We start from the raw sequence: 288,358 nt of genomic DNA on the forward strand, positions 1-288,358 counted from the left end.
CAGCAGTTGTGGCGCACGGGCTTAGTTGCTCCGCGGCATGTGGGATCTTCCCGGACCAGGGCTCGAACCCGTGTCCCATGCATTGGCAAGCAGATTCTTAACCACTGCGCCACTAGGGAAGCCCCCAGAAATGTTCATGCCTTTTCACTCAGCGATTCCATCACTATCTTGCATACATACCCCCACCACATGTACAGAATGAGATGTACACAAGAACGTTCACTGCAGCACTGCTTGTAAGAGCAGAAGATAGGAAACTGCCTTAAGTGTCCATCAATATAGGATTGGGTTAAACGCATTGAAACCAAACTATGTAATAAATATCCAACAGCTGTTTAGAATCAAGGTGTTTAGAATTGAAGTGTTCTGATATGCACTAATAAAGATATGAGTTAAATTTAACTGGAAAAGATTCCAAGTACTGCACGTAGTATATCACCATTTGTGTTAAAACAAAAAATGATGGCTTTCTGAAACTGATAATTAACTCTAAGGGACAAAAGAGAAACTGGGAAAAGTAACTGCCTCTGGAGAAGTGACTTAGGTGACTGCGTGGAAGGGAAGGCAGTTTACTTCTTATCAAATACTCTTAATTCATTTTGAATTTTGTACTATGTCCATGTTACATAATAAAAAAGTCAGTGCTTAATGTGGGTGAATATCCAATCCCATATAGCAGTGGTTCTTAACCAAGGGTGATTTTGCCCCCCGGAGGACATGTGGCAATGTCTGGAGACATGTTTGGTTGTTACAGCTGGAGGTGGGGATAGTACTGCTGGCAACTAGTGCATAGAAGCCAGGGGTGTTATTAACCAGCCAATATACAGGTCTGCCTGGCAAAACAAAGAGTGATCTGGCCCAAAATGCCAACAGTGCTGAGGTTGAGAAACCCTGCTGTAGAGCAATTCTTCTGGATGATAAGGTTTGAGAAGAGCTAAGCAAGACTAAAGGAATAAACAAAAAGAAAGTCATGTGCATATGCCTAAGCGTTATCATCGTGCCTTTAAGGTACATCATATTTCTAGTAGTATAGGAAAGAAGTATAGGTTGGAGAAGTCCAATATGCTCATTTGCATAGCTGATTCCAGATTGATACAGTATTATGCTTCTGTAACCTTAGTTGGTGTTAATAATTTTAACTGTTGTGAACAGTAGTACAGCCACTTTAAGAATGAGGTCAGGGCTTCCCTGGTGGCGCAGTGGTTGGGAGGCCGCCTGCTGATGCAGGGGACACGGGTTCGTGCTCCGGTCCGGGAGGACCCCACATGCTGCGGAGTGGCTGGGCCCGTGAGCCATGGCCGCTGAGCCTGAGCGTCCAGAGCCTGTGCTACGCAACGGGAGAGGCCACAACAGTGAGAGGCCCGCGTACCGCAAAAAAAAAAAAAAAAAAGGTCAGACTAAAGTCCATGATTTCTAGACTTTAATCTGTAAGTATACTTGCACATGTATGCACAGCACATGTACAAGAACATGCATGCATTGCAGCACTGTTTGTAACAGAAGATACTGATACAACCTAAATAATAGGGGACTGGTAACTTATGGTATATCCATACAATGGATACCATGCAGCCACAGCTCTATCTCCAAGATAGCATTAAGTTTAAGGAATTCCTTGGTGGTCTAGTGGTTAGAACTCTTGAGCCCCCACTGCAGGGGGCCCAGGTTCAATCCCTGGTCAGGGAACTAAGATCCCCCAAGCCGTATGGCACAGCCAAAAAAAAAAGAAAAAACAAAACCCCCCAAAACCAAGATATCATTAAGTTTAAAAAGCAAGTTAGAGAACAGTATCTCTAGGAGGTTACCATATGTATATATGATACATAGAAGATATATATGCTCATTTATACATATATCTCTGAAAGATATGCAAGATCTCAGAAATAGCGGTTGTTTCTAGAGGACTGGGGCAAGGAACTTTTCACAGTATGCCCTTTTGCATTTTTGTACTATATGCATACTACTTTTTATATACATAGACAGCTCTGCCTAAGTCAATGAGTTAATGCACTGTGTAACACCACTGCAATGCATAATACAAGGAGAATGAAATATGTATTACAATAAAGATGTAAAGGCATATGGAAACACAGAAAAGTTGTAGATGTTGAAAAATTGAAAATGTTGAGAGGAAACGAGGAACTTCACGCCATACTTCAAATGAGGCACCAATAATTTGTCATTACAAATAAACATCCTTTTTCCTAATACTTCTTCCTGTAGGTTATAAAAACAAGAGGGCAGTTGGGGTATTTGTCTAGTGACTAGGGCAAACATGCAGGTGAGGTATTTCCCAGACGGTGATGAAAGAAAAGCCCCTCCTGGCATGCTTAAGACTTGGCTGGCCTACTTGATGGAAGATGAGATGGAGGAGTGGAAGCCAGGAGCCTAGGGTATATAGTCCTGGCTTTGCCACTAATTCACAGTGTGACCTTAAGCAAGTGAACCTCTGGATCTATTGTCCATCTATAAAATGAGAGTGTAGATCCTAAAAGACAAATTTAAAAAATCAAACGGAAAGGTTGGATTAATAAATGCAATTGTGTCCAAGCTAAATCAACTTATGAAATTCCTTTGTTTTAAAATATACCTTATAACATTTTGAAATATTTTGTTGATATGCTAAGGTATTTCAGAGGAGCTTAATAAATAAATGTAAGAGTGTTTTGTCTACGGCTTCCAAGTCACTACAGGAGTGCAATACGAAGTAGGAAAGAGAGGGAGTGACAGATTCTGTTTGGGAGATTGAATAAATAATTCTAAGAGAAAAAAAATCAAATGGACAATTCCTATCAGGGAAAAAATTTCACAAAATCGTGGAAAAATATTCAGCCTTCCCATTAAGCAAAAGGAATATGAATGTGAGATTTTATACCTATTGAGGCAACAACAAAATCAACATCCCATACCACGGGAATTCTGTTAAAACCAGTATACACATTAATATGTTAGTAATTTACAAAGCATTCTGGAAAATACGGCATGTTTATATAACTGAGCCATAGAGATATTCCTACCTTTTGACTCAGTAACTGCATTTCCCAGGAATTTATCTTGAGGAATACTTAACAGATACAAAAATATATATACACGAAGACACTAATTCATTTGAATGTTGTAATAATAAAAGAAAAAAACCTAGGCAAATGGTTTAATATGGGCACATCAACATGAAATATTGTACGTCTATAAGAACCATTTTGAACACTAGAAATGTTTGTTAAAAACAAAATGCTACTATGTTCAATGTAAATAGAGATAATATATAATTTCATTTAGAAGGAAGAACTATGGGTACCTTATTATTTAATCAGTATGTAATATTCTCGAACTGGCTTTTCAATTCTACTAAAAAGAACGTAAGAATGAATTTGAGGAAGTAAATCACTTGACCTCTGAGGTCTGTGATTCTAATAATTCTCTGATATGGCACTGGAGGCTCTGCTGTGAGCTTTCCTTTAGTAGGCAAGAAAACAGATCAGATAAATCTTCAGAATAGACAAGACTCTGGTACAGCAAGCTGAGGCCCCTGCAATTTGGAGTCAGGGACATATAGTGGGTTTGTTTTTTTCTCCTCTCACACATAAACTAACATATAAACTGAATTTTGTGTGATTTATAAAAATACTTTTAGACATATACTACACCTACACCGACATCTGAGTAGAAAAGCTTAAGAGTGATGAGAAAAGATGTAAAAAGGATTAAGCACAGATCTTAGAACAGGGAGGGAGCCTTGAAATAATTCTAGTACAACTTCATTTTACAGATGAAAAACACTGATGCTTAGAAAGGAAACATATTACACGTAGAGAAAATGCAACTTGGAGAAGACAGGGGAAAAAATAAGAGTGGTGGACGGGGGAAGGGAAAAAGGTAAAGGCAGAAAGTAAATACAGTCAATGTGTATGTGGGTGATAAAGCGGAGGAAGGCTACTACCACAGGGTGAAAAGTGACTGCTAAGACCTAGAAGGTGGCTGTGTTAGGTTTCACACACGGTCCTGTACATCTATCCTGGTATTTAATTAGCCCACACAAGGTGCAGATCTAACAGACGTACTCTTCTAACTCAAAATGAAGGTACAGCCTTTCAAGTCCGAAAGATTAATGCTAAACGAGATCTTTAACCATGGAACATAGAACACTGTTTAAAAACAAGGTAGAGAAATTGGTATCACACCGGCTTTTTCTGGTTTCTATATAAAAAAGGATGTTGAAAGATAATTTATTTAGATTGTACTGATTTTCTTCCTCCGAGCTCTTTTTTAGGTATCAATTGTGACTTTTCAATAAAAAAATTTAAAATCTGCTAATTTAGATGGAAAACAAACTGTTTTCATATAGTTTCAGGACTCTGAACTGGTTCATTCAATCTGTACAAGTTATGTACATGTATATACTCTTTCAGAAATCAACAAATTTAATCTATATGTAAGCTTCTGAGATGAGATTGCCTGAAATGTTTGCAACACTCTCATTTTAAGGGGATGGTTTAGTGCCATTGGTATGCTGATGGCCACAGCTATTTTGTGTCCAGAGGGTACTAGTCACTGTCCTTCTGTTTGACAGATTGTACTGATGGAAGGCTGATCCAAGGATAAGACAGTGCTTGTCCAAGTTGGGATTTTGCCTTGAGCATTGAACACATCAGATTTTAAAAGTAAAGTTCAACTTACATCTCATTTTTGATGTTATACAATACGTGGCTTACTGGCACACATTAAAAAATCAAGTTTTTACTTTTTTTTTTTTTGCGGTACGCGGGCCTCTCACTGTTGTGGCCTCTCCCGTTGCGGAGCACAGGCTCCGGACGCGCAGGCTCAGCAGCCATGGCTCACGGGCCCAACTGCTCCGCGGCACGTGGGATCCTCCCGGACCGGGGCATGAACCCGTGTCCCCTGCATCGGCAGGCGGACTCTCAACCACTGCGCCACCAGGGAAGCCCAAGTTTTAACTTTTAATGACTGTATCAAGCAATTTATTTAGCTCTACTTCAATAAAATAAAGACTATATTAAGCAATTTATCATTACTTTTGTTTTTTTCCTTGTTGGACTTCAACATCTTGGTAACCTTATATCAAATCACAGAGATATATACCTCATTTTACACAAGATATATTTCAACAATGGTGTGTAAACTGGATTTATGAACTGATTTCTGTCTTATATTATTATTTATAAAATGTTTATGGTAACTTCCAAATTATCTTCAATTAATATTTGATGCCAAACATTTAGGTTTTAGGCTGTATTTAGTTTCCCTTCTATTACCCGCCCTACTCCCAACAAGTGGTTAATAGTTTATTTAAAACAACTCTACACTAGGAACGTTTCCTACTTAGAAAAATCACATAGTAAGACCAAGAGCACTAGGAAGACCTTAAAGAAATGTGTTTTAAAGGTGCCAGATGTAAAATCTTAGAAGCAAAGTGTGGGAGGAATTATAGTAAAAGCTTAAAACCTAACGTTTTTTAACAAGACTGAAGAAGTTTATCATAAGTATTTAAGAATCATATCAGTACACATTAACATATCACAACTAAGCATTTATTACACTGTTTAAGAAGGGAAGCAAGTGCAGTGGTATTTTAGAAGCTATATCTTTTTTTAATGTAATATATGCTCATAGACTCTAAACAGTATTTTAAAATATACAATCTCTCCAAAAGAAAATATTTAACTAAAGATAACTTTTAATGTAAGTAAAATGTTACAAGATTTTAAAATTAAAGTCATCATCTGATTTTTCACAACACATGTACAGAAATTTTCAAACTTCCTGTACAGAGAAGTATAACCTCTACTCTTGAGCAAGGCGTTCAATAACACGTCGATAATCTTCCACAAGTTCCTGAAAGCTTTCTTCCAGCTGTTCATGTTGCATGCTTATTTCTATTTGGTTCATCTGGTTTGTCAGTTCTTCTGGTCTGAGACATTTTCTCATTTTAGCAAGATCTCTCTGTTTTTTCTAAGCAACAAACACAATTATTGGTTAGACTAAGAAAGCTAATAAAATTCTAATATAAAGAAATATAAGTCTCCAATGTTAAAAATAATAGTAGAAGGAATATGCCCAAATTTGTCCCATACATTTTTTCTTAAGGAAGCCTAAACATAATGTTAACCGTGAATTATAAACTCTCTAAAAGGAAGGTTCCAGAAGACATGTAATTTGTGTCAATTAATGGTAAATATAGATATGTGACTAACAGCCCCCTCTCCAAAGCATAATAAAGAACTGACCAGTATAGACACTCAAATACTTCTTTAATAAAAAAAAAATATATTAACTGAAGAAAGACAACTGAGATTAAGTGCTATTATTTCATCTCACTATTTAATCATTAATTACATTAATTTTCATTCCAAACTGGCTTCTGCCACTAGGCTCATTTATGAGTTCCCTTACCCAGAGATGTATTTATGGACCACATGTTAATTTCAACATAAATTGTTGGAAGAGTTTCAGAAAGATGAGCCCAAAACTGTCACTGTTTTTTTTTTTTTTTTTGGCGGTACGCGGGCCTCTCACTGTTGTGGCCTCTCCCGTTGTGGAGCACAGGCTCCGGACGTGCAGGCTCAGCGGCCATGGCTCACAGGCCCAGCCACTCTGCGGCATGTGGGATCTTCCCGGACCGGGGCACAAACCCGTGTCCCCTGCATTGGCAGGCGGACCCTCAACCACTGCACCACCAGGGAAGCCCTGTCACATTTTAAAAAACAATATTAACTAGCAATCACTGAGTCTCTACTGTCCAGACATACATTATCTTATTAAACCCTCTCCATTTTACTGAGCAGGAAACCACCATGCTGAGGAGTTTGCACCACACTGAGGGGCTGGTAACAACTTTTAAACAGGATGCTGTATCAGAACAATACTGTTAGTAATGCTGAGGACAGGACTGGGGGGCCAGGTCAGCAGCTCCTGCAGCGCTTCAAGTAAGAGATGATGAAAGTCTAGACCAAGTCAGTAGCAGCAGAGATGGAAGGAACAAAACAGATTTAGGGAAGAAAACACTGGGTGATGTGGGGAAAGAAGAATGAAGTAGGACTCCAAGATTCCTGGGTGGGTGGCAACACTGCATTATATAAAACACTGTAATATATGAAACCTTCATACATTTTGCATAAACTGTTCTAGATTATATCAATCCTCTTTTATTAAAGCATATAACGAAGAGCTAACTCTACATAGAGAACAGGAATCACATATATTAACTCATGTAATCCTAACAACTCTATAAGATAGGCACTATAATTTTCTTCAATTGATAAAGAAAAAAAAGGTGCAGGAGTTAAATAACTTGCGGAGGTAGCAAGCTGAGAAGCCAGGATTCAGCTCTTAATGATCTGCTTGGAAGTCTGTATTCTGAGTCCCTATATCTAACTGACTTCCAAAGACATTAAAAAAAAAAACCACAAAACCCTAAAAATGATATCTTAAATCCATCCTAAAAACTAATAAATGTCCCCTTAAAGGAAACCCTAATAATTCTGGAATATAGACATATACAGTGCTTCTCAAACTTAAATGTGCACAAAGATCACCTGGGAACCTTGTTAAAATGCAGATTCTGATTCAGCAGGTCTGGGGTGGGGTGAGATTCTACAGTTCTAACAAGTTCCCAGGTTATGTTAATGTTGCTGATCTCCCCCCCGACCACTCCCCCCCAGCACGGCTTGGGGGATCTTAGTTCCCCAACCAGGGATCGAACCGGTACCCCCTGCAGTGGAAGCGCAGAGTCTTAACCACTGGATCACCAGGGAATTCCCAATGCTGCTGATCTTCTAACCACACTTTGAATATTCTAGAGAAGTGATGAAAATTCAAATTTATTGCTCCCAAGTCCTGGAAAGACAGTATATTTCTTACTCTTCAATCATGTGGATGATAAATGCTTTGTTTCTGCTGTAGAAGTTATTTTTTCTGCCAAGAGGCGCAACTGCCCTATATGAGAACATCTAAGTTAAGGAAACAGCTCGGGAACTAAAGGGTTATGCATCCAAAAATTATTGTGGTATGTGGTAGGAATAAAAGCTATTTTTCTAAACTGCTAACCAGTTATAACATTTATGAAATAATCTAACCATACTGCTTGAATATGCCTCCAATCATATTAAATTCTTATATACAACAGAACCATCATATTAATTCTTAAATATTTCTTGACTATCAATTCTGTTCCAAATAACCTATAGAATGAATCATGTGCCAGTAACATACTGTTTTAAATTATCTTGTTTTTAAATCTCTACGAGTGCTTACTTCCCCAATTTATCTCCCCCTTCCTTGCCACCTTCAATTTCTTCATTGTCAGTTTTTTTCAGATGGATGTCACAATTAATCTCTATTATAATTTTTATGGGCATGGCAGTACATCTCTGAATTAAATTTAAGAGTTCTAAGTACCTTGGAATAAAAACTACATGTACTAGCTTTATGGAAAAATGTGAAACTATTATATAGAAGCTCCTCATGAGCATGTAAACTATGGTTCAATTTTTAAAATAACTTGTTTACTGTTCAGGAATATTAAAATAACTTTAATATTCCTGAAACTATATATACACAACACTTTGTATATGTATGAAATATTACAAATTAATCTTTTAAATAATGTGTTTAAAAAAAATTAAAAAAAATAAACTGGGACTTTTCTGGTGGCGCAGTGGTTAAGAGTCCGCCTGACAATGCAGGAGATGCGGGTTTGATCCCTGGTCCCGGAGGATCCCACATGCCGCGGAGCAACTAAACCCGTGCACCACAACTACTGAGCCTGCGCTCTAGGGCCTGTGTACCACAACTACTGAGCCGACATGCTGCAACTACTGAAGCCCATGCGCCTAGAGCCCGTGCTCCATAACAAGAGACAAGAGAAGCCACTGCAATGAGAAGCCCACACACCACAATGACGAGTAGCCCCTGCTCGCCACAACTAGAGAAAGACCACGCGCAGCAACGAAGACCCAACACAGCCAAAAAAACCCCCAAAAAACAAAAAACTGATTTGGGGCTTCCCTGGTGGCTCAGTGGTTGAGAGTCGCCTGCCAATGCAGGGGACGCAGGTTCGTGCCCCGGTCCGGGAGGATCCCACATGCCGCGGAGCGGCTGGGCCCGTGAGCCATGGCCGCTGAGCCTGCGCGTCTGGAGCCTGTGCTCCGCAACGGGAGAGGCCACAACAGTGAGAGGCCCGCGTACCGCAAAAAAAAAAAAAAAAATGCCCATGAAACACTATCAAAACTTTAATGCTAAAAATCAAGCAGCTGTACCAACTTTTCTTTTTTTAGCCAAATTGTTCAAATTTATTTTTTGAACACCTGAAAATTACTTCTGTACTAATAGAGTTTGTTTTTGTGCTTTTAAAAAATGATTCTAGTTAATACAGGTTATTTTTATCCCTTCTTGGCACTGATACAAATGAATTATCAGTGTTTACAACTTTTAAAGTAAGGTACAACTACTTCTAATAGCTACCCAAAAAATTTCTTAGTGGGACAGTGTGATTAAGCTGATACAGAAACTTGAGCCCTCAAATAAAGGCAGCACAGAACTGGTGGACTTTGCTATCAGTAAATAATTTCATACCTCAGTAATAACTTATGACAATCTAAATTATAATTTCTTTTCATAAAATGTGTTGAAGTAAAAATGGAAATTCTAAACTCCAAACTTTCCCCATTTGGCATACATTTTAAGACCTAAAAAAATTTGAAGCCACACTCAATATTAAGCAATTTTACTTTATTCTTAAATATAATTTTGCATTTGAGAATGCTGTGATAGCACAACGAAGTATATGAGTATCAACTTGGAATGACAAATTGGAGAAAATCACTTGCGTACATTCAACAAAGAAATCTTATAACTCCTCCCATGCCTATAGGGCATTCAACTATTTCTAGGCTTTTACTAAGTTTGTGGTAAGTTTTCAACCACATTGTGGCTATCAACCCAAAGTAGGGGAGAGGACCCTCAAGATTTCTTGGTTTTCTCAATGAGAAAGAATACTGGATAACTAAACTCATTAAAATGTGCATACTATAACTAGGGTTTGAGCAAGTATCTGAAGAATTTATAATTTGTGTATGAGCTTTAGTGCAAGGATGGTAATACCCCTTTTGGCTGTTAAGAATTTACAGAGTTTAATAACCAGTCTTTGGTTGTCTTTTAGATAAGGTGAACTTGCTAGACAAGTGAGGATACTTAATATAAAAAAAATCATCATTCTTTAAGAGTAGACAATACTTGCTTTTATGAACTACAGAAATTCCCATTGTTTGGCATAACTTCATGACTACTATATATACTTAGAATTCATTCTCTCTCATTTGCTACATCTGCCTATATAAAATATCACAAGTATCTGAGATGCATAATTCAATTATTTTACTTTACTAAAACAGTTTTAATACTCTTAAATGTTGTCATAACACCTAATTATATTGTTCTACATGCCTAATTTCATCATAAAGAAATTTTCTAGCTAACAAATTAATATTAAAGATCAAAATCTTTGGAAAGTACCATTTCTACCAATTTTCTGATGTTTCTGAATTGATAAACATAAGGATTGATAAAGAATAAAATGTTACTTCAGACAATTTTTGGGAACAGAGACCATTATAATTTATTACAACCTGTTATATGCAGATGGTAGTTCATAAGATAGAAAATCAATCCATTAAATTGCTTAATAAAATGGCACTATGAAGAAAAAAATATATATGAATTCGAGATACAAGGATTTATAGTCATAGGCAAATAATTATTTTTATATTCAGAATGTGATATGTTTAGAATTACAATAACAAATTAGGAAATACGGTTGCACTGCAAACAAGATGTGATAAAGGAAAAGAGCTGGGATTCAACGAGTAGTACGACCTATATACCATCAACATTCAAAAGACTGGCTCTATAAAGCAGAATCTATGATAAATAAAACTTGGATTAATTTAGAAAAATCAGGGACTTCCCTGGTGGTCCCATGGCTAAGACTCTGCACTCCAAATGCAGGGGGCCTGGGTTCGATCCCTGGTCAGGGAACTAGATCCCACATGCCGCAACTAAGACCCAGCACAGCCAAATAAAATAAATAAATATTTAAAAAAAAGAAAAATCAGAACTATGTGTACTTGATACATTAAGTACTCATTATTTTTTTTTTTTTTTTTTTTTTTTTTTTTGCGGTACGCAGGCCTCTCACTATTGCGGCCTCTCCCGTTGCGGAGCACAGGCTCCGGACGCGCAGGCCCAGCGGCCATGGCTCACGGGCCCAGCCGCTCCACGGCATGTGGGATCTTCCCAGACCGGGGCACGAACCCATGTCCCCTGCCTCGGCAGGCGGACTCCCAACCACTGCGCCACCAGGGAAGTCCCTAAGTACTCATTATTAATTGACTTTCTCTTTCAATCTTAAGACAGATTCGAATTTGTCATTTATGTTCTCAGCTACTGTGCTGTATAAGTCTCTAGGTATAGTGTATTCAAATGCAGCAACCACATGTCAGGTGCTCAATAATTAGTTGTTGAATAAATAAATGAATATTCTCTCCAATCAGATTACTGCCCAGCTACAAGAATCACAGCAAATCCTCCTCCACACAAGCTGGCGTGGACAATATCTACCTTAATAACGGCCAAATGATGATGAGGCCAGACCTGATCTAGGAGGGGAGATTTTTGAGCTAGAGGAAAATAAAGGAGATGAAAAAAAGCGGGGGGAATGGAGCAAGAATAACAACAATAACAAAAAAAGAGGTAAACAACACTAAGTTGCAATTTCAGCTATGGTCAAATATAGAGGTTACAAATGGCAATCAAGGCCATATTTAGGAAGAAAGGAGCAAAGGTAAACAGAATATATATGACAAATGGGAAGACAATTAGAAAAAACTAACAAGATAACTTTGTTAGGGAAGATTCTGGGCATTCAGGTTTTAAAAAGATGCATAAAAATGAAAGAAAAAAATAATCATGAGTAGACTATCCTTGGGATTAATTTTTAAGTGAATGGAAACAGATTTATAGCTTACATTGGAAAATTATGACAGGGAGAATTCTTATAACTAACTGGAAGAATATTTTCACTTTTGTAAAAGTTAATTTAGCAAAACGATTTGGACTCTCCCATACATTGGCATTTGCTAGATTTTCTTCTTTATTTTAAACAGTGACAAGAATATAATGTTTAAGACTCTTGAAAGTCCTACCTTATATGGGCTAATTAGTCTTCTTTTAATATCCAGTCTATAGCTTCTGTATTGTTCAGCATCACTCATGTCAGTTACCAGTAGTCGAAGAATTTCATAAACCCGTCTGGCATGTTGCTAATAAACCAAACAAAAGAAAAATATGAACATTTCAAATTACAAAATAGTAACACTTTCCCAAAAGAACACAGCATATATTGAATATCTGTCATAGGCCAGAAATTGTGCTAGGTGCCAGACAAAAAGCAATAAAAGATATATAATCTCTGTCCTCAAGGAGCTAGCAGTCTAGTGGGTAACACAAATGACTAAGGTATGGTTAATTTAATGATAGAAATATGCATAGGATATTATGGTAGCACAGCCTGGGAATGGGGGAAATGTTAGAAGAGGATTCCTGGGGGAATAAAACCTGAGTGAATCTTAAAGGAACGGGAGCATGCTATACTTGAAAGAGGCGAGGGCACTATGTGTGTGTGCATGTCGCATGCACACACATGCAGAAGCAGTTTGACACTGCTCGAGCACAAACAAAAAAAACGCGAGGAGTAGCAGCAGAGTGAGGGTGGAGCAAGAGCACTGAGCCTTACATACTGGGTTAAAGAGCTGGGTTTTATCTAGTTGGTAACAGGTTTGAGTTTTAAATAAAGCATTTTCTCAGCTACATAAAAATGGTAGCAAAAGAAGGGGAGGGAGACCAATTAGGAAGCTCAGTTATTAAATCAGGCAAAAAATGATGAGGTGGCGCAGTGGTTGAGAATCCGCCTGCCAACGCAGGGGACACGGGTTCGAGCCCTGGTCCGGGAAGGTCCCACACGCCGCGGAGCAACTAAGCCTGTGCGCCACAACTACTGAGCCTGCGCTCTAGAGCTCGCGAGCCACAACTACTGAAGCCCGCGTATCTAGAGCCCGTGCTCCGCAACAAGAGAAGCCACCGCAATGAGAAGCCCGTCAACTAGAGAGAAGCCCACATGCAGCAATGAAGACCCAATACAGCCAAAAAAAAAAAAAAAAAAAAAGACAAGGGCATGACCTGAGATAGCACAAATAAGAATACTAAGGGACCAAGGATTCTAGAAATATAGAAGAGTTAAGACTGGCTGTGGAGGAGGGTATGGAATAACAGTTTTCAGAGTAGGAGAGATTTAGGAGGCAGCAGAACATATAAATCTGAAGAAAATTCTAGTCTAAGGGTAAGGATTTAAGCAATATCAGTATACAGGGCAAGAGTTTAAACCATAAGACTAGTTAATGGTTAAGATCACCCAAGGAAAACATACACAGTGAAGACAGGGGAGAGGTCAGAACCCTGTAGTATAGTGACAGTTAAGGAGCAGACAAAAAACAGAGAAAAACAGTCAAAGAAATATGAGAAGAATCAGGAAGTTTGGGTAACACTGAAGCCAAAGGAGTACGCCTACAGTTCTCCTATTTCTGTCATTTCACTTACCTATTTATTGGGAGTGGGGAAGAGGTCAGGTATATAGAAGTTGAGAAGATAACATTGAACTTTCTGGAAGAAACACTTGAGCTGAGCCTGAAAAAATGAGTACTACCTGGCCAAGCAAAGATGGAGGAACAGGAGAAGGGGAGTATAAGGGCAAAGGGAGCAGCTTATATACAGGGACATAAAAGGAGGAAAGTTGTAGCATAGTTGGGAAATAACAAGAAGTTCAGCAAAGCCAGAGCGTGTGGGAAAGCGGTAGGAAGCTGAGGCTAGCAAGGTAGGCAGGGGCCAAATTATGATGGGATCTGTGTGCCATACTAAGGAGTTTTAATCCCAATAATGTGCTCATATTCTCTTTCTTTTAAAGGCTGAGCTATTAAATAAATTCTCATTAATAAAGGTTTAATACAGTCTGGAAATATAAATTATTTCTAAAATCACATTTTATCTTAAAGCCAGGAAGCCATTAAAGTGTTTTTATGCAGGAGAAGATGGAAAGTTTCAATTTAAATTAAGTTTCTTGTTGAAGGTCAGTGACTAGTAAACTTTTGGTATACAGTTTTGGAGCTCAGGAGGAAAATTTGGATTGAAGATTTAGATGAGCTCTTCCAGGTAGAATTAAGTAGAATGAGAAGAAATGAGGACTGGATAAAAAACTCTGGGGAAGAATTATATTTAGGGAGCAGTAGAAGCTAGTAGACAGTATCTCAAAAAAAGATGAGCACAGTGGTTAACTGGAAAACCAGGAACTGTAGTACCTTAGAAGCCAAGGGAGGGGAGGTCAATAGTATCAAGTGCTAGTCCTTTTTTTTTTTAATTTTGTTTATTTTTTTACACAGCAGGTTCTTATTAGTTATCTATTTTGTACATATTAGTGTATATATGTCAATCCCAATCTCCCAATTCATACCACCACCACCACTAATTGCTACTCCTTATTACTGGAATACTCTTCATCCCTCATATGTTTATAATCCAAAACCTACCCATTCTTCAAGGCTTAGATCAAATGCATCCCTTCTATGAAATACTCTGATTTCTTGCTTACATAAATATAACAAATTCCTCTGAACTCCCATATTATTTTTTCTGTACTTAAGATATTTACTACTTTAAAATTCAAACAAACATATATAGAAGTATAAAAAGTGAAAGTTAAGCGTTTTATTCCAACCCTCCTCCCCACCAATACAGTCTCCAGGGGCATTAACTACTTTACCAGTTTAGATAAACATTTTCTTAAAAAGCAAAAATAAGATCCTACTATCCATCTTTGTTCTCCTTGTTACACTTAATATAGCCATGAAATCAATTATCTTTCCATTCTATTAATGAGAAAATTGAAGCACAAGGAGGTAAACTAAATTGCCCTAAGAGCAAGTGGTGAAGCCAAATTTGACCCCAGGCAATTTGGCTTCAGGGCCTGTATTCTTAATGTATTTGCAATGTTTAAATTACATATGTACTTAAAAAATTTTTTTTTCAAAGTTTGAATGTTTTCCTCCTACAGACTAAAAGTACCTTATTTATTTTGAACTTCTGTTGAGCCTCTATTGCCATATCTTCACTGAATCCTTGCATTAACTTTTCCCGGGAAAAACAGGGCAAATCTTGACAAAGCTTCACAAGCACAAAGTCTCTTAATTTCACATAGCTTTTGGATGGATCTTCCGCTAAAGAAATAAAGCAGGATAACATTTCCCTTACCTAACATAATTTCTTCATCATTTGCAACCTCAATATACATGCTAAGCTTAGAAAAGGCAAATATTCTTAAAAGAATTATACATATATACAAAAGTTACAACGTGAAAGGATTATTCCTTATAAATCAAACAACAGCAAGCACTATTATCTTTGTCAAATAAAATTATAGATGCAATCCTTTTGCAAATACATACATATTATTTGTGAAATTAGAGCTACTCCTTTTCAAATGTAAACTTTTTGACTGGTTTGTTATCATATATATGTACCTTAGTTTTATTTTCAGTTAAAGCAGCTGTATAAACAAGAGATTCAAGTTTGCATAATCAACTCCAAAAGCAAGTATTTTCTGATACCTAAGGGTTCCAAAGCTCAATTTATAACTCCTTTACTTTAATAACCTTTATAGTCTGCTAGGCTTCTTTCACCCAGTTAAAAAAATTCTTCCTTTTACAAAACAAATCTTTTTTATTTAGAGAATAAAATGAAAATATGATTTTGATTCTTTCTTCATTGCATCTGGATAGCATAGATGTTCCTTTATGTTTGTCTATGTTAGCTACATTAGACTAAGTAGTGGACAAGGAAAATATCAAAACATGATAGGTAGAAAAAATACTGCAGCCAGAGAACATGTGTTTGAGTCCCAGTTCTGTCATTCACAGATGTAGGACTTTAGGCAAATTACCTCACTTCTCTGAGCCCTCATTTTCTGATCTGTAGAAGACTTGAAACAAAGAATGTTAACGTCTGAGCTAGTTCATAGTTCACAAGACAGTTTTGTTACAATATCAATACTCTACAAATTATTCAATGCAATCCCTATCAAAATCCCAGCTGGCTTTTTTTGTTGCAGAAATTAACAAGCTCATCTTAAAACTGATATGGAGATGCAAGGAACTCAGAATAGCCAAAACAACCTTGAAAAAGAACAAAAGTTAGAGGACTCAGATTTCCTGATTTCAAAACTTACTACAAAGCTACAGTAATGAAGACAGTGTGGTACTGACATAGGATGGACATGTAGATCAGTGGAACTGAGTTGAGAGTTTAAAATAAACCCATACATTTATGACCCATTAATTTTTGAGAAGGGTGCCTAGACAATTCAATGAGAGAAAGAATAGTCTTTTAACAAATGGCACTTGGACAACTGGATCTCCACAGCAAAAAGAATGAAGTTGGTTGGATCCCTTTTCCTCACACAATACACAAAAATTAACTCAAAACGGATCATAGACCTAAGTGTAAGAGGTAAAACTACAAAGAGGAAAACATAGGAGTAAATCTTCATGACTTTTGGTTAGGCAATGGTTTCTTAGACAACAAACCAAAAGCACAAGCAACTAAAGAAAAAGTAGATAAATAGGACTATATCAAAATTTATAACTTTTGGGACTTCCCTGGTGGCACAGTGGTTAAGAATCTGCCTGCCAGTGCAGGGGACACGGGTTCGAGCCCTGGTCCAGGGAGATCCCACATGCCACGGAGCAACTAAGCCAGTGCACCACAATTACTGAGCCTGCGCTCTAGAGCCCATGAGCCACTACTACTGAGCCTGTGAGCCACAACTACTGAAGCCCGCATGCCTAGAGCCTGTGCTCTGCAACAAGAGAAGCCACCGCAATGAAAAGCCCATGCACCACAACAAACAGTAGCCCACGCTTGCCACAACTAGAGAAACCCCACACAGAGCAACGAAGACCCAGCGCAGCCAAATTAATTAATTAAATTTTAAAAAATTGTACACTTTAAATAAGTGGAGTGTATGACATGTTAACTATATCTCAATAAAGCTGTTTATAAAAGCGTCTGAGCTAAGGGTAATGTTTTATGATTGAGTCATTTATTCATTCAATCCATATGTACTTAAATACCATCTTTATGCTTCTATGCAGCACTTCATATACATGTAATTATTAGGTAAACATTATATGACCATGGCTTTAAGGTGGTAAAGTGAAATTCTGTCATGGCATCAGTTTGTTATGAAATTATGATCTATCAGGAATGTACATATAATAAAATCAACAGTAAACAAAATAACAAATGCAGATCTACAAAGAAAATCACCAAATAAACATAAGATTGTAATGTAATTAGTTACTTTATCTCATTCTTCAGTCTTTTCCATATTAATCTGGTCACACCATGGAGTTATACAAGCCACCCAGAAATCTGAAGGACATTCTGATTCCTCTCCTATGTGATGCCACCAGTGTTTTTTTCAGCAACTACAATAACCTCCTCACTTGTACTCCGCAGCTTTATAAAATGTAAAGTGGACTGACATAAACCTAAATGAAAACCATTCAAGTGTACCAACATAACTGTAATCTGTGTCTCAAAAAGAAAGATGAGAGAAAGAGACAGAAAGAATAGTTGAAGAAATAATGGCCAAATGCTTCCTAAATTTGATGAAAAACCTTTATCTATACATCCAGGAAGCTCAACAAACTTCAACTACGAAAAACACAAAGAGATCCACATCTAAATACATTATAATCAAACTGTCAAAAGCTAGAGACAAACAGAAAATCTTGAAAGCCGCAAGAGGAAACAACTCATCAGAAACCATGGAGGCCACAAATCAGTGGGGTGATATATTCAAAGTATTGAAAGAAAAATACTGTCAGTCAAGATTTTTATATCCAGCAAAATTATCCTTCTAAATGGAAGTGAAATAAGGACATTCCCAGAAAAGCAGACTGAAGAAATGTGTTGCTAGCAGACCTGCCTTTCAAGAAATACTGAGGAAGTTCTTTAGGCTAAAGAAACACGGTACCTCAAAGTCCACAAGAAGAAATTGAGAACACCAATAGTTATGAAGATAAATATAAAAACTGGAATAAATATTTTTTTTTCTCTCAACTGGTTTAAAGGACAATTACATGAAAAAATAATTATAAAACCAATGTTTGGCTTACAAGATATAAAGAGGCAATATCAATTTACGTAACAATAATAGCACAAAGGAGGGGAGAGAGAATAACTGTGATGGAGCAATTCATTTTACTGAAATTAAATATTAATCTGAATAGACTGTTATAAATTAAGATGCATATTGTAATCCCCAGAGCAACCATTAAGCAAATAACTAAAAAAAAAAAACTTCAATAAAAATGAATAACAAAAGGGAAAAAAAGAAAACAAATAGCAAAGTGGCAGGCATAATTTCAACCATAGCAATAATTACATTAAGTGTAAACATATTAAACACTCCTATCAAAAGGCAGAGATTGTTAGACTGAATAAAAAAGGATCCAACTATATGCTATCTTCAAGAGAAACATCATAGATTCAAAGACAGGCTGAAAGTCAAGGATGAAAAAAGATATACCATGCAAACAATATGAGGTCTGGAGTGACCATATTAGTATCAGGCAAAATAGAGTTTAAGACATTACCCACCCCACCCCACCCCCACACAAATTAGGAAAAAATAGTTTAAGACAAAAAGATTACAGGAGAAAAAAGAGCACATTTTATCACAAGTTAACTCATAAAGACAACATTAAAATTATAAACATATACACAACTAATAAGAAAACCCCAAAATACATGAAATAAAAGCTAACAGAATTAAAGGGAGAAACAGACAATTCAACAAAAATAGCTGGAAATGTCAACACTATCCTCTCAATAATGGATAGAACAGCTTGAACAGCTCTATCAACCAACTTGAACTGATACTTATATAACATTCCACCTAACAAGAGCAGAATACACACTCTTTTCAAGTACATGTGCAACGTTCACCAGGATAGACTATATGTTGGGCAAAGGGTCTATAAACTATGGCGCAGTGGTCAAATCTTATCCATGGCCTGCTTTTGTATGACATGTAAACTAAGACTGGTTTCTAAATGGTTGTAAAAAACACAAAAAAACAAAAAACCAGTAAGACTGTGCAACAGAGAATTTATGCGGCTTGCAAAGCATAAAATATTTACAACCTAGTCCTTTAAAGAAAAGTCTGTGGCCCCTACGTAGGCCATAAAACAAAACTCAATACATGAAAAATAACTGAAGTCATACAAAGCATGTTCTCTGACAATAATGGAATTAAATTAGATATCAACAACAGAAGGAAATATGGGAATCCACAATATTTGGAAATTAAACAACATGTTTCCAAACAACCCATGGGTCAAAATGAAATCACAACGGAAATTAGAAGATATTTTGAACTGAATGAAATGAAAGCACAATTTATGAAAATTTATGTGATCAGTAAAAGCAGTACTTGTATTTATATATAAATATATATTTAAGTATTATTTAAATGTCTATATTAGAAAAGGAGGACATCAAATCAATAACCTACGTTTCAATCTTCACTAGAAAAAGAACAAATTAAACTCAAAGCAATAAGGATAATGAAAATTAAAGTGGAGATCAACGAAGTAGAAAACAAATAGAAATGTTTATGAAAATATAAGGGATCCTGTATAACAAAACAATTTTGAAAAAGAACACAGAGGACTTTCACTTCCCAATTTCAAAACTTAATATAAAGGTCGAGGCTCTGCTGCCACTGGAGCCAGGATGCCCAGAGGGCAAAAGGGAGACCACAAAGGCTGGGCTAGGCAGTGTTTGAGTCCCAAGGAGACCGACAAAGAGCTCCAAGCTGAAAAGCAGGCGACCAGGGAAGAAGAGGACCAAGGAAAGAAGGTAGAGATGGGGCTGCAGGTGACTCCAGAAAGAAGAAATCTCTAGCCTCAGAAGACAGTGAGGATGAAGCTGACCACCAGCAAAGGTGTAGGAGGGCTCATTAACATCAAGAACCCCAACCAGGTGGCACAGACAATCAGACAGATCACGCAACTAGATCTAGATAGGCCAAAGGAGCTTTCAAGGAGAGAAGATGATGACACTGAGAAGAAAAAGCAGAAGAGCATTACATGAAAATGTATTTAGCGGGGGAAACGGAGCAGTCCAAGGCCACCTTGCCTGGCTGGTGATCGATCATTCAGAAAGAGCAGAAAGCAAGAGGGGCAGGAGGTTGCTAGGAAGAAAGAGGAAAGGAAAACAAATGATAATGCAACTCTGTCAGGAAATGAATGCAGTTGCTCACCCTGAACAAGTAAGCATGGCTTGTAGGAAGAAACACCAGGCAACTGGGTCCCACTGCCAGGACCTCTGCCCTGTCTTGCCCGCCCTACACCCTGGCACCACTGTAGTAGCCCCTCACAGCTAGGAGCCTCTCACTGCATGGGGCTTCCTCTTCATTATCTTACATGTAAAATCATTTGGGGGAAAAGGAGGACTGTGCTTCGGTGAGGGAACAGCTGCTACCTTTGAGACAAAAAATGAAGACTCTATTTCTTCTGGAACCATTTGAATGTTTTTGTTGCTTTTAGAATCTGGAACCTTTTTGGGACGGCCGTTATGTGTCTGAGAGGTGGGGTAAGAAGAGTTTCCACTGGTCACATAGATTGCACCTCCGGGGTGGCTGTACCAGGGTCAGCTGCTGATGAGTTTGCGACAACCAGCCCTAGTCTGTGTCGTCTGGGTGCTCACTCAGAGAGGGACTATCTTCTGGGAGCCTGTGCCTCTGGGTCCCTGAGGGTCATGGGTCGTCCCAGGCCAGGCCCCTCTGACTGAGGCCTCTCCTCTCTGCTCCATTCCCACCCACCTGGCCAGCACCAGTACCCATTTCTAACTCTACTCATCAATCATTTGAAGAAACGTCTGTTTATTCTACAGCAACCAGGCTGAACATGCTCCACAAATTCAACTTACATATTTAACAGGTTAAACTTGACATTATCATTAAGGCAAAACATACACACACGAAAAAAACTCATATATAAAGCTACAGTAAAAAATCAAGACAGCATTCTGAATAAACAGCCTCTGTTTCTTCAAAAAAGAAAAAAAATCAAGACGGTATGGTACTGGTAGAAGGATAGACATAGATCATTAAAGAGTCCAGAAATAAATCTTTACATTTATGGGCAACTGATTTTCAACAAACATACGAAGGCAATTCAATAAGGGAAAGGATAGCCTTTTTAACAAACTGCTGGGAAAACTGGATGGCCATATGTAAAGAAGATTAATTTAGAAACTTACCTCACATAATGCACAAAAATTACCTCAAAATGGATCACAAACCTCAATACAAGAGACTGGGGATGGGGACTGACTGCAAATGGACAGGAGGGAATCTTTTTACGGTGACAGAAATATTCTAAAACAGGTTGTAAAACTAGGCAAGTGTACTAAGAATACTGAACTGTACACTTAAAATGCATGAATTTAATGCTATGTATATCATACCCCAATAAAGCTGCTTTAATTAAATCTCTACTAAGTGACAAACTCTTAAGCAAGCATCTCTTTAAAAAAATGTTTTTAAGTGCTAATAGTGAGGCACATGCTTATTCAATATCAGTTTTTCTGGGGCTTCCCTGGTGGCGCAGTGGTTGAGAGTCCGCCTGCCGATGCAGGGGACACGGGTTCGTGCCCCGGTCTCGGAGGATCCCACATGCCGCGGAGCAGCTGGGCCCGTGAGCCATGGCCGCTGAGCCTGCACATCCGGAGCCTGTGCTCCGCAACGGGAGAGGCCACAACAGTGAGAGGCCCGCGTACCGGAAAAAAAAAAAAAAATCAGTTTTTCCAAGTCCACCTCTTCTTGAACTGGTTTAGAAAAAATAACTGTGCTGCTAATATCAGTTTAAAATAAAATTTCGTATGAGTGAAAGCTTAAGTAACTTATATACCCCCAGAATTTTAGGAAAAAACATATCAAAGGTAAAAGAATTACAGTTGAGAAAAATCTAAAAAATCTCACTCCACAGTCTTATCTGAGATTTTCACATATACTAAAAAACTGTGCAAAAAAATTTCCACTTAGCTTTAAATAAGCCATTATAGACTAACAATATTTTGTTTGCAGCTTAATATAAGGGGCCAAGTCACCACTCAGTCTTCCAGCACTTTAACTAAAGGTGTCAGCCTGAAAATGAACCTAAAATGGTAACACCCATTAATCTGTGACATCCTTCACAGATGAGTGACGCATTTAAAAGATGAAATTTGCTTGGATATAAATCTATAGTGATACGTGGGATCAAAACTTGAGTTTTTTCCCAAGTTAAATACATCATCTACCAACATAAATGCTCTTCTATCATTAAAAAAAAACCTTCATATTATAAAAAATTTATAGATAACACTCTAAAAAGCCATGTAACATATTCCAGTACTACAAGGAACGTTTAAAGGACAGATATAGTTAGCTCTTAATATACAACTAATAGATTAATAATAGTGAGATATATTCTAGCCCAAGATCAATTTCTATTGCCAAATGCAACTCTCTTCATAATTCTGGAAGAAACAAATCACCAATTCTATATGTAAGGTCATACAACCGATATGTATTCAAACGCTGTATATCTTATGAATACTGACATCCTCAAAAGGAAGATGGCACATGATATAAAGAACTGTTTTCCAGTATTTTACTTTAAGTGCTTAAAAAAGGGAATTCCCTGGCAATCCAGTGATTAGGACTCGGCTCTCTCACTGTCAGGGCCCGGGTTCGATCCCTGATTGGGGAACTAAGATCCTGCAACCCGAGAGGCGCGGCCAAAATAAAAAAGTGCTAAAAAAAAAAAAATGGGTGGCAATTACACCACAACACCTATCTATCCTGTAACATAGGCCATTGCTGGTTAAGTTTTAATTTTTACTATATCTGGCTATATGTCAAGTAAGCAAAAGGCCATCTCAATATAAAGAATATCCTGGATTGCAAAGGGAAATTCAGAGCCTGATAAAGATCCAAAAAGTTTAAAAAATATACAAAATAATGGCGCTATAGGCAACTAAAACAACCAAAGAGTGGAAAATTCTGTACTTTTCTTTTTTTAAAGGACTGGGTATGGAAATTGAGGAGAAATATCTTAGAACAGCTGATAAGGCATATTTAGTAATTTATAATGCTAAGAAATGTTAACACTGAAAATAAAGGCCAATACCCAGTTTTCAAATTCACAAGTCCTTTAGCATGTTTAGCATTTTCTCTTTAGAGACTTCAGTTTGCAATGAATAAAGGCTACCATTATTGATGACTCTTCACTGAGATTTAAGAAATAAAATTCTTTATCTGCTAATTGGTGCTAATATCAAGGACTTTATTGGTTGGAGTAGACAGAAGAAAGTGGTTAAGAGGCTTCACAGAAACAACCCCTGCTGGCACATTACCCACTAGAGAAGACAAAGACTACTTATGTGAACTCTTAAGTCTCTAGATTAAAATCACCAAAAAAGTCCCTTCATGTAGTACCAAGTCCAAGCTCTATAAGTAAACAGAAGCTAAACAATTTTGAGCTTAGCTAAAAAGAAGTGTTATTGTTTGTATTATGTTTCTATAATTTTGCAAGTCACTAAGCTAGTGAAGGTGTCACTTAAACAATTTATAAATTTTGATATAAACTAACTTTAGTAATTACTTCTGTATCTCCCAAGTTTCCAAATCATTTAACAGTAGCAGTAAAGTTAGATGAAAAGATACATCAATTTTATAAACTGTCTGCCAAATAAACTGAACAAATAAGTCATACCACACTTGCAACATATATATGCCTAAGATTTCCCATTATATATTCAATTCATTATCCTCAATTTGTTCAATTAATGAGAACCTCATACTCAGAGATGCAATCCAATCCCACAAAGGCTTATGATTTAAAATGTAACCTTAAGCCATTTTTAAACAGTTCCAAAAAGACCTCAGGAGACTGCTGCTATTTAAAATAAAATAGTTATTTCTGACAAAACCAAAATTAGTAAAGAAGAGATTTTTTAGAAAGGCTCTTTCAACAACAAATCAAAATTTACATACCTGTAATATCAAGAACAGAAGGAGATGCAATGTAGTATCTATGAACTGTTTCAAGAAGTTGAGCACCATGGCCTTGACCTTGAAATGGAGTCAATATCAGCATCTGACTATAGTAAAGAAATTATATTAAAATATCACAACATGACTGGTTTACAAATTGCAAGTCACTATAGTAATATAAACACTTTAAAGTTTGTGTGATTTTTTTTTCAATCCACCTTCAAGAATTCCAAAAATTATTGAGATACTCAAAACTGTAAACATTCAATCTTCCACGCTGTTTCAAAGGGAACAATGAAATAAATCAGTACATAGCCAATGAATAATGGTGATTTTTTTAAAACAAATCAACACTATTATAAAAAGTATTGGAAACTTCAGCAGTTCCTTCTTCTGAAATAAAAGACAAGGCACGTGTTATACTGCCAATTACCTTACACGTGGCCGGGTTTTGTCTGGGTACACATAGTAATTATAGACTGTCATGTAGCCTACGGTCGCAAAGAGTGTAGCTCCGTCCTTATTATACTTCTCAAATCTGCAGATAAAACAGAAAGCCAAGCAGGTCAATTACAGTCGCGCTCCCATGCAGTGTCCATTTTCTTTTCCATTCTCTGACTGAATTTTCAGTGTCAGCAAGCTACTCTGTGAGGGCCCAATGGGTACACCTGCTATGTTCTGAATATACAATTCACTTAATTGGTGTGCAGCAACTTGGATAAATCAGACCTCTTTACATCACTTCAGTGCACTTGCCTATTATAAAGATGAATAGGTGGCAAGTAAAAGAAAACACAGGCAAAGCTCGTTTTACTGTTTAAGCCTACATTCAGGGCCCTAACGGACAACAGCATTTTATTCAACTCTATTCTCAAGGTCTCCCAAAGCATAATGAAGGAAAACTCAAGCCTCATAAACAATAGATTTTCTTTCCTGGGAAAAATATCATTATACTGTCCTAATAATTGGGCCGCCACAATTAAAATGCTGGCTTTGTGGAGGTAATAAGGTCTACTGTTGCTTTAGAACTGTACTTACACTAGAAAGTAGTGCCATCTTTCATCATCCACGTCAATAAAGCTAGCAGTTTCAATAAACCACATCAAAAAGGTCTGAAGCCTTTCATGATATTCTCGAAAGCCTCTACATGTCATGTCAGCCTAGGGAAAAAGCCAGGAAAAGTCAGGTGAAACTCATCACAGAGGTAAGTGAAAGTCTGTAGAACACAAAACTATTCTGTGGGAAAATGTTTAGAAGTCTCAGACTAAGATGTGTACACAGACACACATACAAAACAGATCTTTGTTTTTAATGCTGACAAAGACTTGTTTCCTGAAGTTACAATAAATCACGGAAAAAAACATCAAAACAGGATACAGGTTCCAGGCAAATGAGGTACTTTCACTCAGGGAATATTTAGATTTATCTTTACCTTATAAATCTGAAAGGTAAAGTTTTCTCCTCCTGTTGGACTGAGAACAGAGTATGTATGAAGTAAGGTTCCAAATGGCTTGAAATCAACTTCTTTTTCCAGCAAGGAAAGAAAATCATTCGTGTTTGTGCAAAATCCAGGTGGAATGATTTGTCTAATTTTGCCCTCAACATCATCTGCCTAAGGAATGGAGATTAAAGGACACACAAAAATTAATAAATTTGACTTAGTTGAACATGCTTAGTTTTTCTTCAATTCACTGTTAAACTGAAGGTACAAACACACGGCGAACTGGGAAAGGATGAGTTTCATGTGTACAGGATGCTGCCACAAAAATGTCAGATGAACACAAGTACAACACAAATAAAAAAGAGGAGGTGGGTAGCCTGAAATCAACTACAAGAATGAGGGCAATGCTATAGAAATTTCTAACATCATGTAGAAAATGCTATGTCCCTTCAAGACAATTTAAACTGGCCAAAACAAAAGGCTGCTTATTATTTTACACAGCTGCTTATTATGTTACATGTGTCAAGGAGAGTATATTATCCAAGACATGAAAGGATCACCAGCAGTAGTGAGGTGAGGCTAGGGTCTGACCAAACAAATGGCAACCTCACAATAAGCAAGTAGGTCATAACTCCCTCATACACGAAACTCAAAATTAAGATAACTTAAAAAATATACCCACTTAGGAAATACATAAATTATATGAATGGATATATTATCCACTCATCCTATAATGTGGCACAATTTTTATAGAGTTGGATTTGTGACAGTAAAAAAAGGCAAGCCTGGACAACAAAATTAAACTCAGAGATTAAAATTATCCTTGTTAAATAACCTCAATGAATGTTAAACTATCAGCTGAGCAGACTTCATAATCCTTTACAAAACCCCAAAGACCACTTGATTGAATACATTTACTACTTCTCTTTAACCATGAATATTTGATGAAGTCTTACAATAAAGTATTACTGCTTCTCACCAGGCAATAAAACTTAATGAATTGGTCTCAACTTAACAAAACCTTATCCCTCAATACAGTCCCTAAAAGCCTGACATTACATTCAACAAAATGAGCTTGCATTCTATTCAAACTTTTTCCTGAACAATGAGGCCAGGTTTTTACTTAATGGAGTTTGCCGTGAGTTCAGCTGTAATGTTTGTATTGTATCTATTTCCACAAGGACTGACACAAGAACACTTTGTGTTAACTTACTAAGCAGCTCTTTCATACCGTTTACATGCATGATGGGTATTAGTTCTAAACCAAGACCCTTGCTACTTAGCATTCAAAAAAGGGAAATTAAGATGCTTAGGACAAAATACACTACAAAAGGCTAATACAACATGCTACTAATTCCTGTCCTTTCAAACATCTTTTAACTAAGCAGAAGCAATGCACCTGCAGATGAATAGCACTTTATTATCATTCAGTTACATTTTCGGATAGAGAACGAAGGATGGAATTTATCACAAACAAGTTTTATTTTCAATGCTCTGGTACTACCAACATTTATATATAACTTGTTTATAGCTATAAAAAAAAAGCTATTATTTAAAAATATAGCTCTTCGACATTTTGCCCAACAGCTTATTTCTAATATGTGCACCAGTCCTTACAATCCATTCACCCTCAAGATCAAATAAACTGCATTTGACAGAACCACTTTTGCTTATTTTTAAAGTACTATTTGATAAATTAGTTTTCCTTGATACTGCTATTTAATGTGAAGAGACCATCTTAAACATATTTTATAGAATTTGTACAAATTCAATAATTACAAGAGGAAAGTGTAATAATAAGGGATAGGTTTAATAGGTCTGTTGTGTGGCAATTAAAATCCAAAGTAGCGATGGGTAAAGTAGTATTAATTCAAGTTTTAAAAAGTCAGGAAACACTACTTTTAAATAAAGAGGTTTACAATCTATCAATTTAAAAGAAAACACTTGAAGGCATGTACAGTGTATATAATTTTAACTTTAAAAACTTTCCCTGTGTCCTGTCTTCTCAACAAGGCATTGCAAAGCACGATCAAATAACTTCACATATCAGGCACCAAATGTACTTCAAAGATTTCTCAGAAACTCTAAGTTTCAAGTAGCAGTTCAGATAGCAGATAAAGCAGCCAAAGATTTGAGCTCAACGAAGTTGAAAGAGAGTTAATGTTTAACTTTCAGCCTTCAGAGGATACCTATTTATTGTAATAAATATCTTCAAATAAATATTTTGCTCTGGGCAAGTTTACACATTAAGAACTTTTACAGGGGAATAAAAGGCCAAGTTTAAAAACAAGGAATCTGTTACATATAATACATTAGAGAAAATGTATATGTATTACATAAAATACGTAACATAAAACCAAACAGCTCTTCAAACCCAGAATTCAGAACTTTGCACCACTAAAGGAAAAATGCCTGCATTTCTCTATTAAATGGATTCTGCTTTAAGAAAAAAAAAATCCTATAACTGTCATGTCTTACAGATCTGTACTCTTTTCTAAAAGAATAAATATATTTTAGTTCAGTTAAATATTCATTTTTCATATTGGATTACTGGCCAGACAATACAATTACCACTAGAGAAAACCCCCATATACTCATTTTCAATTTAATGTAGAATTAAAGATTAACTGAAACCTTTTAGTTCCAATGCTTGTGGCTAAACGTTTAGATTCTGTTTCTGAAGATCCCTGAAAAATTCCCTATCTTCAAGAATATTCTAAACTTTAAGTAAAATTATGTAAAAATACAGTTCTAGAAAGAATAAGAAATTAAGCTGACTAGATCAAGAATCTAGAATACAACCTGATATATTTAATAAGGATATGCCTTACAAATGTTTTCCTAACCCTTGGCAATATCTTTTTAATAAGGAAAGCATAAAAGTAACTCTTCTATTCAGGTCTTCTCTTAGGTGACTCAAGATGAAATATTTTAGATTGTATACTTTCTGACTATGGTCATCTCAATTTCCAATGTTCTGTACTTTGTTACACTTGAGATGTTTCCATGAAGCAATTTTTACTATCCTTCATCACTGCATAAAGCAATGTACCTGAGACTAACTGGTAGTCTGCTGTAATACAAATATGTTAACACTTGTACACGTGTACTTATCATATTCGAAAACCAAATTACCTCTTTAGTGTCTTATCTTAAACAGCAGCATTTGTCTAAATTTGTCTGTGGTGCTTTATTTTTGAAATAGCAACTTTAGAGGCATGTTAAATAGTAGTACATGCTATCATTTACTTGGCTGAAGTGGTGAAGACTTAACATTAACTATAATTCTAAGAATATGCTATAAAACAAGCAAAAAAACTCCATATCTACATAATTTGCTCAAGATATGCTACAAAAACAAGCAAAAACACTCCGTATCTACATAACGTGCTCAATCTTACATTCTCTGACAATATTTAAGCTGTAGAAATTTCCATTTTGTTAAAGGAGTAGAGAAAAAGCGTGAATATTTCAACTACTGGAAAAACAAAGGTCGCATTATGTTAATTTATACTGCATTAGTGTTTTGCAACCTAAACTCACAACAAAGTTCCAAGATAAAAATCTAAATACATAATTTTAAAGCTTTTTATGATACTTCATATAAAATTACTCATTAAGAATGCTGACACCATTATCAAAAAAAGAATATAGTGGAATATACTGAAATATTATTAGTCTACCAAAGAGTTATTTTTTTGCTTCCTCAAGATTAAATTTTTATAAGTACACAGGATTTTTCTATTTAAAAAGCCCTAAGGAATCCAGAAAATTTAAAAAATCTGCTCTCATCTACTCTCAAACTCAATCCATATTAATGAGAGACAAGGATAAAACAGATGACTGAAATTCACAGATAATACAAACCTTATCCATGTACTTCAACTTTCTCCAACAAAACTTTCCCTAAAATGTTAGCAGTTAGCAAGACTGAACAATCTTAGTTACACACCCTTCCACTAAAAAGCAATGAAATTACCTCAAGAGAGGGCAGGAGGTATTGATAAAGGCAAAGATCAGGGACAACCATAAGATGACCAAACCATCAGTGTCTGAATAATCAAGTTTATTGTATCGCAAAATTCAAAATAATTATGTTGTCTTTAAAGAGGATGGCTAGTGGAGATGTTTTACAGGCATCTTAATTGTAACTAAAAAATTTCAGGTGACACTGGAGAGCATGTAAAAGAAAAAGAATGGATGATGAAAGACTAATGTAATGGCAAAATTTTAACAAGCAAATAACTTCTAAGCAGATTTGCTGTGGTTTCTGACCACCTAAAAGGCTATATTTTTCATATGCAAAAATAATGCCACATAGTAGAGTCTGCAAAAGCTCAATTATGATATATTATGTAATAACCTCAAAACAATACATCTAAAACAAAAATCTTGGGCTTTTTCCACTTAAATCTACTTTTCCTATCTTCCCCATCTCAGTGAATAGTACCACTACTGCTTAAGCAATGGGATCCTCCTCGTTCCTCTTTCCCTCATCAATCACATTTAATTCAACAGCAAATGCTACTGGCTCTACCTCCAAAGATATCCTTAACCAGACAACTAAATGCAGTGTGGCCTATAACACTGCAACATTCTGGTCTCCCTTCTTTCACTCTTGCCCCCTACAGTGTGTTCTCTGCACAGCAGCCAGAATCATCTTTTAAAAATATAAACCCTATCATATAACCCCCACCTACTTAAAACCTCCAAAGGCTATCAACTACTCTTACTCCGTATGACCTAGTTTCGCCAACCCCCTTCAACCATCTCCTACCTTTCTCTCCATCACCACAACGTCTTAACAACAGTGATCTTTCTGGACAACAAAAATGCCAAGAATGTTCTCATTTCAGGGCCTCTGCATACATTGATCCCTTCAGATTATTACATGGCTGTCTCCTCTTCATTCAGAAACCAGCAAAATGTTTCTTCATACATTAGCGTATTTTCATACATATTAATTTGTTTATTTAATATTTGTTCACTGACTGCTCCTCTTGGCAAGAACGTAAGCTTCATGAGAGCAGTGACTTTGCTTTGTTTGCCACTAGATTCCTGGCATCAAGAACACAGAAGGCATTGTGAAATGAACATTCGCACTGCAAACTGAGAAGAGGCAAGCCCATTCCTCCCACATCTGCTACCCATTCTTTTTGTATAAGGGGAAAAAGAGGTCTCTGCTTGAGCATGTAATTTAAATAAGTGATCTTCGACCACGAAGCAAATAAATAGTCCTACAAAAAGGCATTATAAAAGATGGATTTCTTACTCCTAACACAGTACTTCTAAATGGAGAAAGCTGGTTTTCAAGAATGGAACAATTAGAAGTCGATGCAAATACATAGCTATTTTCACTGCACATAATATTTGAAAGATTCATCAATAACTAAGTCAATTGTTCCTTTGGAAGAAATTCAGCACTGCCAGCCGAAACTTAAAAAAAAAAACAAACAAAAAACCCCAAACCAGCAAACCCCTCAAACAAAAGTGAATTTTGTATAACACAAGAAAAAAAACCCACCACTGCATTTTTTTTTTTTTTTTTGCGGTACATGGGCCTCTCACTGTGTGGCATCTCCTGTTGTGGAGCACAGGCTCCGGACGCGCAGGCTCAGCGGCCATGGCTCACGGGCCCAGCCGCTCCGTGGCATGTGGGATCTTCCTGGACCCGGGCACGAACCCGCGTCCCCTGCATCGGCAGGCAGACTCTCAACCACTGCGCCACCAGGGAAGCCCCCACCACTGCATTTTTAAAGAGTATCTAGCCGGGCTTGAAAGTTTAACAATCTAATAAGAAATATTTGATTATAAAAAGCTCCATTTTACTAAGTCTGTGTTAAATGCTAGTTTATCTAAGATTAAATCTTTTCAAGTATCAAATCACCACAACTACAGTATTATTCAGAATCACTTTTATATCTGCAAATTTTCAAAAATTTCCAAGGGACACAAACCACTGAATAAAACAAATGTTAAGTGCAGTTACATATTATTTATCTGACAAGCTTAGGCATCTCAAACAGAGTGGGATGGGAACAAAAAAAAGTAAGTGCTCAAAGTATTTCTGACACTGAAGTTTGAATAACGGATATAAGAGACTATTTTAGACCTCTTTATGCTATATATGATTCATGTTACAATTCCATTAAGTTTACTAATATGGTATTTTTTACCCATAAGGGGACTGTTTGCAAGCGGAAAGTCCCTCACACCAGCAGTAAATTGAGATCTAACAGCATAAAAGTATGGAAGCAGGCAAAAATAAATCCACATTGTAAAAAACAGAAATAAAAACTAATAAGCACAAGCGCCTGGGCCCATTTAGAACAGGTCATAAACAGTTCTATAATCACATCTTTTAAGAGGGTATTACTATATATTATGCATACTACGACTAAGTGATTCTTTCCCATGTACAATATGAATCATTTATTGATACTAGTTGTGGGACTTTGGGCAAGTCCTTTACAATAAAAGAAAACCAAACAATAATAATAAGGGGGCAAATCAACAAATGCAAGTAATGAGAGAAGGTTTTACAATAAAAGGGTGGGGCACAAGGTTGGCAAAAGGCTTAAGTCAGAAATTTAAAGTTAGTTAAAGCCTTGAAAAAGTTGGCTTCAATATCTTTAAACAGGAATGCCCAGGAACAGAACAAGTCTAAAATATATAATTTTTTGGGACTTCCCTGGTGGCGCAGTGTTTAAAAATCTGCCTGCCAATGCAGGGGACACGGGTTCTAGCCCTGATCTGGGAAGATTCCACATGCCGTGGAGCATCTAAGCCCGTGCGCCACAACTACTGAGCCTGTGCTCTAGAGCCTGTGCTCCGCAACGAGAAGCCACCGCAATGAAGAGTAGCCCGCGCTCGCCTCAACTAGAGAAAGCCCACACGCAGCAACCAAGACCCAAGGCAGCCAAAAAAAGGGAGAAAATGGTAGGAAGAAATAAGTCACCAGTACCAAACAATTTCAAAATCCAGCTAATTTAATCCATATTCCATTAGACCTGGGAATACTGTGGCCTGTGGGTCCATCCTCTGAGCCTGAAGCTCCACCTTCAAAATTGTTCTTCCTTTTTCTTGAAAGGTAGCACATGTTTGCAGCTGAATAGTGTTATCAGCCTGTTTCCTGCCTATAGAACTTTAGAAGTCCATTAGCCTTCCCTCATTCTGTCAGTCCAAACTGGCCGTGTTTCCGCTGATATAACACTCGCGAAAAACCTTGTGGGTAATCTGTGTATACCATGAAGGTTCATGTCAATAGACAAGGCAGTCCTCCACAGATGTTCCCTGAATTCATATCATAGAATTCAATCCCTATTCCTGGCTTTGTTGAGATTACTGAGAACAGTGAGTCACGTGCCTATCTCTTCAGCAAAACAAGATTACTTAGCCATACTCTTGGCTTTCTCCCCACAGCACACTTGCCTGATAATGAATCTTCTAATTTTAGTGTCTTCAGAACAGGCTGAGAATCTCCGAAATCATCAAGTCCTAGATCTTTTTTGCTTAACAGTTCTTCCCTCAATTTCTCTCTTTCCTCTCACATTTTACGAAAAGCAGGAAACCAGGCCAAAGCTTCAATACTTTGTTTGGAAAACTACTCAGCTAAGTATTCAAGTTTATTGCTTACAAGTTCTCCTTTCCACATTAATGCAGGACACAATTCAGCCAGGCTTTCTGGCATTATACAAAAAAGATCTCCTTTACTCCAGTTGCCAATAACATGTTCCTCATTTCCTTCTGGGCCCTCACCAGAGGCACCTTTTACTGGACTGTTACTAGTACTAGAAGGCATTCCTATTTCTATCAACATTCTCTTTTATAATGATATAGTATGTATTCTCTAAGATGATAAAAAAGTTTTCTCTCCCATGGTCCTAACTTTGCTCTGAGTCCTCACCAGCAGTGCCTTTAACATCCATATTTCTACCAACAGTTTGTTCAAGGCAAACTTGCTTTTTCTATCATGTGTCTCAAAATTCTTCCAGTTTCTACCTATTACACATTTCTAAAGACATTTCTACAGTTTTAGTTGTTACAGTAGTATCCCACTCCCTGGTACAAAAATCTGTATTAGTTTCCTATGGCTGCTGTACTAAATTATCACAAACATGGAGGCTTAAAACAACAGAAACGTATTCTCTCACAGTCTAGAGGCAAAATCTAAAATCAATATCACTGAGCTGAAATCAGGGTGTCATCAGGGCCACACTCCCTCCAGAGGCTCTGAAGGAGAATCTGTTCTTTGCCTCTTCCAATTCCTGGTGGCTACTAGTGTTCTCTGGCTTGGGGCCACATTACTCAGCCTCTGTGGTCATGCTGCCTTTGGTGGGGCCATAATTCAGCCTGCCACAGGTGCATACGCTTCATACTCTCTGCCTTTACCCTCTTTTGGTTCATTTGCTTCAAATAGTTTTATATTGTAATCAGCTTAATTATCCATGTTCATAAAGGAATATATATTAGGAAATTTGGGATTAGAAATATGGCAAGAGAAATTTTAATAAGAAAATTGTACATGAAGTAAATGCAGAAAATTTAGCTAGTTCCCTCCATCTTAACTTTGGGGAAAATAAATACTTTTAATGTTCAAAATAAAAAACTAAAGTTGGTAAATAAAATGCAACTCTGATCAAGTGAAGGGTTTTTTTTGTTTTGTTTTGTTTTTGCGGTATGCGGGCCTCTCACTGCTGTGGCCTCTCCCGTTGCGGAGTACAGGCTCTGGACGCGCAGGCTCAGCAGCCATGGCTCACGGGCCTAGCCGCTCCATGGCACATGGGATCCTCCTGGACCGGGACACGAACCTGTGTCCCCTGCATCGGCAGGCAGACTCTCAACCACTGTGCCACCAGGGAAGCCCAAGTGAAGGTTTTTATGGAAAAGGTCCACTCAGGAAACAGATCAGGCTAAGGATCATGATCACAGCGTTAACTGGAATGACAGGCAGACAATCATCTCCATGACTAAATATTAAATATGTGGTTTTAAAGCTGCTATATAACAGATTCTCTCCTCCCTCAAACCTTTACATCTTATAATCTGTTTTATACTCAATTGGAAAACAGTTAAAAATAAATTTATTTCTGTTCTTACCTCTACACAGTCAAAGTTCTCATCAACTTTAGATGCATATTCAACACGGAACATTGTTGACAGGCTACCAGCAATATAATATAACAAGATCTTCAGACCCTTGTAACCAAAAGCAGTTTCACTAAAAGGGGAAAAACAGCAGTAATCTAAGACCCGAAAATGAATCTTTACAAAGTCATGACAAAGTATTAACCCTACATATAAACAAGTTTAACTTCATGGGTAGTTTCGAGATTTTAAACTATACTTATTAAAAACAAATACACAAACGAACCATACTGAATGAAACTGGGCCTCCGCTTTCCTCATTTATAAAGTGAGAGAATAATAACACCTACCTCAAGGATGTTTTATGGGTTAAATGAACAAGTTAATACATGTAAACTGTGTATAATATTGACTGTCACATTGTACAAGTATACTACAGCTACTGTTGCTGCTCTTACTGTTGCTACTACTAGGAGGCATTTCAAATCAGAGACAAGCAATGTCAAATTGATTCCTGGCTAGGCAAGTGGCTAAGATGTAGCCTTAGCCCAGTGCTTCCAACTTACCACTTGCATCCATCATCAACATCCAGAGCTGTTGAAAGTGGTGAGTGGTAGTACCTGTCTGATCACACCCCACTTATGAACTCAGAAAGCAGATCTGGAGCTGCTGCTATTTTTTTCCAACCTTGCTCCCCGCTACCCATCTACGCCTTGCTATTCCCTTTTTCAGCTTAAAAAAAAGTCTTCTGGGACTTCCCTGGCGGTCCAGTGATTAAGAATCCGCGCTCCCAATGCAGGGGGCATGGGTTCGATCCTTGGTAGGCAGAGATCCTGCACACTGGCCAAAAAAACAATCCAGAATAGGTAAATTTATAAAGACAGAAAGTAGATTAGTGGCTACCCAGGGCTAGGGAGGGTAGGGGAAAGAGGGAACAACTGCTAATTGGTCACAATGGGAATTTTGGTGGGAGTGATGAAAATTGGCAGTGGTGATGATTGCGCAACTCTCAATATGCTAAAACCCATGGAACTTTACACTTTAAAAAGCTGAATTGTAGGGCTTCTCTGGTGGCGCAGTGGTTGAGTCCTCCTGCCGATGCAGGGGACGCGGGTTCGTGCCCCGGTCCGGGAAGATCCCACATGCTGCGGAGCGGCTGGGCCCGTGAACCATGGCCACTGAGCCTGCGCGTCCGGAGCCTGTGCTCCGCAACGGGAGAGGCCACAACAGTGAGAGGCCCGCGTACCACAAAAAAAAAAAAAAGCTGAATTGTATGATAGAGGCTTTTTTTTTTTTTGGCGGTACGCGGGCCTCTCACTGCTGTGGCCTCTCCCGTTGCGGAGCACAGGCTCCGGACGCGCAGGCCCAGAGGCCATGGCTCAGGGGCCCAGCCGCTCCGCGGCATGTGGGATCTTCCCGGACCGGGGTACGAACCCGCGTCCCCTGCATCGGCAGGAGGACTCAACCACTGCACCACCAGGGAAGCCCAGAGGGTTTTTTTTGAAGGTGAATACTGAAAGAGTGGTTAAAAGAAGCAGTGTCATTTCCAGATTTCTGTCTAGGCTACCAAAACAAAATATGAGCAGTGTCCATTCTAGGACTCTGAAAATTATATGTAGTAGAAAGGAGTGGCAATGACACTAGGATCAAGATCAATGTCATGGGTCCCAAGATACAGAGTTATCATGATTATGTGACTGTCATCTGCCTACCTTAGAGGAGGGGTATGCAAGCACACCACTTTTAATGACATGCAAAGTGAGTGTGCAAAATGCCATTAGGAAGCAGTACCTGTGAAATTAGATCCTACTCACTAAGGTATTACCATAGGAAGAGATTTTAAATAGCAGTAAGAGGAAGAGAATAAAATAAAAAGCTCCTTAAAGACAGAGATACAAAGAGAAAGCATTCTTATTTTTATGGTGTAATAAAACCTGTTTAAAATATGAAAGGCTCAAATTTTGGCACAAATCAATATATAGTAAAATTCAGTTATTAATATTTAAAAGCACATAAAATGCCTAATCTGATGTATTCATAAGAAATTCTCAAAAACTTGTTCCATGAAGAGACATTTGTCAATTTAAAAACACATAAATATGTCCAAAATGTTGAAATAATGCATAGAGAAAATAGCAATAAGAGGGAATATTTTAAATGTCAACTATGTCTAAACACCCTTTCCTACTAAAAAAACCATGGTTCCTTGAGAATATGCCCGACTCCAGAACTAGCAGAGGAAGTACAAGGTGAACGTGGAACACCTTATTGTATCACAAGGTAACATGTCCTCAAAATGATGACGATATATCTAAAGGACTCAAAAAGCCAGTTTGAAAGAGCCACTTGTTGAATCTGTGATAATTTGAGCATCAAATTAATAACAGTAAAAGATTATAACCCATTAATTTAAAAAAAGAATCCCTGAGTCTATTCTGATATAAACAATACACAAGGGGAAGAAGAGAAGCTGTTTTTTATAGCAGAATGCAAACTAATAACTGCTGAAGGTGTGGTAGAGTTAGAAAATCGCCATTTTACAATCATAGTAAAATACTGACATGAATCATTAACAGTTTTAAAACTGCTGAGCGAAAGTTTGATGGGAAACAGGATATTTTCACTCTCAGACTATCTCCCCACAGATTACATATAAATAACAAAGAAAAGCCCAATAACCTTTTAGTGGAGAAACCTGGCAGATACCTCGAAACTTAATGACCCAAGTTAGCTTAACCAACAATGGGACAAACTGACCTCATAGACTTTCTGATATGACACACTGAGAAGGACATATACAACTTCTGTTGTGGTACTACAAAAATATGCATTATCTGAATTTAATCATGAAGAAACAATCAAATGAGTCCAAAATGGTTTATAAAACTAGCCTATTCTCTACAAAAATGTCAGTGCCATGGAAAACAAAGCCTGAAGAACTGTTTCAGACTAAAGGGACTAAAGAGAGATGACAACTAAATGCAATACGTGATTCTAGATTGGATCCAGGATGGGGAAAATGGTTATAAAAGAATTACTAGGAATCAACTGGCAAAGTTTGAAATGTGGATTATATATTAGAAAACAGTACTGTATCAATGTTAAATTTCCTGAGTTTTGATAATTCTACTATGGTTACTGTCCTTGTTTTTAGGAAATACATACTAAAGAATTTAGGAGTAAGAGAAGATATATCTGCAACCTACTCTCAAATGGTTCAACAACAACCTATCAATATATTTATATAAGAGAATGATTAAAGCAAATATAGCTAAATGTTAATAACTGATGATTGTAGATAAAGGATATACAGAATATTATTCTTGCAACTTACTGTAAATTTGAAATTTTCTTCAAAATCAAAAGTTAAAAAAACAAAACGTGATGGACTATTCTAATAATGTAATGAAGGTATAGGAAATTAAAGAATTGTGCTGAATAGCCCAGGACGTATCTTTAAAGTTGCTTCTGAAAATAAATTTCTCTTAATTGCTTATTTACTTGTCCCAGAATAAACTTAAGCTTTCCAGATTTAGGGGAGTGTTTTCTAAAAGCAGTATAGCAAAATGGTAGGAAAAAAGGAGTAGTTATGAATATGGGCTCTGCAGTCAGACTGACTAAATCTGAACTTCAGCCATTCATACGTCCTTAGGCAACTATCCAATCCCACCAATGTTAATGTTACAAATGATAATACCATTGCTAAGATTATGAGAATTAAATGAGATAATGCACCTATAGCACTAAATGATAGGTATTATATAGTAGATTGGTGTCTCAATGTAAAAAATGCCATTCTTATATTTTAAAATAAATTACATGAAAAATAACAGTAAAGAAAATAAATTCTCATCTCTAAATTAAAAAAAAAATGTTTTTGCCATACTAATTTGACAAATATCTTACTAAGTTACTTACTCATCCCCAAAGAGTTGATGGGTATATTCAGGAAAGAAAGTTCTAATGTCATTCTCAAGATCTTCAGGAAAACGAACTGTTTAAAAGAATAAAAAATATAGAGATATTAACGATATTAAAGATGACAGGTATTTCCAGTTTAAGAATTTCAGTGTAACTAGGATACAGCCAACATTTTTCATACTTAAAATGTCACTTTTCCATTATATGATTTACACTGGATTCTCATGAGGAAAACAAACAATGAAAATCAGAATATTACTTTGAGTGCTTCAGCGTCAAAACCCTACTGATTCTAAGAATTAGAAAACTAGGCATGACAGAGGCATCTGATTTAATTTTTACTTTTCTGGTATGTTTATACACAATGCAAAGAGTAAAAGGAAACAAAACCAAAAAAGCACTTTGAGATGAGAAAAGCTACAGTACAAAGGAAACAAAAACAAAGTGCTATAAGAAACATTCTGAGAACAAGAACAATCTGAGTTTGATGAAGCTCATAGCATCACATCATTCTTTATGACTGCAAGATGATGATGTTTATGTTGTTCCTAGATTTTTTCCTTTTCTTTTTTGCTATTAAAAGTAACGCTGCAATGACATCCTTAACCGTGCTATACTTTTACAAGTATACATAGAGTAAATTCCTGGCAGTACAAGTGCTGAAAAAAGTACTGAAATATTTTTGCAAATACTGCTTAAGTGCCCTTTAAAATACTGTAAATACACATCAGCAGTTACTTAAACTCCTTTGTTTCTCCCATATCCCTGAGAATACTCTGTACCCTCAACTTTAATTTCTACCAATCCAGGATGGAAATGGGTATCTTGTTATTTTTATTTGCATTTATTATGAGTACTGATATTACTGGACTTCTTCCCAATATATTTATCTTATGAAGAAAAACTACCAAAAAAACCAAACAAACCCTTAAGCAGTTGAAGAATGAAAAGATAACTGCAGATGAAAAGTTTCTAACACTGTCCTTGTAGAGCAGGTCATTCACAGGGTGCCAAAGTTATCAACTAGCAGCTTACTGATTTACAAAAGGAAAGACAATCTTTTCACTGTAGAGATCTGGTGGTCACCATCTTTCCAAGTGATCTCAAACTTAGAATCACTCATTGTGGGACAGACCAACAATATGTGCCTCTTGATTCAATGCAACATAATGCATACAGTATCACCTATGAAGTTTTCTTACTGAAAAATTTTATCCTAGCTCGAATCCAGCTTTATATCTTCCAATTTACAATAGAGAAGGGAACAAATTAAATACCAGCAAAAGGAAATAGACAAATCCAGAATGCAGATTTGTTTAATAATTCTATGTAATGACTTTACTCTGCCTAATAAATCAATGGCATCGGGAGGGAAAAGTTCCATGGGTAGGAGGGACTGTTCTGGATTAAAAGAGATTAAAGAAACACCCAACACAATGCATGATTCTTGAGTGGATTCTGGTTTAAATCTTTTTTTTTTTTTTAAGCCACTGAAGACTTTCCAGAACAACCAGGGAAACCAGAAAATTTCATGATACCAAACAATTACCACTAATTTTCTTAGGTGTAATAACTGTGTTGTGGTTATATATGTGCATATTCATATATTAGGACATGTGCTATGAGCAAATTCATGATGTTCAGAAAGCTACTTTCAAATAATTCAGCAAAAATACACACACAATAAAGCATATATGGAAAATGTTAATTGTTAAATCTAGGTATAGGATATACAGGTATAATCCTATTCCCTCAATTTTTTTTGTGTTTGCAAATTTTCGTAATGAAAATTGAAAGAAAAAAAGGCCTGGGAAAATACAGCAAAATGCTAAGATTTGAAAAAGCTGAGTGATGGAATCAGAGATATTCATTAGTTGCTTGTAATTTTTGCATGTCTGTAATATTTCATAATAAGAAAATAAAGTAGTCCAATATGTCTAGACTCATTAACCTAAAAATTCCCAACTACTGCATCTTTAATATTTTAAAATGTCTCGAAGTCTCTAGAAATTATTAAAAAATAATTTCAAAAAAAATTAATTTCAAGCTACTGCTTCTAATATGTATAGCACTTTGGTAATGATGGGTAGAGACATGGATAGAGAAAAAGACAAGTAATGAATAGGAAAAGTGTAAGGTTAGTTATGATAACTATTTCTATAAATTGGATTGGCCTTCTTCCAATACCCACTCCTGTCATCCAAATTAGTGAGGTTTTACTATTTTAGCATGGAATTTAGTCCACAGAAGATAGGAACTAAAAGAAAAAGTAAAGTGATGAATCTTTTAGTTAAAATGAAGTAAAACTCGGGCTTCCCTGGTGGTGCAGTGGTTGAGAGTCCGCCTGCCGATGCAGGGGATACGGGTTCGTGCCCCGCTCCGGGAAGATCCCACATGCCGCGGAGTGGCGAGGCCCGTGAGCCATGGCCGCTGAGCCTGCGCGTCCGGAGCCTGTGCTCCGCAACGGGAGAGGCCACAACAGTGAGAGGCCCGCGTACCGCAAAAACACAAACAAACAAAAAACAAACCAAAAAAAAACCCCAAAATGAAGTAAAACTCAAATAGCTTAAGGCAAATATATACTTAAATATTTATTGGCTTGAGCAGATTTGATTAGATTTTAAATATAAGAATCCAAGAGAAACTCTTTAAAACCACTGCTGTGTAGTTAATAAAGGATTCTTTTACTATCCAATAAGTGAAGTTTTTATATCAGTCCTTATCGTGAAACTTGAAATATGAAAATTTGTTCACTGTACGACCTTTAACCACACTGGGCAGATTTCTAAAAAGTTGCCTAAAAGTTCCTGGCATTACACATTGAGAAAATACCATGGGTTAAATTCGATAGAGATTAGAATGAAAGTAATCTCCTCAAAAGAGGGTTTTTAAGGTAAAAAGTCCTGGGCCTTAGACAAAAGGAACCAACAATTGGTGCTAGGGGCACAAAGAACGGAGGTTAGTCCTTTTAAAAGACAGGACAAATGTGAGTTTTCTATTCTCATTTTAAAAACCCTCAACACTTATACAAATGTAGTAATTACTATGAAAGGGATGAAACCAGATCTCTAAATCTGCCTACTCTGGGCATATCAAATAAACAGAGTTATAAAATATGAGGGCTTCTGTGTCTGGCTGCTTTCACTTAATATGTTGTCACGGTTCATCCATGTTGTAGCATGTGCTAGTAGCTCATTCCCTTCTCGTGGCTGAACATTATTCTACTGTACAGAGGTGCCGTATTTTGTTTATACACTAATCAGTTAACGAACATTTGGGACTATTTGAATAATGCTGCTATGAACGTGTGTGCACAAGTTTTTGTGTGAAAAACATTGTTATTGGATATACATTTAAGGAGCAGTCACACACAAAATAATAATATGTTATTAATAATATTATTAGTTGTCACTTGAACATTTACTGTGTGCCAGGCAATTTGTTAAAGATTTTATAAACATTATTGTAGTTAATCCTTGCAAGAGCTGTACAAGGTAGGTAACATTACTACTTCCATTTTACAGATGAATAATGCAAAAAAGAATAATTTGCTCAAGGTTACAAAGTCGGTAATAGTGAGTTTAAGGCTGACTCAATCTGCATATATATATATGTACATGAGAACACATACGAAGTGCTGTTACGTCAGTAAAGCAAGAGAGCAAGCAAGCAAACCAAATATCAAGCAATAGAATGATTAAATAAATTATATAAATGTGAAATGGTTTATATAATCACTAAACATCATGTTACTGAGATATTTGGTGACAGAGAAAAATGTTCACAATGTACCTACAGTTAAGTGAACAGAACATGACACTGTGACCTGAATTTTATAAAAGAGAAATAATATAAGTGAATATATAATTTAAAAAACTAGAAAGAAATATCCCAAATTACAATACTGAAGTAGTTATTCTGGGTGACAGAATTACAGGTTTAATTTTAATTTCTTATATTCTTCAGCACTTTTTAAAATTTCTGCAAAATATACATTATTCCAATAGAGAAACAGACAATATAAAAACTGAAATAATTTAAAATAAGCACTAAAAATTTTCTTTCCAAGAGAAATTATGTCATTCACATCTGTGGAGACAAATGGAAGATCAGGGCCTGGAATACTAAATGGCACCTTATTGCCAACATAGGACCTGCAATGAATTTTCTTTTTGAATATACATCCTATTGTTTCTACTCCTATATATATAGTTCCTGTATTTCCTAGTTCTCCGAATCACTTCTGTAATTTTTGGAGGGACAAAGAAGCATAAAAGAAGATACATTCCATCTCCAGGCTATTGTAAATAGAGCTGCAATGAACATTTTGGTACATGACTCTTTTTGAATTATGGTTTTCTCAGGGTATATGCCCAGTAGTGGGATTGCTGGGTCATATGGTAGTTCTATTTGTAGTTTTTAAAGTGTCCATCATCAGATGAATGGATAAAGAAGATGTGGCACATATATACAATGGAATATTACTCAGCCATGAAAAGAAAAGAAATTGAGCTATTTGTAATGAGGTGGATGGACCTAGAGTCTGTCATACAGAGTGAAGTCAGAAAGAGAAAGACAAATACTGTATGCTAACACATATATATGGAATTTAAGGAAAAAAATGTCATGAAGAACCTAGGGGTAAGACAGGAATAAAGACACAGACCTATTAGAGAATGGACTTGAGGATATGGGGAGGGGGAAGGGTAAGCTGTGACAAAGGCAGAGAGTGGCATGGACATATATACACTACCAAATGTAAAATAGATAGCTAGTGGGAAGCAGCCAAATAGCACAGGGAGATCAGCTCGGTGCTTTGTGACCACCTAGAGGGGTGGGATAGGGAGGGTGGGAGGGAGGGAGACCCAAAAGGGAAGAGATATGGGAACATATGTATATGTATAACTGATCCACTTTGTTATAAAGCAGAAACTAACACACCATTGTAAAGCAATTATACTTCAATAAAGATGTAAAAAAAAAAAGATACATTCTACATATGTCTTATTAGCCAAAAACAAAATTAAGAAATCACCAATGCATGTTAATCAATTATTAAAGTTTAATTAAATACTTAGGCGTTTAACATATGTACAACCCACTAACAGGTGCTCATATTGCAGATACAATGGGTTCTATCTCTCAAGCAGCTTCAGAGATGCCACATATTCCCCACTGTATCTAGTTGTACTCTAGACTATAAGTTTATTCATAACCCTGTGTTCTTTAAATAACTGAAATCTTAAGTGCTCTGGCCAACATATATTTTCCTGAGTATACTAAATTCCAGAGCTATGGCAGAAATAACACATGAGCCTAGAACATCTTGTTCCAGAAAGTAATCAAAAAACGAAGTAATCAAATAATAAGGAGGACATGTAAAAAAGACACAGAAGCCAACTTGATCTGGCCTCCCACTGGTCAAGTCAGGGACAAATTGACCACCAAAATAAATGACAGTAACAGGTTATAATTCATTAAATAAAATAGGAAATAAATGAAAGAATTGAAAGTTTAATGAAAAACTGATAGGATGCAATGAAATCTGCACATCACTTCTGTGATAGTCCTAACAAAGATATACAATCTGAAATAAACGATAAGCAAACATGTGCCAAACCCAAATTGAGGGACATTCTACATAATAACTGGCCTGTAATCGTCAAAGTGTTAAGGTCAGGAAAGTCAAGAAAAGACTGACAACTGTTCCAGTCTGAAGGAGACAAAAGAGACAGCCTGGAACACTCCTTGAGATATCCTTGAGGTATCTACACGATTCACAGATTCACTTTACTTAGCATCTACTCAAATGTCACCTTAGTTGTAAGACCTGATCACTCTCTATTTTCTCCATAACACATATCACATATCACAATGTGTCATGTATTTAATATGTCTGTTTCTCATAATGAAAATGTAAGTTCAGTGAAAAGAGGGACTGTTTGTATACTGCTCTACTTCTAGTGCCAAGATAAGTGCCTGTCACATAGTACACCTAAATAAGTATTTGCTGAATGGTAGTAAACTTAAAACAAAGATCATCTCAGTAGAACTAACAATACACTGTATTTTTATAATTGGTTATATGGTTTTTTAGTAGAATTTAAAAGAGTATACTGGAGAGTAAGGGATAAAGGAAAACAAAACACACACTACATAGGAAAAGAGGAATGAGAAAGTATAAGGAAGCAACAGAAAAAGATGACAAAAGCAACAAACAATAAATGTAACGGAGATAAACTGGTTAGATTAAAAAAATTTTTACAAATCAAATTCAGTATGTTCTCTATAAATGACATGCCTAAAAGGAATGACAGGTTAAAAGTAAATGGAAGGACAAAAAAATGTAGCCTGTAAAACACAAAACCTGAAAATGCAATCTAAATTGTATTAAGGCAAGAAAAGCATTAAATGGCCTAAGAGGACAATCTCTTCAAAATGATTAAGGTGAATTATTTCAAGCCTTTAAGGAACAAGTATACCTAATGCTTTAAAAACTGCTGAGAGTAGGAATGGTAAAGTGGGAAGGCCATGAGAAATAGTTACAAAGAGTACAAAAGCTGACCTTCACCTTCCCTAAAAAGAAAGCCTTGAGGAGAAAAACACAGACCAAGATCATCTATAAACAATAATGTAAAAATATTTAAAGATAATATAGTCTTCATCAAAACAAAATATCTCGAGGTACTGAAATGCAAGGATGGTTCAAAATCTAAAGATTAAAAAATAAAATTATTTAAATATTATGTTTTACATTGTATATAAGATAGTATAATAAAAATTATTTCCAGGGAAACCAAAATGGCACTCAATAAAGTCTAATATGCATGTTTGAATAAAAACTCTTTGCAAACTGAAAAATACTCTCCAATGTAATAAGCCAGGATCACGTTTAGTGGAGAAATAACAAGAACCATCATCATTAATTTAAGGAAGAGGAATGACGGCTATCATTTTTTAACACTGTTCTGAACGTGCTAGCCAATGCAAATTGAAAAGAGAACAAAGTAAGAGGTATATATAGAAAAGAAAGTGAATTTACTAAAATGTTCAGATGCTATGATTGCATGCTTGAGAAAAACAAAGAAAATCAGCTGAAACCACTCTCCACAACAGTAGAAGAATCCAGTAAGATTATCTGTTTTTAAAATATATTAAAACAACAATGACAACAAAAAATATATTAAAGACAAACAACTCAATGAAAAAATATGCAAAGGATCTGAACAGATACTTCTACAAAGAAGATACACAAGCAGCCAATAAGCACATGTAAATATGCTCAATGTCATCAGTTATTAGGGAAATGCAAATTAAAACTGCAGTAAGATGTCATTTCACACCTACTAGGATGGCTATATATAAAAAAATAATAAGTGCTGACAAGGATGTGGAAAAAGTGAAACTCATACATTGCTGGTGGGAATGTAAAATGGTGTAGCCACTATGGAATATAATTTGGCAATTCCTCAAAAAGCTAAACATAGAATTATCATATGACCCAGCAATTCTGTTCCTAGCTATGTGGCAAAAGAACTGAAAACAAGGACAACAGACAACTGTATCTCGATGTTCACGGCAGCATTATTCACAATTGCCAAAAGGAGGAAACAACCCAAGTGTCCATCAACAGATGAATGAATAAACAAAGTGTGGTATACAACAGAATATTATTCAGCCATTAACAGGAATGAAGTTCTGATACATGTTACAACATGAAACATTTGCTAAGTAAGTTGAAAATGTTATGCTAAGTAAAATAAGCCAGACACAAAAGGACAAATATCCCACTTAAAAAAATATCTAAAATAGGTAAATTCATAGAGATAGAAAGTAGATTAGAGGTTACCAGGGGCTGGAGGGGAAGGTGAATGGGGAATTACTGCTTAACAGGAATATAGAGTTTCTGTTTGGGGTGATAAAAAAGTTTTGGAAACAGATAGTGGTGATGGCTGCACAACACTGTGAAGGTAGTTAATGCTACCTAATTGTATACCTAAACGTAATTAAAGTGACATATAGAAAAAAAGATTCACTCTTTCTACAGTAACCTACCCCCAGAGCACTGGACCCGTGTGGGGAAAGTGTGCCTATCAATCCCTCACACACAAAGTGAAAATAGCTTGCTATGGGAGAAGAATCTTGGGATAAACCTTAGTGGAATTACTGGTATGCAGGCAAGAGTTAAAGTTATCCCATGTGTCTAGTACAATGCCTGTCACATGGTAGCTTTCAATAAACATTTCTCCAGAGAAAGTAGAAGGGGAAGGGAAAGAGGGAGATAGGAAGAAAGGTTGTTTTGAGGGAAGCAAATTATTGCTGCTGACTGTAAGGGATTAGACTGACCAAATAACCCAGTCAATTTTAGTTCTGTCAAATATGTATAAAATTTATGTAAACTAGATTTTGATGTGGGAAAAAGATGTGTTAAGAATTATTTTCCATAGTTCTCCCATACACAATAAAGATAGAAAATATAATGGACGAGGAGATCCCATTTATAATAGCAGTAAAATAGATGAAATACCTTGGAATAAACTTAAGAAATGTATATCATCTGTACATAAAATTTAAAACTTCACAGCTAGACATAAAAAAAGACCTGAATAAATAGAAAGATATTCTTGCTATTAGAAAGGAAGATTCAGCAATGTAAAGATGTTGATTCTCCCCATACTAAACTTAAATTTTAACAGGATCTCAATTTAAAAAAAATCAACCAAACACCTCTTTGGAACCTGATAAAATGTCCACCTAGAAGTAGACATTAGAGAAAACTCAGGAAAACTCCTAAAGAAATGAGTGGGACCCAGTCACACCATATACTAATCACAACATTTACTGTAACAGTACACTAATGGCTCAGGGAAAAAAAAAAAAGGCCCCAGAGTAAACCCAAGAATATATATAATATTTTAGTATGATTAAAAAAGAAATTTTAATTGTTGAAGACAACAAATCAGCAGCTAGATAACTGACTAAACCATCTGGAAAAGTATAAAGCTGGATTCCTACCCTATGCCTCATCAAGATAAAGATTCAAAGGTTTCAATTTAAAAAGAAAAAAAATCGACAAATTATTAAAAGAAACAATAAATAAATCTTTTCATAATCTTAGAGTAGGAAGGACCTTTTTATAAGACACAGTGAAAACTCATAAAAGAAAAAGAAATTTCCCTAGATAAAAAATGTTAACTTCTACATAACAAACTCACCAAAACTCAAAACAGGGAAAAAAGTACTTGCAACATATTACCAAAGAAGGGCTGATTCTTTTAGAATATAAAGGATATACTTCTCTTAGGATTAAAAATCAATTTTAATTATCAAATCAAAAAATGGTCAAAAACTGTGGGGGAAAAAAACCTCAGAAAATAATGTGTTGGTAAGGATGTGGAGAAATTGGAATTTTTGTGCACTGTTGGTGGGAATGTAAAATGGAGCAGCAACCACTATGGAAAACAGTATGGAGGTTCCTCAAAGAATTAAAAATATAATTACAATATGATACAGCAATCCCACCTCTGGGTATATATCCAAAAGAATTTGAAGCAGGATCTCGAAGAGATATTTGCACACCCCTATTCACAGCAGCATTATTCGCAATAGCCAAGAGGTGGAAGCAACTCAAGCGTCCATCAATGGATGAACAGGTAAACAAAACGTGGTGTATACATGTAATGGAATATTATTCAGCCTTAAAAGGAAGGAATTCCTGCCATGTGCTACATGGATGAATCTTGAGGATATTATGCTAAGTGAAATAAGCCAGTCACAAGAATACAAATACTACATGCTTCCACTTATATGAAGTATCTAAAGTAGTCAAATTCTAGAAACAGAAAGTAAAAAGGTGTTAGCAAGGGGCTAACAGGAGGGGGAAAACAGGGATACAGAGTTTCAATTTTGCAAGATGAGAAGGTTCTGGAGATCAGCTGCACAATAATGTGAGTATAAATGCTAAACACTACAGAACTCTACACTTAAAAATGGTAAAAAATAGTAAATTTTAAGTTATGTGTTTTTCACTACAATTGCAAATTAAAACAAGAAGCTATTTTTCACCCATCACAGGGGCAGGGTGTTCTGCTTTGTTTTTTTTAATGATAATATGCAACACTGACCAGGGTAATAAGTAAAAAGGCAATCTCAAATTCTGGTGTAAGCACAGGTACTTTTTTGGAAGGCAATTTAGCAACGGCTACTAAAGTAGAATATGTTTGTAACCCTTTGACCTAGCACAGTGGTTCTTAAACAGAGACAATTTTACACACAACCCTCAGGAGATGTGACAACGTCAGAAGACTTTTTTTTTTTTTTTTTTTGCAGTACGCGGGCTTCTCACTGTTGTGGCCTCTCCCGTTGCGGAGCACAGGCTCCGGACACGCAGGCCCAGCGGCCATGGCTCACAGGCCCAGCTGCTCCGCGGCATGTGGGATCTTCCCGGACCGGGGCACGAACCCGTGTCCCCTGCATCGGTAGGCAGACTCTCAACCACTGCGCCACCAGGGAAGCCCCAGAAGACATTTTTGATTGTCACAACTGAAGGAGAATGTTACTGGCATCTAGTTAATAGACAAGGAATGCTGCTAAACATCCTACAAAGTACAGAATAACAAAGAATTATCTAACCCAAAATGTCAATAGTGCTGAAGCTGAAAAACTCTGATCCAGCATTTCAATTTCTAGCCACACACTCTACAGATCACTCACACAAGTGGGTACATACATATGCAACGATATTTACTGGAGAATTACTTTTAATAGCAAAAGAGGAGAAGCACATCTCCCAACAGAGAATACTTAAATAAGTTATGATACAGTCGTACTATACTACATAATTTAAAAGAATGAGGTAGATCTATATATAGTTACAAGGAATGATATTCAAGATACTATTAAGCTAAATAACAAAACAGCCTTACAACAGTATCCTGGTTTTAGAAAATTAATGTATGTACAAGAAAAAAAACCTTAGATCAGTATTATCTTTTTAGTGAAGCATCAGGGCACCATTATCTGTCACTTTCTTTATATTTCTGTTATGTTTGTACTGTTTTAAATAATAATAGCTAACATTTATTGTGAATTTCTAAATCAAATTGTTTAAGCACTTTACTTGTATTTAACCTCATATGTAATCTTTACAACCACTATACAGTAAGTAATATTAACTCCATTTTAAAGATGAGAAACCTAAGGAATGGAAAGTGATGGAACCAGAATTCATGAGCTTATAATTATTTCTTAAATAGCTTTATTGAGTTATAATTTACATCCCATAAACTCAACTGCTTTAAGTGCTTTAAGTGTTGTAGCATGTATCAGACCTTCATCCTTTTTATCGTCAAATAGTATTCCATCACATGGATATACCACACTTTGTTTAACTGCTTACCAGCTGATTGATATCTGGGCTATTTATTTTGGCTATTGTGAATGATGCTGCTGTGAACATTCATGTACAAGTTTTTGTATGGACAAACATTTTCATTTCTCTTGGGTAGATACCTAGGAGTTGAACTGTTGAGTCATATGGCAAATATATATGTTTAACTTTTTAAGAACCTGCCAAACTGTTTTCCAAAGTAATTGCCTCATTTTATGTTCCCATCAGTAACATATGCAAGTTCCCCACATTCTCCCCAACACTTATTTTCTATTATTTTTATAAGCAAATAAGTAAAAGTAAATACTTTTAAGAGGCTGAGACCACTTATACCTGTCACTTTTTGCCACACTGAACTTTCTATATGTAAACTCTGCCATCTCTCAAACACCTACCCACACCATGACATAAACCAAGACTTAATAAAATCTGAATGTGTTCAATAAGTGTAGAAAACTAAACATTAAATTGCAAAAACAATACAATAACTATACAAATGTCTGCAATAAACTGCTCTTACATAAAATTCTACTTCAAATTTAAAAAGAAAGATTATATATACACACACAGTACACACGTAATACTACTTAGAAAAGGCATACATACCTAATTTTAGTTCAATTGCTGTGTTGGTGTTACATTTGTACTCTGCCAGTTTCTTCTCAACTGCACTCTTGTATTCAACCAAAAATTTCTCCATAGCACCAAATCCTAAGAAAAAAGGTTTTTAAAAAGTCTAGGTGGAAGTGGTTTAATTAGTCAAACCTACAAATAGAGTTCTTATTAGAACTGGAATAAAGGTAAGACTTATAACATGCTAACAGATCACAGATCTCCATATACTCCTACATAAATGTACTGAGTATGACTATCTCATCATAAAACAGAAAAAAAATTACTTTTGAGATAGAGGCTTGTGAATTAGACCTGCTTTACATAAATGAGTAAAGCTGATAATTAAAATGACAGACTATTGACATTTCTGAATATTTAATATTAATATAAATTACCTGCTAGGATTTATACCTAAGTAGCCTTTTCAAAAGAAATATAAAAAGGATGCTACTGCTCCGCTAAGAATCAAGGTGAGAATGTCCTTTGATAATTACAGGATAGCATTTTATTTCTAATACTGAAAAAATTCTACCCATAGTACTTCCAGATCAACTATTAAAAAAAACAACAGAAGGCAGGCATACAGGGAACCTACCTCAACATAATAAAGGCCATATATGACAAACCCACAGCCAACATCGTTTTCAATGGTGAAAAACTGAAACCATTTCCTCTAAGATCAGGAACAAGACAAGGTTGCCCACTCTCACCACTATTATCCAACATAGTTTTGGAAGTTTTAGCCAAGGCAATCAGAGAAGAAAAATAAATAAAAGGAATCCAAAGCAGAAAAGAAGAAGTAAAACTGTCACTGTTTGCAGATGATACGATACTATACATAGAGAATCTTAAAGCTGCTACCAGGAAACTCTAATCAATGAATCTGATAAAACAGCAGGATACAAAATTAATGCAGAGAAATCTCTTGCATTCTTATACACTAATGACGAAAAATCTGAAAGAGAAATTAAGGAAACACTTCGATTTACCACTGCAACAAAAAGAATAAAATACCTAGGAATAAACCTACCTAAGGAGACAAAAGACCTGTATGCAGAAAACTATAAGACACTGATGAAGAAATTAAAGACAATACAAACAGATGGAGAGATATACCATGTTCTTGGATTGGAAGAATCAACATTGTGAAAACAACTATACTACCCAAAGCAATCTACAGATCCAGTGTAATCCCTATCAAACTACCAACAGCATTTTTCACAGAATCAGAACAAAAAATTTCACAATTTGTATGGAAACACAAAAGACCCTCAATAGCCAACACAATCTTTAGAAAGAAAAATGGAGCTGGAGGAATCAGACTCCCTGACTTCAGACTATATTACAAAACTACAGTAATCAAGACAGTATAGTACTGGCACAAAAAGCAGAAATATAGATCAGTGGAACAGGAAAGAAGCCCAGAGATAAACCCATGCACATATGGTCACCTTATCTTTGATAAAGGAGGCAAAAATATACAATGGAGAAAAGACAGCCTCTTCAACAAGTGGTGCTGGGAAAACTGGACAGCTACATGTAAAAGAATGAAATTAGAACATTTCCTAACACCATACACAAAAGTAAACTCAAAATGGATTAAAGACCTAAATGTAAGGCCAGACACTATAAAACTCTTAAGAGGAAAACATAGGCAGAACACTCTATGACATAAATCACAGCAAGATCCTTTTTGACCCACCTCCTAGAAAAATGGAAATAAAAACAAAAATAAACAAATGGGTCCTAATGAAACTTAAAAGCTTTTGCACCACAAAGGAAATCATAAACAAGACAAAAAGACAACCCTCAGAGTGTGAGAAAATATTTGCAAATGAAGCAACTGAGAAAGGATTAATCTCCCCAATATACAAGCAGCTCATGAATCTTAATATCAAAAAAACAAACAACCGAATACAAAAATGGGCATAAGACCTAAATAGACATTTCTCCAAATAAGACATACAGGTTGCCAACAAACACGTGAAAGGTTGCTCAACATCACTAATCATTAGAGAAATGGAAATCAAAACCACAAGGAGGTATCACCTCACACCAGTCAGAATGGCCATCATCAAAATATCTACAAACAATAAATGCTGGAGAGGGTGTCGGGAAAAGAGAACCCTCTTGCACTGTTGGTGGAATGTAAACTGATACAGCCACTATGGAGAACAGTATGGAGGTTCCTTAAAAAAACTAAAAATAGAACTACCATATGACCCAGCAATCCCACTACTGGGCATATACCCTGAGAAAATCATAATTCAAAAAGAGACATGTACCACTATGTTCACTGCAGCACTATTTACAATAGCCAGGACATGGAAGCAACCTAAACGTCCATCGACAGATGAATGGATAAAGAACATGTGGCACATATATACAATGGAATATTACTCAGCCATAAAGAGAAACAAAAAAAAAAAAAAGAGAAACAAAATTGAGTTATTTGTAGTGAGGTGGATGGACCGAGAGTAAGTCAGAAAGAGAAAAACAAATACCGTATGCTAACACATATATATGGAATCTAGAAAACTGGTACTGATGGACCTAGTGGAAGGGCAGGAATAAAGATGCAGAAGTAGAGAATGGACTTGAGAATGTGGGGTGGGGGAAGGGTAAGCTGGGATGAAGTGAGAGAGTAGCAATGACATATATACACTACCAAATGTAAAACAGATAGCTAGTGGGAAGCAGCTGCATAGCACACGGAGATCAGCTTGGTGCTTTGTGACCATTTAGAGGGGTGGGATACGGAGGGTAGGAGGGAGGTCCAAGAGGGAAGGGATATGGGGATATATGTATACATATAGCTGATTCACTTTGTTATACAGCAGAAACTAACACAACATTGTAAAGCAATTATACTCCAATAAAGATGTTAAAAAAAACTAATAATGCATAGAAAGATTATCTCAGGAAGGATACACAAGAAACTAGTAACCACTGTTACTTCTAGGATAAAGAGAAGGAAAGGGGACAGGGTTAGGAAAGAAAATTTTCACTGTATTAGCAAAATTTTTGTAACCATGTGCATGCAGTCATAGGCTACTGGAATAACAAAATGGTTTTAGTACAACGTGGCTACCCATCAATGTATATAATAATTAACAATGGAAGAAACCATTATGAAGAGAAACTTTCAAGCAAAGATGACAATAAATCTCCTGACAAAATGATCATAAAAATTAGGAAAAATTCAGGGAAAAAAGGTCATGAGCAGAAATGAAAAATGGGGTACAATGACATGCCGCAAACTTCAGTAAGCGGTTAAAACACACATATACAGAATGTGGGGAACACTTGAAGCAGTATAGTTTAATGGTTTGGAGTCAGAACTGCTGGATTCAAATCCAGGCTTCACTATTTACTTACTAGATCTGTGAACTAGAGCACATTACTTGGTTTCTCTGACCCTACTGGATAAAAATGGTATAATAGAAGCCATCTCAAACATCATCTATAAAAGTGAGATAATAAAACCCACCTCAAGGCATTTATGTACAATCTAAGCAACAAATCATACATTAGTTTAATCCCCACAATTCTATAAGACAAGTAGATACTTTATCAGCCCTATTTCATATTCAAAAGCTCAGTTAGAAAGAGGTTTGGTTGGGCTTCCCTGGTGATGCAGTGGTTAAGGATCCGCCTGCCAATGCAGGGGACAAGGGTTCAACCCCTGGTCCGGGAAGATCCCACATGCCGCGGAGCAACTAAGCCCGTGTGCCACAACTACTGAGCCTGCGCTCTAGAGCCCGCAAACCACAACTACTGGGCCCACATGCCACAACTACTGAAGCCCGCGCACCTCAGAGCCCATGCTCCGCAACAAGAGAAGCCACCACAATGAGAAACCCACACACCGCAATGAAGAGCAGCCCCTCCACTAGCCGCAACTAGAGAAAGCCCACACACAGCAACGAAGACCCAACACAGCCAAAAATAAATAAATAAATTAAAATTTAAAAAAGAAAGAGGTTTTACTCCTTAAAGGGCACCCGATTACTAAACGGTGGGACTGAGATTCGAATTTAGGTGTAATTCTTATAACACTACACCCTGTGCAATACACGTGTCCCCCCTCTTTTATAGTACCAGTGTACCCCCAAATCCGACAGTCTCTATTTGGTAGAAGAGCCTTTCCTTAAACACCTGTAGAGCTCATGCTATAGCCTATGTATCCAGCACATCCATAAAAGTGTACTGGGACTACTATAAAGGCAATGGGGAAAGATAAAAGAAAAAGAAACTGTCCATTACTTCAAAAGATATGTAAATGGATTAAAAAAAGCATATACTCAACCCAAAACAATCTTTATAAACGTACAGAATAATGGCAATTATTAGTTATTAAATGTTGTGAACTGAAGAGACTCAATAAAGAAGAGGTGGATAGAATAAACACAAGAAAATTAAAATAGACACCCCCTAAAAGAGAAGTTTAGATTAAGGAAGAATGCTTCACTGTCTCTCTCTCAAAGGAAATCTAAATAGATCTTAGTAATACTAAAGTGTGAGGCATTAAGGAGACTATTACGGAGTCAATCAAGATTCAAATGAGAGCCCTAGTGCAGGGCAAGACAGCAATGCGCTAGCTCAGAAGTTGACTGTAGTGGAAGGCGAAGAGAGACCTGGAAGAGAAGAGTCTGAGCATTAAAATCAGCTGGCGGGAACAGAACCAGACTAGTGGATGAGGCAGCAGTCGGTAAAGGGAACGAGAAGAGAAACAGGCGTCCAGGCACCTGGCACCTTACAAGCCCAAATCACGACGCTTTCTCCTGGCCTCTTCGGCCCTCCTAAGGGCCGAGTTCCCCGCAGAAGGTGCAGAACCCCGAGCCGTTGGGGGCGGGGGCACGAACCTCGGCGGACAAGGAGCTGAGCTGAGAGTTCCGCGTTTCCAGGCTGAAACAGGCCTTCTAGAAACCAGGCTGCAGCCCGAAAGTTCCAGGCGGGCACTGTCACCACCGTCTCGGCGTTCTTTCCCAAACCTGCCCGCCCCCTCCCCTTGGTAAACTTTTCCCGGGAACTTACCCGCCATTTCCGAGCTGCGAGCACCCGCGGCCGAGGAAGGACGAATCAACCCGCGCGCTCCCTAGCCGGAAGTGAGCACACTTTCTGACGCATTTCCCCCGCCCACCCCTGGCCTGGTGCTGGCCAATGAGAGGAGGGGGTTCGAGGCGCGGGGTGGTGGAAGCGCCTCGAGAGGCGGAGCTAACACGGCAGGGAAGGCTCGGACGGTTTCCTAGCCACGGCCAGCGCAGTCAGCCTCTTTGAGGCTTGAATTGGAGGAGGAGGCCGCAAAGGGATATTCTCTGTTGAGATGCTCGCTGGCTCGAGGAGAGTTTCTTTGGGGGTGATTTGCATAATATACATACCTCTGGCAGTTTTCTGTTCCCCCTTAACGATGTTTTGGAGACTGTTAGAAAAACTTTTCCCTTGGCCTGGACAGTAGATCCAAACACCTGAGCCCTAGTTTTACAGGTAAAATATAGGGATTGAGTTCTAGTTGCCAGAGAAATTTTCCCATATTTATTTGTTTCTATTTTTGCGGTAAATAGTTGTTTAACATCGTTTTTCTTTTATGTTTTTTTAACAGTATGTATACGGTGTGATATCTTAGGCACTCGGGTTTCGCATTTTAAGGTTATGAGGCAACAATTTAGTGTAAGGAAATTGCTACCTAGTAATAATTTAGGTGACCAGAACTGTTCTGGTTCTACATCTCTCAAGTCCTCGTGGCGTAACCACATCACAGGATGCTACCTGATTTGGGCCATAGGGCTTGTTAGTGTTTAGTAGCTGCTGAAACTGTTTGTCCCAGAGGATAAGCCACTGTTTAGGTATCCACAAATACTCCCATGATGTCTGTACACTAGAATGCCTTGTCTCAACAAATGTTGGTTAATAGGTTTTACAATGATGATACGAGAGCTAAAATGGACCCTTGAGATGATAATCTAGAACTAACACACTTCCTCGTTTTAGAGATGCGGAAGCTAAAGCCCAGAAAAGAGAAATTACCCAAATTCACACTCAGTGTACAGCCTACACAAGAGCCCAGTTCTCCAGATACTCAGCTCAGTATTTGACTACATGGAGATGGCCCTCCTGAAGATAAAGATCAGAAAAGGTACTGAGAATGCTCAGATCCTTTTTCTTTAAGCTTTATTGAAACATAAGAAATTACGATCATAATGTTAAGAAGAAAACTGAAATCGTTGTCACTAATGACATTATAGATCAAAAACGGAAAACAATCTTTTTATATAATTGTTCTTTCAAAATGGCAAGATTCAGCATTTCTTTCCAAAACCTCCTTACCTGTAGATTGGCCAATAGCTGACCGGCAATTATGATCCTTAAAATAAGAAATCAAGAGGAATTTGTCCTAACTGCCGCAAATCTGAAACAGATTTTATGACTTTATGTGACTTTACGGTTGGTTGTAGGGAATATGTTGAAACATATATGATAATATGAATAAGAAATAAGATGAATATGAATAAGAAATACGATGAAACCTATATATGACTAATATTTCATATGATCTGCTTGCAGAATTGAGGTTACAGTTTTAAATTGACTTTGTCTTAGAACCATTCACACATATTTATTAAAAATGTCACAGAATACATGTTTAGCTAGTTTATCTAAAACCTAAATGAATGACTTCTTTCAGAAAGGTAAAAATAAAATTACCAAAAAGGAAAAAATATTTTTGTAGGGTTTTCCCACTCTTTTCAATTTATATTTTACCTTATTCTAAAGGGGATTTAGGAAGTGAATGTTACCACCATAGAATACAATTTCTACACAAGGAATCTGCTGTCCTCATGTATAGGAAGGAGGCAGCATAGTGGTGTGGAAAATTCAGTGCCCTACTAGTCTCAGTTCTACTACTTCGTGATTGTGTGACCTTGTTTCATCTATTAAGTGGAGATAAAAACCTTCCCAGTCATTACATTGAGTTGTTGTGAAAATCAAATGGAAAAATTTAGGAGAGAGCTTTGTAAATTGTAAAATTCTATATTAATATGAGGTGGTATTAGTATGATACCATTCATTCTAGAATAGGAAATTTGGAAAAGGCATTTTTCTCCATAGAAAAAGGCCATATTACACTGTTAGGAATGAACTAGCAACCTTATGTTTGGTACAGGTTCAACTGCATATGGACTAGTAAATTTTGCCATCATGTCTTGAAACCTCCGGAAGGGATTTTTTTTTTTAAAAAAACCATGGTATTAAAAAGATGGTTATTAGAAAGTGGATGTAGGAAATTTGAGATCCAAAAGAAAAATGCAGGTACTTGATGTGTCTTTAATTCAAAATACATACGTCTCTACAGACAAATAAGAATAGCTAGTTAACTCATTTGTTTAGCTCATAGTGCAAATGGTGGGGGTGTGGTGTATGAGTTTCAGTTCCCAGAACAATTATCCAGAATCCCCTATCCAGCTAGATGACTTTCATATAGGATAAAAGAAAGAAAATAAAAATAGGCCAGCTCATATTGAAAACTACTGTTAGAGGAAGGTATGTATATTATTAAGATGCACAGCACCAACAGTTTGCAAATTCCATATTTCCATTCTCATACACTACCCATGGGTGTGTAAACTAGTACTTTTTGAGAAGCAATTTAGCAATTTAAAAAATTTAACATGTTTCTATTTGTACATCCTTTGAGGTAGTAGTTCCACTTAGAAGTATTTGTCCTACAAAACTATTTGCACAAGAATGCAAAGATAAATGATCAAAGATGTTCAAGGCAGCATTAATTTTACTGGCACATTGGAAATAGCCTAAACATTCATCAAAATGGGCTGGCTAATATGTACTGACTTGGGAAAATACTATATAATAGGTTAAAAAATAAGTTAACATTATAATGTTATTTTACTTGTATAAAAAAAGTGTATTTTGATATAAACATAGAAAACATTCGGAAGCATAACCAGCTAGTTTAACTGTGGCTCCTTCTAGGAGAGGGAATTTGGAGATGGGGATTAATCAGGGATTTAAAAAAAAATGCTGTTTGCTTCTTTTAATGAGGATGTATTGGTTTCTTTCATAACTAGAAACTTATCAATCTTTTGGAAGTTTTTAGACATGGTGGCTAACTCCACACTCTACAGTCTATAAATTGTGATACATAGAATTAAAGAGAAGCAGCTTAACTGGTACAAGGAACAGTTAATTGAAAATTAATATTTCTAGTTTTGCATTCTGTCATTATTTACAAGCAAAGACTGGTCAAAATGAGGGAAGAGGACTATAATTGCTTATTCTTATTTACAAAATGACCACCCAGTGATGCCCGCTTTACTTTTTGAAACTATAGTTTGTAAAAATGTCTTTAATTATGTATGTCTACTTAGGGTGACTAACACAATAATGCCTATGATATTTCACATTTCATAGTTAAAAATTACTTCAAATATTAATGCTTTTTTCCATTCTAGCCAACAGAAAAATGACCATTGTTCCTCTGTTTTAAACTTTTTTTTGCTGTTGTTTTGTGTTGTTTTTCAATGTAGAAGAGCTTCAGGATAGGAGGAGGGTGAAGAAAACTTTATCAAAGCTACTTTGATATTAAATAAATAAGACTAAAACGTGGTGAAAATTATGACTAGAAATATTTTAAACTGATATATTGTTTCAGTCATTCTGTCTTTCTTTTTTTTGATTGTAGTAAAAAAATACATAACATAAAATTGACCATCTTAATCATTTTTTAAAAAAAAAAATTTATTTATTTATCTTTAATTTTGGCTGCGTTGGGTCTTTGTTGCTGTGTGCAGGTTTTCTCTAGTTGCAGCGAGTAGGGGCTACTCTTCTTTGCGGAGCACGGGCTCTAGGTGTGTGGGCTTTTTTAGTTGTGGCATGTGGGCTCAGTAGCTGTGGCCCGTGGGCTCTAGAGCACAGGCTCCATAGCTGTGGCGCCCGGGCTTAGTTGCTCTGCAGCATGTGGGATCTTCCCGGACCAGGGCTCGAACCCACATCCCCTGCATTGGCAGGTGGATTCTTAACCACTGTGCCACCAGGGAAGTCCCATCTTAATCATTTTTAAGCATACAGTTCAGTAGCATTAAGTATATTCACATTGTTGTGAAAGCTGTCGTTCTAATGGGTTGGTTTTCAGGCACCCCCTTTGTAACCTGTTTACCCATATCGCTATGCAGAACAAGACTCTTAACTTCCTATGATCTGGACACACAAAGTGAAGAGCTTTTATGCCTGCTGTACAGTGCTGTTAAGTAGTTAATTCATAAACCTCTCCCTTAAAAGAATTATAAAAAAATAAAATAGCTTTATGGTAGTGTTTCTTCTAAATTTTTTTACAAATCAGAATTTTGAGGGAATATATATAGTTGTTAACAAGCTAAACCAACCAATCACTGTGCAAATTAGTAAAAGAATTCTTTCTGAAAATTTTGCTAGAAGGAATCCAGAATTTAATGATCTAAGAGAAGGAAACTGTCATGCTAACCGGCATCATATAATACAAAGAGAACCTGCTTCATCAGGTAAGAAGGGTGTGTTGGTAGGGTTAGGATGCGTTTAAAGAATAAAAGGTTTACTTTTACATATCTTTATAAAGTTAAATTTTGTTGTATATGAGGCAGTTTATGTTACTATAGATATGGTGTTATTTTTTAATAGATTTTAAGAGCAACTAAGGTACTTTGAATAATACAGAATCAGGAATTTTAGAGCAAAGTGATTTTAGAAATCAGGTAATCTAGTCATTGTCATGTTTATTTGGTATACATATGCATAAAAACTTTTGCTGATATCTCCTCTTCTATATATCAATATATTTCTACTACTGTTAATTCCTATATTAAATATTATTAACTTTTTTTACTAATTAATTTATTTATTTTTGGCTGCATTGGGTCTTCGTTGCAGTCCTTGTCTGGCAGCCTCTTGACAAAGTTGGTGTAGGGGTCGTCTAGAGTCTCCTTGCTCTCCTCCAGGATGATGTTCTTCTTGTCCTCGCTCAGGCAGAAGAGCACCGCCTTCTTGCGCTTCTTCTCCTCCTCTGGTGTCGACGACTTATGCACCTTCATGTCATTGAACGCTTTGATGGCCCCATCAGACACAGCCACACCAGAGACCATGTTTCTGGAAGAGAAAAGGAGAGAGCAAGGAAAGCCAGAAAAGACAAGAGCTGCTACTGCAGCATTTTTAAGCATGGGTCATGAAATCAATTCAGAATGTTGAAAACAGAATTAGAAAATAAAAAATAGAATAGTACAGAATAGCAAATACCAGAGTATGTTGCATGTAAAAAAGTTCAATATTGCTTCATGAAGTTTTTACTTCAGTGTGTACTGGGGTTGTGATAAAAAATGTATTTTTTACTATTTAGGTCTGGGGCAATAAAGTTTGAAAGCCACCAGTGGAAAAGACAATGTGATTTATCACAATGTGATAAATATGATGGGGAGGTCTATGATGGGTGAAAAAGGGGGCTTAAGGATTGTTTTCTGGAGGAAGAGATTCTTGATCTGTATCTTAAAGGATAGGCCAATTGTAATAAATGTGGAGTAAAATATCTCCAGTAAAGGAAATAGCATAAAAGCTCAAAAATCTTTGTGACTAAAGGAACAAGTATAGTAGTAAGATATAAGTAAGAGGAAGGGGCTGGATCAGGAAGCTTCTATTCTTCATCAAACTGAGGAGCTTGGATTTTATACTGAAGTCGCTAGAGAGCCACTGAAGGATGGGGAAGTGACAAAATTTAGTATCTGTTTTATATCGAGCAGTTGACAGCACTGTGGAGAATGGATTTGAGGATAGTGACAGGAGGCAGAAAGTGGAGAACTGGAGGCATGGGAAAGCAATTAGGAGGCATAATGAAGGCCATTATAATCAAAAGAAGAGATTTTAAAAAGCCTGAAGAGGATGGAAAACACAGGACTGGGTAGCTATTTGGATGTGAGGGGTAAGGAAGAGTCTGATACCCAGCTTTCTGGCTTGAGCCACTAAGACAACGGTAATGGTCTTTACTTAGGAAATATAACAGGACTAATGGCTAGTGGTTGAGCAACCAGGTAAGAATAATCAATAAATATTTAAGGGGCTTCTCTGGTGGCGCAGTGGTTGAGAGTCCGCCTGCCGATGCAGGGGACACGGGTTCGTGCCCCGGTCCGGGAAGATCCCACATGCCGCGGAGCAGCTGGGCCCGTGAGCCATGGCCGCTGAGCCTGTGCGTCCGGAGCCTGTGCTCCGCAACCGGAGAGGCCACAACAGTGAGAGGCCCGCGTACCGCAAAATAAATAAATAAATAAATAAACATTTAAGTCGTACTTACATAGTTAATGTCAAGCATTTAGATAAGTGTTAGGGCCGAGGGTGTGGATGAAGGAGGAAGGATAGGGTAATAAGATATACCCTGGAAGAAACAGAGAAATCATGAATTCAAGAAGTGGCAAATTATGGTTTCCGTGAAACCTTCTGTATATCACCCAGCTTGAACTGATTTTTTCTTTTTCTAAACCTGTATTGCATAAATTTGCCACACAGTTAAGCATATGCATTGTTAATTAATGGTTTTACCTATGTTTTGTCTTAATACGTTGTAAGATCTTTATGGAGAGGAATAATTATGTTCCCTTCATATTTCCTGCTTATGGATATCAATAATAAGCCAACACTCTGTCTAAGAGATGGAGTAGAACTTCATAGCCATATAGAATTCCATATGATGAAATGTCCTTTCATCCCTTCATGGTGCTCTAGTAAGTCTGAACAAAAGGGGATTTGTCTCATCTACCCCTGAGCAGTTTCTTCTCTGTGATCCATGTCCCCTCTTTACCACCCAGTATGCCTTGGGTTATACTCACTTGGCTGCTGTTCCCTACCTAGGACTCTGAGCCTACTGTCTTTGATGAAATGATGTTGCTGCTACTGCCACATGGATCTCAGTGAAGGTGTGATATGAGGAAGGCTACACTTCCTATTACTGCGCCTTAATTTTCCGTCCACACCATCAACACAAAACTAGTTCACATGAAATGCTTTATTGAGGGGCTGGGGATGATTAAAGGAAGTATAATTGCTGACTATTTTATTACCCAACCTCATCCTGAACTGTCCAGGTAAGCCCATCCATCCATCCAGGCTGATGGAAGAACAGGATAAGCAATGTTTTCTGGGGCTTCTTTCCAAGTAGTAAAAGTGAGAGATAATACAGGCAAGACCATGTACATCTGGTACTCCATGATTTCTTCCCATGCTGACTTGACCAGAATCACAGAAGAAGCAGCAGGTCAGCATTACCCAGAAGCTTCCTCAAAAGCACAAAATATAGTTAACCCCCCCTTTTTTTTGGTATTTTGGCCACACCACGCAGCATGTAGGATGGTTGCCCAAACCCAGGCCTCCACAGTGAAAGTGCTGAATCCTAACCACTAGGCCACCAGGGGACTCCCTAGTTAACCCTTTTTATACATAAGTTTATTCTTATCCATTGTTACATCTTTTGAAATACAAAGACCTTATACCATGGTGAAGACCTCATAGTTATTTATTTCATTTTTATGTAGTTTTTTCTTATATTGTCATTACCTTAAGGTGCTAGATATACTATTGTCAGGGCTACTGGGAATGGAAAGTGCAGAATACTACTTTGACTGAGACCTTTTAACAGTTCTTAGTCAAGTTCCTTCTGTGTTCTCAGCTTCTGACCTTTTCCAATCAAAAGAATGCCAATCATTCCACAATTCTGCCCGCTTTTCCTCCTTGATTTGTCTCTTTCCACAAGGTCTAACTGTCCTCAAGTTTTAGCTCTTTCATGTTGTTTCTCCAGAACTTTCTAACTTAAATTTCCTGATTATTCTTCTGGTCAGTACAATTTTATGCTGATCAATACTACATTGCATTACATTATTCCTTTATAGCAATTCTTCAGAAGGAGTTTCTTCCTGGGCATACCCTGGTTCCTAGCTTCCTTGTCTTGAGATTTGTGGCCCTCTCTTCCTTAAGGAGTCCTTTTTTTAGGTCTCCCACTACAAACCTGCCCTCCCCTTTTTTGAAACTCCCTTCTCACTGGGGTTGATTTCACCCTAGGATGAGTTCTCCTTCCCCCAACAGGGCAGTCCAAGGACACAATGACCCGTTGCAGGATATTTCCCACCAAAGTCTTGAGTTTCTCAGCCTAGATTTACACTCTAGGTGCATTTCAACAGGAGAGTTCCAGGTCAGGCTTCAGATTCCAAGTCTGGTGCTTTCCAAGGTTTCTGTCAGTATGTTGTGCAAATATACCTCCACATTCTTCCTCTAATTTTCCTGTGGGTAACTTAGACCAAACAGACACATAGACACAAACACACACAACTCCCAAGGACATATAATTACTGTCTGAATCCATGTTAAGGAAAACATTTTTCTTCCTCAGTGCAATATAGTCTTCATAGATTTCGCTGCCCATACTAGAGATATACTATTTGTCAAACAGTTTCAGTTTCTTTTCCCTACCCTGCAACAATGCACAGAGACCTGTCAGTGTTTAAGAAACAAGGTCCATTACAATTTCTAGCCAAATAACAGAATTACATAACTGGATAGCCATCTTTAGTATCAAAAGACCCAGCACGATTTTCCCCAGCATTTTATTATGAAAATTTTCAAAAGTATACAAAAGTTAAAAGAATTTTAACAGTGAATTCCTAAATACCACCCCCACCCCAGGTTAGGTATAACATATCTATCTATCTATCTATCCATCCATCCATTGTCTTATTTCTTTTATGGAATTCAAAGTAAATTTAATATACCAGTACTCTTCTCCTTAAATACTTCATGTCATTACATACCTAGTTCAATATTTATTTACAGATTTTCTTTCTTTTGAGGAAAAATTGACACACAATGAAATGTATAAACCTTAAGTGTACATTCCCTAAATTTTGGAAAATACATACACCTGTAACCGAAGCCCCTAGCAAGACATAGACGATTACTATTACTCCAGATAGTTCCCTCATGCCTCTTTACAGTCAGTTCCTCTCCCTAAGCAACCATGGTTCTGCTTTTTCCCACCATAGATTAGTTTTGTTTGTTCTAGAACTTCACATAAATGTAATCACATAGTATATGCTCTTTTGTATATGATTCCATGTAAGGCTTCTTTCATTTAGCATGATACTTTTAAGATTCATCCATGTCATTGTGTGTATCAGTAGTTTGCTCTCTTTTACTGCTGAATAGTATTCCATTCTCTGAATATATCATAGTTTGTTTATCCAGTCTCCTATTGATGGACGACTGGGCTTTTCCAGTTTTTGGCTTTTTTAAATTAATTAATTAATTAATTAAAATATTTATTTATTTTGTTGCACCAGGTCTTAATTGTGGTAGGCGGGCTCCTTAGTTGCGGCTCGCTGGCTCCTTAGTTGCGGCACATGGGCTACTTCGTTGCAGCAGGCAGGCTCCTTAGTTGTGGCTCCCAGGTTCCTTAGCTGCGGCACGCGGCTCTGTAGTTGTGGCGTGCAAACTCTTAGTTGCTGCATGCATGTGGGATCTAGTTCCCTGACCAGGGATCGGACCCAGGCCCCCTGCATTGGGAGCTCAGAGTCTTATCCACTGAGCCACCAGGGAAGTCTGAAGTTTTTGGCTTTTATGAATAAAGTGGTTGTGAACATTCTTGACCAAGTCTTTTTATCCACACATATTTTCATTTCTCTTGGGTAAACACTGAAAGGTAGAACTGCTGATTCATAGTGTAGGTATATGTTTAGTTTTATAAAAACCCGCTCAATCTTTTCCCAAAGTGGTTATATTATTTACACTTCCACCACAGTGCACAAGAGCTCTGGTTGCTCCACATCCTTGCCAGAATCTGGTGTTTTCAGTCTTTTTAATTTTAGCCATTCTAGCAGGTATGTAGTACTACCTTTTTGCTGTAACTTAATTTGCATTTCCCTGATGACTAATGATGTTGTGCAGTTTTTCATGTGCATATTAGCAATTTGTATATCTTCTTTTGTGAAGTGTTTGCGTCTTTTGCCCATTTTTAAACTAGGCTGTTCATTTACCATTGAGTTTTAGGAGTTCTTTATATCCTGGATATCAGTCCTTTGTTTTATATATGTTTGCTAGTTTTTCTCCTAGATGTGGCTTGCCTATTTCTTTTCTTTTTCTTTTTTTTGTTTTTGTCCTATTAATTTTCTTAATGTTGTCTTTTGATAAGTAGAAATTTGAGTTTAGTGAAATCTAATTTATCAATTTCTTAATTTCTGGTTATTGACTTTTATGTTCTCACTAAAACACCTTTATATAACTCTGAGTCATGAAGATATTCTTTAATGTTTTCTACTAAAAGCTTTATGATTTTAGCTTTTGCATTTAGGTCTATGATTCATCTCAAATTTATTTTAGTATATGTTTTGAGGTAGAGGTTGATATGGATATCTAGCTAGTCGTGTCATTTGTTGAAAAGACTCCTTGCCCCATTAGATTGCATTGGCACCTTTGTTAGAAATCAAATGACTTTATAATTTTGGAACTATTTCTGAGCTCTCTATTCTGTTCCATTGATCTATTTATCTATCCTTTTGCCAGCCAGTACAATACAATATTGATTTCTTTAGCTTTATACTAAATCTTGAAGCCAGGTAGTGTAAGTCCTCCAACTTTGTTCTTTTTCAAGTTTGCTTTGGATATTCTGGGGTCTTTGTTTTTCTCCCAGCACAATTTTTTAAAAAATTTGTCTATTTTTGGAGGCGTTAGGTCCCCGCTGCTGCACGCGGGCCCTGCCCTGCCACTGCGAGCTGGGGGCCCACCCCCTGCCACGGCGAGCAGGCCCCTCACCGCGGCGGCCCCTCCCGTCGCGGAGCACAGGCTCCCGGCGCGGGGATTGTGGCCCACGGGCACAGCAGCCGCGGCTCGCGGGCTCCAGAGTGCAGGCTCCACGGAATGTGGGATCCTCCCGGACCAGGGCCCGAACCCTCGTCCCCTGCATTGGCAGGTGGACTTCCAACCACTGCGCCACCAGGGAAGCCCACAATTTTTAAAGTGGAAATTTTTTCTTTACTTTGGATCAGACCCAAAGCATCCTTCCTTACTGACCTCTGAGTGGAAGGGAGGCCAAAACCAGATCCAAGTAAATCCCCAGAGGAGGGGAGGGGTGAGCGGCTGAAGGACTGGGCAGGATGTTTGCTCTTCCAGTTATATACTTTTGATTGGAATGGGAATATGTGACAAACCACAGAGTTTTTACCCAATTATTACCTAAAGCTGCCTTGGCCTTTGGCATATACAAAGGTTTTGGTATCATTCTTTCAGCTTTATTCATTGAAAAAATGAATAGTAGCTGTTGCCGCAATAAAATATTCTCCATACTTTGGGAATCATGCTATTTATTTTTCTTATATTTCCTATAGCTGCAACAGCAAGTTTAGTACCAACACAAGGCACTTAATAAATGTTTGTTAACTAAAATTTGGGTCATTCCAAATCATAACATTAGAGTGTTAAAAGAAGCATTAAAGCTCACGTAGTTCAATCCTCCATCTGATCATAAGGTTTCCCACTAAATACCAGCTTGTACATGACTAATACAGTAATAGGGCACTCACAGCCTTCAACATCTAGAGCAGCTCATTCCATGAATTCCTTACAAAATCTATTGAAAAGAAAACTGGCTGTTACTGCCTCCACAAGGGAATAAAGAAGACTGTGGTCCCAAACTAAGATCACTGTTATCTGCATTGCATAATTTATAGGACTTAGAGTCAGACTGTGAGGAAGAGCAGTTTAGGAAGATGCAATTGCAAGAGTACAGCTATTTCATCTGATTTCTGATATGCTACTCTTCCCTCTCCACCAAAAATGAGAATTTATTTCAATTAGCGCCAATGTTCCTACAGGGAGTATAATACTTGTACAGTATAGAGAAGTCCTAAAATGTGTCATTTATCTAGTATCTAACTATAAGTGGCTTGGGTTGAAATAATAATTTCTAATTTATTGATTTCCAGGTCAGCCTACCAACTGAAACATAATTTGCTCAGACTTGGACACTTAACTCTTCATACTTCTGCCCAGTCTACCCCTGCAGTTTCCCCATATAGACTCTTAGCAAGGAAAACATTAAAAGCACAACTTATAAAGTTTGTAGGTTTTGCAATATTTCAATAAAATATAAAGAACCATTTTATACTTCTAGATGTAGGCTCAAACCAATCTACACTTAAAATTTCCAGATGTTCAAATATCTTTGTGTGTATGTGCCATTTATTTCATTATGCTATTTATTTCAAATATGTTAAGTGAGCATCTTGATGTGGGGATGGCATAAATGCCAACTTATTCCTCATCATAGTGATGGTGTATGTACCCTTAATCTAGGAGGAGCCCCACTCCTGGTTTAATTAGTCAGTGATATCCTAATGCTCTACTACATGTTTGTACACCACCTTGATTTAGTTCTTGCAAGATGGCATCCGTCGTAGCTGTGTGGGATATGGAAATGGGAACAAAAATGTATCCATGTCAGTAAAATAATCAGAGGGAGCTAGAATATAAACAGAAAGAACATGTTATTAAAGATAGAAGGAGGGCCAGGAGTTGTGGCAGAACAAGCTCATTGGAAATTGCCTCTTGTTTTAATAACTACATTTTAGTTTATTAGGGCGCTAGGCATTAGGATAATTCCAACTTTCACCCACAAAGTTAATGCAATGTCAGCTGCCTGGGAGTTGGAGACATATTGCTGTGGATTTGTCTAGTAAGCCCATACTTCGTTTTTGCATCTGGGGGTAATATATTATTTTCATGGGCAAGGACTTCACAAGCAGATTTAAATTTCCAGCTCAGTCAAGCTTCATATTAAATATTTTATGAAACCAACTCTAAAAAGTGACTATTAATGACAGTACCTTTGCAGCTAGTCTCTTAGCCCTTAACTTCCAATTTCACTTTCTGAAATGTCATTCTTTTTAGACTCAGTTATCAAGTTTTCAACTTATAGTTGTGCCAAGGTGTTAAAATTATTTCTTGTTTACAAATATCATTTGCAGTCTAAAGAAAGTTATAAATTTCTATACTGGCATTCTATTTTTAAAAATTATAAAAAGTTTTGAATTGTTTCTACTTCCTTTTCCCAAATATTTTGTGAATATTATTTGACAGGTTTGTCTTTTGTTATTCCATTAACTAATAAGTTTTCCCTCAACCCTGATCATCTACAATTCAGGAAAAAGTACGTTGTGGTTTGTTTTAACAGCTAACAATACTATTAGCCAATCATCATAACAGGAGGACAGATTTCAAAGTTTTTCAGGGCAGAAGCTCTAACTCATAGGCTTTTGTATTCATTTCCATACTTAGTTCATCCCACAGTACACACTTTTAATACCTTTGTTCAATTTATTGTTTGTTATATTTGGATAGATGATAAACCTAGCAAAATTCACCTTTTTTTTCTTTTGTCTGTGCTGGGTTTTGTAGCGGTGTGTGGCACATGGGCTACTCTATTTCTGTTGCACGGGCTTGTCTAGTCGTGGCACGTGGGCTCAGTAGTTGCGGCGCACAGGCTTAGTTGCCCTGCAGCATGTGGGATCTTAGTTCCCTGACCAGGGATTGAACCCGCATCTGCTGCGTTGGAAGGCGGATTCTTAATCACTGGACCACCAGGGAAGTCCCAAAATTCACCTTTATTTAGGGTAGCTGAGCTCTCCTAACTTCTCTTTATTTAGGGTAGCTGGCAGCCTTAGTTTTAAATTATTATATCATCTCCATTGCAACTAGATTGGCATCAGTGAAACTCTAGAGCTTGCTCAAAGATCAGCTATTTTTTATTCAAGAAAATTGTTATTGTGGCCTGGTGCCTGCCTATACCTATGAATTATTGTGGTGGGTTCTGTCTAAATATAGTGTTGTCTTCCTCTCTACAAGTGGCCAGTCTGTCCCTAAATTTCACTCCAACGGTATGGATTTTGTCAACAACAATGTGTTCCAATAGAAAATAATCCCTTCATTTTAAATAAATGTCTTCCTTTCCCTTAAGTACTTTTATTCAAACTAAGGGACTTTGGGCTACAAACAGACATCCTTCCCTTGCAAAGTAGCATAAAATAAACAACTTGAGATTCCTACTTAGAGAAACTTCATAAAATAAGAGAGCAGAGTATCAGGGACATAAGGTGCTGGCAAAACAAAATATGAATTTGTAAATCCTTATGTCCAATTACATTGTTAAAAGAACTTTGAACGGACTGAAGAAAGAGATGTGATGGTGGCAGACAGTTAAAGCAACTGCAGCAGAAAAGCTCACTTTAGGAGTACTAGTAATATATCATTCCTTAACAACAATTTCCTTTGCCAGTCCACTTGCCTCATTTCTACAATATTAACTTGGATACTTAACACAAATATTATGATTAGTGAGACTGGAGAAAAGGGAAGCCTCCTGTGAGATTCAACACTGGAAATGGAAAAGAGGGTGGAGAGGGATTATAGCGCTAAATGAGATAAGCTAAACCTTGGAGTTGTTAGACTTTTTTTTTAAACAGGAAGCTTGCTTGGTTTAAAAACACAAACAATCAACCAACAAAAAAAATACACTTAGGTTTGGGGTTGTGGGGAAGCACTGACCATCTGTAAACTCCTAGACAGTAAGGGCTATATGTTATTAATCTTTGTATTCTTTATAAGCAGGACTGTATCTGGCATACAATAGATGCCCAGCGAACATTTGTTGAATGACTCAATATTTGGCTCAATATAGTCATAATGGCAAGACTCAGTTTGAGAGACATTATTTTGGTTCAAAGTAGAGCTACCCTTTCTTAGACAGGGCTGGAAATGTTTATGTAGAGGCAAGTTGAGCCAGGATTCAGTGCCAGCCCTGTCAAATGGATTTTTCCCCCCTTGGCATTTGTGCCCCACCTCATGCACAAAGGATTTGGGTGATTAGGAATGTGGAGTCTACTAATAAAGCTTTATAACAGTACACGAAGCACAAGTATATTAAGCGTATTCATCGCATGCCAATTTAAGGACCTATTTCTCAAGTTATGTTTACTTAGGCTTTCCCCAGAGTGAGTGGTTCCCAATCTGTTTTATTGTCAGTATTTCCCTTTAGTTGTCATCAATGCATTTGCTGTTATTCTTTCAAACGGAACATGTTCTTTGATCCTTCGAAATCTTGCTCAATCTAGGCCCCAAGTGTGCTCTAAGTCTCAGGAGAAAACGACTTTGGCTGAAGTCGGCTCCCAAAGCCACACCCACTAAGAGGCCTTAAGAGACCTGGGGCTTTCCTGGCGGCTGCTCAGCTGCCGGCAATCAAGCGGCACGTCGGAATCCCACGGCTTGGTCCTCCAGTCTCCCCGGCGGGAGGCACGTCCTCCTCAGCCCCGCGGGCCAGCTCTTTCTGGCTGGGACGCCGAGCCCCCTGCCGGCCCCGCCCGCCCCGGGCTCATTTGCATAGAGGCGCGCGCGACGCCGGGGAGCGAGCGGGAGGGAGGGCGGGCGCGGCCGGGAAGGCGGCGCGCGCGTGCCCTGACAGCTCGGCCCTGCTCGCTCACTCGCTCGTCCCCGGCTTCTGAGCACAGCATGGCGGTCAAGGTGACTCTAACTCTCTGCTGCTGTCTTTATTTCATAAGAGACATTCCGGGGACCGTGCCTGCAGTCCCTCACCTCTTCCTATTTACTTCTTTGCCTGATTGTTAGATAGCGTGTCCTGGGGCTCCAGGGAGAGCCGTGCGGGGCTTGGACTGGAGGGAGAGGATGCCCGGCCGGGGGAGGGGAAGGAGGAGGAATTTTGAGTTGGAGGGGCTTGTAAGGACCACAGGTCGGTGAAGGAAGCGTAGTATCCTGCCCTGGGTACATGGAATTGTGAGCCAGGGGTTGGAGGGCATCAGAAAGGGAGTGGGAGGAAGTGGCATATATAGCCGGGGATGCCTAAGGCATCTGTGTACCGCGGTGGGGGAGGGGGTGAGTAATTGAGTATTTGGGGGCCTCTGGAGCAGGGGGCAGTGGTTGGCATTTGAGCTGCAGGTGGCAGGATGGCTAAAGTATTTAGAAACGTTGCAGCGGTTTTCATGATTTTAGGTTGGGTGGAGAAAGAGAGGGGCGTGGAGATAATTATATTCTGGATTGCTTTCCACGGGAAGAAAGGCCAGTAGGCCATGCGATTAATTTGGGAGTTTCAACTTTCCTGTTGTCTCTACTAGCCTTAATGGCCTCTTGATTTGAAGGTGGGTGGTTGCCAAATGTGTTGCTGGTGGATGTGGAGTAAGGTAGGGGATTGATCCTCATGGTCTTCCCTTTCCAGTCCAGGGGAAATCTATGTGGTAGATTTGCTATATTTTAGGCTCTTCACACCTGTCTTTCCACCCTGTGGTCACAGAGCTCCAATTTGACAGTTGTTATCAGTATTAGTGCTTTTGGTTTGTTTTAAGCTAAATGCCCTTATAAAAGATAAGAGCATTGATTGCTGGCATTTGTGAACTGTAATCTCAAGAGATTGCCTGGTCTCTAGTGAAGCATTAACTGGCTTTTTTTTTTCTTACAGGTGCAGACAACCAAGCGAGGTGATCCTCAGGAGTTAAGAAACATATTCCTACAGGTAAATTGGCTTATGGGCTGTGCTTTTTCTTGGTGGGGGAGATGTAAGTCATAAGTCTAGTACTTTTTAGGCCTTAACTTTCAGGAATGTTCTATTTTCATGTATTCTTAAGAACTTGACAATAGATAATATAGATTATAAGTCTCTTATTATGTTTTTATAAAAAGATTTCCCTCACATTTTTTAACATGACTTAAGACATGTAAAAAAAACACTAAAAAGGATTTCCATCTTCTCTTAACCGTTGTGACCAAAATAAAATCTCAAAATGTATTGACACTCTTGTGCAATTGATAGGTATGATGATTAAAATTCGTTTTTCCTTGAAAGCTGTGTGCTTATAAAGTTTTCCTACTTCTAAGCAACTGTGTAATTTGTTACAGAGATAAGAATATTATAGCTCTTCTTAATTTGTGTGTTTTCGCCCTCTGTTTATTTATATTATGTCCATGGGCATTGGGGGTTGTGTTACAAAATGTTACTGTTTGGGATTCTTGCAAGGATCCACCTTCACTTCTGCTAAGTTTTTAGGATCAGTGACTTGCTGTAGACGCCTAAAAAATTGGCTTAGTTTTTTTGTTTTGCTTTCTTTTCTTAAATTTCAAAAGTTCTGCGTGCAGGAAATTGTACCTAAGTACATATAAAGGGAGACAAGCTAAGGTGTTCTACCAAATGTTGTGTTTTTCTCTGAAATCTTCTTTTAAGAACTTTCTATTCTGGACATGGTTCTCATATAGAAACTTTGACCTTGGGCAGGTCCCTGCTGGGTATTAGTTTCCTCTGTAAAATGAGAGGTGATCTCCAAGGTTCTTTCCAACTGCAAAAGTCTATGATTCTATATTAGGAACAGACTCTAACATATACAGATCAGCCTGGAATAGATGACATTTTTATCTGAGACATGTGAGTTGCTTAAGCTATTGTTGGGGAGCACGCTTCACAGATGACCAATTAGTGAAAATGAGAATCTTAAATTTTATAAAATCTGTTGAAGGGAAGCATCATTTCCAGAACAAAAGTAATTGTGATAGAAATGCTCTATTTATGGTTCAAAACCTTTATTCCTCACAGTTGTTCTTGAAAATAACCAAAAATATGTCAGTGTTAACCACACCATGTACTCAATTGCTTTATGAGGAGTTCATGTGATATAGTTCATTTTATTTTCTAAATTAAGTAGGCATGGAAGAAATCATTTGAAAATGCTGCAGGAGGTGATGAACAGAGCACTGACCCAGGTGTTAGGAACACTGGGTTCAGTTGCCAGCCCTGCCTCTATCTGGTTGTGGTACCTGTAAGCTAATTATCTGGCTTTCCTGGGCTTCATCTTCTCATGTGGGACTCAGTGGGCCATAAGGGAATGTGAACTGAAGTCCTTTCAGCTTTAAAAATCCTATGGAAAAAATCTGTGATTCTGTATGGATTTGGTTTTTGGGGAGAGGGGAGAATGCAAATACAGAGAGAGCTGGGACTGTGCCTAGCTTTTTGAAAACTTTTAAATCTTATCTTTTTACACATTATTTTGATGATGCCCTTATTTTTTATACTGAAACTTTGTGGAATTTATAATTGCATGTTCAGCACTAACTGTAAAGCACTGACCCAAGAGTTATTGGTAAGAGACAGAGGAGATAACTTACCGTCAAGTAGCTGAAGCAGCTTTAGTTGAATCAGTTTGAGGGCAGTTAGCAAGTAACATAGATTTTAAAATTTCTATCTGAAATACTTCAAACTATAGTTACTTGAAGCTGTAGAACATTATTTAGAAAGTTTTGTTTTAGATACATATGGTTTATAAATATTTTAGAGGTAATAGGCAAAAATACATACTAACTATGCATTTCTTTATAACTTAATGTTGCTACATATATTTACTGAGGATTATTTGTGTGCCATGTATGCACTTGTATTTAGTTTAGTATATTGAATAATTACAGGGGAGGATTGAGCCAAGACTTGAATGGTAATGGACATATGACAAGCTCCTCTTTGAGACGGGTTCCATCTCCCACAGTTTTTGGTAGAGGGAGTCAAGAATAATGAAGGCAAATGCATAGCCTCTGGTATGACAGTCAAGTTGGTTTGTCCAGATAATTGTGGTCATGTGATAATAATGACAGTGGCTATAATTTACTGATCATTCTGTAGTATGCTGGGTATTGACCTAGTCCTTTAAGGGTATTATATTAATTTTCTTTAAAAAAATTCTTAATTGACATGTAGTTGATTTACAATATTTCAGGTAAGGGTATTTTATTAATTTTCATAACAACCTTAGGAGATAGCATTGTTGTCCCTGTTAAACAGATGAAGTTAATTGGCTTGGTTAATGTCACTTAACTCATAAGTGGTAGAGATTTGGATTCAAATCAAACTATAGAATCCATCTTCTTAACCCTTGTACTCTGCCACTTGTGGGATCTTGAAATGGGATGACTTTTGAAAGCTAGAGGTATGTAAGGGTCTAACAGCAGCTGTGTTTTTTAAGAAGTTAAAGAAAAAAAAATACAGTTACTTAGGTGATGAAAAACAGTACCTTTACACTGTGACTCCCTAGAACGTTTGGCCAAGGAGTTTAGGTTTGCAACAGTAGGAAGGCACTGTGGGTTTCTGAGTGGGCAAACTGAAGTGGTGAATTCTGGCAGCTCTTTGTGTATGTTGGATAAAGTATGGAGAGGTTGGAAGTAGGTAGAGAGATCAGTTAAGAGGCTATTGAAATAATTCATGTTGGAGATAATGACCAGGAGTGGCTGATGGCTGAGGAAATGGAATGGAAGGACAATACCAGGGACTTTGGAAGGGATGAATCAATTGAATTTGGTATTAAATGTGAAAGTAAAGGAAGGAGTAGTGAATCTGGCATTTTTAGAATAGATGTGAATTTATAAGGCATCTATTTTGGGAATTTGGGGGGGGGCGCGGTTTGAAGTTTGGTTGCTAAATAAATGTGTCCCAGTAAGTAAAAATCAGATACAGGGGCTTCCCTGGTGGCGCAGTGGTTGAGAGTCCGCCTGCCGATGCAGGGGACACGGGTTCGTGCCCCGGTCCAGGAAGATCCCACATGCTGTGGAGCAGCTGGGCCCGTGAGCCATGGCCGCTGAGCCTGCGCGTCCAGAGCCTGTGCTCCACAATGGGAGAGGCCACAATAGTGAGAGGCCCGCGTAGCGCAAAAAAAAAAAAAAAAAAAGTCAGATACAAATTTGTACAGGTGGTAGATGAATTCTTGGGTTAGGGGGATTACTTATAAAATAAACAAGACAGGGAATAAGGGACTGATTTATAAGTGATATCCTCAATTGAAGTGGAAGGAGGAGGAGGGGAACTAGGGAGAATGATCCCATGGGAGTTTAGAGTTTCACAAAAAGGGTATAGTCAAAGACTAAAATCTAGATTATTCTGTTATTAGTATAATTTGGTTTTGGTAGGATTTGGGGGTCACTTGAGTTCAGGGTCGTTTGAGCTACTTAAAGAGAAGATTTAATTTTGAATTTTAGAATGCAGTTGGAAGCTCTCTTTTGTAAAATTTAGATCTGTGGCATTAACTGTGTAAATTCACGAATAGTCGGTGTGGCTCAAAAAATCATTTGTTTTGTAAACAGCAAAATATTCCTGTTTGAAAGTGCTGTTGTATCTATGTTTAATGGAATGATGTGTGCAAGTTCATGAGAGTAAAGCATTATGGTTCTGAGTATAGAGAAATAGGTTTATTTTGTCTGTGTTCATTGTTTCTCAAATTTTGATGAGCTATGTTTTCTATTAATTAAAAAAGAACAATAATATTCACTAGGATTCTGCTTTTTCCTGTCACCCAAGTTCATAAAATTGGAGCAAAGCTATGAATTCTTATGTGTTAGACTGCTATAATTTTACAACCATCTGTCAAACTAATATTTTACTGTTGCTACCCTTACAACTGTCATTTCTTGATTTATGCCTTCTTTTACCTCTCTCACCCACACACTATCATTTAACCAAATTTGCTACATCAGAGGTATACAGTAGCAAAAGGAGACAATAGAAGCAATGAAGAGGGAGGTGAGGTGAGGACAACAGGAATGTCACAGGCTGTTTGTTATAAGCCTGACGAATTTCAAAATGAAGAGTTAATCTGGTTTGGTCTGTGCTTTGTGGCAAAGTAGGTTTATCAAAAAATTGTTTTAAGGGACTTCCCTGGCTGTCCAGTGGTTAGGACTTGGCGCTTTCACTGCTGTGGCCCCTGGTTCAATCCCTGGTTGGGAACTAAGATCCCGCAAGCTGCACAGTGGGGCCGAAAAAACCAAACCAGAACAAAACAAAAAACTGTTTTAAGTGAATGATTTTTCAAGATCTCTGTCTTTTTTTTTTTATAGATTTATTTATTTTATTTTATTTACTTTTGGCTGCGTTGGATCTTCGTTGCTGTGCACGGGCTTTCTCTAGTTGTGGCGAGCAGGGGCTACTCTTCGTTTTGTTGCGCGGGCTTCTCATCGCGGTGGCTTCTCGTTGCGGAGCACGGGCTCTAGGTGCGCGGTCTCAGTAGTTGTGGCACGTGGGCTCAGTAGTTGTGGCTTGTGGGCTCTAGAGCGCAGGCTCAGTAGTTGTGGCACACAGGCATGCTCCGCAGCACATGGCATCTTCCCGGACCAGGGCTCGAACCCGTGTCCCCTGCATTGGCAGGCGGATTCTTAACTACTGCACCACCAGGGAAGCCCTCTGTCTTTTTTTTAGTTGATAGATTTTCTGTTGTTCATTTACCAATGTATTCTGTGATAAAAGCAATACATGTTGAGACTGTACCGTTATATATGCTAGACCAAAAATGTATGGCAATGTAGAAACCAAATATTATTTTGATCCTGTTCTTTTTTTCATTATCACCAATGTAACAATGAAGATCATATCCCATATAAAATTATGAAAATGCATTTTTTTCTATCTTGTTTATTTTACATTAGAAAGTAGGTATAGAAGATGCTGCTGCTAATGTAAAGCAAAGAGTGATTCTTCCTTAGGGTTTTTATGATAACATATAAATTTTTGATTGAAAGAAATGTGCTTTATTCAATAAATATTTGTTTACATATTACGTATTTATTTACTTTTGGCAGTAACCTGTGGCTGAGAAGGGAATTAAGCAGGGCTTTTAGCAGGAGACTTTTCTATTTTGTTGAAATATGAGTTAGGACTATGTTTTCCGAAGTGTAGAATGTGTACCACAATATTACAGTTCTAATAAGATTATCAAGTATTGAAAGATGATAACACCTACTGAGGCCAAATGTGGAGAAGAAAGGTGCTCTCATACTGCATTTGTGGAAACAAAGACTCTTTGCAAAGCAGTTGGCAATGGTTTAAAATAAAAAGATACCACTTAAACAAGCAGTCCTACTTTTGGGATATTTATCCCAGAGAAATAAAAATACTCATAAGAATATATATGTACAAGGTTGTTAGTGGCAGCACTCAATTGTCCCTCAAAAAATAGAAAAAAAAGGGGGGGACAAAATAAATGCTATCAAAGGGAAGCAGTAGAAAAATTATGAAATAACCATAACATGGAAAATTATGCAGACACGAGAAAGAATGAGTTAGGCTTATTCCAGCTGATTTAGAGGGATTTCCAATGTACTATAAATGAGGAAAGAAAGATGTAAAAAAGTTTATGTAGAATTATTCTACTTTTCTAAACATTACTTCATATATGTTGTATGTATATTTAAACGTATATATGTTTGATATAATTTAATGGGCATTAAGAAAGGTATGGAAGGATAGATAATGTTAACTTGGTTGGGGAAAGAATTCGGGGGAAATAAAAACAAAATTTCAATGTATATGTATTAAATTTTGAGCAAGTGAATAATTTAAAAAGTAAGAACTTAGTAATTCAGAACCTGAAGTTAAAAAAGGACTTTGCAATGTAAATTGGGTTGTAGAACCCAGTAAGAGACACACAGAAGGAGATCTATAGTTTTCTTAGCCACACTGATTAACAGGTTTTCACCAGTTTTTCAGACTATAGGAATTGAAGATGATAACATTTATCTTTAGTTTATAAAGTATTTGCCGTAAACTATGTAGAGTTCTTATTAATAAAAAAGTGTTAGGCATTAAGGGCATACTAGCAACATAGTGAAGACTTTATCCTTGAATCAGCTAGACAGATTAAAAAATAATTGAAAAGATGAAAAAATGTGTTATTAAATGCCATCTATGTTCTACTACCAATCAATACATTTTTAATTGTCTCCTATGTGATAGGCCAGTCCATATGTGTGGTTCTACCTTTGCAGATAAGATAGAGGAGTTTAGTGAAGGTAGGACCTCACATTCTAGGTAGGGGTGAGACAGACAATAACAAAGCCCACACACTGAGAAACAAATAAACAAACCAAAACCAACTACAGATTGTGACAAGTCCAATAAATGGAATGATGGAAAAGGTGATTGTTTTTCAAGATGGTGGCTAGTGAAGGCCCCTGAGGAAGTGATATTAGGGCTGAGAACTGAAAGGTAGGTATAGAGAGTTCCGCAAGTGCAAGGGCCTAGATGTTGATAGGGTTTGGTATGTTCAACAAACAAAAATGAGGCCAGTGTGCCTGAAGCATCAGTGAGTGAGGGGGTGCATGGCCAGTAAGAGATGAGGCTGAAGGAGCCACACCAAGCAGGGCCTTGTTTGTAGGCCATGAAGAAGAGATTGGATTCTTCTTAAAAAGAGTGTCATGGAAACCGCTGAAGGTCCTTCACCTTGGAAGTGGAATGATTCAATTTATATTTTAAATACATTGTATTTAGATAGATCATATTGAAATGTAAGCTTTCTCATACATTTCTGTACTTTCTCGTGGATGACTGCCTTGAGTAGACTGTGATTCTTTCAGTTTAATTTCCTCCTGTCCACAGCATTCTTAGAATATCTTGAGCTGGGCCTTGGTTGACTCCTTTTCATCCAGGAGGCCACAGAGTGTAGCTGGAACCTACATGGGCTTTGTAATCTAACCAGAACTTGAATCCTTATTTGATCCCTTTTTGCTATATGACCTTAGGTGTTTACATTACTTTTGGAGTCTGTTTCCTCATCTGTCTAAGAAAGAGTAACCATATCTAGCATGTAGGGATGTTATGAAGATAAATAAGGTAATGTGTAAATAGTGCCTGACACATGGAGAATCTAGTAAAGCTTAGTTCTTTGTCCCCTTCCTTTTCTTCTGAGGTGAGGACTTTTCTTTCCTGAAAAGGATCTCAGTCCCTTGTGTTCCCCAGGTAACTGTGCTGGACCTATAAAGTGACTAAGATGCTAGTAAGTGTTTATGATTATGTACATTTAATCAGTTAATTACTCACATTCTTTTTTTTTTTTTTGGATGTGTTGGGTCTTCGTTGTGGTGCGCAGGCTTTTCATTGCGGTGGCTTTTTTTTGTTGCGGAGCACGTGCTCTAGGTGCGCCGGCTTCAGTAGTTGTAGCGCACAGGCTTAGTTCCTCCACGGCCTGTGGGATTCCCGGACCAGGGCTCGAACCCATGTTCCCTGCATTGGCAGGCGGATTCTTAACCACTGCACCACCAGGGAAGTCCTACTCCCATTCTTGAGATATAAATCTGAAGATCTTCACAAATCCCCACATTCAGAAATACCACCGTAAGAGGTAATTTCTCACAAGTCTGTAGGTTCTGAGAAGGGGTAGAGCCATGGTCTTAAGACTGGGAGACTGTGGAAGATATATGCAGAGTTTTCTTTTGAACCTTCAGTTGTTCTTTCTGAATCAGAGAAGGAAAAATAGTCCAACCAAGAAATACCAAGACACAGATGTGAAAGAGAGACTTGTAATTCATTCTTTATGTGTGTAATTTTTAAAAAATCATCATCTCCCTGTTCTGTCCAGCTCTCTTTTACTTAGTGCTGCTGAAATTTCTGAAACATCGTTCACTGAAACCAGTGCCATGGCCAGTATTGGGCTTCTAGAACTGTGCTATTGTTTGCTTACTGTTATGTCTTAGGCAATGTTTTAAGTGTTTTATACAAATCATATGTAATCCTCAGAACAACTCTATAAGGTAGGTGCCATTAATATTCCCATTTTATAGATGAGAAAACTGAGCCCCAGAACAGTTAAGCAACCTCTTCAAGGTTGTATGGTAAATGGAAGAGACTTGCTTTATGTATGTTAATACAACATGCCTTTTTTGCTTAATATTGTAGGGCAATACAGGTATGGTAGTAAGTGTAGAATGATCTCATTTTTTTGTAACCTTTTAAAAAGCCTTTTTTATTATGGAAAATTTCAAACATATATGAATTTAAAGAAGGTAGCATAATGAATTGCTATGTACCCATCACTGATCTTCACCAACTATCATAGCTAATTTTGCTTCATCTATATTGCAGCTGCACTGGATTATTCTGAAGCAATTTCCAGACATCCTATTACTGCATGCATAAATACTTTAGTGTCTGTCTCTAAAAGATGATGACTCTGAAAAGCCAACCAAACCACAATACGTTGTCACACCTAAAATTTTTCCTTAACCACGTGGATTTCCATTCAGGTTGAAATTTCCATGCTTGTTTCATTTTTTTTTTAAGATAACATTTTTTTTAAATTTTATTTTTGGCTGCATTGGGTCTTCGTTGCTGCCACGTGGGGTTTCTCTAGTTGTGGCGAGCGGAGGCTGCTCTTCGTTGCAGTGCGCGGGCTTCTCATTGCGGTGGCTTCTCTTCTTGCAGAGCACAGGCTCTAGGTGAGCGGGCTTCAGTAGTTGTGGCACACAGGCTTCAGTAGTTGTGGCTCGCAGGCTCTAGAGCACAAGCTCAGTAGTTGTGGCACACGGGCTTAGTTGCTCCACAGCATGTGGGATCTTCCCGGACCAGGGCTCGAACCCGTGTCCCCTGCATTGGCAGGTGGATTCTTAACCACTGCGCCGCCAGGGAAGTCCCTTGTTTGATTTTTTTTAAGTTGCTTTTTTAAAATCAGGACCCAAGCCAGGTTCCTACATTGCATTTTGTTGATCTGTCTTTGCTCCCTACCAGGATAAAGGGCCGCCTTTCTCCATGGCAGAAATCTTGCTATTTAATCAAGGCTTACCAACAGTAAAGCATTCTGTACTCCTAGGAGCTGCACCTTGACTGTCAAACGTGATTTGCCCCGGCTTATAAGTGTATACGCTCCTTGTATGTTCCCCTGGTTACTTACAGGAGATTGAAGTATTTATTTTAAAAACAATGCAAATTAATTATTCAACTTAATCTGCCCTGAGAAGCATTCTAGTTCCAGTTATTGACTTGTCTGGGGTCATTATTTTATTTACAAGGTTTTTGGCCATTTTTAGGGGTTGTTTTGATAGACTTTATTATGGTAGCTTTAGTTGATTTCAGTGATTAACGAGAGTCTTACACCTCCTCATTCTATTAGAAATTGCATTGTTTAGTAGCTGACAGTAGGACTTGCTGTAATGGACAGTAAAAAAATACATATATTAAAGCAAAAAGAGAATAGTATTTCATGAAGCAATCAGAGTGAGAAAGGAAGACTTCTGGAGAATTTTCTTTGCAAAATTAAATAGAAGGTTTTGTTTCTAATATACGTGAAATATGCAACTGAAAGTGCTAATTAGATGTATAAAACTGCCTTTTCCTAATGCATTTGTAGATTTTAGTAAATATCAGAAAAATTTTGTGTCACTAATTAAAATCTCTGTTTAAAAAAATTAATGTGGCTCAATAGAGTTGTTAAAATTTATGTGACCATATGTGTTAAAAATTATTTTTTCTCATTAAAATATTATTTATGATAGATGAATTCCACATTGTACTATTGTAACAGGGTTTGTGTTGTTGGATCTGTTGAGGTCTTTGCTTGTTGCATAGAGTGCTTGTGTAGTGAAAGGGCATGCATTCCTGACTAAATTTGGCTTCCATTAGGAGTAAGAGCAGTAATGATAGTGAAGGACAGCAAGAGGATTAGCTTCATATGCTCAGCTCTTGCCTTGGTACCTGTCTTTCTCCTCCACTGTTCATGTAATTCATTTTTCTATATGGGAAATGCTCTACGTGATATTTGTAGTTACTGAACTTTGTGACGTTGTCGTTTGAGAATTACTGAAATCGCAAGGATGTTAAGATCTGAAAATGTCAGTGTGTCTTAATTGGAGCAAAGTCATGGAGGAACAGTGTGTTTTGACTCATATTACAGCCACATGTTGGCTGAGCAGAGATGAAGCTGCCTAGACCAGTCAGGACTGATTTTCTGGTAAACCCAAGAATAGTGGAAGTCAACCCCAAAGAAACCTTGGTTTGGATAAAGGTGAGGAGTTAGAAGAGTAACTCCTTCATGTTCGAGCAGAAGCTGAAAAATTCAATACGCAAGAGGGAAACTGGGATCCTCTGCTTTTCTGTGTCTTCTAAGCATTTTAGAATAACTATGTCAATATGCACTAGCTTTACAATTTCCAAGTACTTTGGTGTTCAAGATCTCATTTTCTCCCTTACAAAAATATCTATCTTTCTGTAACTTCTTGTTAAAGAGACTCTGAGAAGCTATGTGTTTGCTCAAGAAATCTCTACTAGTTAACGACCCAGGCTTAGTCCCTGTTTTCTGACCTTAGTTTCAGTGTCCATCATACCATCCTCTCTGAGCAGCTTGAGGGCTGGAACTATGTTTTTTTGATCTCTACATCCCTAGTACCAGGCCTAATGCCCAGCACAAAGTTGGTGCTTGATAAGTGTTTTAAAAGTGAAAACAAAGTAACCTAAAAGATTTGATTTAAGCAGATTTTCGGCTTAATAAGTAGTGCTTCTAGATATATTACCTTGTTTTGGTATTACTGAAAAAAGAAAATTCTTTATCTTGACACACTGTATAATTTCTTTAAAAGTAACCAACTTTCTAGTCACAGCCTGTCAGAATTTTCCTTTATAATCTCTGGAAAATCTTTTAGAAATATCGAACATCAAATAAAATCTGTTTTTGAACTTAAACCATTTAAACGGGTAATTTAATATCATTTAGACTATTTGGGTTTACTCACTCATGTCATTGAATTTTAAGTTAACATTTTTTTTTCCTTACTCAATGGAAATTTAGGGTTGTGTATAGACTCTACATAAAGTCTACTTTATAGTTAACCTGTGATGTAGGTTGCATACATTCTAAAGGTTACTTAAGGTTAAATTTGGTAAATTGCAAAGGAGTTACTGTTATCCAATTTACTACAGTCAAGTGAGGTCTTGATGTGTTGATCTGTAGGCTTGATAGGCAAAACATTTCCAGATAACATGATCTTATCACTTGGTGCTAGAGGTAGTTCAGTGCAAGTACAACATAAATCTGTATATGAAACCCTACTGTCTTTTATCGGCAATAATTTTGAATAAATGTATAAAGATTCTAATTTTTCATTAAGATCCATTTTCTTTCTCAAGCTTCAGAATGTCAAGGCTTTTTCAAACACATATGAACTATACTCAAAGTAAATTCAGATATTTCTGGAAATGTCAAAGCTATGTGCACTTTTACATTAAAATACTTGCGTTAGGTTAGGAAAAAGTTTACTCGAGAGAACAGACTACCTATTTTTTTTTTTTTTTTTTTGTGGTACACGGGCCTCTCACTGCTGTAGCCTCTCCTGTTGTGGAGCACGTGCTCTGGACGCGCAGCCTCAGCGGCCATGGCTCACGGGCCCAGCCGCTCCGCGGCATGTGGGATCTTCCCGGACCAGGGCACGAACCCATGTCCCCTGCATCGGCAGGCGGACTCTCAACCACTGCGCCACCAGGGAAGCCCCAGACTACCTATTTTTATTCAGATACTGTCAGCTACTTCTTGTCTGTGTCTTTCATGTGTCCTTGACTTCTTGCCCAAGAGAGATTTATGACTGCTTAAGAAACATATTTGAAATGGCAAATGATTAACTCTAAAGTTATTTGGAGTATGGATATAATATTTGGTTAATTTCATTTAAAGTCATTTTAGTTCAGTCTTTGAAATGATAGGAACAAAATACGAATGATATTGTGGGACTTCCCTGGTGGCACAGTGGTTAAGAATCCGCCTGCCAATGAAGGGAACATGGGTTCAATCCCTGGTCTGGGAGGATCCCACATGCCACGGAGCAACTAAGCCGGTGAGCCACAACTGCTGAGCCCACGCACCACAACTACTGAAGCCTGTGCACCTAGAGCCCGTGCTCTGCAACAAGAGAAGCTACCTCAGCGAGAAGCCCATGCACCGCAACTAGAGAAAGCCTGCCTGCAGCAATGAAGACCCAACACAGCCAAAAATAAATAAATTAATTAATTTTATAAAAACTTAAAAAAAAAAAGATATTGTGGAAAAAAAAAAGATATTGTGAAACTACTAAATTACTTTAATATATTAAAATTTTAGCATAAGTGTTAGTCTAGGAGATCCAAAACTTTTTTTAAATTGCTTTTTATCGTTTTTAGTGTAAACATGCAAGTCATTTTGGTTAGCAGAAAGAGAAGGTCTCAATAAGGCCACTTAACCTTTTCCTATTTCTAGCTGTATGTGTTACTTTAGGCCATGTTTCTTTTTTTTTTCTTTTTTTGGTCTGTTTAAACATTATTATCCAGTCAATTAAAATAAGTGTTGAAAGCAATGAAGTTATTTAAAATAAACAGGTCAGTCTTCTTTTAAAAAATACTTTTTTGTTTAAACATATCACCTGTTTTTGAGGTACCTGCTTTTCTTTGTTAACATAATACCTAAAATGTTTTAAGTCTCCTGACTGACTGTGAGTAGATTTCTAGTTTCAGTTCTAAATTCCCTCTTCTGTTTTGTCTGTTCAGGCAGCAGGCTCACTGACATTGCCAAGTAATTGTCTCTAATTTAATGAGTTAATTAGTTAACTGTCTCCTGCAGAAGTCAAGTACTGACTCCTTGTAGGTGAGAAGACTTGTGTTTTTTTCCTCTGAGCTATGCACTTTATCTTTCAGTTAAAATCAAGTTAAAATAGACTAGGAGAGTTGGGGAAAACACTAGCAAAATACCTCAGGGTAAGTGATTCTCTGGCATCATTTATAACCTAAGATACTGGCAAAGCCTGTTCCAAGTACATGTCAACAAAAGCATTTGTTTTCCTTGTTGGCCACTGTGTCCTTGGTGATTTGTGCTAAGGCTGCTCTATTTCCTGATAGTTTTAAAATCAAGAACGTTGTGAAATCCTGGTGATTCAGTAAGTGCAGTATACATTCTGTGTGTGTGTGTGTGTGTGTTTGTGTTCTGTGTATATAGTGGTGATAGTCTTGGCAATCAAATTTAGGTATTAGTATTAGATATTAGACACCTCCGTGACAAAAGAAATGAACAATTAGTTGCTGTATTTTGTAAATACTCTGAAATGTTTTCATATTGTTTCTTTTGAAAATTGATATCTGCTAATTAAAGAAAGCAACACTCAAATTGTGAAGTGAGAGAACAAAGATCACCATAACCCATCTCTTGTATTTTCTTATTTTATATTTAGTTCTTAATTCTCTTAAATTTCTCATAAAAGTTGGCCCAGGATTCTTTGTCAGAGAATATGAGCATTTCTATGGTTCTTTATATATGACATGTATGTGTATTTGTGTGTATGTACATATATATTGCTAAATCACTTTTTAAAATTTTATTTATTTATTTATTTATGGCTGTGTTGGGTCTTTGCTGCTGCACACAGGCTCTCTCTAGCTGCGGTGAGCAGGGACTACTCTTGGTTGCGGTGCACGGGCTTCTCATTGTCGTGGCTTCTCTTGTTGTGGAGCATGGGCTCTAGGCGCACAGGCTTCAGTAGTTGTGGCACATGGGCTCAGTAGTTGTGGCTCGCAGGCTCTAGAGCACAAGCTTAGTAGTTGTGGCACACGGGCTTAGTTGCTCCGCAGCATGTGGGATCTTCCTGAGCCAGGGCTCGAACCCATGTCCCCCTGCATTGGCAGGCGGATTCTTAACCACTGTGCCACCAGGGAAGCCCTAAATCACTTTTTAAAAGGCCTGAATTTGAAAAAGCAAGGTGTATAGAACAATGTAAACGGTATGTTATCATTTGTGTAAAAAAGAAATGGATAAGAATATTCATACGTACATATTTGTATGTATATATATTGGCATATATATATATATCCTATATATAAAATTTACTTGTTTATGCACAGAACATCTCTGGAAGCATATGCAAGAAATTGATTGCCCCTGGAGTGAGAAATTGAGTGACTGGGGACAGAGGTGGGAGGAAGACTTTTCACTGTATATCCTTTTGAATTTTGAATGGTATGAATTGACAGCATTAAAATCATAAATAAAAGAAAAAGCTGCTAGCAGTGGGTGAAAGTCCCCATTGTTTTGCATTTTCACTCCCATTGCCTTGGTTCAGGCCTCAGTCTCTTTTACCTGGATCGTTGCAGTAGCCACTGCTTGGTCTCCCTGCCCCCAGTCAGTTTCTCTCTTCTTCAGTCCATCTTTTACTTTGCCTCCGGAGAGAGCACAGGTCAGATCATGTCTCTCTCCTGTCGTAAAATTTTCAGTGGCTTCCCATGGCCAGGATAAAGTACAGACTATTCAGTTTAGCATTCCAAGTCTTCCACTATCTGGTCTCAAACTGCCTTTCAGCTTCACTTTCTTCTACATATCTTTGTATACCCTCTGTTACCATTTCTTTCTCCAACTAACTCCTCCTCCCCCCAAAAAGAAATAAATATATGTTTAAAATTTCTGTATTTGTTTGCTTTTTTTTAAGCCTGAAATACTTCTCTCTATTTGCAGTTGAAATTAAGTTTTACTCTCAAGGCCTATGCTAAACATTATTTTCTTTTCCTTCCCATCAATCCCTTCCCACCTATCCGCAAAATGAATCATTCTTTTTGGTTCCCAGTGTATGTTTCTCATACCTTTGGCACTCATTCTAGTTAGTTGTTGACTTGTCAGTCTCTTAAAATTCTATTTTTATACTTCCTTGTATTGATCCCTCTTTCCAGTTGCAGTAGTCTCCCTGACATTGTGCCTTTCCCCACTCCTGCCTGTCCTTAACTCTGGTGGTTTTCGTATCTTGGTAAACATGTCAGGGTATACATGTCAATGTATAGCATAACAATGTTATGCTATACATTGAAGAACTTCAAGGAGGAGAAGAAGCAGTTGATTAGAATTAGTAGAATCCACTCACTATCACTATCAATGCCATTCAGTTTATTTTTTCTTTATCCTGTGTTTGCATGTGTATTGTTTTAAAATTCAAAGATTATTTAGTTTTCATTTTATAGATGCGTGTTTTATCTAGAGGCTTGGGAGGAGAATGGCATCGTTGAAGGACTCACAGAGAGTTAGTGGTAGAGCCAGGATATAAACCCAGGACCCTTTCAGGAATGACTTTTATAGCATGTAGAGAGAACATGACTTTATTTTGGGGTGATATTAGTTAGGTGCTTTTGGTAGTACCAGCTAGTAAAAATGTGTCCACCTTTGGGCTGCTTCTTGTGCAGGCTGATAGAGCATTTGTTGTGATAGCCTCTATGGTATTTTTCAGAGTACAACCAAGGAAATATTTAAAAATTTAACTCTCTCCTTATTGAAAGAGCTAGTGGCTTGGTTTAGACAGATTCACAAATGAGGACATTTGAAATGCTTAACCAAAAAGCAGACCAACCGTCCTTTGGTCTTATCCTTCTCATCCTCATCTTGTTTCCTAGAAGCAAGCTCTTGTAACTTTTCTAGCTATTCATTTTGATATTTCCCTTCATATTTCTATACTGCTGTTTCTAGACACTATTGACTTTCTTTTATAGCCGATGAGGACTTAGCTTCTTTATACTACTTCCTCCCGCATTCTTCTCCCTCCATTCTTATGAGCATATTTGTAATTGTTATTAAATTAATGTTTGGTATCTACATTATTATGACTAAGTTCTGTTTATTTTCAGCCAAGTCATATATTATAATATTTTCTATTTTTATACAAAAGAAGTACTTATTCATAATTTAATGTTTTTATAGAGTTAAAAATTACCTAACTTTTCATTTACTTAGTGATTTGTGTACCTAGTACTAATTCATTAACAAATGTTTAGAGTGCCCTCCATGTGCCAGGTATTATTCTTGGTGCTTGGGGATACATCAGGGAACAAACTAGACAAAAATTCCTTCTTTTGTGTTATTTACATTCTAGTTGGGAGATACAGTAAACATAATAAAGAAGTAAAATATATAGTATGTTAGAAGGTGATAGGTGCCAGGGGGAAAAAAAGCAGAGCACCCTGGAGGAATTGGGAATATGATATAGGCATGGGTGGTGGTGCGAAATAGGCTGATGAAGAGTAGGTCTCATTGAGAGGAGGGCATTTGCATAAAGATTTAAGCTCCTCCCTATGTTATTTTCCACGTACCAAATGCCTTGGATACGCTGACATTACAGTTTCCCTAGTGGCTTGCCCTCTTGGAGCCCTCTGTCTGCTCCAGCCAGGAATGGCACTCCAGAGACCTGCAGCACAAATGTTGTACTGGGATTTCCCTTGGCCACTTTACTGGATTTGATTATCTGTTTCCTGGATCCCCTGTCTTTCTCTTACTTGGTCCATGCTCTCTTTTTTTTTTTTTTTTTTTTTGCGGTACGCGGGCCTCTCACTGCTGTGGCCTCTCCCGTTGCGGAGCACAGGCTCCGGACGCGCAGGCTCAGCGGCCATGGCTCACGGGCCCAGCCGCTCCGCGGTATGTGGCATCTTCCCAGACCAGGGCACGAACCCGTGTCCCCTGCATTGGCAGGCGGACTCTCAACCACTGCGCCACCAGGGAAACCCCATGCTCACTTTTTGATGGAGCGAATTATCATAGCTTCCTGAGAAAGGGTACATAAAGGGAGAAAAAAAATCTTGAGAACCTGGATATCTCAAAGTACTTTTAACCTACTCTTACAATTGGTTGAAAGTTTGACTCAGTTTAGAACTCTGGGTGAGAAATCATTTCTCTTAGAATTTTCAGTGCCTTACTGCAATGTCTTCAAGCTTCTACTGTTTCTGTTGGGAAACATTGAGGCCCATGATTCATAATTCTTTATATATGACCTATTTTTTCTCTCTGAAAACTTTTAAGATTTTCTCTTTATCCTGATGTCCTGCAATTTTAAGATGATGGGCCAGGCTCTGGTGTGGGTTTTTGTTTTGTTTGTTTGAATTTATTGTGCTTGGCACTAGTGGGCCTTGTATTCCTCAATTCTGACAACTTTTCTGATGTTACTACTTTGATAGTTGACCGAAGTAGCTAAATTGATCAACTGCAACCCAAAGATGAAGACTTTGGTTGGTCATGTTTGGTCACACCATAGTACATAAAACCCTGAATGTATAAAGAGGCATTTATATGATAGGCAGGTATTATTATTATTTTATTCTCTAAAATTATTGACGTAAAAGGCAGAACGTTTTTGTTTTTTCTCGCTCCTGGAACTTAGAATGAGTACCTATGATGGCAGGTCTTGTTTGCTATGCTGTTGTCATTCAAGGTTTGGCAGGTTGTGTCCCCATCCCCACCCCCCGACTCTTGCAGGCAGGAAGTCTCCAGATGTTATCTTCTCACTTTCCATCTTGCTCACTTGGCTGCCCTTTGACCTTTCTTCGTCTTTCTCATATTTTTTCATATATGTCTACACATACATTTGATTGACATAAAAGTCATTACATAAAGTTTACCATTTTAAAGTATGCAAGTCAGTGTTTTTTAGTTTATTTACAATGTTGTATGACTATCACCAGTATCTAATTCCAGACCATTTTTATCACCCCCAAAGAAAAACCCCCTACATAAAGTGGTTACTCTCCATTCACCCCTCCTCCTAGTTCCTGGCAACTACTCTTTTCTCTGAAGCTCTGAATTTGCCTGTTGTGGACATTTCATATAAATGGGATCATGTGGTTTGTGGCATTTTGTGTGTTTTCTTTACCTTATAATGTTTTCAAGTTTCATCCATATTGTAGCATGTATCAGTACCTTACTGATGTTCTTAACTCAGGCTCTGGGTGTTTGTTTTTTGACCATACAGAGAAAAATCTGCATTTATTATTCTTATTTTGATTATGATACTGGCCTTTAATTTACCTTTTCAGAAAACATTTGTTGGCTACGAAATGATATTGAATACTTTTAATTTTAAGTATACATTATTTATTTATTTTTTAGTATGCCACTACTGAGGTCAATGGAGAACATTACATGACCCCGGAAGACTTTGTCCAGCGCTATCTTGGACTGTATAATGATCCAAATAGCAATCCGAAGATTGTGCAGCTCTTGGCAGGAGTAGCTGATCAAACCAAGGATGGGTAAGAACCTTTATGCACTTTTTAAAAAAACTAATGTTCTTCCATATTATGTTAAAAAATAGGAAAACCATGAATTTACCCATGACCATCTGGAATTTTAATAAACCATGTCTTTTCTTAGAAGTTTATAAAAACTGTTATTTAGTGCCATTATCAAATATACTAGCATTTCTTTCTTTTTTTGAAAAAAAAATTACATGCAAAAGCTGTATTTTATATTGAATAATCTGAGCAGAATGGTTTTCAGGTAACTAAGTGTCTTTCATTCATTCATTCATTCATTCAGTAAATATTGAGTACCTACTATATTTTAGGCAGTGTTCTAAGTACTAGAATTCCATCAGTGAATAAATCATAGAAAACCAATAAACAAAATTTTAAAGTAAATTATAACGTTAGGTGGTTATAACTGCTATGAAGAAAAATAAATCAGGGAAGAATTTAGAGAGTGGTATTTATTCATTTATCTGTGTACTCATTTATCTGACAAATATTTATTGAACAACCACCATTTGCCAGGCACTGTTGGACGTTAGAAATACAAATTAAATGAGGTTCCTGACTGTAAGAAGAAGCTCATGGCTTAGTGAGAAAGAGGATGAGTAAACAAAGAAAAAAAGGAATACTTTGGGAATAAGGTGTTATAGTAGAACCATATGAAACATACAAAGGACACCCAAGAAAGCATGGTTAACTATGTTTTGGGTGGTCAGGAGAGCATCTTAGAAGTGATGCTAGAGTGAAATCTGGCAAGACAAAAAGGAGCTTGCTGGTGGTTGGACAAATAGGGAGGAGAATTCCAGGAAAGGGAACAACAGTGGCATGAAACATCAAGGGCCACTTGCATGTCTCTGCTGCATACACATTGAGGAGGTTGTGTTATAAGTACTTCGGTGGGGCTGTGGCATTACTTTGTTGTTGTCAGAGTAGCAGTTGGAGTGCAGCTGGGGACCTCATGTGCTAAGCTTTGACTGTATCCTGTAGGCTTGTGATTCTCAGATTTGGAGGTATTTTTAGCCTGGTAGTGTACACATGTGTGCAGTCACAGAAGTTACAAGGTGCATCTTACTAGAGTGTCAGTTTACTCAAATCAAGGGGAAACAGCATTTTTATATTAGAATCAAGTATGACCGTATTATGGAGGGAATGGAATATTTATATGCCTTGCTTTGTGAGTTCCAAGCTACAGCCCCAGGCCTCCAAGGGCCCAGTTTCTTTATCCTACCTGTAGAGGTGCTTGTGTGAAGAACTTTGAAAAACTAGGCAAAACTAGTTTTAAGTCTTTAAACCTTATTTCTCTTATTACAAATACGATCAGATTTTAGAAAAATGGAAGGTTAGAGTAGGACAAGACTTGCATGCAGTGAAATTCGTTTAGAAGGCTGTTTAATAGTTAAAATAGAAGTGTTGGTTTCTAAGTTCTTTGAATCCTGGGTTATTGTATTCATTTGTATTTTCTCATAGAACTAGCACAGTGCATGAAAGTTACTATGAGTACTTTATATCTTGGAAAGATTTTGTATAATTTATCAATGGCAGATATCGGGGAACTTGTATACATTTTGTGCCTGGTCTCTTAAAAAAAGTCAAATGAACTGCTGAGTTACTGTGGACCATTCAGTCATTGGGTCTCTCAATAGTGATTAGACAGTAAGGCATATAAAAATTAATCATATTTAATCAGAATTCCTTCTTCAAATTTATTAAAGCTCTTTTAGAAACTTTTATTAGAGTATTTATTGTCATTAATTTGGCCTGAGACTTGCTTTCAGATATGCATATCTTTTCAGATGCTTCCTTTTGTGACTGTCTGCTCTGATCCATCCTACTTGTCTATCTTATTTGAAGCTTCATGTGGTTCTGCAAGAATCAGTTGTGTTGTTAAAGTGTGGTCAAGTGTAATCAAGTGTTTACGTTGCCAGAGTGGGATAGATCAAAAATGGGTTTGGCTAGTAAAGAATCTAATACTGTTGAATAGTGTTTACTTAAAAAAAAAAACCAAAAACTGTTTCTCTTTTGAAAAGGTAAATCTGTTCTATTTCAAATTTTAAAAACATCTTAAACTTCCTTTTTCCCCTCTCTCCTTGGAATAAATCAGATTGAGATTGGGTAGGAAATCTGATTCATAGAGTTAGGTCATAAAAATTATAACTATATGATAAATATATGTTTATGAAACATATAGATTATTTCTAAAAGAGAGAAAGGTGGAATTTTCTAGAAACAGTGATTCTTTTTTCTTTTTTTAATTAATTAATTTTTTGGCTGCATTGGCTCTTCATTGCTGCGCATGGGCTTTTTCTAGTTGCAGCGAGCGGGGGCTACTCTTTGTTGCGGTGCGCCGGCTTCTCATTGTAGTGGCTTCTTTTGGTGTGGAGCACGGGCTCTAGGTGTGTGGGCTTCAGTTGTTGCAGCACGCAGGCTCAGTAGTTGTGGCCTGTGGGCTCTAGAGCGCAGGCTCAGTAGTTGTGGCGCACGGGCTTAGTTGCTCTGCAGCATGTTGGATCTTCCCGGGCCAGGTCTCGAACTCGTGTCCCCTGCATTGGCAGGTGGATTCTTATCCACTGCGGCACCAGGGAAGCCCTAAAAACACAGTGATTCTTAACCTCCCGTTCTTGGATAGTCTTCAGAGTTTCCTGAACTTGCTGAAATATAATGCGAAATGAGTGAATTTGTATCTGCATTTTTCTGGGGAGAAATCACACGTTTTTCAAAAGGGTCTATGACTTCAAAAAGGTTATGAAGAACCTAGGGGCAAGACGGAAATAAAGACACAGACCTACTAGAGAATGGACTTGAGGATACGGGGAGGGGGAAGGGTAAGCTGGGACAAAGTGAGAGAGTGGCATGGACATATATACACTACCAAACATAAAATAGCTAGCTAGTGGGAAGCAGCCGCATAGCACAGGGAGATCAGCTTGGTGCTTTGTGACCACCTAGAGGGGTGGAATAGGGAGGGTGGGAGGGAGGGAGACACAAGAGGGAAGAGGTATGGGGACATATGTATACGTATAACTGATTCACTTTGTTATAAAGCAGAAACTAACACACCATTGTAAAGCAATTAAACTCCAGTAAAGATGTTAAAAAAAAAAGTTAAATATCATTGTTAAAGTTTCTTTAATACTTTTAAGAAAATCAGAGGCTTTGATAATGTTTAACTTATTCCAAGTAGCCAACCCTTCCTCATTTAACGTTTAAGGAAAATGAGCTCCAGAGAGGTTGATTGACTTCCCCAATAACACAAGATTAAGTTCTCTTAATTAAAAAAAACTGTCTTTTCCCCACTGTTCTGTTTCCCGCCCCTTTACCCAGGGCAATGATGAAAGGTTAGAATAGTTCAGTTGGTCCATCTTTTTTCCAGCTCTAAGAGGTATTCCTTGATTCTATTATACTTTTTGATGATGAGTCCTATAGATATATAACTTGAAATAGAATCACATAATATTGTTTATAATTACCCCAGACCAAATCTCAGTTAATACAACTAGCATAAACAAGTTTGAGTGATTTAGTTAAGTGTATCGGAAAAGGAGGTTTGGGAGTGGTCAAATGTGGCCCCATGCTCTGCCCTTACCCTCCATGTTTTCTTAGCATGTAAACTGCCCCCTTTCTCTTCTTCCCTGCTCCCTTTCCTCCAACAGATAGTAAAATAAGCAGGAGTGTTTTGATACAGGTGCTTGCTATGGAGAGCCATGTAGAAACAGCATTGTATAGTATAAATAGCATGATGGGTTGTCTAAAAGTAAAAGCCATTAGCCAAGCATTATTTGTGAGATTGTGGCTTAAACTTTGAAGTTCTGGCTGTATAATGAAAAGCAAAATGATTTTGTGCATTAATTGCAGATCTCAGGGACCATTATTGTGTGATTTAATCTAAAATATTTAGATTCTTGTTTGAAACTGTAACTTCTAGAACCATAGTTTCTATATTTAGCTCTAGTCAGAATTTCATCAGGAGGCCCTATTCTCCTATAATGTGGAAAACTCTAGTTTTCCTTCCTTTCTTTTTCACAAGTGTTTTCCTTTAATATTCTACATGCATATAGAAAAACGTTTAATGAGGAAATCTTGGTTGTTTTAAAAATTACAAAATTATCATATTAATGTTGTGGAATTTTATTAGTTTCCATTCAGTAAATTAAAAAGGATCTCTTTAGGAAAATTTTAAAACATCAAATTAATAAAATATATTATTTCAAAGTTATAAAATGAATACATGTTCTTTGAAAAAAGTCAAACAGCAGGTAGGGTAAAAAGTGAAGGTGCCCCCTCATCCTCGTTAAAAGAAAACAAACTATGGGCTCCCCTGGTGGAGCAGTGGTTAAGAATCCGCCTGCCAATGCAGGGGACATGGATTTGAGCCCAGGTCCAGGAAGATCCCACATGCTGTGGAGCAGCTAAGCCCGTGCGCCACAACTACTGAGCCTGCGCTCTAGAGCCCGGGAGCCACAACTACTGAAGCCCCCGTGCCTAGAGCCCGTGCTCCACTACAAGAGAAGCCACCGCAGTGAGAAACCCATGTGCCACAATGAAGACAACAGCAACTAGAGAAAAGTCCACGCGCAGCAAAGAAGACCCAATGCAGCCAAAAATAAATTTAAAAAAAAAGAAAAGAAAAGAAAACAAACTATTTATCGAAGTGTGAAGTAAGCAACGGTTTCTTCACTCCACAGTTAGTGGCTTGTGGTTTGCCTTTGTTTTGCTGAAGTCTTGATCGGATTATTTTATAGATAGGAGAATCATGGCAGAATAAAGGAAAAAGAGCTTTAAAAATTATTCTGGAACATGTTTGCTTTATGTTGCCAGATAAGCAGACTGTTTCTTGCTTTCTGAAAAGTATTGTTACATTACAGTGTGGTATAAAATGCCTGTGGGCTAAAAATAGATAAGGAGCATATCAGAGAGAATAAGTGGCCTATCCCCACTCCCCATTTCCTCCCAATATTTTATTATGAAAAATTTCAAACATTCAGGGAAGTTGAAAGAATTTTACAGTGAATACCCCATATACCCACCACAAGTATTCTACCATTAACATCTTTCTCTACTTCTTTTCATTTATCTATCATCTATCTTTACATCAGTCCGTCTTATTTTTTTTTACACATTTCAAGTAAATTGCAGACATTGATACATTTCTTAAATATTTCAGCATGCATATTATTAACTAGAATTTAATATTTGAGGTTTTTTTCTTTAGATGTAACATTTACACGCAGTGATAAATATAAATATTAAAGGTACATTTCCTGAGTTTTGGCAAACGTGCACACCTGGGAAACCCCATGTGACTTATTATTTTTTATTGTATTAAAATATATATAACATAAAATTTACCATTTTAGCCATTTTTAAGTGTACAGTGCAGTGGCATTAAGTACATTCACATTGTTGTGCTATCGTCACCGCTGTTCATCTCCAGAGCTTTTTCATCATCCATACTGAAACTTCATACCAATTAAACAAGTCCCCATTCTCCCCCAACACCCAGTTCCTGGTAACCACTATTCTACTTTCTGTCTCTATGAATTTGTTCTAGGTACTTCACATCAGTGGGACAATACAATATTTGCTCTTTTGCATCTGGCTTATTTCACTTAGCATAATGTTTTAAAGATTCATTCACGTTGCAGGATGTATCAGAATTTCATTCCTTTTTAAGGGTGAATAATATGAAGTGACTTATTTTTAAGTTGCTTTTGTGTTTCTTAATTGACTTTTCTTTCTTTAAATAAATCACTGTATAACAAAGGTAACTCTGAGTATTGAGGGTTGGCTGAGTATTATAATAATGTTCTACTTACTATAGGTACCAGATACCCTTTCTATTTTTCAACTATAACTTTAAATTGGGGATTGGGGGGCAGGATGGTGAACACTGGATTGAAGGCAGGAGTTGAGTCTTCGACGTGGCCCACTGGGTTGCTGAATGTCTTTGAACAGATCACTTCTTCAGATTTTCTAAGGGTCCTTCTGACTCTAAATTTCATGAATATATGATTTGCCTTTTTGAATATACTGGTAGATAAAAATGTAGATATTTAATAAAGTCCATAGAATTTATATTTTAAACAAAATGGCACTTAGTTGGAAATCTACGCTGCAAGAGTCTCAAATCTGCAGGGGCAGGTGTAGATAACTGGCAAGCCCTGGCCTCTCTGGAGAAGGCAGCTTCTGCTAGGCTCCAGGAAGCTGGTGCTACTTGGAACCAGAAACCTGTTGCCCAAGTTCATAATTTATCAAGAGAAACCAGAAAACTGGATACTTTTGTGAAACCTTAGGATTTCCTAATGTTGGCAACAAACCTAACTAAAAACATAATGCTTTACATGCTAAAGAAAACGTGTGTGGGCCAAATTCAGTCTGCCAGCCAACCACTTATGACCTTTGCTAGTTAAGGAAAAGGTCTTTGACCTCTTCTCATAAATACAGAAAGTTTTACTACTGAGCATGAAATATGCTTTAAAGCTACATATTCTGTATTTCAGGGTAATTGTACTTTTGATGTCTAATTCCTGAGACTTGTTTTAGAAAAACCAAGATGCTGGGCATTGTTCTTCCCTCCTATAATCAGCCTAGCTACTTTTAATTTTTATTTTTAAAATTAATGTTATGAGCAGAAGAAATAATGCTAATTCTTTATTATAAATATAAAAATTCCAAATGTTTCTGAATTACATAATGTAGAAAGTGAAAGTCTACTCTAACTCATTTCCTAGATCACTATTGTATTTGTGTTATACATTCTCATTGATCTTTAGTTTTGTTCAGAGCTTAAAACCACATATTGCTCATTGCTTTTTAGGAGTGTGTGCATAGTCATGATGATACCTGATATATTGTTACTTCTTTGTTTTTTACTACCCTACAATTTGTGTACTGATAATCATACTTTTGAGTTTTACTATATTTTTTAGTAATGCATAAGGTGTGTTATGACATGTGGCCTGATAAACAGTTTTGATTGTTCCTCCCAGGATTCATTAGGCACTCAAGCTCCTAATTTCACCAAGGATTCTTCAGCATGGGCACAGTGAGGGCATAGTCTTCAGTGCCCTGAATACTACCACCACAAAGCCTTTCTTTCCCTCAAAAAAGGGTAAAGGCATAGTGTACATCATTGCTTTGGATATAATGTAATCTGTGTAATTTGAACATACTTCAAAGTGTTTTAAGTAATAGAAAATGTAACTTTGAATGTAAAATATGTCTTAGATGAATGAGGGCATAAAATGAAAAGTAAAATGTAGTCACTTTCTTAATACTGTGTTGGAAAACAGGTATCTCTAAAAAGTCATGTATTCTATATTGGGTGTATTCAAGAAGATTTATGAGTTCCTACCCTGAATCAAGCTTGTGCTCTGACAGACCTACCTTCTAACGGGGAATTGGACTTTAAACAATGAGTTACATAATTACTTTAACAAGAATTCTGTGAGGGGCACTAAAAAAGGTACAGTACTGCTGTAAGGTGTGAAGGGGATGTGAAGTCATCTGGGGACTTTAAGATGATTCTCTTGAGGAAATGATATTTGATATGAGCTATATAAAGACTGGGGTTGGGGCTTCCCTGGTGGCGCAGTAGTTGAGAATCTGCCTGCCAATGCAGGGGACACGGGTTCGAGCCCTGGTCTGGGAAGATCCCACGTGCCGCGGAGCAACTGGGCCCGTGAGCCACAACTACTGAGCCTGCGCGTCTGGAGCCTGTGCTCCGCAACAAGAGAGGCAGTGATAGTGAGAGGCCCGTGCACCGCGATGAAGAGTGGCCCCCGCTTGCCGCAACTAGAGAAAGCTGTCGCACAGAAATGAAGACCCAACACAGCCAAAAATAAATAAATAAATAAATATTTAAAAAAAAAAAAAGACTGGGTGGAAATTTAATGGACAGAAGTTTGGAGATGGTGGGATCATTCCAAGGAAAATGAATTGCTGAATGATGGACCTGAGTGGAAGGAGCATGGATTGTTTTAGAAGCTTAAAATGAGTGGCCTGGAGTGCAGAGAGCAGGGAAGAGATATGGAGAAGTCAGATCCTGTGGGCCTAGAAGCTACATTAAGAATTAGGTCTGTTCCTTTGGATAGGGTGACTGTAAATGTATTGTCCGAATCAGCCCATTTGAGGGTAAAATGTGGCACTACTGGTGTGTGTGTGTATAATTACTTGGATATATACTGTTATATGTATTTCTTGGATATATACTGTCACTTGGATACTAGTCACTATCAGTAGCAGCAACATGGTATGAAATATTTGCAGCAAGATTTGTTGTGGAAGATGACTCTAAACTAGCATATGCCTACTCCATAAGATCACTGAAGGCAATTTCAGTGTAGTTTTGGCCACTGGCTAATTTCACAACCTTGAGTATTATAGGATGAAATAAGTTAGTTTTCTTCCTTTTGGTTTTGAATTTTCCCTTAAAAATTTTATTATTGACATTTCAAACATATATAAAACAAAGAGTAGTATAATAAATGCAATATACTCATCGCCCACTTTTTTTGAGGTTAGTTTGTGCTTTTATTTGCCAGTATAATTTAACCACAGTGGCCTGCAAACTTTTTTGATCTAAAAAGTACATTTTACATCACAGTCCAACAAACACACACACATATATAATATGTATACATATATAAAAGTGTAACAAAAGTTTTGCCAAAAATGTCTACCCTGAGTGTTAATTCTTTTTTAAGACTTTTTTTTAACCAAGGATGAACTGCACTGACACATCATAATCACCAAGGTCCCCAGTTCATCTTAGGGTTCACTTTAATGAAGTAAATACACCCACTTTTAATAATTATTAAATTTGTTTCACTTATACCTCCATCCATTCCTCCATCCTCTGGAGTATTTTGAAGCAAATTCCAGGTGACATATTTCATCTGTAAATATCTCAGTGTGTATTTCTAAAAGATAAGAAAAATTACCAAAAACCAAACAAAACCTCCTCAAAAGCATTGATGTCTTAATATCATCAAGCATTTGTGTTGTAACAGTATTTCCATTTCCTGATTTTTTTATAAACTAAAAAAAAATTTTTTTTACTTTGCTTTAATCAGAATCCAAATAAGATCTGTATCTTTGTAATTAATTGCTACATCTCTTAGGTCTTTAATGAGGTTCTCCTCCATATCTTCTTTAAAAGTTCTTTTTTTTTTTTTTTGCATATACAGAATGTTCACTCTGTAGTTTCCCACAGTCTGCATTTTTGCTGATTGTGTTTCTGTGGTAATGTTTAATTTGAGATGTTCCTTTGTCCTTTGTATTTTTCTGTAAATTGTTGATTACATCTAAAGTGGTTCTCGGTGGGGCAGGTGCTATTGGCATCTAGTGGGCAGAGGCCAGTGATGCTGCTAATCATGATACAATGCACAGGAGGCCCCCACAGCAAAGAGTTATCCAGCTTCAAATGGCACGATTGAGGGCCAAGCTTTAGAAACTCTGATCTAGAGACTTGATCAGATTCAGGTTCAATTATTTTCAGTCTAGTCTCTTTCTTCTTGCCATGTTAGAGGCTATTGATTATTGCCCAGGTCCATTAATGAGTTAAGGGTTTACAAAACGGTAACATTCTATCATTCCTTCTTTCTTTCTTATCTGGAATACCACTATAAAGAGACACTTCCCTTCATCAGTTATTTGGTTACCCTGAGCTACAATTCATACTGTAAAGGCAGGTTACCAGCCAATAATATTTTATATTTTATTCCAGGTTGATCTCCTATCAAGAGTTTTTGGCATTTGAATCTGTTTTATGTGCTCCAGATTCCATGTTCATAGTGGCTTTCCAATTGTTTGACAAGAGTGGAAATGGAGAGGTGACATTTGGTAAGAAAAAAAAAAGATTATATGTTTAAGTGAAGTTAGTGAGGCTGGTTCAGTTTTTAATTGCTAAATTTAGTAACTGCATATAGATTGCTGCTTATTTTAAGAGCTAGTCAAAAAATGAAGTATTAATTTCCTAAAAGGATTTACATAGATAAAATTAAAATGGCTTTATTTTCTTTTAAGCATTAGACTATTGCAAAAAATTAAGGAATTTAGGAATGTTGTTACATCAACTCATTGTCTCTCTGACACTTTCACATTCCTAAAGTAGGTGGTGTAAAATTATCTTGTTCTGGGCCAGCCTGGGCAACATTTTTTATGAAACAGACTGAACAACGTGGAGTAATCATCTCATACCTTCAGGAATTTTTGGGTAGAGAGTTCAGAGCTTCTCTGGAGCATCTTTGGAAAATTGCTGCTATGTCATTTTAACACCTAAGAATGGAACGGAAGGAGGGAGTTAAGGCAAGAATAGTTAGCATTCTCTGAACCCCCATTTTAGATTTTTGGTTTTAGGCAACAAGGCTAGAATATTAAAGTTGCCATTTGAATTGGATGTAGAAATCAATTTAAATCCTTTGGTAGGCACATAATCTAGCACATTGTGGATGTCTCAAAGCATACAAGCTAGGATTTCTATCTATAGCCATGTATTAGTTTTTTGAAGAGGCTTACTTGCAGAAATTAGTATGTGTTTAGTAAGAGTATCAGCTAATTTTTTCCTGCAAGAGGCTTTTCAATAAAAATAATGTAGTGTTATCAAGGACCTAGAGCACTCCTCCCTTTTTTTTTTTAATATTTGGATTTTTTTTATTGTGGTAAAACAACACCTAACATAAACCTTAGCATCTTAACCATTTGTAAGCGTACAGTTCAGTAGTGTTAAGTATATTCACACTGTAATGAAACAGATCTCCAGAACTTTTTCATCTTGTAAACCTCAACTTGAACTCCTTTAGTGGTGTGAATTGGAATCAATATGTGGTAGGGAAACTCTTGAAAATCAGGCTTCCCCTGAGCCACAATGCTAAATATTTATTCACTGTAGTGTTGGTTATAAAACAAATATCCTCTAGTTAAACCCAGAGGAAGATGTATCGCTGCTATGGTGAGAATGGTGAGAAAATACAGGTATTTGAAAGGACCAGTGCGCCTTTGCTGTCATCTTAGTGGGCACATGTTCTAGCTTGGCATTGATTGTTTCCTTCTTTCTGCCCACTGACCCAGTTGTCTTCTGTTATCAGAAGATTTTCCCAAATAAATACCTATGCAGAGCTCTTCAGGTGTCTGTGTTTATCTTGGCATTCTCTCTGCTTTGGAGCAAGCTCTGGCCATTCTGCCTCCTAAAGAATGTTGATTTTCCTCAGAAACACCCAGATTTTATAGTTTAAAGCATAAAGCCTTTATCATCTCATCATTCAGCATTAACCCTGTACTGCTGAGAATGCTGCATTTTCTATTTTCAGTAAGTATCACACATGCTCATATACCTTATTTCCAAATGTGATGCACAGATGCTTGGGAAATAACTTGATATAAATATCTGCCTTAGTGACAGTATACCCGTGCTTCTGTCATGTGTCCATTTCTTAAGAATTAGATTTCCCAAAACCAAATTCTATTTTTTTTGGTCCCCTTTACCTTGGTATCCTGATTCTTTGGGCCTCCTCCATTTGATTGCTTTTTCCAATTTCTATTTTAAAAATAAGTCACTCAAGTCAGTTTATTCAACAGACTAACAATAGAGACTCATGCCATTGTTGATTAGCAGATTAAAATGTGTAGGAAGTAGCTGAATGGTTTATACACACATTATTTCATGCAAATGAAAGCTTGTAGTTATTAGACTCCAACTTTAGCGTTTTATAGATCTCTTGTTTTTCCCTCAGACTACGATTTATGAGTTAAAATTTCAAGAAAATATAATTAGGATTAAAAGCAGAACAAATCAGTTTTAGTTTTTATAGCACCTGTTCTGAACTGAAGAGCATATAAACCCTCCAGAATCCTTCATTCTGCTGCTCCATAATCTAGAGTTAGGAAGATTCTTATGGAATGAGAAAAAATTGAGCTCCCTTTCGACATTGTTCCTGTGGTCCCTGGCTAACTGGATGGTTCTCTTGAGGGTGCTAACCTATTTGCTGGGGACCTTGACCATTTCCCCTCCCTGCCCTACATCCCAAATTCTGAGGATTCATTTTTAGACAAACTTTCTTAACAAAAATGAAATCATAATGAAGGAGAGAAATTTTAATTTTATATTCTTAAGAAAAGAAGAAAAGCATTGAAACTGTTACAGATGCCATTTAACAAAATTTCTAAGGCCCACTCATTTCAGGCTGTATTCGAGACTACAGAATTTCAACATAAGGAAATAATTAACTTGGAGTTTGTTTTAATAGGATTTTGGATCTATGATAAAGGTCAGTTTTCATGTTTGTACTCACTTAATAAAATGAATTGTGCTTATGTATTTATAGACGTATGTTTAGGTAAAAGGAAAATTTAGATCCATTCTAACTCTAAATCCTTTTCACCAGATGGCCTTATGTTTTCTAGTTTGGAGCTTATTTAAAGTATAGATTTTTCTTGTGCACGTCAGGAGAGAAAGGCGGGAGAGAATATTGGATGCAAGGTGTAATGGAGTGGGGAAAGACTATTACGCCGTCAGTATATCTCATGGACTATGACGATGATGTTATCTGTGTACTTGTGTATATTCTCATCTATGCTTTTTTTTTAGATATGCTTTTTATACACATCAAATTGTGTATTTAAATTGTGTGTATCTTTGCAAATATTTATATATATCAGTATTGAACAACATTTACTTGAATGCTGGACAAGTTTTTTTTTTTTTTAATTAGAGATACCTCTGCTCTGGGCGAGAGGACTTACATTGAGACCTTGGTCATCCATTTTAGAATGTACAAGCTCAAGAGAGGGTTTTGGAGTTTTTAAAAGAGTGAATAAAATCATCAGTTGTTTCTTCTTTGGTGTTCTTTTAGTAAAACTTCTAATGCATGCTGTGGATGATTACTTAATGGCTTGTATATCTGTTTCTGCCTGGTGGCATGAGCCTTATAGGGGCCATTGCATGACTGGTGTGTGCTAGATATTGTGTAAACTTGCCTTGGTCTCACTGTTGTCCACTAGTGTACTGGATATTCTGCTCAGTAGAATTAGATTGACGTACCCTAGATAACCAGCTATTCTACAGTGTGTTGTCAATAGTTGCCATGCATTTGTCCCAAGTTAAAAAAAAAAAAACAAAAACCCTATTGCTTTAACAAGGATGTAATCATTCTAAAAAAAACCCCCAACAACACTCTTACCTATTAACTAATAAATGTTACATATTCTAAATTTTCTATTAAAAATCTCATCAACATTGTGTTCCAAAGTGTTTGCCTGGGAATGGGAACTCTCTGAAGAAAACTTTTCCAGGGGCACATCTTTACCCCGACTGTAGAACCCTCAAAAAGTAGGGATTCCTTTTGATTTTGTACCGTGTTTGACCATCATTATGTATAACAAATAAAAATGTGTTCCATTTGTGCCTCTAAAACAGACTCTTTTTCCCTAAAGGGAATAATAATCTGATTGGGCTGTTTTAGGCATGACCACTGCTATTGTTAAAAAGAGTTAGGAGATGGAAGTCTAGATATGAAAAATGTCATATCCTCTCTCAGTGGAAACAAAGCTATAGACATGGTATAATACGAAATTCTAATGGTAATAAATGCCTAGTTTAACTTGGTAAGAATGAGAGCTTCACTTGGGTGTTCAAATTAAATCAGGAAGACTTTTTGAGACTCCTTTCAGGTATCGCAGAGAAGGTCACATTAATATTCAAGGCTATAGAGTAGGTTAGAATTTGAGGTAAAAAGAGAACATGGTTTTACTTGTTTTTATGCCATTTGGTGATAGATTGTTGAAGCATCTAACTTCTATAGTAATAGATGCTCTTTAAATGTAAACTCATTTTTCCTGAGAAGTGGACCTTTACATATATTTGGCAGCAGGACTACTCTGTTGACTGATTGTACAGTAGTCCCTTTTGGAGGTAGGTAAAGGGTTAATAGAAATACTTTTCCCTCAGTAAAACAGAGGAGGTCACCCCAGAAACTAATGAGCCACCTGGAAATAGAACCCAGAAGTCTGGCCTGACATGCTGGGTTGGCTGGGACTTCTACAAGCTCCTGTTGTTGATCTTTTTGTTGTTGTTTGTTTTCCTTTTTTTTCTTTTTTAGTTTCTTAGTCGTTCCTCTTCTTTCCCCCCAAGTTTTCCCTCACTGAGAAACTCTTTACTTCTGCAAGTCTTGCCATTGTTTTTGTTCAGTTATACACAAGGATATTCATTGTTCCTGGCGGGAGTCCTTCTAAAAGCCTCTCTGACTTCACTTTAAGAACCGTGCAGGTGAAACTCAGCTATTAAGGACTTTTTTTTCCCCTGACAATAAAAATGTTTGATCTCAAGCCTATAAGTTGGAAGGAGTGGCTCCTGCTGGGCTGGAATCCTTGGAATCAGTATGTCGTTGGGCTGATGGTAGGTGGGCTGTGTCACAGGGCTGATGGCTTGTATACCTACAGGAGGAGTTCTCTGGCCACACCGTTGGTACAGCAGCTCCTTCCAGGCTCATTCATGGAACAGGCATGGCGGCAGTCTTGGAGAAGAGTGCCAGCCCCGGTCAGAGGTAATTTTGTACTGCAGAAAGGTGAACAAGACCAGTAGGAAGCTCCCATAAGGACCAGGGGAGGGATGAGGGTGGATGAGATGGGGAGACACAGTGTGGGCTGCTGGGGAAATTAAAACCTCTGTTAAGACATATTTACATAATATATATGCTTCGATGTATTTCATCTAGTGCAATCATCATAAGTGACTGATACAGCTAAACTGACTAATGTTATATGTCTGTGAACATTTTTACTTAATCACAGTTGTCACCATTACCTGCCCTCCTGACAACTCATTGTGCTCCTCTCCTTTAAGCAAAGGGAACATAATGACAGGCTACTTTTGTATCTGGCCCCATTTCCCTTTTCAGAGGAATTATAAACCATCTCTTTCATGAGCCCATGCTCTGCAGGAAGTGAAAAAGTGGTCTTTTGTTTTCTATATGTCAGAAAACAAATGGATTCCTATTTCCCCTTAGCAGTGCCAACCTAGTATAAAACACTCGATCATGATCTTGTTGCCAATAAGATGTGACTATCATATCCCTTTCATCCAAGCCAGAACTGTGGCCACTGAAATAGTACTCCTTGGAGAGCTAAAGACCCTTGTTTGCCACTGGAAAGACGGGATTCTCTCTGGGGGGAAACTTGCTATGTAGTTTCAGTTAGATATATTGGGTATATTTGAGATTATTGGTGCTCCCTTTCATGTCGTACAGAAGCTGATAAAACTGGGTAAGATAAGAAGATCATCAGCTCTTTGGGCTATTGCCTCACACAAGTATAAGCTCTCCAGTTCTGGAGCTTTTGTATAACTTTTTTTTTTTTAAATAAGCATATCCTGGTAAAAGTAAAGCAGTAATTATGAATTTGACTTCAAAACAATAGTTGTACTAATTATTTCTGTAAGCTTCCTGATTTAGCCTTAGGCAGTTGGTAGTGGAAATAATAACAGAAGGGAAGTGGAATATTGAGGTGCCAAAGTAGGTTTGAAATTTTGTAGCCTGTGACATGGCTAAAATAATTAAAAGTGTCTGGGGGTAGTTAATAAACAACAGCACATAATAATGGTCATGATAAAACCATATACAAAGCTGTCAACTGACTACTTTGGGTGAAGGGAGAAATGTTTAAACAAATATTCATGGAAAATGACACTTCTATATTTGGGGAAATTATTATGAGTAATTTAAGCCATCATTTTAATTGTTTCAAAGGTATTGTAAGATTTTATTTAAAGGTTGCTAAGTAGTTTACAAAATAGGATTTTAGTTAAAAGTTTTTATTTTAGAGCTATTTTTTGAATGTAAATTATACATTGTAATTTTGGTTTATAAATATCCTTTTTGTGATAATAGAAGACAATTTTCATGGTTCATTAAATTTTCATAAGTTTGAAAGCTTTTGAATCTTTGGCTTTATTTGATATAGTTTCGCACTTGAGATTCTGATATTTTCCAGTCATACAAAGGGAATTCAGTTTTATTCCACTGTTATATAAAACTTATTTAGGTAGCAATATGTATATTTCCTATCAAATAGTTGAGTTTTGGGAGTTGTGACCTTTAAAATACAGGTTATAAAATAACTCATTCCCTTTAATAATTTACCTTAATGTTACTTAAATATATGTAGTAATTTAAGTTATCCTAATATGCTTTCCATTAATTTCTTCATATTCCCTTAGTTTAACACTTAAAATAAGAAATCAAATTAATTAATTTGGAAAGAGAAGCAACTAATTAATTGAATTAGGAGGATCCTAAAAAAATCTTTGCTAAATGGCCATAATACTTTTAACTCTAAATAGTTTTTTGCCATCCTTATTATTTTAATTATTTTGTAAACTTTAACATATCTTACAACTTGTTGAAGTTTCATATAGATTCAAGGGTAATCCTTTGTGTTGGTTAGGATCCCATGACTTGCTGTATTGCATTAATTCTTTGCTTTCAGAAACAAAAACTCATATATTTAATTTGTGTTTATGGAAGATGAAAATAATTGACATGATTTGAAAACTCTGAAATACTGTTGCTATTTAGGCCAGAAATAAATGCTACATTCCATTTGAAAGAAAAGATGAGAATCCCATCTCCCCAGTGACATCCAATGCTGCCTTCCAACTGACTAATCACTGTGACCTATTCAGAGCTGTCATGTTGAGTCCAGACTGGTAGGATTTCCAGTTCAGGATTCTTACACTCCCTACTGCTCCCCCAGCATAGCAATGCTTTTATCAAAAAAAAAAAAAAAAAGTATATTAAAACTAAAGGGAATCCATTAAACCATTTACAATATGAGATTTATATCTTACTCAAAGAATTTGCAGAAATTAGATAAAATAGCATAGTTGGAGATTATAAAACATTAAGCTTGTATTTACTAATTCTTTAGTATAATTGATAGCTATAGATAGTAAAATCCTTTCACTAATATAATTGGCTTAAATTTGAAAATAATTTTGTTAAGACATCAGTAAAACGGGCTTCCTGCTTTCTTAACTTTGTTAACGATTTTTTTTTTTTTGGCATGAGCTTCTAAATTAGTCTATCCAGTCTATGCTTGTTAAAGTACCAGTCATTTGTGAATTGACTTTCATAGTAAGTGTAGAACGGTGTAAGAAAGTGAATGACTTTGTTAGTGCATGAAGACAAGCTGTCAGAGGGTTTTGGTTGTATATTACACAGTGTGACTGGTTCCTATCTAAAAGTTAGTATACTGTGTTTAGTCCTTCTTTACTTAAAAGTGAATCACTAATTTCACTTATCTTAAAATATTTTAATAGCTGAGACTAATAATCATGGTTTTTATGGGGATCTTGTAGCTTTGTGTCAAGACCATATTTTTGACAATATCAGAAGCTTTTAATAAGGTGCTTGCTGCTGAGCTAATGATATGCTTTTGATAGTATTTCTTATACCTATCTTCAATAGACATATTCAGGCTAGTGTGAATGTAATAATCAAGCCTCAATCAAGCCATACTTAGTATGACAAATATTGCATTATACTGTAATTTAGGTATTCATGCTTCTGATAAAGGGCTTAATTCGACTCCTTGAGGAACCGGGAAAACACTATTGATTTTATACTGGAATGCAAAGTAGCAGCCATTTATAATGCAAGATATAAATCACTTTCTAATTAAAATTAAATCAAGAGAAATTAAGAATCTCATGGCCTTATATGTAATGGTACACAATCTTAACTGTAAAATTATATTTTGTATCAATTGTGCTCCTGTGCATGGGTTTCTGAGCACAAAAAATTTTGCAGCTAATGTTAGTAGAAACAGATAATATTGACTTTTAAAATTTCTCTTAATTTCTTTCTGTAGGAACATTGCAGTGGACTAAACTACTTATTCCAGATATAATTTATTTATTTTTGTTTTCCCTTTCAAGAAAATGTCAAAGAAATTTTTGGGCAGACTACTATTCATCACCATATCCCTTTTAACTGGGACTGTGAATTTATCCGGCTGCATTTTGGGCATAATCGGAAGAAGCATCTTAACTACACAGAATTCACACAATTTCTTCAGGTGAGCTTAGTTTTTCATAACCAGCGTAAATATATACCATTCCTCCTCCATCTCCTTCCCTTTTAGCTTTATTAGTTTATTACAAAAAATAGCAATCCTCTGTGGCATTTCACCCCCATTTTTCATTTCTCACTCCCAGAGGCAACTTATTTAAATTCTCGTAATTGTTTCTTTCGGTGTTTACTTTCATAGCTTTAAATAATAAACATGTGCTGGCACTTGTACTTTTTAATTTTTCACTTTTAGGTATTTTTTATTTAATTTGAACTATGGAAGATTAGGAGCTAGCTTTTTCACCTTTCCCTCTCTATCACAGACTTGGACATTTTCTGTCCCCTCCCTCCATATAATTATGTCATGATTCTGCTTAGATCGGTAATCATATTTGAATCACCACAACTTTGTAAACACTGTGCATGACTAAAATGATTTTCTTAGCGATTCTAATTTTTATTATTTCATTTTCTGTATATTAATGCCAATTCATTCTCAGACTTGGCCTCAGTTACTAAAATCTCATTTTAATATGTTTAAAACAGAGTAGGTGTTTGGTCAATTTCATCCTCTTGGAGCAATCCAGGAGCTTGCTTTCTTTTTAAAAAAATTTGAGGTAAAGTTCAATTAACATAAAATTAACCATGTGAAAATGCACAATTTAGTACATTCACAGTGTTGTGCAACCACCAGCTCTAATTCTGAAACCTTTTCATTACCCCAGACGAAAACCCTGTACCAGTTAAACAGTCACACCCCATTCTTTTTTTTTTTTTTTTTTTTTGCTGTACGGGCCTCTCCCTGTTGTGGTCTCCACGGAGCACAGGCTCCGGACGCGCAGGCTCAGCGGACATGGCTCACGGGCCCAGCCGCTCCGCGGCATGTGGGATCTTCCTGGACCGGGGCACAAACCCACGTCCCCTGCATCGGCAGGCAGACGCTCAACCACTGTGCCACCAGGGAAGCCCTAACACCCCATTCTTGCCTTTCCTTAGCTCCAGTTTACTTTCTGTCTATGGATTTACCTATTCTGGATATTTCATATCAGTGGAATTATACAATATGAATTTTTGTGTCTGGCTTTTTCTTAGCATAGTGTTTTCAAGGATTATCTGTGTGTAGCATATATTAGTCCTTCATTCCTTTTTATGGCTGAATAATATTCCATTGTATGGATATATCATATTTTGTCTGTCCGTTCATTAGTTGATGGACGCTTGGGTTGTTCTTGCCTTTTGGCTGTTATGAATAGTGCTGCTATGAACATTGGTATACATGTATGCTTTTGAATACCTGTTTTCAAATCTTTTGAGTATATCCCTAAGGTGTGAGATTACTGGGTCATAACTTTTTAACTTTTTGAGGAACTGCCAGACTGTTTTCCACAGCCCCTACACCATTTTCCTGGAACTGTCTGATACTGGACTTTGTACTTACTACATAGCTGTCAGCTTGTGATCTCCCTTCACCTTCATCCTGGGGACTCCATCTGCTTTTCTGTTATGTTGAACCTCCCATTTACTGGATTTCATCTCTTCCTTTATTATGGTTTGCTTCCTCTTTTTTTAAAAAATATTTATTTGATCTATTTATTTATTTGGCTGTGTCGGGTCTTCGTTGCGGCACGTGGGATTTTTCATTGCGGCGCTCGTTGTGGTGTGCAGGCTTCTCTTTAGTTGTGGAATGTGGGTTTTCTTGCTCTAGTTGTGGCGCGCGGGGTCCAGAGTGCATGGGCTCTGTAGTCTGCGGCACATGGGCTCTCCGGCTGAGGCGCGCATGCTCAGTAGTTGCGGTGTGCGGGCTTCGTTGCCCCGTGGCATGTGGGATCTTAGTTCCCCGACCAGGGATTGAACCCACATCACCTGCATTGGAAGGCGGATTCTTTGCCACTGGACCACGAGGGAAGTCCCTGCTCCCTCTTTTTGGTAGAATACTTAATTCAGGGGCTTCCCAAGGAAAGTAAAATAATTTTTTTGTGAGACTTGATATATGAAAGCCTCTGCTCTATCATTACCTTTAGTTTGGCAGGGTATAGAATTTTAGTAATTTATTTTCCTCCTAATTTGAAAATATATCTCTTTTGTTTTCTAGCTTCCAGTGTTGCCACTGAGCAGTCCAATACCATTCTAATCTTTATTCTGTTTTGAAACTTTTTTTTTCCCCATTCTGGAGGGTTTTAAGATTTTTTTCTTTTCAGCATTTTGAAATTTCATGATGATATTCCTTGATGTGAGTTTATTTCTATTCATTGTGCTGAGCATTCAGGGGCTCTTTTAATTTGAAAGCTTATGTACTTCAATTCTTGAAAATATTCTTTCTACTTTTCTTCTATTTTTTTTCCTGTCTAGAACTAGTAAATATAATAAATGTATGATCCTTTAGTTTTCTTTTCTCTCCTGTTTTCCTTCTGAACCTTCTATTGTTTCTTTTGTTGTATCTCTAATTTTCAAGAGTTCTTTTTGGTTTTCTAAATATTTCTTTTAAAAATAGCATACTGTTCTTCTTTCATGGATGTAGTATTTTCTCTCACTTCTCCAAACATATTAGAGGCAGGGTTTTTTGTTTTTTTTTTTTTAATTTTCTTCTCCCTGCAAAGTGTCTGTTTCTGTCAAGTTACTTTCCTTCTCTTTGTTTGGGTCTCTCTTTTTCATGTTCGTAGCTCTTCTCCTATGTCTGATGGTTCTTGGTCCTCTGCTCATATTAAAATTAAGATTGAGGCTTATTGGGAGCTTTGGGTCCATGGCAGGATTTATTAACTGGACCTTACTGTAAAGTTCTCTGGCTGGGCTCTTTTTCCGGGGACTCTCTAATGCCTGTATGTTCAGGTCTTTTACTTTGGATTGGGGAATCAGAATAATGATTTAGCCACCCATCTGGAGTATTAGATCTGGCTTTTTTTTTTTTTTTTTTTTTTTGCGGTACGTGGGCCTCTCACTGTTGTGGCCTCTCCCGTTGCGGAGCACAGGCTCCGGACGCGCAGGCTCAGCGGCCATGGCTCACGGGCCCAGCCGCTCCGCGGCATGTGGGATCTTCCCGGAGCGGGGCATGAACCCATGTCCCCTGCATCGGCAGGTGGACTCTCAACCACTGCGCCACCAGAGAAGCCCTAGATCTGGCTTTTGATATTCTGGTTGCTGAGTAAGACAAAAGGGTTAGAGGTCTGCAACATTCAGTATGGAGATGGACTTTCATTTAATTACCTGTTTTCATCTGTGCCTGGTCTCCCTTAGTCCGGAGATCCTCTGTTAGACTCACCTAGTTGTCTTCCAGGGTTGGGAAAGGGCTAGTGGCCTGGTTGTGGTGGAGTATAGCAGGTAACTAATTGCTGTATAAACAGGCTTCCGTCTAAGCCTCCTGTTCTCAGTTCCACCTTCACCATTACTTCTGGGGGTACTAGTATAGCCAATTCACAAGTCTTTGGCAAATTGTGTCATGTACATTGGATTGCTTTTTTGCTTTCCTCACTTCTGGTTTTCTTGGGCCTGCTAAGCCAGTTGCCATTTGCTCTTTTGCCCTCTAATCTTTTTTTTGTAAATTTATTTATTTATGGGCGATTTGGGTCTTTATTGCTGCGCTTGGGCTTTCTCTACTTGTGGTGAGCAGGGGCTACTCTTCGTTGTGGTGTGTTGGCTTCTTGCGGCGGCTTCTCTTGTTGCAGAGCATGGGCTCTAGGTGTGCGGGCTTCAGTAGTTGTGGCACACGGGCCCAGTAGCTGTGGCTTGCGGGCTCTAGAGCGCAGGCTCAGTAGTTGTGGTGCACGGGCTTAGTTGCTCTGCGGCATGTGGGATCTTCCAGACCAGGGCTTGAACCCATGTCCCCTGCATTGGCAGGTGGATTCTTAACCACTACGCCACTGGGGAAGTCCCTCTAATCTTAAAAATGTAGTTGCTGTCTTCTTTTCTGTTCTCTTTGTCCTTGAGTTTCTGTATTGTTTTGTTTTTCATTCTTTAGTGTGATTTTTAGTGAAGAGTAGAGATTTGAAAGACAGCTGAGCTAAATGTACTAGTTCAGTCTCATCCAAAGCCACAGTATTTCTGAACCCCTGCTATTTTCATCTCATAGTTAGATGAGATGCATTTCTAAAAACACAAGATCTTTAGCTTTAACATAACTTCCTGTATTTACCCTTTCCCTCAGTTTCCCTTTCCCACCCTTTCAATCTAGAAGCAGATTTATTTTATCTTTTATTTATTAGAGTATTTTTATCTCTTTAGAATATCTTTATTTTATCTTTTATAGGTCCAGAGTATTGTTTTTTTCATTAGCGTGATCACAGTATCTATTCTACCATGATGTTTTGATTATACTACATAAATGGAGAGCTTTATATGCAGAACGTTTTTCCTTTGGTTGCTTCTTTTTTTTTTTTTTTTTTTTGTGGTACGTGGGCCTCTCTCACTGTTGTGGTCTCTCCCGTTGCGGAGCACAGGCTCCGGACGCGCAGGCTCAGCGGCCATGGCTCACGGGCCCAGCCGCTCCGCGGCATGTGGGATCTTCCCAGACCGGGGCACGAACCCATGTCCCCTGCATCGGCAGGTGGACTCTCAACCACTGCGCCACCAGGGAAGCCCTGGTTGCTTCTTTTTGAAGTCCTTAATTTTAATTTTTTATTTTGAAAGACTTCAAATATATTTAAAAATAGAATAGTATAATGAATCCCCATGTACCCATCAACTAGCTTCAACAATTATTAAATGTTGGCCAGTCTTTTTTTAATCTATACTCTCCACTCTGTTCCCTACTGGAGCATTTGGAAGCCAATCCCATACACTCTATAGTTTCATATGTGATACTTCAAATATATATCTTTAAAAGATACAGGGGAGTCCTTCAGCTGTTGACCTAATAGAAAATAGAAAATCTGTTCTTCCAGCATAACTCTTGCATTACTCTTGCAGTGAGGATTCTGCTTTTCTTCAGAATTAATGTCATTAATAAGGCTTAATCATGCCCATGGTTGCCACTGGATATTTCTGAGAGTCTAAGACGTGCATGGAAAAGACAAAGACATAACAAAGGCATAAATAGGGAGGAAAAAAAAGAGTGAGGAAGGGAAAGCCTATGTAAGATAGAGTGGAGCTGTGTGTGCTTCTGATGCTGCTTAGGAATATCCTTTTCTTGGAGAGCACTTTCAACCATATTTTAAGGTTGAAATAAAGGTAAAAAATTCCTGCTTCATTTGAAGGGTGATGTGGTTGGAGCTGAGGTGATAGAAAGTTGGAGTATGTTAGGGAGAATGACTAAAGTAGAAGAGGAGAAAATTTACAAATTGGAGATTGAACAACATGCTCCTAAGTAATCAATGGTTCATAGAAGGAATCAAAAGGAAAATCAAAAAATACCTTGAGACAAATGAAAATGGAAACACAGCATGCCAAAACTTAAAGGATGTAGCAAAAGCAGTTCTAAGAAGGAAGGTTATAGTGATAAACACCTACATTAAGAAAAAAGAAAAATCTCAAACAATCTACCTTTATACCTCAAGGAACTTGAAAGAGAATAAACTAATAAGCCCAAAGTCAGTAGAAGGAAATAACAAAGATCAAAGGAGAAATAAATGAAATAGAGACTAGAAAGACAGTAGAAAAGGTCAATAAAACCAAGAATGGGTTTTTTGAAAAACTAAACAAAACTGACAAACATTTAGCTAGATTAAGAAAAAAAGAAGTCTCAAATAAAATCAGAAATGAAAGAGAAGACCTTACAACTGATAAAGATCATAAGAAACTACTATAAACAGTTATACACCAACAAATGAGAAAACCTAGAAGAAATGGATAAATTCCTAGACACATACAACCTACCAAGACTGAATCATGAAGAAATGGAAACTCTGAACAGACGAGTTACTAGCAAGGAGACTGAATCAGTAAACAAATACCTCTTAATGAAGAAAAGTCCAGGACCAGATGGTTTCACTGATGAATATTACCAAACATTTTAAGAAGAATTAATATCAGTCCTTCTCAAACTCTTCCAAAAAATAGGAGGGTATACGTCTTCCAAATTCATTGTACAAGATCAGTATTACCCTGATACCAAAGCCAGACAAGGGCACTACAATAAAATTACAAGTCAGTATCCCTGATGAAGATAGATGCAGATATTCTCAACCAAATATTAGCAAACTGAATTCAGTAGTATACTAAAAGGATCATATACAATAATCAAGTGGGACTTAATTCCTGAGATGCAAGGATGGTTCAACGTATGCTAATACACCACATTAATACACTACAATGAAGGATAAAAATCATGATCATCTCAATAGATATAGATGCAGAAAAAGCATTTGACAAAATTCAAGATCCTTTCATGATAAAAACTCTTAAATTAGGTGTAGATGGAATATACCTCAGCATAATAAAGGCTGTAGATGACAAGTCCACAGCTAACATCATACTCAGTAGTGAAAAGCTGAAAGCCTTTTCTCTAAGATCAGGAACAAGTCAAGGATGTCCACTGTTGCCACTGTTATTCAAAAAGTAATGGAAGTCCTTAGAGCAATTAGACAAGAAAAAGAAATAAAAGGCTTCCAAGTTGGGAAGAGAAAAATTAAAATTAAGTTAATTAAATTAATTAAAATTAAAATTGTCCTTGCTTGTAGGGGACATAATATATGTAGAAAACCCTAAAGACTTTACTATTAGACCTAATAAATGACTTCAGGAAAATTGTCGGATATAAAATCAGTATACAAAAATGAGTTGTGGGCTTCCCTGATGGCGCAGTGGTTGAGAGTCCACCTGCCGATGCAGGGGACACAGGTTCATGCCCTGGTCCGGGAAGATCCCACATGCCGTGGAGCGGCTGGGCCCCTGAGCCATGGCTGCTGAGCCTGCGCCTCCGGAGCCTGTGCTCCGCAACGGGAGAGGCCACAACAGTGAGAGGCCCACGTACCGCAAAAAAAAAAAATGAGTTGCATTTCAGTACACTAACAAGAAACTATTGGAAAGAGAAATTAAGAAAACAATCTCATTTACAATAACATTAAAAAGAAGAAAACAGGAATAAATTTAAGGAAGTAAAAGATCTGTAAACTGAAAACTATAAGACATTGATGAAAGAAATTGAAGAAGACATAAATAGAAAGATATTTTGTGTTCATGGATTGGAAGAGTTAATATTGTTAAAATGTCCATACTACCCAAAGTGATCTGTAGATTCATTGCAATCCCTATCAAACTTCCAGAGGGGTTTTTCACAGAAATAGAAAAAACAATCCTCACATTTGTATGGAACCACGAAAGACCCCAAACAGCCAAAGTAATGTTGAGAAAGAACAAAGCTGGAGGCATCACACTTCCTGAATTCAAACTATATTGCAAAGGTATAGTATTCAAAATAGTATGACATTGTCATAAAACAGACGTAGCTCAGTGGAACAGAATAGAGAGCCCAGAAATAAACCCATGCATATATGGTCAATTAATTTTTGACAGAAGAGCCAAGAATACACAGTGGAGAAAGGGTAGTCTCTTTAATAAATGGTGTTGGGAAAACTGGACAGCCACAGGCAAAAGAATGAAACTGGACTCCTGTCTTAAACCATACACAAAAATCAACTCAAAATGGATTAAAAACTTGAACATAAGACCTGAAACTTTAAACTCCTAGAAGAAAACAGAGAGAGTAAGCTCCTTGACTTCAATCTTGGCAATGATTTTTTGAATTTGACATCAAATTAAAAAATAAAATAAACAAAAGCAAAAATAAACAGGTAGGACTACATCAAACTGAAAAACTGCACAGCAAAGGAAACAATCAACAAAAAGAAAAGGCAAGCTATGGAATGGGAGAAAATATTTGCAAACTACATATCTGATAAGGGGTCAATATCCAAAATATACAAGGAACTCATTCCACTCAGTAGCAAAACAAATTAAAACACAATTAAAAAATGGGCAAGGGACCACAATAGACATTTTTCCAAAGAAGACATATAGATGGCCAACAGGTACATGAAAAGTTGCTTAGCATTGCTAATCATCTGGGAAATGCAAATCAAAACCACAATGAAATATCGCCTTGTACTTGTTAGGATGTCTGTTACTAAAAAGACCAAAGACAACAAATGCTGTCAAGGATGTGGAGGAAAGGGAACCTGTGTACACCGTTGATGGGAAAGTAAACTGGTACAGCTATTATGGAAAACAGTATGGAAGTTCCTCAGGAAGTTAAAATAGAGCTACTGTGATCCAGCAGTCCTACTTCTGAGTATATATCCAAAGGAAATAAAATCATCATCTCAAAGAGATTATCTGTACTCCTGTGTTTACTTTTTTTTTTGTACTCCTGTGTTTATTGTAGCATTATCACAGTAGCCAAGGTGTACAAACAACCTAAGTGTCCATTGACAAAAGAATGGATAAAGAAAATGTGGTGTGTGTATATATATGTGTGTGTGTATGTATATATATACGTATATTATTCCACATTCATACAATGGAATATTTTTCAACTTAAAAAAAAGGAAATTCTCTCGTTTGCAGCAACATGGATGAACTTGGAGGGCATTATGCTAAGTGAAATAAGCCAGACATAGAAAGACAAACACTCCATGGTATCACTTACATGTAGAATTAAAAAAAAGAAGTTGTACATGTAGAAACAGAGTAGAATAGTGTCTAGGGGGTGGGAGAAATAGGAAGAGGCTGGAAAAAGGGCACAAACTTTGTTATAAGATAAATAAGATCTGAAGATCTAATGTATAACATGCTGATGATTATAATACTGTGTTGTATAATTGAAATTTGCTGAGAGAGTAGAACTTAAGTGCTCTCGTCAAAAAAAAAAAAGATAAATATGTGAGGTGATGGATGTGTTAATTAACTCAATGGTGGGAGTCCTTGCACAAAATATACATATATCAAATCATCACATTGTACACTTTAAATGTATTATAATTTTATTTGTCAATTATACCTTAATAAGTTGAAATTTTTAAAAAGCAGAAGGGGTTGGAAAGAAAACTTTGTCAAATCATGCTGGTTGTTTATTTTGTACTCTATCTTTCATACATTTTTACCAGTTGACTTTTAGTTTCTCTACTTCTGTTGGTCTTTTGAAGACCAATAGAATATTTGAATATTTATAAATATTTCAAATTCAAATATTTACATGTGTGATGATGGATGTTAAAATGTTTAGATGTTTTCCACAATGTTATTAAATTTTTTTAAAGTTAAGATTATTGAAAGATTTAGTAGGTTTGATATACTTGTCTCTAGCCTATCAACCTGCTAAGAAAAAATATTTTAGAAACTTGTTTTATTGCTAAATATCATGCAAATACAGAAAACCATATAAAACAAATGTATAACTTAATGAATTATGAGACAAACACCTGCTAAGGCAATTTTAATGTCTTTGAATTACTATTGAGGTAAAGAAAAATATAATTAATTAGTAAAAGGGTGAAACTTCTATCAAAAGCTATTTTAAATGTCAGAAAAGGGTAAATCAACATTGATTTGTAGGCTTTTATAAATGAATGGCAATGCAAATTGCCATTACAATATTTACAATATTAAATTACAGTATTTCACTTTGTGAATAATATTTATATATTTAGATAGGAATATTATTTCCGGAGTTGCAAATAGTGTGAAAATGACATCTAATAGCACTATTATTATGTTGTGATAACAGATTTATTTGGATTATGTCATATGTCCTCAGGGCAGAAATGCTCTAAATTTTGACTTTTATATAGCCCTTAGGGTATTACTAGCACCTTTTTTTTTGATATCACCTATTACAAAAGTCAGCTGCCCAGTAGTTTAAAAGTTCAGAGATCTTCTGTATTGTTCTACAGTTTATAAGTATCACTCAAAGCCACACAGAGTGATAGCTGAACACTATTTATGCAGTTTGTTATTCATAACTTTCACGTTAGAATTTCAAGCTTCAGTTGGTTGAATCTGCAGATGTGGAACCCTCGGATGTGGAGAGCCAGCTGTAATTCAGAAAGTACTCTTGGATGATAAGAATGCCTTCAAGCAGGAGAGTTACTAGTTATTTTAAAGGCAGAACTTAAAGCACTGAAAAGATACTCTGAAAAGTTTTCAGTGATGAAAACTTCTCAAGTAAACAAAGGTTGTTTTTCCTCCCTTTTCTTTATTGACATTCTGTGATTCACTTTTCCTGAGGAGTAACATGTGGTATATTTTCAGGAAAACGTGCTTTTTAAAAAAAAATGAAGAGTTTTGTTGTACATTCAGAGCTGTATATTGTTCATTTTTGTAGTAAATGCATGTAGGGGAAGGATGTCTATCCTTCTTTTCTAAAACATACACTCGGGATGTGCTTTAGTTAACCTAAGGCCCCATTTCTAACTTTCCCTCCAGGAACTACAATTGGAACATGCAAGACAAGCCTTTGCACTGAAAGACAAAAGCAAAAGTGGCATGATTTCTGGTCTGGATTTCAGTGACATCATGGTTACCATTCGGTCTCACATGCTTACTCCCTTTGTGGAGGAGAACTTAGTTTCAGTAAGTAAAAAGCAACCACTTCAACTTTCTGTTTCCTTAAACCTTTGAAACCATTGTCCTGGATTGCATCCCTGGGCCTATCTCACTCTCAACTATTCCAACTTTATGCTTGGTTGGTAGTAGGTAAACAGGTGTGTGTAAGGGAGGTGGTGGTGGGGGTGATAGTGAATAGTCTTTCCCCAGATCATAGCTGCTTTTTTCAGCACCACCATCTTGCTCTCATGTATTTCCAAATTGTTTATTTCCATTTACAGAGTCCCCCTAAAGAAAACAGGGGAGTTTGTAGACAAGGGTGTGCAATTACTTTTTCCAGTGGGCAGTACTTCGCTCAGACACTACTGCCTTCACCTGTGGCCTCTTTCCATCCCACCAGGCTCCCAAAGCCTTGCTATAAGGATGGCTCCTTCCTTTGTTGCCAGCAGGGTGCTGTTTGCTAGAGGGATCATCACTGGCCTCTACACTGTTTTAATAACCATGGCTGTGGCAGAAGGTATGGAGGAAATATGTGGGCGTCAGCTTCTGTGGCTCACTCCTCTCTCTGCCCCTTCACCTGTGCATTCAGTCTGCATGGACCAGACAGTTTTTTGTTCTCTACACTGCTAATCTCTGTAAAGCAATCATCTGGACCAATAGCAAACTGATGTCATCCACTTCCGCACAAAGAATGGTGAAACTGTCCTCACTTATCAGTTTTCTTGTTCATGTGTTGTACTTATGTATAAGTTTTTGATTGCTGCTTGTTTTAAATGGAGGGAAGCCAATGAGTGCTTTTGTTGTTTCAGCTGAAGATCATTATCCCTTATTCAGACCGGGGGTAGAAAGATCAACTTCTGTTCTTTTTCTTCAGTGAATTTGAACATGGAGCATGTCACTTTCTCCTACACATTTCACCTCCTTGACACTCATCTCCCACTCCCCTACCCTCACCTCGTACCCCAGCCAAAAAATGAAAGGAAGGAAAGAAAGAAAGGGAGAGAAGGAGGGAAGAAGGAAAGAAAATCCTAGAGAGAAGGACTCAGTGCCTTGGGGTGAGGGGACCCATCTAATCTTTTCCAGTTGGGTTAGATAGACCTGTTACAGCCTCAGTTTACCAAATGCCGTCTCAATTTCTGGAGGAACGTGTTAAATAATTTGAGTCTGGCGTTTGGGTCGCTGGTATCCAAATTCAGGCTAATACAAATATCATATATATTTAGGTTAATGCATGTGTGTGAGGGATGGTGGGGGTGGGAACATATGCCCAGCATTACCTATACTGTCCTTAATGTAGACCTTTATGATTAAGGTTGTCACACTGGTATTTCTATGAGTATTTCTTTTGAGTTTTTAATAGAGAATGTTTTTAATCATCTGGGTTCCTCTGCCTCTTGGCTTAGAAATTAGGCTTTTGCAAGCTACGAAAAATATTCACTTTTGAGTCTATGTCCAAGTGTTGGACAGAGGGAGAAATTACTTCCTCACCCTGTAGAGGTAATGAAGGCCACATTGTCCCCCATCCTTCCCCAGGCATGAGAGAGCCTCTTTAGCGCTATTCTACTAAAGACATGATTTATATCCCTAGATTTTCTCTACATCTTTTGGAGCTTTTGGTAGTTGTACCTTTTGTGATAGAGATTCAGAACCTAGCATGGACGTTTTATATCTTAACTATAACAATAAGCTTAAAAAGGAAAAGATTAGGAGAGTTGACATAGTGAAATAGTCTTAAAATTTAAAGTTACCACTGGTTTTTATATATGTGTGTGGGGAAAAAAGCAAGTTTAAAAAATGCTCCTTATATTGTACATTGAGGTTTGGATTATCCAGAACTAGCAGGAGTTCCATAGTTGAAGGTCTTGAAAATCCTGTTTAAATAATCATTGGTTTTGATCTGTGATAATTGTATTTGTTGTTTTTGACCTTATAGGTAGATGAACCATGAAGTCCAACTTCCAGATGTTGCTTTCTTCCTTAACACCTAAATTACATAGACTTCCTTGAGGGCATGAAACACACTGACAGTGTTTTAGCACGATACCTTCCTTGTATTTATGGACTGGCTGTTAATCATTTTAGTAATGAAGACTCCTTTGGATCTTCTTTGAGAAAAGTTCAGTGTCCATAAATGTATTTTTTTTGGTTTTGTTTGTTTGTTTAACTTTCTGTGTTGTCATTTCCTAGGCAGCTGGAGGAAGTATCTCACACCAGGTTAGCTTCTCGTACTTCAATGCATTTAACTCCTTACTGAATAACATGGAGCTTGTTCGTAAGATATATAGCACTCTAGCTGGCACAAGGAAAGATGTTGAAGTCACAAAGGGTAAGATTTTTAAAATATACGTTGATTCGAATCTCAGCATTTTCACTTTATCTAGGGAATGAGGTTGGTCTAAGTTTACTACTCTGAAGCCAGATCTAGAAAGTATGTTACCATGTATGTATGCTTCACTTGGGTCATAATGGTCTCCAGAAGTTCAGGTGGATTTAATGGGATGCTGAGGTCAGGAATGGAAAAGTGGCTTTGACAGTTTTGAAAAGAACCTTGGCCCAGTCTGTCAAACAGGTTAGTGGCAGTGGCTTGTTTGTATGAGGAAGGAGTTGCCACAGAAAGATGGGCAAGCCTACTCCTTTTGCTGAATTGTAGTGGGAAGTTTTAGGTGACTGGAGAAGAGCCAATTCTTTTGTCTTGTAACTCTGGAGACCAAATCAAATAAACAAGACAAGAGAGAGGATCCTAAAGAGATTGTTTTATCTCTGAAGCTAATTTATCTTTATCTGCTTTTACTGTTTCATCATCTTAACATTTTATCTTTTGCCACCTTTCATACTTTTGTGGTTATTTCTATATAATTGAACTTAGACATTGAAATTCAGTTTTAGCCTTTTAAAATAATACTGAAATGTTTTTAGCTTTCAGATAGTAGTTGGTTAAGGTAGAAGTTTGTTATATGTTAAGAATCTTTTAAGATTTTAAAATATTTTCTTTTTCTTCCAGAGGAATTTGCCCAGAGTGCCATACGCTATGGACAAGTCACCCCACTAGAAATTGATATCCTGTACCAGCTTGCAGACTTATATAATGCTACAGGGTAACTATTCCAATAATTCTTCATGATATTTTTTAGGACAGTTATTTTAACGTGAAGCAGTGGTGTTCTTTTAAACAATAGTTTATTCAGTATATACATTTCAAGAAAGAGAGAGAGACAGATAAGAGAAACAGGGGAGGAAGGAGAGACAGATGAAGACAGACTAAAGATAGGGGGAGATGGAGGGAGGGAAAGGGAAAGAGGACAAGAGGGGAAAAAAGAGAGAGGAGGGGAAGAAAAAAGGGAGGGAAGAAATGGAGAGAGAGGGTGAAAAGAAAGGGAGTAAGGGGTTGAAAGGGAGTAAGGTGTGAGAGAGGGAAACGGGAAAGGAAGAAAAATGATAGAGGAGGGGGAGAGGGAAGTGACAAAAAGTAAGAGAGGGACAGAAAAATTGATTTAATCTGGACTCTAGAGGTGTTAGGAATTTTTAGTGATTTGTGGACATCTGCCTAAATTTAAAATAAATTGAAGTACATGTTCAGGAATCTTATAATCTTTTTGATTCATTGTGAATGGGGATTTTACTAAACAGTGTATACCATTTTGTGTTGGAGAGTATCATTTTCTTGAAATATGCCTGTGACATTATCATCATAGTTAAGCTCAGATGTTTTATGCCTCTGTTTTATTGATTGAGAAAACCCAAAGCACATAGAGAGTATTTAATTTGCAAAATCTCATGCAAATCCAGATGAAAAACCCTTGTCTTTGGGCACCAGTAGGACCTGTGTGATCTGCTAAGTGATCAGATTTTATTAGTCACCTGTAGTAGTTACTTAAGTGTAGGCATATCTGAAAAAATGGGTTTTAACCCTAGAACTGAAGACTAATAGAAGTTGAGTGTACATAGATGATTTATTACCTTCCTGCTACATAATGAATTGTTGAGCTGGAGATGAGACTGGATAAGCCAGCCCGTTTTTGGTGATTGACATGAACTATCAGGCCATGTCTCATCCATCTAGAATTCACATTTTTAGCAAAGGTATTATACCTCCATGATAATAAACGCTTTCAAAAAGTGCTTCTCAAAACTGGATCTGACGTGATGTACTAGCCAGTTCAGGGAATGTACTTATTTTAAAGTAAAATTTCTTTGAAACAGTAGTGCATTCGCGTAGTTCAAAACTCTTAAGAGTTTAAAAGAGCATGCCGTAAAAATGTTTCCCTTCTACCCTTCTCCCTTTTCCCCTTAAAGACAACCGGTATTTATCACTTATTTTTATCCTTCTCAAGAGACTTTGCATTTATGCATATTTAATGCATGTGTGTATGAACTGTCAATGTTTATACTTTGCTTCTGGCAAGAATTATTTCTTTAATTTTATTATCTGTCTTTGGAGTCATTAAATTTGTGTACTCCACATTATTTCTTTAGAGTCTTTTGCTTTTCGTGTGACAAGCAGCGTCTGAAGTTTTTTTTATTTCTCTCACTAAAATGATCTGTGTGCATAGAGAAATACTACTTTTAAACCATAGTTCGTTTTACCCCCTTTTTTTCTGAAGAAAGATGATCTTAGTATGAGGAGTTTGTTGGTATCTAACAGTTCTTTCTTTCCTGTGTTTTTGCCTGAAGGCGCTTGACTTTGGCAGATATTGAGAGAATAGCCCCATTGGCTGAGGCGGCCTTACCTTACAACCTGGCAGAACTTCAGAGACAGGTAGGAGGAGTCTCATAAACAGAATCACCTTCAAAAATGCCGAAGTAATATGTACATGACAGCCTCAGGCTCCTGAATCTATGAAAATTAAAAACTGCTTTACAGAAAGACTTTACTTAGCTCAAAGACTACCTTTATAGAACTTTTACCCTTACCCTCCCAGAGTATTTTATGGAGCAACTAGATTTATGTTTGTGGTTTTTTCTTTTAGCTTATTAAGATGAGGAAAATAAGAGTGCAGACATACATGGGCTTGGCTTCCCACCCCCTAGGAGTAGCAGTTTTTTCCTTTCATTTGTCTAGTGACATTGAAAGATAAGTGTTAAGTTCATTTTGTATCATTAAACTGATATTTATAGGGTTTTTAAAATACAAAACATTCCTTTACTGAAATAAATCTTTCACTGAGAATGTGTCTTATAGATTACAACAGTAACACAGGAAAACTATCTAATTAATGAATCAGAAGGAAAACCTTGATTATTATTACATTTTTGATAATATTAGTTTTTTGTTTGAGTGAGAAAAACAATAGCTCTGAGTCCTATAAAGTTAATGCAGTCTTATTTCTGGTTTCAAAAATACTGTCTTGGTAGGAAAGTAAACCCCATGATATTACCTTGAATAGTGGAATGGAGCAGTTTTTTAAAAATCTGATTTAAACTGAAGCCCTACTTCTGGAGCATTTGGAGGAAGCCTCAGTTGCAGCAATGGTCATATAGTTTTGGTTGCGGGGGATGGTGAGGGTTATAGGAGGGCTAGTCCTTGTCTAATACACATGAGACCTGTGTCCCTCATGATTCTTTAGGAGACTGTGATGCCCTTTGAGGCTAGGAGAGATGGAGAGGGTGTGGGGAGAGGGGGAATGAAGACAGGAGACAAGAAGAGAGAGAAGAAAGCTACATGGGCATGCCATGGAAAGAGACCAAGTCTGCTTTTTCTTTACTCCTACCACACTGTTGAATAGCCACATGTGCTAGTGAAAGATCTAGGTATTTAAGTGTGGTTCACTGTGGGAAGTTTCAGTAGCAAATCTTTCTTCTACTTGAACTCCATGGAATGATGGTTCTGCCTCTGAAACGAATTAGAATTTCCAGCTTTTCTTTGTAAAATAAACAAGAACTTTTGTAGTCAGGTAAGTAAATTGAAAATGGAAAATAATTGCTTTTATATCTGCATTTTATGTTAATACTTTGCTTGGTGTGTGTAAATTAAAATATATCTGTAACCCACTGTGATTTACCCTCTTTAGTAGCAAAAAACTCTTATCTGCTGACATCAGAGTTTCTTTTCGTTACACGTTCTCAGATCCTTTAAAAAAAAATAGGTGGATTTATTCCAATTCATTGATTTATAGTAAAATTTAATAAAATTATTTAAAATTTGAGATGTATTGAAATATTTAAAGAGTTCTTACTGAATTTAATTTCATATATTGTACACATTTATAAAAATTTATTCTTGAAGTTTGAAAAATTGCATTTCAAAAGGAGATACTTTTTAGTGTTACAGGTCTATTAATAGAGCTTTCCTTGGGGTGTCCTTAATATTTGTAACTGGGGAATATCTCATTTAGCTTATTAAAAACAATGTGATGAATTAAAAAAACCCACTCATTTCCTCCTTTCTAAGCCTTTTTGCCACTCTTTTTTGTTTTACCTGCCTTTCTTGCCCCTAGCGATTTTCCTGGAGGCCATAAATGAAAGTTACTTTTGTAATCTTTGGCGCCCTAAGTCTGTGTCGCTCATATTTCTGATTCCTTAGGAAGGTGATGTAATTCTGATACTGTTGGAAATTGTTTTGAAGACAGATTCGAAGATGATTTGCCTTCAGTGGCAGCACGGGTGCTTTTTATGCTGGCATGGATGGCCTCAAAGCTCTTGTCAGATACTTAGAAAATGGGCAGTGATAAAAACCACTACTAACTCTTCTTACCCTTTGTTTCTGATTGGCATCCAGGATGGTGGTAGAGTGCCTTCTCTGCCTTTTCTCTAACAGTAGGATGGCACAGGGATCTGCAGTCTCCAGAGAGCATGTAGAGATCCTGGGTGTTCTTACATTGGTCTCAAAGGAGGAAGGTCAGAGACTGTATTATTTTTCCTTTCACATATCAGCTAGATTGGGTAGTCTTATTGCTGAGGGTTAGGAATAGAGAAATAAAATGAAGATTTTAAATCTGTTTTTTCCCTGTAAATTAGGGTAAAAACAACACCTGGGAAAATAAAACTCGAAGTCAAATAATTTTTAGAATTTCATAGAAATAGATTTATGAAGATTATTTAAGAGGGATTCAAGTTAATATCCCCAGTTATATCCATTGTAATTCTGACCTTTACTGTCCTTGGCATCTGGTACAAGTTTCTGTGGGCCTCACTTTCTCATTTAGTAAAATTAGTACCTGCAGATATTTCTAAGAATCCTTTAAGTTCTTGCATTCTGTAAAAGTTATGTGAATCAATAGATTTTTTTTTCTTTTTCAAAAATTTTAGTGTATCTTCCTTTTTCCTTGTAGCATTAAAAGCTATGTAAGGAATATAGGCTAGGACCCAAGTAGAATAATATAAAAATATGCCTAAGTTATTATAGCAAACAAAGTAATAAAGTTTCTGCAGTTTTCAATCTAGAAACAGGTTTTTTCAGTTAACGTATTTTAGATTTATGAGGCATTCTAAGGCAGCCATATAGACTTCAATTTTAGTGACTGACTTGTCTTTTAAAATTCTCTAAGCCACAGAATTACATTAGTGCTAACCATAACTGTTTCCGTGTCACTTTCAGAAGACATTTTTGATTCTCTTATTTTTTCTATACTACCAAATATGAACACATGATTATTTACATTTTGTATGTAGAGTGTTCCTCTATAGGAATTCACTTGAAACTTAGATAAAAAATAGGAAGGGGCTTCCCTGGTGGCATAGTGGTTGGGAGTCCGCCTGCCGAGTCAGGGGACACGGGTCCAGGAAGATCCCACATGCCACGGAGCGGCTGGGCCTGTGAGCCATGGTCACTGGGCCTGCGCGTCCGGAGCCTGTGCTCCGCAACGGGAGAGGCCACGACAGTGAGAGGCCCGTGTACCGCAAAAAAAAAAACCAAAAACAACAACAACAAAAAAAAAATAGGAAGGAAGGCATGTTTTGTTGTTATCTCAATCTATGAAAGTTGTTATGAAAGCACATATGCATGATGGAGAATCTGTGAGTTCAGAAATAGAAGTTATGAGAGAGGCAGAGGTTAAGAACTTGGGGACTGATTATGTAACATCTTTCCTTTCTCAGTTTCCTCATTTATTAAGAAGAGACAGTAGTATCCATCTCATAGGGTTATTGTGAGAATTACATGAGATAATGCACTTACACCTAGTAAGCATGCAATAAATGTTAACTGCTATTACAGTTGTTGTTATTGTTGTTAAATACGAGAAAGCTATCTGAGCAAACTCCAAGTTGGGCTCAAATATAGACATGACACAACTCCTTCATCCACCTTCATCCACTTTCCTTAGGTGGAAGGGGATGGGAAGTGAGGAAGAATTATATCTTTGTATTTTCTTCTTTATTGCCTGAAATGTTTTGCTTTTAAAATTTTTGTGCTGGCTGAAATTCTACGTTGTATTTTTTTTTAAATTATGACTGATATATATCATATAGAAAAAAAAAATTCTCACCCCATACCATACACAAAAGTACGTTCCAGTTGGGATGTTCTAAACTTGAGAGCTTAGAGAAGATAACATAGGAGATTATATTCATAATCGAGAGATAAGCAAAGATTTCACAAACAGGGCACAAAATACCTGTCATAAAGAAAACGATTAATAACTTGAACTTCATTAAATTTAAGAACCTTTGTTGATTAAAACATATCACTGAAAGGGTGAAAAGACAGGCTGCACAAAAGGGAAAGATAGAAGATATCCAAATGGGGAAGGGAAGAGGAGGGGAGGGGAGGGGATGGGAAGTTAGTTCAGCATCATTAGTAAACAGAAAAAAATACACATTAAAACTACAATTAGATGCTGTTTTATACTATCCAGATTGGCCGATATTATACTCTGACAATGGCAAGTGTTGTTTAGGAGGTGGAGGAATGGGAACTGTCAGAAACTTCTGGCATCACAACTTTGGAAACTATTTGGGAGTATCAGCTACAATTGAAGAGACATATATCCTGTGACCTGACAGTTCCTCTCCCAGGTGTAGTCCCTAACAGGAATAAGTACATATGTTGATTAAAAGGAACATGCAACAATGTATATAGCAGCATTATTTGCAGTAAGTGTCCATAGTAGAATGGGTAAATATGTTGTGGTATAGAGATGACCAGTGAGAAAATTGGAAATTTTTAATTGGGTAAAATGGGTTAAATAAAAGGAGGTGAGTTGCAGAGAGAAGAGGATGTGACATTTTTGAAGCATGAAGTGCTTTGGAGGTTAAAGACCAATTCTATCTAGCCCAATGTGAGAATGGGTAGGCAACTTCTTTTTTTTTCTTTACTGTATACCACGTAATTGCTTTTTCAACTATATGGGGTAAATTATCTATGATGGACCTGCTTGGGCATATAAATACTTTTTTTTTAAAGTTTTGTTTCTATGGGAAATTACATTCAAGCTACAGACCACTCACACAAAGAACTTTTGGAATATAAGCTGGCTTGGGTTCTATCAGAACATTATTAGAATGATTTTTCTCTCTGTTTTCTATATAGCATTTCTTAGACAAATAGGAGTTTGTCTCTTTGTGTGTTTTGCATTCTAATGGACCTTCTTGAGAACTTCGTTTTCATGAGTAAAGAGAAAGCGTTACAATCCACTTACTCCTTTCTCTTTTTTGGAACTTTTAACCTCTGTCATCTGCAATAGTTTTACCATAAATGGAAATCTGTTCTCAAAAAGGAGGAGATTGGGTTTCTATACTAGTTTTATTTATGTATTTATTAGCCATTTACCTCATTTAAAGTATTAGAATTAAAGACTTATTACAGTCTCTAACACAATTTAACCTCACCTCTCACTGAGAAAAAAGTATATATTGTCACAGCTTTGGGTTTTAATCTTGTTTTATGAGGCCAAGAGTATGGAATTCAAATTCAGGCATATTAAATTCATAGATGTGATTTGCAGACAAAAGAATTTTATTTTCCCTAAGCTTATTTTGCTGTTACAGTCACACATTTTAGTTGGTGTAAAGTCTAGCCTTCCCCTCTCCCGCCACAACCCATGCTCAGTATAAAAGACTTCAGCTTTTCCTTCCTTTCCTTCTATCCGTCAATAGTGTGCCATTTGGAAGAGGGAGTTCTCATCGTTGGGTTGGCATACTCCATGAAGCGGCTTGGTTTGGGCAGGGTGCCTGACTTGTTAACTGACATGATCTTGCCTTATCTAATTCTCATTTATAGGATAAGGTACATTTAACAACAAAGTACAAGAACTTTCTCCTCTCTCAATGAGCTCTCGAGCCATTTCCTCATTTCCTATCATACACACACGCTTAGGCAGCAGGTGTAAAATCATTTAAGATTTTCAACTCTTATTTTGCTTTGAAAAACACTTAATTAATCTTGTTAAATATCACCATGATCATAATCATAACCTTAAGGAAAAGAGTGCCTTTTCCTTTGGCCCATTTGCTCACGGTAGGTGATCTTCTTAGTGCTGAGATTTTCTTTCAGCCTAAATGCTAAAAAATTCAGTACACAGTCATTAATAGAGATGACAGCTACAGTAGCATTCTACTTATGAATATTCATGAAATGAAATCCATAGCATTAATTATATTAATTTACATACCTGAATATAAGTGAACCATACGTTATAGTGATAGCTAAGCCTAAAAAAAAAACCCCTTAGTAACTGTATATTGTATGTTTTTTAAAAAATAGGATGCAATTTAATAAGGACAGAGGTGGCATTTTCAAAAGGCATTTGGGTATTTATAGTTAGAGATGTTTTTAGCTAAGAATTAAAGACAGTATAATCCTACAGTTTTCATAGGATTTTTTAGGGCTTATAAACATTCTTTAAAGGAAGAACATATAAAGAAAATATATGTGCTTGAACACAGGAGAAAGCTTTTGTATGAATAAGAGAATTAGTGGTTACTTGATTCTTTCTTTAATTGAGGTATAGGTGATTTACAATATTACGTTAATTTCAGGTGTATAACATAGTGATTCAGTATTTTTATAGACTATACTCCATTTAATGTTATAAAATAATGACTGTATTTCCCTGTGCTGTACAATATATCCTTGTTGCTTATTTATTTTATACATAGTAGCTTGTGTCTCTTACTCACTTACCCTCCCTTTGTTTTTAGTTTTTTAAAAAATTTCATTGATGTGTAGTTGATTTACAACGTTGCGTTTAATTTCTGCTGTACAGCAAAGTGACTGTTATACATATATATATTCTTTTTCATATTCTTTTCCATTATGGTTTATCACAGGATATTGAATATAGTTCCTTGTGCTATACAGTAGGACCTTGTTGTTTATCCATTTCTTTAAAAATAAAAACAATCCCACAGCATTTATTGTCATCTGGTAATAACATAAAGGTGAGCAAAACAATATGAATAAATGCTTTAGAGTTACACTTCTAACAAAGGACACCTAAACAAACTGCATTGCCTTCTCAACAATTTCTCACTTCATTGATCATTTCTAGTTGGAGACACTTTGGAGCAGAATAATGTTATCTCCTTTCAGCATGATCCGACCCAGTTGTTTTCTTGACTTCGGTTTAGAATGAATCTCTTCTGCATCATCTAATACGAGCTTCATATACTCATCAAAACCAGTGATACAGCCCTGTGTCCGCATATTCACTTGCTCATAAAGCCACACCTGAATCCGAGATATATTTTGCAAGTATCTGAAGATGAGATTGATGGGCTGCACCATCACCTTCTGCACCTTCTGGCCCTGGCCCCGGTACGCCATGGTGGAAGCTCACAAAGACCACACTATCCCACACACTCTATCCATCTGATATATAATAGTTTACATCCACTAATCCTAAACTCCCAGTTGTCCCCCCTCCCCACCCCCTGGCCCCCTTGGCAACCACAAGTCTGTTCTCTGTATCTGTGAGTCTGTTTGTGTTTTGTAGATAATGTTCATTTGTGTCGGGGTTTTTTGTTTGTTTGGTTGGTTTTTTTTGCTGTGCCGCATGGTGTGCAGAATCTTATTTTCCTGACCAGGGATCAAACCTGTGCCCCCTGCAGTGGAAGCATGGAGTCTTAACCACTGGACCACCAGGGAAGGCCCTGTGTTGTATTTTAGATTCCACATATCAGTGATATCATATGGCCCATACCCTTATCTTGCCCCTCCCCAATACTTGATTCATATTTGGGACCATAGCTCTTTTTAGTCGGTGAGTTTTAAATTTAACATATTCTTTTGAAAGGAGTCATGATTGAAAATAATTCATAATCTACGAGAATGGATTTATTTTCACCCAGTTTTGTGACTGAGAAACTTTGATTTCAGAAAAAAAGTTTTATGTGTGCATTTTTAGAAGTTAAAAACATATATGCTATATAGGTAGTATAACAGCCACATTGGTTATAAAAGATTTTAAAATCTAAGCCAAAATGCCATAACTTGAATTTCTTTAAAATGTGTGATGTTGAACATCATCTTTACCTCAGAGATACAGATTGCGTTTGTTTTCAACTGGATTGTCTTTGAAACAGAGTATCAGAATTAACTCATTACCCGCATTGTGTTCAATCAATATTTGAAAAACTAACTGAAGCATATTCAGTTAATATAATATTTTAAAGTGATACCGAGAAGGGTTTTACATTAATAAATGCAAAATTAAATTTAAAAAAATCATTTTATTTCATCTCATTATTTTATAATTTCTATTTTTGTATGTTTAGATGTATATTATATGTAATTTAATAATATATATTAGATTTTTATGTATATAATTAGTACAGTAAAACATGCATATAATTTATAAATGAAATCATATATTGGAGTTAAGTGCTTACAATCTTTGCCTGGCACGAGTGTTCAGTTATAATGGAGAATGCAGTGGAGTGACAGGGGCCGTTGCTCTGCTTATTCCCTATTTCACAGTGAGACCTTTGGCAAGTTGCCTGTCCTGTCCATAGTGTGGCCATCTTACCTTTGTATGTATAGTGGACTGACTGGCAAAATAGTACAGTGTGGTCTCCCTGTGGTTAGAAATTGCTGAGAGTAAAGCATCCTTCTATGGTCTCACAAGGGAATTTATTTACAGAAGATTGAAAAACACTGGACCCCTGAGGGCTGCATCAGGGCAACAGTCCTGAGTGCTTGGTCAAGTACTTTCACCTTTTGGGGGACAACAAATCTCTAAACAGTCTAAAGTTAGTATTATTATCATAGTAATAAATGGAACAAAAAATATCTTTGTGGACGGCATATTTTTTGCTGTTCTGTGAATGAGTCAAAATTAGGCTTATACTCAAGGTTTTGTTAAAATATTCTCTTTCCCTTATTAAATTTCAAATAAAATATCAATATTAAATTGTTAATTGCTCACTTTTGTTACAGCATGTAGATCAAACGTAATGGATGGCCATGCAGTTGCTTGGGCTAACTTGCTAGGAAAAAAATGTATTCCCTACAAAATCATGATTATGTCTTTGTGCAGTTTTTCGCCTTTTTTTATGATGGTTTCTTCCATGTATTAAATTCAGTTTTGGATATAATAGATGTATGCTTTCACCTAATTTCATCATAGTAAAGTTGGTATATTGGGACAGTTGACATTTATAAAATATGTAGTGATTTTGTTTGAAGTAATGGTGTTTGACTAATTGCCAGATTTTCCAAGGGTTTCTTATTGACTTTTCATCAAACATTACTTATTTTCCTTCACTATAGAATATATTGAACCACAACACTATGACAAGCATAATGAGCTTTTAAAGATCTCTGCCTACAGAGATCACAATCAAACGTTAAATATTTAGATATCAGATGCTTTTGTTCAAACAGAAATGATACTTACTGTGGTGCAAAATTTACAAAACAAGAAGACAGATAATACCTTTCTGTAGGCTGCTTCCCAAATTGTTTATAAATATCTGGTTTTGCCATATTTAGCTTCCTTAATTGAACTTTGAAGAGATTGTACAAATGAAAGCAAATGAGAGTAGACTAGCTTACTTTTTTCTTTCTTTAGATTTTAGGCAAGGAGTCCCTCTCCATTAAATTATTCTAAATTATTCTAGTGAGAGTATCTAAACATTTTTATTATGCTGTGTTTTGAAAGCTCATTCAAGTTGCTATTTTTCAAGTTTTCTTATGATAAAGCAGTATTTTATTCCTTTATTTCAGACTGTTTATACACATAACTGTTATTTTCATAATGAAAATATTAAAGAACAAGACTGACACACTAATATAGACAAATTATTTCAAGTCCTTTATGCTGTGGGGTACCAATGAAATAACATTCTGAACCACAATAGGTTTTTCCCATTAGCTTTATTTTCAACATAGATTTTATGTTAGAACTGCAAACATGGCTAGGACAGTGGTTCTCAACCTAACTACACAGCAGAATGATTGGAAGCCTTTTAAAAATTTATAAACCCCAGGCCTCAGGGCTATATATTTTAAGGTCCCTCAGGTGTTTTCTTTGCGTAGGCAGAGTTGAGGAATACATAGGTCTAGGAGAGCAAATGCTCAGTAGCATAGGTGAGAAATACTATACTTATCTATTGATAACCTCAGTGGTTGAGCTTCAAAGCCTCAAATAAAGGGGCAAAGGCTCTGAACCCTTGAAATAGCAGCTATTAAAGTTTTTCACTTTAGCCCAAAAGAGAAGTCCTTGACCTTGCTTTACATATAATCCTAACAATTCTGGTTATGTGATTTCTCCAGCCCTGACAGATGAGAAGCGGCAAAATCAAACTAGGAGGCTGTTGGTAAAAGAAGTAATAGTTGTCAAGCGTGGGAAGATAGCACAAACAGCTGCGTTAGATCTCGATGCAGAAATTGATGGACGCATGAATATGTTGACCTTCAGTCATCAGAGGCGGAAAATTATCAATATTATCTGATTTAGGAATCGCGATAGTTTTTATACATTTTAGAAAGATTTTAAAATTCTAAGTTGGTTAAAGTAAAGAAGGGGGAAATGATTTTAAACCTGAAATATTTACTTACCTGAAAGATTCACTTCTGTAGAATGATAGTGTATTCCCCAGTAGTAGCAGCTAAATGAGGCGTTAATAGGCTCGTGCAAATGGGGGGAAAAAGCTACTGTGTCTCTTTGGCCAGATATGGGTTTTAAATGCTAATAATAGGAGTATCTATTTCAAAATCTTAACACAGCCAAATTATAGCTTTTTTCATTCGCCGTATGCTTTTCCAAAATTTTTCACATGTTTTCTTCTTCCCCACAGCAATCTCACAGTTTAGGCAGGCCTGTCTGGCTCCAGATTGCTGAGTCTGCTTACAGATTCACTCTGGGCTCAGTTGCTGGAGGTGAGTGACATGTCTATGTGCTGTTTCAAGCTTGCGTTCATGTAATATTATCTCACTAGACCGGGACAGATCAGCAAAGGTTCAGTTCATTGTTCCCAAGGGTCACGACTGCAGGGCTTTCTGAAGTATTCTTTATTTTTACCTACGATCAGAGGACTTGTCATAGCACAGCCGTGGCCCCTCTGGCTCCAGTCTGTCTTCAAGACAAAACCTCTGTAATCATGTGAAAGTCTTGGATGCGTGCTGCACTCCCCTTAATTATACTGGTTAAAGCCAGTACGAAGAAATGGAGAATAAGACTGTGTTTCTGGTGTTAGGAGTGAGGGCAGGTAAGAGATCAAGATTTGGGGTACAAATTCCAGAACCTTATGAAATAAAACAACCTCTCACAGTGATTCACTTTTGCTTTTCTGCTTGTTTCCCCCCCCCCACCTCATCTTTTACTGGCTGAAGAATATCTAGACTTGAAGGTTATTTGTTAAAATGAACCTCTCTTCCCTGCTCCTGGGCAAAACTTGAGAGGCTTTTTTTGCTTAAATCTCTTCACAGAAAATGTATAAAATCTGAAGTTGCTTTATTGAGAAGAACCTAGTAGTGTGATTAAAATACTTATGATTTTTCAAAAGAAGTCTAAACTGATGAAACTATTATTTTTTCTTTTCAATCTGTTTTAGAAGTTGCAAAGCATGTTTTGGTTTTCAACAGTTGAAAAATATAATACTCTAATTCATGTTATAAATTTTTCAGTCCCTGAGAAATTCTAAAGCCCGGGCTTTTTATTTTTATAAACCGAATGCTGTGAGTAGGGGGAGGGTCATGTTGAGATTTGGTTCCAATATTATAGTTGCAACTAAGGTTAATTTACCAAAATGCTGTAGTAAACTAAATTTTAAAATTGCAGCCACCTATGTGTAGATATATAGTTATTTTAAGAGGTAACTGGGTATAATATGTAGGCATTTAATGGAAAATATAAAGAAATACGTTATATATAAGAGTTTAATGTTGTTAAAGGAAATTGAGTGTTGATTATCTAATGTTGGTGATGACTTGAAAATCCATTACAGTTGTTCTCGGAAGCAGCTGTATTTATGGATCCCAGTGGTTGCTAGCCTATGATCCTTCAGCTGTGTATGGAAGAAGGGAAAATTACGTAAAATCTCTTTGGCGAGGATATATACTGTGTTCTGTTTTCTAGTCCTTTGATTTAGAGATTTGTTGTCCTTACAGTTTCTCCGTTTAATTGTGCTCTCTTTTAAGCCTAACAATTGTTTTCGTTTGTAGCTGTGGGAGCCACTGCGGTGTACCCTATAGACCTGGTGAAGACCCGCATGCAGAATCAGCGTGGCACCGGCTCTGTTGTCGGGGAGCTGATGTACAAAAACAGCTTCGACTGTTTTAAGAAAGTCTTGCGTTACGAGGGCTTCTTTGGACTCTACCGGGGTGAGCAAGCAGATCTCAGCTGCTGAAGTTAGTGAGTTTATCTCACCAGCAGCAGGTTTCAGACTCACTGATTGTGAAAATCAGTGCATAGCCTTTTCAGTCAGACTAGGGCTGTTTCTCTCTTTTTATTTCCTCCTTGCTAATTTCCCTTTTTACATTCTTGCTGGTAACTAGCAATATTAGTCTGCAGACAAGGTCTTTATTTCTTCTTCCTGCAATCTAAAGCCTGTGTTTTCCCCAGCATGGGTCTATGGTGGTCACCATGCTCTTACAAACTAAGGCACATGTCTGCAGGTGGAATACAAGGATGACAGCTAAGAAATAGAGAGCTTCTTTTCTCAAAGAATTAGAGAGGAAAAATATATCTCTCCTTTGTGAAATAGAAACCAGGCTGCCACTTGAAGGTGAGTTTACACTCTGTTTGTTTCACCTGAAAGAAATATTGCACATTTTTGTCTCTTCCAGGGAGACCAGTGAGTCATCTGAAGGTTAAAAAAAAAAAAAGAAAGAAAGAAAGAAAAGAAAACCTTTTTGCTCCAAATCTTATTCTTGCTCCTTTTCTCCCTGTAGTTCAGAGGCACTGAGTGGAAGCAGAGAGATTTTCTTTTGCAGGGAATGTTACCACCAACTCTAAGCTGAGCACACTGCTATCGGCATCAGAGGCAGCAACCCCATGCAGAATTCTCCCCACCCCCATCGGCTTTGTAGGAACTTGTTCTCTTAGGAGAGGGAGACTTTCATGTACATGTTTTCACATTAGAATTTAGGGTTTCCTTTGGGAGGGAGATTAATTTTTTAATCCCTTTGGGCGCCACTTGGAATTCTTTGAAAAACTTTCTACATGCTCAATTCCAGGGCATTTATGTAATTTACTGTACTTGTTTGTTCGCACACACAGTCCCATTAATCCTGAGCTCATTCTGAGCTCTGCTGAACTGTTTGGCTTAGAACCTCTTCCTCGGAAAGAAAAACTGGGCCTGAGCAAAGCTTTATGCTCATGACCAGGAGGAAAAACACTTCTGATTGGCATTATGTGCAGATACTCAAGTGAAAATGTAGTTCTAATATACTTGAAGGAGAGGGTCATGAGGATGTTCATTTTTGGCATTGTATAGAACAAGAGAAGAGAGTTGTTCTGGAATCAAACTAGGCTCAATACCCTGCTCCTGAGAAAGAATGTGATGAATTTTATTCAGATATGCAGAACTCTAGCCCGTCTGAAATCTAGCTGTACGACATTTACTCCATGGGAAGAGGTGTGCATTGTTAGAATGCAGATCTGTGCATGTGAGTGCTTGTTTTAGACTGTATTAAACACTGCATATCTAGATTTTATTTAATAGGGAATCTGAGGGTTAAGTGGCGCTATGGTGGTTTGCTTCTTTGACATCTCCAGTCTTTCTTTGTTGAGTAAGAATCTTTCTTCCTCCTTGGTATACTTTAAAAGAGAAGGAACCTAGACATACACCTCACAGTTTAGCCTCCTCAATGGATGGATGCTTACAGGAGATTTCATTTGGGAGAGATGTCATGTTAATTAAATGGGTCCAGTATAGCAAGTTGGGGGTGGAGGGTGCGGAGGGATCATTAGCTTGATTCAGAATGTGAGCTGATAAAATCAGTCCTTTAAGTGAGAGATTGTAGGAGTCCTGTATCTGAACACTGTGATTGTTGAGATTGTCATATATTGCTTAGAAGTGGTCCATTATTTTGTCAGATGATTGACAAAATTGTTGACAGACTAGCCTAAATTTCTTTATAGGCAACAATGATAAAATGACATAAATCAATACTTTATTAAAATTCCGTGAGCCTTATTGAGACAAGTAGTAAAACAAACACACATGCTGACACGGTTGTATGGGAGTCAGCTTAAAAGTAATAGGGCCTGATAATCATGAGAGTTAGAAAGTTAAGACTGCCATCTGCTGATTTATTCTTTTAAATCAGTTTGCTACCCATTAAAGGTGTGTGCAGATTTGTGTTTGTCACTGATAATTCAGTTTGACTGACAGTAGGCTGTATGTACGATTACTTGCTGGTTCTCAACTTACAGAAAATCACTCAGCAGTATCCTCAAAGTAGGCTTAAGATCAGCAGCAAGCATGCAAACACATACATAACTTCCCCTTGGCTGGGTGATTTAAAGGATATAGTATGTTTATTGTTAGCATCTTTAAAAGATGTATGCAAAAAATGTATTTTAGCGATTTCGATAATCTGTGTGCTTTAGAAAGTTGAGCCCTATGAATAGCTACAGATGTTGAGTTGTTTATATATTTTTTCTTTTGCAGCCAGCCTGGAAAATTTAACTTTCTAAGAATAATGATTTCCTTTGTTTTAGGAGAAATCTTTTGAAATGTCTTAAGTTTGACATATATTAGCAAATAGGCTAACAATGGGCTGTTTTTGCTTGTAGAAGATACCCATTAAATGTTACTTAAAACTGCATTTTTCTTTGCAGTTTTGGCTTTCTTTTATTTTTTTATTTATTTTTTTTGGCGGTACGCGGGCCTCTCACTGTTGCGGCCTCTCCTTTTGCGGAGCACAGGCTCCGGACGTGCAGGCTCAGCGGCCATGGCTCACAGGCCCAGCCGCTCCGCGGCATATGGGATCTTCCCAGACCAGGGCACGAACCCGTGTCCCCTGCATCAGCAGGCGGACTCCCAACCACTGCGCCACCAGGGAAGCCCTTGGCTTTCTTTTAAATAAATGAGTACTGAATTCTGGGTTTCTGTAAAGAGAAAATGATGGGAGTTGGTTTTCTGTATTAGCCAAGCCACTGTATGCTATTATGCAGGTAGCATCATTTGTGGCAAAATCTGGGTCTACTTAACAGGACGCTTTGCAGAGCTTTTCCAAGCATACAACATTGGCTTCTCTAAAGCGTCTGTGTATGTTAGTATGTTGTTGGTTGTAAAGGGAGGTAATCTGGTTTCCCTGCTATTGGCAGTGTTCTGGGAGTAGACAAGATCCATGGGTTCCATTCTTTCCTCATACTTTTTGGGAGGTGTTAGATAACCAGGCTTTAAAGGAGGCATGCTTAAGAAAAGGATTTATAGCCTCAAGAAGTATAACATTGTTTTGACATGAATAATTATTATATACATATGCATAGTTTTTAGGATAAGCCACTTTTCCCATTTTAATAAAAACCCTAAAATGTTTGATGGGTAAATAATATGGGGACAACCACCTTGTTGGGCTTGTGTATTCATGTCTAGTACATCTATACCGCTAACGATTCTCTCTGTTTACCTAGGTCTGATACCACAACTTATAGGGGTTGCTCCAGAAAAGGCCATTAAACTGACTGTAAGTTTCTTTCTCATTGAATTTATGTCCTTTGTTTAGATTATCATTAAGCCAAAAGTGAAAACTGATGCTGGTAAGATTAGCACACTATCAAGGCACTTGTACAATTTTAAACTTATTTGTAGTCATTTGCTAATTTTAAATTTTATATGAGACAAATATTTTGCTGATTTGGGAAAACCAGTAATGTACTACTAAAGGTAATGACTGGGAATTCTGGTTAACTGATGTTGTCTTTCTAATTAGGTCAATGATTTTGTCCGGGACAAATTTACCAGGAGAGATGGCTCCATTCCACTTTTAGCAGAAGTCCTTGCTGGAGGTTGTGTAAGTATTAATACTGACGATTTCTCACGGCAAATATGTTCCTTAGGATTTTTGCACGCTGGATATACTATCTGAGTGACATGCCCCCTGAACTCAAGAGACTCTAAGCAGATTTTCTCAGTGATAATAAGGAATCATTTTTTAAATTTCATTGCATAATCTCACTGGTTTTGAGGCAGAAAAGAGGTAGTATTTTTGTAGAGGTAGTATTCTTAGAAGCTCCTAAAACATTACCTTTTACACTTTTTAGAGTTCTAATTCTGTTTCTTTTTAAATACCACAGAAAACAGAGTAGTGGGTAGAGTTACCCTATATTTATATTGACTGGAACTTTAAAATAAGTGTGAGGTGACTGATTAATTGGACCCTTGTATTTTAGGTGTAGGATTGAGTAAGCCATTGTGGTATAATTATAATTTTCCTCCTTTTAGGGACCAGAGCAAACAACCATAACTATGTTGAAGCTATTGACAATTCTGAACTTTAAAGAGATTCTGTCTTTAAAGTGTGAGCATGACATTGGATTTAGACCAATTCTCAAATCTAAGTTTTCAGCTCAACTCATCTTATTTGTGGGGTTCCTTTCACATTTGGTAGTACATGATTTTTTTAAAGATTTATTTAGTCCATTTTGTCCCTGAAACCCTTAATGGCTTCCAGTTGACTTGGCTGACAGTCTTGGCTAAACCCTCCTCAGTTGCTTGTGGAACCTGAGGTGATGAGGTCAGTGACCTTTGCAGCTTTTAATTCAGAGAAGATTCCCTGAGGGTCAGAGAGAGAGGGTGCTCTGGATTCTCCTTCATGATATTTGTCAGCCTGGCACATACCTGGGTCTTCATCTTTCTGCAACCAAAGTTCTTATGGAAGAGGTAGCTTGGCGCACTCCCTTTGTGTGAGTGTGCGTGCGCGCGCGCATGTGTACTTACGTGCATTTGCCGCTATACCTGCACACATGCCCAAGTGCATTCTCAGGGAGAAAACTCATGTCTTTGGCTAACTTTTTTCATGTAGGACAAATAATGGACGTAGACTAAGACCTTTGCTTAGTTCTTACTGTTGTTTCTCCTCTTTACCCCAATTAGATGCTGTAAGTGTTTCTCTTCTAATGAAAGAACCATTGCATATCATAAATATTCTTTTTCTCAGTGGTTTTAGTTTTAATTTGGTTAAGAAATTTCCTAACTCAGCTTTGCTGCAACACTGTGTACATTTGTCAGAAATCTTCCAAGTCATGCTCTCTGTGTTCCATGTAACTAATTATTTGTTTCCATTTGTAATATCCAGAGGTTTTTGCCCATGAACCTGACTTGTTCCCTTGTCTGACATGTGACCTAAGTGGTTAAATTATAATCAGATATTTGGTTCCTTTGTTCTTCCTAGGTATTGACCCTGTTTCTATTTTTGAACTTTGGGAATTTCTCTTGAAGTCTGGGGTGCCTCGAGGGTTGTGCTGACAGTCTGAATCTCTTCCTTAAGAGATTTATTTCTGGACGCTTTGACTCATTTCTGGACGCTTTGATGGATTGTCTAGCTGGAAATTGACAGTGTGAAAAATAGTCAGGTTGGACTATAGGAGGATGATTAGGTTGTATGCACTTCTTCACCACAAACACTTTCTGCTTCCCTGTTTCCTCTACATCTCTTCATTTCAGGGAGGAAAGAAAATGTATAATTATTGAGTTTCTACTGATGAATTCGATCACACTACAGTATAAATGACTGTTAAAGCACAATCTGCTACTTCTCCCAAAAGTCTATATATTTCAATAGAGAATAACCTTAAACAAAAAGGATGAGTCTCTGCTGATAGAATATCAGGCACTGTGGAATATAGGAATACTCTTTTTGCTGAATGAAACATGGTAAGCAGCCACCAGATAAACACTAGGAAGAGTGGCTGCCCGTGAGGCTGATCAGGAGAACCCAACCCTCAGGATCCTGGGTACGGGTGGTGATAGAATGTGGAGTGTCCTGTGGGTGTTTGGCTGAATGCTGTCAGTGCCACCAGGTGAGAGGAGTGCAGCTGTTCTTCCAAACATCACTCAATTTTAAAGATGTATTGGGTTGGCCAAAAAGTCCCTTCGGTTTTTAAGTAAAAATAAAAGACACGTTTTTCATTTTCACCAAGAACTTTATTGAACAATGAATTCACCCTTTTGTTCCACTACCTTCTGCCATTTTTCAGGCAACTTCATGGTTCCATCTTCCCAAAATTTTTTATCTTTTTGAGCAAAGAATTGTTCCAGGTGCCTTTTACAGTCTTACAGAGAATTGAAATTTTTTTCCATTAAGAGAATTTTATAAAGACCTAAATAAATGGAAATCTGAAGGTGCAATGTCTGGTGAATACGGCAGATGAATCAGAACTTCCTAGCCAAGCTGTACCAGTTTTTGCCTGGTCATCAAAGAAACATATGGTCTTGCGTTATCCTGTTGGAAGATTATGCCTTTTCTGTTGACTAATTCTAGATGTTTTTTGTCGAGTGCTGCTTTCAGTTGGTCTAATTGGGAGCAGTATTTGTTGGAATTAATCGTTTGGTTTTCCAGAAGGAGCTCATAATAGAGGACTCCCTTCCAATCCCACCATATACACAACATCACCTTCTTTGGATGAAGACTGGCCTTTGGTGTGACTGGTGGGTTCATTTCGCTTGCCCCACCATCTCTTGCATTCCACATTATTGTATAGTATCCACTTTTCATCACCCATCACAATTTGTGTTAAAAACGAACGTTTTTATTACATTTAAGTAGAGAACTGCATGCGGAAATACGGTCAAGAAGGTGTTTTCGCTTAACTTACGTGGAACCCAAACATCAAAGCGATTAACATAACCAAGCTGGTGCAAATGATTTTCAGCGCTTGATTTGGTTATTTTTAGTATGTCTGCTATCTCCTGCATGGCATAACGTTGATTGTTCTCAGTGTCTCGGTTTGATCTCTATCCACTTCAGCTGCTTAACCCGACCATGGAGCATCATCCAGAGAGAAATCTCCAGCACGAAACTTTGCAAACCACTTTTGACACGTTCAGTCAGTCACAGTACCTTCTCCATACACTGCACAAATCTTTTTTTGCTTTTCGGTTACGTTTTTACCTTTCTTGAAATAACAAAGCATAATAGGCCGAAAATGTTGCTTTTTTCCTTCCATCTTCAATATTAAAATGCCTACACAAAAATTCACCAATTTTGACAAGTCTTTTTTTAAATGCATGCTGATATGACAGCTGTCACATACAGTCTAACAAAATTATTTTGAATGAAGTTAAAGGCAACTAAGTGCTACTAGAGCCATCTTACGGAGAAAACTGAACAAACCTTTTTGCCAGCCCAATACCTAATATGTTGACCTAATGCAGATTAATTCAGAAGAAATGGCTCAAACTGAGCAGTTAGTATTGACTTTACAGCTTTTTTTTCCGTAGCAGAAGAATCAGCTAGGACTAGGGTCTTGAGTTCCCTACATATGGGAGGGAAATTCTACTGCTCTGAAAATGACTGTGCCGTCCTTTAGGAAAAATGATGTACACTAACTAGATCATTGAGGTGACCAAGAAATGAAAATATCCAGTCCTTAAGCATTATGTGTTTTTTTGTTGTTTGTTTTATTTTGTGATCTGTTTTTAAAAGTATGTGATATTAGATATATGCAAAAGAGAACACATTATATAAACAAAAAGTTATAATAAAATGAGCATCCATGAGCCTACCACTCCACTCAACTACAGTATTACTGTTATCATTGATGCTGGGTTTCGCTTTTACTGTAGCTCTAATCTGCTAGAACGCTAATGAGCATGTAGGGACTTTTCTTACTGGGCTGAACATTTTATAGGCATTCTGTCATTATTATTCCCAATTGGAGTTGAAGAAACTAAAACCTGAGAGACATCTAGCACTTAGTGAATGGCAAAGGTGAGAGTCAAACCACTTTTGTCTCCAAATCTCTATTAACTCATATTTGGTATGTTTTCATTCATTCTTTCTTCCATTTATTCATTCTCATCCAACAAGCTGTCAAGGCTGAGAAGGATTTAGAGTTTCTTCCTGTGCAAGGAACTAGACTTAGGAAATGTTTATATCTCATAGAAAAAGGGTAGTTCTGACCATTCTCACCAGACAAAACCTAATCTTATATCTAAACATATTCCACTGTGGTAATTTGAAAGTAGAATTCCTTATCGTGATTTGCTTCATTTGTACATGTCACCAAAGAAAATACGTGCTTATGATTATAATTCATTGTAATAATAGCTACCATTTCTTGAGCCTCTTGCACTGGACTGAACACTTTATAGGCATTATCTCATTATTCCCAGCTAGAGTCGAAGAAACTAAAAGCTCAGTGAAATCAAGCACTTAGTAAATGGAAAAATTGAGATTCAAACCACTTCTGTCTCTAATCTATATTCTTTCATACTTGGTTTATGTTTCCATTCGTTCAGTCTTTCATTCATTCTCTCATTCATCGAATGCTTGCTATGATTCAGGAAAAAATTTTAAAATAACAGCTTTATTGAGATAGAGTTCACATATCATACAATTCCCCACACTTAAAGTGTACAATTCAGCAGTTTTGAGTATATTCACAGAGCTGTGCAACTATCACCATAGTCAATTTTAGAACATTCTCATCCCCCAAAGAAACCTAGTACCCTTTAGCTATTGCCTTCCAATTTTCCTGCCCTCTCCCCATCAAGTCTTAGGCTACTACTCGTAAACTTCCTGTCCTTATAGATTCACCATTTCTGGACATTTCATATAAATGGAATCAAACAATATATGGCCTTTTGTGTCTGGCTTCTTTCACTTAGTGTAACGTTTCAAGGTTTATTCATGTTGTAGTATGTATCAGTATTTCAGGCCTTTTTTATTGCTGAATAATATTTCATTATACCGATAATACCACTTTTTTTAATCCATTCATCAGTTGTTGAACACGTGGGTTGTTTCCACCTTTTGGCTATTATGAATAATGCTGCTATGAACATTCATGTAAGAAGTTTTGTGGACATATGTTTTCATTTCTCTTGTGTTTATACCTAGGAGTGGAATTGGTGGGTCATATGGTAACCCTAACTAGTATTTTGAGGAACTGCCAGATTGTTTTCCAAAGTGGCTGCAGCATTTTACAATCCTACCAGCAATGTATGGGGGTTCTGATTTCTCCACATTCTTGCCAATACTTATTATTATCTGTCTTTTCGTTATAGCCATCCTAGTGGTATGAAATGGTATCTTACTGTGATCTAATGACTGACAGTGTTGAGCATCTTTTCATGAATGTACTGGCATTTGTTTATCTTTGGAGAACAATCTATTCAGAATATTTGCCCATGTTTTAGCTGGGTTGTTCGTTTTTTATTATTGAATTGTAAGAGTTCTATGTGTATTTAGGGAATTCTGTATACACACAAGAGTTCTGTATATATTTAGTGTACCCTACCAGATACATGATTTGCAAATATTTTTCACTTTCTTGACTGTGTCCTTTGAAGAACTGGACTTTGATTTTAATGAAGTCCAACTTATCTATATTTTCTCTTGTTGCTTGTGCTTTTTGTGTCTTATTTAAGAAGTCATTGCCTAATCCAAGATCATGAAGATTTATACCTCTATTTTCTTCTGAGGGTTTTATAGTTTTAGATCTTACATTTAGGTCTTTGATCTTTCACACAAATTTTTAACCTTAATTTTTTCTGGTGTTTTGCTTTGAGCAGAGATATTACCAAATGAAAGTTTTATTTTTCATTGTCAACATTTCGGTATATTTCCTCCTAATGCTTTTATAGACGTGCTTTTGTGCATGTACAGACATAAACACACACACATACACACACACACAGGCATGCACGCACATTATATATATTTTTTAACATCTTTATTGGAGTATAGTTGCTTTACAATGTTGTGTTAGTTTCTGCTGTATAACAAAGTGAATCAGCTATACGTATACATATATCCCCAAATCCCCTCCCTCTTGCGTCTCCCTCCCACTCTCCCTATCCCACCCCTCTAGGTGGTCACAAAACACTGAGCTGATCTGCCTGTGCTATGCAGCTGCTTCCCACTAGCTATCTGTTTTACATTTGGTAGTGTATATATGTCAGTGCTACTCTCTCACTTTGTCCCAGTTTACCCTTCCCCCTCCCTGTGTCCTCAAGTTCATTTTCTGCATCTGCGTCTTTATTCCTGTCCTGCCTCTACGTTCTTCAGAACCTTTTTTTTTAGATTCCATATATATGTGTTAGCATACGTTATTTGTTTTTCTCTTTCTGACTTAACTTCACTCTGTACGACAGACTCTAGGTCCATCCACCTCACTACAAATAACTCAATTTCGTTTCTTTTTATGACCGAGTAATATTCCATTGTATATATGTGCCACATCTTCCTTATCCATTCTTCTGTCGATGGACACTTAGGATGCTTCCATGTCCTGGCTATTGTAAATAGTGCTGCAATGAACATTGTGGTACATGTCTCTTTTTGAATTATGGTTTTCTCAGGGTATATACCCAGTAGTGGGATTGCTGGGTCATATGGTAGTTCTATTTTTAGTTTTCTAAGGAACCTTCCTACTGTTCTCCATAGTGGCTGTATCAATTTACATTCCCACCAGCAGTGCAAGAGGGTTCCCTTTTCTCCACACCGTCTCCAGCATTTATTGTTTGTAGATTTTTTGATGATGGCCATTCTGACTGGTGTGAGGTGATACCTCATTGTGGTTTTGATTTGCATTTCTCTAATGATTAGTGATGTTGAGCAACCTTTCACGCGTTTGTTGGCAACCTGTATGTCTTTTTTGGAGGAATGTCTATTTAGGTCTTCTGCCCATTTTTGGATTGGGTTGTTTGTTTTTTTGATATTGAGCTACGTGAGCTGCTTGTAAATTTTGGAGATTAATCCTTTGTCAGTTGCTTGGTTTGCAAATATTTTCTCCCATTCTGAGGGTTGTCTTTTCATCTCATTTATGGTTTCCTTTGCTGTGCAAAAGCTTTGAAGTTTCATTAGGTCCCATTTGTTTATTTTTGTTTTTATTTCCATTTCTCTAGGAGGTGGGTCAAAAAGGATCTTGCTGTGATTTATTTCATAGAGTGTTCTGCCTATGTTTTCCTCTAAGAGTTTGATAGTGTCTGGCCTTACATTTAGGTCTCTAATCCATTTTGAGTTTATTTTTGTGTATGGTGTTAGGAAATGTTCTAATTTCATTCTTTACATGTAGCTGTCCAGTTTTCCCGGCACCACTTACTGAAGAGGCTGTCTTTTCTCCATTGTATATTCTTTCCTCCTTTATCATAGATAAGGTGACCATATGATGCACATTCTTTTTTAAACCAGATGGAAGTTTTGTTGGCTCTGACTTCCTGATTAGAAATGCAAGCAGCTCGCACTTTCTAAGGGCAGCAGAAAATCACAGTGGAGCTTCTCACTTTGGAAATAGATATAACCTTTGGGAACAGAATTATAAACAGAGTGTGCGTTTTCAAATTTTAAATCTTCATTGGGAACATTAACCAAACGTATTTTATATCTATATTAAAATCTTCTCAAAAAAGACTTAATAGTTCAGAATTTATGATTTAGATGTGATACATTTTTTTGTTGTTGTTGTATCTATAACTCGAACTTTAGATTAAATCTCTCCACGCTTCTTTAGGTGGGGATGAGATGAGAGCCTATGCATATGGATACAGTTACTCAGTAAATATCTGTTATGGATGCTTATGAGTAATGTATGTGTAACAGTAGGTTTCAAATAATTTTTCTCATTGTTCTCACAGGTAAGCCGTTCTTGTCAGGCCATATGTTTTCATTTTTCTCTCAGAAAGTCTCCCTTTATATATGTATAAATGTATACATATATGTTACACATACATATATTACATGTCCATATCAGACATAAATATAATTGAGTGTTTAGGGCTTGCCTAGTGGCACAGTGGTTAAGAATCCACCTGCCAATGCAGGGGACACAGGTTTGAGTCCTGGTCCAGGAAGATCCCACATGCTGTGGAGCAACTAAGCCCGTGCGCCACAACTACTGAGCCTGTGCTCTAGAGCCCATGAGCTGAATCTACTGAAACCCCTGTGCTCTAGAGCCCGTGCTCCGCAACAAGAGAAGCCACCGCCATGAGAAGCCTGTGCACCGTAACGAAGAGTAGCCCCTGCTTGCCGCAACTAGAGAAAGCCCACGGGTAGCAACGAAGACCCAACACAGCCAAAGATAATAAATGAAAATAAATAAATTTATTAAATAAATATATATATATATAAAATTGAGTGTTTAATTATGGTATCTGTTGTGTGCAGGAATAATATCAATACTTCGTTGTCAACTTAGAATTTTTCCAATTACCTTAACATGCACTATTACCACCTCCTATAAAATGGGTAGATGAGAAACAGAAGGTCAGACAGGCTAACTCTCACCCCAAATCACACAGCTAATATATGCTGCAGTTTTCATGTACACCCAAATATTTTGATTTTAAAGAAAAGACCAACTCCTTTTGTTCTATGATGCTGTCTTAGGGAATCAAATCAAGGCCTTCTCCATGTGTCAAAGTAAATCTAGATGAGACCATTCAACTTTGTAGTGGCTTTTCTTTCTTTTTTTAAAATATTACATAGATATATATCATAGAAATTTAGCATATATCTGAATATATATACACATATATGTTATTTAGGTATAATTAATGTATTAAAAAAACTTAGCTGTCAGCTTAATGAGTTTTAATAATTGTATACATCCATGAAATCACCACTCAAGAGTGAGATAAAGAACATTTCACTCCAGAAAATTAATTCATGCCTCTTTCCAGTCAGTCATTCCTCCCCTCCCCCAGGCAGCCACCATTCTGATTTCTGTCAACAGTTTTGTTCCTTCTTGGATTTCATATCAACTACTCGCACGAAATGCATTCTTTTATGGTTGGCCTCTTTTGCTTAACAGAGTGTTTTCAAGAGTCATCCTTGTTATTGTGTGGGTATCAGTATTGGGTTTTTTGTTTGTTTTTGATTTTACTGAGTATTATTCCATGGTATGAATTAGCTACAATTTGCTTGTCCATTCTTCTATTGATGGACATTTGGGTTGTTTCCAGTTTTTATCTATTATAAATAAGGTTGTTATAAACATTCTTGTACAAATATTTTTGTCAACATATGTTTTCAGTTTTCTTGGGTGACTAAGAGTAGACTAGGGTAGATGTATGTTCAGTTTAAAAGAAACTGCCTGTTGGTTCTTTGAAGTGGGTGGACCATTTTACAGTCTCCTCAGCAGTGTACAAATATTCCAGTTACTCCACATCCTCAACAATGTTTGATATTTTTAGTCTTTTTGTTTTAGTCATTCTGCTTGGTGTGAAGTGATATCTTGCTGTGGTTTTAATTTGCATTTCCCTGATGACTAAAGATATTGAGCATCCTTTCATGTGTTTATTGGCTTTTTACATCTTTTTCAGTGAAGTATCTGTTCCAGTCTTCTGCCTATTTTTATTAGGTTATTCATATTTTGTTATTGATTTGTAGGAGTTCTTTATAAATCATGGATACAGTCCTTTGTCAGGTGTATGTGTTATGAATATTTTTCCCAGGCTGTGACTTGCCTATTAATTATCTTAATAGTCTCTGTGTTGGTTTTATAAAAGAAAAAGATGATATAGAGTTTTTTAGACACATTCATAAACCTAAGTGGGAAAAAATTTCATGTCTTTCTGAGTCAGCAAAGCAGGAAGTTCAAAAGTCTAAAGGGACTGACCTACATGTATTTTCTAATCATCTCTCTGGTTTTTATGTTGTTAAACTTAGCCAGAGCACTTACCTGACTGATCACATTACCTCTTTCAGGGAGTAGATACTTCTGAATGGATAAGTCATAAAACTCAAAATGTATTTATTGCTCAACAAAGGACTGATGTAACCCCATTATGCTGCAGGTGTTTTCAATCTGCGTAGCACTCTCACCTTAGGTTAGTGCACAAGAACTCTGTGAGGTTGTTGGAATCTCTGTTGTCATATTAGGAAACCAAGGAATGGAAAGGTTATGACCTATCTAAAGTTACAAAGTTAACGACCATATAGGTCAACAACCTTCCAAACCTGGAATCTTTCTACTCTTCTGTCTTTGGCCTATATGTGCACATGGGCACACACACACACACCCATACCCATGCCCGTATAGGTGCAGCAAGAGGTCCACTTGTTAGTTGGAGCATTTACTAATCCTGGGAGCCACAATTGGTAGCTAGCCAGCTCCCTAAGCCATGTCTTTCTTGGCAAGCTGAGCTTGCACATCTCTTTAAAGAGCTGTTTGGAAATAGTTTCTCCCACTCCCATCCCCAGGAACCAGTGTGGTCTTAACTTTATGCTTGCATACTTACATGAACACACATACATATGCACACACATTAAACGTCCATATATATTTATGTTATAGTTGCGTATCATCATGCTTTAACCTGAAATTTTATTTATCTTGGTGTCTATTATTTCAGATCACTAGCTTTAATTGGTTAGATTTTTTTGATGTTCATATATGTGTATGTTGGTAAGCCTTTTAAAAGTTTTGGATCCACAGATAACAAGTGCTAACTAGTTTTTAAAAATTCATTTAAAGTGTATGAATTACCAAGTTTACCATGGGGAAGAATATGAGAGAGAGGACCTAGTCTGTAAAAAGAGCCATTGTTTCTAAGGCCAGTTCTGTTTGTTATTTGTGGTGCTCGTGGGGGGTTTGTTTTTGAATAGTTAATACATTCATATGATTCAGAATTTAAAAGATATAACAGCATATGCTTTGCAAATTCTTTCTCCTAGCTATTTATTTCTCCTTCCAGGGGAGCAACCAATGTTTTCATCTCTAAAGCTATTCTGGTTTTGATAAACTTAGGTAAATTTTGATATATTTGTAACCAATGGGTACCTAATACTTTACGTTCTGTTTATGTCACTTGGCATGATTTATTACCTAATCTTATTGCCTTATTAAGAGCATATAATTATTTCTACTTCACTGTTTACTTATGGGCATTTAAAATTTTTTTTCTGTTTAATTTTATTGCTTTTTAAAATAGCAAACGTTAGCATATTTGTAAAACTACAGGTACTTTTTAAATTGAAAATTATATTTTTATTTCACAATTTAACATCTCTGAAATTCTGTATATTAAGTGATTATATTTACTGTAAGTGTTTTTTCCCTGTGGAAAGCTGTTATTAAATTCATGATATCACTTAATAATCAGTAGCATCTTAATATAGAGGAAAAATGATGTTTTCCTGGTGTTTGTTTCTCAGAGGGGAAAAAGTTAAGGATGTGATAACATCATAATCCTCATTCTTTGTCACTACATTTCTTATCAGAGTGATTGAATTAATTGCAAATCTTATTCCCCCTGCCCCCTGTTCCCAGTTTAATATGTATGAGAGTGGTTAACCTCAGCGTTTAAAAAAGGACAATCTGAGGGGCTTCCCTGGTGGCACAGTGGTTGAGAGTCCGCCTGCTGATTTAGGGGACACGGGTTCGTGCCCCGGTCCAGGAAGATCCCACATGCCACGGAGCGGCTGGACCCATGAGCAACGGCCGCTGAGCCTGCGCGTCTGGAGCCTGTGCTCCGCAACGGAGGCCCACACGCCACCAAAAAAAAAAAAAAAAAAAAAAAAAAAAGGACAATCTGTATTTGCCTTGTATGTTTTCCTTCAAGTGTTATAAAATATCCAAAGTTTTAGACAAATTAGATAGCAATCTTTATTACTCAGTGTTTCTGTATTACTGAAGTCAGGTTCAGCTGCTCGCCTCTTGAAAGCCAGTACTTGAGAGGCAAGTGTTGGTTGGAAAAGGAAAGTTTGCTTTAGGAGCCTGGCAGTCTGGGCAGAAGGCGGACTCGTGTCCAAAAACCAACTTCAAAGATTCTGCTCAACCGTGAAAGTTTTTAAAGGGTGAATCATTTGGGGAGGGGGGTCAGAGTCTTCCTTATCTTCCACTGTGTACCTTTCTTCTGATTGGTTGGTGGTGAGATAACCAGGCAGTGTTCCAGGAATCCTGTGCTCAACCTGAAGTTACTGTCCTCCACTTGGGTAGGGGCCTTAGTTCCTGCAGAAGAACTCAAAGGTATTTTGTTACGTATATTCCTTGAGGAGGCACCAGGACCCCGCCCCATGGCTGCAGTATTGTTTCTTGATTGCTCCTGCTTTGTTTCTGGGTTCCCTCCCTTCCCTGAAAAGCGACTGTTTGAATCTGCCCTTTGGAACTAAGGGAAGGTCAAGGAGGCTGAATGAAGTCTATTTCCTACAAACTAGAAACGGGGGACCCAGAAAGGATTTTTACCTAGGAGTGCCCCATGGGGTCTTGTTCCATTTCATCTGGAATAATATTTGTCTACATATTCCCAGGTCTATCATAAAGTTCTTAAAAATGATTATTAATTTTTAAAGCATATACAGACTATGAAATTGGTAGAAATTTTCTCCTTCAGTCATAGTAGAGTACGTACATAGGTGTGAAACAAACTCACGGTGTGTGCCTTGATCATAGTGTCATTGTTTCATTGTTTACACACTCATTTGTCATATTTCATATATATATATATATATATATATATATATATATATATGTTTAGTTTTGTGGTTGTTTCCAGTGCGTTGCTGGGACTTAGTATATGTGCTGGGTAACAGATCTTCAAAGCGTGCAGTGGTTAATGTGTTTGTGTGTTCTTCTTTTCGTTGTGTACTGTTCTAATTGAAAGCCTATTACATGTACCCGTGGAAAGAAATTTGAAGAGTTGTTAAAGAAATACAAACCTCAGTAACCTGGCAGTTATTTCCAGAAGGGTCTGTGAGAGAGCGAGGAGGAGGGAGCTGTGGCGGGGGGGGAGCACTAGTTGGAGTATTCCTGCTCTGCAGGATGTTATAATTTACTAATGGTTAAAAACATGAAAGAACCTTGTATTTATTTAAACATAACGTTCATGTTTAATGAGTAGCGCCCAGGGGTTGACATCATCTGGTGGTGGCAAATTTGGGGGATTATAATAAAAATTGGTTCTTTTTTTAATTTAATCTGCTTTAGTTTAGAACGTAAAGCGCATTTCCCCAAAGATAGCCTTTGCAACAATTATTTAAACAAGAGATTTCAGGGAAGTAGTAAACTTTTTCGATTGGTTTGGTCTTTAATGCTAGCTACGGGGAGCAATTACTTGGATTATCATTTTGACATAATTTTTCACCCAGCAATCCTTTTGAAAGTATTGTTTGCTTCGATTGAAACATTGAAATACTTCCTCCTGCCCGCAGTGCCCTAGATTAAAAGAGAGAGAAACACAGGCAAACCAACATGTAAAATTGGGTCAGTCGTCATTCAGGGGCCTGTGTGCCAGTGGTCTGGATTGTGTAGAGTTGGGAGTCGCAGGAAGTCCACAGAGAGACAGCAAATTGCTGCACCCTCTGTGCTTGGTGGACAAAAAGAGGATTAGGGCCCTGAGGAATCCAAGACAGTAAGCGTCTCACAAAGAGGAAAGGAATCTTGTGTCACTGTTGGCAGTTGTGGATGTTGATAGGAATAAGGGATCAGGATTGGAACAAGAGTATTTAGTTGGTTTATAGCCCCTGGCCAGTTAGGAGAATGGGCTGGGACTTGTTGCTCCCCCTTGGAAAAGGTCTGGGAGGGCTGTGGGTTTTAGAAAAAATGAACGGGAGTGTGGGTGAAGGTAGAGTACTGAGGTGGCATTGAATGTTGCTGGTGAGTATTTTTTGTTTTATAACTTATTTTAATTTTTACTTTTTTTTTTTTTTTTTTGGCGGTACGCGGGCCCCTCACTGTTGTGGCCTCTCCCGTTGCGGAGCACAGGCGCTGGATGCACAGGCTCAGCGGCCATGGCTCACGGGCCCAGCCGCTCTGCGGTATGTGGGATCTTCCCGGACCAGGGCACGAACCCACGTCCCCTGAATCAGCAGGCGGAGTCTCAACCACTGCGCCACCAGGGAAGCCCCATTGTTTTAATTTTTATAAATTTATTTTATTTATTTTTGGCTGTGTTGGGTTTTCATTGCCACACACGGGCTTTCTCTAGTTGCGGTGAGCACGGGCTGCTCTTCGTTGTGGTGCACGGGCTTCTCATTGCGGTGGCTTCTCTTGTTGCGGAGCACGAGCTTTAGGCGCACGGGCTTTAGTAGTTGTGGCACGCAGGCTCAGTAGTTGTGGCTCGTGGTCTCTAGAGCGCAGGCTCAGTAGTTGTGGCGCACGGGCTCAGTTGCTCCGCGGCATGTAGGATCTTCCTGGACCAGGGCTCGAACCCGTGTCCCCTGCATTGGCAGGTGGATTCTTAACCACTCCGCCACCAGGGAAGCCCCTGCTTGTGAGTTCTATGGGTGTTGTTTGTAGTCCACCCATACCTGTGGAATTAGAATCACCAGTGAGGTACCCGTTTCCTGTTTCACATGTGACATGCTATTACAGTGAAGTTATGATTATATAATGTATTATGATTATACGAATGTGGTTCTGATTATATAATGTAAACAGCTACACTTGAGATGAAGATGTGGAAATGAGATTTTTTTCACTTCATGAATGGAGATGTATATATATATTTTTAAATTTTTATTTATTTTTATATATCCATATGTACACACATACACATAAACACTTTTTTTCTTTCTCACAGAAACCAAAAAAGGAGTTGGTAGCAGTTTTGTTAAACATTTCCCCCCCACCACTAGTTAACAGATTTCAGGTGCAAATACACTTTCATTAGCCAAATTCAAATATCTCTGTCAGTCACCCACCACTAGAGAGTGTGGAGTGTGGCTTTGATTTGCCCCCTCGTTTTCATGGTAACTAGATGTTCCATTTTCCAGCTCTGTCTTTGAACAGTGTTTCTGGTTTGGTCTTGAAATGATACTGCAATTGTCCTTTCAAATTATCTTATTTTGTGTGGGTGTAGTTGTAGATCTGTCTCAGAGTTTTGTTCAGGATAGTACATTTTAGAATTTGAACTAGAGGAGACTTTCCCCTTTGACTTAAGCCACGTCTGTGGGGCAGAAACACCTCTGTGTTGATTGCTCTGCAGTCCAGTGAAGCAGAAGCAGGTGGTTGAGCTAAGGAGAATGCTTGCTAAGAAGAGGAAAGAAACTTGTAGATCCGAATTTTAGCTCCAGCATGGTAAAAGATACCCATCAATCTTCTACCATCTCTTTCCCTTTCATTGGCTCTCGTGCTGCCACATCTGGCTTCACTTTTGTTTTCCAAATGAGTTTATTAGTTTTGCCATTTTGCATATGGCTGGGTTAACCCTGGAAAGACTGCTGTGGGAAACACTCTTGACATTTCAAATAGAAACAAAGCTTGAGACAGAGTTTCGGGCCATCCCTGTGAGCCCCTCCAGCATAGGCCAAAGCATCGGACTCTCATTCCCCCGTGAAGAGGGAAGCGTAAAGTGGTACAATGTGGAGGCATCTCCGGATTTTTCTTGCCTGTACTTCCGGTGGGGCTGATTTGGAAATCTGCTCTATCTCTCCTTTCTTGCCTGCAGGCTGGTGGCTCTCAGGTCATCTTTACTAACCCTCTGGAGATAGTCAAGATTCGCCTGCAGGTAGCTGGAGAGATCACCACAGGACCCAGGGTCAGTGCCCTGAATGTGCTCCGGGACCTGGGACTCTTTGGTCTGTATAAGGTGAGTAGATTCCCTTGGGTTATCTCAGTAGAGAGGTTGTAATGTACTCAATAGAAATGTGAAAAAATGTGGAACCAGACTTCTCACCTGCCAAATGGAAAAGGAATCTTGTCCAGCAGGGTGGTCCCTGGAGTAGAAAATCAAACAAAAAGGAAAAACCAGGACACTTCTATTAGAGGCATTGGGATATACAAACACGCTCTCCTGTTGTCATCTTCAGGCCTTTATGAAGCTGCCAGCAGGGAGGCCAGCCCTCTGAGTTATCTCTATTGTTATCTTCCCAGTAGGAGCTTCTCTTTGTCTTAATAATTTGACTACAGTGAAACAGTAGTAGAGTTTGGTAGGATTCAGGTCTTTAAGAAGTTAAGTGGTGGGATTTGTCAATAATGAATTCCATTTAAAAACACAAAACCAAACCAAACCAGGGTGTACTGTACTTTAGCAAAACGCCAGTCAACAGATTCCTTCCCCACAGGTGTACTTACTCCCATCATTACACATCAGATGTAATGGAGCAGAAGCTATTATTTTTCTTAAACAAGGAAGAATATTTCTTTCTATTCTTTTGCCTGGTATAAAGGGGGTATACGTAAATTTAGCTTTTATAGACAACTGTGTTTCCACAGCATCTGATTTATTTATAGATCCATCACAGTAGAAATGTGTAAATCGGCTTCTGTAGCTACAAATTGGAAATTAGAAATTCTCTAGATTAGAATCACACAGCTACAAGGCTCTTAGGAGACCAGTAAACCAATGATGCCTATCCTGAGAGAGTTTTGTACATATTCCCTCCCCTCTGCCCCCAGCTTCCATCCTTTTTGGAATTCCCTTTGAGAGCTGATTTTATTAAAGTTGTTTCTCTCTGTATCATCTTTCAGAGAGTCCCAGGAATTTCTTTTTTTTAATGTTTGAGTTTGTCTTTTAAAAACAGAGCCATTGGGGAAACAGGTACCAAAGATGGAGTTTTTGCCTGGCTAGCTAAAGCCTGGGGAGTAGAATAGTGGGGTTGAGGAAGGTGTTCATTGCAACCTCAGTCACTGAGACAAGCTGTACCTGGCTGGATTTCTACTCCCAGGGAAATTTCCTGCTAAAATATTTTGTCTGGGTTTCCCCCGTCCTCTGCTATTTAGGACATGGGGAATGAGGAGGGAAGATTGGTGGTTTCTTTTTCCCCTTCCCTAAAATAGTCACTTTCCTTTTCCACTGCTCCTGTCCATAGCTTCTTACCTGGTACTTCAGGGACTCAAAGCTGAGGTGGGTTGAATTGGTAATTTGTTAGTTTTGGGGGCTGCCTTTGCTGGTTGCTTTGAAATCAAGCTATTAATATTGGGTTTCTAAGTCTGTTCCCACCCACACGCCCTCCCCCTGGCACTCACCAAAGCCAAACAGAACAAGCAGCCTAGAGATTTGAGCATTGAATTTTTATTAACCTTAAAATCTGAATCTATACTGGAAATGCCAGAAAATGCTTAGTTGTCAGAATACCATCATTACCCAGTTAACTAACTCTAGGACTCCTGGGTCCACCAGTGTTTCTCAAACTTTGAGCCGTGTCTCTCTACTTCCCTGTGCCCGGCTGGTTCTCCCATTTCCCTTCCACATCAGTCCCAAAGCTGTTTGAGGGACATCTCAGGCTTGTCACCCTGGATCCCTGGTGGGCATTCACACCTTGTTTACACAACTGTTTTGCACTGTTTCCTCACTGTGTGACAGGGTGCCAAAGCGTGCTTCCTCCGAGACATTCCCTTCTCTGCAATCTATTTTCCTGTTTATGCTCACTGCAAACTACTTCTGGCTGATGAACACGGACACGTGGGAGGTATATATCTCCTTACAGCTGGAGCCATGGCAGGTAACTACAATATTTTTTTTAAACCAAAGGAGTCCCCGCCTCCCCCTACATTCTCTTTAAGAAGTACAGAATCTGTATGTGCTTTCCCCCTTTATTTCTGGAAAGGTTATTGTTTGTATCTGACTTAGTTTAAATATGATCCCTTTTTCTCCTTTGCGTGGTGTGCTGTAATTCTGATGAGAGTTAATTTCATTTGCATAATGTGGATAAACAGCTTAATGCAGCTTAGCAACTTAGAGCCAAATTAGCTCTGCCCATCTCAATTGGGCTTTCATCAGTAACGTGTTCCTTAGCCTCCTCTACCCCTGAAACCTTGGGTGTAGCGAAGCTAAGCATTAAGGTGGAAAAATTCTTCATCAAACCAGTTGCTTTGTTGTACCTGATGCACAGGTCTAAGCATACTCTCACTTTCTAATTCTGTATATTGGAATCAACACGATTTGGCTCAAAATCGAGTTTGCTTCAGGAAGCTGTTCCTGTTCCTTCTGCCATCGTCCTCATCAGACCAAAGTGAGCCGTACTTCCCCAGCACACACTTGCACTCCGTTGGCATCTCTTCTCTGTCGCTTAACACTTTTTGTCTTTTATTAATGGTTGTTTGCATAAGTTTTACCCCCTGTACTGGACTGGAAGCTCCTTGAGGGCAGGGGTTTCATTCTGTTCATCCTTGCCTTCCCTACGTGGCCAACATAGTAATAATAGGAGCTCAGTAAATGTTAACGGAACGAATGAAAATCCTCATCTGGTCTAAGATACCGGATTTAAGCACAGAAGAGATTCCATCTGAAAGAGGAGCCCAACAAGTGCAGGAAGGTACTAAGACACTTCCTCCTGATCTCATGCTCCAGCCTTCCTCTTGAGCTGTGAGGGAGCTGACTCGGGATAGAAGGGGAGGACCAGGCGTCCTTTGTTGCACCAGCCCTCAGATGTGACAGAAGAAGGAAAGGGCGCATGTGTGCTCCCCGTTACAGCTGGTCAGGGAGAGAAACGGGCAAGGTGAATGAGCACAAACCCAGGGCTGTCCCCAGGTGCTTAGGGTGGCTCTTACCACTTGGCTCCTGGCACTGCTGTGTGGCTCACTGGGCACCTTCTCCTCTGGTTTGCTGGCTAAGCACAGCAGGATAGCCCGAGCACTCCCTGGAGTGTGGTGTGTGGCAGGAGCCCTTGCTTCCAGGGGTGTCGGGTGGGCATGTTACTCTTCTCATCCACAATGATAGGGAATGACTTGTGATGATCAAGAAACTCTCCCAGGGAGCCTTGAGCTCTTATTTGGGACAGTCACTTGCAGTTATAATTTGAAAGCCAGTAAAGCTGCCTGCTCAGTCTTGGCACCGAGTGTTCATCCAGTTCCTTTTGGGTGTTCACCAAAGCCTCCCCATTTTAAGTGCGGGCCAGCAAATCTTCCCCCCAGTCTTTTCTCTCTGCTGTCCAGGCAGCAGCAAAGAACAGTCTTATCATGGACAGGCGTTTTGCCAGTGGGTGACGGAACCAAGTAAACATTTTCATGGAACTGTCAGCACCAGCTTCTTGCCCACAGACATTCGATGTCAGTTTTCAGAATGAGAGATGAATTGTTCTAATTTTTACCTGTAAAGCTTTGCTGGCAGGCACTGAGAACATTCAGAATTCAGAACATTCCAAAGGCGGCAGTTTACCTAGTTCTGTCTGAACAATGTAGAGGGCTCTGCGGGGGGATGTTTGGCTCGTCTCTAACAGAACCCCCCCCCCCCCAGAGTCACGGCCCCATCTGCCTAGTGACCATTCGGTGATATTCAGGCCAAACTGAATTTCTTCCCCCTGAGGAAGATTATCTTGCTCCTTTGTTCCCTGTTTTGTTTTATAAGTGAAAGGTGTGGTTGTGAAATCCATCTCGTGTGTCCTGCTGCTGCTGAATCTTAACATGGCCCCGGGGAGCTGGGGCACAGGGGACGGATGACAAGGCCTTTTCATGATCAGTTCCCTTACGTTCCTTAACTGCCTGCCTGGCCTCCTCTGCTTCAGTTGTAATGACTTCTGTCATGTAAGCATGTCTGAAAGGGGCACAGTCAGCTCTCAAGTTAGCCCCTCAAACGGGTGAGTGGATATATGAGTGTTGATAGTCACCTTGCACAGTAAGGTGACAGGAATCAGCAAAAAACACTACAGCTTGGTATCAGATATATTTAGCAGCTCATTAAATTGGCATTATCCTCATTTTTTCTGTTATATATGAAAATACTGTATCTTATTTAAGAAAAGAAAGGAGGTAAAATAATTGAAACCTAAAGAACACTTGGGGATTGTCCTAGTAATGTTGCTGCATTTTTTTCCTCTCACAATTCTTCGGGATCATGCAATATAGAGTGATTTTCCTAATTCAGAAAGAAAAAAAAAGAGCTTTGCCCTGACCCCATTGAAGCAGCTAATAGGCTTATAGATCCTTTTTCCATTAGCACCCAGGTATCTATTTAAGAAGCTTCTAGTTAAAGCTGCTAATTGTACTGTTAGTTTTAGCAGTATGTCTCTCCTTTGTTAAGGCACTTTGGATGAATTAAATGTGCCTTTCTCCCGAAAGGTGTGCCTGCCGCTTCTCTGGTGACCCCTGCTGATGTCATCAAGACAAGACTGCAGGTGGCCGCCCGCGCTGGCCAAACGACCTACAGTGGTGTCATCGACTGTTTCAGGAAGATACTCCGGGAAGAAGGGCCCTCTGCATTTTGGAAAGGGACCGCAGGTAGGGGCTGAGGCCATGTGGAAAGGCTGGCATTGGGGTCCTGGTCCCATTACTGGTTGTCTTTGCCGTAGTCATCCTGCTGTTAACTGCCCCAGTCTTTCTCTTTCAGCTCGAGTGTTTCGATCCTCTCCCCAGTTTGGTGTTACTTTGGTCACCTATGAACTTCTCCAGCGGTGGTTTTACATTGATTTTGGAGGCCTGTAAGTGCAGCTTTTCAACTCCCTTATAAAGAAAGCACCAAAACCCAAAACAGGTCTTTGTTCAGCCTACTAAGGCAGCTTTGGAACAGAAACTGACAGGACAGAGGATCCTGCAGGACCAACACATTTAAAACAGACAGTGGACTTGAGAAGCTTCAGTGTCGGAGGAGTAAGACCTTGGCAGGGTGACATCATACAAGTATTAAGCAGTTACTTGGGGAAAGTTTAGGGAGGCAGCAAATTAAAATGTAACGTGAATAACTGTCTTCTACGTGTAGGCAGATACTGAGCTTCATGGATTTAGCTTCTTATTTGGATTTTATTATATATGGCCTTTTCTCCAGAAGTAATATAAATTTGTATTAGTTACACTTTTGTAAACTTTCTAAGACTCAGTCAAGCCCTTTCACACCCCCAAGATTTCATGATTCACCATAATTTATTCTTAGATAGGTATAGACATTCTCAGAACTGATTTACTGCCAAAAAAAAAAATTCAAAGAGAGGTTATGCCCATGGACAAAATCACTGGTGACATTTAGGCCAGAAATCGGGCCTTTTGAAGCTTAGTACTTGAAGCTTGTGCTGTGGACAAGAGGAATCACTTGAATTTGCTGGCGAAGGTTTTACCCAAAGGAAGCAATTACCAGCTTTTCAGCAGAAGATCAAATTCTGTATCTGAGCCTTTTCCTCATAAACCTGTGAACCCCTTTCCTGCTCAGAAGCCAAGTAGGGAATTAGCTGTTGAACCAAGAAGTAGAGGGACTTAACACAAAGAAAGTAAGAACAGCAGTCTCACAATTTCAGGCTTTTCTATACTTTTACATCCTGGAAAAGTAAGAATTATATCTATTTCTCTTTAAGTAATTTTAGTAATAACCTTCGTGAGTCTCTTACCTTAAAAGTTAGCTTTTAAAGTTATGTCAAAATGAAAGATGTAAATTTTCTATGATTAATTTATGCTTAGTGTAAAAAAATTGGGAAAACAAAATAGAAAAGAGAAAATCATCCGTATTCCTACTTCGCAGAGTGGTGATATTTGAGTGTATTTTTTCTGGCCTCTTTTCTGTGGATCTATATATGTATATGAAATTGAAGCCATTTCTCTTAATCAAATATGTGAATGTGTTGCTTTCAAAGTAGCTATAAATAATGACTAATGCAGCATAAATGACAAGGAACTCATTGGACAGACATTCTTCTTTGAGGCACGTGGGTCAGATTGAAAGTGTTCAGTAGTTTTCCATCTTTATCAGTCTCGAGCCCACTAACCATTGGCTTTCCCTATCAACAGCAAACCCTCTGGCTCAGAACCAACACCTAAGTCGCGCATCGCAGACCTTCCTCCTGCCAATCCTGACCACATCGGCGGATACAGACTCGCCACAGCCACTTTTGCTGGCATCGAAAACAAGTTTGGCCTTTATCTCCCCAAATTTAAACCTCCTAGTGTTGCTGTGGCTCAGCCAAAGGTGGCGGCGGCAGCTCAGTGATGAGACAACCATCGAGTGCGGCAAAATGGCGCCCTAGAGAGAGAGGCCTAGGAGAGCAGCCCCGTAACGCATCCAGTCAGCTGCATGGTGCTGACTGAGCTGAGGGGTCAAACTATTCTTTCTATATGACATATACATATATTTGTTTATAAACTAATCATTTGCCCAGGAAAAAAAAAATACAACGCAGTTTGAACCTTTAGTTTTATGTGTTGAAACGTTTTCTAAGCCTTGGCATGAGTTACTGTCCTAGACTGCTTCGCACAGCTTGCACTTCTAGTGACTGTACATATTGTACATCTTTGTACAGAGACATCTTGGCACCTCATCCCGACAAATCACATTTATAGAATGTAATGCAGTTCTGAGTGGCTTGAAATGTACAGAATGTTTTGAAAGCGCTTTATTAAGAATTACACAAAAATAAATGTATTAAAATTAAATTCATTCTCTTATTGGTGACTTACGGAAATAAAGCATTCAGTATTGGATGTATTTAATTCCTAGCTTGTTTTCCCTTCTGGAATAAAAAGGTATTTGCTGATAAGAGGCATAATGAGACAAAGTGCTGAGACCGTTGAAGAAGAGACCCTTTGGAACAGATGCATGCCAGTGGATGCCGGAGGACCAGGTTAATGACTTGTGTGTGTACTGATAGGTTTCTATTTATATTTCACGTGTGTATAGATTCTCCTCTGTTCATCAATCAAAAGGCATTTCCTAGACAGCTCCTCTCCTGCCAGTGTGCATATGGAAACAGGGATGTCTCCAGCATTACTGGCTTCGTTTTGCCTTCCTCTGACACAGCAAGGCAAGGGCCTAGCTTTCAAAAGAGTAAAGAATACTTTGGCAATTTTCATTCATATGGCTATGATTCCAATCAAAAATAAAATGCACACCAAAATGTATGCATGGAGTTGGATTTTCCTTCATAAAGGTACCGATAGTACTTTTTATTTTGATTCACTACCGATTCCCAATAACTAATGATCAGGTTTCCCTCTTTCCCACTTTTATAGGAAATCATTTGATTTGGAAAGGGCTGTGGTGGAGTGAAAGGAGTGCAGAAGAAAGAGAAAAGCTGTATCTCATAATTTGGTGGGGTCTAGGCTCTTCATTATGAATCCAAATACAAACTTATTCCAAAAGTCACTCACCAAGGGTGTGATTGCTAATTTAGATCTAAACATGCATCTTGACAGCCACATCAACACTTTGCTCTGGTTGTGATTTGATGTATAGCGTCAGAATTTATTTACTTGAGCAAAGTGCTTTGGGAAAACATTATTGCTATTGCCAATGAGCCGGCATATGAGAATGTATGCAAATATTTTCAAGGGGTGAGCCTGGAGCTGGACCAAGTCACTTAATATCCTACACGTGGTTCATCAACTGATGGCTGACAGCCCTGTAGCACACTATAGGCTCTCTCGAGGCCCTCCAGGAACAAAAGAATTCGCTTCGAAAGCAAGTTATTTCCAAATGTATTCAGCTGTTCTCATTGGAATGGAATAAATAGCAATACAGTTGTTTTGCTATTACCACCGGTTAAAAGTAAGCAAGTAGTCCACGGATATGTCCTTGCAAAAGTTTCAGGACAAAAAAAAAAAAAATATATATATATATATACATATATATATATATATATATATATATATATATATATATAGAAAGAGAGAGAGAGAGAGATGTGAAAGTACCCTCTTTACCCTGCTTCTCCCTTTACCCTCCCTGCCCCAGAGGTAATCACTGCTAACAGGTTAGAGTATAAATTTGTGGTCTGTTTTTCATACATATATATGTATATAAATATATGTACATATTTATATTTTAATAACAGGATTATGCTATGTATGTGTTGTTCTGTGACTTGCTTTTGTTCACTTGAAGTCTTTAAGATCTTTCCAGGTCAGTTCACAAAGATTAATTTTTAACAGCTGCATAGTATTCCAGTGTATGGGTTATGATACTTTTCACAAAAACTCCCTTATTGACATTTATTCATTTTTTCACTATTGCAAGCAATGCTGCAGTGAACAGTAAACATCTTTGTACACGTATTTTGAGTACATGTGCTAGTATTTCATTAGGACGGATATTTCAAATTGGAATTGGTACTTCACGAGATAATGGGTTTTACATTTTGATATATATTGTCACATTGTTCTTCAAAAAGGCTTTACTAATTTACTTTCCTTCTGACAGCATATGCAGAACGCCTATTTCTTTGCAACCGCAGCAAAAATGGATATTGTCAGTCTTTTACGTTTTAGGCAAATCGTGATAGGTGTTTTAGTTTTCATTTTACTAATTACTAGTGAGGTCAAATGTCTTTCCATATTTACTATCTGTGTATCTGATTACTATAGTGCGATATACAGAAAATACATGAAACATCTATGTGTATATGTATACACAGACACACACATAGATATTTTTTAAACAGACAGTCATAAAGTGAACACCCATGTAACTATCCAGGTCAAGAAAGAACATTTCTAATACTTTAGAAGTTCCCCCACAGGATCCTCCCATCATAACCCCTGCTGTCGTCTTTAACACCATCCCTGCTCTTCATTTCTTTGCTTTCCTTTATAGTTTTACCACCCACGTACACATTCCTAAACACACTATTTAGTTCCTGTTTTTGAAATTTATGTGAATCAAATTATACTGTATACTTTTGCTTCCTTTTCTAAACATTATAAGATTCATCCCTATAAATTGCTATATAAGCTATGATTTGCTTATTCCATTGTATGAATATATTACAACTTATTTTGCCATTTTACTCTGGACATCTGGGTGGTTTCCAGTTTGGGTATATTACAGGCTCTGGATATTTTGTATGTGTGTTTTGGAGTATGCATTTTTAAAAGGATATATACCTAAGAGCAGAACCACAAAGGCACAAGGTTTATAAGATTCAACTTAGCTAGATCATGCCAAACTATTTCCCAGAGATGCCCGTACTGATTTACATTCCTTCAAGAGTGTATTGGCTCTTTAAGTTTTACCAATCTGTCGAGTGTATAATGTTATCGTGTGGTTTTAATTAGCATTTTCCTTATATCCGATGAGGCTGACGCCTTTTATATGTTCATATATATTGCCACATTGTTCTTCAAAAAGACTTTACTAATTTACTTTCCACCTCATAGCATGTGAGAATGCCTATAAGTTTATTGGCTATTTGGATTTCATCTTTGGTGAGTGAAATGTGTGTTCAGGTTTTGTCCATTTTTCTTAATAATTGGCAGGGGGTTCTTTATATGTTTGGGATACTATTCCTTTATGAGTGGTGTTACAAAATCTTTTCCCAGTTTGTGGCTTGTCTTTTCACAATGTTTTGATTAACATTTTAATTTTAGTATGTTCAAATACATCAGTTTTCCCTTATGGGTAGCATGGTTTATATTTCACTTAAATTTTTTTTCTCTCTCCAGGTTATGAATATGGCTGATATTTTCTTCTTAAATGCTTTATTAGTTTTGCCTCTCTCACAGAAGTTTCATCCTACTTGGAACTGTCTTTGGCATGTGGTATGAGGTAATTTATTATTATTATTTTTTGCTTCTTTATATGGTTAGTCTGTTGTCCCAGCACCATTGGTTGAAAAAAACCTTCCTTTTCCTACTGCTTTGAAGTGCTTTCTCTGTTATATATTAAGCATTGATATATGCAAAGATTTATTTCTGGACTTTTAATTTTGTTTTATTGGTCTTCTGTGCTGTATACACTCTCTTCATTACTATAGCTTTTAAAAAAGTTTTGATATATAGTATAGCAAGTCCTTTCACCTTGTTCTTCAAGAGCTCGTGGCTCATCTTGGTTCTTTGTTCTTCCATATCCATTTTAAAAACAGCTTGTCAGTTTTCTCCCCAAAACTAAAAAAACAAGCCAAACACATTGAGATTTTGATTGGAGTTGCCATGATTCTGCAGGGCATTTGGAGAGAATTAATGTTATTATATTGGACCTTCTAATCCATGAACATGTTGTATCACTTATTTAAGTTTTTTTAATGTCTTTTTTTTTTTTTTTTGAGGTACGTGGGCCTCTCACTGTTGTGGCCTCTTCCCGTTGCAGAGCACAGGCTCCAGACGCGCAGGCTCAGTAGCCATGGCTCACAGGCCCAGCCGCTACGTGGCATGTGGGATCTTCCCAAACCAGGGCACGAACCCGTGTCCCCTGCATTGGCAGGCGGACTCTCAACCACTGCGCCACCAGGGAAAACCTATTTAAGTCTTTTTAATGTTCTTTTTTAAACATCTTTATTGGAGTATAATTGCTTTACAATGGTTTGTTAGTTTCTGCTGTATAAGAAAGTGAATCAGCTATGCGTATATATATATCCCCATATCCCCTCCTTCTTGCATCTCTCTCCCACCCTCTCTATTCCACCCCTCTAGGTGGTCACAAAACACCGAGCTGATCTCCCTGTGCTATGCAGCTGCTTCCCCCTAGCTATCTATTTTACATTTGGTAGTGTATATATGTCAATGCTACTCTCTCACTTTGTCCCAGCTTACCCTTCCCCTCTCCCCATGTCCTCAAGTCCATTCTCTACATCTGCGTCTTTATTCCTGTCCTGCCCCTAGGTTCATTAGAACCTTTCTGGTTTTTTAGATTCCATATATATGTGTTAGCATATGATATTTGTTTTTCTCTTTCTCACTTCACTCTGTATGACAGACTCTAGGTCCATCCACCTCATTAAAAATAACTCAATTTCGTTTCTTTTTATGGCCGAGTAATATTCCATTGTATATATGTGCCACATCTTCTTTATCCATTCATCTGTCAATGGACACTTAGGATGCTTCCATGTCCTGGCTATTGTAAATAGTGCTGCCATGAACATTGTGGTACATATCTCCTTTTGAATTGTGGTTTTTTTCAGGGTATATGCCCAGTAGTGGGATTGCTGGGTCACATGGTAGTTCTGTTGTTAGTTTTTAAAAACTACTTCATACTGTCCTCCTTAGTGGCTGTATCAATTTACATTCCCACCAACAGTGCAAGAGGGTTCCCTTTTCTCCACACCCTCTCCAGCATTTATTCTTTGTAGGTTTTTTGATGATGGCCTTTCTGACTGGTGTGAGGTGATACCTCATTGTGGTTTTGATTTGCATTTCTCTAATGATTAGTGATGTTGAGCAACCTTTCACGTGTTTCTTGGCAATCTGTATGTCTTCTTTGGAGGAATGTCTATTTAGGTCTTCTGCCCATTTTTGGATTGGGTTGTTTGTTTTTTTGATATTGAGCTGCATGAGCTGCTTGTATATTTTGGAGATTAATCCTCTGTCAGTTGCTCGGTTTCCAAATATTTTCTCCCATTCTGAGGGTTATCTTTTCATCTTGTTTATGGTTTCATTTGCTGTGCAAAAGCTTTTAAATTTCATTAGGTCCCATTTGTATATTTTTGCTTTATTTCCATTTTTCTAGGAGATGGGTCAAAAAGGATCTTGCTGTGATGTATGTTATAGAGTGTTCTGCCTATGTTTTCCTCTAATAGTTTTATAGTGTCTGGCCTTACATTTAGGTCTTTAATCCATTTTGAGTTTCTTTTTGTATATGATGTTAGGAAGTGTTCTAATATCATCCTTTTACATGTAGTTGTCCAGTTTTCCCAGCACCACTTAGTGAAGAGGCTGTCTTTTCTCCATTGTATATTCTTGCCTCCTTTATCAAAAATAAGGTGACCATATGTGCGTGGGTTTATCTCTGGGTTTTCTATCCTGTTCCATTGATCTATATTTCTGTTTTTGTGCCAGTACCATACTGTCTTGATTACTGTAGCTTTGTAGTATAGTCTGAAGTCAGGGAGCCTGATTCCTCCAGCTCCATCTTTCTTTCTCAAGATTGCTTTGGCCATTCGGGCTCTTTTCTGTTTCCATACAAATTGTGACATTTTCTGTTCTAGTTCTGTGAAAAATGCCATTGGTAGTTTGATAGGGATTGCATTGAATCTATAGATTGCTTTGGGTAGTATAGTCATTTTCACAATGTTGATTCTTCCAATCCAAGAACATGGTATATTTCTCCATATGTTTGTATTGTCTTTAATTTCTTTCATCAGTGTCTGCATACAGGTCTTTTTTCTCCTTAGGAAGGTTTATTCCTAGGCATTTTATTCCTTTAGTTGCAGTGGTAAATGGGATTGTTTCCTTAATTTCTCTTTCAGATTTTTCATCGTTAGTGTATAGGAATGCAAGAGATTTCTGTGCATTAATTTTGTATCCTGCTACTTTACCACATTCATTGATTAGCTCTAGTAGTTTTCTGGTAGTGCCTTTAGGATACTCTATGTATAGTATCATGTAATCTGCAAACAGTGACAGCTTTGATTCTTCTTTTCCAATTTGGATTCCTTTTGTTTCTTTTTCTTCTCTGATGGCTGTGGCTAAAACTTCTAAAGTATGTTGAGTAACAGTAGTGAGAGTTTGCAACCTTGTCTTGTTCCTGATCTTAGAGGAAATGGTTTCAGTTTTTCACCATTGAGAATGATGTTGGCTGTGGGTTTGTCATATATGGCCTTTATAATGTTGAGGTAGATTCACTCTATGCCCACTTTCTGGAGAGTTTTTATCATAAATGGGTGTTGAATTTTGTCAAAAGTTTTTTCTGCATCTATTGAGATCATCATATGGTTTGTTAATATGGTGTATCACATTGATTGATTGGTGTATATTGAAGAATCCTTGCATTCCTGGGATAAACCCCAGTTGATCATGGTGTATGATCCTTTTAATGTGCTGTTGGATTCTGTTTGCTAGTGTTTTGTTGAGGATTTTTGCATGTACATTCATCAGTGATATTGGTCTGTAGTTTTCTTTTTTTGTAACATCTTTGTCCGGTTTTGGTATCAGGGTGATGGTGGCCTCGTAGAGTGAGTTTGGGAGTGTTCCTCCCTCTGCTATATTTTGGAAGAGTTTGAGAAGGATAGGTGTTAGCTCCTCTCTGATAGAATTTGCCTGTGAAGCCATCTGGTCCTGGGCTTTTGTTTGTTGGAAGATTTTTAATCATAGTTTCAATTTCATTGCTTGTGATTGGTCTATTCATACTTTCTATTTCTTCCTGGTTCAGTCTCGGAAGGTCATACTTTTCTAAGAATTCGTTATTATTTCCAGGTTGTCCATTTTATTGGCATATAGTTGCTTGTAGTAATCTCTCGTGATCCTTTGTATTTCTGCACTGTCAGTTGTTACTTCTCCTTTTTCATTTCTAATTCTGTTGATTTGAGACTTCTCCCTTTTTTTCTTGAGTCTGGCTAATGGTTTATCAATTTTGTTTACCTTCGCCAAGAACCAGCTTTTAGTTTTATTGATCTTTGCTATTGTTTCCTTCATTTCTTTTTCATTTATTTCTGATCTGATCTTTATGATTTCTTTCCTTCTGGTAACTTTGGGTTTTTTTGGTTCTTTCTCTAATTGCTTTAGCTGTAAGGTTAGGTTGTTTATTTGAGATTTTTCTTGTTTCTAGAGGTAGGATTGTATTGCTATAAACTTCCCTCTTAGAACTGCTTCTGCTGCATCCCATAGATTTTGGGTCATCGTGTTTTCATTGTCAGTTGTTTCTAGGTATTTTTTGATTTCCTCTTTGATTTCTTCAGTGATCTCTTGGTTATTTAGTAGCGTATTGTTTAGCCTCCGTGTGTATGTATATTTTACAGTTTTTTTTCTTGTAATAGATATCTAGTTTCATAGTGTTGTGGTCAGAAAAGATACTTGATACGATTTCAATTTTCTTAAATTTACCGAGGCTTGATTTGTGACCCAAGGTATGATCTATCCTGGAGAATGTTCCATGAGCACATGAGAAGAAAGTGTATTTTGTTGTTTTGGGATGGAATGTCCATAAATATCAATTAAGTCTATCTCGTCTAATGTGTCTTATTTATTGATTGATTTTTAATGAATGGGCAGCTTTTCTTTTTTTTAATATAAATTTATTTTTGGCTGCATTGGGTCTTCGTTGCTGCGCACGGGCTTTCTCTAGTTGTGGTGAGTGGGGCTACTCTTTGTTGTGGTGCACGGGCTTCTCATTGCAGTGCCTTCTCTTGTTGTGGAGCATGGGCTCTAGGCACACGGGCTTCAGTAGTTATGGTTCTCGGGCTCTAGAGCGCAGGCTCAGTAGTTGTGGCGCATGGGCTTAATTGCTCCGTGGCATGTGGGGTCTTCCCAGACCAGGGCTTGAACCTGTGTCCCCTGCATTGGCATGTGGATTCTTAACCAGTGCGCCACATGGGAAGTCTCTAGTGTGTCTTTTAAAGCTTGTGTTTCCTTATTGATTTTCATTTTGGATGATCTGTCCATTGGTGAAAGTGGGGTGTTAAAGTCCCCTACTATTATTGTGTTACTGTCGATTTCCCCTTTTATAGCTGTTAGCATTTGCCTTATATATTGAGGTGCTCCTATGTTGGGTGCATAAATATTTACAATTGTTATATCTTCTTCTTGGATTGATGCCTTGATCATTATGTCACGTCCTTCTTTGTCTCTTGTAATAGTCTTTATTTTAAAGTCTATTTTCTCTGATAGGAGAAATGCTACTCCAGCTTTCTTTTGATTTCCATTTGTATGGAATATCTTTTTCTATCCCCTCACTTTCAGTCTGTATGTGTCCCTAGGTATGAAGTGGGTCTCTTGTAGACAGCAAGTATATGGGTCTTGTTTTTGTATCCATTCAGCCAGTCTGTGTCTTTTGGTTGGAGCATTTAATCCATTTACATTTAAGGTAATTATTGATATGTATGTTCCTATTCCCATTTTCTTAATTGTTTTGGGTTTGTTATTGTAGGTCTTTTCTTTCTCTTGTGTTTCCTGCCTAGAGAAGTTCCTTTAGCATTTGTTGTAAAGCTGGTTTGGTGGTGCTGAATTCTCTTAGCTTTTGCTTGTCTGTAAAGATTTTAATTTCTCCATTGAATCTGAATGAGATCCTTGCTGGGTAGAGTAATCTTGGTGGTAGGTTTTTCCCTTTCATCACTTTAAATATGTCCTGCCACTCTCTTCTGGCTTGCAGAGTTTCTGCTGAAAGATCAGCTGTTAACTTTATGGGGTTTCCCTTGTATGTTATTTGTTGCTTTTCCCTTGTTGCTTTTAATATTTTTTCTTTGAATTTAATTTTTGATAGTTTGATTAATATGTGTCTTGGTGTGTTTCTCCTTGGATTTATCCTGTATGGGACTCTCTGCCCTTCCTGGACTTGACTATTTCCTTTCCCATGTTAAGGAAATTTTCAACTATAATCTCTTCAAATATTTTCTCAGACCCTTTCTTTTTCTGTTCTTCTTCTGGGACACCTATAATTCGAATGTTGGTGCATTTAATGTTGGCCCAGAGATCTCTGAGACTGTCCTCAATTCTTTTCATTCTTTTTTCTTTATTCTGCTCCTCGGCAGTTATTTCCACTGTTTTATCTTCTGGGTCACTTATCTGTTCTTCTGCCTCAGTTATTCTGCTACTGATTCCTTCTAGGGTATTTTTAATTTCATTTATTGTGTTGTTCATCACTCTTTGTTTGCTCTTTAGTTCTTCTAGGTCCTTGTTAAACGTTTCTTGTATTTTCTCCATTTTATTTCCGAGATTTTGGATCATCTTTACCAGCATTACTCTGAATTCTTTTTCAGGTAGACTGCCTCTTCATTTGTTTGGTCTGGTGGGTTTTTACCTTGCTCCTTCATCTGCTGCATATTTCTCTGTTTTCTCATTATGTTTAACTTACTATGTTTGGGGTCTCCTTTTCGCAGGCTGCAGATTTGTAGTTCCTGTTATTTTTGGTGTCTGTCCCCCGTGGGTAAGGTTGGTTTAGTGGCTTGTATAGGTTTCCTGGTGGAGGGGACTGGAGCCTGTGTTCCGGTGGGTGGGACTGTATCTTGTCCTTGTGGTGGGCAGGGCCACGTCCAGTGGTGTGTTTTGGAGTGTCTTTGAACTTAGTATGACTTTAGGCAGCCTCTCTGATAATGGGTGGGGTTGTGCTCCTGTCTTGCTAGTTGTTTGACGTGGGGTGTCCAGCACTGGAGCTTGCTGGCCGTTGGGTGGAGCTGGGCCTTAGTGTTGAGATGAAGATCTCTGGGAGAGCTCTCGCCAATTGATATTAAGTGGGGCTGGGAGGTTTCTGGTGTATCCAGTGTCCTGGACTCAGCCCTCCCACCTCAGAGGCTCAGGCCCAACACCTGGCCAGAGCACCAAGACCACAGGGCTCAGAAGAAAAGGAAGAAAGATTAAAAAAAAAAAAAAAACCCCAAACAAAAACGGACAGACAGAACCCTAGGACAAACGGTAAAAACAAAGCTGTACAGACAAAATCACACAAAGAAACATACACACACACAGACACACACACACACACACACACACACAGAGAAAAAGGAAAAAAATATATATATATGTAAATTTTTTAAAAACTGTAAGAGAGAAACAAATCAATAAACAAATCCACTAACGATAATAAGCTCTAAATACTAAACTAAGGTAAACATAAAACCAGAAACAAATTAGATGCAGAAAGCAAACCCCAAGTCTACAGTTGCTCCCAAAGTCCACCACCTCAATTTTGGGAACATTCGTGGCCTGTTCAGGTATTCTTCAGATGCAGGGTTTATCAAGTTGATCACGGGGATTTAATCTGCTCCTGAGGCTGCACGGAGAAATTTCCCTTTCTCTTCTTTGTTCGCACAGCTCCTGGGGTTCAGCTTTGGTTTTGGTCCCACCTCTGGGTGTAGGCTGCCCTCAGGAGTCAATTCCCCGCCCAGACAGGAGGGAGTTAAAGCAGCAGCTGATTAGTGCTCTCTTGCTCACTCAGGCCAGGGGGAGGGAGGAGTACAGTAGTCATAATTGGAATGCGGTCGATCCTGAGGTGGCAGAGGCCAGCTTAACATTGCAACAGCCTGAGGCATGCCATGTGTTCTCCTGGGGAAGTTGTCCCTGGGTCACAGGACCCTGGCAGTGGTATGCTGCACAGGCTCCTGGAGGGGGCTGGGGAGGTGTGGATAGTGACCTGCGCTTGCACACAGGATTCTTCGTGGCAGCGGCCACAGCATTAGAGGTTCATGCCCGTCTCTGGGGTCCGAGCTGATAGCTGCGGCTCACGCCTGTCTCTGGAGCTCATGCAGTGCTCTGCCTTCTGTGGGCACACTGGGAAGGAATCCCCTTGCCTTGCACACCCCGAAACAAAGGTCTCTTGCCTCTCTGGCAGGTCCAGACTTTTTCCCGGACTCCCTCCCGGCTAGCTGTGGCGCACTAGCTCCCTTCAGGCTGTGTTCACGCAGCCAACCCCAGTCCTCTCCCTGGGATCTGACCTCTGAAGCCTGAGCCTCAGCTCCCAGCCTCTGCCCACCCCAGCGGGTGAGCAGACAAACCTCTCAGGCTGGTGAGTGCTGTTCAGCACCGATCCTTTGTGCAGGAATCTCTCTGCCCTCTGCACCCGTCGCTGCGCTCTACTTCGTGGCTCTGAAGCTTCCCTCCTGCCCACCCTCCATCCCTGCCAGTGAAGGGGCTTCCTAGTGTGTGGAAATTTTTCATCCTTCACAGCTCCCTCCCAGAGGTGCGAGTCCTGTCCCTATTCTTTTGTCTCTGTTTTTTCGTTTTTCTTTTGCCCTACCTAGGTACGTGGGGATTTTCTTGCCTTTTGGGAAGTCTGAGGTCTTCTGCCAGCTTCAGTAGGTGTTCTGTAGGAGTTGTTCCACATGTAGATGTATTTCTGATGTATTTGTGGGGAGGAAGGTGATCTCCACGTCTTACTCCTCCACCATCTTGAAGGTCTCCTCCCCATTTTTTATTTTAAAAAATTTTAAAGCTACAGAAAAGTTTGAAGAGGTAAAATGAACTTTTTGGATACCTTTCAACTAGGTTCACTTATTTACATTTTTCCATATTTGCTTTATCTTTATAAATACATATTTGTTTTTGCTGATCCATTTGAAAGTATGTTGCAGACAACATGGTACTTTATCCCTAAATATTTCCACATATATCTCGTAAGAATGAGGACATGCTGCAACCGAACAATACCATTATCACACATAAAAATTGAACAATAATTTCATAGTATCATCTAATAGTCAAAATTCAAACTTCCTCAACAACACCAGAAATGTCTTTGTTTTTTCCGATGCAAAATCTAATCAAGAATGACGCCTTATACTTGATTGCTGTGTACCTTTAGTCTTTAATTCTGGAATAATCCCCTGTTTGTTTGTCCTTAACATTGTAAGTCATTTGTCTTACATAATGTCCCACATTTTATATCTGATTGTTTCCTTGTGGTGTTGTCTAACTTGTTCCAGTACTATAAATGGGAAGTTAGTTTAGTGGTAAAGTTAATTTTTCTTTTTAACAGCTCTATTGAGGTATTCTTTACAGAGCTCTGTAACCATCACCACAATCCAATTTTAATATTGAATATATTTCCATCACCTCCCCCAAAGTACAGTATATCATTTTATATTTCTACTTTATATATTCCAATAATTATGAATTTACAGTTTTTCCACATTCTCAGCAACACTTTATTATTGTCTATCTTATATTCAATGGGTGTGTAGTGATACTACATTTTGGTTTTAATTTGCATTTCCCCAGTGACTGAAGATGTTGGCATCTTTTCATGTGCTTGTAGATACTTGTGTTTAAGTCTTCAACCTATTTTTAAATTGGGGTTTTCCCTTTTATTATTGAGTTTTAAGAGTTCTTTATACATTCTGGATATGAGTTCTATATCAGATTTGCAATTATTTTCTCCTAGTCTATTTTCTTAATAGTGTCTTTTGAAACACAGAAGTTTTAAATTTTGATTAAGTCCAATTTATCAAGTTTTAAATTTTATGGATCATGCTTTTGGTATCATCTAAAAACTCTGCCTAAACCAAGGTCATCAAGATTTTCTCCTGTGTTTTCTTTGAAAATTTTATCTTTAGCTCTTACATTTAGATCTGTGATCTATTTTGAGCTAATTTTTTGTATGGTGTAAAGGGTCTAAATTTATCTTTTTGCATGTGGCTGTCTAATTGTCTCAGCACCATTTGTTGGAAAGATTATCCTTCCCCCAATGAATTGCTTTGGTGCTTTTGTCAAAAATGAATTGACCATACATGTAAGGGTTTATTTATAAATTCTCAGTTCTGTTCCATTCATCTATATGACTATACTTATGCCAGCACCACATTGCCTTGATTACTGTAGCTTCATATTAAGTTTTAAAATAGGAAAGTGTAAATGTTCCAGCTTTGTTTTTCAAATTTGTTTTGGCTGGATCTTTTGCACTTCTATATAAATTTTAGATTAGCTTATCAGTTTCTTCAGAAAAGCCAGTTAGTATTCTGATAGGGATTTTGTTGAATCTATAAATCAATTTGGGGTGAATTGCCTTCTTAACAATCTTGTCTTTCAATTCATGAACTTGGAATCTCCCTCTACTTATTTATATCTTTTAAAATTTCATGTTTCATAGTTTTAGTGTTTTCGGTTTTATAGTTCTCAGTGAACAGGTCTGGTACTTCTTTTGTTAAATTTATTCCTAAGGATTTTATTGTTTATGATGTTTTAATGAATGGAATTGTTTTCTTAAGTTTATTTTCAGATTGTTCACTGTTAGTATATAGAAATATGACTGATTTTTCTACATTGATCTTACATCCTACAACCTTGCTGAACTCACTTACTAGTTTTGTTGGATTTTGTTTCCTATGTCTCAATTCTTTTGTTTGTCGTTGTTCCTGTCTTCCTCCTTTACTCCTTTCTTTTGTTTAAAATAAGTATGTTGTAGTGTGCCATTTTAATTCCTTTCTTTGTTTTTACTATTTTAAAAAACACTTAATATTTTTCCAGAGCAGTTTTAGATTCACAGAAAAATTAGGAGGTCCAGAGATTTCCCACATACCCCCTGTCCCCACACATGCACAGCCTCCCCCATTATCAGCATCCCCCACCAGCGTGGTACCTTTGTTATGCTCGATATGAACCTATATCGATACATCTTTATCACCCAAAGTCCGTAATTTACATTAGGGTTCACTCTCAATATTGTACATTCTGTGGGTTTGGACAAATATATAATGACATGCATCCACCATTATGGTACCATACAGAGTATTTTCACTGCCCTAAAAGACCTTTGTGCTCCATGTATCCATATCCCCTCCCCTCAATACCTGGCAGCCACTGATGTTTTTGTTTCCATAGTTTTGCCTTTTCCAGAATGTCAAATAGTTAGAATCATAGTGTGTCAGATTGGCTTCATTTACTTAGTAATATGCAATTAAGGTTCCTCCCTGTCTTTTGTGGCTTGAGCACTCTTTTTTTTTTTTTTAAAAAAAGCACTGAATAATATTCCACTGTCTGGATGTACCACGGTTTATTGATCCATTCACCTACTAAAGGACATCTTGGTTGCCTTCAAGTTTTGGCAATTATGAATAAACCTGCTATAAATATCCATGTGTAGGTATTTGTATGGACAGAAGCTTTTAGCTCCTTTGAATAAATAACAAGGAGCATTATTTGCTGGATCGTATGGTAAGGGTATGTTTAGTTTTGTACACTAACCTGTCTTCCAAAGTGGCTGTACCATTTTGTGTTCCTACCATCAATGAATGAGAGTTATTTTTGCCCCACTCTCTCATCAGCACTTGGTGTTGTCAGTATTCCAGATTTTGGCCATTGTAATAGGTATGTAGTGGTATCTTGTTGTTTTAATTTGCATTCTCCTGATAACACGTGATGTGGAACATCTTTTCATATGCTTATTTGCCATCTGTGTATCTTTGGTGAGGTGTTTATTGAGGTCTTTGGCTCTTTTTTTTTTTTTTTTTTTTTTTTTGCAGTACGCAGCCTCTCACTGTTGTGGCCTCTCCCATTGCGGAGCAAGGCTCCGGACGCGCAGGCTCAGCGGCCATGGCTCATGGGCCCAGCCGCTCCGCAGCATGTGGGATCTTCCTGGACCGGGGCACGAACCCATGTCCCCTGCATCGGCAGGCGGACTCTCAACCACTGCACCACCAGGGAAGCCCTGGCTCATTTTTTAATTGGATTGTTTTCTTATCATTGAGTTTTAAGAGTTCTTTGTATATTTTGGATAACAGTCCTTTGTCAGTTATGGCTTCTGCAAATATTTTTTTTCCCATTCTGTGGCTTGTCTTCTCATTCTCTTGACATTGTGTTTCAGAGAGCATAGGTTTTTAATTTTAATAAAATCCAACTTAATTATTTCTTTCATGGATTGTGTCTTTGGTGTTATATCTAAAAAGTCACCACCATACCTAAGGTCACCTAGGTTTTCTCCTGTGTTACCTTCTAGGAGCTTATATTTGTGTGTTTTATGTTTAGGTGTATGATCTATTTTGAATTTCTTTTTGTGAAGGCTATAAGGTCTCTGCCTAGATTCATTTTTTTTTGCATGTAGATGCTCAATTGTACCATTTGTTGAAAACACTGTCTTTGCTCCATGGTATTGCTTTTGCTCCTTTGTCAAAGATCTAGTTGACTATACTTATGTGGGTCTATTTCTGGGCTCTATTCTATTCTTTTGACCTGTTTGTTTATTCTTTTGCCAATATTACACTGTCTTGATTACTTTATAACTTTGTAGTAAGTCTTGAAGTCAGGTAATGTCAGTCCTCTAACTTTGTTCTTCTTCAGCACTATGTTGGCTATTTTTCTTCTGCCTTTCCATATAAACTTTAGCATCAGTTTGACAATGTCCACAAAATGACTTACTGGGATTTTGATGGGGATTACATTGAATCTATTGATCAAAGTAGGTAGAGCTGATGTCTTGATAATATAGTCTTCTTATCCATGAATGTGGAATATTTATTTAGTTCTTTGATCTTGTTCATCAGTTTTGTAGTTTTCCTTTTATAGATCTTATACATATTTTCTTAAACTTATACCTTAATATTTCATTTTGAAGTGCTAAATGGTATTTTGTTTTTAATTTCAAATTGTGTGGAATATGGGAAAGGAATTGACCTTTGTACATTAACTTTGTATCCTTCAACCTTGTTGTAGTCACTTATTAGGTCCAGGAGATTTGTTGTTGTTGTTGTTGTTGTTTTTGTCAACTTCTTTCAGATTTTCTACATAGACAATCATGTCATCTGCAAACAAACAAGTTTTATTTTTTCTTCCCAATCTGTATACCTTTCCTTTTCTTGTCTTATTGCATGAGCTAGCACTTCTAGTACAGTGTTGAAAAGGAGTGCTGAGAGGGGGCATCCTTGGCTTCTTCCTCCTAGTGGAAAGCTCTTCCTCTTCCATCTTAATGGGAAAGCTTCATGTTTCTCACCATTAAGTATGATGTTAGTGTAGGGTTTTTTGTAGATTTTTTTTTTTATCAAGGTGAGAAAGTTCCCCTCTCTTCTTAGTTTGCAGAGAGTTTTTCTCATGAATGAGTGTTAGATTTTTTCAAATGCTTTTTCTGCATCTATTGATGTGATCATGTGATTTTTCTTTTTAAGCTGTTGATGTTATGGATTACATTGATTTTCAAATGTTGAACCAGTCTTGCCTTGGATAAATCCCAATTTGTTGTCGTGTATAATTCTTTTTATACATTGTTGAATTTGATTTCCTAATGTTTTTTACTGAGGATTTTTGCATCTATATTTAAGAGAGATATTGGTCTATAGTTTTCTTGTAATGTCTTTGGCTTTGGTATTAGGGTAATGCTGTCTTCATAGAATGAGTTAGGAAATATTCCTTCTTCTTGTATCCTCTGAAAGAGATTGTAGAGAATTATTATGATTTCTTCCTTAAATGTCTAGTAGAATTCACCAGTGAACCCTTCTGGGCCTGGGGCTTTCTTTTTTGGAGGGTTATTAGTTATTGATTCAATTTCTTTGATATAATCCTATTCAGATGATCTGTTTCTTTTGTGAGTTTTGGCAAATTGTGTCTTTCAAGGAATTAGTCTATTTCATCTAGGTTTCATCATCAAATATGTGGGCATAGAGCTGTTCACAGTATTCCTTTATTGTCCTTTTAATGTCCTTGGGATATCTAGTGATGTTCTTTCTTTCACCTGTTATTAGTAATTAATAATTTTTCTCTTTCTTAACCTGGCTAGAAATTTGTCAGTTTTATTGACCTTTATAAAGAAATAGCTTTTGGTTTCATTGATTGTTTTTCTATTAATTTCCTGTTTTTAATTTCATTAATTTCTGCTCTAGTTTTTATTTCTTTTCTGATGCTTACTTCAGATTTAATTGGCACTTCTTTCTCTAGTTTTCTAAGGTAGAAACTTAGATGATTAATTTTAGATCTTTCTTCCTTTCTAATATATTCACTCAATGCTATAAATTTCCCTCTGAACACTGCTTTGCTGCATCCCACAAATTTTGATAAGTTGTGTTTGAATTTTTTTTTTTTGCGGTACGCGGACCTCTCACTGTTGTGGCCTCTCCCGTTGCGGAGCACAGGCACTGGATGTGCAGGCTCAGTGGCCATGGCTCATGGGCCTAGCCGCTCCACGGCATGTGGGATCTTCCCGGACTGGGGCACGAACCCGTGTCCCCTGCATCGGCAGGCGGACTCTCAACCACTGCGCCACCAGGGAAGCCCAGTTGTGTTTTAATTTAATTCAGAATATTTTAAAATTTCTCTTGAGACTTCTTTGGCCCATGTGTTACTTGAAGTATGTTGTTTAATTTCCCTGTATTATGAGATTTTCCAGTTGCCTTTCTGTTATTGATTTCTAGTTTAATTAGATCATGGTCTGAGGGAAGGCATTATATGATTTCTAGCTGTTAAAATTTGTTAACATATATATTATAGCCCAGAATGTGGTCTGTCTTGGTGAATGTTCAGTGTGTGCTTGAGAACAAAGTGTATTCTGTTGCTGTTGGATGTAGTCTATAGATATTGATTATATCCAGTTGACTGACGGTGCTGTTGAGTTTAACTGTGTCCTTACTGATTTTCTGCTTACTGAATCTGTCCACTTCTGAGAGAGGGGTATTGAAGTTTCCAACTATGATGACTGATTCATCTTTTTTTTTTTTTTTTTTTTTTTTTTTTTTTTTTTTTTTTTGCGGTACGCGGGCTTCTCACTGCTGTGGCCCCTCCCGTTGTGGAGCACAGGCTCCGGACGCGCAGGCTCAGCAGCCATGGCTCACGGGCCCAGCCGCTCCACGGCATGTGGGATTTTCCCGGACCGGGGCACGAACCCATGTCCCCTGCATCGGCAGGCGGACTCTCAACCACTGCGCCACCAGGGAAGCCCTGATTCATCTTTTTTTAAAAAATAAATTTATATTTTAATTTTGGCTGCAGTGGGTCGTTACTGTGCATAGGCTTTCTCTAGTTGCAGCAAGTGGGGGCTACCCTTTGCTGTGGTGCACAGGCTTCTCATTGCGGTGGCTTCTCTTGTTGCGGAGCACGGGCTCTAGGCACACGGGCTTCAGTAGTTGTGGCATGTGGGCTCAATAGTTGTGGCTCTTGGGCTCTAGAGCATGGGCTCAGTAGTTGTGGTGCATGGGCTTAGTTGCTCTGCGGCATGGGTGATCTTCCCAGACCAGGGCTTGAACCTGTGTCCCCTGCATTGGCAGGCAGATTCCTAACCACTGTGCCACCAGGGAAGTCCCTGATTCATCTTTTTTCCTTGCATTTCTATCAGTTTTGCATCATATAGTTTGATGCTCTGTTGTTAGGTGCATATATATTTATGATTATTATGTCTTTTTTTGAGAACTGACCCCGCTATCATTATGTAATACACTTCTTAATCCCTGATAACTTTTCTTGCTTTGAAGTCTGCTCTGTCTGAAATTAATATGGCTACCCCTACTTTCTTTTTAAATATATTTATTTATTTATTTTTGGCTGAGTTGGGTCTTCGTTTCTGTGCGTGGGCTTTCTCTAGTTGCGGCGAGCGGGGGCCACTCTTCATCGCGGTGCGTGGGCCTCTCACTATCACGGCCTCCTGTTGCGGAGCACAGGCTCCAGACGCACAGGCTCAGTAGTTGTGGCTCACGGGCCCAGTTGCTCCATGGCATGTGGGATCTTCCCAGACCAGGGCTCGAACCCATGTCCCCTGCATTGGCAGGCCGATTCTCAACCACTGTGCCACCAGGGAAGCCCCCTACTTTCTTCTGATTAGTGTTAGTATGGTATATTTTTCTCTACCCATTTACTTTTTGGCTGCACCGTGTATCTTGCGGGATCCTAGTTCCCTGACCAGAGATTGAACCTGTGCCCTTGGCAGTGAAAGTGCAGAGTCCTAACCACTGGACCTCCAGGGAATTCCCTCCACCTGTTTACTTTTAATCCATATATGTCTTAATATTTAAAGTGGAGTTCTTCTTATTTATTGATATTAAAGTGGTTTTCATATAGTTAGGTCTTATTTTTTGATCCAGTGTGACAAGCTCTCTTTTCATTGGTGCATTCCGACCACTGATGCTTGAAGTGATTATTGATCTACTTGGATTAATACCTACCATATTTGTTACTGTTTTCTAATTCTTGCTCTTTTTATTTGTTCCTATCTTCATCCTCCATCTCCATTCTTTTTCTGCCTTTTTTGGCTTTACTTGACCATTTTATATGATTCCATCTTCTCTCCTTTCTTAGCATTTCAGTTATACTTCTTTTTCTTCATTTTTAAAAAGTTTAAAAACTTTAGTTGTTGCCCTAGCGTTTGCAATATACATTTACAGCTAATCTAGTGAGAGTATTTTATGATTACAAAATAATCCTAATTCTTCCCTTTTGTCTGTTATCATTGCTGTCATTCATTTCACTTGTACATAAGCATGCACAGCATGTATATCTATATGTGTTATATATACATGTATTTGAATACAGTGTTGCTATTATTATTTTGAACAAACATCTATTAGATAAATCAAGAATAATAAATAAAAATAAATAAGAAATATAAAGATTTTTCACTTATTCTTTCTCAGATGTACTTCCTTTCTTTATGTAGATCAGTTTCTGACCTGTATCACTTTTTATTTTCTCTCTCTCTAAAGAACTTCTTTTAACGTTTCTGGCAAGGCATGTCTACTGACAACAAATTACCTCAATTTTTGTTTGTCTGAGAAAAACTTTATTTCTCCTTCACTTTTTTTTTGCACACTATTTAAAAAATTATTTTTTATTGAGGTACAGTTGATTAACAATATTATATTAGTTTCAGGTGTATAACAGTTGTATAGGTGTATAACAGGTGTATAACAGATTCAAAAGTTTTATAGATTATATACCATTTATAGTTATAAAATATTGGCTATATTCCCTGTGCTCTAGCTTATGTCCTTGTAGCTTATTTAGTTTGTGCCTCTTAACCTCCTACCCTTATCTTTCCCCCTCCCTCTTCCCTCTCCCCATTAGTTACCACTAGTTTGTTCTCTATATCTGTGGGTCTGCTTTTTGTTATATTAGTTAATTTTTTAGATTCTGCATATAACTGATAACATGCAGTATTTGTCTTTCTCTCACTTATTTCAGTAAGCGTAATACCCTCCAGGTCTATCCATGTTGTTACAGATGGCATTCTTTTTTATGGCTGAGTACTGTTCCACTGTAGGTGTTTATGTATGTGTGTGTGTATGTACGAATGTATGTATGTATACATACCACATCTTCTTTATCCATTTGTCTGTTGATGAACACTCAGGTTGCTTCCTAATGCTGCTATAAACATTGGGGTGAGTATATCCTTTTGAATTAGTGTTTTCATTTTCTTCAGATATATACCCAGGAGTGGAATTGCTGGATCATATGGTAGTCCTATTTTTATTTTTATGAGGAACCCCCATACTGTTTTCCACAGTGGCTGTACCAATTTACATTCCCACCAGCATTGTACAAGGTTTCCCTTTACTCCGCATCCTCACCAACATTCGTTATTTGTGTTTTTTGAGGGTAGCCATTCTGATCAGTATGAGATGATACCTGAGGGTGGTTTTGATTTGTATTTCTCTGGTTAGTGATGTTGAGCATTTTTTCATGAGCCTGTGGGCTATCTATGTGTCTTCTTTATAAAAAGGTCTTCTGCCCATTTTTTAATTGGGTTATTTTTTGAAACAGTTGTATGAGCTGTATGTATATATAGATATTGATATTAACCCCCTTATTGGTCATATCATTTGCAAATATTTTTTCCCATTCAGTATGTTGTCTTTTTGCTTTGTTGATCATTTCCTTTGCTGTGAAAGAGCTTTTAAGTTTAACGAGGACCCATTTGTTTATTTTTGCTTTTGTTTCCTTTGCCTTAGGAGACTGATGCAGAAAATATTGCTATAATTTATGTCAAAGTGTGTTCTGCCTATGTCTTCTTCTAGAAGTTTTATGGGTTTTGGTCTTATGTTTAGGTCTTTAATCACTTTTGGGTTTATTTTTGTATATGATGTGAGAAAATGTTCTATTTCATTCTTTTGCATGTAGCTGTCCAGTTTTCCCAGAAGCACTTATTGAAGAGGCTGTCTTTTCTCCATTGTATATTCTTGCCTCCTCTGTTGTAGATTAATTGACCATAAGTGCATGGGTTTATTTCTGAGCTCTCTGTTCTCTTCCATTGATCTATATATCTGCTTTTGTGCCAGTATCCTACTTTGATTACTGTAGCTTTGTAGTGTAGTCTGAAGTCAGGGAGCATGATTCCTCCAGCTTTGTTCTTCTCTCAAAACTGTTTTGGCTACTTGGGGTCTTTTTTGTGTTTCTATACAAATTTTAAGATTATTTTTTCTAGTTCTGTGAAAAATGCCATTGGTATTTTGACAGGGATTGCATTGAATCTGTAGATTGACTTGGGTAGTATGGCCATTTTAACAATGTTAATTCTTCCAATCCAAGAACACGGTTTATCTTTCCATCTGTTTGTGTCATCTTCAGTTTCTTTCATCAGTGTCTTACAAGTTTTCTACAGGTCTTTTACCTCCTTAGGTAGGTTTATTGCTAGGTATTTTATTCTTTTTGATGTTATGGGATTGTTCCCTTAACTTCCCTTTCTGATAGTTTGTTGTTAGTGTATAGAAATGCAACAGATTTCTGTGTATTAATTATATATTCTACAACTACTGAATTCATTGATGAGCTCTAATAGATTTTTGGTGGTATCTTTAGGATTTTCTATGTATAATATCATGTCATCTGCAAAGAGTGTCAATTTTGCTTTTCCCTTTCCAATTTGGATTTCCTTTATTTTTTTCCTTGTCCAATTGCTGTGGCTAGGACTTCCAATACTATGTTGAATAAGAGTGGTGAGAGGGGGCATCCTTGTCTTACTCCTGATCTTAGAGGAAATGCTTTCAGCTTTTCACCATTGAGTATGATGTTATCTGTGGGCCTGTCATATATGTCCTTTATTATGTTGAGGTATGTTCCCTCTATACCCACTTTCTGGAGAGTTTATAAATGAATGTTGAATTTTGTTAAAAACTTTTAACACATCTGTTGAGATGATCATATGGTTTTTAGTCTTCAGTTTGTTGATGTGGTGTATCATATGGATTGATTTGCAGATATTGAACTGTCCTTGCATCCCTGGGATAAATCCCACTTGATCATGGGGTCTGATCCTTTTAATGTATTGTTGGATTCAGTTTGCTAATATTTTGTTGAAGATTTTTGCATCTATGTTCATCAGTGATACTGACCTGTAATTTTCTGTGTGTGTGCGCGTGTGTGTGTACATGGTACTTTTGTCTGGTTTTGGTATTAGGGTGATGATGGCCTCATAGAATGAGTTCATAAGTGTTCCTTCACCTGTGAAGCAAATCTGGTCCTCAACTTTTATCTCTTGGGAGGGTTCTTTTGTTTGTTTTTAATTACTGATTCAGTTTCATTACTGGTAATTGGTCTCTTCATATTTTCCATTTCTTGCTGGTTCAGTCTTGGGAGATGGCACATTTCTAGGAATTTGTCCATCCCTTCTAGGTTGTCCGTTTTATTGGCATATAATTGTTCATAGTAATCTCTTATGATCCTTTGTATTATGTGGTGTTGGTTGTAACTTCTTTTTCATTTCTAATTTTATTGGTTTGGCTCCCCTCTCTTTTTTTCTTGAGGAGTCTGGCTAAAGGTTTATCAATTTTGTTTATCTTTTCAAAGAACCAGCTCTTAGTTTCATTGATCTTTTTTATTTTTTAAAGCTTTATCTCATATCTGCCCTGATCTTTCTTCCTTCCTTCTATTAATTTTAGGTTTTATTTTTTCTAGTTCCTTTAGGTGTAAGGTTAGGTGGTTTGTTTGAGGTAAGCTTGTATCACTATAAACTTTCCTCTTAGAACTGTTTTTCTTGTGTCCCATAGATTTTGGATCATTGTGTTTTCATTTTCATTTGTCTTCAGGTATTTTTTTTTATTCTTTGATTTCTTCAGTGATCCATTGGTTATATAGTTGCATATTGTTTAGCCTGCAAATGTTTCTGGGTTTTAGCGGGGTTTTTTTTCCTCATAGTTGATTTCTAGTCTCATAGCATTGTTGTCGGAAAAGATGCTTGATATGATTTCAATTTTCTTAAGTTTACCAAGGCTTGTTTTGTGGCCTAGCATGGAATCAGTCTATTCTGGAGAATGTTCCATGTGCACTTGAATGTGTATTCTGTTGCTTTTGGATGGAATGTTCTATATATATATATATATATATATATATCTCAAGTCCATCTAGTCTAATGTGTCATTTAAGGCCAGTGTTTCTATATTGATTTTCTGTCTGGATGATCTGTCCATTGATGTAAGTAGGGTGTTAAAGTTCCCTACTATTATTGAATAGTTACTATAAATTTCTCGCTTTATGTCTTAATATTTGCTTTATGTATTTAGGTGATCCTATTTTGGGTGCATATATGTTAACAATTGTTATATATTCTTCTTGGATTGATCCCTTGATCTATGTCCTCAGAGTAAGCTCCAATTGCCACCTTCCTCTCCAAGACTCTCCAAGATCAACAGGTAGGTCTGAACCAGGCTCCTTTCAAACGACTGCTTCTGCCCTGGGTCCCAGAGTATGTGAGATTGTGTGTGTACCCTTTGAGAATGGAGTCTCTATTTCTCATAGCCTTCTGGATCTCCTGAAATTAAAGCCCCACTAGTCTTTAAAGCCAAATGTTCTGGGGTTTCGTCTTTCTGGTGCAGAACCCCTGGGCTGGGGAATCTCATGTGTGGGCTCAGACCCTCACTGAGGGAGAGCCTCTGCAATTGTAATTGTTCTTCCCATTTCTGGGTCAGTCACCCGAGAGTATGTATCTTGACTATACCATGACTCCACCCTTCCTGTTTTGTTGTGGTTCCTTCTTTATATCTTTAGTTGTAGAACATCTTTTCTGGTAGGTTCTGGTCTTTTTCATTAATAGTTTTTCTGTAAATAGCTGTAATTTTGGTGTGCTCATGAGAGAAGCTCAGGGTCTTTCTACTCCAACATCTTGTAACTCCTCCTCCCTTCACTTTTTTAAAAAATCTTTTTTTAAAGGTTACATACTGTGTGATTCCATTTATTTGATTTTTTAAAATAAATTTATTTTTGGCTGTGTTGGGTCTTTGTTGCTGCACGTGGGATTTCTCTAGTTGCAGTGAGCAGAGGCTACTCTTTGTTGTGATGCACAGGCTTCTCATTGCAGTGGCTTCTCGTTGCAGAGCACAGGCTCTAGGCACGCGGGCTTCAGGAGTTGCAGCACGTGGGCTCAGTAGTTGCGGCTTGCAGGCTCTAGAGCACAGGCTCAGTAGCTGTGGCGCACAGGCTTAGTTGCTCCGCGGCATGTGGGATCTTCCCAGACCAGGGCTTGAACCCATGTCCCCTGCATTGGCAGGCAGATTCTCAACCACTGCACCACAAGGGAAGCCCCACTTTTTTAAAAAATGAATTTATTTATTCATTTATCTTTGGCTGCGTTGGATCTTCATTGCTGCACGCAGACTTTGTCTAGCTGCAGCGAGCGGGGGCTACTATTTGTGGCAGTGTGCAGGCTTCTCATTGCAGTGGCTTCTCTTGTTGCAGAGCATGGGCTGTAGGCACACGGGTTCCCCTGGAGTTTTAAACTCAGAGTTGTCCACACTGAACCTCCAGCAATTTGTCAATTATGATTCAGGTGTCCCTACCCCCAGCATTGGTTCCCACAGAGGTTACTGCTCCAGTATGTTGTGGTTTTCTGTATATGCCTGTCAGTCTCTCCAATTTTGGAGACAGTACTTTGTCCTGTGACCTTACTTTACTTCCCTTACAGATCTAGGACGAGTTACTTTCAGTTTGTTAGCTGTTTACTCACTGTTATGATGGACTGGCAATGTATAACCTTCTTACATGCAGGACTGGAAACTGGAAGTATAGAATTCTTGGGTCAAAGCAATTTACTTTGTCATCATAATTATCAAAGACAGGCCTGATGACAACAACAGTGTTAACTTGTACATAACCTGTTTTTGGGCACCTGGCAGCTTTCAGGATTTGTTAATCATTGTTGTTTTGAAATTTTGCCTTTTAAAAATTCATCTGGTTCTGTGCTATATGGAGATGAACCCTTTAATCCTAAGACTTTTCAGACAAAAAAGAAAAAATCCATTCTACTCTGTCTCTCTACATTCTTTTATCTCCTTTCTGTTTAGTCATGTATTGGAATATTTGGACCTATCCCTGTGTCTTTTAGCTTTCCTTGATATTTTCTCCATCTATACTTCTAGGTTGTGTAATGAGAGTCTTGCCAGATCATCCTGCTCACAGCTTTGCTCTTAAGTTGTATCCCGCTACCATTCAGCCTGTCTTTTGTTTTTATTTAATGGCTATATCTTATTCTATGCCCTTGCAATATCAAATACACTTATTGTCCTCTTCTGTGGATTTTTTTTTTTTCGAAGTTTTTCTTTGGGCCTTTCTTGAAGTATTTTGGTGATTCATAGTTGTAATTTGTTTGGTTGCTTATTTAGTATCTGATTTTTATATCTGAGAGCCCCTTTTTATGGATCTTGTTCTGTTTATCAAAGACAGCGATGAGAGAGGTAGGCTGTGCTGCCAGGTAAGGATAGATCAGTATTTTGATTCTGGGCATAGGCTTCTCTTTTCTTCTTGACGGTAAGCAAGTACCTGGGGAGCACTGCTCTACTTCTCCAGCTCCACTGGCTTCACCCATTGTTATGTTATAGGCTGGGTACAGACACCCCATCAGCCCCCAACTTGGCCCATGTTTGGAGGATGGGACTTGTTTAGTTATTCTCAGTCAGCTCCCTAATGACTCACCCTGCCCAGCATCCATGGGCACCCTCCTGCTTTTTTGCACCTATTGATTCTGGGTTCCAAACCATTCCTCCCTTTGCAGTAGTCTACCTGTTTTGTGTTGTGATTTTCTCTTGTTTTATTTGCCAATAACTTTGATCCCATGGGCTCTCTTTTCGGCATTCCTCAAAATTTCAGTTCCATTGCTAGCCCTCTCATTTTTCAGTGCTGTAGCAGATTTTCTTGTTCTACTCTAGCACCTTATGGGATTTAGGATTGAAAGAGACAGTAGATTCTTCTGTTCCACCTGCCATCTTGATCCAATCTCACTATTACCATGTTAAGCAACAGAACAAAAACTTTTGTAGCCTGCCTTTCGTTCCAGTCAATTTTCTTGAAAAGAACTAGTGTTGCAGTGGCTCCTGGGCTGGTCCTATAGTTACAAAAAGTGCTGTACCACTAGCCATTCACGAAAAGTATTATTTACAAGGAATTACTGAAATATCAGCTGTTTACTCTGCTGCCTAGTATGCACAATTTTGTGATGAACCTATTGATACTCAAAAGCACATCCTAGCAGTGAACACTCTTGGGGTCATAAAATAGTATTCAGTAATAACCAATTTTATTTGCAATGAAGGAGAGATTAGCGACAATAGAACTATCTTAAAAACTACTCAGTTGGTCAGCATCATGGCAGAGTAAGACATTCCTCTTTTTTGTCCCTCCCATTTAAACAATGAATTAGACATCCATCCACAAACAAAAGCACTGCTGTGGGAACAAGCACCATATGTCAAGGGACCCAGAAGGAGTCTCACTGACCTGTTAATCCAGTAACAGGCTGTGGAACAAGCAACAGTGTCCCAAACTCTCTTGTTTAGTCAGTCAGAAAAAAACCCTGGAGAGTGCTGACCTGGGCAGATACACATGGTTAGGAGAAAATTTACAGAAATCCAGACTTTCCAAGGGGAGATTTCAGCCCACCATCAGAGAAGGAAAATCAAACAAACAAAAAAAACCCAAGTCTCGTTGACAGTTTGAGGGACTTTCCCAGTGCTGCCTCCCACCTCCAAGGCAACACTGCAAAAGGGGCTGAACTATCCAGCGGTGGCAACCTCTGTTGGGAAAAAAGGGAGCAGTGAGTGAGTGCCCAACTACCCCAGTGATGTAGAACACAGCAGGAGAAACCTGTTTCTCTCCAGCAGTACCCAAAGTACTGAGGCAGGACCTCTATGACTAGGGGGTTAGCAGGAAAGAGGCAGATAAGAAAATCAAAAGGCATTAAAGGAATGCAGTTTCTGCTGACAGCATTCAGGACTTTAGCAGAAGTCTACCCACAAGCCTCAGGGAGTGCCTCACCCAAGGATCACCCTACTGGATCCATGGACATCCCCAATGCCCCAGGTGCTAAACTCATACTTCCCCCACTCTGTGGTCAGCTCCTTATGCACTCTTGGGGTGCAGGTGCAAGAGCAAGTCCAGTGAACACTATCAGAAAAAAAGACCAGGATAGGTGGGCAAGGGAGAAACCACAAACTTGAGGTATAGCGCCACCTTCTGGAAAATGAGACTTCCGGCAGCCAGTCTGGTGAGTGGTAAGAACCAGAGAAGACATAAACGCTTAAGAATTCTAACCTACCTAAGGAGACAAAAGACCTGTATGCAGAAAACTATAAGACACTGATGAAGGAAATTAAAGATGATACAAACAGGTGGAGAGCGACACCATGTTCTTGGATTGGAAGAATCAACACTGTGAAAATGACTATACTACCCAAAGCAATCTACAGATTCAGTGCAATCTCTAACAAATTACCAATGGCATTTTTCACAGAACTAGAACAAAAAAAGTCACAATTTGGAAACACAAAAGACCCCGAATAGCCAAAGCAATCTTGAGAAAGAAAAAAGGAGCTGGAGGAATCAGGCTCCCTGACTTCAGACTATACTACAAAGCTACAGTAATCAAGACAGTATGGTACTGGCACAAAAACAGAAATATAGATCAATGGAACAAGATAGAAAGCCCAGAGATAAACCCACACACATATGGTCACCTTATCTTTGAAAAATGAGGCAAGAATATACACTGGAGAAAAGCCAGCCTCTTCAATAAGTGGTGCTGGGAAAACTGGACAGGTACATTTAAAAGTATGAAATTAGAGCACTCCCTAACACCATACACAAAAATAGATTCAAAATGGATTAAAGACCTAAATGTAAGGCCAGACACTATAAAACTCTTAGAGGAAAACATAGGCAGAACACTGTGACATAAATCACAGCAAGATTCCTTTTGATCCACCTCCTAATGGAAATAAAAACAAAAATAAACAAATGGGACCTAATGAAACTTAAAAGCTTCTGCACAGCAAAGGAAAACATAAGATGAAAAGACAACCCTCAGAATGGGAGAAAATATTTGCAAATGAAGCAACTGACAAAGGACTAATCTCCAAAATTTACAAGCAGCTTGTGCAGCTCAATATCAAAAAAACAAACAACCCAGTTCAAAAATGGGCAGAAGACCTAAATAGACATTTCTCCAAAGAAGATATACAGATAGCCAACAAACACATGAAAGAATGCTCAATATCACTAATCATTAGAGAAATGCAAATCAAGACTACAATGAGGTATCACCTCATCAGAATGGCCATCATCAAAACATCTACAAACAATAAGTGCTGGAGACGGTGTGGAGAAAAGGGAACCCTCTTGCACTGCTGGTGGGAATGTAAATTGATACAGCCACTATGGAGAACAGTATGGAGGTTCCTTAAAAAACTAAAAATAGAACTACCTTATGACCCAGCAATCCCACTCCTGGGCAAATACCCTAAGAAAACCATAATTCAAAAAGAGACATGTACCACAATGTTCATTGCAGCACTATTTACAACAGCCAGGACATGGAAGCAACCTAAGTGTCCATTGACAGATGAATGGATAAAGAAGATGTGGCACATATATACAATGGAATATTACTCAGCCATAAAAAGAAACGAAATTGAGTTAGTTTTAGTGAGGTGGATGGACCTAGAGTCTGTCATACAGAGTGAAGTAAGTCAGAAAGAGAAAAACAAATACCGTATGCTAACACATATATATGGAATTTAAAAAAAAAATGGTTATGAAGAACCTAGGGGCAGGACAGGAATAATGACACAGATGTAGAGAATGGACTTGAGGACACAGGGAGGGGAAAAGGTAAGCTGGTACGAAGTAAGAGAGTGGCATGGACATATATACACTACCAAATGTAAAACAGGTAGCTAGTGGGAAGCAGCCACATAGCACAGGGTGATCAGCTCAGTGCTTTTGTGACCACCAAGAGGGGTGGGACAGGGAGGGTGGGAGGGAGATGCAAGAGGGAGGAGATATGGGGATATATATGTATAGCTGATTCATTTTGTTATAAAGCAGAAATGAACACACCATTGTAAAGCAATTATACTCCAATAAAGAGTTTAAAAAAATAAAGCTTAAGAATTCTGCCACAAGAGGGGGCAAGAAGAGTGCAGCAGGTATTCCTATACAAAGGCAAAGAAATCTCCAGATATAACAGCTCCAAATAACAGTATACCCCCCATCTGAAGCCAAACAGTAAAGATTTAACTAAGATGTCAGCTACTTCAAATGTGAAAGCAGCAGTACCAAACTATAAGGAACATGAAAAATCAAGGAAACATGTCATCACCAAAAGAATAATTTTCCAATAACTAAGCTCAAAGGTATGGAATTTTGTGATCTAGCTGATAAAGAACTCAAAATAGCTGTTTTGAAGAAATTCAATTACAAGAAAATTCAGTCAAATCCGGAAAAGAGGTACATGAACAAGGTGAGATATTTACCCAAGGGATAGATATTATAAAAAAGAACTAAATTCTGGAGCTGGAGGAATTCAATAAAAGAAATGAAAAATGCAACAGAGAGCATCTGCGGCAGAGTGAAGCAAATGGAAGACAGGATACATGACCTAGAGGACAGGAATTTTGAAATAATAGAGCAGAACAAAGATAAATGAATCAAAAGAGTAAAGAAAGCCACTGTTATCTATAAGATTCCATCAAAAGAACAAATATATGAATAATCAATGTTCCAGAAGCAGTAGAGAGGAAGAAGGGAAGAGAAAATTTATTTAAAGAAATGATAGTTGAGCAGAAACCTGGGGAGAGATTTGGATATCCAAGTTCATGAAGCTAACAGGTCACCCTATGATCTCAATGGAAAAAGACCTTCTTTAAGACATTATAATGAATCTGTCAAAAAATCAGAAAAGCAGCCAGGAAAAAAAGATTGTAACATACAAAGAAACCCCCATTAGGCTATTAGTGGAAATACAAAACAATCAGAAAACAATAAGATGGCATTAGTACACCTTTACATATCAATAATGATAAATATAAATGGATTGAATTCACCAAACAAGAGGTACAAAGTAGCTAGATGGATTGAAAAAAAAAAAGATCCAACTATATGCTGCCTACAAGAGACTCAGTTCAGCTTGAAGGACGCACAGGCTCAAAGTTGCAGGATATACGGATATAAAATCAACATACGGAATCAGTTGCATTTATATATACCAGTAAGAAAACAACTGAAAAGAAATAAAATTATCCCATTTACAATAGCATCAAAAACAATAAAACATTTAGGAATAAATTTAACAAAGGAAGTGAAAGATCTGTACAATGAAAACTACAGGACTTTGATGAAAGAAATTGAAAAAGTCACAAACAAATGGAAAGATATTCTGTGCTCACAAATTGGAAGAATTAATACTGTTAAAATGTCCATATTACCCAAACCCATCTATAGATTCAATGCAATCCCTATCAAAATTCCCATGGCATTTTTCACAGAAATAGAAGAAACGATCCTAATGTTCATATGGGATCAAAAAAGACCCCAAAGAGCCAAAGCAATCCTGAGAAAGAAAAAAGCCAGAGGCATTACACGTCCTGATTTCAAACTATACTACAAAGCTATAGTAATTAAAACAGTATGGTACTGGCATAAAAACATAGACCAACGGAAAAGAATAGAGCACCCAGAAATAACCCCCTGCATAAACAGTCACCTAATATTTGACAAGGGAGCCAAGGACACTGAGGGGGGAAAGAACAGTCTCTTCAACAAATGGTGTTGGGAAAACTGGATAACCACATGCAGAAAAATGAAATTGGACCCCTGTCTTACACCACTCACAAAAATTAACTCAAAATAGATTAAAGACTTAAAAAGAAGACCTGACACCATAAAACTCCTAGAAGAAAACATACAGAAGAAGCTCCTTGATAATAATCTGTGCAATATTTTGGACATGACACCAAAAGCACAAGCAACAAAAGAAAAATCAACAAGTGGGACTACATCAAACTAAAAAGTTTCTGCACAGCAAAATATCAAAAAAAAAAAAAAGGCAACCTATGGAATGGGAGACAGTGTTTGCAAACCATATATCAAATAAGAGATTAATATCCAAAATATATAAAGAAATCATACAACTTAATAACAAAAACTCAAATAATCTGACTAAAAAATGGATGTAGGAACCAAATACACACTTTTCCAAAGAAGATATCCAGATGGACAACAGGTACATGACAAGGTGCTCAACATCACTAATCATCAGGGAAATGCAAATCAAAACCTCATACCTGTTAGAATGGGTGTCATCAAGAAGACAAAAGAGGGACTTCCCTGGTGGCACAGTGGTTAGGAGTCTGCCTGCCAATGCAGGGGACATGAGTTTGAGCCCTGGTCCAGGAAGATCCCACATGCCACAGAGCAACTAAGCCCATGCGCCACAACTACTAAGCCTGCACTCTAGAGCCCGCAAGCCACAACTACCGAAGCCCGCATGCCACAACTACTGAAGCCCACGTGCCTAGAGCCCGTGCTCTGCAACAAGAGAAGCCACCGCAATGAGAAGTCCGCGCACTGTAACGAAGAGTAGCCCCCGCTTGCCACAACTAGAAAAAGCCCGCATGCAGCAACGAAGACCCAACGCAGCCAAAAATAAATAAATAAATAAATTTATGAAAAAAAAAGACAAAAGTGTTGTGAGCATGTGAGGGTGAGGGAACCCTTGTACACTGTTGGTGGGAACATAAATTGGTACAGCTACTATAGAAAACACTACAACAATTCCTCAAAAAGTTAAAAATAGAACTACCATACGACCCAGCAATTCCACCTCTGGGTATATATCCAGAGAAATGAAAACAGGACATTGAAGAGACATATACACTCCTATGTTTACTGCTGCATTATTCACAATAGCCAAGAGATGGAAACAACCTAAATGTCCATCAACAGATGAATGGATAACATATATATTATCTTTTATATATATATATATATATATAGTTTCTATATATATATAGCTTTATACACACACACACACACACACACACAATGGAGTATCATTCAGCCGTGAGAAAGGAGGAAATCCTGCCATTTGTGACAACATGTAGCTAATGCTACACCTGTATCATGCTACACCTATTTATGTATTGCAATATATAAACATATCAAATCAACACATTGTATACCTTAAACTTACACAATTTATATGTTAATTATACCTCAATAAAAATAAATTTTTAAAAACCTACTCTGTCGACTTTAGGAAAAGGCCCAGCACTGCCTTTAGCTGCCTCATTTGAGAGGGCCTCTTAAATCAAGAATTCTACATCTAGGCCCTCCTGTAGCTGTGTCCCCATCTGCAGGGCCAATAGGATATGACCATATGGAGCCCATTTCGTTCCATTCAAGGTCATGTTCAAGGCACCCGGGATTCAAATTTCCTGCCTAGACAGCTCAGCTTCCATGGCCTGCATGAGCCTCTTCAGTCAGGCCCATTTTCCCAAAATCGCACCCTAATATCTAACGGTGGCCAAGAGGTGGCTATTTGCAGGGGGATAAAACTTAGGCATGTAGGCTGAAGAATCTACAAATGTTCCTTAGTGGCTCGTAAGAGATGGAGCGGTGGAAGAGGAGAGGAATGGGCTGTGGGCTGGCTGTCTCCTGGCTGCTACCTTCTGACATGGAATTCTGAGAAGTCTGAAAATTCTGAAAGCCAAGCTGTCTGTGCATGTTGCTGCGAACATAATTTAATATCTTGTTAGCTTGATTTTATTACATAAAAATATTTTCACCTATTGCCTCAGGCCCTGAAAATGTTAGGGGAGGACCTAGGAAGGAGAAAGGTAGTGATTGCTAAGTGGATTTCAGGCAGAGTCCTTGTTAATAGAGATGCCACAAGGAAGTCCTGATCAGTTGTAGGTTAAGTCACTTACAGCTACCACCATCTTCTTTAGCCAGTGGACACTTACATTCCGTATCTAACCTGTTTCTTCCTGAAGTTTGAGTCAACCAGGACAACAGAAAGTTCTAGAATCACTGTGTAGGTTCCTAGAAGCCAGAAGACTAATCCTAATTCCTCTGTTTCTTACAGAGTTACAACACCTTATGGTCTTCTAAGCCTGTGGCACTGTATGTAGGCTTACCTGAGTAAAAAACTGACTTGTTGACTAAGATCATAAAGGCAGTGTAGTATAGTGTTTAAGAACACAACTGTATCATCAGACTGCTTAGGTGCAGTTCCTAGATTGTGAGTCAATTAATGTCCCGAAGCACAGTGACAATATGCTGGACCTGGTTTGCACCAGCTCAATGAGAGCCCATTATATGTTTATCTTCCCAACTCCATGTTCAGTGACATCACATTGGTAGTCTGCTATTGGCCATGGTGGAAGCATTTACACCACAGAAATTGGGTTCAAATTAGTTTGTTTTTTAACTTAGTAATCACAATAGTTCCCACATTATAGGGGAGCTAGGATGAGAATGTGTGTGTGCGAGTGTGTGTGTGTGTGTATGTATATGTGTGTGTGTATAATCATGTAGCAAATGCTCAATAAGTGCTACCAGTTATTAATACATGGTCAGAATGTACTAAGACCAGAGTTTATAAGGCAGAGGAAACAAACTTTGGAAACAAGAGACATACACTTCCATTATGTATAAAGTGTTGGTATAAGATCTTTGAGTACATCTTTCCAATCCTATTCCTTTGAAACTTATTTCATACTGGTTTTGTGGTCTTTCTCAGTAAAGGAAGCAGAAGAAAAAAAAAAAGCTAAGATAAGATTAGACAGGAATCCTAACTGGTCAAGCCTTTTGTGGTAAAGCATAAGTGTCAGCAGAGATCTCTGAATTTGTAAAAGCTTGTTTTTAACCTCTAACAGCCAAGAGATAGAGCCTATAAACTTGTAGGAGCTACTGAAGAGCAGCAGTAAGTGAACCTGTTGAAAGGTATCATCACCTCTCATTATAGCAATGCCTCATATTTGTACAGTGCTTCATTTTCACACATATTCTGGGTTATGTCCATAACAGCCCTGTGAAGTGGTAGATGTGGAAATAAGCTTACAGAGATGAAGCCATTTGCTCAAAGGTATGGTTAACTGAGTTTCAACACAAGTTGACTCTAAGTCTAAGATACTTTGAACTAGAAATACAACCTCAGCACCCCCATGTTTTGAAGGGGTTTATCTACAAACCAAACATTAGGATTTAGTAGTCAGTTGTTTCCTCCCAGTTGACATAATTCCAACTAAAGCACAATATCTTGATATTCAATTAGCCTTTTAGGGCTTTTGATCTATGGATGTATTATTCTAGTTATTCTCATGTAACACTGATATGATAGCAGCATCCAGTTTACAACAGTTGATGAAGGCCTAGAGAAATGAAGGACTTGCCTAAAATAAGGAGCAGGAAAACCCAAGGGTAACCTTCTACTAATCACACTGTACTCCTTATCTGATTTTCAGCACAAAATACGAAAGTCCTTTTTCTCACCTGATAAAAATTCTCCTTAAGCGCCTGAGTTTCCGAAGGGCTAAGGCCATTTCTTTTGCCTTGGAAGATGAAGGGTCCTCCAAATCCATCTAATGACCCTCAATGTACTGACAAATTCAGGAGTGTATCAAACATTACTAGAAATGAGGCCCATTAAGAAGGGCCTAGTTGGGACTTCCCTAGTGGCGCAGTGGTTAAGAATCCACCTGCCAATGTAAGGGACACGGGTTTGATCCCTGGTCCGGGAAGATCCCACATGCCGTGGAACAACTAAGCCTGTGCACCACAACTACTGAGCCTGCACTCTAGATGCCGAGCCACAACTACTGAAGCCTGCGCACCTAGAGCCTGTGCTCCGCAACAAGAGAAGTCCCCACAATAAGAAGCCCGTGCACTGCAACGAAGAGTAGCTCCTGCTCGGCGCAACTAGAGAAAGCCCGTGCACAGCAACAGGCCCAACACAGCCAAAAATAAATAAATAAAATATAAATAAATGTATTAAAAAAAAAAAGAAGGGCCTAGTCATTTTACCAAGTTTCTTGCTCAATTAGTATTCATTAACAAGTCAGGTTTTGACTTATTTCTGGAAATCATATTTTGGATACAATGGGACAGCAGAGATCTACTAATCTAGATATGAGTTAGAGAAAAGCTATTCCTGCAGGACTAATTTTAGGGCTTCCTCTACGCCTGGCAACCAAACACAGATCCTCAAGGACCGAAGCTCCTCTTTCTAGTGACCATCTTCCTAAAATGAGCCTGTCTTATTTCCAAGGGGACTGACCCTAGGGAAGACGGATGGGTACTTCATAAGTTGTAACAGTTGAGTAACTACTGTTCCCCAGATTTTCGTGGAAGTGCCTGATTCCAGTTCTACTACTATGTAGCTGGATCAAGTTTGTTTTCTCATTGATTTGAAAAAGGGGTTCCACCTCCCCTTTTCTAAGGCTCCAGATATGTTAGTTATGTAACTAACATAAGAGCAAGAGCTGAGTATCAGCTGGAAACTGAGTGGGTCATTTTTTTCTACTAGCATAATTTGTAATTCTACCATAGAGTGCAGTAAGAGAAAGTACTCCTAGGAAAAGTATTATTAAGGAAAATTAATATTTCTCCCTCAGTTCACTTCTACTCCTAAACATCTGAGAGTTCAAGTTGTGACGTGATTTCTTAAAATTAAAAAAATTTTTTCTTGAACACCAAGCCACCTAATCCTTAGATTAGCTCTTGTTACACTGCATAGATGGCTACATAAAATGGTCTCTCTCCATTCTTATAGTCTTAAAAAAAAAAAAAATCCCTTATTTGTTTGGTACTTCATAATATACAAGTCTTCACATATATCTCATGTAACCTTCACAGAAAGCAAATATTTTCATCACTTAACATGAGAATACTGATCCTTGTCCCAGGTGATATTACTGGTAATGGGGAGTTTCAGAAATAGAACTTGGGACCTTTGAGCCCAGTATTCTTTTTTTCCATATACCGAGCCACCCTTAAGTATAAAAGATTTTGATCCAAAGCATTTCTATTTGTTCAGAAAAAAATTTTTTTTTAAATCTACTACAAAAATTCACAAAAGATAAAATTACTCGCCATCAAAGCCTTACTGGTGGTACACTGATTTCCGGAGTCACAGAGTCGGGTCTCAGCATGTTCAGCACCACGTGGGTGTGTTCCACACCTACACAATCACTGCCCCACAGCTTTCCAACCAAATCAAGTGCATTACAAGAGAGGCAGGATAATACATTACCACAAACCTGAATAAACGACCTCACAAAGTGAAACAGACTTTTCTGAAAGCTTACCTGAGTGCAAGCTGATTCCATCCTCTGACTGGGAACTGGTAATGGAATATTAAGAAGCCAAAACTGAGATTCCTGCTATGAAACTAACAACACAAAATACTGTAATTTTAGAAAAGTTTGTAAAAGATTGCTGATTGGCTATGTTCAAACTATCAGTGGCTGGAAGCTACATACTGAAAACTTAAATACCAGAAATCCATTTGAACTTTAAGAAGTTTGGGGACTGTGAACATGGCAGGCAGAAAGAGAATCTGTACATCTAAATTCCAAGAAAAGGTCTGAGAGCACTGTCCTATTGAGAAAAGCATTACAATGTGATGACTATTCAAAGTCTTCCAGTTGGCATTCTGGTTAGGTTTGTAGGATCTTTCTCTAAAACGTGCTTCTTATATGTGAAAAGGATTTAAAAATTATATTAAGTGCAAGCAAATTATTACCTTCTTAGGACATTAAAATTGATTAGTTAAAAGAATGTTAATTGTAATCCTCTACTTCAAAAGAAATAATGAACATGGCTGTTCTTTTCTTCTTGCCTTTGGGGTAACTTTCCTATTCTTTGGTAGCACTAGAGGCCCCCAGAACCTGTAAACCACATCTCTAAGTAAATAATTTCCTAGCATTTTTTAATGAATCAAAAATAAGATTCCCACCGGGACTTCCCTGGCAGTCCAGTGGTTATGACTCCGTGCCTCCAATGCACGGGGCGTGGGTTCGATCCCTGTCGGAGAACTAAGACCCCAAATGCCTCGTAACCAAAAAAAAAAAGAGAGAGATTCCAGGTATTTTTCCCAAACTTGTAAGGTCCCTAGTTGCCTAGCAATCAGCAAGATAATATCAGGAAAGCAAGAACTCGTTTCTTGCCTCTATCTTGGGGCGGGGTGTGTGTGGGGGGAATCTCAATGGGAATCCCATCACTAAACCATCAAATGAGGCAAAGCCGATGGCTTTTTACCTAGACTTATGCCCAAGATTCAGGCATAATACCACCACCTGGGGCGCTATGTCATGTTTGAAACAACTTGGTTCTCACAGCCACTGAGCAGCTGAAGCTATAATCAGAGCTCCATTCTCTCCAATGTACTTAATTGTACACCGTTTTCTAATTATAAAATATCACAATGCCAATGTTGAAATACCAGGATTGTGGGAAAGACATTTAAAAAGCATTGCCCAACAAAATGGAAAGATGAAAAATTGTACACTTCACAGATTTTCATTCACTCATTCAAGCACCTTCCTTTCCATGTGGTTCAAGTGGTAGAGGTTACAGTCTATCAGTACTAGCACAGAACAGAATGAATCAACGCTCTTACAATATTGAAAGACAAGGACCATCCCTAACACTACTTTCCTTTAGTTCCTCCTCCGAAATTTTAAGTCATCCATTCCTTCAATATGCAATATCTCAGCATCATTGCAACAATAGTTTATATCTAGAGATTTTCTAAACTTTGTAGGGAACTGGATCAATAAACCAGAAGATGGCTTCTACCAATGATTTTTAATTTTTTTGGCTTAAATGATACCAAACAATGGTTATTTCTGAGGTTTACTGCAAGTTAATTATTGTCTGCAAAACTAAGTATTCTTCCTCTACACAAACGAGGGTAACCAATAATCTTTAACTTCTCATTCAAAAAGAAAACAACCAAACAATAAACACAAAACAAGAAATTAGCTAGAAAGCTATGGCTTGTTTCCCAGTCAGAAAAGAACTATAACCGGTAACAAATAAGGTACAATTTCTGTAAGTGGATGTTTTTTTAAATTATAAGGTTTTCATTTCTAAAAGAGTGAAGAGCTGCAACACTTTTCTAGTCAGCTTAATCTGTCAGAAGATTTCATATCAAAATTGACAGCCTCAGTACTTTCTTTTTTGCTATTACATAGTCAACTTTTAAAAGGCAATTCCTCACATTAAATTCATGTGTTCTTAAAAATGTAGACTAAAGTTAAATGGGCAAAGATAAAGGTCCACACTGCATTTTGGGGGAGGGGACGGAAAGTTGTTTCCAAAAAGCAAAAACTCTTTGGTGAGAAGTATTTTACAAACACTTACCAATTTTATTCTTTCACAATTGGATACATCAACTTGAATCCCATGAGCAGCTGGATTTGCCACATCTCGTGATTTCCAACCTTAATCATAATTATGTTTTCTCTTTTTCTAGTCATTTATATAAATGGTGGGCAAGAATGCAATAACTATTTTAGTGATTACATGAATTCTATACTAAGACAGTGTGACCCTGCTAAACTGAATTTTTGACTCACAGACATTACCACCATGAGATAACTTATTTATTTGCCTGCTGATATTAAAAAAAAATCTTTGGTATATAATAGGCAATTATGAGGTGTCAACTTATGAAAACTGAATATATAAAAATAGAGAACTGCCTGAAGTAATTACAATCAATAATTTTAGAGCTGGAAAGAAATTTAGAAATCATCTAATCCTAACTTAATTCCTAGATAATAAAGAAGTCAGATGGAAAGACTTGGTTGGCTAAAATCACACTTCCCATGAGTGCCAGAGCTAGAATTAGAATTTGGGTCTAATATTCCAGGTCAATTATTCCTCACACTATACAATACTCATAGTTAAGAATAAATTACTTAAAAATTCATTTCCCAACAGATCTTTGTTAGTTTAAGAAAATCAAACCAAACAAAAATGTTCAAAACCTGGCATCTACTCTTCCTTCCTAGTTCATGTTGTTGAATAAATGACAGTTAAACTTTGGAAAGACAAAAAGGTCAGGATCAAGGAAATGGACAATTTAAAGTGGATAAATTCAGTATCTGAGCATAATCCTTTTCTCTAGTCCTGAAACAGGTTGACTGCAACACAAATTCTTAGATATCTGCCACTTACCTTTCAGGCTTATAAGATAGGGTTGTAGTAACAGATCTCAAGATGTGGAGTTGATTCAATGACAAAATTCATTTGAGCACTTTCCTTCATGGCTACTGCAACCACAAAATCAATTTCTCTCAAAGGAGGTTTCAGTCTCAGAGGGCTCACATATAATCTCAATCAGTGAAAATAATAGGCAGCTTTCTGTTTATTCTTTAAATTATCTTAGATGGAAAGAAAAAAGGGATTAAAACAAAAATTAACCTAGGAAAAATTTTGTCACTGACATCGATTATCTAGACATCAGCTCATAATGCACTGGGAGATCTACAGTATACTATATGGTATATTTAAGGCACAAAGCTTTATGAGGTTTGAGGTGGCTGCTTACAACAGGAGCTTAAAGAAAGAGATGAAAAAAAAGATACTTTATAAAAGCAGCAGAATTTAATAAAATTTTAATTGCAAGAAGTAAATCAAAATGAAAATTTGAGAAGTTAAAGCATATTTGTGTTTATTTATAGATTGTTATCACATGAATTATAAAGAAAAAAAGAATATCAGAATGGAACTGGATAGATGTATTCATGCTATGGCTAAGAATAAACAATGTTCCTACATATTATGGTTAGTGAGAACATTATCAGTATAACAGGGAATTGTGATTATTTAAAAATATGTAGAACTTACTTAATCTGTGCTTTAGAAATAACTGTATATAGTGTTATAAGCCGAAAAGACTTCAGAAGAATACCCCAAATATACACCTGTGTATAAGAATTCAGAAAAGGCTGCATTCTGTAAAGTCAATCAGCTGCATTAAAAATGACACAAATCCAAAACAAGATGCATGTTATATAAAAAAGGACTTTGTAAGATTTGCTTGCTGCATTAAATCCACAGTTTAATCCACGAAATTTCCTTTTAATTATCATTTAGACAGAAGCATGCAAATAGTTCTAGGATCTACTTAAGAGTCTTCCCCAAATCCACTACGGCTACATATTCCCTTTTCAGGAGCTAAGCAGGTATTCGGGCAGCTGCTTCCTCCTCTGCATCTGCTCGGTTTGCGTTAATTTCTGCAAGTGTTCGGCCAAACCGTGCCCATTCATCATTTCGGGGGACAGCAATCTGCTGTTAAAAGAAATACAATGTTTTATGTGTACACTGAAATAAAAGATCATCTTACCTACTATTATTCAGTGTTTTCAAATACTTTTCCCATTAAAAAGTAATAATTGACCTGAATGGCCTTTCCATAATTACAGAGACTATACCAATGATTTATAACATTTCAAAACAAAAGATAGTGTTTGGGAAGTGTGTTTTGACAGCCTCAGAAATGATTTTGCTATTATCATCATCCGTGCAAGAGAGAATGACAACGATGCTCTGTAAATATAACTCCTATGCACTATCTCATGGATTTTGCTGGTGGGCAGGAAGTCCTGAAAAATTTTTACTTCTTGCACCATTCCTAGTATAAAATAATTTGTGAAGCATGGTTCATAAGATCTGGTTTCTTCTAAGTGTTTATTTTTGTTTGGAACCTAAGATAACCTTTCCTGATATCTTAATCCATCTCTTCATCAAAAGGTATGCTACTTCTTACCACTTTAGTGATGTCCAATAGCAAAAGGGGAAAGGAGGCTTGTGATGCTTTTGCCTCACTAAAGCAGTCCAATAACCAAAAATTTTTGACAGCTGTCATTATAATATTTGAGGAATCTGGCATGCCACATTAGGGCACAAAACATTCACTGTGGCAAATGGATATGCCTGCTTCTAAATCTACCGTATGACTTGAGACTAGATTGGACAGTGATAACCAATATGGTAGCTACCAGACAAATGTGACTATTTACATTTAAATTACTTAAAATTAAATAAAATAAAAAATTCAGTTCTTCAGTTGTTCTAGCCACATCTGAAGTGTTCAATAGCCAAATGTGACCAGTGGCTACCACGTTGGATAGTGCAGATACAGAGTGGTTCCATCTGTGCAGACAGTTCAACTGGCTGTTCTAAATGATTCACTCTACCTCCCTCCAGATCTAATTGCTAGAGGCTGTGGGGTTTCCAGAGAGAATGGGGAATCATAAGGCATAGCAAAAGAAAGAGTGAATAAGGTGCTAGCCAGGACTAAAACATGAGGAAATCACTCCTGAGCATCGTGTACAGTCAACCCAAACAGTAAAGATGAGAGAGCTGCAAGTCATCCTGTTGGGTTCAATAATAATGGACTTGCAACAAGGCTCAAGGAGTCAAGACTGACATTTCACATAGTCATCAGATAACTCTTAAAAGATACTACTTTTGATTTCCACTACTTGGCCCAAAGAAATCTATGAATACAGAAAAATAAAATCTTATCTCAATAACAATTCTGTAAAGCCCCAAAATCCAACTATAACTCTGAATTTCTTCTGCCTGAAGAATTTCTAATTTCCAGCAATGCATGCTTGAAGTACTTCCAACATATGATACTACCCTCAAAATCTGCTGCATGGGGATACAGGACATTCAGTTTAGAAAGAAAATTAATCTCAAGAGTTGCTTCTATAGTGAAAAGTAAGTTTTATCAATTCATGAACTTCAAAGACTAGTTTTAGCCACAAAGATACTGCCACTACAATACTGTGAAAGCTAAACAGATGTGTCAAAATTATAGGCAGTGAGCCTCATACCTCTCCCACATCATATATAACAATCTGTCCTTCAGAATCACCCACGGCAATCTCTCTTCCAGAATGGGTCCATCTTACACGATTAAGAGCAGGATTACCCTCCACAGAAATGCTGGCAGTTGGCACCTAAAGTCATTTAAAATATAGTGCAGTGTTAAAAGTTTCATCAGGATTTCTATAAACATGTAAAACTAATTCTTCTTTCCTCCAATCTGGCTACATTTTTAAAAACAAAGATGAAAATAAAGAATTTTCCCGACTTTCTTCCTGTTCAGTGACACATTCTGAAGGACATTACAGTCAATCCTTGAAAATGGTTTGGGAAAATAACTTAAGTCCTTATATAAGAAATTTTCACATGACTGGATACATCATTTTGAAAGATCTTCTCTTTAATAAAGGATTCTTTGTTGTTTTAACTTCTTTAAGAAGTCAAGCCATTTGAAAACAGATGGCCAAAACCTCACTTAAAGAAACATCTCAAAAGCCCTCATAAACAGATTACGGTTCAATTTTAGAGGACAGGAATTACTTTTGTAGCTTGCATCTCTGTTAGCTAAAACCTGTGATTTGATCCACAGTTGCCAGAAACAGTTCATACTAAAGATGCAGTATGGGTCTTTCCAAAGCCCCTGTTCCCATGAACTGTCTGGAGCAGGGCAGGATGATGTCACCAACACAGTGGCACCATTCCCTGGAATCTGACTGTACCCTCTGCTGTGCTAAGGAAAAAGAAATTATTTGCCACGCATGGAGCAAACCTTCAATGTTTGACTCAGAACAGTATCACAATAATTTTTAAATTTTTGAAATCTGATTAAAAATAATCCTACTATTTGACACGAGTCATCCTCAAATGATTAATTTAAACTTCTAGAGTGCCAAAATTGTTCTAAGAGAAAAGTTATAACTTAGATATTTTCTCTGAGTTAGCAAATTACAGAAAAGATCCAAATTTTACTGTGACCACAAATGTCTAACACCAAAATCCAAATTAAGAAAAAAAATTGGTCTCATTCGAAGTAACTAGAAATGTATAATCAAGTCCAGTCATCTAGCCAGTCAATACCTTTCCCTAGCAGTATCTTAATGTTCCTCTTCAAACTACTATAGCACGAGTTAGCACAGTGTTAAAATTCTTACATTTCCAGTATACAATTTCCTTGTCCTGTATAACCAACTAATCTACTTCAAGGGATTTTGGACACTTGCCACTAGAAATATGAAGAGATGTGCGAACGAGTGGGCTGTGGGGGAAGGCACCAAGAGACCTTCTCCTCAAAAACTTTTATTGGCAGAACTGCTAACATTACTTCTTACCACCACACAGCAATACAGAACTCTAAGAACATTTCAAGCCTCTCCACATTGGTAAAAATAAACCTGGTTAAACATAAATAATAGCTGCAGTTAAATTTCATTCCTAATAACTCATTTTAGTATAGCAGTTAGGAAATTTGATGATTTCTATATTAATTTTATACTAACAGTAACACTGTTTTCAGTGTTTCATGGAACAAGTCATCAAAATACATTTTGCTTCATTCAAGTAAGTCAGCCTAAGACTAATATTTATGGATAATATACAATTCTATCAAGGTTAAGAGAAAACTTAGAAATTCAGAATTAAGGCTAACATATGTCAACGATCTGAAACTATCTGCTTTCTAGCCTATGAATCAAAAATATCTCAGTTGCCTTATGAATGAGACTTTGTCAGGACATTAGAGACAGGATAGTGCTTTTTAGAAGTAAAAGGAAATACCCCAGTCCTCTTGGCAACAATATTTCTCCCTTCAGTTCTGCACAGCATGGTGTTTATTATTTAGGGTACAAAGCTTATTTGGTTTCTTTGTGATGAAGCTACAATCACAGAGTCCTTTTACATTTCTTGGGATAAAAGGAATTTCACAAATTATTCAATAAATCTCCAATTTTCTATTTTTCAGTGCAATTTTTGTTATTTTCCTGCTCACCTCTGTGTCATTATTGAGATTCCACAAATCCAGCCTACCCATGCCATCCACACAGGCAAACAGGGCTGGGTGGGTGGGTGACCACATAACATCATAAACATAGTCTGAATTATCTTCAAATGAGTACAAAGGCTTGTTATTCTGAAAGGGAAAAGTTGATTTTTAGCACAGTCAAAATATGACATACATTCAACAGGTATGATAACATTTTATGATACTTAACTCAGCCTAGAAAAAGTTCCTATAATTTGTTTCACTACAGAATTACCTGGAGTTATGAACTAAGAATCAATGACTGGGGTTCCCTGGTGGCGCAGTGGTTAAAAATCTGCCTGCTAATGCAGGGGACATGGGTTCGATCACTGGCCCGGGAAGATCCCACATGCCGCGAAGCAGCTAAGCCCATGTGCCACAACTACTAAGCCTGTGCTCTAGAGCCTGCGAGCCACAACTACTGAAGCCCATGCGCCTAGAGCCCATGCTCCGTAACAAGAGAAGCCACCGCAATGAGAAGCCCGCGCACCGCAACGAAGAGGAGCCCCCGCTCACTGCAACTAGAGAAAGCCTGCGCGCAGCGACAAAGACCCAACACAGCCAAAAATAAATAAATTAAATAAATTAATTAAAAAACAAAATCAATGACTGGATTGCATTTTCTGTTTAACTTGTAGACACCATACTGTTTAAAAAAAGGAACAGAATGTGCTTTAAAAACATTTCAATGAGAGGATTCTGGAAAGATGGGAGCAATGGCAGTGTACTTTTTGAATCTCCTCTAAATCTCCCCATAAACCCAGACAAAGCAATGAGGATAGCAAAACCAAAGATTCACAGACAACATCTACAACAAAATCAGGAGACAAAGCTCCAAATGTAAGCAGGTGAAACAAACCTTGGACTACTATGAGATCTGCACAGTACATCTGTGCGGGAAGAAGTATGGGAAGGCACGAGGGCTTCTGACAGCTGGAGAATAGAACAGAAGAGCCTCACAGTCCACAGCGGGTGCTCACTGGACAGTGTGGGGGTCAGTCTGAGAGCAGGAGCAGAGACTGGGAGGGAGTTCAACAGAATTCGATTTATAAATAATTGCAGGCAGACTCCAGTGTAGTATAAGTAAGGTCTAATGATGCAGTCTGAGCCTGATAAACTTGCAAAATTAACAAATCAAAGCTCCCTTTTCAAGACAGTCTCACCAAAAAGAAACTGCCAGGAATGGAATCCAAGTTGTGGAATACAGCACAATAGGGACAAAGCAAAGAGAAGGTTCAGATAAAGGTGGTGGAGAGGAACGGAAAAAGGTACATTTCAGAAAGTACAAGATAGAGGGATATATACCCACTTGGCAAAAAACCCAGAAGAGCTTTAACCTAGACTATGAAACCAGAAAAGCTAACCTTGCCATTCCCTTCCTCTTAAATGTAGAGAAAAACTCATTTCACTACTAGACAATAACCAACAAAAAAAGGATCTCACTCAAATCTTACACAAAGTTATTGTGGCAGATCTTTAATAAGTGTGTCATGACAACTAATGGGAAAAGAATAGCCTTTCAACAAATGATGCTGGGACAACTGGATATGCACATGCAAAAGAACAAAGTTGGACCCCTCCTTCCTCATATCATATACAGAAATTAACTCAAATATATCTTAGATCTAAATATAAGAGGTAAAACTATAAAACTTAGGAGAAAGCATAGGAGTAAATCATTGTGACTTTGGACTTGATAATGATTTCTTAGATAACAAAAGCACAAATGACAAAAAAAAGGATAAATTGGGCTAAATCAAAATTAAATACCATTATGCTTCAAATAATACCCTCAGGAAAGTGAAAAGACAACCTATACAATAGGCAAAAATATTTGGAAATAATATACCTGATAAGTGGGACTTGTATCTAGAACTCTTACAACATTTTAATAAAAAGGCAAATAACCCAATTAAAACTTGGGCAAAGTTTTAACAGATATTCCTCCAAAGAAGATCTACAAATACAAATAAGCACTTGAAAAGATGCCCAACATCATTCTCCATCAGGGGAATGAAAATCAAAACCACAATGGGATATCATTTCATACCACAAGGATGGCTCTAATAAAACCCAAAAACCACTGAATTGTACATTATAAAATGGTGACTCTTATGGTATATGAACTGTATCTCAATAACACTGTTATTTTAAAAAAGAAAGAAGAGATAAAGTGAATTTTTTAAAAAACTGATAGACAAAGAAGATTAACAAAGATATACTTATAATGGCAGGCCCTAAAAAAACCCAAAGCAATACTATAGAATACAAAAATCTTAATTTAACAGAACTCTCCTAAAAGAAAAGACAGCTTGAAACTTCATATTAAAGAAAATCCTGTGTATGTAGGACATTCAACCCTTAAAAAAAAAAAAAAAAAAGATTTGATCATGCAGATTTTTAAAGACCAAGTCTTGAGTAAAGAAAAAATAAAAAATTAGATTGTCATTATAAATTTTTTTTTTTTTTTTTTTGCGGTACGCGGGCCTCTCACTGTTGTGGCCTCTCCCATTGCGGAGCACAGGCTCCGGACACGCAGGCTCAGCGGCCATGGCTCACGGGCCCAGCCGCTCCGCGGCATGTGGGATCCTCCCGGACTGGGGCACGAACCTGTGTCCCCTGCATCGGCAGGCGGACTCTCAACCACTGCGCCACCAGGGAAGCCCCGTCATCATACTTTCTGACAATGCTTTTTGCCAGAAAACAATAGAGTAACATATTTAAGGTAATCAAAAAAAAAATGTAAACTGTGGATTTTACATACAGCCAAACTGACCTTCATAAACAGATAGGCTCTTCAGAATATGGGAATAATGCACCCACAAGCACCTCCTGAGGAACCTACTGCAGAATAAGCTTCAAACGACCAAAAAGAATGAAGAGATGTCAACATAAGGACTGGAGGACACCAAGTGATTCACGAGGGTAAGCTTCTCTTTACAGAATTATAAACATCTACAACTATACATGACAATATGAACAGTACCATAAGAATGCAAAACCCAGACTGTGAGAAACTAATAGGACAACCAACCTGGTTTCTTCAACAACAGCAATAGCAAGAAAACAAGACAGGGTAGGAAACCCTACTTTAAGAGAGCGGCTCAAAAGATATGTCAATCGCAAATAAACGAACCTCATTTGGATCCTGCTTCAAACAAATAAATAGTAAAAAAAATGTTTTTAATGGAACGTTGGCTATTTGATGAAATTAAGGAATCACTATTCATTTTTTGGGGGTGTGACAATGATATGGTAGTATTACAGGGTTTTTTTTAATGACTGTTTTTTAGAGATACATACTGCTTATTTATAGATTAAATGATATGTCTGCATTTAAAATAATCCAGGACTGGGGAGGGAATATAAGTGGGAATAGATCAAACAAGACTGGTCACGTGTTGATAATTTTAGAAGCTAGGTAATGAGTACAATGGTTTCGTTATACTCCTCTTTCTGCTTTTGAATCTACTGGGAATTTTCTATAATAAAAAGTTTAAAATTATATATTTAAAATTTTCACAGTAACTGTCAACTGCATGATTATCTTAATAGCCAAAAATGTCTGTTTGTAATTAAGAAAACAAAAATTTTAACAAAACTTATAAGTAAGCTAAAAACAGAAACTAACAGGTTTTTTTTCCTTCTTAAGATCATTATTTTCCTATAACTCTCCTTGGCAACAATGACAAGTGAAGTCTCCCTCTGAGGTAGTTTTCAACTTGGGATGAGTATCACAATCACCTGCAGAGTTTTTAAAAACTCCAGATGCAGGGCCCCACCCTCAATGTACTTCATCAGTCTCTTTGGTGTTGCTCCACTAGAGATTCTGATGCACAACAACGATTAAGAAACACTGTGCTAAGACCTGTAAATCCTGAGGCAATTGTATACTTCTTCAAGAAAATCCCAATTTTAGGCAATTTTATGGTCTCTCATCAAAGACTTAAAAGAGAAGTTGTTCACAGTCATGTACACATGCTCGACTCTATAAGAATCCGTATTGGTGTACAAGATTTTTTATATTAATGTTTTATTTTTAAAGAAGGGGTTATCAGAAAAATAGGCAGACTTAAACAGGCACTTCAAGAAATGGCCAATAAACACATGGAAAGGAGCTTAAGATAACCTCTTTAGTCTCAAGGTAATACAAATGAAAACCAAACTGCAATACAACTATACCCATCAGAGTAATTAAAATGAAAAAAAAGGCAGAAAATACCAAGTGTCAGCAAGGTTGTAAAGCAAGGAAAACTTTCATATGCCACTGGTGAATTATAAACTGGTAAAACTATTTTAGAAATTTGCTTGGCAGTATCAACTAAAGCAGAGTGCATGCATACCTTATGGCCAAGTACTTCCCTCCTAAGTATATGCCCAACAGAAATGAGCTCTTGTGTCCATCAAAAGACACCTACAACTATGCTCATAGCAGCATTATCCATAACAACCCCAAACTACAATCAACCCAAATACCATCAGCAGCAGAATGGACAAATTATGGTATATTTACATACGGGAATAGTATATATCTGAGAGAATAAACAATCTATAACTACCTTCAACAATACGAAATGACTCTCACAAATATAATGTTGAACAAAAGAAGCCAGATACAAATAAGTACATATCATATGATTCCATTTTTTATAAAATATGAAAAATGTTATATACAAATTAGATTAAAACTTACATAAAAATTATATCTCAAGTGAAAAAGAAGATTGCTGAATATCTCAGGAAATTATTAAATAAAATATTTCATCTATTAGGTGGACTGTGATGCAGCCAGAGGCAAAAAGCAGGATGCATTATAACTGGGTAAAAGATTATATTAAAAATAAAAATACAATAAATGGCAACATGTTCCCAAATTTTAAATGTAATTAGAAACCTTTGTAATTTTTTTCAAGTTTAATTTAAAAAACACAGTCATCCAAGGATTAACAATTCTTCCCCCTCAAAGAGAAAGAAAGCACACATACAACACCAAAACTGTTTCATAATATATTAATTTTATATATGATACTGCAAATTAAAATCCCAAATGGATCATCTGAAGTACTTTTTAATAGTAATACTTTTTCTTAACTTGAAGAGAACTTCTGCCTAAATGGAAGAGAGGCAGCAGGAAAGAGCTGAAGAGGGGCGTAGGATATAAACTCTTATCTCAGGGCTACCAATAACTAGTTTTAAGGCTTTGGAGAAATCACTTCATCATTCCAGGCCCCTATTTCCTTATTTACAAAACAAAGGTTATCAGTGGTTCTGAATCTTGACTATACATTGTAATCCCGCTAACCCTGGAGGGATTTTCAAAATTATGCTGTTGCCTGAGTCTCTTTAGATATTATGATTTAATCAGTGTGGGGTGCCAGGTGAGCACTAGAATTTTTTAAAATTGCCAAGGTGATTCTAATGTGACCAAAACTGAGAATTACTGAACTACATGATGTCTAAAGGTCACTGCAGCTCTAAAATTCTTATAAACAAAAGGTTTGCAAACATATTTTTCAAAAAAATGAATCAAAAGAATGTATCATTCTTTGAACAATAGATAGCATTTGAATAATCAAAGGTAACTCATTCTAGTACAGTGGTGAATAAATAAATAAACACTGTAAGATCAAGGGACAAACCATATTTTTTCTGAGCTCTTTAAAGTAATGGGTTAAATAGTGTCCCCCCACTCCCAGCCCCCTGCCAAATTCAAGTCTATGTGGAACCTGTAAATGTGTCGATATTGGAAAAAGGGTCTTTGCAGATGTAATTAAGCTGAGGTTATACTGCTTAGAGTAGGCCCTAAATCTAGCACGACTGTTGTCTTAAAAGAAGAGAGAAATCTGGACAGAGGCAAGTAGGAAAAGCTCCATGTGATGACAGAGGCAGAAACTGGAGTGATGCAGCTGGAAGCCAAAAAGCACAAGATTGCTGGCAACCACCAAAAACTAGAAAAGAGGCATGGAAAGAGGAACAGATTCTTCCTTAGAGCCTCCAAAAGTAACCAACCTTGCTAACACCTTGATTTCAGACTTCTAGCCTCTTGTGAGAGAATAAATTTCTGTTATTTTAAGTTACCCAGTTTGTGGCAATTTGTTACAGCAGCCCCAGGAAACTAATACAGTAATTCTGTATTTTTCTGGGGGTAACTGGGGAGTTCTAGACCAGTAACCAAGAGTCCCTATAGTAAATCCATGAACGTAACAGTGAGGTGCTCTCCAGAGAAATGGGAATTGAGTATGTCCTCACTTGGATCGGCACAGAAGTAAACAGATTCTCATTAAAAAGAAACAATTCTAAGGGCGGAAATACCTTCCTATATAACCTGATGGAAGATACTAACTTTTTAAGAAGGAATGTGTCTATTAAAAGCAATGGAAATATACAGAAGCAGTCTTACAAGAAAAATGAAGACAGTGCCCAATTCAAGCACTGCTCAGGAAACAGCATCTCAGTCAATGGATCCTGAGGATTACCACCCATGGCAGGGTTATCTCTATGTGAAGATGAATGAATCACGCTGTCTTTGCTTGATGCCACTACACATTCAAATCAGAAATCTTCTTTTGTTCCAATTCCTTGCTAACCAAGCAACGTTCTGATTATAATTTGGCTTCCCGTGTGGGTTGTCTACAGGGAAACAATGAGCTGGTCAGGCGAGCATGAGTATTTAGGCCTTCTGGCAGTTGTTTCTCATTGTAAATTAATAAATTAACCTTCTCCAATGCATCATTGTCTTAGAAGCCTGTGAGTTCTAGTCAGCACTCCGTAGCTAATCAAATCTAGTAGACTGACAAAACTGAGTTTCTGACTATGCAAAGGACAGGCTGGACACTGGCCAACAAGTTACTATGGTATTTTCTAAGAGTTAAAAAGGTTAAAGCTTTTCAAATAAGTGTTGAATCTGGAATATACTGTGCATACATTAAAACATTTTGCCCTCCAAATAAATAATTACTATATTTTGAGAGTAATCTGTAACAAGTATGGTTAAATGTGGTCGGAATATTAAGCTCATTTATCAGGTCTACCCCTTAATCAAGTGCTTATGGAATCCTCAAGTTACCTTCAAGAAGCTTCTACTCCTCACATATTCTTGCTACCATTTTTCAGGACTTCCAAAGTGTTTCTGCTGTGAATTTTCAAATTTGGTATTTTAAAAAGTTAACAGTGTCCTTCAAATATATTAGAAGCAATGTCCTGGCTGGTTTAAATTAACCTTCACCAAAATGTGGAAAACGATCTTCATCTTCTTTACTAAAAATAACTGAGTTCAAAAAAGTAAACAATTTGATGATCCAGAACTCTGTCACTACATTAAAATTCCTGACTCTGCAAAAATTAGAAGCAGATGACAGAAGTAGATTACTTGAAACTAAATTTGAGGCAGTAACAAATTGAGATTTCTAGGGATTTTTTAGAGGACTTATAGAAAATGAGAAAAAGAAAGAATCTTGTTTCGCTATTGGGGCAGAGACAGATCTTAAAGGATACAAAGACACAGCAATATCTAACGATTCGTTCTCCCAGTTTATGGGGGCTCAATGCCTAGAGTCAGAAAACACTTAAAAAGTAAAGGCAAAGAAAAACAATTAAAGTCTGTAAAATTCATGAATGTGAAGATACGGGTGTAAAAAGCTTAAAATGGGGCTTCCCTGGTGGCGCAGTGGTTGGGAGTCCGCCTGCCGATGCAGGGGACAAGGGTTCGTGCCCCGGTCCGGGAGGATCCCACATGCCATGGAGCGGCTGGGCCCGTGAGCCATGGCCGCTGAGCCTGCGCGTCCGGAGCCTGTGCTCCACAGCGGGAGAAGCCACGACAGTGAGAGAGGCCCGCATACCGCAAAAAAAAAAAAAGCTTAAAATGGAACTGGAACAATGTCTTTAAGAAGAGATTATTTTAAAACCTTGTCCATTATTCATTATCATTGTGTTGGAGAGCACAGAGGCTCTACCAAGTTTTCAGGGAAAAAATGAATACCAGCAACACAATTGACTATGAAGTATAAATCCAAGATCAAAACAATGACCTTGGGAGCCATAATATGGCCAAATAAAAAAATACTCAGCAGACTGTTGCTGCTCCACCCTTCATAGAGTAGAACTATTTGTGTGAAGATAAGTCAGAATAAAAGGTAATTCTTCTGATAAAGTTCTACAGGGTACTTGCTATTCTATAGCAAGTACCTGTTCTGTGTTGTCCTATCCTTTGGCCACTAACATTGGAGAGGTATGTATGCATGGTGGGGGCGGGGAGTGGAGAGCCATGTATCACAGTTGAATGAATAAATGAGTTTTCTATATGAAGCTCACATAAGGAAGCAATGCCTAGCTCAATTAGCAAAGAAAGAGATATGCCTGGCTGTCATTCTTATTCAGTAGGCAGTTCTATGTTGAAATACAGCAAAATACAGGAACAAAAAATATCAACCACCAATCAACCAGCTGTGTAGTACCACAAAAGCAAGCATCAATCAGTCTGCTATCATAAATATAAGTTCTGTTCTTGCTTAGGCAAGATGAAGTCTTCATTTTCCAGTCCTATTTGGTAATATATGTAAGAATGGAAGCCTCAAATTTAAAGATAAAAGAAGGATGGCAAACTGAAGCCCTGAGATATTAAAAATAATAAATCTACAAATAGATAAAAGATTCTTTTCAATTACTGAAAAAGGAAGCTGGCCAACAATCTAAGAAAGATGTAACATTTCCTGTGTCTCTATATAAAGGACTACTCAGGTGAAGGCATAACCAGAAATCTAGCCACTTACGTAGCTGCCTACAGCCTAGAGAGAGAGTTGGCTTCATCTTTCCAATTCTGCATCTTGCTTTGGTTTTACTAGCTGGATTATGCGTTTCTTTGCTGGTGATTGTGAGAATCTTCTACCTCTACCTTTTGCCACTGTATAAATCTCATTCAAAAAAAAAAAAATTCAAGAACAATCCAGGAAAGAAAACAGATGATTGACAGTATATGCATTCAAACCGAGCGTCTGATCTCCATGAAGAGGAAAAGGAGGAACTGAATGAATATTGTTAAGTGCCTATCATGCTAGACACTGTGTTAAGCACTATTTAATATGTTTTCCTTCATTAGACTTAAATGCTATTTTTATGCCTGCTAATTAATCCCAAACCTGAAAACGTTCAATTTTAAGAGAAAGTTTTCTAACTCACTAAGAAAGCATCAAGAAAGGACAAGAGTGAATAGTGAGTTCATTCCTGATTTCTGAGGCCAACATTTGATAAATAAATGAGTTCCACTGTAATAGTGAAGAATATCTCTTAAGACCACTAGGTTTTCTCAAAGAAATTGAAGAATCAAATAAAGTTAGGATAAGGCAGACAGAAACATGAAAAAACACAGCTTAAAATTTAACTTAATTTAAATAGAATCTGATATTTCAAGTATGCAGCTTTGCCAGCAGCAATGTAGTACTGCAGAAAAGCCAGACAGAAAAGTCAAGGCACTTTAATTTTTAAATGGAGTCAAATGAAACTACAAGGCCTATCACAGGAAGAAATGTTCCCTACCTGGATTTGCCTTGAGACTTTCAATGAGGCATGGCAATGTCACATCTATCTGGAATTGCTGTAGGATGGGAAGCACTTTATAATATAAATGGTTTTTCAAAGCTTATTAAAACCCAAACAAACTATTTAAATTATGTATTGCAGAAAACAAAAATATATATGCATCATATATATTTACACAGAAGTATTTACACAATACTTCCTTAATGATTCCAGTTTATGATGTATAGTCTCACTGTATAAGACTTACTATACACCTCAGGTTTTATCTATCTTTTCTCCGGTTTCCATCAGCTCTGTGAGCCAATGCAGTTCTGAACAGCCTCTAAAAGCTCTTCAAAGAGCAAATGCACAGCTTTTGTGTTGGGCTATAGGGCAGCTACGTGAGTGCCATGTGAGATCCTCAGCGGCTTTTCCTCCAACTCAGTTCAGGGTAAGCAGTTCTGTGCTTGAAAAGCCTGAAGTGGTGGGAAGATTGGTCTTGGGTCATGTGTGGGATTACCACACTTGTCAGCATACTTTTAAGAAAACTTCAACATCTAGTTGTTCACTCATGTTCTGTGTAACTTATTAGGTTTGATCTATCAGTAAATCATTCTAAGCTATTAGGAGGCTTTTTGTCTTTCCCATGTAGTAATAGAGCACCACCTTGTGTCAGAAACCTGAGTACTTGACTAGACATCTGTTTTTAGATACCTTAGTTGTCCAAAGTTTTACTGTCCAGTCAAATGATGAAGTGACAAAAAGATGTGAGAAATCCACTGCTCCAACAGCTGCATGACAATGAATGCCAGTAATTGGTCCTTGATGTCCCTCGAACATCTCACTGATTCCAGCTTTGCTGTTTCATTAAGAGTGAAAATAGGGAAATCTCTTGTAAGTAGAGCACTTATAAATATATTTTATCATGGGTTTATTTATTACACTTTGACATAATTTCAACAAACTTAACTCTGTGCTCGTAACACATAAGAATAATTATGTTGAGTGTTACCTATCCAGATTTGATAAGGCTACTAAAGTGGTTAAGTACATTTTGGAACCATAAACATCATGCTATTGATGACAGAAATCAAAAGTCCAATATCTGAGGTTCTGAGGTGGTGGGATAGAGACAAATGAATGCTACATGTAAGAGAGAGAATCTGGGCTACTTTTAAATCAAAAGCTTTGAAGTGAAGGTGATTTGTACTTGAGATGAAATCTGGACCCTCAATTTTTTTTTTAAAGGAAGCAATTAATAAGGTACAGCTAGACAATTTCAAAACAGGTTGAACAGCAGGAGAAATACTAGTCAATTTAAAACGTGTATGTGACATTACTGTGCGATTATCAGGAGGACTGAACTAAGGCTCAAAGTCCAAATAAATCAAGATGGAAAAACAGCTGAAAATCTTATTTACAACTTTAAAGGTCAGTATGTGGCATGTGCATTTTGTATTTGTAATTGCTGAATGCTACTTCCTACCACTAACTTTTGTGAGCATGTCCACACGTACAAAAATCACAACACACCACAACCCTCAAAATCCAGAACACATCATGATCCAAAATAACCTTTTATTTTAAAAAAGTATTTAAGCTTTAATTTTATATACCTGAATTTAAATAATTTGTCACAAATAACGAGTGGCTCTAGGACAGATTTCTACTTGAATAAGAGGCAATTTGTTTTAATACGATTATTCAAGAGAGAATTTTAAATAATTGTAAATTCCAGTTTAGATTTACCTGCCATGGCGGCATGCTGTGTACACAGAACCTTCTTCACTCCCAACAACAAAGTTGTTGACATCTCCAACAGGGAAGGACATAGATGTCACAGCGACTGCCTTTGACTGTTTATGAACCAATTCCATGCTATCCTACACAGAAAAAATTGAGTAAATTATTTTGTAAACTTATAATTTTTAATTTTTTAAAGAAAATTTTCTAGTCTGAATTAGTTTGTAAACAATTATTTTACTATACTACTTATATAAATTTCGTTTGATTAAATGAAGCAGGTTTGAAAATGAAGTATATACACCACAAATTACATTTATACATGTTTAGATTTATAAACTATTACTATAATACTATTATAAAACATTTATGAAAAACATAAGCTAGGGTTTACATAGACTTAAAAAAATACCAATATTTGCCTCAAAATTTCAGAGCTTTCCAAGTTTAACCTACCTGTGGATGGGAAAGCATGTCCAGACTCCATGAACAAATTTTTCCATCAGTAGAGATACTAATCAGATTGTGAGCGTTCTGTGTCCCAACAACATTTACACAATATACAGGATGCTAAAAAAAGAGATATTAAAGTTTTCTGGGATTATTTTACCAAAAAAAAATGAAATAATTTTTACTGTATAATCACAGGTATTCTGTTTCATATCCAGTCTCATATCTTGATGGCATTTTTAATGTGAAATTCGATGCTATTCCATAGATTAGCAAAACATTATCTCAGAAGAGAGATAAGTTTCTAATAAAATAGATTTCCAAAAATACAAAGAAAAAAAAAAAGCCTTCAGTTTTGGTTGCTAAATGATGAGAAATTCACACATCAAAGGAAACACATTTTGAGACTACTCTGATGGACACTACTAAGTATTTGATGGTGAAAGAAGACAGAAATCTAATGGAAATAACCCCTTTACTTACTGTGTGTGCTGCAGCTGACAGTGGAGTTCTTTGCACTGGAGTTCTTTTATTGCTACGGTTATCCCACAGCACAATCTGGCCTGAATATGTACCACCAACAACCAGATTTGGATGAAATTTTGCAAATGTAGCAGACATAACGGCTGACTGCAAATAGCAAGATGTTTATATTTAAGGTTCAAATGGAAGAAGCGTGACAAGTTATAAAAATAAATCTATATCCAAAACATTTTCCCCTTTATTGTAAAGTATCAGAGATTATAAAAAAACCAGTAAATAAATATACTTTAAAATTTCATTTTGCTTTAGAACATAAGATACAGCTTTAGAATAGTTTTGCTTAGAAGTCAAATGTAATGATTGTTTACAGAAATGTTTAAGCAATTTATCGAAGAAAGCAAAAATTATTTAATTTGATTACATCATTAAATCAGAAGATAACTGGCTCTACTTTAGCTTCTGACAGTAATCTGACAACAGAGTATATGCTAGTTTTGATTCAGTTAAGTGTTTTTGCAGAATTATGATATTATTAAAAGATTATAACTTATGCAACCAGAAAGGCTTGCAAATTCTAACCTCCCACTAAATCCACTTTAAAAATCTGCATCTGTTTCCTACTTCAAACATATGTTTCTACTTAAAACTATCTAGTTCCAACTCCTCAGGCCATGTATAAGTAATTCAGTGGGCCAACCATCTAATTGTATATTCAGCAAATAAGTTCCTGAGAAACTCCCTGTAGAAAAGACATTTTATAAAAGATTCCTTTTATACAATCAATCACAATAACAGAAAATCACAACTGCAAAGGACTTTAGGTGTGATTAAACATAAGAGATGTCAGAAAAGCTAGAAAACGCAGATCATGTTGAACTGAGAAGTCTTCAGTTTTTCGTTAACATCTGTTTGCAAATATGGGGTGGTTTAGTAAATGCCAATCCAATGAAATCATTATGTTGACAAGAAAAGAAGAAAGGCACTTGTCTAAATTCATTAGTGAATTCTTAAACTTGGGAAAGATTGCTAAAAGACCATCTTACCTGGCAGTGAAACACATACTCTGGAGTAGTTTTTTTGTATTTCATATTCCATACAAGGGCCACACCATCAGGCTCATGAGGAGCATCTTCGTTGTTATTATAGGAAGCCACAAGTAACTCTGGATACTGCTCGCAAGAATCAAGTGGGGAAAAAACGCTATGCATAATGAGAACTGTTTTACATTCCTAGTTACTCAACTGTTATTATTAAATTATTCTGAAAATACACATTCCTAACACTTCACCAAGAAATATATCTCTAGAGTTATGCTTGCTGGAACATTAGTAAAACTTTAAATTAGTTTAGTTATTTTAAATGTTTTAATGTTAAAATATTTTATTAAAATATGTGTTGCAATTCTATCCAAAGGAGATTTGGTGAGCAATTAAAATTAGTAAAACTGGGCTGTGGCATAAATAAACTCTTGATTTTTAAATATAGTGTTTCCAATCCTTTCTTCCTAAGTACATAAGACAACCATAACCTTAGAACCATCATCCATTGTAATTTTCAATAATATACATTGATTTAATTACACAAAGTTTCCACAATTAAAACCACCTGCTTACTGGAATTCAAAAATGAGTTAATAGCAACCAATTATGTTATAATTTACCTGAGATGACCAATCCAAACAACTAACAACCCGATGCTTTGACCAACGTTCGTCAAAAAATTGTCGATTTAATGACAGTTTAGCACCTGCTTGAATCTCTCTACAGAAAAAGACGAAAAAAAAAAAAACCCAACAACTGTGTTATAACTTCCCACTCTTAATCTTAAAGTAATTTAACATTGCTGAACCCATAATTTTAGCAATTAAACATTACCCTTCTTTGTCTTCCAAATCTCTTCCACTGTAGTCAAAGAAGATGTTAATCTGCTCAGAAAGAGCTCTTTCTACAATTCTTGTAGAATGGTCGAAGAAACTTAAAAATTCCTCAGAGTGCAAGATTTGCTGCTTTTCTTCTTCAGTCAGCTCGTGCGGGGGGGCTGTGAGACAAACGTTTTTCTGAAGTCGGATTTATGCCACTCAAATCATGTCACCTCACTATCACAATTTGCGTCAATGAATGCCACTCATTTTTTTCCAAGTAGATTCACCTCTTTGATTTAAAGCATTTAATTCTACTTTAATATATAAATAATAAAAGCAGTCTTAACAGGAATCGACAAAATTTTTTAAATTATTTTTTTTAAAGTTGAATTCTTTAAGATACCTTTACTATCACTTTCTTCATCTTTCTTTAAAGTTTTCTCTTCCTCAGGTTCAATAGGTGGTTTAGGAGTCACTACGTCATCTTCTTCCTCTTCATCTGAAAAAACAGAATAACACAAAAATTATTTTCATGAAAATAACTGCTAACTCTTGAGGTAATTATTTCAGAAAGTATCACAACTCTTTAGATAAAAGCAAAAGAGTACAAATAATATAAATTTTATCAATACAATTTTAAAAAAAGAATTAAGTGGAACTTCTTGGTTTTTATACATACCTATGTGGTAACTCAGCAATAGTCATATCAAATTCTGTAGCAACATAAACTGAAATAAGATATATAAGCAACTAGGATGAGTCCCTCATGGAAATCTCTAAAAGCTTGCAAGCATTTATCATTCCAGACAGAACAACATGCAACTCCTACATAGTTTTATGTAGCATGCTGACACATTAATGCTGTAAAGTGAAGAAAATCAAATGTCTAAAATAGCCTACAGAGCTGGCTGCTTACTTGTGATCTGAAACCATCAGTGTCTAATGGGTCTTCATATGGCATAAAGACGGCTTACATTAACTCTCAGGTTGCTATTTGAGAGGCAGATTTTAAAGATAATAGCTATGAGACCACATTTTCTATTCTGTCATTTTAAATGCAAGTCTCATTATCTACTGTTACATGATGTGGCAATAAGCACTTAACATAATGTTTTCTTAACTTGAATAAAAATACATATTGAGATAATATACAATGTTTATAAGACTTTTAAAAATTATTAAATCTCCCCTTATACCCCCAAACCAGGAAATAACTTTAAATTACTTACTTTAAAATGTTCTAGAACATACAACTCTGCCTACCTTCTCTTTCACTACATACTGAGATGGATTTTTATTAAGCAAATGCTTATTTTTATTGCCTAAACAGATGTGTCATTTGTCTATGAGGGAATGGCAGCAGGCGTCTGCAGCAAAGCGCATCTCAAGTAATAAGAGCCCATTCAGTAAGGGGACTTTACTTGTTAGTTATAGTCATTTCCCCGACCTATGTTCAAAATTATCTAAAACACGCATACATACGACATACACAAAAGAATAGTCAAGGATGGGAACCAGCTGCCAAGTCATGGTCCCAGCAGCCAGGCCAGCTGACTAGATAGCAACAACCAGATGGCACTGCTGGGATTGTGTCTTTCTGCTACAAGGTGGCAATGGGATGGCATAGCATTCTTCCGCTTGACTGCTTCCAATCCTGTCTCTCCCCAATGGCGAGCCTGTGCAATTACCCACACTCCAGGAGGCCTACAGATAAGCCTTTACCCTGCAAACAAAATGCAGCTTGTAGGCCACACCAGCTGCCAAACCACACACATAGTGTTAGGTTTGGAGAGCTATGAAAATCTTTCTAACTCTATAGTATAAGCAATAAAAATGTAACTGTACCTGTAGGAAAGAAAGCTTTAAATGACACTGTATACTGCACACAATGATACAACCTCCAACTTAATCAAAATGATAATGACGTATGCCAATCCTACATTACTTGAAATTGAGCGATTTTTACGTTCTGACAAGTTTACAGAACTAGGATAAATGGCACGAATGATTTCAATATATGCTCATACTTTTGAACCAAATGGTGAAGGTTAAAATTTTTCCTTTCAAGGGCCTCAATCAGCCACAAAGGAAAACAGTAATCACTGTCTTTTCAGCCAGCCCAACCGCATTTGTCAGCCCTTTCTCCGTCAATGCAGCCAGAGCAATCAACCTGCCAAACATTCAGAATGGAAAAACAATCTGAAAATACAGGGTATAATGCACCTGCCAGTGAAAATGGCCATTTCAAGAAAAGCTAGTGATCTCAGTGACCCCGCTGAGGAGGCGGTGGTGCAAAGGGGAAAGAACACGTAAAAGAATTCTTAGTGATCGCCACTCTCTTGCACACTGACACTTCCTTACAAAGCATGCCAATTACAGCTTTTGTGCTACTTAAAAAAATGAAAGCTTTTTTTTGGGCAAAATAATCACATAGAAAAACAGAAAGACAGTACTTTTTAGACGAATTCTCATATACAATGGATTATTAATCTGAAAACAGTGTAACTGGTAACAATTCTTCTATACTGTACTGCTCCAACATTACAATGAAATTATACCATAAAGTCACTTGCCAGTGTAATGTAATAAAATAATTTAATTGTACTTAAGTTGACTTTTAGAATAACAGGATATTTACTTCAATTAAAAATTAAGTCTGGGGACTTCCCTGATGGTGCAGTGGTTAAGAATCCACCTGCCAAGGCAGGGGACACAGGTTTGAGCCCTGGTCCAGGAAGATCCTACATGCTGTGGAGCAACTAAGCCTGTGCACCACAACTACTGAGCCCGTGCGCCTAGAGCCCATACTCCGCAGCAAGAGAAGCCACCGCAATGAGAAGCCCATGCACCGCAACGAAGAGTAGCCCCGCTCACCGCAACTAGAGGAAGCCCACGTGCAGCAACGAAGACCCAACACAGCCAAAAATAAATAAATTTATAAATTACCTATAAAAAAATTAAGTCTGAAAATATGTATTTTCTGCTAATACTGTCAGTTATCTTAATCAATTTTGTCGACTAGTAGGGTTCACTGTATGTAAATCCTAAAATCAAAGATAGGGAATCTGAGTCGCCCTGGACAAGTCATTCTTAAGCACTGTGAATTATAAATTACAGCCTCCTATCCATATCATATTTCCCTCCCTCAACTTTGTTGCATTATACGGTTTCTAAGTACCATTTCCAATGACAGGTGTCAAATTCCTGTCATAATGCGTATGGTCGGTACTTCAGTGCTAAGTGACCTCATAATCTATATATTTAACAGAAAAGATCGTGCTTATAGACACTCTTATCCTTTTAAAATTTAAAATGTAGATGAAGTATGGTAAACAGTGATCTGTATCTGCCTACTTTATGGCATTTGCCATGCTAACTTGCCCATATAGATTACTTTAGTTGTGTTTGAATGAGTAATAATCTATTTAAATACTTGTTTCCAGGATTTTATTTTAGAATGAATGTACCTAGCTCTCTTTCTAGCTGAATTAAAAACTGATTAAAAACTATGATAAACCCAAGCTTCATAAAAATGACTAAGCTAAATAAAAATTCCAGGAACATTACAAAAATGATCTGTTCTTTAAAAGTACAAAACAGTATTTTTATTATAAAGCTGAGTATCTATATATACCAAATATTTGGCAAAAAATGCCTAATGTCAGTAACATCAGATTAGAGACTGTTCCTCTGAAACAAATACACTTCTCTTATTAAAAACTAATACAATTAGCTACTAAAAAACTATTAACATATAGTATTATGTTAATAATACTATATTATTAGACCAAAAATATAGTATTACAATTCTAAAGATTTTCTAGGCTAGTCCCTATTACATGATTATCTATATTTAAAACTAAAAAAGACTGCAACAATGCAGGAAGACTGAAAAATGGGACTGCCATGTCACATCAATTTATTGATGAATATTCATTGCAATATGCTAAGTGGTTAACTCCATGCTTTCTCTGACAGGGAATCTAAGGTTATAAACTGAGCAGTAAAGAATGCATAAAAGTAGCAGTTACTTTTAAAATGACAAATCTCTTGTCAATGAATGCTAAGACTAGGTTTAATGAACCATTGAATTTTTACTGAGTTAACATCGAAATTGTGATGTATTTTGGTGAGATGGAAAGAAAAGCAGTTTTGTAAATTAAGCTGCACCTAGAAATAACACCAAAGAATGAAATTACAGTTGTTGGAATAATCTGTTACAGTGGAGTAGGTTAATCAAAGTTAAATCTTCTGTGAAATGGGTGGCTTTTGTTAAGCTGAAGGAAGGAGTCTTCAGAGCAAGTTTTCTCATCTGTATGTCACGCTACATTTAAGAGACATCTAAGAATAAGCCACAAAGCATGCTTTGAATTATTTTAAAATATTACAACATATTTAACAGGTAATATGAAAGATCCTAGAAAATCCTCACTAAACACTGATACTCTTTATTCTATCACTTCTCACAATTAATGCTCAGTATGAGGTCAAAAATAAATATCATCATCGGGGCATTAATGTCGTTTAGCAAATACATTTGTTGTCTATAAATTTATTAACTAGTTTCATCATACTGGTGTACTGTATTTTAAGATAGTTTAATACCTTATGAAGAATTTCTAATTTACAGAGTAGTCTGATTTCTCATGATACAAAGGAAGTTGCCACTGAGTTCCAAAACTCAGGAAATGTGTTGCATATAAAAACATAATTTACAAAACTTCAACTAATAACTTCACAAACAAAATGAGAATATTAGAGGGAAATGCTTCAATCATAAGTTGAAAAATACATGTTAGATATGAATGATTTTCCTTTAATATTTTGAAAATAACTCTTTCTTTTCTGGATCAACATCCTTTTGAATCACTTCATTTCGATCCATTTGTCCATAATTTCATCTTCTTATACCATACTCTTTAAAATCAATATTAAGAAAATCTTGTATTAGGACAAAACTTCATGAATGTATCAATGGAATTCATTCCTTTTATTTTTTTAAACACCCAGAATCAGATGCAAGGTCACTTGGATTTCCTTAATAATTTAGATCTTCAACAAGGGAAAATTTTAATTGGGAAATATTTTGAATATAGATCTAATGCTAATTTGGAAGATAAATAAAAAGGGAGTAATACTTTAATCATACATAACATTTACTTTAACACAGAATTTGTCTCTCTACATTGTCTCTTTTTATGTAAAATTCAGATTTTATTTAGGCAGTATTGGCATCATTAACACAGATCCTGTTATCTGCGATCTCATAAATATTACATTTTTCTGAGGCCACAATTTCAGATATGCTGATTAAAGTCTTTCAGTCAAGGTTACGAATAAATGCTTCAATTTTCAATTATTTTTATATTCTCACAGATTCTCTGAGGGTTAAAACTAATTTATTACATGTGTTATTTATTCCAGGATTTTTTTTAAAAATCCATTTTAGACAAGGGTACTATTAAACCAGAAGGCCCACAGATTTAGTCTACTTGGGAAGTGTGGATTCCAGATGTTAAGATAATGCAATAAAAAATTAAGAGCTATTTTACATATAACATTTTTCTACACATTATAAATGCTGATCAACACGTACCTGAGGAAGAATATCTGACTACTAAATCAAAACCAAAAATAATTACAAAACTCCACAAAGATAAGAAAGTGGAATGATATGTGAAACATAGCACTTCACTGGAAATCAAAAACCAGGTTCTGGCTGTAGTCTGATATTCTCTTATATTGTGACCACAGGGTCATCAATGAACTTCCTGGGGTCTCAGTTTCCTCAGGTGTAAACAAGCTGATTAAACTTTGGAATTTCTTCCTCTTTAAAAATCTGTGTCTAAAAATTACAACAACAAAAAAATCCATACTGACAAGGTGAATAAGAAAAAAATAACGCCATTTTCAAAAGAGTTAAAAACTTTTAAAAGAGAAGAAAGTAACTTTTCCAGGAGTGTATCTGTGGGCACCACACTCCTGCCATGAGAAGTTCTTTTACCTGCCGAGAACAAAATTGACTGAGGTCACATGTTCCTTGTCAATTTCATTCACAGTAGGTGCTTTAAGACAGCAAAGTACCTCAGTTCAGAAATGGTACTACCAACTTACAGAGTAAACTTGAAAGAAGATGGCTAGAATAGGGAAAAAGGAAAAAAAGAAGAATAAAAATTGCTTTTTAAAAGAATAGATTCAGCCATTTTTAAAAAATGAAAAAAAAGAGTTAAGCCTAAAACCAATTTTTATCTTCAATTTGGTAACTCACGTTACTTCTGCACTAATTATACTGCCTACCCAAGTTCAATTTACTGTCTGTTACACTCAAACTGTGATTTCAGCAATTTTGTCTCATGGTGAGTTTTGGAATTTGTTACGTAATTCTTAAACGTGAGCCAACCAGGCTAAGTTTGAGAGGCACTGTATTAAACCAATGGATAAGCAGAAGTACAGTTATGCACAAAGTGTTTTCATTATAAAACCTTAAGTTCAGGTTTTTTTTTCTTTCCCTCTTTCTAGAACCTCTACAAATTAGGAAAAGAAACAATGTAAGAGCCCTGGACATGAAAATAATTGTAATGATATAGAGAGGAAATGATTCATTTTTATAAATAGTTCCAAAGGCTAAGGATGGCTCCATGGTATTGGGGTACATTTCGCATTCTCCTTCACATACATACCTCAATCTGAAACTAAAAAAAACAAAGAAATAATCGAGTATATAGCATATACTCAATAAACTTGCAGAATCCATGAATTCTTGTTGCAAATGAATAAACGTGGACCTTTATAAAACTAACATCTAAGTCTAGTTCACACAGGAAAATTTTAAAGATAGTGGTGCTAATACAGACATACCCATTAGAAACTGGGCTCAGTTCACCCATCTTGCCACTTTCACCTTCCATCAGTGAGGATAAGAAAAATTCTATTTAACACCATAAAAGATCAAAGCTGTTTATTAATTACTCTTAGCCAATCACTGTAAAATATTATCCTGATGCAAATTTATCGATAAATAAGTTAACTAAGCCATGCTATCTTTTAATGAAGTAATTTTCAAACTACAGGTCTAAGCCAATAAATTTAGTGTATTATGGTCAACACTGAAAAAAATGAAATATAGCAAGAGCAGAAAAGGTGTTATTTCATAAAACTTTTGTATCAGTTACAAGTTTCCCCCACTATTCGAAAGTAGAGCAATCCTATGAAACCTTTCTTTCTTAAGCTGAAGTGGTGTAAATTGAAGAAGTAATTACTTTAGACACATCCTGTTAACGGATGCACAAAATACAGCACAGATGCTCAGAGACACAGTTCAAAGCTATGGCAGCTTTCTGCCGAGATGCTGTGTGTAGTTCCCAGGGAAGGAGCTCTCTGCTCTAGTGGACACCACCTCCCAATGTGGTGTAAAGTGAACTTGTGAAATTCAAGGGACAGCTGTACACATCTGTATCTATGTTTGTACTAGATTGTAATATAAATTGAATTTCTTACCATAGGTGACTATCATAAAAGCATGAAAGTGCTGCTTCAGTGGCAGCATGAGAGAAAGCACACCTTGGAATCAGTCAGACTTGATTTAGAATCTTAGCTACTAGCTCTGTGACCCTTGATAAACTATCTCTTTCAGCTTCAGCTTCTTCATATGTAAACAGAACCGATATCTAACTCTTTAACTCTCAAGGTTTTGGTAAGAGGACTAGAGGTAATGTAAAGTGCCTTACACTATACCTGATATGTAGTAGACACTCTTTGCTGTTAAAATTTTCAGTCATCAATTTGAACATGAGGTTTGAAGAACCGTTAAAACAAGTAGCTAAGATAATATATTTGAAACATGCTAAAAGGTCCAATTTTGTTCATAGCATTCAGAGGGATACATAAAACATAAAATAACAGCACACGTTTATATCTATATACTATGTCATCATGGAATTCAAGAAGGCTATAAAGGAGAATGTATGTTTCATATATGGATCTAAGAGCAAATAATGATTAGAACATGATATGTTCATGTTAAAACCAAGAACTGAGACTAAGTGCCTTTTCACCCAATTTCATCAATAATTATGTTGTAGCATTAACACTTGAAAATAACCTATTTTCCCAGCAGTTACTTCCAGAGTAAAGGCATGAAAAAAAAAAAAAAATCCCAAGTAAGTAAATCATTCTCCTGAGTAGGTAAAAGCAATTAATTCCTTCACCAAATATTTACTGAGTTTGTACTCACTACATGCCATACGCTATTCAAACCAGGCATTACAGCAATGAAGAAGAAACAATCCCTATACTCATGCAAAATTTGGCAAAGAAGCTGAAGTTCGATAACACTAAAAGCCTTGCCCTAAATAATTTCAAAGTGAAAAAAATAGTTTATCTTGGGCTTCCCTGGTGGCGCAGTGGTTGAGAGTCCGCCTGCTGATGCAGGGGACATGGGTTCGTGCCCCGGTCCGGGAAGATCCCACATGCTGCGGAGCGGCTGGGCCCGTGAGCCATGGCCACTGAGCCTGCACATCTGGAGCCTGTGCTCCACAACTGGAGAGGCCACAACAGTGAGAGGCCCGCGGACCGCAAAAAAAAAAAAAAAAAAAAAAGTTTATCTTGAACTTCCGGGTCATCAGCTTACTTTACAAATCACAATCTTTTAAATTTTCCAATTACTTGAAAAATAAAAATGGGAAAAAAAATTTTTTTGAAAACTGCCAGGCATATACTATGTAGCTATACATTCAAATTAGTTCAAAGACATTGTCACACATTCACACTTTAAAATTTATATGCATGTCAAAAATAAGCAATTAAAAATGCAAATTTCAAGTAGGATATAAAACCATGTGTGTGTATATACGTATGTTTTTGTGTGTTTATGTATACATATATAATTTTTGAAAAACTATATCATGGAAAACAGACTAGAAACTGGCTACTACATAGTGGTATAACAGACACTTCCTACCCTTTCTGTCTTCTCTAAATTCTCTATGATACACTACTACAATTATTAAAAAAAAAAGAAAAAAATTTTTTAAATGGAAGTCTTCACTTAAACTAATTATAGGTATATTATAATAGGTATTACCCAAAATAGCTTCAGAATGCTTTACATTTCAAACAATCCAAAAAGCATCTCAAAGTAAAGCTAAATCTCCAAATTATTATTAGAAGGAAAAAAAGCCTAATTTATTTTTTAAATGAGTCACTATACCCTCATTTTGGCTATTTTACTCACTTTCTGAGTTAACATATCTAACAATGTAGCTCCCAAAAGACAGAAACTATAACACTTGAATATACTAGTTAATAAAATAATATTTTCTGGAAATTATAGAATCCTACAGTATTAGTTTTTTCCATACTGGTAGCTCAACACTTTATCTTTCCTGTCTTCTTTTTTTTTTTTTTTTTGTGGTACGCGGGCCTCTCACTGTTGTGGCCTCTCCCATTGCAGAGCACAGGCTCCGGACTCGCAGGCTCAGCAGCCATGGCTCACGGGCCCAGCCGCTCTGCAGCATGTGGGATCTTCCCGGACTGGGGCACGAACCCGTGCCCCCTGCATTGGCAGGCGGACTCTCAACCACTGCGCCACCAGGGAAGCCCCATGTCTTCTTTTTTTTAAGTGGCTTATGTCTCAAAACCATCAGGGTTTTTTTTTTTTCTGGTAAAAGGAGGAGTTTGCACCTGTGAAAGCTATCTTACCAAACCACAGAGCAGCAGGAATGAAAAAAATGTATCCATAGAGATGAACATTCACATGGTCAAAACAAAAAAACTCCTGGATAAAAATGTTATCCTGGGGCTGTTTCACAGAGATTAAAAACTGCTGTATAATCAACACAGTAGAGCCCTTAGATCATAAAAGAGGAAGCTTATGAATTAGGTCTAGATTTGTTCATTAATATGGATTAACAATGACAGTATATCAGAATACAGTATACTCCACAGAAAATATTGAATAATTTACATGATTTCATTTGCTATGGGATATATTGATACTCTCATTTTGGGATTAATTATGTTCATGACACAGAAATAGAACATGCTTAAGTTTTGCTGCTTCTAAAGCAGCACACAGCAACGACAATATGAAAATGGAAATATTTACATTTACGTCAACAAAATTAAAAACATACATACAGCTTATATTTCTGTTAACTCTTAAAAGAAAAAGTTTTAAAACTCTAAAGAACAAATACATAAATACAGAAATCCAAAGCATTACTTTTATAATATTCCCCTAAGGAAATATGCCAAAAAATAAAAAAGGAAGAAGAAACAAAAAAAAATGGAAAGAATCCACTTGTTTAATATGGCGGCTTAATGACAATCATATTAAGGACAGATATTCACCTTCTTTGGGTTGAGCCATAACTGGAGTCTGAGTTTCCTTCGTATATGTGACGATTTCACGAGGAGGAAAGTCAACTTGTGTAATTTTAGCCATTCCGAGTTTAATAGGTCCTCGTCTAAATAAAGTGAACACAAATGTTTTTAAATATTACAAATGATACATTTTAACTACATCAAATAATATTATTTTATAACAGTAATAATTAAACACTATATATCCAACAGTGTAATTTAAATCCCTGTTTTATTCAAGAAATTTTAAATGAACAATTGGCTTTATTTTAACAAAAGAATTAGAAGGTAGCAAAAACAAAAGATATTTCCGAATCATTCAAGGTGTTTATTTTTCACTTTAAAAAGGCAAATAATTTAGTTTCTTAGAACAAATGTGTGGGTAATAACAGAGTAAGAGGAGAGGAATTTCAGAGCAGACTGCTGAATAAGGTTGGTTATGAGAACTGTTTTTAGCAGGGATACGATTCTGGACATTTTTTCAAGAGTCAAATATGTGGATCTCACTCAGACCACATTTAGTTCCCTTCACCATCAGAAGACTTCAGCTTTAAGAGTTAGAAAGAAGTTTCTGTTGAAAACCATTTTTTCTACTTATATTCTGCAGAAATTGAGAATCATACAGTCAATTTAGATTTTAAAATAAAATATTTAAACTTTAAATCTCTAATCTCTGCACGGTCAACATGGTCCTTGATTCACATACGGACAAACTATTGTGCAAACATGTTAGACCTAAACTAAAGCCACATATCTTCTGAGTATCATGAAATTACTAAAGCCACTTCTGTTTTAAATAGGGGGGAATACATTCTTTTCTGACAAACAGAAGAAGAGACTTGTGGCTATTATAGTAGATGTCTAAATTCTAAACCAAATATAGCATGCTTCCAAACTCCCAAAGTTCTCAATGATGAATCTGTCTTCAAAGAATATCTAGTAAAAACAGTGGTGGAACTTCCAGAATATAAAGGAGGATATCTGAAATATATATATACACACACATATATATATATCATTGGTAATATAACATTGGTAATATAAACTAAACTTTTTTCTTATATAAACATCCTTTTCAAAATCCTGTACAAAAAAGTTTAATAAAATTAGTACATTTAAAGAATTAATTTTCTCTAAGGTCCCAAATGTGGGCCATAAGAAAATTTTAATGTGTTTTCTACCTTGGGAATATCTAGCCTTAAAGAAAAAAAAAAAAAGCATAATCAAAGAATTAAATGGGAAATTTTAAGTACATTTGAAGTAATCTAGTATTCTAAGAACAAAATCTGAAATAAGAAACTTTATATTCTGATATTTAAGATGTAAACCATATGAAAAGTAAGTCACTCACATATCTGATAAAAAACAGTCAAGCCAACATTAGGAACAAGTTACTAACTTGAGTACATATAGGGTTTAATAGGTAAAAATCACAATACTAGAACAAACAAACAAAATATTCTAAGATTTAGGGATAGATTTAGGGAGGTAATACCTCAGTTATCCAAAGCCACTTTTACTGAGAACAAGCAAGCAACTGGGGGGTGGGGAAGCCTCAGGGCAGCCGAGAGAGGCCTACCAGCTAATGTACAAGAAGCTCATATACTTTTCTTATATGGCCTAATTCAAGGCTTATTAACTCTTAACTTTAGACATAATTCCTAAAGGTGTTGGTCATATGTTTTAGAAGCTGCAAAATATCAAGGGAAAAGAGCTATCTGAGTCAGGCACAATGGCAGTAGCAAACATTTATAGTTTGCATTGGAGACTAGAATAAATAAACGAATGAATAAATGAATTAATGAGTAAATCAATAGCAATCTGGAGCCACGGTGTAGAAACCAACAGCTCTGTTCCTCTCAAAACCTTAGAAATCATCAGGGAATTTTAATATAGAAAAATAAATTAATATTCATGTTGAGTAACCTAGAAAAGGTTCAATTACATATAGCATATTTATTAGAAAAAGTATGGGAAGTTTGTAATACATTGTAGAAAAACTTACATAAAAAATATAGAAATAATAAAAGTAATTTGGACATTTAAATGGGTAGACTTAGGGTACCTCTAAAATCAGATACATAAAATATGTCTTTCACAAATGATAGAGGATAAATGAGGTGTCACAATAAAATATCACTCTTCAAACTATTACCTGAATATTAGAAATTTAAGCAAAATAAAATTAGGACAATTTCACAAAGAATTAAATTAATTATAAAAGAGGGAAGGTAATAAATCTATTCAATACCCCAAATCGGAATCTGAGTGAAGCTGAAGAACTGATGGATCTGTATCCCAATGCAGCGTCCTAAACGGTTGTAGGACAACCATGAAGCATTAGCAAAAAAGGCCATAAGTTAGTCAAGCAAATACATTCTACGAATAGCTAAAGTACGGTTCACAGTTAAAACCCACATGTTCTGGTTAGTACAAAAAAACACCAGGTATCACTCAATGCTCTAGTGCATGCAATAAGCATAATATGGTTAAAGATGCAAACATACAACCTAGAATAGTTAAAAGACAGTATTTTCAGATTTTGGGAAACTAATATTGCATAGTAATGGCTAAGAACAGCCAAAACATCCAACATCCCAAATAACACATTATTTTTGGATGATAACAAGCTAAGCTATAAAAAAAAAGTTGAAATTTTAAGTTTCCTAATGAAAAAAACATTAGTAAAAACATCTTAGTTAACATATTATAATCTTGCCCAAAGCATTAAATGTGTGCAGGAAATTGTCATATTGGTAAAGGAAATGAGTCAACACATAAGCCTTTCGGTAAGAAAACCAAAGACTATTCCACTGGGATACAAAATAGCTAAAGTTTCCAAAATGTGACCCTTATGTAATTTATGGGTTAAGCACTGCCTTGGGCTTACATGTCATCTGCTTTAGAAAGCAGCTAAAGATTTCTGTCTCTAGGAAAAAGTAGATTTTTTTTCCCCCAGGAAAAATATTTTATGTTCAAAGGATTTACCTAAACTAACTAAACTTATGGAGAATATCAATCCTAAATAAATATTCGGTTGTAGTTTAGCCTTGCCTATTGGGTAAACAACTTACGTGGGATCTTTTCCAAAAGATTTAAGGAAAATTTAGTTATTACTAGAATAAAAGCTGCTTTATGACATTGGCACTCTTGAAAGGTTAGCGATAATAAGATAATTATGTACAGTACTGTAAGATGCTCATAGTCCCTATTGAAAAGTTAAGCACAGTACATTCGGTGCTACCATCTTTGTCAAATATATTTGTTTTTCACATATATAACAAATGACAATATACAACTAAAACTGCTATAATATTTAAATACAAGAAATGATTTCTATACTTGCCTCTATAATTTATCAGTAAAAGCAATCAGATGAACTGAACTAAAGAAATACTTCATTTTAAAAATATAAAGAAAGATCTTGGGATTTAAATGGTATTGTGTGTACACAAAGAAGGAAGAGGCCACAGTGAAGACTTACTTTATACTAAGCATTAAACAGAAACAAACTTAGGCTTTGTTAAACCGGACGGGGTTTTATGAGATGCTCTTCAAGGAATGTTCTGTACATAGCCTTTACATTCTCTAAGAGCTCTAGCTGTTACCAATGACATACAGCTCCTTGTTGAGGACGTCATTTTAGTATAAAATCAAGTAAAACTCTACCTCAAAATAGAACCAGTACTGAAAACACATGGCACAACATATGGGATTGTATTTATTAAAGGCATCTGCAGACATATAAAGTAAAATTTCAATATAATCCTGAGACATATAATCAAAAGCCTAAGAGATAAACAGATCAAGAATGGAAAAAAGGAACAAGAGGCATGGATTACTCATTTGAATAACTGTCACCTAAATTTTAGCGATAACAGAAGTGACTGAGAAAGTGAACTAAATAAAATCTTAATGAAATGCAACTTCCCAATCTGCAAAGTTAGAGAAATATCATTTTTATGGCCTCATATATTTATTCATAAATTACCACCAGGCCCAACAGAAATTTTTGGCATTTAGAAAGAGTGATTCAGATGTTTTGATATCATACTTGGTAATGTCTAACATGTTTTTTCCTACTCCCTAAGTGTAGTAATCTTAGACTGTCTTGGCCAGCTAATGTAAGTGTATAGGTTCATACACCTCACACATCTTCATGCATTTTCCTGTTTATTCTTTATCATCATGCCTGCTCAATGGAAGTTCATTCTGTTCGTTCTCAGACTCCAGCATTCTTTTTAAAAGCCACATATTTTAAAATGCTATTGTTTCACTGCCAATAGCACCAATTAATCAAAAATATTAATTATCTATTATGGAATCTGGAGATGATTTAATGGAATTCATAGTTTTCTACTGTGTGTGTATACATATATATTAAGAAGTGAACATAATCAGTCCTCTTGAAAATTAACAATTAAAAATGAGTCTGTGCTCTCTAAAAAGATATCAAGTCACCTCATTTAAAAAGAGAATTTATTTCCTTTCCTGTTAAACTTAAAAGAAACTTATTTTCTACTCATTCTCTAATAAAAACAAATACCCCTAAAGATATTTAAATACCTGTTTTCTTGCTTTACATCTTATCATTACAAATCTACACTATAAACACAAGTTAGCACACTATTCTTAGGATTTTTCAATACAGTGAATAGCATTTAAATTAATGATGTAAATTAATGAACACTAGAATGCAAGTTTCCCGAAGGCAAGGACCAGGAACATTATTTTCTGTGGTAACCTATAGCATTTAACATTAAATTGGCAATTCAATTAATACGTATTCTAACACAATAAATATTTTTCTTAACAGTTATTTACTTCCTATACCAATTTACAATATTCCAATGGGCCTCTCTAATAATCTCTAGGTTTTCCAATGAAACTCAGGAGGACATATTTTAATTCATACAGATGTTACATAGTATTTTTTAAAGCAAACTTGCTGACGTTGCATTAAAATAATCTTTCTACTCCTATTCAAAATCAAGAACAATGAATTCAGAATTAACACAGTAGAGTATCTGCATTAAAGTAATATATAATATCAAATAAAGAAATTTTTAAAATACTTTTTTTTTACCTTGGGAAATGTTTTTATTATGGTAATGTATAAGGGAAAATAAAACCCTTCTCTTGAAAATGCCATCTGTTTACTAGCAAAGGAATACTAACATATTTGCATAAGAATACAGAAGAACGAAAGTATGAAACAAATTTAGCCTTTGAAAATGAACTTAGACTAAATATAGTCTTTAATCTGTAATACATACTATTTTATGAGGTAATATTATTCTTAAACAGAAAGTTTTGACTTCTCTTAAATGACAGAGTTATGTCATTTACCTCCAACAACAGTATTGCTTAGATTTGCAATTTCAGTTCTATAAACAGAAGAGGTTTGGAAAGCACATCTCAAATTCAGACTGGTGAGCCTTTTGTGCCTTCTAATTATTAATGACAACCTGATTATTCAGAAACTGACTAAAGTACTGAGTTTATGGATTAGCTAGCCCCTTTGCTTCTTTTTTTCTTGCCTTGTCTTTTAGATGCTCATTACTTGTTTGTAACTTCAATCAGAGGTGCTTGGGCACAATGAAGACAAAACTTCCTAGTTTATTTCTCATTAAAAAGTGTCTTGAAGTTTTCCTGAGGAGGACACTTAACTTCCTAGACCAAAATAAGGATTCTGAATAAAGATTCTAAACTAACTATGTTTAGTCTCATTTCAGCTGCCATAAGAAGTCAAAATGTAAGATGCTGTTAAACAAAGACTTGGTATTATTGTGTGTGTGACAAAGAGAAGTAATAATACTTTTCTCAGTATGATCTTTGGAAAGAAGCTGAAATCTTACTGAACTTTTGAAAATCAAGTCCCAACATGTGTGCAGCATCCTAAAACAAACATGAAATATTGTTTTATAAGGAAGGCCCAAGTTCAGGAACACTTGGCAGTAAACTTTTTTTTTTAAGTGAAGTATAACTGACATACAACATTATATTAGTTTCAGGTACATAACATAATGATTTAATATTTTTATATATGGTGAAATGATCACCACAATAAGTCTGGTTAACGTCCGTCATACGTAGTTACAAAATTTTTTTCTTGTGATTTTTTCTTTCTTTTAAGACCTGCTCTCTCAGCAACTTTCAAATATACAATACAGTATTGCTAACTACAGTCTCCATGTTGTACATTATATCCCCATGACTTATTTACTTTATAACTGGAAGTTTGTACCTTTTGACCCCCTTCACCCATTTCACCCACCCCTCACCCCCTCCCTCCCTCCACCTCTGGCAACCATCAAAAATTTTAGAAATGAAAATAAAAATGAACCCATCTGTTCTCTGTATCTATGAGCTTATTTTGTTTTTTTAGATTTCACAAATAAGTGAGATCATACAGTATCTGTCTTTCCCTTTCTGATTTACTTCACTTAGCATAATGCCCTCAAGCCAGTAAACACTCTTTTTAAAAATTCTTTAAATTTGTTATTGAAGCCAGTAAACACTCAATGTTTCCTTAGCAGTTATTCCTTATTCCTGATATTTTATGCATTATTATTTTCTACCTTAATTAGAAATAGTGACTTAATAGAACAGAATTAGGCTGTTTAACTGAATTGTTTAGGTTTTCAATTACTGAATGGAAATTAAGCATAATACAGTAGAGAGGTTTTACACTATTTGTACCCAAAACATTCACATAATAACCAATACAAAATTTGCTTAAACAGAAAAATAATTTTAATGAACACTTCTATTTTTAATATAAAATAATCATCATAAAATCAGTTAACTAGTCAGTACTCAGTTAATCAAGTGTGACAGTAAAATATTGTTTAAAAAAATTTCCCCCCAATTTACAACAAACAATTTCTGTGCCATTTAGATTTCAAAATGTTAGGACTAACTCAACATAACTATTCAGAGTCCCTGTACAGCACTGACAGTATCTGGGCACTAAATGCATTCTATCATTAAAATACTGAAAGAAAATTACTGTACCTAGATCCCACTGCGCCATCTCCAGAGTCTTGGCTTCCAGCTTCGCTTGGAGTGCTCACAGATTTGGAGGATGGAGACATAGGAGGAGGGACTAAATAGTGAAATAGACAGGTATCCGCTGTTACTACACGGAGAGGTTGCTCAGCTTATGACGTTTCAAAAGTAATTTAACATGAAGTAATTAACAAAAAAGAAAAAATAATGGCAAACCAAAAAACAAAAGTACATGAATGAAAATGAACAGTAGAAAGAAGAGGAGAAAGACAAAGTTAACAATGCATGCTGACGATTCATGCAATTTCTCTGGCAAAATGCATTTGGGCTTTATATTAAAAAAAAAAAAAAGCAAGATTATGGAAGGATGCATCTTCATCTCGGCCAACACCAAATGTGGGTACTAATTTTCAAAGGAGATCATTCCTTCTCCCTTTTCTAATTCTTTGCTTTTAAGATCACCAGCTCATTTCTAACTAGTGTCACATCAAAACTCTGAATTTTGCTTCAGAAGTCGTTTACTGTCTGGTTTTCTGAGATTTATTTTAAAATGTTCATTTTTGTCAATTTTTTCTTTCAAAAAGAAATTGATGTCTTAAATGATATTTTCCCCTCACCAAAAATAAAAAGGGCCAATTTAGAGAAATGACTATCACTAAAGGAATGGCTCCTTTAAAAGTCCATTAGTTTCCAGCAATTTGGGAGAAAAATGCAAACAGGCCATAAAACAGCATGCCTTCTAGACATGATGCATAACATAAAGTGATGCATGCAACTTAAACAAGGCAAGACTTAATGGTAACTTCCTTACCCCAGTATTCAGAAAAAACTGAAGTGTACAGACAAAGATACAGACACCCAAAATATTCTTAATCCCTTCTTATAGAAAAATACACATTTTTCATAGTATATAAAACAAACAGCAAATGCTTTCCCCTAACCTGTCACTTTTAACATTATATACCAGCAGCTGAACGTGCGTATTTCATGCTATTACATTTGTAAAACTTTTTGAAGATCATCACTGCCATCTTCTGGTTAAATTTTACCATAAATGACCCCAATCCCAAGTATCTTTTAAAAATAATTTTTCAATGTACAATATTAAGTGACCAATATATTTTATGTCGTGCTGCAAGCCCTTCTTTTAATAGTTTACTGAAAAGAAAGTAAGTTCCTAGTTATATAGAAACCAATCTAAAGAAATATGTATTTAATTAAAAGTCTGTGTTTTTGGAATAGTCACATTCACTGAACCCTTAAAATTATGTTTAAATGTTTATATATGCTTCAGTAAAAAGTGGGTTTGCTCATCTAACAAAATGCACAAGTATAGTATAATGAATTACATCTTAAACATAGGTACAAAACTGATCATCCTTATTTTTCAATGCCAAATTCTATTGGAAACCAATAAAAAGATTAGAAGAAAAAAAATCATAGCTAGAATGTTTGTTTCCTGAGATACAGTGGTTAATTCTTGCTCAAATTTCAAAAGACCATAAAAACATAATAAAAGGTTTCTAATTTTGTGATTAAATCTCTCAGAAACAATGCTAAAACCAGATTGCCTTCATATAATTCACATCATGATACCACTGTGCTAGGGGCTGCATGTATAACTCATAGCTAAACAAGACTTGTATCTGAAGTAAAAGAATATTAATGTCCCCTAATTTCTCTTAGGTTACATTTTTCCTCATCTTTTTGTCCACCACTCACTGTGAGGCTTCCCCTAGGCGTCTAAGTTCCAACTGATACAGGACAGTGGTTTGTCTACTACATTGTAAGCACAAATATGTTTATTAAATTATTTAGTATAAATTACTAAATATTTAGTAGTATAAATTTACTACTAAATATTTAGTAGTATAAATTTAATAAATTTATACTACTACAATGTTTTCATATTAAAGATTTCCAAAGAAGAAATTTTGAATTCTTTAAATTACAAAGTTAACTTCAGGCTTAGGAAAATAATTTTTCTAAGTATACATACAGGAAAGATTTGAGAAAAACAGTAATATTCCTATCAATCTAATTATTTGTGATAAATTATAAAATTCTTTTCCAGTTAATGTTTTTTCCCCTTTCTGGTGACTTCAAATATCTATGATTCCACTTAATACGTTCATCACCAGTATCTTAATTGGTTAAGACTACATTAAAAGAAAAATACGTTACCTCAAATCCTTTATGAAAACAGGTTAAATAGTAATTATACACACATAAATACACTAAACTAGCCAATTCTCAAATAAAAGTTTCAGAAATAAAAAATAAGTTACACGGGTGATGCAACCAAATTATCACTGTTTCTCAGCCAGAAGCAAGATAAATCACCATAACTTCAAATTTGTAATTAGATAAAAATCTCCATCCCAGAACTATATTCTTTCAACCAAAGATAGTTTTCAAGCCAGCTGATAAGAGACTAATTAAGGACTCAATGTTATTATCTGGCCCACCAAATTCATCTTTCAATAATAAATAATCTATACCACAGAAGGGACAAACCTGGAAAAAGAAAAATTACTATCACTGAAAAAGGAGGAATGTTAACAGGAAAAAAGGGAAAGGTAGTACTAAAATATGGTACTACCATATTTTAACCCAGTTAGTCTAGAAAAATCAAAGAATACAGTAATTGCACAATAAGGCAATGTCACTATATTCCCAGACTCCAATAAATGACCCCCCCAAATGAATACAAGCATGCATTCAGGGAGGTTAAAAAAAAACTAAACTCATAGTCTCTCAAATCTCAGAAAGGGCTTAATTCTAGAGTTCATTTTTAAAGATGGTTTAAGAGTACAATCAGCTTTAGAAATAACATAAGCTATTATTAATTAGCTTTTGCCAAATATCTGAGATATGATTTGCATAGTAAGAACAGTGATTCAATCAGATTACCTTTACTCCACAGTTCTGTATATAAAATAGCCTAAAACAAGGCTTTAAAAATGGTACAAAAGATTTAATATTAACATATATGAGTTAATCATGTGAATGTTTTTAAACTTCTTAGAAGTTTGGAGCAAAGATACCTATTTCTTTCTTAGAAAACCAAGGAAGAAATGTAAACTGAAAGACAGATCTACACCATGGCATTCACTGATCATGCAAGTAATACTGAAAGGCTGTGACTCTGATTCTTTAGGACAGAAAGACAACCAAGAACCATTAAGGCCTTTCCTGCTAGCTTAGATCTTGGCCTCCCAAGGATATAAAATTAACACTACTGCCATTTAGCCTGTGAAGGAACAACCAGAAATTTTAAAACCACAAAGGACCTGGTAATGCACCTAGATTTAGAAACCAGAGTTAAGTCTGAGTCAACCACTCAGAACTATACCGAAGTCTCAGAGATGAACAAGGATGGTGCACAGCTCTTTTTTTTTTTTTTTTTTTTTTTTTTTTTTGTGGTACGCGGGCCTCTCACTGTTGTGGCCTCTCCCGTTGTGGAGCACAGGCTCCGGACGCGCAGGCTCAGCGGCCATGGCTCACGGGCCCAGCCGCTCCGCGGCATGTGGGATCTTCCTGGACCGGGGCACGAACCCACGTCCCCTGCTTCGGCAGGCAGACTCTCAACCACTGCGCCACCAGGGAAGCCCTCAATTACTTTTTAAGAGAAAAAAGTCTCTAGCAAGAAGGGGCTCTTGCCAGGAAGAAGAACCTAGAAAAGGTGGACAGCCAAAGAACGTAAATGTAGGAAGTGGGAATATTGGCAGAGCACAAATGGGAAGAGAGAGCTTCTGAGATAACCAAAAGTTGTGAGGCCCCTTGTAGCTCATCTATCTATGATACTCAGCACTCAAACACAGTCCAAGTTACACAGTAATGCCCTCTTGTGGATACAAGTGCTCCTAGGCTGGAATATTAACATTTAAATATCTGTTTAATTTTTCATACTTACTCTTTTTGTCCTGAAAGACAAACCTTAATTCTCTGACACAGATGTAGAGAACAAACGTATGGACACCAGGGGGGAAAGTGGCGAGGGGGGCAGGTGGTAGTGGTGTGATGAATTGGGAGATTGGCATTGACATATATACACTAATATGTATAAAATGGATAACTAATAAGAACCTGCTGTATAAAAAAATAAATAAAATTCAATTTAAAAAACCCTTAATTCTCTGAAATATTAGTTTCTCCTTTTCATATGACCCCTTCTCCTGATAACTTTAAATATCCTCCCCTTACCTGCCCTAAATGTTTCCTTTATTCTCTTCAATGTAATTCAGAGCATCAGATAAATTTTTTTAAAGAAATTAATAAAAATAAAATTTTATAGCATTAAAATACTATAAGGAACTGTTCTTAAAATTAGGCTAAACTTGAAAAAATGACTTGATAACAATGGAAATCATTCTATCTAAAAATCAGACTTACTAGTTAGAGAAATAAGTGCTAGGGATGTGATGTACAACATGATGACTAGAGTTAACACTGTTGTATGATATGTAAGAAACTTTAAGAGAGCAGATCCTAAGAGTTCTCATCACAAGGAGAAATTATTTTTCTTTTCTTTTTATTGTATCTATGAGATGATGGATGTTAACCAAACCTACTGTAGTAATCATTTCACTATATATATAAATTAAACCATCATGCTATACACTTTAAACTTACACAGTGATGTATGTCAATTATTTCTCAATAAAACTGGAAAAATCAGATTTAAAATATTCAAAAGTTACAAGGGAGGGAAATAAATGAAGCAATACTTGACTACTGAACTTCCTTTTGTTTATTCCTAATAAAAAAATTGATTATCACACCAATCGATGTACTGTGCCCTACTGATACAGACTCAGGCTACAGAGTAATGGACAAAACCTATTTTCATCTCTTTACAAGATGGTTAAAACAGTAGTTATACATACAAAAAGAGATTCACTTTATTTATTTTTAGACCATCAGTGTTTACTAACTCCACATTTGATAAAACATGTCTTGAAAGTTGTGCCTAAAATTAACTTTCTGAAGACTGGCCACTTAAATTTTGTTAAAAAAAAAAAATCAAGCCATACTTCTTTTGTGAAATATTCAAATTTCAATTTCCACTATGCATTTTCCTGAAATTTAAACAAGATTTTGTTGTTACTGCTTTTAAAGCAGATGGCTTTTATTTGGTCTTACCAGGTGGAAAGACACATGACCTAATAATAATTGAACAAACATTTAAGTGTCTAGTCTGTGCTGGACACCAGGGATAAAAATGTAATATACTGTCCCTGCTCTCAAGGATCTCTGACAAAAAACAATCAAATGATCAAATAAGTAAGAATCTACCAGCAAAGAGAAGCTAAGAGAGGTTTTATTAGCTGTCTCTTTTTTAAAAAATGAATTCTTTTCAGCAGAAGTTTTTTAAAAAAGGGAAAAAGTCCATTTTAGGTAAAACCAGACTGATGCTTTTAATAAATCCTCTTTAATATTTTAGTGGTGTTTTTATACTTACTTCTACAATTTAAAAATATTTAATAAATACATTTGTAGTGAAAAGAAAAACAAGTATCCATCCTGGATCATGATATAAAATGTATTTTTATTGTTACTGTCAAGAAAGTTTGATAGCCACTGCTTTCACCTGTATCCTGTATTCTCCAGGCCTTATTTTAAATAAATACAGGAAAGATCTTTAGACATTTGTGAGAAAACAGAAGGTGGAAAACTGCACAACTCATTTAATGAGGGTACTATAACCATTATAATAAAACCAGACAAAATACAGTAAAAGGAAGAAAACTATAGGTCTGACTCTCTTATGAGTATAGATGAAGAACTCCTAAATAAAATATTAGCAATATATAAGCAAAATATTCTCATAACTAAAATGGGTTTATTCCAGAATGTAAGCATGCTTTGAAAACCTACCAATATAAATTATCATATTAATACATCAAAAGGGAAAAAAAAGCATATGATCATCTCAAAATACTAGGAGACCTATGAGTTTGGCGTACACATTTTGGTGATTTTAAAGGATGTCAAAATTCTTTGTGAATGTGGGCTGGACTTAGTGACTCTCTTTCCATAGACAGAATGTGGCAGAAGCAATGTCCTCTGACTTCCAAGGGTAAGGATAAAAGGATAGCTTCCTTCCGGCTCTCTTTGTCTTTGGATTGCTCACATTGGGAGAAGCCAGCTGACATGCTGCAAGGATACTCAAGCAGTTAGTTCTATGGAATGGCCCACGTGGATAGGAATTCAGGCCTCCCACTAACAACCAACACCAACCTGCTGGCCACGTGACTGAGCAAATCACATGGCTGGTAAAGCAAATCCTCAAGTCCCAATCAAGCCTTCAGACGACTACAGCTCTGACTGACATCTTGACTTCAACCCCATGAGAGACCCTGAGCCAGAACCACTGAGCTAAGCTATTGCCAAATTCCTGACTGGCAGAAACTGTGAGAGATAATAAACGTTTATTATTGTTTAAAAAAAATATCAAACCGATACAAAAATAGAAAACTTGAATGGACTATAACCATTAGAAAAACTTGAAATGGTGAGTAACTCCTGCTCTCCACTATCCTCTGGGGAAAAAAAGCATAATCTGAGGCAGTTTTACAGTTGAATTCCACCAAGTATTTAAGGAACAGGTAATATCTATCTTTTACAGCTGTTCTACAAAATAGCAAAAGAGAAAGCTATCCAATTTATTTTAAAACCATAACCATGGTGGCCACTGAACATGAACAGCACAAGAAAATTATAGGCAAATTTCATTTATGAGCATATACACAAAAACCCTAAATAAAATATTATATAATCTATTCTTTAAATACATGGAAAAATTCATCTGCCACACCTGGATATGACTATTAGTAACTAAAGTGAAAAAAATTAAGTATGTTTTTTGCTTTTCTAACAGGAAATGCATTCAGGGTAACCAAATAGCCCTAGTTACTGAGGGAAACCTCCCCTTTACAGAAGAATTTCAGTCAATAAATGTAGAAGGAATGATGGAATTATAAAAATAATTAAATAACTGATTTGGAAAAGATTCGTCAGTAAGTATTAAAACTACTTGGTAAAAAGTTGACAGAGAAATGAATATTTCCATGGTACCAAACTATCACCTCCAGATATTACTTGCTAGTCCAAAGGGAAAAAAAGTAACTACAATGGAGAAGCCTGGCTGTCAGAATTGTAACGCAGCGATCAATCTTGACATCACTGATAACAACCCAGACATATGTGCTACTGATATGATACAATATGAAGTACACAGAATCATCTATGAGATCTTCTCGCCAAAGAGGTTCAACCTGAAGCTAATCAAGCTTTTAAAATCTAATTTCCAGTTTAGAGAAAATATAAAGGATAGAGGAACAAAAGCTTAAATGTGAGAAAACCCTCAGAAAAACCCAAGAGGTGAGACATTCTAGAGACCAATTGGCCCACTCTCCTCAACCAGTCGATGACATGGGGCAAAAAGGAGTATGTGTGTGGAGGATCTTCTAGATTTAGAAAGACTAAAAACATACAACTAAATGCAACATATAGTGCAGGAAGGTTTTCAGGGGAAGCTTAAGAAACTAATTTTTTTTGAGGGGAAGAAAAATTTTGTGAAGCTATGGCTATTTTGAAAAAGATGAAAAAAGAAGGGGCCATTTTCTATAAAAGAAATTAGAATATACTAATATAAAGCCACAGTAATTAAAACGGTGTGTTAATAGTATAGAATCAGACAAATGGGTCAACAGTGAACATACAGAGCCCAAAAATGCCCATGAATATATGAGAACTGACTGAATGACAAAGTTGGCATCAGAATATCAGTGCGGGAAAGATGGACTATGTTTTAACAAATGGTATTGAGAAAATCAGTTAACTATATGGAGAAAAATTAGGCTGGATCCCTACCTCATATTATATTCAAAAATATAACACAAATATCTAAAGGTGAAGGATAAAATAATAGAGAAAATGTAGGAGGAGAATATATTTGTATCCTCAAAGTAGGAAAGGATTTCTTTTCAAAGAAAACCAAAAAAAAAAAAAAAAAAAGGTTATAAATGGTAGATCTGACCATTATCAAAATAAAGGATGTGAACACATCAAAATGAAGGATTCTGTTCAATAGAAGATACTATGATGGACGCAACCTAAATGTCCATTGACAAAGGAATGGATAAAGAAGATGTGGTACATACATACAACAGAATATTACTTAGCCATAAAAAAGAACAAAATAATGTCATTTGCAGCAACATGGATGGACCTAGACAGTGTCATACTTAATGAAGTCAGACAAAGACAAATATCATATGATATTGCTTATATGTAGAATCTAAAAAAAAATGGTACAAATAAACTTATTTACAAAACAGAAATAGAGTCACAGATGTAGAAAACAAACTTATGGTTACTGGGGCCAGGGGGCAGGGGGGGAGAAAAGGGGAGGGATAAGTTGGGAGATTGGGATTGACACATACACACTACTGTATATAAAATAGATAACTAATATGGGCCTACTCTATAGCACAGGGAACTCTTCTCAATACTCTGTAATGACCTATATGGAAAAAGAATCTATAAAAGAGTGGATATATATATATATATGCATAACTGATTCACTTTGCTGTACAGCAGAAACTAACACAACATTTTAAATCAACTATACTCCAACAAAAATTAACAAAAAAAGTACTATGAACAGTTAGTAGATGATAGACTAGGAGAAAGTATTTTTTAGAAGACTAAAACAGACAAAGAAGTCCTCCCTTAAGTACAAGCAACTCCTACAGCAAGGTAAAGAACCCTAATAGTAAAGGGGCAAAGGACATGAACATGCAATTCGTAGAAGGGAAAATCTGAATGGTAAATAGTTATATGAAGAAATGGTCAATCTCACTGTAAACAGATAAATGTATATTATGACATTTTGACATACTACTTTACACTCATCAAGTAGACAAAAACTAAAAAGTTGGATAATATCAAGTTATGTGGATATAGTGAAACAGTTACTTTCTCATACACTGGTAGCAGGAGCATAAACTTACAGTCATTCTTGAGAGTGGTATGTAGAACCTAATAAATGTAAGTCAGCCTACACACAATAAAATAGCAAGTCAATTCCTCAGCATACATTCCAGAGAAACTCTTCCACAGTCCTTTCAAGGGAAAAGAATATGTTCTTTGCAGTGTTGCTTGGAATAGCAAAGCAAAGAGACAGAAGCAATCTAAGTGCCTATCACTGGGGAACAGATAAGTAAAATATAGTATATAACAGAATATTGAGTACCAGTCAGAAGTGAATAACTAGATCTATATGTAACAACATGGGTAAATCTCAAATACAATGCTGCTTGAAAAAAAGGAAAAAACAGAGTGAGACATATAGTACAATGCCATTTATGTATATAAAACATACACACTTAGATACATGAAATCTTAAAAAATGTCAACACATGTTGGACAGATCAAAAGGACGTATGTTAAAAATCCAAGAATGGGTACTTAATGCAAGACTGGAAAGGACAATGGAATTGGAGATGGGAAATGAGGGTGAAACACACACACACACCACACACACACACCACACACACATACACGAACATACAACTAAAGAACAGTCTTTCAAGAACAGGTGATGGAAGTGGGCCATAAACTGAGAAATCTGAGCAAGAGAATTTAGTGAAACTGAAGTCCTAAAAAGAACAGAAAAGGGAAAAAAAATCCTACAGGAAAAAAACAAAGCTAAAGGCTCATAAAAAAATGATCACTTAAAGACTATATAGCTGGGCTTCCCTGGTGGTGCAGTGGTTAAGAATCTCCCTGCCAATGCAGGGGACACGGGTTTGATCCCTGGCCCAGTAAGATCCCACATGCCATGGAGCAACTAAGCCCATGTGCCACAACTACTGAGCCTGTACTCTAGAGCCCGCGTGCCACAACTACTGAAGCCCGCGCGCCTAGAGCCCGTGGTCTGCAACAAGAGAAGCCACCGCAATGAGAAGCCCGTGCACTGCAACAAAGAGTAGCCCCCGCTTGCCACAACCAGAGAAAAGCCCGCGCGCAGCAACGAAGACCCAATGCAGCCAAAAATAAAATAAAATAAATAAATTTATTTTTTAAAAAAGGACTATATAGCTAACAAGCAACTTGGTTTAGTTACTAGGGTATTTTTTTAACAAGATAAAAGTATTCTAATTCATTTACTTTTAAAATTGCAATACGCCACGGAAGCTTATAAAGACATAAAAATTAAAGTACTTTAGTCTTCACATTTTACCAATAAGGAAAAGGCAAATAAGCTGAAAGTAATAACAATGAAGCCGACCATGAAAGTAACCAGCTTTTTCATCTTGAAACCTTTTAGAAATTGTAGCTCTAAGACAGTTATATTGCAGTTTACAATAGGCATACAGCAGATACTACTTCTGGTATTTGTCCCCTGGACTAGATGGAATTAGCCCACAAACTAACCCTGAAATTTTAGGTCCTTAAATGACAAAGCCCATGTCAAACTAAAATACTATGTAACAGCACCCAGCTCAGAATTATTTTAAGTAAGCATTTAATGCTTTCTTATATGTAACCAGATTGTCCTCAATACCTCTATTATTTCAGCTTTTTGGTCTAGTATTGCTTTAAAGTGAACAGCCCAGAAAAAGAACAAGAATAAGTGAAAGTGCTGCCATAATAAGCTACAAATATTATTTCCCTTATTAGCATTGAGAGCAGAAGGCTGTAAGCTTCTCCTTCCACTCCTATACCTTTGAATACTGATATACTTTTAGAACTTTGATTCACTATACCTCTCTTCAACCTATAGAAAGGATTATAGAGTTAAGATCAGTAATCACAGTCATTTTTGGGCTTAATATAGTATGGCACAGATAACTTGCTCAATAAATGTTTGTTGAAATTAATTACTGATTTAACAAGAAAAGTCAATTGGTTTATGTTAATAAATAATAGTCTTGCAGCTCTTCTGAACAAACCAAATAACCATATATTAGCACATCTGAAAAAAGTCAATTCCAAATGAATTATAAGATTAATGATTTTTAAGAGGCACAAATAAGAAAAATATACAAAATACATTAAATCAACTCATCTCACGTATGTCTGGGCTGAATAAGATATATGCCTATCTCTTATAAATGGATATATTCTTATCCTTACCAATGGGGGATTCTGGAGTTAGCCCCATGCTTTGAAGCAATGCTTCAGCTTCTCTTCTTTTTTTTTCAAGATCTGATTCTTCTTGCACAGGAGCAGCTGCTTCCTTCTTCTGATCAGTCTAAATTTTTTAAGTTAAAAATTTAAATTTACATATGGTATGAAACATTTCTGTTTGCAAAAAATATAAATTTTTAAAATAACATGCTAATACTGTATACTTCTGGAGGTAGACTTAGTTCTGAATACACATTATAGTCATTAAATGAAAATCATTCTCAATAGAGTTTTAGTAAGAATCTACAAATGATATGTATTAAATTGATCCTTAAAAAAAAATTTTTTAATTTATTTTATTTATTTATTTTTGGCTGCACTGGGTCTTTGTTGCGGTGCGCAGGCTTCTCATTGCGGTGGCTAGTCTTGTAGCAGAGTATGGGCTCTAGGCACGCGGGCTTCAGTGGTTGTGGTACGTGGGCCCAGTAGTTGTGGCTTGCAGGCTCAGTAGTTGTGGCGCACGGGCTTAGTTGCTCCGCGGCATGTGGGATCTTCCCGGACCAGGGCTCGAACCCGTGTCCCCTGCATTAGCAGGCAGATTCTTAACCACTGCACCACCAGGAAGCCCTAAATTGATCCATTTTTATATGTAATCAAGGAGTTCTCACAAAAATTTTCTGAACAGATAAATTCAAAAAGCATAGTCAATTTCTATTTATTTACAACATGAAATTGCTATCCATGGTCAGGAATTGTGGAAATCTCACAAATACATAAATACCACAACACTATGAAGAAAAAAAAAAGACTGAATCATTTAAGAGATAACAAATTTTAAATAAATGAACAATCTGATTCGTTGAAAAAGTACAAGTACCTCAAACTTCTTTATGAAGTCTTCAGTGTCTTTATTCAACTTTATGTAAAGGATGTTTGTCAAAAATTCATCTGGAGACAGGTTTTGTTTTTATTTTATAAACTACAGGTCTTATTTTTATGATGATAAACACACGGTTTGGTTTGGTAAAATTAAAATATACTCTTGCATAGCACAAAACATTTTTTGTCATTGAAATTTTTGCCAACGTTTATTTCAGCCATTTATAGTTTTAGCAAAATCTTCCAGTTAAACTAGATAAGCCTCAACACTCTCAGATCATCCAAAACATCTCAAGTGAAATTTAAGCCTTCAAGGAAAAAGTTTTATATATACACCTCAAAAGTCTTTTTCAGCTAGACAACTATTACTCATACAATCGTCTGCAGTAAATTTTGTTAGTCATAATATTCTGATACCATTTTAACTTAAAGAAGTCATCAGAAAATTTCATCAAAATAGCCAAATAGATTATATTATCAAGTAGACACTTTACCTGTATATAACAATATATTAGTAGACTCACTGTTTAATGGTATTATAATTGTAATGTCTCTGGTAATGTTTGATAACCTTTAAATCAGATATAAAGCATGTAATAGATATCCCTTAGGGCCACCTATGGCCATCTTTAGAAAACAAAAACCAAATTTGCACTCAGCCCTGAAGGGTTTAAGGCTACACATACTAGTTTGGAATGGCTCTGCCAGTCTGACTCATGCTTCTATCAGTTGGCTTTTAATCAAATGGAGAACTTTAAGGTCCAACCCTCTTATAATAATGGATCACAAAAAGGTTCAGAATAAACTAGAAAATTCTTCAAGTACAGGCCTTTACAGTATCATAGCAATGCTGCACATAAATTGCACCTTCGGTTTTTCTTTTTCCCTAAGAGATTCCTGGAAGTCTTGGCTATTGTTTAGGCTATCACATAGAAAAACTTCGTACTGTCACACTGAGAACCAACTATCTTAACACTGGCCATTTAAAACATCTATGATAAAAGTATACAAATCTGCCTAAACAGTTTCCATAGAGATAAATGTACATTTCAATACAGGAGAAAGTAAAATATCTCCAGCTCAGGGTCAATGTATATTTGCCATACATGATGAAATGGTGATGCCAAAAATCAGAAGATGTAAGTACCTAGTCCACCTTTACAATAGTATCAAACCCACTACTTGGTAAAGATATTTCAATGACTAACTCATAATAAAGGAGATACGATCAGTTAAATAATCCCCTAATCAATTAATAATCTATTCTATATTTCTCTTTGCCATTATTTATTCCAACAACTAGCAGTTCCGACGAGTAAAATATTCAGGTAAGTTCAAAGTCCAAACTAAGTTATGATGTATATGCCACGTTTTATGAGCTATTACAAGGCAGATGCCCCTTACTTTATATAATAAACATATCCCTAGAAGACTAAATATGCATATTGAACTTTTCACCTAAAGTGCTATATTTGCAGTCACACCTGCTGGAATTTTAACTATTCTAAAAGTATTACATAAAGGTATGAGTACTTAAAATCCAATTATTTTATATTATCTTTAAAAAAAATCAAACATACTTCTTTTTTTTTCCTTTCTTCTTCTTTCCTCTTCTTTTCCTCTCTTATTTGAGCCAACCGCTGCTTCTTACGTTCCAACTCTGCCTTTAATTCACTTTTGTCAGACATGTTTGCGACCTTAAGAAGCATATAATCATTTACAATCATTATTACATTGGTAAAAGCAGCACTCTTTAAAAAAAATTAGTCTTTCAAGTAGAGAACTGTCTCGAGAGGCCATGTAGTTCAATGCTATCTAAAGAGAACATATAAACTCTACTTTTAAAATAACAGAAGCACATATATTACTAAGACCTGAAAAAAATTATCAATATAAACAAACGTGTATAAAAAATAAATACCCAGAATTGAGCATAGTAACTAGCACCAGTAAGCTCTTTAATGTTCACATGCTCAAATTCAACACAATATCTCTGGCTCTTAGAACAGAGGACATGGGCTGGCATTAAAAGCTAAGCTATATGACACAGATCAAATCTGCTATCAGAGTTTTGCATTCATTCCTAGAAATTTGATAAAACAGGCGGTCACACAGAAAATTTCTATAAATTCTAAAACTACCATGTAATAGTAATATTAAGAAGAAGCAAAACACAAATATTACCACCAATAACTATTAAATATACTTAGAGTAAGTACGTTTTTAGTCAAAGCCCAACAAAAAAGTCTGACCGGATAACTACATACAGCTGTCAGGTCCGCTCAACCTCCTAGAGGCCGGAGCCTCCATGATTGACGCGTTCACTTTCTTAAAACTCCAAGGAAGAGAAAGTCTCAGGAATTTTGTGCTACAACCTCCGCGTTCGGGTACTTTCAAACACACACCAAGTAAAGGAAAACGCTGTCAACGCAAGTAATAGCGACTTTTATTTATAAAATGGAGTAAGGCGAAAAGCAGTCACTTCTCCCCTGGGGTCACGGCCAAGAGGGAGCGGTGCAGAATAGGTCCGGGGGAGGAGGCCTCGAACTAGCCTCGAGGCTCCTCGGGGCACCTCCGGAGGGTCCAGAAGGGAAGGGAGTGGACTCGTCTCCCCTGGCCTCCCTGAGTCACCGCACCTGGTTCTCCCCGCCTCTCCTTCCCGGAGCCCGGCCCGGGCGGCACTGTCAGCAGGAACTGCCAAGCCGCCCTTAAGAGTCCCGACGTGAGACACAGCAGACAGAAGGGCCTAGAGGGAAGGACAGTCAACCCACCTGTTAGATGGTGGGATGGGGAAGGGTCCACCTGCCAGCAACTTTCCAGTAACGTCCCTCTCCTTTGCCCCCAAAGGCAACGGTCGCGGCCACTAGCTCCGCAGCTTTCCCCAAGCACACAAAGAGGGATGGGCGGCGGCTGCTACGGCGAGAGCTGAGGGACAAATGGCTTCACCACAACGAGGTCGCTCCCAGAAAGAAAGGGAGGGGCCCTGCTGCGGGGAACTGCAGCCCCTCTGTGACTTACCTGTGTAAAGCAGAAGCCGAGAGATGAGACAAAGAATCCGCCCAGGGTCCCGAAGTGTTTCCGCTTTGCCAAAACCTGTAAGACTAAGCCTAATAGCCTGGGACTGGGTAAGCAAACACCCCCCCTCGCCTTAAGGAGTGACTCGACCAGGGAGAACTACAAGCCCCAGCTACAAGGAAAACCTGCGTACGGCGAGCAATGCACTCTGGGAGTTGTGGTCAACGGTAGTCGCAAAGTATGCTGGGACATGTAGTGTTCCCTAGTCTTTCGATTTTCCCACTTTGAGGCCTTCCTTCAAGATTCCAAAGAGAAGCTTCCAGCAGTTCTCCTTAATGTAGTCTTGTCCGCTGGTCATTGCTCACAATGTTGTATGTGTTATATCTTAAGATCTTTGACTCAACATTGGCCGACTGTTTAAGAAGTGTTATTTTCAAGTGGTGAACCTATGTATTACACTGAACATTTGGTGAACACTTTCTAGGATATTTATACCAGTATTAGAAAAAAAACGCCTTACAGAGGTTTAAGCAAAATCTAGAATACAAAATCTAAATTTTGAAAATGTAGTGTAACCTCATCTGTCAAAAAAATGTGAGAAATTGTCTTTAATTAGAAAGAGATTTGTAAATCTTTACTCAGTTTTCACTAGTGTTCGTGGTTGTAAACTGGCTTCATTGGGGTGTTACAGTTATGAAAATTAGCAAGAAAACCTCTGATTCCAGTATTTCCTCCCAAATTTCTTTAAATTTAAGTTTCTTTAAATATTCCATGTATACATGGAATATTTATTTGAGCCTGCAAATAAAATGATAACTGTTGCAATCAATGAATCAATAAGAATATGTTAATCAGCATAGCAAATAATTCCTCAGTGTTTTGTTGCAGTGTGGTAGGTAGCATTTGGGTTTTATCTCAAAGAATTTTTTGAAAGAAAGCATTTTATACTATTGGAATCTAAACCAAGCAAGAAGGTTTCCACAGTTTTAGATTTTTTTAATATACAAAGAAAGCAAAAGTTATTAGAATATGAATTTACCAGAAATGTGTGGATTGATACACATTTTTAAAATTTTATTTAAAGAATTTAAAGCATTATTTAGCAAGAATTAAAGCTGACACCAAAGCAATGTCTTTCTTATATTCTAGAATGACATTGCCCAAGTCTAGCAGTAATCCTAGGATTCAAAATCTAAGTCCTTGGGCCTGTGTCTAGTCTTTTCCTTGTCTTGCTCTGCCTATATACAAGATAAATATCTCAGAAATAAATTTGAGAAAGGAAATCCTTCAATTCCAAGACTTTCCCCCATAACCTAAAATTTCAAAGAGGTTTATAACTATACTCCCTTTTTGTTTTCTTTCTTTTTTCCTAATATTTAGTTTTCATTTATTAATTTGAAGAATTGTTATTGATTACCTACTGTGTGCCAGGAACGGTAAGAGCTAAAATGTATATCTCTGTTCTCAAGGGGGAAGGACAGTCAGGATACTCAGTTCAACTAAGTTTTATGATGGGATTAAGTAAGGAAGTGATAAATTTTTCAGGAGGAGGTGATTCCAGAGCTAAGTCTTTGATTCTGGAAGGTTAAGTAGAAGTTTGCCAAGCGAAGTAGATGCATAAGATTGCCTTAGGAAGAGGAAAGAATATGGCCAATGTACAGAGAAGGTGTGAGATCAGGGACTACTGGAGAATCTGGAAATAATTCAGAATGGCTGTAGGCTAAGATAAAAACTGGGCAAATGAAGCCATAGGCAGGGGTGAAGTCACATATTCCAGTTTAGATTTAGTCCTGAAGATGATGTGAATCCACTGATAGATTTTTAAGTAGGAGAATGGTATAAGTTTAGCATATTAGACAACTGACCTTTTGAAGTGTCTGAGGAAAGGCTGGTGTGCTGGTATTTTCTATGGCCCTTGGACTCATTTCCTGCCCTTCTCTGCCAAGCTCATGCCTCTGGGGGTTGACCTCATCTTCTTTGAGGTTGGGTTTAATGAAAGTGAGGCTTAGGTAAGGTTATCAGAAGGCAGATGGAAAGTGAAATTGGCACCTCTTCCCCACTCCTTCTCTCCTTTGATGTTATATCTCTAGTAGTAGCTTCATCCCTCCATGACTACAACTCCTGCCAGGTGGCCCCTCCTCTATGGCTCTGCCTTTCACTGGGCTCTGGAAACTTTATCTTCTCTCATTGTCTCTTTATCTTCTCCTCTGTCTCTAAGTGTTTCATCAACTCTTATTTGCTCCCTTACCTCTGCTAGCCCCTCTGCAACTGATCCTTTCATTGAAAGACCTTCATTTGAACTATTTGAGTGAACTCTGTTTCTTCCTGAGACCCTTATTGATCCTGCTTGGTTGGAAGGATGGGATATGGAGAGAACAGGCAGAGTAGAGACTCGAAGCAGGGAATGCAGTTGGAAGGCTTTTGGATGGAACCAGAAATTACATGTGTATGAGCCAATGCATTAGCAGTAGGGATGAAGCAAAATAGATTAAAGAAATATTAACATTGTGTAAGACTTTTACAGCAATAAAGCAGAGTTGTACCCCAACTGACCTTCCCACTGAAAATAACTAAAAATGAGGATAAAACAACTTCCTTCTTGCTTCAAGAAGCTGGCAAGACAGTAAAGAATACTTAGGATAAAAGAAGGTAGGAACCTTGAGGGCATTTACCTAACCTTGTGAATTTTCACAGCCCTGTAGGGGTCAGATCATAAAAGACAAAGCCCAAGGCCTACTCTAGACTGGGATTTTAAAAAGAAACCTCCAAACACATCCTTGATCTAAGAAATCCACTCCTACTCCTGAAGGACTGCCCAACAACTTTGCCACTGAGAGGGGTGGGAATAAAGAGGCAATTCTCTGAGAATGTGCAATCACAAAAGGGCCTTCATGTGGATTTGCAGCCTGAAATGTCAGTACTTGGATGGTTCGTAAAAACACAGATGGAAAATTTTGTTTACAGTTGTCCCAGACTTGTCATGTACTCAGGTGCCTAGGAGAAGCAAACATGAATCTTTTTTATAGAAATCCATCCTTATTCCAGGCTTTGGAGAATTCTACACAGACAAATTTTAAGAAATTTGAGCTCAAAAATCACAAAACACATGAAGAAAGAAGGCACCAAAAGCAAGAGCCAACCAACTAAAACAACAGATAGCAGAATAAGACCCACAAGGACTTCAGATATTGGAATTATCAGACACAGAATATAGAATAAGTAAGGTTAACATGTTGAAAAAAATTAAAGAAGGAACTTAAAATATGAGTAAAACAGAAGATTGTTAAAAGAACCAACTGGAACTTCTAGAAATCAATAATGTAATAACTGAAATTAAAAACTCAATAGATGAGTTAAACATAGCTAAAGAGAGCAGTATTGCCCTTACACAGCATTGGACACTATGCTTTGGATAATGTGCAGGCCTTCATCCAGCCACAAAAAATCTGCGTGGCTCAGGATATGGTAAGTCACACAGAATCTATATGCCCCCTTCTGGATCATACTTCTGCCACCAGGGGCCCTGAAATTCCCAGTTCAGATGGCCCCAAGCCTGCTTCCAGTTCCTCATGCAGACCTCTTCCTTAGGTCTCTCCCCCTGAGAGTAGACTGTGCCCTCAGGGGGTGGGCAGGAAATGGCTCTCATGGGACTATGGATGGAATTAGGATTTGTAAGTTGGGTGTCTAAATGTGTACATTTGATGTCCCTTGCAGTGTGGAATGGAGCTGAGGAGAGAAGACAGGGGTTTGGGGTTAACAGCTAGGAGTTAGCTCTCCCTATGCCACTATATTATAGGGCAGAGCTCTAGGTATCCAAGAATTTTATACTTTTTTTTTTTTGGAACGCGGGCCTCTCACTGTTGTGGCCTCTCCCGTTGCGGAGCACAGGCTCCAGATGCACAGGCTCCGCGGCATGTGGGATCTTCCCGGATCTGGGCATGAACCCGTATCCCCTGCATTGGCAGGCGGACTCTCAACTACTGTGCCACCAGGGAAGCCCAATCCAAGAATTTTAAATTCAAACTTGGTCTTTGTCAAGATCAGAGGATGGAATCTATTTTATTTAATACTTTATTAGCTTGATTGCTAACTTTTAAATATATTTATATAGTATGTTGCCTTCCATTTGTACTCTTTCCCAGGGTCCTAGAAATATTAGGAACAGGTCAAGAAGAGAAAATTTGTGTATTGGAAGATAGTACTAAAGAAACCATCCAGAATGCAATATGGAGAGGAAAAAAAGATAGTATGTTAGAGAGATTTAGAATCATGGCGGAGAGGAGAAGTAGGTCTAATAAGCATGTCATGAAGTTCTAGAAGGGAAGGGGAGGGAGAGTAGAGCAGAGGCAATTTCAGATGTAAAGACAATTTTCCACAACTGGTGAAAATCACCATTCCACAGATTCAAGAATTCCAATGAGTTGCAAACAGGATAAATGAAAAGAAATCCAGAACTTGACACAGCTGAATATAACTGTAAAAAAACAAAACAAAACAATAAAAAAATCAATCCTGAAAATAACCCAAATATCCACCAACTGGTGAATGGATAAAATTGTAATATATTCATACCGTGGAATACTACTCAGCAACAGAGAGGAATGAACTACTCATATACACAACGGCATGAGTGAATCTTGAAAACATCATGCTAAGTAAAAGAAGTCAGACATAAAAGACTATGTACTGATCACATTTCTATGAAATTCTAAACAAGGCAGAATCCTAGACAATGACAAAAAGCAAATCAGGGGTTGCCTGGGCTGGGATGGAGAGAGTGACTAACTGCCAAGGAGGCAAAAGGAAACTTTTGGAGTCGTGGAAGTGTTCCTGTGGCTTCGTAGTATGTTTTGAAGTCAGGAAGTGTGAGACCTCCCACTTTGTTCTTTTTGAGATTGTTTTGGCTATTTGGAGTCCCTTGAAATTCCATATGAATTTTAGGATGGATATTTTTATTCCCGCAAAAAAAGGACATTGGGGTTTTGATAGGGATTGTATTGAATCTGTATATCGCTCTGGGGAGTATTGCCTTTTTTTTTTTTTTAACTTTTAAACCTTTAACCAGACTCATCAAGAAAAAGAGGGAGAGGGCTCAAATCAATAAAATTAGAAATGAAAAAGGAGAAGTTACGATGGACACCACAGAAATACAAAGAATCATAAGAGACTACTACAAGCCAACTACATGTCAATAAAATGGACAACCTGGAAAAAATGGACAAATTCTCAGAAAGGTACAATCTCCCAAGACTGAACCAGGAAGAAATAGAAAATATGAACAGACCAACCACAAGTACTGAAATGGAAACTGTGATTAAAAAACTTCCAACAAACAAAAGTCCAGGACTAGATGGCTTCACAGAATTCTCTCAAACGTTTAGAGAAGAGTTAACACCTATCCTTCTGAAACTACTCTTCCAAAAATATCACAGAGGAAGGAACACTCCCAAACTCATTCTATGAAGCCACCATCACCCTGATACCAAAATCAGACAAAGATACCACAAAAAAAGAAAATTACAGGCCAATATCACTGATGAACACAGACACAAAAGTCCTCAACAAAATACAAGTAAACCAAATCCAACAACACATTAAAAGGATCATACACCATGATCAAGTGGGATTTATCCCAGGGATGCAAGGATTTTTCAATATACGCAAATCAATCAGTGTGATACACCATATTAACAAATTGAAGAATAAAAACCATGTGATCATCTCAATAGATGCAGAAAGATTTTGACAAAATTCAACACCATTTATGATAAAAACTCTCCAGAGAGTACTGCCATCTTAACACCAAGTCTTCCCATCTGTGACTACAGAGTATCTTTCCATTGATTTAGTTCTTCTTTAATCTCTTTGAGTAATTTTTTTTTCTTGGTTTTCAGTGTATAGGTCTTGCCATCCTTAGTTAAATTTTACCTAAGTATTTAATTCTTTTTTATGTTATTGTAAATGTATTGGCTTTTTAATTTCCTTTTTGGATTGTTCATTGCTAGTGTATAAAAATACAACTGAGTTTTGTGTGTTCATCTTGTATCCTAAAACTTTGCTGGATTCGTTTATTTGCTCTAACAGCTTTTTTGTAGATTCTTTAGGATTTTCTATATATAAGATTATGGGCCTTCCTGGTGGCGCAGTTGTTAAGAACCTGCCTGCCAATATAGGGGACACAGGTTCGAGCCCTGGTCCGGGAAGATCCCACATGCCATGGAGGAACTAAGCCTGTGCACCACAACTACTGAGCCTGCGCTCTAGAGCCTGCGAGCCACAACTACTGAGCCCACGTGCCACAACTACTGAAGCCCGCACACCTAGAGCCCATGCTCCACAACAAGAGAAGCCACCGCAACGAAGAGTAGACCCTGCTCGCCACAACTAGAAAAAGCCCACGCACAGCAACAAAGACCCAATGCAGCCTAGAATAAATAAATAAATTTATTTTTTAAAAAAAGATTATGTCACCTGTGAATAGAGATAGTTTTACTTCTTCCTTTCCAGTTTAGACATAGTTTATTTCTTTTTCTTGCCTAATTTCTCTGGCTAGAACTTCCGGTACAATGTTGAATAAAAGTGATGAAAGACAGCACCCTTGCCTTGTTCCCTAAGGGGAAAAACTTTCAGTCTTGAAACTACTGCTTTTTTTTACAAAGTCAGAATATCTCCTCCTTTCATTGGAAGAGTAGCCAAGATTATTCTGTGGAGTCTGGTCTCTCTAAGACCATGGGAAACCTACTCACCCAGGGAAATATGTCAGCTCTGGGCTGGAGGAACTGAAGACTACTGCTTTCAGACAGGGAGCTGAAAGAGGTGTGGGAAATAACTAGATATTGTTTGGAATTTCCATCCACTTAATAGGGAATAAAAAATATGTGAAACCCTTTAACTGGTTTCTATATCTTAGTGTCCTGAAATTTCTCTCTCATTGTGGTTAAAGAATCACTGGCCAAACAGGGATGCATATCTGTTTTTCAAATTCTAAAATCTGATTAAGTAAATAAAGGTATAGCCATAGAATGCAGTACCATGAAACCTTTAAAATTAGCATGGTAGTTCTCTACATGCTGATGGCAAATGACCTCCATTATAATTTATAATTGAAAAAAGTAAGGTACAGGGCTTCCCTGGTGGCACAGTGGTTGAGAGTCCACCTGCCGATGCAGGGGACGCGGTTTCGTGCCCCGGTCCGGGAGGATCCCACATGCCGCAGAGCAGTTGGGCCCGTGAGCCGTGGCTGCTGAGCCTGCGTGTCCGGAGCCTGTGCTCCGCAACGGGAGAGGCCACAACAGTGAGAGGCCCGCATACCGCAAAAAAAATTTAAAAAAAAATAAGGTACAGAGTAATTTGCATAGAAGTATTCCATTTGTGTAAAAAAGAAGAAACATATCTGTGTGTACATACCTGTGCAAGGATACACAAGAAGTGAGTAATAATGAATGTCTCTAGAGAAGAAGTTAGAGGTCTTGGGATCTAGGATAAAATGAAGACTTTGTCCTGTGGCCCATTTGAATTAAAAAAAAAAAAAAGTAAATGTGTAATAACCAAAAAAAACCCCACACAAGTTTTTATTTCGTTTCATTTTTAACACTTTTTAAAAACTCATTATCAGCATTGATTAGAAAGACTGTAATGGCTGAGAAAAGGTCAGTTCTACAGATATTATTTAGTTCAAACCACCGTGCCATTCCTACTTCTTAAAGTGGCAGGGCTGAGGAGGAATCATAGTAAGCATTAGTACTGAAGGGGCATTTTGTTTTGGGGAGAGAGAGAGGGAGCTTGCATTTTAAAACTTCGCAGATGGGACTTCCCTGGTGGTCCAATGGTTAAGACTTTGCCCTCCAATGCAGGGGTGCAGGTTCGATCCCTGGTCGGGGAGCTAAGATCCCACACATCTCGTGGCCAAAAAACCAAAACATAAAACAGAAGCAATATTGTAACAAATTCAATAAAGACTTTGAAAATGGTCCATATCAAAATAAATAAATAAAACTTCTCAGAATAGTTTGTAAGAGAAAAGTAAAATAGATAAAAACTGCATTTGCTGAACACACTCATATCTAGAATTACACTTGAACTCAACATGCCAACATTTAGAAAATTTTATATAAGTAACATATTGAACACACTGGAGGATTTCATTTATATGAAAGTTTAAAGCAGGTGAAACTAATCTCATGCTATAAGTCAGAATAGTAGCTATGAGGTATGGGGGTATTGATTTGAAGGAGAAATGGGGAGGTCTGTGGTGTGCTGGTCACATTCCATATCATGGTCTGGGTGGGGGGGTTACACAAATTTATACAATCTATAAAAAATTCATTGTACAGCTGTACATTGTAAAATTGTATACATTTTATGGATTTATATAATCTGTAAAAATTTCTACCTTAAGTTGGGTCTTGTTTACTGTTTATAGGTTATATTCAATAGAGAAGTTAAGAAAAAAGTAGCATATTAAACTGTGGCACTTAAACAAACTCACAAACCGTCCGAAAGATGCAACACCCAAATCAGAAGAGGAAGGAATTTGAAAGGGTTAGAAATGTGTCACCCGGTGATCCAGGCATCACAAACTATTCAAGGAACTCCAGTAAGTCTTTCCCAGGTAGTCGAATAGCATTTAAAACTGTTGACAACTGTTATGATATATACCCTCATTGTACAAAGTTTAAGAAATTATGTTGTAAAAAAGAAACTTATAGCTGCATTAGTGATACACAAAGCTTTCTGGTAATTATACTTTTAGTATTTTTCTGCAAATGTCACTTGTTTGGTTATAAACTCTGCTAAAATGAAATGTACTAAAATTTAATATATACATTCCTGTGACCTTTTTATCAGGCAAAGAGCATATTTCCTGGGATCTTTTCATAAATATTGCATCTCTCCTATTGTTTTGACGTGTTAATCAAAGGTCCTATACGATTTCACTTTGGTTTTGTTCCTGATGTTTCCACCACCCTGCCTTTGTGCTTTGAGACTGCTCATCTTTTGCAAGTTAACAATTATTTCCACGTCACTTGCGTTTTTATACTTTCTAAATATTTCCACTTCACCTTCAGGAAATGTATTTGACCTTGTCTTTTTGAAACACTGGCACAACTATTTTATTCCAACTTTGGAAACTATCTTAACTTTCCCATTTCCTCTCATGCCTAAGGGAAGCTATTTAAGAAACTATCTTCACTCAGAGAAGTGTTCAGGAGCTGACCAGCAAATCTCTCCTCATAATTTAACAGCATTACTTTTCTATTATCCTTATTATTGTTCTAGTCTGTATTTTTCCCTTTGGAGTGTTTGCTGCATTGTTAACTTAATATAGTTGTGTTTTTTTTTTCTCATTATTTCCTCTGCTTGTCTTGATGCACATATTTTCTCTCTTAGTGTCAAAATAAGGTGATGGTGAATTATGAGTCCCTTCTGAGCTGAGGATACTTTTGTAATCTGGTAACCTTTGGCAGGAAGTACATATCCTAGTGAATGATGGAGCACTTAAGAGTGATTCACCACCAAGCATTACAGAAAATAGGCTGAGGGTTCAAAAATTCAAGGCACGTTTCCTCTCCTCAGCATGGTGTATATACTGTGCTCTCACTTTTCTACCCCCTATGATGTGGTTAAGAGAGAGGAGATAATGACGGCTTCTTAAAGTTACCTATAATGCACTCAAAACTGTTAGGTGTAATGGTTTTAAAAGGTAGAATGAAAACACAGCTAGGAGATCAACACAAAAGGAATCATTTTCTGATAGAGACAGCAAGGCTTGTGTGTTTCTCGTTACACACACGCAACTCCCATTAACTGTAATGGGAATTAAGAGTGCCCCTTTAAAGGAATACATACCCCCCACCCTGAGTGTGGTAGGGAGATACCTTTCTCCCCCAGAATTTCTTGTATTGATTTACTTTCTTGTGGTAGAATCAAATCTTGTATCATTTTTTAAAAGTTACTCCTGCATATTCAATATGCTATCTAATGTAAGGGTGGAAAACAACAATTACTAATTGGCAGGTGTAATATAGCTAAACAACCACAAACCCTATGTAAAGCCCAAACCAGACCCAGATTGATTGATTTTCAGGTTAGAAGCATCGATCTGTAATATTCCCCTTTGAATAAATATTTATTCAACATTTGACCTTACTGACTTTAGGCAAATTTCAGGGTGGCTAAGACTTTCTACATTAACGTGGAAATGAGCTTCCAATTATACAGAACTGTTGATTAACAACATGTACAGACTTGTATAATGGGAAAAGAACTTTGGTTTGCTCAGTGATCTTTTCAGCTATATATGAATATAGAAATCTTGGTCACTGACAGATGCTGAGCTTAATATATATCTCTCACTATCCCCCGAGCTCCCAAGCCATACATCCAACTCTCCACTGGATATATCCTGGAGATCCACAGGCACCTCAAATTCAGTGTGTCTAAAACTGACCTGTCATCTTTCCCAGCAAGCCTGCTCCTCCCCTCTTCCCCATATCACTGAATGAAACCACAACTCCTTCAGTCATTCTAGCCACAGTCCTGCAAAATCATCCTTTTCACGTTTCATATCTCCCACATCTATCACTGTTGATTCCATCCCCTAAATATTTTCTGGAGGAAAGAGAAAGACATCTGTGGTGCTAAGTGGGCAGGTTGCAGCAAGTGTGACTCTAGCTAGCATCAGATCCAGGCAGATGGCCTTCATGAGGGAAGTGTGGTAGCAGGAAATGAGAATCCAGCCACAAGGACTAAAGGGGTTAAGGTTCAACCAAGACAGCACTGGGCACAGAGAACTAATAGATTAGGGGGAAAATCAGGTAGTGGTAAGGGAAACCAGGGGTGGAGACACAAGATAAGCGTTCCCAGAGTTGGGATGGCAGGCAGAGACTTGGTCACACGTGGCCTGAAAAAATGAGTCAGTTGCTAGAAGATACAAAGTGAGAACTTGATCAGCATTAAGGGTGACTTGGGGCAGAGCCACAGAGCAGTAGATCCCGTAGTCCTTACGTTTCCCTGGCCTTGGAGCCAATTAACCTCAGAGGCTGGAATAGGAATGAAGGAACAGGTGGAGTTAGATCCCAACTTTTGGCTTCTAGGACTTTAGGGCCAGTCGTCATCACATCAGCTGTCGCTGGGTGCTGTCTATAACTCTCTCACTAACAGCCCCCTCATTGTTTTAACTTGCTGCCTAAGAAGCTTTTCCCTGAATGACTGCACAGTTTCAAAAGAACAGTATTCTGGGCTTCCCTGGTGGCGCAGTGGTTGAGAGTCCGCCTGCCGATGCAGGGGACACGGGTCTGTGCCCCGGTCCGGGAAGATCCCACATGCCACGGAGCGGCTGGGCCCGTGAGCCATGGCCGCTGAGCCTGTGCGTCCGGAGCCTGTGCTCCGCAACGGGAGAGGCCACAACAGTGAGAGGCCCGCGTACCAAAAAAAAAAAAAAGAACAGTATTCTGCTGTTGATTTGACTGTTTCAGGTGTATTCTAGACTATCAAGGTACCAAAGTAAAGACAGTAAATTGCAGGGGCTAGGGCTCCCCTCTCGCTTGGCGTCATGGCCTCCCTGGCCCCAAGAACAGTGTCTAGCCCATGGTGAACACTCAAGAAATAGTCATTGAATTTTGAATGAATTACAATGTAATTATAGTGGTACTTATTACTTTGGACCTTACAGATTTACGATTCTAATTGTTCAAGACTCACAAACCCTAATCTCGCCTTCACATTGTAATACAACAAACAAGGAAACTTAGAAGTGATGGCCAATAGATTGTTTCCAAGCAGCTCTGCAGCAAACCATTTGTATTAAAATCAATGAATGTACTACTTATAAATTATTTTTGACATTCAGAGAACTCACAGAAATCATAGAAAAATTACTAGAAGACTAGGAAGTAAATAGGCAAAGAAAAAGACAGTTTATAACAGAGTAACAACAAATGGCTAATAAGTGTGAAAATGTCCAATTCCTAGTAGTGATGATATGCAAATTAAACAAGGAAATATAATTTTGTAACTCAGGTTAGAAATTATTTAAAACTTCTAGGCCTCAATAGGTAGACAGACACTCTTAGATGCTTTCAGTAAATGTGCACGTTGTTGCTGTCTTTAGGAAAATAATTTTCAGTGCTTGAAAAATATTTGCATCATTCAACAGTTGGTTCAATACCTGAGAGTGCATCCTAAAAAATAATTTAAAAAATATTGACAGAGCTTTTTGTGACTTTTAAAATAATTGTGAACAATTAGAAGCAATCTAGATGTCTACAGAGGATAACCAGCATCAATTATGGTACAGGCAATATGGTGGAAACATTTACCACTGCTAAAAATGATGCTTCTGAGGAGTGTGATGATATGAGAAAATCCTTTGTTATAATGGCAAGTGAAAAAAGAAGAATATAGGGGCTTCCCTGGTGGCACAGTGGTTGAGAGTCCGCCTGCCGATGCAGGGAACACGGGTTCGTGCCCCGGTCCGGGAAGATCCCACATGCCGCGGAGCGGCTGGGCCCATGAGCCATGGCCGCTGAGCCTGCGCGTCCGGAGCCTGTGCTCTGCAACGGGAGAGGCCACAGCAGTGAGAGGCCCACGTATCGCAAAAAAAAAAAAGAAGAAGAATATAAATTTGTATATAGAGTATGGTTCCAATCACTTGTAAACAATTACGTGGGGAAAAAAACTAGAGGGAAATTCACCAAAATGTCTCACTGCCTCTAGGTAATGAGACAAGGGCCCAGAACAGGAGTTGGCAAAGGAGAGTCAAATAGTCGTAGAAGAAAAAGTGTTCATCAACTGGGTGAGGATATAAAATGCCTCAGGGAGAACCAAACCTTCTCAGAAAGCATAGTATCATCTATACAAAGGACACAGGGAGTGTGACATCAGAGAAAGTCATTATCATTAGCAGCTTTTAGACAGGTAAGGCTGAGAAAGGCCTGCCTTGTGGGAAGAACTCAATGCTGAAATAGTTTTTGTCAAACTGTGTCTCATAGAACCCAGAATTCTATACATAATAGTATTTTAGGAAGTCCATAAGCCTCCGATCGAAATCTCTTCAATGTTTACATTACTAAGACAGCAGCTATCATCCATTAATTCCATTTTCAAAGGCATGTGTTTATCCAAAGTGTGCTCTTTGATTAACTTTATAAGCAAATGTTAAATGTTATAAAGCTGACTGCATAAAATAAATCTATGCTGATAAAATGCTGGTCTTATCTATCTTCTATATTGGGGGTTTAATTTTATTTCTAATAAAATTAAAATAAAAAAAGAGATGACACACTCAAATTAGGATAATTCAAATAGGATTTATTTACCAAAGGGACCATAACTTTCCCAGGTACGAGGGGTTATGAAAGAACCACGAGTGATACTGCAGGATCCAGCATGGAGCTCATAGCTACAGAGCTGTCACCAGCCCTGAGGCTTGAAAGATGAGAGGAAGGAGAATAACAGAATCCCGAGAGGAGAGAAGATCCTAGGGTGCGAGCTGCTTTGAGAGGAGCAGTGACCTTCTACCCAGGAACCCAGGCACCTAAGTGTATCTTACAGGGAAGCAAGTAGGGGAATAAACATCCTGATGTTACTCTCACTCTGATCTCCTGGGGCTGCCCGTTAGGCAAACGCACTTGGAAGCCAGAGAGCACAGAAAGTGATCCATGCAGGTCAGCCTCTTGAGGCAAAACGCAGGAAGGAGAAGGGTAAAGCACAGTGGAGGGGCAAAGTATCAGGGGGAGAGTATCACATGGCATATTATTTCATTCAATTAATAGAATAAAGCGCTTGTTTCCGATAGATAACCTTGCATTATTAAGTTTTGGATTTCAGCTAACTGTAACTACTGGCTTCATCTCAGGGTAGATATAATACATGTCACAAAACACTTAATAGAGATTAGAACAATGCCTGCAAGGAGTGTATGTGTGTGTTTCTTTTCTACTAGCCAAGGCAATATTTTCCAGGAATGAGAACCATGTATATTTTGTCACTTATAGAAGAAATTGAATGTGGAAACCTGAGTTAATTGGCACTATATTTCTAATTAATTCTAATTAATTAATTAGAAATTGGGCAATGTCTCAACCCTGCCCTTTATTTGGAACTGATTGGATATAGAGGAGTGGAGGAGGTGAAGGACTCTAGAATTCTTTAAAGGCATTGTATTTGATGGGGGTAGATTCATAGCACTCCTTTTTCTCCACTCAAATGTGGAACCATTTAAGAGAGACGGGGAGAAAGAGACAGAGAGTCAGAGAGACAGAGACAAAATCAGGCAGATGGAGATAAAAACATCACCTTATTATTGGTAAAGCGGTTGGATAATGTGGCATGCTAATATTCACCTCTGAACTAGGCAGCCTTACCCAGTCAGTCATTGGCAGCCCTGAACAGCACCTGGTCTCCTTGGGGAGGGGGGACCACTTCTATAAAACTCACAGCAGAGAACAGAGAGTGTACTTTCTTTAAGTACACAGATGCCAAAGGAAAGAAGAAAGAACCAAGGAAGGAGGAAGCTGAATATACTCAATTTTTTTCTCCCACACTCTCCAAGTATATAATTCTCTCTTCCTCCTACAGGGAGGAATGAGGGAAGGGATGGAAACAGGCCAGGGGTTGTACTCTGGAAGAGATCCTGCCACAAGGAAACATAAGGTGAGGAGAAAGGAATCTCTTCTCCAATAGAAGCCGATATCTTGGCTAACTGGATGCTATCAGGGAATATAGGAGAAGAGGAAAAATTGTGACTTATTTTGGGCAATGTTTGACTTGAGAAGCCAGTGGGCATCAAGATGGGGATGTACAGCAGGCAGTTCCATATATGGATCTGGAGTTCAAGAGAGATGTTGGGCTGGAAATGTAGATTTGAGTCACATACATATAGATAAATGAAGATGGATATGGATATGGAAGATGGACATGTATAACAATGCCTTGGATTTAATGTACATAAAAAGAGAAGAGAGCTCTATATGGAACCCTGGAGAACACCAGCATTCAAGGAACAGGTGGAACAAAGTGATTATAAAATGGTAATGGAGAAAGGTAGGTAGGAGAAAAGCCAAGAGAAGGTGATTATGTAAGCTACAGACCCAATGACTCAATTGGGATGAGAGAGAACACGGGTGAAGGTATTCAGAAGAAGAGTTTCTGAGTTCAATACAAATCAGTGGATTTTCATTATGCACATTTATAAGGTGCAGTGATTGAAGGTGTAGCGGTGTAGGGAATGCAGAAATTAGGAAGACGTGGGAATTGGCCCAAAGTTGGGGAAGATTCCTTGATTTAATTTTTCTAGTCTCTCCTCAGGCTCTGGAACCTCTGAGAGTATCTGAGTTAGGGTAGTGACAGTGGGGGAGTCATTCAAGAGTGTGTCTTGGTCAGCTTTGGTAACAGTGAGATAGGGCCCCAAACTTAGAAGAGACCAAAAAGTCAATGTCTCTATACCTTATTCATAGAGATTTTTTAATTTAGGCAGGTTTAAAGCATTAATTGGCAAACCATCAGTTAATTGAGAAAGTAAATTATTATATCCAATTTCTCAACCAGATGAGTTTATTAAAATGTATTGTGTCAAATCATAAATTTTGACAGTGTTGGATTCTATTTAAAGAAAAATCAAAGGAAATACATATATAAAGAGTAAATGGATCATCACACAAATTCTTGAAGCTAAGAACTAAAAGAATAACAAGGTCCATACCAAAATACATCTGTGTGTGTGTATTTTTTAAGATCATTCTTCAGTTGACCTATCTCTCTTATAGGGTTTTAGGGTAAAATAAGAAAAAAGAAGAAATACGTGAAAAGTATTTAGAAAAATGACTATCACACAGTGTCCATGAACGTTTATTATTACTATTATTATCATTACTGTTACCACTACTTCTCCTCTTTTAGGAAAACAGGGAGAGAGGAAGTGTGCATGTAGGTAGAATTTTTCTCCACCTCTACTTCTGACAGACAATTTGAGATTTAGAAGCCCCTGGAGCAGTAGTTCTTAAACTTTTCTAACTCAGAGAGGCTGGTGAAAATTACAACCTCTCCTTGAATAAATTCACCTACACACAAAATATTGTACACAATTTTGCAAGTGGGATAAGGACCCTTAGAAGGGATAAGCCCTTTTAGAATAAACTCTAGACTTCCCAGGGTGGTGGGACAAGGAGCCAGTTGCAGTTACTGTAGACAGTGTTTACAAGCACTACATTAAGTGTAGAGATAGAACACAGACACATTTAAAAGAGACTTTAAAATAGCCACTAACCTCATGTAGCCAACATTCAACGGAGTAATAATATGTGTCCAGTCCTCTGTTGAACATTCTGGAAAATGCAAAGATCTATAAGACTCTAGATGTCAGGGTCTCAGATTCTTGTGGTGGAGAAATACTAGACCAGAGTCATGTTCAAAGTCCAGAGGCACAGAGCCAGGAGCCAGCTTGCTGGAAGTGGCGACTGAGTGGCTACACTCATTACTGTAAAGCTAATGATGAATTAAAAACATATTTACTGAGCTGATGCAGTCAATAAAAGCCCCAATTAAGGCACCATTAAGGGACTTAACAGCGTAGTGGTGGGGAAGACATTCCTAAAAAGGTTTAATGATCTCAGATCTTGACATAGCCGGGAAGTCATTAGTCATTAATGCCACGTCTGGATCTCGATTATGAAGTTCTCTATAAGAAAACAGTTGGCATATAATAGCACACAAGATTATACCTGATTTGTTACAGAGAGCAAGATACACCTTTTCAAACGTATTTTTAAATCTCTGTGTTTTCAGGTAAGAAAAGTGGCCAATTATGAGCAGGAACTGCCGAGTGGAAATCCATAGCATGATGGCATGCAAATTAGATAAGCATTACCATTCAAGTGAAAAATAATAATAATGGAAATACAAAATGGAACATGGTATTGTACTGATTAATAAGACTGTGACTGTGCCTATAAAGCAATTCGATTAATTCCCAGTGTAATGTGTGGAAACTCCTTCAACGTAAAGCTACATTGAATCTAGAGAAAATTAAGCAGATGGTCTCTGCCTTCTTAAGTATTCATGCACTTACTCGTTCATTCAACAGCTATTCACTGAGAGCATCTGTGTAAGGCTTGGTCGGGGACACTAGGAAACAGGTGAACAAAGCAGTCAAGGTACTCATGAACGGTACAGTCCAAATAAATGATGATCGACTGTGATAAGTACAGTGAAGGAACAAACATGGTGCAGACTGAAGATCTTTTAAGATAAGGTGGTCAAGGGAAGGCCTCTGGGGAGCTGGTTCAACAAAAGACCTGAAATGTAAAGAGGCCAGTCTTGAAAAGGCAAGCAGGGGAAGAAAGGAGGGGTGGGACTTTTTGGCTATCTAGCATCTGAATTCCTTTCCTGAATTCCTTCCCATGGTTTGAGTCTTGTTAAGGGGCACGCTTCTCCAAAGCCCACCTACTCACTTTCCTAGACTTCCTTGCAGTTAGAGTTTGGGAACGTGACCCAGACTTGGTCAGAGTCATCTAAGGCAGTGAATCAGGAACTAGTGATACCAAAAAGCAGAGCTGAGAATTCCTTCTGGTGGCAATGAGTGTGGTAGCAACATTCAGTTTCTGGAGTAGCGATTCCAGGATATCCTTGTCTAAGGGAGCGTTGCATTCAGAGGCAAAGGCAACAGAGCCCTCTTCAGGCTGGTTCTGGGTGTGATTTTGCCTGAAGTTCTGTTTGTCCAGCTTTGCTTTGTCTCTTCCTAATCTCCAAACCTCATATTGCAGCCTTCCTGGAAATTCTGTGAGCCACCCAATACACTCCATTTCTCTTAGGCTTAAATCACCCAGAGTCGGTTTCTGATGACTCCATCTAAAAATCCTGAGAGATTGGAGTACGTTGCAGGTAGATGCATGTGCAATAGCCCTAAGGTGGGAGAAGAGGGAGAGAGGGCTTGGAGGAACCGAGAAAAACCCCGCGTGGCAGCATTAGTGAAAAAGATAGCAAGTGAATAAGATGGGCGCAGCCGGCGAGCCAGGCAAGAGCCAGAGCAAGCAGGTGTGCGTAGCAGAAGCCGGGAATGTGCTGGGCCGAGCCTTTTCTCAGGGACACTCAACTAGCTCCCATGTCCTGATGGGATGTGTCCCTACTGGTCTCTGAGGACTCTGAGGCAGGGCTAAAGGGTTCTGGTTGGGTGGTTGCCACTCTCTGCTGTGCCAAGGAATTCCAGACTCTTCTCTACTGAGAAGGCTAAGCCTGAGCTTGCCATTTCCGGCTCTGTGAGATCACTCTCTCTTTCTCTCCTTGAAGTACCAAGATGTGTATCTCTAAAGGCATTTATAGCATTAATTTGGTTATATGTTTTTGAGTGTCACATCCATCATTAGACACTAGCTAACTCCCTGGGGTCACAGTGGGGAGGTGGGATGATTACATGCTTTGGATTAAAACAGATTTGGATTTTATCTCAGACAAGTTCCTTCACCTCTCTGAACCACAGTTTTCTCATTTGAAAAATGAGGATACTGGGCTTCCCTGGTGGCGCAGTGGTTGAGAGTCCACCTGCCGATGCAGGGGACATGGGTTCGTGCCCCGGTCCGGGAGGATCCCACATGCCGCGGAGCGGCTGGGCCCGTGAGCCATGGCCGCTGAGCCTGCGCGTCCAGAGCCTGTGCTCTGCAACGGGAGAGGCCACAACAGTGAGAGGCCCGCGTACCGCAAAAAAAAAAAAAAAAAATGAGGATACTAGTACCTCATTGAGGATTACATGCACTCTAAGTTACTACGCTGTGCCTACCACATAGTAGGCACTCTGTGACACTAGGCCTTTGTTCCTTAGTATTTCATGGAATTGAACAAAATCTTCTGCAGCTAGGAAAACAATGTAAAATCCTTGCTTTGGTGCTTACCTTATTGTAAAATGCTAATTTAGAATAAAGTAGCTTACATTGCTTTCTTAGTTCAGAATTTGATCATGAAAATTTACTTTTTCTTAAAAATTCCATAAAGAGTTATTGCCATTCACTAAGTTCACTCCAGCAAAATTACTAGCCAAAAAAAAATAGACCATTTTCCCCCTTCTAAGATCCTTACATTAATGATGTAGAGTACAGTTAAAACACTGCATCCAAAACCAGAAGGTAGATTTTGTTATTCTTGAGAAACAGAGGAAGATACTACTCAAGTCCTGATTGTCTTAGCCAAAATATTCGCTTATGTAATATTCCTTGGGCTTGAGTCTTTTTCATTTTAAGAACTTGAAATCATAGATGTTCTATAGGTTTGTCATTGATTGACCAAATATGTAACTCAGCTCTGAAGATATTAAAAAAACTTTACAAAACAAAAATCCTAGAGCCTCCCAAGCTCCTTGCTTACTGATTTAAACACCTTAATTTAATCTAATGAATTAACAGTCTTTTAGAATCCTTTTCTTTCCTCTTTGGCTCCTGATTTTTTCTGTGGTACGTGGGCCTCTCACTGCTGTGGCCTCTCCCGTTGCGGAGCACAGGCTCCGGACACGCAGGCTCAGCGGCCATGGCTCACAGGCCCAGCAGCTCCGCGGCATGTGGGATCTTCCCGGACCGGGGCACGAACCCGTGTCCCCTGCATCGGCAGCTGGACTCTCAACCACTGCGCCACCAGGGAAGCCCTTGGCTCCTGATCTTTAACATACATTTTCTGATCTCCATCATCCTCTGATTTCTTGTTTCCTTGGTTTTGGTATAGTTTCTCTTTTTGTGTCTGGGGCCGTGTTAAGAAAAAAAAAAAAAGGTTATGTTGCAAGTGCGTGATGTTTCCCTTCAAATGGCAAATGAGGCAAAGCAGCCAGGATGCAGGATTCATTTGTTTTTCTTCCTTTAACTACTTTCTGTAAACCACAAGACCTTGCAACCAGTGAGAGGCCAGTCAAGGAAGGTCTTGATTTACATAAGGGGGTTGATAACACCATTTTTGAAAAACCTACACTCCTCTCTTTAAAAATTCCCATATTCTTGGCACTGAAGTAGCACTCCCAGCACTGAAAATTCCTACACAGCCCTGGTGATTCTGAAATGGAGCAGGTCCTTGTCCCCCATGTCCTCCGCCTGCCTTTTGTCTGTGAAAAAAACTTTAGCCAAAGAATAAGTTTAATCAGAGAAGTAAGGAAAATGCAGAAGCAAAGAAAAACAGGACAAAACAATAAGAGTTTAGTCAGTAAGCAAAGTCAAGGACCTAAATAGGTAATATTCTGAGCCATATCCTGTGAGCTGTCTTATAGATACTGAACCTCCACCAGGTAAAAGAAGTTAACTACATGGTGACCAGACTGTAGCCACAACATAGGCTACCACAATTCTGAGGACTGGCCTCAAGGAAATGGGAACAAACCGACCCAGAAACTGAAGATTAACTGTACTTAAAACAATCAAGATGACGCTGGTCAGACCACCGATGACCAGTTTCAAGATGACTGTCAGGGCTGATGGTGCTGTTTCTACATACAGGCCCCTCCCTCTGTCTATAAAAGCTCTTGTGGGCTGATTGTCAGTGGTGGTGGGGGAAGGAGGGAGTCGGCCTTTGGACAGGCATCCGCCCTCCCCCCACCCCCAGTTGCCAGTATCCGAAATAAAGCAAACTTTACTTTCCACCAACCTGGCCGCTTTATTGGCTTTTGAGGGGTGAGCAGCCGGACCCCACTTTCGGTTACAATTGGAGCCTCAAGTGAAAACATTATCACAACTTCCCACAGAGGGAAGTGAAGAAGCTTTTATTGCTGCTAAGTACAAATGTGACAAATAATTAAGAACTGAAGAATATTCTTATAGGATAATCAGGCGCTTGTAGTTATTTCTTGGCATGTTTGCCTTGGAATTCTAATCACTAACAACAGTTCAGATTCTCAGAGAAAAGATTATCTGCCTGTGAAAACCTCTAGGCAAGACAACTGGAAATGTTTATTGCAAAGAAAAGCAAAAGTACAGCAAGATATATTTGTAGCATGTGAGAGGAATGCATAGGTGAACATTGGAATGTTCTTTTGGTATTGGTCCTGAGGAGTAACTGTTTTAGGAGGATTTAACCAAGACAACTTTGAAAGCATCTTGTCTTCATGTGAAGGGTTAATCACGTTTAATAGGAGGAATTCTGCTCTTTGGTATAAGTTTTACGCACAAATAAGTAACTGATTTCCGGACCTCCGACACCAAACTCTAGTTAGTGAGAGAAAGTGAAATCCCTGACTCAACAAACAGACTAATTTAGGGGACTAGCGCAATTATTCTGTCTTTGTTTAACGGTAGGTTTCAGGTGGCATGCATTCACCTCACTTTCTGCCTCTCACATCTACATTTAAGGACCCATGTGATTTCATTGGGCCCACTGGAATCACATCATCATCATCTCCTTTTAAGGTTAGCTGATTATCAACCTTAATTCCCTTTTGCCATGTAACATAACATATTCACAAATTTTGGGAGTTAGGACATGATTTGGGAGGTCCTTATTCTGCCTATCACACTTCTCAATCAGACTGTAAACTCCCTAGTTGTCTTATATTTTTCTCTGTATTTCTCATAGAGATAAGAATAGCTCTAACTATGTTTGTGTTTTGGTTGATTCTTGAACTAATAGAATAAAGGTTCTCAAAGGATGGTCTAAGGAGCTTTGGTGGTCTTTGACTTTCAGGTATATCGCAAGTTGTATTAAAATTCAAGTCTGAAAAACATGTAGCTAAAAAAACCCCAACAAGTAGTTTTCATTGCCCATACAAGTTTACATTATTTTAAGAAAAGAAAGAAAAGAAATTTTATGACACTCTTCTGCAGAAACAAAGGAGTAAGCCAGAAAAGAAGACATAGGGTCTGGGAAACAGGAGAGGCAATACAGAGCAGGGGAGAAGACTGTTCTCAACGCCTAGCAGCACTGGACACAACCAAGCCAAATGGGAGCTGGAGAATGTGGGACTCCATTAGGATGTCTGTAAAATGATCAAAATGGAACAGCTAGATTACTTGGTGTGTCTCATGTACTGGAAGGATATTTACACTTCTTTCAGAGAGTTTGGAGATGAATCACAGAAAATTAAGCAAATAAAAATATGAGGCAATTCTTGTACCATAAAGAAATGTAATTCTAGAATAGTACGTAGCTTAGCTGTGAATAATATTAACAAAATGATGAACACTGAATTAAATGAAATATTGATTAAATTGATATTGAATATTGATAAAATGAAAATTATAAGTACATAGTGGAATGAGGAGAATATGTGGATAAGAATTAAATTCTCATCTTACATAGTAGGAAGTCAGATAAAATCTAAAACTGACAAAAAAATCAAGAAATAGTAACCTAAGAATATTATTTAGAAATAAGGATAAGCAGCTAAAAGAAGAGATATTTCTAGTAGGGAAGTTTGGGGCAGAGTCCTTGTATTATTATTTGACTGTTTAAACTACATATGTGCATTAATTAATTAATTAAAATTAAGACAAACTGTATCCACATTTTGAAAAAGATAAAAGAAAAATGGAGGGATTATTTATAAAGGCAAAATTCCTTTACATGTTGCCCTCTCTCTTTCTCTGTCTCTTTCTTTCTTTCTCTTTGTCTCTCTTGCCTATGGCAAGCAGGCCACAGGAACTTTTATTCTAACCAGAGTGATGTTTATTTTATACCTCGATTCTAAAAATTGAAAGACTTCAGTATGATTTAGCCTATTAACAAACCAACGTGGCGGGCCAGGTAAGGGTCCAGGTGGTGCCTGCACAAGGTGATCGGAAAGAACTGTACTAGGAATAGCAGGGCATTGCAGGAAAAATGTCTAGTGGACATGAGAGGGTATTGTTAAGGAAACAATCTGGTTTATGTTTCTGTCAAACCGAACTATTCCCGGTTGCCTGTGTGCCATGTTTTCCTTCCAGTTGGTTCTTCATATACTTTTATAAACCAAACATAATTAGTCTCATCACTCCTGATATTACATTGGATATCAGAAAATGCTGAGCTACCTATGCTTGCATTATTAACCCTTTTACCTTACTTGTGGGAGGTTGTCCATGCTTGCTTGGTCGGATTTTAAATAACTCTCAGAATGATATATCCAGAGGAGACAATTTAGTTGAATTAAGCTTTGGCAAAACCTCTTCCCTCCTTCCTGTTATCTCCCTACCTTCCAGTCTAATTAGAATGAGCTTAACTGTAACTATAACATGGTTAAGCAATGATTTAAGGGGCAGTGAGACAAGATTTTAAAAGTTAGAACTGTCTCAGGGATTCCAGCAAATACGGTTATCCCAGGTTCTCAATTATGTTTTGTTTTGTTTTTAAGTTTGTTGGGCAAGATTATCGATTTATAGGTTAGTTTTCTTCTACTTGTTTTTTTGAGTTGAGAGGCCCTAATCTTCATTAAACATTTTCCCATTAAGTTGTGCAGTTTGATTAGTCGATCCCAGGAAGAGGTGTTTGGAAGCAGGAGGAACTGGAGCAACCAGCCCAGAGAAGCCAATCAAAGAATAGCAGGCTGGGGGCTTCCCTGGTGGCGCAGTGGTTGAGAGTCCGCCTACCGATGCAGGGGACGCGGGTTCGTGCCCCGGTCCGGTCCGGGAAGATCCTACGTCCCACATGCCGCGGAGCGGCTGGGCCCGTGAGCCATGGCCGCTGAGCCTGCGCGTTCGGAGCCTGTGCTCCCCAACGGGAGAGGCCACAACAGAGGCCCGCGTACCGCAAAAAAAAAAAAAAAAAAAAAAAAGGGGGCAAGGTCCTGCACTGTTTGTCCCTATATTTAAAAAACGAATGGCAGGCTGTGGACATAACCAGGCTACAGGGCAGTGTCTCTCCCTGATACTGACAATATCCCATGACAAAGGCTCTGTCCTATTACAGTTCATTCGATATTTACTGAGCATCCCAGTGCCTGCCACTGTTTAGACGCTGGGAATACAGCTGTGTACGGTGTCATAATTCTGCCCAATTGTATCTTTTTCAGATGCAGCCGTGCAACTTAAGAAGAATACAGCTGAATTTTCTACACCCTAATCCAAACTTAGTCCAGGGGTCTTACCTGGCTTCATTTAACCAAAAACTTCAGAGGAAAGAGCCCTTCCCATGAAATCTGCAGTGTTCCCAGCTTCTGATCCCTCTGGGGGAACAAGGTTTATTTCTGAAGTAGTTTGCTCCAAAGCGTTCTCCCACCCCACCACCTCTCAGATAAAGGACTAAATTCCATGAAAAGCCACGGCTACCCCGAAGTAGAAATCAGTCCCTAATGATATTACACTCGCACAAATTGAAATGGGGTTAAAAGCTCAGATTGTGGATTCTTAGATTTCTTGCTAAGCTGGAAGCTTTTATGGGCTCACTTTAAATCGAGAGGCAGAGTTTAGATCCTTTTGTTACTTAAGAGACTGAGCAAATTAGCAAGTCCGAGGCAAATCTTTTTTGATTACTGAACTATTACAAATGCCTCCTGGCCAAAGAATAACCTCTCTCCAGAGGGAAATGTTCAGCAGGACCTTTTGCTTAAATTCATAAAATCTGTTAAAGCAAATCTCTCACTTTTCCATTAAGTCGGTAAATTACTTCTAGGGGAAAAGGAAAAAATGCCGGCAATAAAATGGCTGGACTATATTAATCATGGGAGGTGGGGCTGCAAAGGTGGAAGAATTGATGCTACATTTATGGTGCAGAGAATTTCAGGCTTTTTCACGTGTTGAACTAAATGTAAATGATGTCACCTTTTCCTCTGCTAGTCAGAGGCAAAGTTATCCATCCGCAGAGGCTTCACCGAATGCATTGCGTGGCTGACATTAAAATGACTACAAGATTATTTCTTTCCATATCTATCCCCTTAGAAAAATTTTCAAGATTTTATTGTAGATGGGAAAAATGCATAATGCTACGAGAAACAAAGCCCTCATTACATTCTTGCTACTGGATTATTGCCATTCTATCTCAATGCTGATTGAAATCCAAGATTTTGTATCGGTGCTTTAATTAGATGCTGGCAAATATCTTTCTGCCCCACTGGAAATGTAATCTTTCTATTGAACATTTTGTCCCAGTGAATTTCATCTGCAATAGCATTTTGCATTTGAATCAGGGAGGTCAGTGCTTGATAGCAGACCATGTGGCGCTGGCTCTGTTCACTTTTGGGTGAAATTGAACCCTGAAGGTGTTGAAAGTACAGCAGTGAGTCATTATCCGTAATTATCTCATTGTTTCATCCAAATGATTAAAGTCATAATACCACTGCCCAATTTGTTGTGTTTCTAAAAATCGGACTTTCCTATGAAAATGACTTGCCAATTCCCATGTCCCCAATGCTTCCCAAATATATGAATTAGCATATTGTCTCAATGCATCTTGTATACAGGCATTACATTTACTTAGGGAAACTCGTGCATGTCATAACAGTTGTCCCTAAAAGGGTCATATTTTTTTACATTTTTCTCAGTTTGTGTGAGTGAAGAAGTAGTCCATGCTGTGAACTTAACCCAAAATTTAAAGTTATAATATTCTGTCCCTTGTCTAACCATCAGCATTTTCTGAGCCTTGGAAAAGAGTTAATCATCAAGCAAAGTGCTAAATTATACTCTTTTCTAAGGTTGAGATAGCAGAAAAGAGAGTGTCTAGCTAGTGGTTTTTTATACAGACTAGAAGCAGCAGCAAAACACATTTCCAAATATTTGGCTTGGTAGTTAAATAATTTATTCCATATCTGTAAGCAACAAAGCATACCCCTAGAATGCATCTATACACATATATGCATATTTTTAAAGTAAATGTGTGCTACCAAGATATAAAAACTTGCCTTTCATGCTGTGCTAATATGGAAAGACTGAGCATTTAACTGCTATGTGGACAAGGCTTTTACAAGTAAATTTGCACATCAAAAAGGCCTAGCATATTCTAATTTAAATTCACCTAATTTAAATAGTGACAGCTTATGGTTCTTTGCAATATGATCAGTTTAATCAAAAAATGTATAGAACTACTAGAGAGATTCGCCTATATTAGTAGACAAAAAAATTGGGTTACAAGCCAGGTTATTGAAATTCCAAGTGTAGAAGAGATTCAAGAAAGTAAGCAGCTGGTAACTGCTTTAACTTTTAGTAAAAATAAGACCTAGTACAATTTCCGAGTAGTATATTCATTGTCATCATAATGTAACCTTAAGTGTGGAAAAAGGAAGTGAAAATTTTGTATGAATCTGTTAAGTATAAAAAGAGGAAGTGAAAATTTTGGTACGATGATTTAATAATAGACCGATAAAATTTCTCTAAGTAGAGAATATAATTCATAAAAATATTTAAATGTGCCTCAAATTTTTGTGATATGTATTTAAAAACTTAACACTGTACAAACACTTTGAAGTACTGATGAACCTAGTGGCAGGGCAGAAATAAAGACATAGACTTAGAGAACATACTTGAGGACACAGGAAGGGGGAAGCGTAAGCTGGGACGAAGTGAGAGAGTGGCATGGACATATATACACTACCAAATGTAAAATAGTTTGTGGGAAGCAGCAGCATAGCACAGGGAGATCAGCTTGGTGCTTTGTGATGACCTAGAGGGGTGGGATAGGGAGGGTGGGAGGGAGGCGCAAGAGGGAGGGGATATGGGGACATATGTATGCATATGGCTGATTCGCTTTGTTGTACAACAGAAACTAACACAGTATTGGGAAACAATTATACTCCAATAAAGATCTATTAAAAAAAGAAATTATACTAAGGGAATTAAGAGTTTAATAAGGATGCTTAAAGGAGTTTAGTTACAATTATCATAGTGCTGTTAATTATAACAAAAATAGCATTGGAAAAGTCTAAAAATCCTATACTGATGATTTGATTGTGCACATTATTTCCAGTATAGAACATGTATTCTATATGATGGAATAGTATGTAGCTATTAAAATTATGTTGCAGAAATATAATTATAGAAATGTTATATGGAAATATATTTGCAATGTTATGCTGTGTAAAAAAAAAACGTTCAGTTTATACAATAGTACATAAGTATGATCCCATGAATATATGTATAGGTGTGTGTGTTTGTTTTCAGGAAAAGTTGTCGCCAAAATATTAAGACTGGTGATCTCTGAGTGGTAGGGTATGTGTGATTTTTCTTTTCATTTTGCTTTTCTATTTTTTTTTCTTTTCTATTTTTGATTTGCAGAATTTAAAAATTTAAAATATAACAGGAATGGATTGCTCCACAGTGCCAGAAGTGTTATACATTATTCTAGCTAGGATTCAATCTGGCTTTGCCATTATTCTCTTAAAATTGAGGGAATCCAATCTAAGTAATTTTCCAATCCCCTCTCTTCTCTTAAGATTATAAAAGAACCCCCAGGAAATTGGAGCAGAGCCTGTGCTCTTCAGTTCATTATGGTTGGCACTCCTGATACTCCTCACCAAGGGAGCATGCTCCATCTGAAGGTGAGCGGCTCTACTGGTGGTCACGTGCTTCCTGCTCAGTGTGGCCACAGGGGCCTTCACTGGGGTTTAAGGCTCAGTTCCCAGGCACCCATTCAGCCTTTTAACTTCATGGTGGTGCTGGTGGGGACTTGGGAGGAGCTGGTCTTTCTTTCCCTCCCTTAATTTAACAGTATTCAACAAACAATAACAAAAATAAAAAGGAATTTTTTTAAAGTAAAATTACCCTGTTATGCCATTTATTTTCAAAAATGTGCTTAATGCCTTTATTTTGAAGATAATGGCATTTAAATATTAATTTTAAATTTATAAAAACAACAACAACTAACTATTCTTAATATTTTCAGGCAGTGAATGATACCAGTGAAGACACAGTTCTTATCCCCAAGAAACATAATTAAATTAGCCTTTTTTTTCTTTGGAGAAAAATAAAAAGCAGGTCTATGGACAAGAGAAACTTGTTCAGGGCAGGCAGCTACATTTCCCCCTCAGCTTCACCTCTTCTTCCCATATCCGTCTTGCTGCTGATGCAATGTTGGGTGCTCTGAGAGTCAGCTAGATCATACAGCATTAGATTGAGATCCTCTTCCAAATGAATGGACAGGATTTAATGCTGGGAGATCCAGTGACTGACCATATACAGCCCCTTGTTAAAAACAGAACAATTTGCCACAGTCTATCAGGGGCTGGCTCTAAAGGATTTGGTTCTGCAAAGTTAGAAGAGGGAAGGAAGGTGCTGGCATCGGTAGCACCTACCAGATTTGAAAAGAGCTCATCTGCAGAGATGAGACTGAAGCCCAGAGAGCTGACACAGTAAAGACCACCCAGTGCCTGTTTGTTGAACGTGTGATGGTGATATCTGAGCCCTACCCTTGTCACACAACTGTGTTCCTTCAATAAGAGCACAGGTTAATTGGACATAAGACAAATAGTTCATAGTTTTGGTTTTAGATATTTAGTTGAGATTAACAAACAAGACTCTTAATAATAATGACCTTCCAGAATATAATGGATTGTTTCACAAGCAAGAAGTGATCAATTGTCTTCCACCTTCACTCAAGACAGGTTGAGAGCCTGAATTACAGCCTGAGAAAGTTCAATTGCCATTTCAAAGAGCCAGTCATTTAGATATCGATTATCTATGTTTCTCCTTAGTGTTACAATGTACTCTTTATTTTGCACTTACAGTGCATCAAGTTCTGTGCTAAACATTTCACATGCTTTTTTCTCCACTAAATTTGTACAGTAACTCTGTATAGTAGGTATTACATACCCCAATATACCGGTGAAAGAACTGATGTTTAAAGATTTTAATTCTTTTTCAAGTTTACATAGAACAAGTAGGAAACAGGTTTGCCTGATTTCAAAGCCTCACTCTTAACTGCTGCTTTTCAAACATTTAGGATGCTTTTGGCTGCAAGTAACAGAAAAACCCCAACTCAAGTTGCCTTAAGGAAAATGCTATAACTAACATAACCAAAGGTCCAGAGGGAATGTGGATTCAGGGCAGTGTGTCAGGGCCCAGGCCCTCATCACAGAGCTTCCCTTGACTCTGCCCTCACTCCACCCCACCCCCTCCAACCCCCTATGTTTTGGCTTCATTCTCAGGCTGATACCAAGAGGGCTCATCAGTTCCAGGCATCATATCCAGGCAAAACAACATCCAGAAGAAGAAAGGGACTATGCATTTCTTGTCTCTCCTTTAAGAATAAGAAGGAGAAGACCTTTCCTGGAAAGCTCCCCAACCCCCAGAAGACTTTCTCCCACATCTATTTTGCCAGAAATAGATCATATATATTCTTAATCAACTTACCAACAAGAGGAATATGATTACTGTGACTGGCTTAGATCAATCACCTGGGGTGAAACAGATTCTGATGATTTGGGAACTTGGACCACTCTAATGTTATTAATTAATTGTAATGCTCAGAGCCACATTTTAGGTTTACCACTAGCAGTCTCATGAACTTTGGATATTAACATTACCTTGAGCCTTATCTTATTTTCTACCTCGGTTTTTTCATATTCTTACTTTTCAATATATTGAAATATGTGTTTAATTGTAAGTGACCTCAAATCCTTTTTAGAATGAGGTGGAGTAAAAATAATAATGATTAAGTAGCTATTTAGACACTTAAATTTTAAAATAGTGCTGGTTTTATTTCTAACCTGCTTTATTATCTGTGAACTTCTTGTGAAGGAACAGGGCTAGTATAAATTTTGTGCATATTTATGACATTTTGGGTTATTCTGCAAGGCCAGGTTATATTTTTAAGAGGAACTCCTTGACAGTGATCATTGTTAAACCTATGATTTGAGTGATGAGAGATTATTGTATTTCCTCTAGAGGTCTTTGCACATAAAAAAATTAAGACTCTAACTACCCGTGTGATTGAAGCAGTTTTGCTGGATGAAGAGGGCTTGAACAGTCAATTATTTATTCAAAACCCATCTCTTATGTTTCTAGACACTGAGCAGACTGGAAAAGTATGAGATTCAGATTCTGCCCCAAAGGTGTTTACCAACTAGATGGAGAGGCAACTGCTCCTACACAAAATAATCAGATAAAAGTCACAGACACTGCATGGTTCAGGCAACTGTGGGATGAACTCTCAGTTTTCCCATCTACAGTGAAAGAAGGTTGGGCTGCCCACAACTTCTTGGTTCTGACAGTGCTTTAACCTTCTGTAATCCTGTGATGCTTCTAATGTTATGACTCTGTCTCTATTTCCTCTTCTTTCCTTATCTCCATACTGAGATTTAATAAGGTTAAGAGATGGGCCTAAAACAACACAAAGTCTAGAATCAAGGCAAACCTTGATAGCTCAGGACACTCAGTTGATAGATTTTGTGGGTCCGTTTGTTAGGGGGAAACAAAATCACAGCAAAAGAATTTTATGTCTGGTTGGAATTTATTCAAAACAGAAGAGAACTTCCAAGGCAAATTGTGAGGTCTTCTCCTGAGTCCTTAGTATCTACAACTAACAAATGAGGCCTCAGGATGGTCAGCACTAGGTGCTGACAGATCCTGATTTACCAAAGAAAGATTCAAATATGTTCATTGTACCATATGTACTTATGAAAGAAAGCACCTGGCACATAGTAGGTGATTAATAAATATTTATTGATGTAATTAAATAAATTGAGTGAGTGAATGAACCAATGAGTGAATAAATGAATGAATAATTTTATCAAAGTGTTTCAGGTTGATAAAGAAGATGTGGTACATATACACAATGGAATATTACTCACCCATAAAAAAGAACAAAATAATGTCATTTGCAGCAATATAGATGGACCTAGAGATTGTCATACTGAGTGAAGTCAGGCAGAGAAAGATAAATATCATATGATATCACTTATATGTGGAATCTAAAAAATAGTAATAATGAACCTATTTACAAAACATAGACTCACAGACATAGAAAACCATCTTATGGTTACCAAAGGGGAAAGGGGTGGGGGAAGGATAAACTAGGAGTTTGGGATTAACAGATACAAAATACTATATATAAAATAGATAGGGCTTCCCTGGTGGTGCAGTGGTTGAGAGTCCGCCTGCCGATGAAGGGGACATGGGTTCATGCCCCGGTCCGGGAAGATCCCACATGCCACGGAGCGGCTGGTCCCGTGAGCCACGGCCGCTGAGCCTGCGTGTCCGGAGCCTGTGCTCCGCAACGGGAGAGGCCACAACAGTGAGAGGCCTGCGTACCGCCAAAAAAAAACAAAAACAAAACAAAACAAAAAAAACCAAACAACCCAACCCAAAAATGGGCCGAAGCCCTAAGTAGACATTTCTCCAAGAAGACATACAGATGGCCAAGAAGCACATGAAAAGCTGCTCAACATCACTAATCATTAGAGAAATGCAAATCAAAACTACAATGAGGTATCACCTCACACCAGTTAGAATGGGCATCATCAGAAAATCTACAAACAATAAATGCTGGGGAGGGTGTGGAGAAAAGGGAACCCTCTTGCACTGTTGGTGGGAATGTAAATTGATACAGCCACTATGGAGAACAGTATGGAGGTTCCTTAAAAAACTAAAAATAGAACTACCATATGACCCAGCAATCCCACTACTGGGCATATACCCAGAGAAAACTATAATTCAAAAAGACACATGCACCCCAATGTTCACTTCAGCACTATTTACAATAGCCAGGTCATGGAAGCAACCTAAATGCCCATCGACAGATGAATGGATAAAGAAGATGTGGTACATGTATACTATGGAATATTACTCAGCCATAAAAATGAACGAAATTGAGTCATTTGTAGAGACATGGATGGATCTAGAGTCTGTCATACAGAGTGAAGTAAGTCAGAAAGAGAAAAACAAATATCGTATATTAACACATATATGTGGAACCTAGAAAAATGGTACAGATGAAATGGTTTGCAGGGCAGAAATTGAGACACACGTAGAGAACAAACGTATGGACACCAAAGGGGGAAAGCGGCGGAGAGGTGGGGATGGTGGTGTGATGAATTGAGAAATTGGGATTGACATGTATACACTAATATGTATAAAATTGATGACTAATAAGAATGTGCTGTATAAAAAAATAAATAAAATTAAATTTAAAAATTAAAAAAAAATTAGAAATAAAAAAATTTTAAATAAAAAATAAAACAAGCCTTATTTTAAAAATACAAAAAAAACCCACAAAAAAATAGATCCAGTAAATTTACGTAACTCTTAAATGCATTTGGCAAGAATAAACATCTACCTAAAACCTATGTAGAATTCTGTGAGGTGCTTTTGTTTTGGTAATGTCCCATCCCACCCACTCACCCTGGAGGCAGAAAACGTCTATTCCATTAGCGAAGGGCTGGGCTGCTCTTGAACATTTGATAAATAATCGCTGGAGTTATGGCAAAGTAAGGGTCAGTGATGTGGCCTCAGTCATGTTAGCCAACATTCATTTCCTGTGGTCCTCGGCACACTGCAGTGTGGTCTCATCTTACTGCACAACAGCAGGAGTGAGTGGAGGGGAACAATGCACGGGCCCTGAAAAAGGCACAATTCACATACTGCAGCCGGGCCACCCAGAGGCTCTCAATCCAGGTGAGTGCAACGCTACAATCTGTAATCCAAACACTTAAACGCTGCAGTCTACAATCTACGTGAGTATAACATGAAGGCCCTATAGATCCTGGTGCAAAAGGCCACTCCAGGCAAATACTGTGCAGCAAACCAACAAACAGAACCAGGAGTGAGAGACCACTCAGCCCAGTGCGCTGTTTCCCATTTCCGCCCTCAGCAGTTTTCCCAGCCTCAGAGACCTCACAGAACTGCCATTTTGCAGGAGTGGAGGTTTCTTCTTGGGTTCCCCGGTTTCCTTCTGGTATATCACATAGCACTCACTTTTGGTTCCAGGTCAACATTTTCTAACTTGACCTATACATCCAATCAGTGATTTATCCTGAGTTGCTCACCATTCACAATCACTGTTGGTATCTGCTTTGTGTTATAAATCATCACCGTTTCTTCTCTTTTGCGAAGAACGTGGCTACACTTAAGAGAGCAACTATCATTAAGGCAACATATATTTTTAAATAACACTAAATTGGCGTTTAAAAAGAAGCTAAGGCACGTCTTGGCTGAGGCTAGAAGTCAGAATTTATCAATGTCATTGATAAACGCTCAGCCTTTCCACACATTCTCCCATCTCTCCCCACCACCCACACATAGGTTGTTATAAAAACACCTCTCAGATTGCTGGGGTTGGTTATAGTGCCCTCTTGTGTCTCTGCCTTGCAATGTCATCTTAAACCTTTCAGAGGACGTATTATTTTCATTCATATAAAATATAATCAGTAATGGCATTTTTAAACAGTAGAAGCAAGTCTAAAATTCTCAAAATGTACATACAACGTTAGACAGCTTTGAAGAGCCATAAATGGCTCAGACTGGTCACCCCGGTCTCATGGCAAATTTTAAATTTAACGACAGAAAATCAACAAAGATTTGACACCAAGGAAAAATATATCTAAGGGACAGATGATGAAAATATTACATCCTCCTTAAAAATAAACTTAAAGCCCCTTTAAACCTTGAACTTTTTTTGAAACCAAGTTGCCTTTATCATCTCTGTTCAGATTTTGAAGAATTCTAATTGTACATTTTGTGAGAAAATGCACGTTTGACAGTAGCTTACTCTTCCACTCCCCAGCAAAAAGTCAGAACTACTTATTTCAGAAAGGTTAATTTCAAGTCAAGCTTCACTTTTTGTTTTAAAATAGGTCTTAAGAGAGAATATTTAAGCATAGCCTCAATTTAACTGGTTTAGCACCCAGAAACTCATGTTAAAAATAAGGACATTTATAACAAAGAGAAACTGCCATGGCAGAGAAATTATTACATTCTCTGCTCCCTTCAGATTTTTAACTCATTGTTTTACAAGCCCACCTCACCTTAATTGCTTTTCTTTTCTTTTTTTTTTCCCCCATAAGCTTATAGCGTGGTCTCAGCCCAGGAAAACTGCTGCCATTTGCTGAAACTGGCAAGTAGGTCATCCTAGTCAGTAATAGCAACGAAGAGCAGGTATCAAAAGACTCCATTTCAAAAACATAGCTTTTAAAAGAACATACATAACATTTTCCTCCTTGCTGAGAGAGCCAGTAAGTGTCAGAAACATTTAAATTGAAATTCTCTGTGGACGTCATCCCTATTCTTCATCCCACAAATTTTGGAAAAGAGAATTAAGTCCCAGGTCATTTGACAAGGATCAGTCTTGGGAAAAAGAAAGATTTATCTCCGACCTTACTTTTTAAAGGACAAGTTCTGAATGACATTACTGCCTCTCTAGGAAATCGCCCTTCTGGCTCTTGGTTTCAGGTTTTATTTCATTTCCTACGTTACTCTCCATGTGACATGGGGATGAACCAAGATCAAAGTCATTCACAGTCTGGAAAAAGGTTTAACCTGTGATCCGAGGAACAGAGACAAGAAGTAGAGACAAGAAGCAGCCTCAAAAGTTCATGAAGAGACTCTGACAGCTTAACAAGAGGGTAATGAAAGCCGTACTCCAACAAAAGTCTGAAAGAACGCAGTCAGATATCAAGCAACAAATATGTGTTTCCAACCGTAGTGGGAAGCTTACAAAATTTTGCTGAATGGCATTGGACCTGTGAGAACTCCAGAAACTCTTGGCACAGTGACTTCATCCAAACCCTGACACTAAGAGACTTGACCAAACTCTACCACAGCTGCTAGCAGCCTAAGACCCAAGGAGACTTAGTGATAATTCAGAATCCAAAACCAGATAAACCAAAAACCAAAACAAACGAACCCCATAATGTTTAATTTAAACATTACAGGAACTCACAGCTGAAATAAATTTCAAGGCTTTCCGTTTTGAAAGTCAAAGAAAAGCCTGGTAAATATACAATGAGACATGAGGAAGAGGGATAAATAACTTTTTGGCAAAACCACTGAAGTTCCTCAGACATTGTCGTTGTCAATTATATTCAAATGGTCAGAGTGTTGGCTGGAATGAAAGGAATATTTGTTATCATGATGCTAAGAAAATTCGGTTTTAATAATATTGAGGTTCAAAGTTTGGATACAAAACAAGATAAAACCATCTAAAGAATTACAACATTTTTTTCTAATACTTTTTCCAGTGTTAACTTTACTAGGAAACTTGTCTCAACACCCAAAACTAAAAGCTAATGTGAAGAAGATTTAGAACTGCCTATTGATGAGATGACCTGGAATTCAGTCTAAAGCATCGAATTTATTTGAGGTAGGGGATGGTGGGGTGAGAATGTCATGTTTGAACACCATGAGGTTTAGAAGAGTATGCTTTGGTGTGTATGTTGGTCCATATCCAATCCAGAAGTCGATAGTCACATGAAATGGAATATAAACTGTCTTGGGTCTTGGCTCTCAAATGTCTAAGAAGCTCAGCTATGGAAGGTCTGCTGCTTGAACAAAGACTGCAGAATCTGCAGAAATATGAGTGCCTTGGAGAATTAAGAAAAAGGGAAAGGAAAGAGAAACACCAACTCAGCCCTTCAGATGGCTTTTCAGGCATGGGGCTAAATGTTTACACTTAGGTATGAATAAACAAATATGCTGAAATCACCCCTCTGTAAAGTTGAGGTTTTTGTCCTGAGAGAGAAATTTAATAAATTTTAAGCAAGGGGACTTTAGTTTTAGAAATATATTATCCAGGAATTTATTAGCTATTAGCATTTCTAAAGCTACCCCAGAGGTCTACGTCTTGGTGTCTTATTCTGAGAAATTGAGACTAACTGGAGAAGAAAAATGGAAGTAGTTTGAAAAATACAGAATTCTTTAATCTGGCTACTTCTATGTACAAGCTATCCCCAGAAAGTGGTACAGAGATACAATTTGACTCCAGTTTCCTTACTTTAGGTGTTTACATTTTTAAAATGATATATTTAATTTTTTGTGCTCAGGCAAAGAAATTCAGATTTTCTTTAAAAACAAAACAAAACACTGTATGGGTAAGGAAAATGTTTAAATGGTAACATGAAAGTAATAAGCTAAGCCTAAGCTATGATTTATTTAATAAATATTTATTGAGCTTCTGCCATGTAAATGGCACTATGATGATTAGCCTAATGACCTGAATAAGAAAATGTGGAAGTGCTTATAATACCAGTGAGGACTCTCGGGGTTAAAAGGGATAGACATACTATTCAAGCCAGCTTTTTTTTTTACCAAAAGTGATAAAGGGAATTTATTGTTCACTGTTACTGAAAGTTCA

The 288,358-nt window shown here is 37.3% G+C and overlaps 4 protein-coding genes and 1 pseudogene across 9 annotated transcripts; 2 read left to right on the forward strand and 3 right to left on the reverse strand.

Moving 5' to 3' along the window:
* Window positions 1–5,675: 5,675 nt before the first annotated feature.
* Window positions 5,676–55,838, reverse strand: HAT1 (histone acetyltransferase 1). 4 transcript variants are annotated; one of them, XM_060151436.1, is made up of 12 exons: window positions 55,720–55,838; window positions 50,674–50,778; window positions 38,676–38,751; window positions 34,770–34,890; window positions 25,662–25,841; window positions 25,268–25,389; window positions 24,663–24,767; window positions 24,230–24,336; window positions 15,187–15,338; window positions 12,219–12,335; window positions 10,644–10,710; window positions 5,802–5,970 (listed from the first exon to the last, which is right to left on the reverse strand). In XM_060151436.1, the coding sequence occupies exons 1-12, from the start codon at window positions 55,724–55,726 to the stop codon at window positions 5,948–5,950; spliced, it is 1,182 nt and encodes a 393-aa protein (XP_060007419.1). In that variant the 5' UTR covers window positions 55,727–55,838; the 3' UTR covers window positions 5,802–5,947. The 4 variants fall into 4 exon arrangements, with proteins under 4 accessions (XP_060007416.1, XP_060007420.1, XP_060007417.1 ...); XM_060151433.1 differs by lacking the exon at window positions 10,644–10,710 and having other exon boundaries at window positions 5,676–5,970; XM_060151437.1 differs by lacking the exons at window positions 10,644–10,710; window positions 55,720–55,838 and adding an exon at window positions 55,548–55,686 and having other exon boundaries at window positions 5,676–5,970.
* On the forward strand, window positions 19,921–20,454 carry LOC132521917 (28 kDa heat- and acid-stable phosphoprotein-like; annotated as a pseudogene).
* Window positions 55,839–71,169: 15,331 nt separating the features above from the next.
* On the forward strand, window positions 71,170–161,853 carry SLC25A12 (solute carrier family 25 member 12). 2 transcript variants are annotated; one of them, XM_060152647.1, is made up of 18 exons: window positions 71,170–71,268; window positions 72,218–72,271; window positions 90,408–90,550; window positions 100,272–100,387; window positions 108,474–108,613; window positions 118,957–119,103; window positions 121,264–121,402; window positions 122,078–122,171; window positions 123,748–123,832; window positions 134,251–134,332; window positions 135,617–135,775; window positions 139,038–139,090; window positions 139,337–139,417; window positions 154,957–155,097; window positions 156,814–156,952; window positions 159,507–159,665; window positions 159,761–159,865; window positions 161,160–161,853. In XM_060152647.1, the coding sequence occupies exons 1-18, from the start codon at window positions 71,257–71,259 to the stop codon at window positions 161,393–161,395; spliced, it is 2,085 nt and encodes a 694-aa protein (XP_060008630.1). In that variant the 5' UTR covers window positions 71,170–71,256; the 3' UTR covers window positions 161,396–161,853. The 2 variants fall into 2 exon arrangements, with proteins under 2 accessions (XP_060008630.1, XP_060008631.1); XM_060152648.1 differs by having other exon boundaries at window positions 159,775–159,865.
* LOC132521776 (small nuclear ribonucleoprotein E-like) lies at window positions 130,382–130,808 on the reverse strand. Its single transcript, XM_060151438.1, has one exon. The coding sequence runs from the start codon at window positions 130,775–130,777 to the stop codon at window positions 130,499–130,501; it is 279 nt and encodes a 92-aa protein (XP_060007421.1). The 5' UTR covers window positions 130,778–130,808; the 3' UTR covers window positions 130,382–130,498.
* A 39,649-nt stretch (window positions 161,854–201,502) lies between the features above and the next one.
* Window positions 201,503–252,342, reverse strand: DYNC1I2 (dynein cytoplasmic 1 intermediate chain 2). Of its 2 annotated transcripts, XM_060152651.1 has the most exons (17): window positions 252,218–252,342; window positions 251,836–251,945; window positions 250,780–250,896; window positions 248,327–248,444; window positions 237,185–237,275; window positions 230,156–230,271; window positions 220,209–220,304; window positions 219,819–219,981; window positions 219,605–219,704; window positions 218,988–219,113; window positions 217,945–218,091; window positions 217,468–217,581; window positions 217,018–217,151; window positions 215,983–216,127; window positions 205,723–205,863; window positions 203,747–203,872; window positions 201,503–202,193 (listed from the first exon to the last, which is right to left on the reverse strand). In XM_060152651.1, the coding sequence occupies exons 3-17, from the start codon at window positions 250,885–250,887 to the stop codon at window positions 202,080–202,082; spliced, it is 1,839 nt and encodes a 612-aa protein (XP_060008634.1). In that variant the 5' UTR covers window positions 250,888–250,896; window positions 251,836–251,945; window positions 252,218–252,342; the 3' UTR covers window positions 201,503–202,079. The 2 variants fall into 2 exon arrangements, with proteins under 2 accessions (XP_060008634.1, XP_060008633.1); XM_060152650.1 differs by lacking the exons at window positions 251,836–251,945; window positions 252,218–252,342 and adding an exon at window positions 251,971–252,124.
* Window positions 252,343–288,358: the final 36,016 nt, after the last annotated feature.

Source organism: Lagenorhynchus albirostris, chromosome 6, assembly GCF_949774975.1.
Source record: "Lagenorhynchus albirostris chromosome 6, mLagAlb1.1, whole genome shotgun sequence".
Taxonomy (NCBI): Eukaryota; Metazoa; Chordata; class Mammalia; order Artiodactyla; family Delphinidae; genus Lagenorhynchus; species Lagenorhynchus albirostris.

Excerpts from the sequence above, each read along its gene's own strand:
- HAT1 (XM_060151433.1), bottom strand. Across the intron at positions 25,842-34,769 it reads AGAACTTTGACTGTGTAGAG|GCAGATGATGTTGAGGGCAA; the intron begins GTAAGAACAGAA and ends TCCATTCCTTAG. Across the intron at positions 24,337-24,662 it reads AAAACCCGGCCACGTGTAAG|TCAGATGCTGATATTGACTC; the intron begins GTAATTGGCAGT and ends TCTTTACTATAG.
- SLC25A12 (XM_060152647.1), top strand. Across the intron at positions 90,551-100,271 it reads GCTGATCAAACCAAGGATGG|GTTGATCTCCTATCAAGAGT; the intron begins GTAAGAACCTTT and ends ATTTTATTCCAG. Across the intron at positions 121,403-122,077 it reads AGATGTTGAAGTCACAAAGG|AGGAATTTGCCCAGAGTGCC; the intron begins GTAAGATTTTTA and ends TTTTTCTTCCAG.
- LOC132521776 (XM_060151438.1), bottom strand. The coding sequence starts at position 130,777 with ATGGCGTACCGGGGCCAGGGCCAGAAGGTGCAGAAGGTGATGGTGCAG.
- DYNC1I2 (XM_060152651.1), bottom strand. The coding sequence starts at position 250,887 with ATGTCTGACAAAAGTGAATTAAAGGCAGAGTTGGAACGTAAGAAGCAG. Across the intron at positions 218,092-218,987 it reads AGTATGTGTTTCACTGCCAG|TCAGCCGTTATGTCTGCTAC; the intron begins GTAAGATGGTCT and ends TGCTATTTGCAG. Across the intron at positions 217,152-217,467 it reads ACATGCTTTCCCATCCACAG|GATAGCATGGAATTGGTTCA; the intron begins GTAGGTTAAACT and ends TTTTCTGTGTAG.